The sequence below is a fragment of the Setaria viridis genome, chromosome 5, assembly GCF_005286985.2.
Source record: "Setaria viridis chromosome 5, Setaria_viridis_v4.0, whole genome shotgun sequence".
Taxonomy (NCBI): domain Eukaryota; kingdom Viridiplantae; phylum Streptophyta; class Magnoliopsida; order Poales; family Poaceae; genus Setaria; species Setaria viridis.
The window spans coordinates 45867535-46113388 of NC_048267.2; the positions used below are offsets into that span (position 1 = coordinate 45867535).

Below are 245854 nucleotides of genomic sequence, written 5' to 3' on the forward strand. Positions count from 1 at the left end.
TTATGTCTATTTGTCAGTTAAAAAACTTGTGAACCGGTTGATGTTCTGTCTATTCGTTTCTGGTGAAGTTAAAAAACTTGTGAACCCGAGTGACTATTATTCAACTTGTATTCATTGTTTCGACGAGTTCTGCATAGTTTCTCTTTTTTTTCTCTGTGTGTAGCTGCGGTGGAAAGCAGCAACAGCAGTAGCAGCAGCCGGCCACAGCATGTAGCAGCAGCAATAGCAACAGCAGCAGCCGGCCACAGCAACAACAGCAGAAGCAGAACAGCAACAGTGACGGGGAAGAGGCGACAGAAAAACCCTCTCCTGAAAGGGATTTGAAAATCAAGAAAAATCTTTATAGGAACATTTTCTCCCTAGGCTAATCAACCCTACGTTTCCAAAGGAGCCCTAATGGTTGCGAATTTCCATGAGCCTCTGCATTCTCCACGTAGCCCAAAGCAAACCACAAATCTTGATGGAAGAATCTGGAGCCCAACCAAGGCTAGAAAACACCGGAGGATAACATCAGCGAAGCGATAAGAAGAGGAAGAAGAGGAAGAAGAGGAAGAACAGAGCCAGCAGCCGAAGCGATCGTCGTAGCTGCGCACAAGGCAAGGCCATCCGCCATAACGCTCTCCCTCTCCACCTCCTTCCTCCCTACCCCCACCGCCGCGAGGACCACCGCCCGCACCCTCCACTCCTCCTAGTACAGATCCTGAATTCCTGATGCGCAGTGGTACTCAAGTTGTTCTCAGCACGAGCCCCAAAAGTCAAGACCACTCGACGAAAGCAGGTGCATCCATCAATCAACCTTCCGGCAACAAAACATTCTAAGGGTGCGTTTGATACTAGAGGCTAAACTTTAGTCCTGTCACATCGGAGGTTCGGATACTAATTAGGAGGACTAAACATGAGCTAATTACAAAACTAATAGCAGAACCCCTAGGCTAAATCGCGAGACGAAACTATTAAACCTAATTAATCCATCATTAACGAATGGTTACTCTAGCATCACATTATAAAATCGTGAACTAATTAGGCTTAATAGATTCATCTCGCGATTTAGCCTAGGGGTTGTGCAATTAGTTTTGTAATTAATCTATGTTTAATACTCCTAATTAGTGTCAAACATCCGATATGTTTAGCCCATATCTCCCGAACACCTTAGACCCTACCTGGAGGCCCCGCATCTGTTTCATAATAGGTTCGACCCCTACCTGGCGCCGGTGTTTTTTTTTCATCTTTTACTCTTTTATAGCTGTTGTTTGCATTTTATCTTTTACTCTTTTAACTACCGCTCTCCTGCTCTCCGTTTACTTTCAGTTTTTATTTTTTAAAAAATCCATATCTCATTTACCTAGGAACACCAAACCTGTTCAGCTCTTTTCCCAAAAGCAGAAAAGGAACATGACCAGAATCGTTTTCATCTCTCCTGCTCTCGGTTACTTCTAGTTTTTTTTTTAAAAAAAGACCGTATCTCATTTACCCTAGGAATACCAAGCCTGTTCACAAAAAACAGCTCTTTTCCAAAAAGCAGAAAAAGAACATGACCAGAAGACGACGACACATATACTGTAGAAGTCGTAGAACTTGACTTCCTTTCCTTACAAGGTTTTGATTGACCTCTTATTATCTTTGTGCATAGAATACACTCTGCCATTATTGAACTACTGTTCATATATATCAATGGACTAAAGCTACGTTTTCATTCTTTTTGGAGCCAAAGGCAGAAAGTACCTTGATGAAAGAATGGCGCTTATGGAAAGGGTACTCACGAGACAATAACTAAGCGCACCATGTTTGTATTTTCGTATGGTTCCGAACTTACGGCTACTTTTAACGCGCGTGATAAGATTTTTTTAAATTTTTATCAGGGGATATTCGTAAATATTTTACTAAGGCCTAAAGTGTTTTTTTTCCTTTCGCTTTCTTTTTGGCAGACGCTACCATCTTTTCCTGACCTTATGTTTAGGGCCAGAATTTTGGTTGGTTTGCTTTGATGTTTTCAAAGATCCTCTGCAAAGCAGGCACACGCCTAACGCACAAGGCAGCGAGAAATTATAGAAGTAATGTTGAATGACGTCGCATCGTCTTATTGTTCATATGATAGCTTAAACTAGGAGAATGTACAGCAATTAGATAGCAACCATACATAAGTTTTTTGCCATGTCACGAACGAAAAGATAGCAATATAGACAACCCATATATAATGATTTATCTATTAAATTATTTCTCAATTAAAACTATATTATCTAATATAAAAATGAGTATATGATTAGAGCGTTGTCTACAAAACATCGTAAGGTCCTTAGGCCTCCTCCAATGGTGCCAACTCAGCTAACTCATGAGCATGCCACATCAGATATTTACCCATGTGGAAGAGAGAGAAAGAAAAGTTATCTCTTGTTCGAGAGATACTCACACGTGCATCTCTAAATCATGGGGATATTTTTTTTTGTCATCCTTACGAATGGCCAGCATTCAAATGCGTGACGCGGAACTAACACATTAATATGTAGGGCATCTGTAAAAGTTGGCATTTAAATGCTGGTCATTCATAAGGATGGTATCATGTGGAACTAGTGCGTGGAGCTATATAGGTATAAGAGATAGTGTTTGACTCTAATTGTTGGAGGATATGTCTCTATCTCTTAAGCGTATGAGTTAGTACTTGACTCTAACCATTGGAGGAGGTCTTATGGCATGCTCGGATGTGTGGCACATTGTTATTTTCATCCTTAACATTTAAACACTTGAACTAGTCAGGCCATACCGCCATAGTAACCATTACTGTTCTTTGGAGAGGAAAGGTCAAGCGGTGTTTCTTCTGCTAGGGAAGAAAAGAATAGTCTGACTGAGAGACTGTCCGGCTTCGATCGTCCTGTCTGTGTTCGCATACAAAAGCGTTTAAAAAATGTCTAACGATGACCACCCGTCTCAATGATATCGGATCATCCTGAAAAGAATCCTGTGATCTCGATCAAAGTTTCCAGACTTGTGCTAATCTGTTTCGAGGAGCGAACAGCGAAGTGACCGCACCACGACAAGGAGCGCCCTGATTTTGTGGCCTCGAGCACCGTCCTTGCCTTGCTCCTGCTCCTAAACATCAGCGCCGAAGCAACGCCCCTCTTGGACCCCGCTGCACGCCTGCAGCTGCGCTGCATCGATCCCGACGCGACCGTACACGCCCATCGCTCGTGCTCGTGCTCGTCCCCGTCAGGGGCGCTGGCTAAAAGCAGCGTGCACTCATGTGCGCCGTGGAGAGCTTCGGGCCCTTGCCGCCGCGCCCCCCGCCGTCTTACGTTGTTGTCACATCACCGGGAGCGCTATCCCTTGCGTTCTTCGTGCGCCGAGGCCGAGCCGCCGCCAGGCCCGGTCGGCACTCGGCACGCAAGAACACGGCTGAGTCTGCGTGTGGCACCGGAGGGCGGAGGCGGACTATTAATGGTTGCACGTGTGCCTGCGCTCATCTATGTCAATGTCGCTTACACAAAACTTATGTCCGTCAGGCTTGAGGAGTGGCGTTTTGAATTTAACGTGAGACGGACCAAATGCCCCCCGTGCAATGCACGCAGTGCGACCAAGATTCACAACGTGCAGGGGGGCCAGGGCACTGCCCTCTGCTCTGCCTGGCTCGCTGACACCGGTCAGGCCGGTGAGCAGAGGCTGAGAGGCCTGGCCAGTCCCTCCATCAGAGGCCAGAGGCCAGAAGCCATGAAGCGGCACCTGAGAATCCGTGCGCCTTGCATAAAACCGTCTCGTCCCCTGCGCTGCGGCCGCGGCCGTGGCCGTGCGACGACGCCTCTCTCCCCTGCCGGCCACGCTGAGAGCGAGCACAGGAGCAGAGTAGTACTAGTAGTTTGCATGCCACGCTCCACGTGATCTTCTGATGAGAGACCGTGACTGTGACCACACCCCCAGCTCCACCAAACCTTGCAAGGGAGGGGGGCCAGGACGCAGCGCGCGCGCCGTGTTCAAGTCTCTCTCTGGACGGGTTCCCGCACGGTACTGCAGGTGCAGGCAGGGGCTGCTCCCTTCTAGTAGCCCTACGGAGGGAGGAAGCGGTCAGTGATGGGGTGGGTGTGGGGTTCAGGAGGTGCTCGTGCGGGTGTATGTGGTGGTGGCCTGGTGGGTGCTCTCTGCTGCTCTGCTTCCGGGTGCCGATGGCTGATGCCCCCAACCCCAAGCAGGTGTGTGCCAGCTTATAACCACCCCAGCAATTAGTCTGGAAAAGATGTCTAGGATTTATTCGGAAACCACTTATAACCACCCCAGAGATATTGTCCTTGGCCCATCACACGAACAGTTGTTTGAGAAATGAGAACATGCACGCTCCCAAGCAATCTCATGGATGGTCTCATAGGATCGGCGCACGATCGAGGTCGTTTTCGGTTGGTCCACCCCGGATCTCCAGAGTAAACATTCTCAAAACTGCATTGTTTTTGGTCTCTGTCAACGGTCCGCCCCCACCGTAAGAATTTTGTACTCGTAACATACCCGCCTCTTGTTAAACTTGTTGCTATCCTTCTACTTTGAATGATTTTTCACCCCAAAGGTTGAAGCACATTGCTAAACTCTACTGGTGGATGAGTTCTCTGTGATAAGTACTAGAGGCTGAAATTCCACCGAAGCATTGCGTAAGATCCTCCTGTCTCTTACCCTCCGCAAAATCCATTTTATTTTGATGCTGCTGCATGACACCGTCTTATGACTTGTGCATTACTAAATTTTGTCCAAAACGTCATAAATTGTCTCTGCTACTCTTCGGTGAGGACAACTAGTAGGAAGGTATCTTTCATTTTGTGACTACTCCATATACGTACATCCTTGCTTTATCTCACTATCATATCGATGTGGCGGTTGTGACGAGGTGGGTTTGACATTCTTTTAGTTGGCATTTAAACATTGTGTGTTTTCTTAGATACGAAAGAGCACAGCACTCAGTACGTCGCGATACCACGCTTAACGCTACCTGATATCCAACGTTAAGGTGCAATAAATATCTTCCTCGATACATCTGTACCGCGCTTAAGGCCACCGTTTTCGTTATCACATCTTCCTTTTCTCTAGCGGGCTAGCTTTCCCAGCACTCTCCGTGGATCGTAGCTCATAACGCGATACGGCACAGCTAAAATTTCGATACGCGACATTGTCCCCTACTACCTTATTACTGCTAATAAATCACATAGGATGTTAGAACTGAAAATAAAAAACTACCCCAAAGTTTTTCTTGAACGTCACCTTGTATGAATCCACACACCCACCGCTGTCCAGACCAACGGTGGAGTGAGCTCCACATAACTCCGTATAAGCGGACCGGCATCGCCCCACCAGCCACCACCTCACTCTCCCCTAAACCCACTGGCTCACGCAGGATAGCCCTGCGGACCTCGATCTCCCTGCGCCGGCGGTGTTCGTGGACAAGAAGGCGGTGCACGTGACGACGGTGCGCGCCCAGGCCCCGCGGCGGAGCAGGTCGGAGAAGACCGCCGCCGGCGGCCCCGCGACATGTCGGAGGCGGGCGGCGGCGCCGGAGCTGCGGCGGGTGGAGTCGGAGAACGGGCGGCAGCGGCAGCGGAAGCGGGCGGAGCCGGAGGTGTCGCCGGTGGAGCCGGGGATTGACGACGAAGAGGCGTTCCGGCATTACATCGACGCGTACATCTCGAAGCAGCAGGCGCGCTTCCAGTGCGAGGAATCCGCCGCCGCAGCAGGGATTGACGACGGTGAAGTGAAACTGCAATAAAAGAGTGCGGTGACTGATGAGTGCGAAAGGATTGAGGGAACAGGGGCCAACACACCCAAAACTAGCGTGTTGTAAAGAAATCGTGCTGGTGCCTTGTTTAGCGAACAAGTTTTGCCTTTTGCCTCTCGTCTCTCGCTCTCCACCGAATCTGAAATAAGGTTTCCCTTCTGTTCTTTACTGTTGGATGTATGCTAGCTCTCAAGTCTGAGATCGGCTGCTTACGAAATTTTTCATCGCCTACTATATACGCATCAATGTACAAGAATCATCTAGGCGATGATTGAACCGTACAGTACACGATCCAGACCGACGCGAAAATCCGTGACACGGCCTAATCGAGAGGCGGCGACGACAAGATTTCGTGTCGTATTAACACTTTTGTGTATAACAGCTATGGCAAGAACAGATTCGTGGTTCGTCTCGTCCCCGGAGACACGACGCGATTAGACGGCTCACATCAAGCGCAGCTACCTTGCACCCGATCGGCAGCGACGATAGCGCAAAGACTCACTAGAGAGAGTGGTGGTAGTGCCGGCCGGTTTGCTCGCGCAGGACGCGCACGCTACCGCTTTGCCCCGGCTCGATGCAACGCCCCGGCCCTCCGGTGCTCGTGCTGTTGCCGTAGCGCGTGCGGTGGAGGCGCGCGAGTGGTCAGAGGCCACAGCAGAGGCGCAGACGGAGAGCAGGATCGTCGCGATTATTGCGAAGAAGAAGCACTGACATGACCATTCTTAAAATTTGTTTCTCTTAGGACTGACAGGACGACATGGCAAAAAAAAATTTGGCCCCGCTCCCGATTCCGGAACGCACGCGTGCGTGTGCAATCACTGAACCACGTACGTTACGCAGCGCGACAACGAAGGTACACAGTGCACGTAGACAAATCCTTTTCACCTCACCGGTGTGTCGTCCGTGCCTTTTCGGTGGTGTTCGTTCATTTCACTGCAAGGAGGGAGAGAGGCTGCTGGTTTTTGAGTTTGAGTTTGACATGGCTGGCTGGCTTTGCGTGGAGTGCGCGCGACGACGAGCCAGCCAGCGTGCGTGCGTGCGTGCCTGACTGCCCGCGTATCGCGTACTACGTGCACATGCATGGCTCGCACTGTTGGTGCTGTTGGCCCGGACCCGGCCGCGGGGCAAGGCCAACGGGTAGCCGAGGCGTTTTATCCTTGGACTTTGGTTGCTAACTACAGCGGGTGTACAAAATCTCCCAATTTCAGTGTTCTTCCCTGTACCACTCCTTTACCTAGGTTATATTGTATACAACTAGCCACTGCAAACATTATTAGTATCAGTTATCCGCTCGTGCTAACACACTTTGGTTATATATATAGATCTATTTCCATTTTTTTTCGATGCAATGATTCCTCCCGTGCGGCAGAAGGAGGCCTGTGGGTTTGATAGTCCTATCTCCTGACCTCAGCGAAAGCACTCCTTGCAGATTTTGGGTGCCGGTGGGAGGAATTTTTTTTAATTTTTAACCCTTTTTTAAAGATATTTGCATTGGGTGACCCTTTAGATCGCGCTGCGGGTCGCGCCACATGCACTGGCGCGGTGAGGCAAGCCACGCCAGCGCGGTGTTGACTGGGCGAGGCGCTGCCGCGCCACATGCACTGGCGCATGGCACAGCAGTGCCAAGTCTTGACAGGCGTGCAGACCCTTCCTCCTCTCTCCCTCCTCTCCCCCCTCCCAAATCCGACGATTTGGGGTAGGAAAAGTGGGGGGGAATCGATCCCCGCGTCGTTGGGAAGGTATCCCTCACTTTTTTCCTCCTTCTACCGTTCCATTTAGTAGATCGGAGGGTGGTTAGGTGAACTAGGTTTAGAATTTCGTTTTGAAATTTTCATGATTTACAAGTTTGTTATGTAGTAATGGATGCTTAGTTCATACGCAGTTGACTCTCTACCGACGAGTTTAACGTGTAGAAGTGGTTGCATGCATTGATTTATATAGTTGTTGATGTTTTGGTGTAGTGTACATGGCATGTGTAGGTTTATTTGTCTGAATGTCTAATTAATGTAGTTTATTGTTGTTGTTCGTAGTAAATGAGCTATATTTTGTATTTTGTAGATGGATCGTTTAGTTCGTATGTTTCATGGTGGGATTGTGAAAGAGAATTGGGAGTTTGAGAATGTGAATGAGGTAGTGGAATTGTTCGATGCTCGTCCAAGTTTTAACGATTTAGTTGACCGTGCAATGAGAAATTATGGATGTGGAGTGGATGAGATGACATTGAGAAACCGTTTTGATTGTGGGAAAGCTAGACCGCATTATGTTCTTATGAACTTAGCATCCGAGCCTAATTAGAAGCAATATAAGGAGGTAGTTGAGCATGCAAATGTTGTATGTTTGGAGGTGGCAGTTGATATTTGTCCTAGGCCTAGCGCAAATGTTGCCTCGAGAGATGAAGTCTGATTAGTGGTTGAGAATGGTACCCAAGAGTCAACAATTTCACAACATGGTTTAGGTGATAGCCAATCTAATTTTGGCTTAGCCATTGCGAATGATGATTTTTCTAATGATACTTTTGAGCGGGAAGAAGCAAACATAGATGATGATAACATATCTCTAGGTTCCGAAGATAATGACTTTCAGAAGGAGGATGGGGTAGAAGATGTTTAGACCAACGCACATGAAGATGTAGTAGTTAGAGATGGGCCTGGATGTGAGGAGGAGGAGTCACAATCTGAGGAGGATGGGTTGCAGGTCAACACTACAACCGTGCATGATGTAGAAGACATTGGTCACGTGAACGAATGTTTTGATTATACCCCTAATGAGTTGCAGTTATTGAAGGAATGTCATGTCGAACTCCCAACCGTTCCCAATGCTAAGGACATAAGCATGGTCCACAAAGCCATATGTGAATCTACTATGGTGAATTCGAAAGGGATACCCTATAGTGAGAATCCAGTGATTAAGAAGGGAATGAAGTTCAACAGTCTTGAGGAGCTCAAGTTTTTCTTGGCTGACTACGTAGTGAGGTTACATAGGCCTTTCAGTGTAGTTCACTCTGAGAAGAACCTAAGGTATGATGTCATGTGCAAGCAAGGATGCATGTGGTATGTATGGTCGCGCCTAATTAGAAGCATGGAACATGGAGGATTTCAAAAGTTGTGCAACCTCATACTTATTGTTCTTCTCAGCCAAAGCGAGTGCACGCCCAATGCACAGCTACACCCTTGGGTGGCGCATCCTAAGCATTATCCGCGTCGGCAGCGAGACATTGGTGCCATCGGTGCTGCAGTCTCGGACCTTTGATTTTTGCCGTCGAACCGTACTGAGTAGTGATGTTGAATGGCGCAACAGTTCATTCTTGACGCGCCAGCCCGCATGGTGCGGCAAGGACGAGCTTGCCGCGCCACCACCTCCAACATCCTAATTTTGCCTACGAATCGAACTGAGTAGTGTAGTTACATGGCGCAATAGTTTATTCTTGACGTGCCAGACAGCTTGGCGCGGCAGGTCTTGTCATGCCAGCTCGCATGGCGCGGCAAGGACGAGTTGACGTGCCATCATTTCCAATATCCTAAATTTGCCTACGAATCGTACTGAGTAGTGTAGTTACATGGCGTGACAGTTCATTCTTGATGCGCCAGCATGCCTAGCACGGCAAAGAGAATGCTCAAATAACACATACGAAAGAGATCTCGTCTTTGCAAAGTTCAATCTCAGAGAAATCTCGCATAAACATGTAAGTTGATTAGACCCGTGCAATCATGGATAAAAAGAAGTATATAAACATAAATATGTTAGGGGTATGGGTTGCCTCATTCGTACACATTAAATGTTACGGCTATGGAGGCTATGGAATCAATGAAACGAGGGGTCACTGAAAAAGTGTAAGGAATCACTGAAATGAGGAAGCTCTGAAAATCCTATGGAGTCATGTTTGCATCCCTGAAATAGCCTTTTCAGTTTGATTCGACTACACCATCAATGTTGTCACGTCCTCATTGTTTATAAACAAGCAACTCACTTGCACCACCAGCACCACTAGCAAAGCCCTCCCTTCTCCTACACTAGAACAAACTATGGCAGCACCGGGGGGAGAGGCCATGGGAAGAAGGACCATGGTGCCACTTCAGCCATTCCTACCATCATTTGGTCAGGTTCATTTGGCCCTACTGAGTATGATGCACCAGTTGATCACTTCCCTCTCGAAGGGAGGAGTTGTTTCGTTCCACTGCAGGTATTGAGGCCATATGATGAGCGGAAGGATGTATGGCCCGTTTGCCTCCATGGGGAGCCTTGTGTCTTGCAGATGTACGATGACTATGGGAATGGTGGTCATCGATTTTTCAGGTGCCCTTATGGATTGGTGAGTACTCATGCCCACTTATCATGCATTAATGTACTTTGGTTATGACTAACAGCATCATCAGAATTATCTTGACGAGGGAAATTGCAGCTACACCAAGTGGGTTGATCCTCCGATCCATGAGCACAAGAAAGAGTACATCGAGTATCTACAGTGCAAGATCTTTGACTTGAAGTAGAGGAACGAGACCCTTGAGGCGTACGCTGAAGCTAATGTATGGGTCATTAGCATCAAGGATGCCCCACAATGCCCAAATCCATGGTGCAAGTGCGGTTACCACATGAAGAACAATATGCCTCCCTCCCCTTCGTCGTCTGGTGATGGTGGCTACTCACAAGGTGGATCGTCCTAATACTCCAAAAGTCAATACTACTAGATGATACATCTATGGTATTGCAACCGGCTATTTTCCTTTACCTAAGGCATGTTAGATTTAGTAAGGCTCAACATGTGGGTTTCAGCATAGTATATGAACAGTTCCAGATCCTATACCAAAGCAAGGTTAGTGCATTTAATTTTCCGCACTGAAAAAGGTGAGCATAAGTTGAAAGGAATACTATGGAACTCTTGTATAAGAGTTCTACCTCTCTTCAATCGGTTGAGATCTTGCCTATCCATCAATCATCAGAAATCTCTACTGGAAGTTGAATTGGGGATGGTGACTGGGGTTACCTGTGGGTGTGGCCTGCGGGCAAGAGGGAGGTACGAGGCGGCTTGCTGACCGGCGGTGGAGGCGGGAGAGGTGGTGGGGAGCGGAGGCAAAGAGGGCTCTGCCGTTGATAGGCTTTGGGGGCGGCGGTGGCCGCCGTTACCGAGTGGAAGGCGGTGGTGGTGTCCGGTGTTGGGCTTCATCACGCCAGGAAGATGGAGCGGGAGGAACGAGAAGAAGAAAGAAAGGGAAGGGAGAGAGAAAAGGTGATCTGGACAGTTGGATGTACATCCAGCGGTTATAAACAGTGATGGATGGAAAAGTAAATTTCAAAGGGTTGTTAAGGAGATAGATCCTATATTTAAGGATTGTGTTCAACTTACTCCGTTTGATTATTTCATAATGTGGTTCATATATGAAATGATCCAAAATAATAGACCTTAATTGGGTGGTGAAGTATACCAACTTATCAATGATGAAACCATCCTACTTAATATATTACTAGCATATATGCTCGTGCATTGCAATAGGGGAAAAATATCCTCACACTCACCATAAGAGCAAACCGTATGGTACAAACAAATTGGTTAAACACGACCAAACACAGAGTCATCCCAATCAGTCGAGATTCCATCGAACGCGTAAAAAGAATGCACCGTATACAACTCTCTCTCACATGCACCGTTGTAGTAATAGAATACTACATCAGTTAAAAATTTTCCTCCTCTCACTCCCATTTACCCCGTTATTAACTCCAACCACATCCACATTGTTTGGATGTTGGATTTTCTTTTTTATCACCGTTTCCTGCGTCTCCCTCTGGCGGATGGCTGCTGCAAGTTGGCCGCTGGCTCGGCCGGTCCGCAAGTCGTCATCTCATCACGACGACGCACCAAACGGGCACCCACGCTGCGTACCGTGCGCTGCCTGGACTTGTCATCCCGCCGATTGCGCACCTCGGGTCTTCGGTCTTTGATGTCGTGTGACCAGCTTGGGCCTCCCCCGCCCCGCATGCTGCTGCTGACTTTGACCGTCACCGAGCGCGCGCGATAGATAGGGGCGCAGTAAAAAAACCACGTTAACGTGCGACTGCTTGCGCAATCGAGCAGCGCTTGACCCTAGTGCGGCTAGATGTCTATACAACGCTCCCGCAACAGCATTGCATGCAGTAGACTGAAGACGTTGCTTTCTAAGTGATATCAGTGTTAACATCGGCAAGGAAAATAGTGGTACTTTCTTTAAATGAGCATTATTCTCTCATCAAGCATTGGTTTTCAAATCCGTTTGCACCGTTGTGTTTTTTGCAACGAGATCTACAAAATAAGATCCATATTCAATATATTTTGAAATCAGTTTGTACTACTAGCATCTTATATTGATGCATAGTCTTAACTTATGTAACAACTGTGCGACAACTTATATTGTATTTGGAGATAAAGGATTCTCTTGTTTGTCTATAGTAGAAAATTATATAGGAACAAGTAGCTACTTGTTTTATACAATGTAATAACTTGTATATCTACTGTACCTTTAAAACTCCAAATAATTTGTATGTATCACTATCAACTTACGTTTATGATAATTTATCAACTTACGTAGAAACAATGCCATAACTTATATCGGGATAATATACCAATTTATGTAGAGCTAATGTAGTAGCTTATTTGGATACTATTTTTCAAATAGGTAACAACATCATGGAAAAATATTTTTGTAACAATTTATATATATAGTTTATTAGTGTGTGGCACATAAGTTGCTACAAACTTAAAACATAAGCATATTCAACATAAGTTACAAGCGTATAACTTTTTTTGAAACATATGCACATGGATATAGTTTTGTAAATCTCATTGTGAAAAACACAGTGCTGCAAACAGAGTTGAAAGTGACAATCTAGAAGAAAGTTATCACATTTTGAAAGAGAAAATAAATAAAGAAGCATGTGGACCACAACTACTCAGTTTCCTCATATATGGAGGCTGTAGCAGGTTGTGCGTGTCCACCTACAACCAGCAACCAACTGGTCCATATAAAATTAAAATGCTTTACGTCAGCCCACCACCTTAGCAGCAGATTGCGGTTAGCCTACCACCTTAGCAGCAGATCGCGGGCTGCAAGCAGTCGCACATTCGCGGTCCAGCGCGACCTGACGCGATTTAGCCTTTTTCCAAACAAAAATGAGCAGATATGTACATTGGCAGTGATTGGAAGTGCTGGCTGCGCAGCCAGCGTTCCGATCACTGTAGCAGCTGCAGCAAGACTGCTTTATTTTCTTTTTAGTTAGAGCAACTCCAATAGAGTTGCTATCTAACTCTCCGAACCAAAATTTGGCAAGTCACTTAAAAAATCATGGTCCAACAGTGTTGCTATCTGGCTCTCCATCCTTTCCAACTTGCCAAACTTGGCAAGCCAATTTACCTTGCCAAAGTGTGGGTTCCACGTGCAGTAATTGCTAGAATGGAGAGTGCAAAATGGAGGGGCTATTGGAGTTGATGGAGAGTGGGTATTTTTAGAGAAGAAACTAGCAGTTGTGATTTGGATAGTGGGAAATGGATAGTCTGTTGGAATGAGCAACTCAATATAGAGAGAAATCTTTTTGCCAACTTGGATAAAGAGTCAAACAGCGAGCCAAAAACGAATAGTTTGTTGGAGATGCTCTTATGTTGCTTGGGCTGCACAGCCGAGCGGCTTGCTTCCTAGTTGCTGTAGCAACAGCTGCAGCTCGCCGGAGCAGCACAGCCGAGCGGCTTGCTTCCTGGTTGCTGTACCTGAAAAAAGGAGTGTTGCGTAACATTATTTGGGTGTATTCAGCCGGGGGGGAGGGCAACAACGTGCATGATGTTACAGAATTACAAAGGTGTGAGGTATTCAGCTGCTGAATTTGATGATTTCTTCACAATTGGATGGTTTTTGCCTGTTTGTTTGAGATTATAATCCACCTGGATTATGGGTCATGAGTATTATGATACAAGATCATTTTAGGACCACTTAAGTAGCTTATTTTAGATTATCTGTGGTTTCGAATTACTACTTTGAACTATAATTTAGTAGTTTACGGTATAATCCACGAGGAAAACAAACGGACCCTCGGACCCGTTTTATCGCGTGGCTTCACAACCTGCATCACATTGTACATGTCACCGTCTCCCTTGCGCTGGGAAGGGATCGGAACTGCAAGTGGTCAGTAGCCAGTATGTGGGAGTCCACCCGCAACCTACCCCCTTGAGATTGAGATGAGACAGCATGCAGTTGGTTTCAACGGCCAACCACAGCCGTGGTCGCGAGACGGAACGCAAGTCAGATCACCTGACCGATCATACCTGTGCGGTGATTATCCGATCCCCCGCATCCTAGCTGCTGCTGCCGCTGACTTTGACCATCTCCGGGCGGGCGCTTTTAACGCGTTTCCGCTGCCAATGCAAAAAATGCGCATGATATTGCTGCTCAGCTCAGGTCAGGTACTCAGCTGCCAAACCAAAAGTCAGAGGAGGCGGCAGCCATGCCGTGCCTGCACGATTCGCTCCGTTTCGACCACGCGCCTCTCTCATCGTCTCATCTTTCCATTCGCGGTGGTTGGGGGAGGGAGGGAGCCTCGCAACGTAACTACAGGGGCAGTTTACGGTCGCTGCCCTGCCATGTGCTTCATTCCATTCCGACCCTCATGTTTCATAATTTGTTTTGAAACCTGCATCAGCCTAGTAATTTCTTTTATTTGGAGCTAAAAACGGTCAAGCAAGAAGAATATTATGAATGATACTCATTCCAAGTCCCCCTCATCAGCAAAAGATGCACTCCGATGAGACATAGTAGCATAACTGATGACTGAAGAAGACCATGCATATGGCTGCCAAGAAATACAGAGAGGTAGCAGCAGCCAAATAGTAGTAATCCTGTCATCCTGTGCGTGCAAAGTGGACTCCACTTTTGGAGGGAGGATTCCTGAAAGTGAAAGCCAAAGCCGTGTGGCGACAACACAAGAATCCCACCTCAAAGTCTGAAACCCTTTTCGCGACCAACCAATTCCAGTCCGCTACTTTTCAGCGAGCTCAAGTCCAACGCAGGTAGCAACAATGTCATTCTCTTTTCTTCCTTCCCCCCCGCGCGCGCGCTGGACGGAGGTCGCCAGAGACTTGTCACCTCTGACCTCTGCATCGATCTGCTTGCCGTTGGGTTGGATTGTTGCCAACCACTCCCACTGTATTGTAATCGGTAAAGGATTTTGTTCTCACCAACCCTTTTTTCCCAGCCGATGACCAAGACTTTGGAAAAAAGCTTTAGCATTATTGACTGTTTCGCCGCAGCGGTATGGTCTGGTCACATGAGACTCCGATTATTTTTTTCTGGTGCCTCGTGCCTGGTAAAAGCAAGCATCGTCATTTTTTTCTGTGGATGAACACGCATCAGTGGAGTAGGAATGCCTCTAGCCGAAATGTAGTTAGTTAGCAAAACACTGGAATTAGTCAGTCAAGTCTTACAAATAATCATCTCAAGACTCGAGAGAAATGTAGTATAGCTACTGTCATTTTCTTTTTGTTTAAAAATATATAGAAGTGAAACTCATGTTTCATCTAAATTAAGTTTGTCACCAACTCACCATGGAAATCGTAGATAACATACAAGTTGACTTCTAGTTGTTGCTACTCCCTCCACCGGATAAGATAAGACAAGTACATTATATTTCTAGGAAACTTCAGTTTTACATATCTTATCCAACACTAACTAATCCTGAAGATCGAAGCCAAAAGAAAATGCAGCCCATATTGTTGAATGGGCGAGAATAGTATATGCCAAGATGTATAGAGGGGCTTGTTCGCTTCAGCTTATTCAGTCGGCTTATCAGCCATCAAACAGTGTTTTCCTCGCACAACAAATCAGCTGTTTCAGTTTTTTAGCCGTTTTATAAGCTGAAGTGAACATGCCCGAGATTTAAAACCTTGTTTTTGATGCCAATGCTTTGTAGGGATTTGCTTTGGAACTAGGCTGTAGATCTATTCTGGTATAGAATTTCAGTGAGATGGCCATGCAACCAACCACAAATAATAAAGCTTTCTTTCCACGGATTCTCCAATTGTCTCCCCAAATGTTGGGGTTATTTGCTTTTATTAATTATTTAATTCCCAAGAGCAGGAAAGAAAAGTGCGAAGCCGGACCCGCCGACCGTTTCGCTCCCCGGCAGCAGCCACGAAGGCTCCACACGCCACGCCCCTCCCTTCCCAGCACGCGTCAGCCGGAACCAGAAGCCGAGCGTCCCGCACTCCCACTGCAAGCGGGCCCCATCTCTCCGTCCCCACCGGTCAGCGCCCGTCGGCGTCAAACCTGGAGTGATAAATAGCCGCGGCGGGGGGAGGTGGTGCTCCTCATCGGCCTCGGCGTCGTCGCCTCTCACCCACCCACCCGTCCGCCACCCACCTCTTTGCCCCCTCGCCGAATCGGAGACCACGTACACTACCCGCCCGTCCTTCCCCGGGCAAGGCGAAGCCGAGAGCAGAGCAAGCACGGAGGATTTTTCTGCGTCGGCGAGGAAGCGAAGCGGACCGGATCGCGGCGCCATGTCGCTCGACGAGCTCGCCGACAAGGTACGCGCGCGCCCCTGATCTGCCTGCACTAGTTAGGGATGCTCCTTGTGTTTGTTGTTGGCGGCTGGGCGCCCCAATTCTGCCCAATTTGCTTCGAGCTGCGCAGCTAGTTTGAATTTTCGAGCTCGACGAAATGTTTGGTCTAGCTGGTTCTGATGAATGCGTGGCTTCTGTGTGCCAGGAGCAGTCATCGCCCGAGGAAATTCAGCTGGATTCCAAGTTCAGGAGCTTCAACCCAGGGCCGATTCCGATCCCAGCTGCTCCGACCATCAGATCATTGGCCGACTCGGTACGTGCGGACAAGCAGATAGCCAAAATGTGTGACCATTTCGATGCCGTCTCGTAGCTTCGCGTGATTGCATAATATGTGAGGGTAGCTTAGTAACTGACTGGAGTGTCCTTGAGTTTAACGTCTTCTGTTTTTAGGACCCAGTGAACAGTATTGTCGAACAAGTTTTATCAGTAACTGACTTATCGTGCAAGTTCAGAGATTTTCGGTACCGAAAATACCAATGGAGAAGACCTTTCCCCTTTCTGTGGGGAACATTTGATTTTAATGTTTTTAGTATGATTTTTTTTAAAAAAAAGCATTTAGTACAAACATTCGCATAGCATTGAAAACTTGAGATTATGACTTGATTTCAGATTGAAAGTCGCACCGATTAATCTATGAATTGTTAAATAATGCGATCAGCATTTTTATTGGGTTAAAGTTTAATCTGGGGCATCCCTTTAAATAAAACTTGAAGCAAGTGGGGATTAGTTGCGTAGCTCAAAAGTTATGGTGGGTCTAAATCTGAGTTGATATCCTCTCAGGGGTTGATCTGTGAGGCTAAACTAAGCTAAACATGCCATTGCAATCTTACACAAGTCTTGATGCATTTGTTTCTGGAGGCAGTTGATTTATTCATAATGAAAAGGAGAAATGTAGTTTTTTACAGCTATCAGACGCCCCATTGTCTTACAGTCTCACTGACAGACCTGCTTGTATTTCAGGTTTCTGATGAGAGAGTGGATGTCATGGCCTCACATCAAAGTGAAAATGGATCCGGATCCATCTCTACGGCTAGTTCTACTGTTAGTTCAATAGAATCAGAGAAAGCAGCCTATGAATACCTTGCTCAAACTCCTATCAAGTCGACTGATGCACACCTTGTTGAGTTTTCAGAGGCTATGAGAAGTAAGGATAAACATACTTTCTTCTTTGACTGAAGCCTAAATGTAAATCAGATGTAGAGCATTCCACTTGCTGTCAAAATAATAATTCGTATAACTATGTGAATTTGAAGCTGTTGCAAAGGCCTTACGGCGAGTAGCTGAAGGCAAGGCTGCTGCTCAAGCAGAGGCGGCAGAGTGGAAACGCAAGTATGAATTAGAGATGGCGCACAAGCAACAGAGTAAAATCAAAGGTGAGATTTATGCATTTGATTTTGATTACTATTGCTACAAGCTGCTATCCGTGTTTCCTAATTGATGTTTTAGGCATATACAAACTAATAATTAGAAAAATAGCTCAAGATGAGTAACTTTTTGTGCTCTGCCCCCGGGATGTTCAACATGCTTCTCAGAGGAGTAGCTTTCTGTGACTGGAATGGGTGGGGGTTATCATAGCGTCATCAGATGGATCCCGAAATTGCCTTTGATATAATGCGTTGTGGGATGCTATATTACTGTGCTTTCCGTACCTATATTGTTTGTTCCTTTTGAGCAATTGGAATGCTATCTTGTGCAGGCTGTGGCAGTTGTATCAGTAATGACTTAGACAAACTGGCCAGTCAACTAACCCTGGAGACATCAGCATCTGATCAATTAGGATGCTGTGGAAAGCATGGTATATGTTCACATGAGGTTCTCCAGGACGAAGTTCCTGGACCTATCCCAAGATCTAATCACAAGATGGTAGGGAGAAAGGCATCATTTAAACTTTCATGGGGATGTAATGGAGATAAAAATGGCCAGCATAAGCATGATTTTGTGTCCTTTGAAAAAGGTGATATAACAACAGCAGAACGGAGTAATAAGCAGGTCGGTCCTTTTGTTCTGTTCAGTTCATTTTGGAATGGCAGAGAACTTGGTCAAAAAATCCTTGATCAACCAATTATCACTCTTTTGCTCCTCCCTTTCAATGATGACGAATACTTTTCTTTCAGATCTTACTGAAATGGGAATCAACACCACAAACAGTGCTTTTCATAACCAAACCTAATTCCAACTCTGTGCATGTTCTTTGTGCAGAAATGGTCAGGTGTGTTCCCTGCCCTGCTTTGCACCACGACTGCTTACCCATTTACTTATGAATTTTAACATGTTTCTGAATTATAAGGTTATGCTGTCACCCTGTACTATATGGGAAGCAATCAATTGTCTTAAATAATTAATTTAACATTTTTAGGAACCAGTACCCTTAATATATTGTTGCGACTGATGCAGTCATGACATACATGGGTTATATGCCATTGCACAGGTAACTTCTGTATTGTACTTAAGTCGCTGAAAGGTTTCAATTATCTTTTTTCACAGATGGCTTAAGGAACATAAAAATATAAATGTCTTTGTTGAGCCACGCGTTAGCAAGGAGCTTCTAACTGAGGATTCCAACTATAACTTCATCCAAACATGGGATAATGGTAAGATGTTTAACTTATGTGATGTACTTCTTCCATGTGCTCCAGATTTGGAAGTTAAAGGCATAGATCACTAAGAAGACATTTTGTTTTTTGTGATAGGAATCAAATAAATTGATAGTGTATGCATGGTACATGTACTACAGCTTTCTTACAACTGCAACCCTTAGATTGGTACCTTACTATGATTACTTAGTACATTTAGCGCAAAACATACTTTTCCGCTGTAGTATTTTATTTATCAACCTTCTTCGTCCTGTACTTTCTTATGGTCATGTTTGAGATCCATTTATAATGTTCCTACAGTTAGTTTATTGACATTGAAATTCCTGTCTTCTGCACAACTAATTAGAAAATTCTTGTAGATGAGGAGATGAAGCTGCTGCACACAAAGGTTGATCTCATTGTAACTCTTGGCGGTGATGGAACTGTACTGTGGGTATGCATCCATTTTATTTTGTGATACATCCTCACAAAATGTTATACGGAATCCAAAACTTCTTTTTTAATCCATTTTGATGTAGTAACACCTTCAGTTATGTGGTTGTTAGGCCATATTGGCAATGAAATACTAAGTAACTAGATTCATACAACATTTTCTGTAGTATGCTATTTCTTTCTTAGTTTTCTAGATATAGAAATTATGCAAAATAATCTGCTATATTTTTTGTGCATCGATCATTCAGAACTAAATGGAAGGCCTCTAGATATCTCCACTTCGAGTTTCCGTGACAATTACTGTACTTTTTGGAGCCATAATTTATGGTAGCCTTATCTTTTATTGAATGATGGCAGTTCTTATTATTATAGAATTTTTTAGTCAGGCGCTGAATTTTCAATATCAAAGTGAAGAGTACTAATACAATTCACTATGAGAACCACCTTAGTAGCTTACCTGTTCCATGTTTTAGATGTTTTAATGTTAATTTTTTGCATGCTGCCTGCCTCAACTACTGGAGTCTTCTGTCCAAACAATACTTATTCTGATAATAAGAACTCATTGCTTCTCATATTCTGAACTGGATCTGTACTTTCACTTAGTTTTAGTTTACTTAATTGCTCTGCTAGACTGCTACTTAAACTAGGAATTGACTTGGTCCCTCTTAACAGGCTGCATCATTGTTCAAAGGACCAGTTCCTCCAGTTGTTGCATTCTCCCTTGGATCACTCGGCTTCATGACACCTTTCCGTATCCTTTATCATCAGTGCTGACACACTCTGTTCAGTAATAGCTAGAATGGCTGGATTTTGCTTGATCTTAGAAAACTATTTATGTTGAAAAATAAATCGAACATGCAAATTTCTTTTCTCATATTGACATTGACAGTCCCATTTTTATCTATTGCATTGTCCTTGACATATTCTTTCAGCAAGCGAGCAATACCGCGATTGCTTGGACAATGTTCTGAATGGACCATTTAGCATCACATTGAGAAACCGTCTACAGTGTCATGTAATCCGAGATGCAGCAAAGGATGAACTCGTGACCGAGGATCCAATATTAGTGTTAAACGAAGTTACAATCGACCGAGGAATATCATCTTACCTTACCTACTTGGAATGCTACTGTGACAGTTCTTTTGTTACTTGCGTACAAGGAGATGGACTAATCATATCAACTACATCTGGAAGCACAGCATATTCACTAGCAGCTGGAGGATCCATGGTTCATCCGCAGGTATGCCCTAATTCACATCTGTAGTCTGTAGTGTTTCCTGATAAATTATAGTCTTAACTCTTAATAATTGGATCGTTACACAAGTCTCCTTCCAGCAGCGTCCATCCTGGCATTTCGCCGTGGAGTCTAATGTGTAGCTGGTCTATGCAGGTCCCAGGGATCCTTTTCACTCCAATCTGTCCGCATTCCTTGTCATTCAGACCTTTGATACTGCCTGAATACGTGACTCTGCGCGTTCAAGTGCCTTACAATAGCAGGGGCCATGCCTGGGCATCTTTTGACGGCAAAGATCGAAGGCAGTTATCACCCGGCGACGCTCTGATATGCAGCATTTCTCCTTGGCCTGTGCCAACAGCCTGCGTGATGGATTCAACGACCGATTTCCTGCGCAGCATCCACGAGGGTCTCCACTGGAACCTGAGGAAATCCCAGTCGTCCGACGGCCCGCGTGATTGATGCAACGATTTTTCAGTTATATCAGTCCAGTGCCGGAATTCTAAGTTGGCTAAGGCACTGATGGGTTTGTTCTCCCAGAACAGAAGCATTTCCTGCATCCAAGTGCTGCTAACGGCGAGAGGATAATTTGTACCTACGCGAGTGTGTTCTCCTTTACCATTACATACATACTATAGAAGGTTGCATACATGTAGAGGGTATAGTGCAGAATCCAAATGTACCACGAGTGTGTAGAGGCACTTGAACTTGATAACAGCACATGTGGCGGATGATGCCAATACCATACACTGATCTGGATAAAGTATGGGGGATGGCAACAAAACGTAGAGTAAGCGCCACCAATGTATGTGTATATACATGTGATGTGCCCCCATGATGGAAATGAAATAATTTGTGTGAGCCACATATGAAATGTCAGCATCTGTTACGGCCTGTAGTCGTGTGATCAGGCGGCAGTTGTGATGCGGAAGGCTCATCCTTTTTTCAGCTTCCATGCTGAGAACAGAACTGTTGAAATGGGGGTCATGGACACTGCATGCTTCTCCTGCTCTTCCTGTGACGGCCAGATGGGTGCCTGCTCCACTTGGGGAGGGAGATGGGAGATCCATCACGCATTTTGAACCCGTGATCCGGATTAACAAAAGCCGAGTAGCTTTCGTTTTAATTCTGTGGGTTGTTTGTTTCGTCCACGGCGCGTAAACTAAAAAGAAACGACCGGCGCGATGATTCTTTAATCATTCCACACAGAGGCAGCTGCCGCCTGCTACTTTTACTGCCTAGCGAGTGCGCGCACCGTCGCCTCAATCGCCGTGCGGTGTCGTCGTGTTCCGGCGAGCCGGATTCCTCCGGCGACCCCACCGCCCAGCGGCTGGAGAGAGTGGAGAGAGGGGAGCAGAGCCATGGCTGGGGCGCTGGGCTGGCCAACCCGAGAACCGGAGAACGTGAAGTCTTTTGTTGCTTTCTATCTGTCCAAACCTACCCCCTCCAACGAGTCACGGGCCGCAATGCAGAAATGCAACCCTTCCCTTCCCTTCCCTCCACGCCAATCCAATCCAATCCAACGACGCCCTCCATCGCCGCGCGCCTCCACCATGCACACTCCAAAAACGCAGCTCAGCTCCGCCCCCCCTGTACCACCTCCTCCGCGCCAGCGCCACTAGATCTACCACTGCCGCTGCCACCGCCACCATATCTATCCCGTCCCGGAAACATTCTGCACGCGGCAGCTACCAGCTGCAGAAATGGCTACCACCTCTCCTGCCCTGCTCCTGCTCCAGCAGCTGTTCCCGTTAATGCTGCTGCTGCTGCTGCTTTTCATTGGGGCAGCGCCAGCGGCCAGGGCGGCCGACATGCCGATGCCTGTCAACGAGGAGGTGCTTGGGCTGGTGGTCTTCAAGTCGGCGCTCTCCGACCCGACCGGCGCGCTGGCCACGTGGACGGAGTCCGACGCCACGCCCTGCGGCTGGCGGCGCGTCGAGTGCGACCCGGCCACCTCCCGTGTGCTCCGCCTCTCCCTCGACGGCCTCGCGCTCTCCGGCCCCATGCCCCGTGGCCTCGACCGCCTCCCCGCGCTCCAGGAGCTCACCCTCGCCCGCAACAACCTCTCCGGCCCGCTCCCGCCGGGCCTCTCCCTCCTCACGTCGCTCCGCTCCCTCGACCTCTCCTACAACGCCTTCTCCGGCCCGCTCCCCGACGACGTCGCGCTGCTCGCCTCCCTCCGCTACCTCGACCTCACCGGCAACGCCTTCTCCGGCCCGCTCCCGCCCGCCTTCCCCCCGACCATCCGCTTCCTCATGCTCTCCTGCAACCAGTTCTCCGGCCCGATACCGGAGGGCCTCTCCAAGAGCCCGCTCCTGCTCCACCTCAACGTGTCCGGCAACCAGCTCTCCGGATCGCCGGACTTCGCCGGCGCGCTCTGGCCGCTCGAGCGCCTGCGAACGCTCGACCTCTCCCGCAACCAGTTCTCCGGCCCCGTCACCGACGGCATTGCCAGGCTCCACAACCTCAAGACCGTCAGCCTAGCCGGCAACAGGTTCTTCGGCGCCGTCCCGCAGGACCTCGGCCTGTGCCCGCACCTCAGCACCCTTGATCTGAGCTCCAACGCCTTCGACGGCCACCTCCCGGGCTCCATCGCCCAGCTCAGCTCGCTCGTCTACCTCTCCGCGTCCGGCAACCGCCTCTCCGGCGACGTCCCCGCTTGGCTCGGCAAGCTGGCCGCGGTGCAGCACCTGGATTTGTCCGACAACGCGCTCACCGGAAGCTTGCCGGACTCGCTTGGCGACCTCAAGGCGCTCAAGTACCTGAGCCTGTCCAGGAACCAGCTCTCCGGCTCCGTCCCAGCCTCGCTGTCGGGGTGCGCCAAGCTCGCCGAGCTGCGCCTGAGGGGCAACAGCCTCAGCGGCGGCATCCCCGACGCGCTGTTCGACGTCGGGCTCGAGACGCTCGACATGTCGTCCAACGCGCTGACGGGCGTCCTGCCGTCAGGCTCGACGAGGATGGCGGAGACCCTGCAGTGGCTGGACCTCTCCGGCAACCAGCTGACGGGCGGCATCCCCACGGAGATGCTGCTCTTCTTCAAGCTCCGGTACCTCAACCTGTCTAGCAACGACCTCCGCACGCAGCTTCCGCCGGAGCTCGGCCTGCTCCGCAACCTCACGGTGCTCGACCTGCGTAGCACCGGCTTGTACGGGGCGGTGCCCGCTGATCTCTGTGAGTCCGGGAGCCTCGCCGTGCTCCAGCTCGACGGCAACTCCCTCGCTGGCCCCATCCCCGACAGCATCGGGAACTGTTCTTCACTGTATCTACTGTAAGTCGTGTCGTGTGCTGTGTTTGCTCTTTGAGTCGAGCTGCATACTTGCATGTGTGTCACACACGTCTTGTTGACCGGTTGGTTTGGGTGTTGCAGGAGCTTGGGGCACAACGGGTTGACGGGGCCGATCCCGGCGGGCATCTCGGAGCTGAAGAAGCTGGAGATCCTGCGGCTGGAGTACAATAACCTGAGCGGCGAGATCCCACAGCAGCTGGGCGCGCTGGAGAGCCTCCTGGCCGTGAACATCTCGCACAACCGTCTGGTGGGGCGGCTGCCGGCGTCGGGCGTGTTCCAGAGCCTGGACGCGAGCGCGCTGGAGGGCAACCTCGGCATCTGCAGCCCGCTGGTGACGCAGCCGTGCCGGATGAACGTGCCCAAGCCGCTGGTGCTGGACCCCAACGAGTACACGCACGGCGGCGGCGGCGGCGATAACAACCTCGAGACGAACGGCGCCGGCGCGGGTATGCCGAGGAAGAGGCGGTTCCTGAGCGTGTCCGCCATGGTGGCCATCTGCGCGGCGCTGGTGATCGTCCTCGGAGTCATCGTGATCACCTTGCTCAACATGTCGGCTCGGCGGAGGGCCGAGGCGGCGGCCCCCGAGCAGAAGGAGCTGGAAAGCATCGTCACGGGCAGCTCGACGACAAAGTCGTCGTCCGGCAACGGCGGCAAGCAGCTCGCCGCCGGCAAGATGGTGACGTTCGGGCCAGGAACCAGCCTCCGGTCCGAGGACCTGGTCGCCGGCGCGGACGCGCTGCTGAGCAAGGCGACGGAGATCGGGCGCGGCGCGTTCGGCACGGTGTACCGCGCGTCGGTCGGCGAGGGGCGGGTGGTGGCGATCAAGAAGCTGGCGGCGGCGAGCGCCGTGGCGTCCCGCGACGACTTCGACCGCGAGGTGCGCGTCCTGGGGAAGGCGAAGCACCCCAACCTGCTGCCGCTCAAGGGCTACTACTGGACGCCTCAGCTGCAGCTGCTGATCACGGACTACGCGCCGCACGGCAGCCTGGAGGCGCGGCTCCACGGCGGCGCCGCCGACGGCCGGCCGCCGATGACGTGGGAGGAGCGGTTCCGCGTGGTGTCCGGCACGGCCCGGGGCCTGGCGCACCTGCACCAGGCGTTCCGGCCGCCGCTGATCCACTACGACGTGAAGCCGAGCAACATCTTCCTGGACGAGCGGTGCAACCCGGCGGTGGGCGACTTCGGGCTCGCGCGGCTGCTTCCTCGGCCGGAGCAGCAGCGGCGGTACGCGCTGGGCAGCGGGTACGTGGCGCCGGAGCTGGCGTGCCAGAGCCTGCGGGTGAACGAGAAGTGCGACATCTACGGGCTGGGCGTGGTGATCCTGGAGGTGGTGACGGGGCGGCGGGCGGTGGAGTACGGGGACGACGACGTGGTGGTGCTGCAGGACCAGGTGCGCGTGCTGCTGGAGCACGGGAACGCGCTGGAGTGCGTGGACCCCGGGATGGGCGGCGCGTTCCCGGAGGAGGAGGTGCTGCCGGTGCTGAAGCTGGGCATGGTGTGCACGTCGCAGATCCCGTCCAACCGCCCGTCCATGGCCGAGGTGGTCCAGATCCTGCAGGTCATCAAGGCACCCGTGGGAGGCAGAATGGAAGCCGCCGCCAGATTCTGATCCATTCATTCTCAGTTTCCTTCCTTCTGACACCGTCGTCGTCTCGTCTCTCTCGTCTCGTCCCGTCCGTCCATTGGCAACGGCATCTGGCCATCTGGGCCTGGGTCGGTCGGCGGCACGGCTCACGGCTGACCGCAAGTACCATGTGCATTCATGCTAGGCACCTCTGGCTCTACTGATCGAACTGTACTGTACCCGCGTACCGTGCCAATTCTTCCAGCCTTGGTTTCGCTTTTGGATGTCAAATCGTCACGCATTCTTCTCCTCCTCCTTTTCCACTGTACTGTACCTCATCGCATGCATACGCACTTCACCCAGCTTTTTAAATCTTACAACTGCAAGTCCGCAAGTGAAGTGAAGCGATGATCCATTGGACACAGTACTTTGTTGACACGCGTCTCCATCCAGGCACGCTGTTGGCGACCGGTGGGTGAGTTGTAGCAGCGTTGGCGCCTTGCTCCGCGACCACCACTCTGCCGGTGCCATGGATTGTTCCTTGCTGGCTTGCTCCATTTCCGTCTCGGGACGGAGGTGATAAAGTTGAGCTCCAGGAGGCATGTGAGCGCACAGCCAAAGTGTGCGTGAGCTCTCGGGTCCACAACGACCACACCACGGCAAGTCGGCAAGGCATCTGAGTATCATACTCACATACCAACAGATCAATGCGTGCATGGACATGAATTATGCAGGCTTGGCGCCATTAGTATTGCTTGGACGGTTGGACCATATTCTCTTCATCAGATTGACATCTGTTCATGCTCAGTCCCAAAGAGTTCTTTTTTTTTTTCATTTTTTATGCAAGTGCACTGTACGCGACAAACTCTCTGAATACTATAATACGTTTGCAAGTGCTTCCGTATTGTATGATGATTTGTGCTGTGTCTTTTGGAAGAGTTCATTACTCTATTGGCTGCCTGAAATGAACCTTTTTTCTAGTAAGCAGTTGTCAATTGTGCGTGGGCCAAGCTTGGAACCGGTGGAGCGTTGCTACGCCTGCGAATTGGAGAGAAGCAGCAGGTATGGAGGGAGATGCAGACGAACATCAGGTTCGTCTAAAAACAACGGAGTCACATCATTCGTCGACGTAAACACAGTTCTGTGATAGTCACTCTTTGTCACTCAGCAGAATGTAACAGTTTCAGCTTTAGCATGCGTTTTGTACGTCAAGAAGCTACCAGTGCTTCCAAACTAGCTATGGGGACCTTATAGTTTAGCTACAGTTCGTGCTCACAGCTGTGCTACCAGACTGTTTTTGTTTGTCTTCGTCTTGCTTTTCTTTTCTTCTTGTTAACTTACCCTTTATACTTTTACTGGGCTCATTCATTCATTCATCTCATGTAACTCCTCAAAGGCAGCAGTGGACTGGACCTGCATGCCATCTCGAGTGGGCGCACTGCAAATTCAGATCACCAATACTATTTTGCCTATTTGGTGACACTTTTGTTTTTGACCTGTCAGCTATTTTACCCTTTTTGACATGCGACTGTTGTTGGAGTTGGCAGTATCTTATGATTGACCCCGTGCTGCCTGTGCGTGCGATTAGCTGCAAGTGCTGTTCATGCTCAGTTTCGCCTCACTATATGATCTGTCCAGCTAGCGCACGAATGTATGTAACTCTTTTATGACTTGATCTCTATCCAGTACCCAGAGCGCCTGATCTGCATCTGCACTGCTTCATGTCCATGCATGGCGTGCATTTCTTTTTCTATAGTTCTACTCAAGTTAGAAAACGATCCTGTCACATACTGCCGTTTGCTCTATTTAGGATTATGCCAATCATATATAGTATCTCGGAGATGGAGATGATTTCAGGCTTTCAGTATACATAGTGCTCTACTGCTCTTCGTAATTTGCTTCTAGAGCTTTTGCGAACAAGTAAGTGCTGAAATCGTTTGCTTTTACTGTCTGTCCTAGTCTCCTAGAATCTGTTCTCTGGAGCAATCTTTCAGAATTTGAAACTAAGAATGGCTGAAGGCCGGGGGTAAACTGGTAAATACGAGGGGCACTGCACTGCACAGGTGAGTGAGTCCAACGAGAGAAATTGTTGGTTTGCATGGCAACAAGGCAGAGGCCGACAGCAGAAATAGGCGGCAGGCATTAGTTCTTGTCTTCTCGGTACCAGCAGGCCAGCCTAATTTCATACTCAACTACAGTGGCTAGCGTAATAGCATCTTGGAATTGCACACGGGGTTCACAGAATGATTTCTGACTGAAATGCAGACAACGGGGTAACGCCATACCAAAGTGCTGCGAGCTGTGGCGAACGGGAAAGCTTTGTCCGTTTATGCGGCCGGCCCGTCTAGCTTGTTCTTGTTGCAGTCTCTCCTTGTGCTCCATGCTGCGCTGGCTGTAAGTAGTGGTAGTAGGGCGATAAACAATTTTTAACCTTGGTTTGAATTCTGAACGTGGGCGGACGAGATGGTTGACTGCTGTGCTGCAGGTACTTGCTGTTTGAGCAGCAAGGAGGAGGAATTTGATTGGGTTAGGAAGAAGATGCCTGTCGTTGGTATGCATGGGCTTTCGGCCCAGTGCATGCCAGCAGCCTGGCAGGCTGTCAGGCAAGGCCTGCCCCAAGTATGGGCTAAGCTGGAAGCCCAACTGGGTGGGGGTCTAGCTACCCAGGAAACACGGCCCATCAGACGAGCAACAGTGCAGACGCCCTGCCGCGCCGACGGAGTCTGCTATGCCCGCCGCTCAGCGTCAGCGATGACCGGCCGCACCGGATCAGAATCCGCGGGGCCCCGCCCCCCGGGAGGCCTGAGATCCCTACGAACAGCGTGCCCCACCGGCCACCGGCTCGTGGGATCTGATTCGACGCCGGTCCGGCCCCGCCGACGCCGAGCCTCTCGTTTCTCTCCTTCCAACTTTCCATTGAATTGACCGACCAAGCCCTCGAATCAGACGGGATTCCCCGTTGGGTTGGTTGGTGACAGCTGACAGCCGCCACGACGCACCAATCCACCAAACCTCGTTGGTGCATTTGACATCATTGTAATTTAATTTATTACCTTTTGACTAATTTATATCGGTGAAGGGGGACGAATCACCGGGACTGGGACCCGACCCGACCCGACGTCGTCCTAATAATTCTCTCCCTCCGTCCAACGAACACTTTTCGGTTCATTTAGATTAGAAAAATTAGGTTAGTAGTAGCAATATTAAAAGTTCAAAATATCTCTAATAACTTTTTTTAATTTGATAGATTACCGAGTAGAATTAATTATGCATGCATGTAATTGTCGGATCTATTAGCCTTCTTTATTTAGCGAGTCTGATTCAAGCATCGATAGTGGAAGTAAATGATTAATTTGTTACTATGAGAATTTTTTGTTGGAGCTTGTCCATTATGCAAATCAGCATATGTGTTGCTTGTTAAAAAAATTAATTCGGCCATTGTGTGTCATGTGACAGGTCATTAGCATGTTGTATCCTGTGCCGTCAGCTTGTAACAGCTTGTGTTGTATATCTAAATTTCCGACTCGAGTAAGCATTATTTTATCATACTTAGATAATATCATTGATTATAAACCTTTTTGGTCCTTTCATTTGTATTGCAAAATATTTTCGTAGCGTGTTAACGAGCATTATACTGGTTTCACTGGTTTACCAAACCTCATTGTTCAACTCCGAGCTAAAATTTGACAAGTCAGGAAAAAATTATGGTCCAACATAATTATTATCTGGCTCTCCATTACATCCGACTGCCAAATTTTCCTTCGCACTTGCCACAGCTGGCAAGCCTTCAGAAAGTCAATTTGCCTTGTCAAAATGTGAGTCACACGCGTAGGAATTGTTAGAATGGAGAGTGTAAAATGGAGAGATTGTTATGGTACAAAATGGAGATACTGTTGGAGTCGACTAAGAGTATATATTTTTAAAGTGGAATTTAGCTGCTAGAATTTGAAGAGCAGAAAATGTATGTTCTCACGAAACGAGAAAGAAGAGGAATCTTTTTTGCCAAGTGGTCTCTGCATTGCCCCCGCCGCCTGCCTCGTTGCATCCGCCTCCGCCGCCAACCCCAAACCCACCACCTCATCATCATCGTACATAACCCACCGCCACCGGGCCGTGCTGCTCTCGCGCCGCCATCGCTCCCCGCCCCCGCGCCGAGCCACCTCGCTCGCCTCGCCAGCGCCATGGCCTCCCCCATCCCGCCCTCCTCTTCGCTCACCACCCCCACCTCCCAGCCCGCCCCGCTCCAGCTCCGCATCCACCTCCCTACCCAGCCGCGCCGCCTCTCCAAGCTCCCCTTCTCGCGCGCCCTCCCGCTCCCGCTCCTCCTCCGCATTCCGAGCCCCATCATCCCGTCGCTCCCCCACGTGCTCTCCTCCTCCTTCTCCGGCGGCGGCGACGACGGCCATGACAACAACAACGGCGGCGGCGGCGGCGGGGATAAGGAAGGGGATGGCGGCCACGGCGACGGCGGCGCGCCCGACGACAACCGCGGGGAGGCGCTGTTCGTGCTGGCGCAGCTGGGGAGGAAGCTCGAGAGCCTGCCGTCCGATCTCGCAGCCGCCGTCGACGCCGGCCGCGTCACGGGGGACATCGTGCGCCGCTTCAACGACCTCGAGGCCTCCGCGCTCTTCCGCTGGCTGCTCCAGTTCAGGGGATTCAGGGAGCGCCTCCTCGCCGACGACCTCTTCTTCGCAAAGCTCGCCATGGAGTTGGGCGTCGGGGTCATCGCCAAGGTTGCCTCTCCACCCTTTTTATTTTTTTTAAGAAATAACATGTCGTGGTCTTATGCTGGATTGCTGGTATACAATTACATTGTGTCGACCTGTACAATGCAACCTCCAATATTGACGCCTTCTGAATTCGTCGTTTCTTCAGACTGCGGCAGAGTACGAGAAGAGGAGAGAGAATTTCGTCAAAGAGATTGATATTGTCATAGCTGATGTGGTAACGACACCTAATTGTTCTGAACTCATATCCTCCAACTTTTTTTTGTTGCATTTGTTTTGTGAATTCTCAACAAATATCATAAGCTTGTCTAAGTTGAACAAATTATTCATTGTGATCTTTGCAGCAGTACACTAAGTTTGGAACTGAAAACAGGCAATCTCTAATCTTATATTCTGGTGCTCCATCCAAAGCTTTTCACTTTACATCCTACTAAAATCCTTGCTGTCAAACTTTCTCAAGTTTGACCACAGATATGCTTGAAACTATCAAGATTGGCTAGCTAAAAAGTGTCTCACCAGGCTTAGACTTCAGAAATTCTTTAGCGACACAAAAGTATAAGAAATATAGTCGTAAAATAGAACCAAGGGAGATATCCTTTTTAAATATTTTCTGAACAGTAGTGTGTTTCTGCAGTCGGTTAAGCAGTGGCATGCCTTTTCAAATGGTCACTGGCTATGGTTGGAAGATGTATAAACTAATGGGGAAATTCGGAAATAGGATCTGTTTCATATAATGAGGATGAGGCTTGCTATATTGTCGAATAATCATGTCTGGAAGCACAGCATCACGATATCCCAAATATGTTAGAACCTTGGCTTTTGGATGGAACCATCCTGTACTTTGTCGTTCTTTTCATTATTATTGAAATAAGAAAACATATTTGTCACCGTTTGCAACCTCAGGTTAATGGAAGCCCTTAAGATCTTTTTTATTATTATTAAATGGAACAGATTTTCAGTGGTTTCCTGATTACTAAGGCAATCATCATTGATGGTAGTTGCATACTTTGTGTTATCAAATCTAATTCAGTTGTTGCTTCTGATACCACCCAGATCATGGCGATAGTCGCGGATTTCATGCTTGTCTATCTTCCTGCTCCAACTGTATCTTTGCAGCCGCCACTTGCAAGGAATGCTGGAGCTATTGCCAACTTTTTCCATAACTGCCCAGATAATGCTTTCCAAGTAAACTAACCGTTTCCCTTTTCCTAGAGTTGAATAGACTGCCTATTTTGTTCCCTTGTATTCGAAAATATGTTATGCTACTGTTTTGCAGATTGCTTTGGCTGGAAGGTCATTCTCACTTCTGCAGAGGCTAGGAGCTATTCTGGTAAATTAGATCCATTGCCATCGATAATTAGCTATTACGATAATCAGTCACCTCGATTTAGTTGCAAGCTATGTTGATCAACTAACAGCAGTGGCTTCTTTGCAGAGGAATGGTGCAAAGCTTTTCGCAGTGGGAACTAGTGCTTCTCTGGTAAGTTTGTTTATTCCATATCAATACTGTGACAACCTTCATTAGTAGTATCTTTTGATGCTAGAAAACTGCCATTATTTTCTTTTCTGAGGGATATACAGTTGGATGTGATCCTATTATGAAGTGACATTTTTCTAGAAAAAAAGGGGAGTTATATGCTAGCAATATGTCATTTTTACATGCAAAAATTATTTGTGGAACAATTGGTTTCATCATGTTCCCTGAGATAGTTTTGTAAGCTTGCAAAGTCTATGGGACTATGAACTTGTCATATTTCCCAGATTGGCACTGGTGTCACCAATGCACTGATCAAGGCAAGGAAGGCTGTTGACAAGGACCTCGAGGGCGAAGTCGAGGATATTCCAGTTGTATCGACTAGTGTCGCCTATGGTGTATACATGGCAATTTCTAGTAATCTCAGGTAAACAGCATCCCAAAGTAGTTTAACATACAGATCATACTTAAGTTCTTTAAATGTCAGATTAATTTTGTCCTCTGGTTTTGGTCTGAGAGCCAGAGGGAGTAAGCCCTTCAGTTATTGTGTCTTTCCCTTGAAACAGACAACCACTGTAAACATTTGGCGAATAGCTGCAGATGATGCTCATATTTACAATTGATTTGCTATTCACAGTTCCATTCCTTTTTAACGACAAAAATATGTATGCTTCATCAGGTATCAGATTCTGGCTGGTGTGATCGAACAGAGGATGCTGGAGCCGCTGCTGCATAACCAGAAGCTACTACTGAGCGCAATGTGCTTCGCCGTTCGGACAGGCAACACATTCCTGGGCTCTTTGCTGTGAGTAGCATTCACCTTGCTGGAAATTGAAATCTTGTATCCTGTTACTGAAGTATCACTTAACTGTTGAACTCTGTGAACAGCTGGGTTGACTATGCCAGATTGGTGGGCGTCCAAAAGGTTCAAGAGGCCTAAAGCTGTAGCATCTTGTTTGCATGTTCTTCTGTTGCATGTTATTCTGTTTGCATGTTCTTCTGTTGCATGAAATATTCTAAATGCTGTTCCCTTCATTGGAAGCCTATAGGATAAATTTCAATTGTTTGGAAAGCCGGAAGTAGAGAGATCTGTCGAATTCTTGTGAGCAACGTCGTTGTACCTTGATTTTTAATTCCAAGCCTGCAACTTGCAAGGGCTGTCAATTTGGGAAATATATAATACTGAGCATTCCATGATACTGCCAATGAGTTTTGGCCTTAGGAACCTTCACTTGTCCTGTTCCATCCGTATGTACTATTTTAGCCCTCTTTTATTTCCTTTTCAAAGAGCACTGTCTTTGGTTGTTTTGTCAGTTGAGTACTGTCATATTTGACTACTGTTGTGGATTCCTTTTTTATTTTGCGAAATACTGTTGCAAATTCTGTCAGAGTATATTCAGGCGCTGGCCCGACAGGTACTGTCCGGTAACATGGATGGAACGTGAATTGTTAATTCATTCGCTGGTTTGCATGCTAACGTGTTTGACAACTTGACGTACCTGTCACCTCGGATAACCAGGAGTATTAAATATAATTAATTGCATAAAAGAAGGTTAATTCGTGAGATAGGAATCTATTAAGTCTAATCAATCTATGATTAACCTATGTAATGCTACTTAATATGTGCTAATTATGTTTAATAGATTTGTCTTGCGAATTAGCTTTATGCAATTAATTTTATAATTAATTTACATTTAGTTTTTCTAATTGGTATGGAAACATTCAACGTGACCAATGTAATCTGAACTCAGATTAGTGCATGCACCCAAACATCCGAGCACGCGCGATTCATGGCAACCACAAACGGGCCTCACACCTTGCCAAAAGCCCATGAGCCTGTGGTTTAAAATGGGTGACCCGACCCAACCCAACCCAGCAGAGTCCAATAACCACATTAACAAGAGGCGAAACCCTAGTTAACGACCCTAACCATCCTTGCCTCCACCGAATCGGCGATCGACGCAACAACCGACCACGATGCTGCCGTCGCCGCAGCCGCCCAGCGGCGCGATGTTCCTCCCACCCCAGCCGGAGTCCTCCGCCGCGTGCACGTCCATCTGCTGCACCTGCGGCGTCCCGATGCCGCCGAACGCGGCCAACACGTGCGCGCGCTGCCTCCGCGCGCGCGTCGACATCACGGAGGGCGTGCTGCGCCACGCCGCCGTGGTGTACTGCCCGGCGTGCTCCTCCTACCTCCAGCCCCCGCGGTCCTGGCTCCGCGCCGCGCCGGAGTCACCCGAGCTCATGCAGATCCTCCTCCGCCGCGTGCACCGCCAGATCGCCCGCCTCGGCGCCGCGATCGCCACCGCGGAGTTCGTGTTCACGGAGCCCCACTCCAAGCGCCTCAAGCTGCGCCTCCGCCTCCGCCGCGAGGTCCTCCACGGCGTCACGATGGAGCAGGCCTACGTCGTCGAGTTCACCGTCCACGACCGCCTCTGCGACGCCTGCGGCAGGGCCCAGGCCGACCCCGACCAGTGGTCCGCCGTCGTGCAGGTGCGGCAGCGCGCGTCGCACCGCCGCACGCTCCTCCACCTCGAGCAGCAGCTCGTCCGGCACGGCGCGGCCAACTCGGCCCTCCGCGTGGACGGGAACGCCGGCGGGCTCGACCTCTACTTCGCGTCGCGCTCCCACGCCGCCCGCCTCGTGGACTTCGTCTCCTCCGTCGCGCCCGCCCGCGTCGGCACGGCGAAGCAGCTCGTCTCGCACGACACCAAGAGCAACTCGTGCAACTTCAAGCACGCCTTCTCCGTGGAGCTCTGCCCGATCTGCCGCGACCACCTCATCTTCCTGCCCAGGGAGGCGTCCCGCGCCCTCGGCGGCCTGGGGCCCCTCGTCCTCTGCATCAAGGTAACCAGCTCGATCGCGCTGCTCGACACCAAGAACATGCGCGTCGTCGTGCTTAGCATCAAGGAGTACGACCGCTACAAGTTCGAGCCCCTGCTCACCAGCCGCCGGCTCGTGGAGTACGTCGTGCTCGACGTGGAGCACGACCCGTCCGGCGACGTCACGGTGCTCGGCTCCCCGTACATGATGTCATGGGCACAGGTGGCCCGCGCGTCGGACTTCGGCAAGAACGACACCGTGTTCACGGTGAAGACGCACCTCGGCTACCAACTGAAGCCTGGGGACTATGCGCTCGGGTACGATCTCTACAGCGTCAACTCCAACAATGACGACCTGGAGAAGTATGGGCAGAGCCACAAGCTACCTGATGCGGTGCTTGCCAAGAAGAGCTACAAGAAGAGCACAGGTAAGCCGCAGGACGAAAGGGCGCGAGACTGCGTTGACATTGATGAGATTGCCATGGGGATTGGATGCATTGACCTGAATCCGTCGGACGAGAAGGAGCTTGATGAGCTGATCGAGGACCTCACGATTTGATCTCTGTTATATGAGTTGCGACTTGTGAGTTGTGACAGCGTCGTTACTAACTGTGATCATTTGAAGATGCAGTTTAGCAGCATCTGCTGTATTTCTGATATGTTTGAAAAATTGTCGAATAACCATGATAGCTCAATGCATATACAGTATACATGTGGCGTCCCGTCCCCCCCCCCCCCCCCCCCCCCCCCCCCCGGGGCCGGGCCCGCTTACACCTTGCAGCTCTCTAGGATATCAAGAATTCCCTCACAGACCAACACAAGTCTTTTCTGCGCACTTTGTCCTCACTCGTGCGCACCCGGGAAGAACTTCCCGATCGGTCACCCATCCTGAAATTGCTCCGGACCAAGCACACTTAACCCCGGAGTTCTTTGAGGATGAGCTTCCGGAAAAGAAGTTGCAACTTGTTGGTATGAGTATTCTATCAATTCTATTAAGCCTTGGGTCAGGATGTCACAATACAACAGTATGCTTGACTGTGCATGTTATCTGATATGGATGTCTTTTGAATGTTTCGTGATTGAATTTCCTGGCTAGGACTAGGATCATGTTCTGCACGTTTTGGAATCACTGGTAGTTTTGATATTTGAATAATTCTCAGCTACTACTTTTTTATAGTTCAATGCCGACACAGTGGTATCTTTTTTTGTGAGTGTATATTTCGCGATCTTGCATGCAGGATGCACAGCCTTCGGTTGTTTACAACAAAATCGTTGGATGACCTCTGCTCTGTGCTCCCTCCATCTTTGTGCTCGGCGCTTTTCTTCCTTTCTTTTGTACTATGGTTGTACGACTTGACTTGTAGTTTGAACTTCGTCCCACGGCGCGGAGGTAGTAGGAGACTCACGTCCTACGTTTCTCGGGAACCAAACGAAGCCGAAACGGCGCGTGGTGATTTCCGACGAACGTAACTGCAGCAGTAAAGGGCATGCTTCCGTGGACGCAGGAGCAGTCTCACGTCCCTAGCTAGGAATCTCAAACAAAGCCGAAGCGCCGTCGCATTTCCAAATGAACGTAACTGTAGCGGTAGAAATGGAATGGCCATGGGTCGCTTCGTCTTCCGCTCCAAGTTCCAGAGGAAACACTGGATCGATCTATTTAAGTCACTGCTAGTGGTAGTTGCCAGTTGCCACCGCTCATTGCTCTCTTCTGCTGCCTCAACACGAAAGGAAACACACGAAGCAAGTCCCTGAAAGCTCAAACCTTGCCCGGCCATGGAGGCGCTGGGCTGGTCGTCGCTTCCGGCGGACCTCGTGAACCGCGTCGCCGACTGCCTCCTGGCCACCAACGACCTCGACTGCTACGTGGACCTGCGCGCCGTCTGCTACGGCTGGCGATCCTCCACCGCCGACCCCAAGACCAGCCACGACGACGAGCGCTTCCACCCCACCCGGTGGATCGCGCTCGACAACCTCTCTTCCGAGAGCGACACCTGCCTCTTCGTCAACGCCTCCACCGGGCGCTTCCTCCGCATGAGGCTGCCGCTCCTCCGCGACTACCACTTCGTCACCTCCACCACCGGCGGCTTCCTCGTCCTGGCGGAGAGGGAGCCCCCGCACGCCGCGCGGGTCCTCAACCCCTTCACGGGCACCTTGACTCGTTTCAAGGCGCCCATGCCTGACGAGTTATATATGGCTGCTGATGTGGTGGGCAGCTCCCCCAGCCTTGTCGTGGTTAAGAGCATGTCAGATGAGTTCAAATTCTTCCATGCTCATCCTGAGAGTGAGCAATTTCATGTGGAGCAAAGGCCCGTGTCAGGTTCCGTTGAGCTCGCGCCGTCTTTGCAATCTGGTACCGACACCCAAGCTGAGTCCGACGCATCCGAGGTCGCCTTGGGTCCAATAGCGTCTTCTTTTCTGGTTCTGCGTTGTCTCGCTGTGAAGCTTGCTGCTGGCGAAATGCTGCGTGTCTACAGGTCCCCACTGCAAGGCGTCCAGCTTTTCAGGATGAGCTCACGCTTAGCCGGGAGGAAAATGGAGAGGGTCTACAGCATCGGCGGCTGTGCTCTGATCGTCGGCGAAAGGTGCATAACCATCCATGCAGATAGTTTTCCGTCCATTAACGCTAACAGCGTCTACTACATGAAAGAAGAAGATGATGATGGGAGCTGGTACATGTATGATCTAGCTCAAGATAAGGAAGAGAGGATCGTTGAATCTAGTATCTGTATCTACCCGGCCTCAATCCTTCAGCTACTCGTCGAGTACACCATGCGCTCTCCGTGTTACCAACCAGCATTGGATCAGTTGCACCAATTTTTTGGTGAAATGATGGGTTTTTCCCCGACGGAGGAGAAGATATTACAGATAGCGGATAGTCTGGTGGAGCGGATGAACATTTTCCGGATAGCGGATGATCTGCAGGAGCTGGAGGATGATGAATGTGACGATTTTGTCGAATAATTTTGTTATGCCTTAGATTTAGTCTGTATCAGACCTTCATGCTTGGCGAGTCTTGCAAGTTTATCCTTTGAAGTTATTGTTTGCTGTTTTTCAGTTCTTCATTCAGTTTGTTGATTCCTGTCATTCAACGTTCTGTCTCGTAATGATCTTGAACTATCCGTATGAATGGTTTGTAGCGGGCATAAAGGCTTCGAATAATAATTGGATGTGGTGTTACTTATACACTTGTAATGGTTATGTTATGAAAATAAATTTCATAGTGAATGTAATGAAATTTGTTGGACATCAAAAGTATTGATATATTTTAATATAAATTTGATCAAATATAAGATGGTTTGATTTAGGGTAGAACTAAAAGGACAGTCTTAATGGGATGGAGGGAGTACTAAGTTAAGATTTCGTTGTGCTTTGAGTTCTATCTTTAGGCCCTATTTGGCACGGCTCCACTCCTAAACTCCAGCAACTCCATCAAAACATTCAGCCAAACACCCCAACTCCAAAACTCCATGGAGTTGCCAACTCCATGGAGCTGTAGTGCAAATGGAGGTGGAGTTTTGGAGCACCTCTTTTGCTGCTCCAGAAACCTCTCTTTTGAACCTCCTCGTGGAGTTGGTGGGTAATTACCCACCAATGCCACTGGTTACAAAAAAAAACGTTTCATTCTATTCTCTCGAGCCCCACTCACCGCTAGAGCCCTGCCCGTCGCCGCCCCCGTGGCCGGCCGGCCTCGCCGCCCACCGCCGCCCCCGTCGCCGCTCGCCACCCGCTGCCCGTCGCCGCCCGCCGCCCGTCATCGCCCGTCGCCGCGCCCGCCGCCCGACGCCGCCTGTCGTCGCTGCGCCCGCCGCTCGCCGCCGCCCGCCGCCGCGCCCGTCGCTCGCCGCCGCCGCGCCCGTCGTCGCCCGTCGCCGCCCGCCGCACGTCGCCGCCCGCCGCCTCCCGTCGCCGCACCCGTCGCCCGTCGCTGCCCGTCGCCGCCCGCCGCCTCCCGTCGCCGCACCCGTCGCCCGTCGCCCGTTGCCGCCCATCGCCGCCCGCCGCCCGCCGTCGAGCCCGCCGCCCACCCCGCCGCCCGTCGTCGCCCAGCACGCCACCCACCCCGTCGCTCGTGGAGGGTCTCCCGTGTGCAGCACAGTGCAGTGGAAAAAGGGGAAGAAGAAGATGGGATAGAGAGGATGACAAGTGGGGCCTTAATTAGGGGGCAACAATGGCAATCCACACTGAAATCGATCTTTTTTGGAGCTGAGAGCACCATCTAGCCAAACACCCCATTTTTGTTCTGGAGTTTTGGAGCGGAGCTGGCTCCATGTGGAGTTCAGGAGTGGAGCAGCTCCACCCGGAGTTGGAGCCATGCCAAATAGGACCTTACTGTACCCCGTGAAGGCACACCCTTGGAGCACGTCGCTTATGTAGGGGTCAGCTTACCTTTGAGGCTGTCGCGATGGCGTGCTGTTTTTATACCTTCATTCGGTTTCTTAATTACAACCATTCAACTTTTCTTGGTCTTGTAATGTTCCTCGAGCTATATGCTAGCAAATAAAATTTAATCCTTTGGACGTGGATGTGGTTTTGGACTATGGTTGGCAACTTAATTGGCATTGTGTAACAGCTCTAGTGTGTCCTCACGATTGAGGTGAGATCTTACCTTGTCACTCCCTGATTTTTGTATATAAGCGTTCGCAGCTTCCTTTGTATTTGAAAAAGAAAAAAGTCCATTTTACTCTATTCATTTATTCAATTTGTCCATTCCACCCCTAACCAAAATATTCACTCAATTTACTTCCTCATCCTATTGAAACTGGATTAATTCAGCCCCTAAGCGGGATTCACATCCGATTTTGCCTAGGTGGACACGGTTTTGACTGAGTCAAATCACATTGAACGCCATGTAAGCATGTCTGGCGTGGAAAGGTTGCGCTCTCAGCGACTCAGCTAGAGCCAAGTTGAGCCAAGCTGATCCTTCCGTTGATAATGCATCCCGCTGCTTTGATATTTTGGTTAGGGGGTGGAATGAACAAAGTGAATAGGTGTAGCACTTTGATATTTGAATATTTTTTTTGGCAAACCTCCAACAACTATTGTAGGCTGTATATGTTGATTTCGCTGAGTATTATCGTGGACCCTCACTCAGGCTCATCCTTGCCGGCAGCAAACCCTCCGTGCCCCACACGTCCATGCACCTCCTTCTCTGAATCTTTTGGAAGAGACGCAACCGCATAGTCTTTGACAAAGAGTCTGGAGGTTGTAGGCATGATTGCTACGACCCGAAAACACCTCAGGGTGTGATTGGTTACCTGCTTTTGCTCGGGCTAGCCTCCCCGGATGCAGAATCTTTGTGATTGGTTGCTTGGCTCTCTGGATGCAAAATGCATCACCCACCCTGGTTTTGGGGAAATGAGGATAGTGGTTGTTTCTCCCAGGCCAAGCTTGCTAGATGCAGCTAATTTATTAGTTAATGACTATACTAGTGCATGATTAACGTATATTAAATGATATTAACATATTTAAATAATATTAAGGGGTAATAAGATGAATTAAGGTTATATAAAAGAATAGTTACACATATTAAATATCATAGTGATGTTTGTTTATCTATTTTTTTTATCTTACCCAACATGTTTACATGCAACTAACCAAACACTACCTCATCTCAGTCAGGCCGAGTTCATCCAAGCAACCAAACATTGTAGTATTGCATGCACTCAACCTGTCCAGCGGGAGTCTAGTTCCAAGGTACGAATCAGGCTAGTCACGTACGCAAACCAATCACCCCAACCTCTAGATCGCCCGCGCCGCGCGCTCTTGATGTTTGTCCCTGCTGCTCTGGTGTCCTAACACCCCCCCCCCCCCTGTAAATTACTCTATGTCCTAGAAGAAAAAGTGTTGTATAATTGCACTAGCATTGTTTAAAAATATTTGCTTTTCACGACCTATGCTGCGGCAGAGAGACAGCATTCCTCTATTTGCCGTTCATAGCTTATGGTTACGGCCGTGTTTGACGCAGAAGGCATGGGGCCGAAAAATGATTCGGTCCGGTCACAGATACAGCCACATTTGGTGTCATGTGAGGATTGGTCATCATCAGAGAACAGGGGTGGTCCACTTAAATTCAAGGGTATTCAGTAGATTACCCATTATTTTTGTCAACAAAATTTGTATATATAGTGTATAATATGTACATGTATTAAAAACAAAGAATGCCACAAAGTATTACGCTATTCAAGCAATTCAGCCCAAAACAAAGAGTAGCCCACCACAACCTCTCCCTCCTTCGCTCATGGCCCAACGGTAACGTGGCCCAATCTGGTCTGCCGCTGTGTCTTGGCCCAATTCTCTATCCCTGGACACAATGATGCTCCTGGCCTCCTCCCGTTCTTTTCGACCGTCGTTTAGTTCGTGCGCTGCTACGAGCATAATAAAAAAATTAAATGAAATAACAACTATTTGAAAAAAATCATGCAAAACACAGGTGATTAGATCAAAAGATTTGTACGGGTGCAGGGCTATGAGCCTAGGCAGGATGGCACTAGCATAGCAGTGCAGTCTTTTACCGTGTCCCTCCGTCAAAGCAAGCTCGGTTAGAGTAGTCTTTTGCAGCATCAGCAATTCAGCATTCAGCAAGGTACTGTTCGCACGGCTAGCTAGCTAGCAGCGAGAACACGGGCACGGAGCTCTGCACCGACGGGGCCGTGGCGGGGCGGACGTGGGCAGCACACACGTGAGCAGTTCGCAATGGCGGGCTGGGACGCCAGGGCGTGAATGGCGGCCTCAGGTGAGTGCGGACGGCCGGGCCGCGAGTAGGCGGTGGTGGCAGCGGAGCTCGCGCGGGACAATGGCCGCGAGAGCGCGCGGCCGAGGCGTACCACGGCGGTGGGCGGTGGCTGTGCACAGGCCTCGAGGCCGTACTCCGGGAGCAGCGCTGCATGCTCCGGGCGAGCGACGACGTCGAGCCGGCAGCGAGGGGTCGGGGCCAGGAGACCGTAAGCAAGCGACGGCGGCCGCGGCAAGGCGCACCGCACGCGCGGGCCAGGCGGCGGGGCCCATGCGCGGGTGATGCCGGCCAGCCATGAGCGGGCGGCGGCGGTGGCGGCCACACGCGACTGGGAGGCGTGAGCCGGCGTGGCGGACGCGCAGCGCTAGGGAGCACGCGCGTGCATCCCGCCACCGGCGGGCACGTGAGGTCAGGGGCGTGGCGGCGAAGACAGCGGCCACCACGGGCCTCAGCGTGGAGCTCCATGCGGCGCCGGCGAGTATGGCGCCATGACGTGAAGAAACGACGCCAAAGGAGATGGCGCTGCTCCGTTCCATATCATCTTAGGCCTCCACCTCACCTATAGATGACCGGATGGGTCAGGCCCACTGGGCGGCCCGAGGCTCGGCACTAAAAAGCCCGATACTAGCACGGCCTGGCACCAGGAGAATAGTGCCAGGGTTGGCCATCAACGATGAGCTTCGGATGATGGGCCAGCAAGGAGATGACGAGAGTGACATGAAGGTATAGCGGGACGAGCTCTTCGGTGGCAATGCTGTCGATCCAATCGACATCGCTGATGGTGAAGCAGCACATGATGCTGCTGCTGCTGATCCAGACATGGTGAGCAGCGGCACCAAGAGGACCCGTTCCACCACCTCTGAGTGCTGGAACGACTTTGAAAAGATCTTCAAGGACATCAATGGAAAGAAGGTAAGGGTCTCTGCCAAGTGCATTCATTATGGCACTTTATATGTCGCTCGATCTTTCATTGGCACTAGCCATCTCAACAGGCATGTTGAGAAATGCCCAGCCAGGAAGTCTAAGCTTCGTGTTTCCCAGTCTTTGATCCAATTCAATCCTAACGGTTCCGTCCGTCACTGGCATTACTGTCCTGAGGTAGCTCGTACTCAACTATATCGTTTGATTGCTAGACTTAATCTTCCTCTATGTTTTGGTGAATCTGTTACATTTGAAGAGTATGTTAAGCTTGCTCATAATTCTAGGTTCTCTGTATTTTCAAGGCAAACGACTACTAGAGATTTGTTCAAATACTTTACTGATTGTCGTGCTAAGCTTATTGAATCGTTAGCTAGTATTTCATCTGTGTCTACCACTTCTGATATTTGGTCTGGTAATGCTAAGGAAGATTACCTTAGTGTGGTTGCTTATTATGTTAATGTTGATTGGCAATTAGAGAAGAGAATAATTGATTTTAGGCTCATTGATGAATCTCACACTGGCTAGAACATTCCTGACCGTGTGACTGCTGTGCTTGAGGAGTATGGTTTGATTTCAAAGGTGTTTTCTGGTACTTTGGATAATGCCTCTGCTAATACCAATGCTATGGAGAAACTTAGTCCTAAATTAGTTGCTTATGTTGGTAAAGTGTTCTTACATCAGCGTTGTGATTGTCATATCATCAATCTTATGATTAAATCTGGCTTCAATCTTATTAAGCCATATCTAGAAGCATTTAGAACTGCAATATCTTTCATCAATTCTTCTAACCAGCGCATTGCTGCATTTAAGAGATTTTGCCTTGCTGTGAATGTTCGTCTAGAAAGTTTGGTTTGGACATGGATGTCAGGTGGAACTCCACATACCTCATGCTTAGCATCTGATCCCTTGCAAACAGACATTTAATATTTTCATTGAGACTAACTATTCTAGGGGTGAAAAAGATCCTTTACTGTTGACAGAAGATCACTAGACTGTTGCAGAGAGTATGTTATCTTTCTTTGAACTCTTTTATGATTCTACTATTGCACTCTCTGATGTTTATTATCCTACTTCTACACTTATATTGCATCAGCTCATTTCGATTGCTAAGCATCTTAAACATTATGAAAATGATGAATTGCTTAGGCATGTGGTCTTTCCTATGAAAGATTACTATCTTAAGTACTGGAGAGATATTCCAATGCTTTATTATGTTGCATTCATCTTGGACCCTTGATCTAAATTGAAAGGTTTTCAAAATGTGCTTAGGTTGTTATCTAATCTTACTAGTACTGATTATTCTGCTTATTTCATTGATGTAAGAGCTGAACTTTCTACTGCATTTAAACTATATGATGACAAGTTTGGTGCAGTTAAATTACAAAGGCCTCCACCCCCATCCACTTCTGGTAAGAAAAATAGTGCTTGGGATGAAATTTTTTCCACTGGTTCAGATGCTGATATATCTGCTTTTCAAATTGGTGATGTCCCTGGTACTTCTTTCTCCACCCCTCCTCCCTCTTTGCCTCTTGCTTTGTCTAGAAGATCATCTACAAAGTGCTTTGCTGCAAGCAGCAAGCACTAGTGCAATGAGTATGGGTATTGGCAATAAACTTTCTATCTACATGGACAGTGACACTGTCACCCATTTTGATGATAATTTCAACATCTTAACTTGGTGGCATGAGCATAAAATAACTTATCCAGTTTTGTCCATCTTAGCTAAAGATGTTCTATCTGTGCCTGTCTCTACAATATCATCAGAATCTGCTTTTAGCACTTCTGGCAGGATCATCGAAGAGAGGCGGTGTCGATTGAGCTCGGAGATGGTAGAGATGCTCTCTTGCGTTAAAGACTGGGAGGCTGCAGAAGCAAGACTTCAGAGGATCAAGAACTTAGGAAAATTTTGCTAATTTGTATCTAGATATCCCTAGTGATTAAGAGGTGTAAAACTTAGCCTGTAATAACTTGAACTACTATAATATTGATTTGATTGAGCTGGGCTGTACTCTTTTTTCCTATCTAGGGTTTCTCACGAGGTGTGAGTTTTACCTAGATGGGTTTTTAATGAGGTAGCCATTGCACCAGCTCAAACTTGTATAATCTCGTGTCCCTCTGTTTTGATCTGTGTTGTTGAAGTTGAAGTTAAAATCTTGTTTGAAATATGCCATTGTGAAGTTGAAGTTGATGAATGGAATAACTTGTTTGAAATCTGCTAGACTTGGTGGTTTGTTTGAGTGGTCATTGGCCTTTAGTGCTTGGCCTGGCACTAGCACGGCAGTGCCCGCTGTGCCAGCGGCTTGACCCAGCTCGATAAAAAGGCTATCGGGTCGGGCTTAGGCTAGCAGTTCGGCATGCAGTGCTGGCCCGGCCTGACACGAAAAAGCCTTCGGGCCTATTAGTGCTAGGCCATACCAGGCTAGTGCTGGGTAGCCCATCTGACCATCCATAACCTCACCAGTCGACGTGGCATCGCATGACGTCAAAACTTGTGGCGCCATGCCGTGCTCCTATGGCACCAAAAGTCAGGGCGCCACAAAGATGGTTCATTTTTGCACATAGTTTTTCTAGGGGTCTATATGTAAAATACTTTCCTGAAAAAGGCTAAAAAGAAAATTATACCGGCCGGGTACCGGGAGGACGAGGATAGGGACAAGCGGATAAGGTGCGTTAGGGTTGTGAGATCGCTAACCAAACTTATATCAGTGTCGTGGACTAGGCTAAAATTCTCTGCTGGACTTCTTTTTGCCTGTATCTTGATGGCCTGCACGTGTAAATTTGGGGTCCCCGACGGGGATTGGGGATGGGGAGCTAGGGAATGTTCCCACCCCTGGCAACCTGCCAAGGGGTATTCCGAGGTAGTAGATTGGTTGGTGGGGATCGCCGGACCTTAGAACTCGAAGGTAAAAGTGGAGACACAAGACACAGATTTATATAGATTCGGGTCGCCAGAGTAGCGTAATACCCTACGTCTTGTTTGGGGTGTTGTATATTGCGCCCTACGCTTGCGTGTTGTTTGGTGTTGAGGATATGATCCTCTGTTGCGGTTCTCTATGAGGTCTTCACCTGTCGATCTAGGGACTTCTGCCCTCCTTTGTATACTTCAGGAGGCGGGATTACTAGTCGATTACAAGGTAGGAGTCCTTGTAGGATTACAGAGGAATCCTAGTAGGAGTCCATCTTCTTCCTTCCTTACGGGATAAGAAAACATTTACATTTGCGAGATAAAAACCCAAGCACTGAGCGATGAGGTGAATTTCTGCGGGAGGCTCAAACACAGATCAACAAATAAAACATTTACATTTGTGAGATAAAAATGATTGTTACAGTATGGTTCTGCAAGATATTCGACATGTAAAACTAACATGCTATCTCTGAAGCATGGTATGATTTAGAATCTAGTATACTTAGCATTCAGACACCCTATTGAAATATTCCAGGAGAGCATTCAAGTTGCACATAGCATTTGGTCTATTAGGAACTGAGGATGACTGAATTCAGAGTTTACCATATTGTACATGGTGCAAACTATTTTATACACCAACCAGAAGTAATGCTTGGACCAACATCCAAAAGATTATCCTCTAGTACTTCTCGTGGTATGATTTTAAATCTCTATTTCTTACACTATTGGTATATGATATAAAAAGTAAGGTCTATACGCATGATGTGTGTCAGCATTTATAATGATATAGAGGAAGTGATGAGAATATAGATTTCTATATTAAAATTGTAGCTCAAACTCAGAATCCATTAAACAAATTCAAGCGCATACCTGCGATGCAAAGTAAAAAGCTAAACATTATAAATGTGGATGAAAATATTATAGAGTAATTACTAACTAAAATCTACCACAATTGGATGAAGATAATAAATATATATGTATATAAGTACTCCCTCCGTCCCACAAAGAGTGTCCTTTTAGTTTTGTCCATCTTATGTTTGACCAACTTTATATAAAAATATATCAATGCTTTTGATGTCTAACAAGTTTCATTAGATTCGTTATGAAATACATTTTCATACCATACCCTGAACTCGGTTAGGCATTTTGGATGCGTTTTGATCTTCTCTCAGCACGCCTCCTGAGCACATCTCGGTTGATTTTCTCTCTTTGCGTCCATGGCTCATCAGCCGGGTACTTCCCGCCATGACGGCGCGGCGGGTTGGTGGAGCTCGAGATGCATCGCCTCGGAGAATTTTCAAAAGCTCTGTCACTTGTCAGTGCTTGGAGGATTATATTGTGGGTGCCCGACTGGACCTCGCTCACCCACGATTCACGCCGAGGGCGGCGGCGGAGCACGGAGAGCACGCCGAGGCAGCACGGATGGCGGCTTTGGCAGGAGGAGTACGGAGTACCTCGATGGCGCCCGAACTCCAACTTGCGGCTGGCTGGGAGGAGCCGAGCGCGGGGCCTGTTGCTGTGGCTCATGGGCCGGGCCATATTCTAAATACAGAAAAAAGGCCCCCTGTGTGCTCGCAGGCCAGAGCTCAAAATATTGGGCTGGGGAATACGTGGGCCTGCGGTTACGTTTCCAGATTTTTTTTTTCTTTTCCTAACCGCGCGCTTGTTTTTTTTTTTTTAATAAAGGGAGGCAAAGAATGACGAGTTTATACTATGCGTCAACTCCCAGGGTGCCATTTTTTGATAGGATTGATAGTGTGAGAACAGGCGCATCGCGTTTCCATGCACCGACTAGCATGGAATGAAACCTCGCAAACACTTGCCAAAACTGGCGGCGCTCCCCTGAGAATATACATGCCCTGACAAGTGGAAGAAATCCACCGCACACACACATACGCACAAGCGCAGCAGATCAGCTAGCCCACCGCTATGCCTTGCACACCATTCTCCCGGCAAAAGAGGGCTCGTCGTGCTGATCCGCCGACGACCCCGACGGCGGTGCCCGACTGGACCTCGCTCACCGACGACCTCGTTCGCCGCGTCGGAGACTGCCTCCTGGCAACCGACGACATCGACTGCTACATGGCCTTCCGCGCCGTCTGCCACGACTGGCGGCGCTCCGCCACCAAAGACGACCACCCCAGCAGCCGCTTCCATCCCAGCAAGTGGGCGCTGCTCGACCGGCGCGACGACGTCCTCACGCTCGTCAACGTCGAGACCGGCCGCTTCCTCCGCCGGAGGATCCCGCTGCTCCGCGACTGCTTCTTCGTCGGCGCCACGGCCGGCGGCCTCCTCCTCCTCGGCGAGTCGGCGTACCCCTACCAGGCCCGCGTGTTCAACCCCTTCACGGGCTCCCTCGCCCACTTCAAGGCGCCCGTACCCGTGGGACAGGCTAGGGAGGTTGCTGTCGTCATGACGTCATCGACCACGATGAGGGTCTTCGTCTCCACCGCCCTAGGTGCCATCATGTGGGCAGATCAGGACAGCGACTACTTCCACAAGTGTGATGCTCCTTTCCCCAACCCCAGCGACCTTTTATGCATGGTCCCCTTCGCCGGAAACGTGTACCTCACCAACCGCCAAGGATCCGTGCTCTCTATCTCTACTGCCGTCGGCGGTGTCGCCGGCCAAGGACAACGGCGGCGGCGCTCAGCGGAAACTATCTCCTCCATGGCCGCCGCCACCATTATTCCGGCATCGGTGGAGGGTGGCCGTTCCTACTACCTCGTGGAGTCCGGGGTAGAGCTGTTCCTGGTGACCAGGCCATGGTACGGTGTGCCCGGACAGCTAGAAGTCCATAGGGTGGACACCATGAGGAAGGCGCTTGAGCCGGTGAGGAGCATCGGCAACCGCGCCCTCTTCCTCAGCCATGTCAGGTGCCTCTCTGTCGACGCCGACAAGTTCCGGACGGTCGAAGCCGGTTGCATCTACTTCGTGGATCAAATCGTAGCCGGAGGCAGCTACTTCGAGTGTTCGTTCATGACCACCGTTCGGTTCCCTGACGGAGTGCAACAGCCTGCGTTGGACTTAAGTCCGGTACAGCAAGGTTGTTTTCGCCCATTCAGCCTCACCCATGCTTTTGCAAATTACTGCAAGTTCATCATCCAATATTCTGAACTACGCCGCAAAATGATCGATGACGACGAAGATTTCTCAGATGACTATGGTTATTCTGACGAGGAAGATTTCTCAGATGACTATGAATCTGACGATGGAGGATCCTCTGAATCCGACCAGTGAAAAGGGCTAGCTATATGTTGCAATCTTGTAACTTTTATTTCAAATGTCATGAATTCAAATTATATACAGTACAGCACATGGGTGGCTCATCAGATCAATTGCTCAAAGTATTGGCCCATTATATTGTTGCGGTAGCAAAAAGAGGTTGCACGCAAACATATAATCGATTCTTCGATCATTTGAAACTTATGGTTTATGGGGGTGCAGTCATACTTGTTTAAGACAGTGGAACCTCTGGGGTGTAGGTTTTACCCTTTTAAATGGAGCTTAATTTTATCAAATAGAAATCATAACTGTGATTTTTTTCTTTTCTTTTTTTTGTCTCGGCGTACTATATACCACAAGCAGACGGGCTAGCTAAATCGGGGGGGGGGGGGGGGGGGGGGGGGGGGGGGGGGGGGGCATAGGCATGACAAGGTCATGAAGTTTAGATGCCTTTCCTCTTTTCTGTCAGTTGGATTAAACTCCATGCATCAGGAAGCGTTATTAGCAAAAAAAAAATTTGCACTGACATTGTGTTTAGATGTTTTTGAACAGACATTTGTGTTTAGGATTAGATAAGCTGGAAATGTTTAGTTGACTTATTAACATCAGTGTCTTCCGAAAAAGACTTATCAACATCAGTTCTTGATGGAAGATGTGTGATGAAGTGAAAGAACTTGAGTTCCAGTTCTTATATATGCATGGTTGAACCTTATTAGCTAGATACCAAACCTAGTTATTAATTAACTAGCATAGTACTTTATCACATGATATATGCATCAATGTATTCGTGTCTTGAATGTATTAAGATTAAATGTCATCTCCCGCTCTTATCATTGTTGAACACTACTATTTTTTGGAAAGTCATGAATATATATTTTCATTGTTTGGTATTATAGAGCTTCCCAATTTCCTGCCCTATATGCACTGGTAAAGTAATTTAATTAGGTGATTTTCAAACACATAGATTAATTAGTTATCCATTTCTAGAGTAGAAACATGGAGTTTTCATTAGAATTTAATAATGTTATTACAAAAGTTGTGGAGGATCAAACTTGTGTTGGATCAAAAGTCGTGGAGTGGCGGCGTGGCCTCGACGGGGGCTGTGGTGGCGGCGGCGATGGATCTCCCTCTCCTCTGGTACGCCGCCTCCCTCTCCCTCTCCCTCCCTCCCTCTCCGTGTCTGACGGCGGCGGCTCCCAAGGGGGCGCGGCGACTGGATGCAGCGCCACCACGCCTCCCCCCCTCTCTCTCCCCATGCCGGATCCGGTGGGGCGTCGGCGGCCAGCTTTGGCGAGGTGCGGCCGGCCGGATCCAACAAGGCAGCGTGCGGCCGGGACGTGCGACGGCCGTGTAGGTGAATTTTGTTATTATTTTTTTAATAGATCTTCACCGTCAGTTTTGGAACAGGTTCCCATCACTGCCAAAAGTCACACGTTGGATCTGAAATTGACGGTGTAGGCTGTTTTGGAGCTTGCGGTGATGGGCTTCTGTGGAGTAGTGTTTCTTCTAGCTAGTTAAGCTAGGTTTCTTAGCACATCCAGGAATTTGCCAAGATAAGAGCAAGGACCAAAACTTTGTATATCATGCATGCGTTCAAGGGGCTACATTTGGATCTAATCATACAACCAGTATACGACCCTGATGGTTCATGATAACATAAAGAGCGTGTCTGGGGGTGAAAATGTAGTTCTTATTGGCCGTTTTCAAAAGAAAAGGACAACTATACAGCCCAGTAGCCATCCTTTCACTACTACGGTGGCAAAAGTAATGAAGTAGCAAGCATACTACAAGTGTGACATCTTATCTTAGAGACTTAAAACTTCATAATATAAGTATTGATGACAAAACCTTACATTTTTTTAGACCAAAGATAAAACCTTACATTGGACTCATACATGTAACACGATGTATACATATCACAATGAAGGTTTAACGCGAGCAATAATGCCATAGTATACAAATTAAAAACAAGACAAGACAAACTGATGGGAAGGATAAAGCAGCTAGTAGCCTTTTAGTTGGAGCCTTCTGATTCGACGGCTCCATCCAACTCTTTGTAATCTTCAGAGTCATCAGCAGCCCAGTCCCGGCCATGATAAAGTTCCATTTCATGCTCTGAGGTGTACCTGCAGTGATCTGCAAGGACTTGAACAAGTGTGGGAGGGCCGAAATTGTAGTTACGTCCTTGGAACCCAAACTGCACAATGTCTTCTTTCCTTTGGTCCACGAGTCGAAGCGAGGATGCAATGATGCCATGCTCGACCACGGTAGCTAGAGGTTCCACGAAGTAGATGCAGCCACCTTCAACGGTAGGGAACATGCTGGCATCAATGGAGAAGGATCTGACCTCGCTGATGAAGAGTGCACGACTGCCGATGCTCACCACGGGCTCGAGGACCCTATTTATAGTGTCTAGCTTGTGAACAAGCACAGGCTGACCTGCAATGGTAGGCCGGGTCACAAGTAGCAGCTCACCTGCAGACTCCACGAGGTGATAATCTACCGAAGCCGCAGCACGGATAGTCGTAGTGGGGTTGATCGTGATCGTCCTCGCAGAGCGTTGGGTTCTTCCACCATCAGCAATGGCATCTGCAGTGGAGATGATGGATCCATGGCGATTGACGACGTAGATGTCGCCGGCGAAGAGCCTCATGTCGGCAACGAAATCAGGGTGCTGGATCCTATGCAGTTCAAAGTGACGGCTGTTGAGATCCGCCCACCCCACATAGTTGAACAGGTTAGAGGCAAAAAGCATCAATGGCGATGTATCCACGGCCACGGCCCGGATCCCTGCAGCAAATATGGGCACCACGAAATAGGCTTTGAAGCCCGTGAAAGGGTTGAGCACAAGAGCACGGTAGGTCAGCCATGGCGGCAGGCCTCCCTCCCAGAGGACAAGGAGACCTCCGTCCGTGGCGTTGATGTAGCGGTAGTTGCTGAGCATGGGGATCTCCATGGTGACGAAGCGGCAGGTCTTGAGATTCGCCATGGAGACGACGCCGTTGAGACGGGGGCTGCCGAAGTACTTGCGCACAGCCCACGCCTTGGGCTGGAACCGCGGATCGGCGCCGTCCTTGGGGTCGGGCGTGGCGCGGCGCCACCGGCCGCAGACGGCGCGGAAGTCGTTGTAGTAGTCGAGGTCGTTGTCGGCGAGGAAACGGTCGCCGATGTGGACGATGACGCGGTCGTCTAGCAGACTCCAGTCCCGCCGCTCCGGCGTTGCAGACGACGATGCATCGGAACGGCAGGCTCTCTTACCCGCCGCCGCCCGAGACAACATGGTGGATTGGCCGGCCATGTTTGCTTCGCTGCTCGTGGATTTAATTTTGTAAGCGATGCAGCGATATAGGTGGCTATGATATGTATTTATATCCGCAGTTTAGTTCGGGTTTAATTTCTAGCCTCAGGTTGATTTCAAAATGGCCGCCGGCGTTTTGTGTGAAAGCTTCTTGGCGGCGCAATATTGAGCTGTTGTACATGACAGATTAGCAGGCCAACGTCTTATTACTTTCAAAGTGTATAAAAAATGTTTGAAATTTTTGAAAAAAAAACTTGCTCATTTTGAAATACGTGTGAATTGAGTCGCCTCTCCCATTTTCACACGAGAGGGTTCTAATAGCTGGTGAACGGCTATAAATTACTAGTCTAACAATTGCAGCCCACCAATCTCCCACAACAGACGTCCTTCAATATTTTCTTACATTTGATTGTGTCAACATTTTAGATAGGCTAATTCAATATTTCATGGAAATCAAGTTTATTGCAATGTTTTCTTACAACCAACTGATTCAATCTTTTATGAGATCAGATAATAGTCAAGGTTGGCTCTCCTCGTCCAAATCTTAACCACCCATCTTTTTCCGATACGAGCCTCGCCCCATTTTCATTTTCACAATGGAAATACCAGAGTTTCGAAACAAATGACGGGAACTATCTAACCTAACCTGATTCAAGCTAGATAAAGCCCATAAGGTCCGAGGATTCCTAGGAGGAGGCACTACACGTCCTATTACAAGTCTCATTTCTCACGCATTTTCAACGAAGAGTTAGTTACACCGCTACTTCATGTATATTATTAACCTCCCATCTACTATAGCGCATATCTAAAATAGTAGTATAGTTTCACAAGAAAAAACGTACAATGGACCCGCGGCCGGGCATTGCATGTATTAATTGATATTTGAAGGCCTCCTCGGCATCTCATCCAGCCTAAGAATTGATGGAGGCCTACTAGGAGTACATGTTTGCGAGGCCAGTTCAGAAGGTAGGGGGTACATGATCATATATGAAGCTCCGAGGCATATCAGAATTCATATCACGATAGTTACTAATTGAGCTCCAACTAACCCTGTAAGCTGGCGACAATCTTTCAAACAGCACAAACACTATACATAGGTACAGGTGTACTTCAATTAGATATTTGTACTAAGCCTTTTATTTCGTCAACACATGTTTCATTTCACGGGCTCAGATTGTAACTGCCAGCAAAATATCACCAGCTTTATGAATTTTTTTTTGTTTCTTTTAGTACTAAGCCAGAATTTCCAGTTGGTCCCAGTGTCTAAAGGGCTGGGTTGTATCCATCTTAAATGAAAGAACAAATTAAAATTAAAGGTTCTCCTTATAGTTAAAAATATATGCAACAGTGTATAACTGTAAAGTTCCATGTTTTAACACCACACAATAGTCAAATTTTGTATCCTTGGAAGAATGAGGCCTGCATATACTAAGATAAACTACAGAAGCTTTTCATGCGTTAGCGCAGGAGTTTTTTTCTGGTTAAAGTATGTAGGTTTCCTCACTCGAACACAGCCAGCCAGCAAAACATAGTACAAATTGATAGAGAACTGGTATAACTGTGAATTTTGTTCTTTTCTTCATTCTTCTTTTTGGGTAAAAATAATGTGGCCTAGCATGTGTACTTACCACAAGCAGTCTGGCTAGCTTTAATTTATCAGGGCACAAAAAATGTCATGAAGTTGAGATTTTTTCTCTCTTTTTCTTCAAAATAAGGGAAGCTTTATTAATCTTAGATACAGCAGAATGACATCAAGCTGGCGATACAATTATACCAGGGTCTATCCCTACCTCTACATAGCTAGGATACACGTAGTTGCCTATAAAATGGAAACAGAAGAACAGCATGCATGCCGCAGCAAATTACAATTTACAACACACAACTTAATCGATCTTCAATAATGCAATAAACATATGTATTGCTTTGATCGAATTCATTTCAACATCTTGCATTTTATAATATAAGTATTGATGATAAAAACTTGGACTCATATATGTAAAGTCCTGCTCCAGCAGGATACAATGATGCAGAGATATCACAATGAAGGTTTACAAGAGCAATAATTAAAAACGAGACAAGCCAAGCTGAGAAGATGGAGCCATCTGGTTGGGCTGTTCCATCCAATTCTTCTTAATCTTTCAGATCTCATCGTCATCCCAGTTCCAACCATAATAATGTTCCAGTTCATGCTCTGGGGTGTACCTGCAGTGATCTGCAAGGACCTCAACAAGGGTGGGAGGACCGAACTGACCTTGAAACCCAAACTGCATAATGTCTTCCTGCCTTTGGTCCGCGAGACGAACCGAAGAGGCAATGATGCCATGATGGAACAAGTTAGCTAGGGTTTCCACGAAGTAGATGCAGCCTCCTTCAACGGCAGGGAACATGTTGGCATCAACTGAGAAGGATCTCACTTTGTTGATGAAGATTGCACGGCTGCCGATGCTCACCATGGGTTCAAGAACCTTATTCACAGTGTCTACCTTGTGAACAAGTGCAGCTTGGCCTCCAGCGGTAGACCTGGTCACAAGTAGCAGCTCACCTGCAGACTCTACGAGGTAGTAATGAGGATGACCCTCTCTTAACCAAGATGCGGCATGGATAGTAGTGGGGTTCATCCTGATCATCTCCGCGGAGCGTTGTTGTGGTTGGGCTCCTTCATCAGCGACGATGGCATCTGATGCGGTGGAGAAGATGGATCCACTCCAGTTGACGACGTAGATGTCGCCGGCGAAGAGCTTCATGTTGGCGAGGAGGTCAGGGTATCGGACTCTATGCTCTTCAAAGTCTTGGCTGTCGAGATCCGCCCACCCCAGAAAGTCGAACAGGTTAGAAGCGAAAAGCATCAATGGCGAGGTGTTCACAGCCACCGCCCGGATCCCTTCAGCAAATATGGGCACCGAGAAAAAGGCCATGGATCCCGTGAGTGGGTTGAGCACAAGAGCACGGCAGGGCTGCCATGGCGGCATGCCTCCGTCCCACAGGACGAGGAGGCCTGCGTCCGTGGCGTTGATGTAGCGGTAGTTGCCGAGCAGGGGGATCTCCCTGGTGACTAGGCGGCAGGTCTTGAGGTTCACCATGGAGACGACGCGGTTGAGATGTGGGCTGCCGAAGTGCTTCTGCACAGCCCACGCCTTGGGCTGGAACCGCGGGTCGGCGCCGCCGTGCCTCTTGGGGTCGTCGGTGGCGCGGCGCCAGGTGTCGCAGGCTGCGCGGAAGTCGATGTAGTAGTCGAGGTCGTTGTCGGCGAGGAAGCGGTCGCCGATGAGGACGATGACGTTGTCGGGGAGCAGCCTCCAGTCCGGCCGCCCCGCCGTTGTAGACGACGATCGTCCACGGGGACGACGGCAGACTCTCTTCTTACTACCCAGAGACAACATGATGGATTGGCTGGCCATAACTTTCGCTTTGCTGCTCGTGGATTCTGCAAGCGATCGATGCAGGGAGTATAGGTGGCTATGGTATACAAGATATATAGGGAGCGTTAGATTTCCTAGCCTCAGGTGATTTCGAAATGGCCGCTGGCGTTTTTTGGAAAGGCTTAGTGGCGCCGCCGCATTGAGCTAGCTGTAGACTATCTCTACTATATAAAAACCAAATGAACACAAAAAAGCGGTCCAGTCATTGGGACGGGGCGCAATGTCGCTGCTTCGGCGTTTTTCGTCCGTCGGCTGCTCGGAAGCTGTTCAATCGGCACTTTCGTGACCTGCGACGCGCGGCCTTTCTCTTCCGCCTGCACGGAACGATCCTTCTCCCTGCGTGCCATCCGCCGCCGCCACTTCCCCTCCTTGCCTCCTTCTCCTACATCGCCATCCGTCACCGCCACTCCCTGCATCGTGCCACCAGCCGCAACAGCCGTCACTTCCTCCGTCACCAACCGCCGTCACCAGCCCCCACCGTCACTCCCTACGTTGCTAGCCCCCGTCAACCGGGCATTATAAAACATTTTCTTTGGCGCATCATAGGCAAAGAATAGGATAGATGGATTGGTGTGTGATATATATGTTTTGGACCACCATATATCAGTAACATAATGAAGTGTAATTAAACTGAATTTGTTTCTTTCCAGTAAGATAGAATGTGAATTGCCCGTAGCAACGCACGACCACGATCCTAGGATACTCATAATTTCATAGATCCGCACGAAGCGAATGCCTAGAGAACGAGCCTTCCTGATATAATAAGACATTATCTGAGGCGCATCACATTTCCATATTTGTACTCATTTTCACATGATTATTCTCCCCTTGAATCTAATGTATATTGTAATATAATTGTTTTGTTGCCTGTAGCAACATACGGGCACGATCCTAGTAATACATAATAGGGAGATGGATTACCTGGCTTGGCCCCTGGCATCGTATTACCTTCAAGGTGTGTATCTAAAAATGGACTGCGCCTCAACGTTCGGAATTTTTTTTTAAAAAAACTTGCTCATTTTAGAATACGTGAATTTGCGGGCATTCGAATTTCACAGCCTTTTTTTAAAAAAAATAAGGAATTGCACAGCCGAAAAAAGAAAAAACCGGAGGGAGTAACCATGGGGCATGGCCCCCCAGTTGCAGGCCTGGTTAATATGATTGCTCAATTCGATTCCATCAAGATTTAACGGAGGCCCGCCAAAGACCTTGCTGCCGGCCCGTGCAGCGCCATCCACCACCGGCCCACGGCCGCGAGCGTCGAAGTCGCGTGGTGCGCGTGCCTCATTGCACTCATCAAGTCATCATCCATCCATGGACGCTTGAGACCTGAAAAAACAAAAAGGGTCCATCTTTGGCTGCATCTCGTAGACATAGCTACTGAGCCTGACACTAGATAGCTTATTCTAAACATAGACAGCAAGTCAAATGCAGGAGAATGGAGCAACTCAAATACCAAATCTCATTATCCAATTACTAAGATTGTTTATTGCGTCCAAATCTATCTGTCCATTTCCGTATCTGGATTTGCCAGTTCGTACAACAATATACTAGAGAATGACCAATTACTTCTCCATGATCAGCCTTTTACTTGTCGCTCCATCTAACCCCTAATCTTCACTATCATCTCTCTGCATTTCTGCTGCACCAGTTAGCATGTACGTGACATGCATCACCCTCCTCCAGTTAGCATCTCATGTAGGAGTGCAGATAAATGACAGCTTAAACATATTAAGTGTTGCTAAGCATCTTAATTCTGCTATAATAAAATCTCAGCCTTATTAGCAAACAATACAAGACAACATCATGTAGTACTAAATAAAGTTAGTTGTAATTGTATCAGGAACTCATTTCTGAGACCACGGCGACGACAATAACATGGGCCATGTCTGAACTTATGAGGAAACTCACAAACCATGGAGCGAGCGCAGTCCACTATCTTGGGATGGTGATCAAGGAGACACTAGCCGTCTGTGCCATTGATTCTCCCAAGGTTTTGTGCTGATGAGCCGTGTAAGATGATGGGCTATGACATACCTGCACAGACCACTGTGTTTGTGAACGTATGGGCAATCGGTAGGGATGAGAAGAATTGGACCGATGCAGAGGAGTTGAGGCCCGAGAGGTTTGAAGATGGCATGGTTGATTTCAATGGCGCAGACTTTAGGTTCCTTCCCGGAGGCGCTGGTAGGAGGATGTGTCCTGGCTTGATGTTTGGGGTGGCCAGTGTAGAGTTGACACTTGCAAACCTCCTTTACCATTTTGATTGGAAGCTACCCAATGGATTAGGCTCTTGTGAATTGGATATGACCGAGTCTTATGGGATCACAGCACATCGAAGAACAGATCGATCTCTGGTTAGAAGCAACCCATTTTGTTCCCTTGGATTAAGTATAGTAAAAGGTTGATCCCATCGGTGTGGCTATCATTTTGTGTACTGTGGAAGTGTGGTTGGCTTGTCCTAGGAACTTTGAGTATGTTCCTGGTTCCTATTCGGTGTGTTTTATTGTGTTCATGTATTCATCATGAATCTTTTAGTGTGTTTTTGAATTTTACATTTAACAGTAATATAATCTTGTATATGAGCTCATGAAATGAAATTAGACTCGTTTCTTTCTTCGCCTTTTGCAATTGTTGCAACCTTTGCTCACTAATATAAGTCAATTAATTACCAAGAAAGCATTCAAGCCTGGTTAAATTAGTAAGTAATCTTCCTTGAACGAACTTTAAACTAATTAGCATGTTAGGTTTTAATTGTTGACAACTCAAACAATTAACAAAATCATGAGAATACTCCCACTTTCTCCCCCAATGTGTTTTACGCCATTGGACAAGCCTCTATGCCACTTTTTTATTGGGAATTTCATAAGGTGGACGTTCAGCGAGGGCCCAAGTCTTCACCCAAATATTGGGGAAGGAGATAATACTCTTTTCCACCATAAGATACCTCTGCTAAACCTTTTTACAAACCTCCGCTAAGCAAGAATTACCTGCTGATAATATCTCTTTGCCCTTGATATGTGCCACTGACATTTTCATCTACAATCCCAACTTCCAAGAGCCTTTTTAAACATGACTTGGGAATTTCAATCAAAGGACATAATGCTCGGTGAATAAATAAAACATGATCTCATTTGATCTTGCGTATCCCTCGAAAGAAAGTGCTGCTTATGAGCTATTACGATACGAATTTTTCTTAAGAGCTACAACACTACCATCGATGTTGCATAACAAAATAAATGATATGATGCTTCAATTAATTCATCTGGGGTTTGACCTTGGAATTGGCTTGTATTTTCATTTATCTTCTCTCTCGCTAAAGTAAAAAAAGTTATCTTCTTTTTTTTAGGGCAAAAAGTCATCTTCTTTTGGAGGCGTTGACTGCACCAAATAATTGCTTGGAAGCTGTCATTTTGCCACCCACAGTGAGCCACATGTGGCCTCAATGAGAGGGACACATGATCGTAACTTAATAATCCACACTACTCCAGATAAGCTCTTGACAGTTCTTGAAAATGCCAAATATCAGATTTGCGTTTTTGTGCTTCGCACGTAACTCGCTCTCTTATTAATATAAGCTGGCAATGTTTAAAATACTCGAGTCTTAAAAAAAGAATGTTCAACTTACAAGCAATCCTTGCAAGCATCTGCGAACAAACAATGCTAGCTGGTAGCAGATGCAGTTGCCACCTGAAGTTTGTTTTGGCTTTTTCATCAGAGCCAATTTTCCCGGAGGCTTTGATGAATGATTTTTAGAGCTGGGGTCAGCTAGCCATTGGAATTCTTCATCGCTGTAAATAACATCGATCGGGCGAGTCAAACAATGGATGATATAAAATGATCATGATAGTAATCCTAATCCCGATGCCGTACGGAGTTTTAGTATTGATTTGCATTATTGCGTATACTCCACCGGCTTTGCATTATCCCGAACAAGACCACCTAACAATGCATGCGTGCTCATGGACGCATTTCTATTTCCTCAGGATGTTTTCGCTGCGGGCTCGGAGACCACGGGAACAACGACCATTTGGGCCATGTCTGAGCTCATTAGAAACCCGGCCGCGCATGATGGAGAGAAGTCCGGCAAGTTCTTCAAGGCAAAGCTAGGGTGGCAGAGGCAGACATCCAAGGGAAGCTCCCCTACCTCCAAATGGTGATCAAGGAGACGCTAAGATTGCACCCTCCCAAGGTTCTGTGCTGAATCGACTGAGGTCCTTGGCTTCGACGTACCCGATCGAGGGTACCACGGTGTCTGTCAATGTATGGGCGCTTGGCAGAGATGAAAATTCATGGGCCGATGCACACAAGTTCAAGCCAGAGAGGTTTGAGGATGGCACGATCGACTTTAGTGGTACAGACTTGAGGTTCGTTCCTGGTGGTTCCGGTCCAAGGATGTGCCCGGGTTTGACGTTTGGGTTGGCCAATATTGAGATAGCACTTGCAAGCCTCCTCTACCACTTGGATTGGAACTTGATGTGATTGGTCTTGGTTTGTCACATAAATAATTTTCTCATGGTTCGCAAAGAGACTATTTTAAGTTGTCAAAGATATTCATTGTATTTTAATAATGATGATAAAAAAGAAGCCATATCCCTCGATCTTATTATGCTTCATATGATTTTTATTTTACTCGAATTGTATTAGTATCGAAATCCTTCCTTATGAATTGGAAGTTTAGCCATCCATATCCAATTAAAGAGTAGCTATCCATGGTTTTAGCACTCGAAGCCATTTTGGACACTCAAATTTGCTTGGAGTTGGCGGGGTGGCAGGTAAAACTTCGAATATGTGAGATGGTAATAAACTGAGACGCTTTGGGATTTTTAAACGCCGCCAGCATATCGTGAAGAGGCGTAATCGGATCTAATATAATAAATTCTAGCCACACTACACAAAGTGTAGGTTGCCTTGCTTTTTGTAAAGAAGATGCGATGCTTCTGCTGATCTGAGCTTTGACGCTGGAAATTTCTTGTTTATTCATTTATATATCTTCTTCGGGAGCATGGCATTGGCTATACCGTGGTGAGCCATGTGGCCAACATGATTGCAAGTTTGCAACTCAATAATACCAAACTGCTCCAGATAGGGATGGTAATGGTTCATAGCAGAAACAACTGACCGCAAGATAGGGATGTGGCCAACCGACCGCAAGATTTGGATCCGTGCTTTGCTTACCTAAAGAATCAACTGCTAGCATTCCTTGTCATGGCAGAAACAGCACCGGCTGCGTTCTACACCCTGCTCTGCCTCGTCGGTGGCGTCATCGTGCTCCTAAAGTTGACGAAGGCCGTCTTCTCCCGGCGCGGCGCCGGCTTGAACCTGCCTCCTGGGCCATGGCCGCTGCCGGTCATCGGGAACATGCACTGCCTGCTCGGCGCACTGCCGCACCACGCGATGCGGGGGCTGGCGCGGAGGTACGGCGCCGTCGTGTTCCTCCGCCTGGGGCACGTCCCCACGGTGGTGGTCTCGTCCCCGGAGGCGGCGAGGGAGGTCTTGAAGACCCACGACGCCGTCGTCTCCGACCGGCCCCTGTACGTGACCGCGGACATCCTCACCTACGGCGGCCAGAACATCGCCTTCGCGCCCTCCGGCAGCCGGCACTGGAAGGAGGTCCGGCGGCTCTGCGCCACGGAGCTGCTGGGCCCCAAGCGCGTGCTCTCCTTCCGCCCCATCCGGGAGGAGGCGGCGGCGAGCCTGGTCCGGTCCGTCGCCGCGGCGTCGCCGGCCGCCGTGAACCTCAGCGAGAGGATCAAGGTCCTGATGAACGACATCCTGATGAGGTGCGCCGTCGGCGACACGTGCCCGATGAGGGACGAGTACATCGCGGAGCTGGACAAGGGGCTCGAGCTCGTGGCCGGGTTCAACCTCGTCGACCTGTTCCCGGGCTCGCGGCTCGCCAGGACGCTCGGCGCCGGCTCCCTGCGCGCCGCAAAGGAGGTGCACGGCAGGGTCCATCGCATCGTGCAAGCCATCATCCAGGACCATAAGAGCAAGGGGCTCAACGGCGACGGCGAGGAGGGAGGCGGTCGCCGGGACGACATCCTCGGCGTCCTGCTACGGCTTCAGCGAGACGGTGGGCTGGAGACCGTCCTCACCACACAAGTTGTCTGCGGCGTGTTGTTCGTAAGTCACATCACATGCGTTTCAGTCCTCTGCTGGTAACTGAAAAAAAAGATATTTTTAACATATACGCATCGATTTTTGTTACAATTTCCATCAGGATGTTTTCGCTGCGGGCTCAGAGACTACTGCAACGACGACCATATGGGTGATGTCTGAGCTTGTGAGGAACCCGGCCGTGATGCAGCGAGCACAGTCAGAAGTCCGGCAACTCCTTCAGGGCAAAACAGGGGTAGCAGAGGCAGACATCCAAGGGAGGCTCCCCTACCTCCAAATGGTGATCAAGGAGACACTCAGATTGCATCCTCCCGTGCCGCTGATCCTTCCAAGATCCTGTTCTGAACCGGTTAAGATCATGGGCTACCACGTACCTAAGGGTACAACGATCTTTGTGAATACTTGGGCGATTGGTAGGGACGACAAGTCATGGCCGGATGCAGACGAGTTCAAGCCTGAAAGATTTGAGGTCGACTTCAGGGGTGCGGAGGACTTCAGATTCCTCCCTGGTGGTGGCGGTCGAAGGATGTGCCCCGGTTTAACATTTGGGTTCGCTAATATTGAGATAGCCCTTGCAAATATGCTTTACCATTTCAATTGGAAGTTGCTTAATGGAGCGGATCCCAGTGAGCTAGATATGACCGAATCATATGGCATCACGGCACGGCGGAAGACTCAACTCTTGTTGGAAGCTACACCATTCGTTCCAATAGACTAATAAATTATTTTGTAAGATTATGTTCATTTTGAATGTGTTTTTTACTCTCTAATTCATCTACACGTTTCTTATATATGTTTTTGAATTGTAAATTTATATCATAGTGTATTTGCGTGAGTGATGATTGTTTTTTTATCACAAAATGTGGTGGTTAAAATGTTGATTTGTTCACATTTTGAAATGTTTGAAATGTTCGGTCATTTTAAACGGAAGGTGTATATGATCCAAACCTTAACCCTAGGCAGGAAGATCAGTCTCCCCAACTCAAAACCCCCAAACCCCTTCCCGGCGGCGTCAGACCACCGCGGCCATGAAGCGGAAGCAGAGAGCCTCGGCGGCTGCCGCCACCGCCGACCCCGACTCCGACGCCGAGGAGCCCTCCCAGACCCAGCTCCCCCTCGATTCCTTCTCGGGCGACGCCTGCGCCGCCCTCACCGCGCGCTACGGCCGCTCGGCCGCCCCGCAGCACCGCCACCTCCTCGCCTCAGCCGCCGCTATCCGCTCCATCCTCCTCGACGACGGCCTGCCCCTTACCCCGGCGTCCTACCTCCCCGCGGCCGTCTCCGCCCTTCGCGCCGCCGGGCCCGCAGACCCCGCCGCCGCCGCCGCCCTCGCCTCTCTGCTTGCAATCCTCCTGCCCCACATCCCATCCTCCCCTTCATCCCTCCCGCCGGACGCCGCCTCCGAATCTGCCTCCGCACTCGCCGCCTTCCTCTCGCCCCCCGACGCCTCCCGGCTCCCGACAGGCACCGTGCGCTCGGTGGTCAAGTCGCTCGGACACTTGACCCTCCATCTCGATGCTGCTGCCGATTGGGATGCTGTGGCGGCGCCTCTGGAAGCTCTCCTTGCGGCTTCTGTGGACCAGCGGGCCAAGGTGAGAAAACTAGCAGGGATTACTGAATTTGTTACGGACATTTAGCAACCTCGCTCATGTGGATGCCAATTGCTGCCTTCTAGGTCCGAAAATGTGCGCAGGAGAGCGTCGAAAAACTGTTTGCCTACTTGGAGCAGTGTGGTTGTGCGAAGAAAGCTAGCGATGCTGCAATTGGCATGTTTGAGAAGCACATTTCTTTGGCGCGAAGTCTTATCAATTCGAATTCAGATATTTCTGAGGGTAAAGAGACAGATGCAGCTCATATGCTAGGTGCAATGGTAACTTTAGTTCCATATCTATCCAAGAAGGCAAGGAAGAAGGTGTTCTCAGATGCTTATCAGTTATTGAGCCCTTGTTTTACCCCACTTACAAGGCACATTCTTAGGCTTTTGGCAACCTTGGTGGATCATCTGAAGGCTGAAAGTGTTGAATCTGAGGTGGAGAGTCTTGTACCCTTGGTGGTTGCTTACCTGCCATACGATGAGAAGAAGCCTGATGATACCATTGTCTCAGCATTGCACCTAATGAAAAGTTGCTTGGATAAACTTGTTGGCTGCTCAAAATTGTGGGTGGAGGTTCTTCCAACTGCCTTTGAGGCAGTTTCAGGTGCGTGTGTTTACATGTTTCATGAATCAGCCTTATCTAGTTATATATTGACACTTCTAATATGATGTACACATATCCAGTCAGAAAAGTATCACAGTTTCCTATTGGCTGAAATTCTTTGGAAATAGTGATCTCTTTTGTTATGATATGTCATATGTGCACATTGAATCTGTAGCATGCTTCCTCCAATGTCTTCAAAGTTTCAATTGGAAGAAACTCCCGATCGTTCAAAGTTGCCATCTTGGTTTTTTGGGTTGTTTTCTACAGCATATCTTCTCCCGTTTTCTGTGATGTTTTCATTTTGGTTCATACTTAACTACTTAGGTAGTTAGGCTTCTTGCGAATATTGCATCCTTTAGGATCTATACGTCGTCCACATTGATTGTGATTCATGCTTATGCACCCTCATAATGTCACTGTTTCACACCTTTTCTATTTTAATTATTCTTTATATTCAATATAATGCTTACCTACCTAACATATTGTGTAACTCCCAATTTGGCAGGATACTTAGTGCTGGGCAGAAAATGTTCTGACGATATAGCAAAAGTGGTGCAAGACTGTATTGATTCTCATATTGACCATAATGTTTTTGTCACTAACGGATCACAGCTAAGTAAATGTGACGTTGAGGGTTTGAGCGATCAAGCTGCCATGAAATCAATCTGTTTAACAATCAATAGCAGGCTTCACACGTGTGCTTGTCCTCCGGATAGTATATTAACTGTAATCTTGGTTTTATTTCTCAAACTTGGTATGTCTTTAGTTTTTTTCAGCAGTGATACCTCTTATCTTCAGTAGGATTATACCAGAGATATTCTGAACTAGGAATAACTAACCTCACCATCAGGTGCATTGTTTTCATTTTTGAATGGGATTTACCTTCGCATAAAACTGCATGTGCCTTTTCTTGTATATCATATGTAAATCGTGCATGTTCATACTGTGCAAAATGTGCATGTTCATACTGCAAAATGTGCATTTCGATCACTAACAAGCACTTGATACACTACAAAAGGGTAGATATTCAGCATAAAATAAATGTGTTCGCTTCAAAACTAGTAAAAGTACCTAAATTAGCCATTTTAGACTGACAGATCAAAGTTTGAAAGGACTCTCCCAACACCTTTCAGAGCTGTTCCTATTCCATTTTGCATATATGCTAATATCCAGCTCTTTGTATCATTCATTTGATTGATTCTTTAACTTTTCTTTTTGCATTATTCTTCCAGGGGAGAGTTCTTTTGTCTTTATGAAAGATATCCTACTTACCTTGGCACGGTTTGCTATGAAAATGGACAAAGAATCACAACTAAAGAATGTAAGTTCATTTATTGCTGTGATGCCCCTCAATATAGAGCGCATCTCAACTTCTTTCGTACAATTATATTTAAGTGCTTCTTAAATTGTAGTTTTCATTGAATTTACGTCATGTGCAGGTTGAAGAATGCATTGGAGCAGCAGTGATTGCTATGGGACCAGATAAAGTCCTTTCCTTAATCCCGATAGCTTTTGATGAAGACCGGTTGACATGCTCAAATACTTGGCTTCTACCTATTTTGGATAAGTATACATATGGAGCCCCGCTGCAACTTTTTCTAGAGCGTATTGTGCCACTAGCAAAATCTGTACAAAATGCATCTGACAGGGGTAAGTTGTTAGATACAAATAACTCGTTCAAGTGCAGACACAACCCAGTTTCATATCCCTTTTTCTTTCATTTTCAGTCAAGAAAGGACGGAAACGTAAAGATTTGCAATCTTGGACTAATCAACTATGGAAGTTGCTTCCTTCCTTCTGCCGCTATCCAGTTGATGTACATCATAGTTTTGGTTCCCTGTCCAAGTTGCTGGTAGAAATTTTGAAGTGTGATGAGTGTCTGTACAAATCTGCTGTTGAAGCCTTGCAGGTTTAGACATTCAGTTGTCATATAATGCAGTTCTTTTGTTAAATCTCGTTGATATTCTGCCCTCGGAACTATAAAGATGGTCAATGTCTTATCTGATATATTTATTTTAATTATTTGTTTCTCAGCAACTTGTAGATGGAACCAGAAAATTAAGTAGCAATGATCAAGATGTTGAAATATATATGGAACTTTCAGCCTTGTTCTCCTCAAAACCTATTACTTTCAGATGTGCACGTTTAGAGAGGTGCTCCAAAAAAGAAGCCCGCAAGAATTTGAAAGTTCTAGCATCACATTCTGCCGATCTTCTCTGCACTTTTGCAGACTATTTCCTTGACTCCTCACCAGAAAAGCGTGCTCATTTGAAGGTGCATCACCTACTCATTTCTTTATATTTGTTAATTGGTCTCGCTATGCTTATTTAGATCTTTAAACTACCAAGTCTGTCATGTACATGTGCATGTTGATAAAACGTCTTACATTATCTTAATCCGGTCACATCTTTAAAATCATTGTGCTGCACCCTATTTTTGCCTCAAATTTTTTATCAGAACAGGATTGGTTACCGCAACCTACCTATTTTGTTTAAATTTGTGCTTCTGAATTTTGTTAACTAAGTTCGTTTCATTGACGTAGGTTAGGTAAACCAGTGAGGTATACTTTTTTTCTATCCAAGTGCAAATTTTACTAAGATAAATTTCGACACTAACCATCTGAGATCAAACCTTCACATTTTTCCATTCTGAAATGTTCCTCTGTACTAATAAATAGTAAACAGCTCTACCTGTTATGGATAAAACTCAAGAAGAATGAACCAGGATATTTTGTTTTCCAAACAATTAACATCCTGAATAGCTGAAATCTAAGTGCCAACTGAATAAGTTGAGATGTTCCAATATTTCCAGCAAAATCCGTAAACTCTGCATAGTGGAACATTTGAAAATCCAGCTTCCCTCTTTCTTTCAGGATCAGTTTGAACTTGTAATAATTTTGTTGACGGCCATTCATTGGCCTATGTGATTTCAAGCATTACTATATTTTTTAAGCTTGAAAGTTCCTGTGTTAATATGTTGTGCTTATTGGCAATCCTTTTTGCGCTATACATTTACATTCTGTAACATTTGATCTGGTCATCTCTATATTTTTCCAGGTCGCTTTGAGATGCCTGGCTCAACTTTCTGGTAGCACGAACGTATGTGAACTTTTTGTTTCACTAGTCAAAAGGTTTGATTTAGAAGATACTCAATTGGAGTCAGACAGTCAAGAATGCAAAACTGATGAACCAGATAGAAAGGATGAAGAAAGTACTGATACAGCAGAGGAGCTAAACAATAGGAGGTTTGCTGCTTCTTTTCACTCGTCTACAAGATTAGTTTTTCATGCTATCAATTTGTTTCTGTTGAGAAAAGGAGCACACAAACTGCTTGATGAGTAGTTTTGCTTGTGCATATCTCTTATAATCTCATCTTGTTACTTTGTGCTAGTCTAGGCTTTATACGCTAAATGATTATAGTTTTGCTTGTGCAGGTCTCTTCTGTTAGAACTTATATCCACATTCGCTGAAGTTGCTGATGAAGATCTTCTGGATAAACTCTTTGGATTTATCAAGTCTTGTTTGCTGGTACTCTATATTTATTTCTGCTCCTGCTACCCCTAAGATTGCAACTCTTAGTAAACATTCATTTTTCATGAACTTTATCTTTTCCTCTGCAGAACACCAGCATGTCTTGTCACAGCAAAGCTCTCTTAGCATTAAGCATGATTGTGAAGGTCAGTGGTAGTTTTCTATATTCAATTTGGACTTCTGGACACCTCCATGTTTCTTTGTCTTCTTGCTTGACATGGTCCTTTTGTTTCAGGAACATAATGAATATTCTTTAGTACATTTGGATGAAATAATGCTATTACTTCATGGAATGAAACCAGCTTTGGATAACACAGTTTTAGAAAGCCAACTATTATGCTACCAGCATTTGTTGGTTCACATGATTAAGGTAGGTCGACAGTTTTTTCCCCCAATGGTCATAATGTGGTTAGTGTCTGGAGCTTCGCTTTATAGAGGGCCTGGGTTATGAAATTTCATGGGTGCTTTGTTTGTCAAAGCATTTTTGGTTTTTCTCTGGACCATCATGCAAAGCCAGAACCTGTTTTGCCTAGCTTGTTTCTCTGTTGTTGTTAAATAACATGGTTTTCTGCCTGCTATCTCAGATGATATATTTTACATAAACCAATTAAAATTAAAAGCAGGTGTCTTACAGTCCTCGAGGTGCTTTTTCTTCACATTTATTTAGTAAATTTCTGCTCAGCAAGAAAATAAATAAATATGTCGATTACATTCAACTTGTAGATAGTTTAACTTGACACATCTAAATTGCAGGACAAATTGCTCAAGTTTATTTCCTAAGCTACACACTCTTTTGCACCTTAACCAAATGTTAGTGCAACAACATGACTTGCACTTTTGTAATGTGTATGTTTGTTGTGCCTGTAATAAATATTCAACTCAATAACGACTGCATTCTTCATATTTATGTGTTCATCTGATCAGATTTGCTTCATTAGAATAACATTATGATGTAGTTTTGAAAATGGATGAAATATGACTGCATTTCTTGCCATGCACTTCTGTTCATGAACTACATTATCCTAGTTTCGTTTTATATAGTTTGGGTTTGTCTGTCTGCTTTTATTATGTTTGTTATATTTCCTTTTTTCTGACAAAATGTTTGTTGTCTTTCTCTGACCTACATTTTCACTATTTCAAGGTCAATGAAGAGAACACCAGCAAGAAGGCATTCTTGATTCTAAATGAGCTAATAGTTGCACTAAAGGTTTGTTTGTTTTTAAATGAGAACGACATGTTGAACAATTATCAAATGTGTTTTAGTAATATCCTGCCAAGGGTACACCGTTCCTGTATGGAAATCTGGACAGGAATAATGTATGGAAAATGCTGTGACATGAGATATTTTCTTTCTCTGATGCCAGTATGATTTATTTATTCAAATTTGCCTTCTTTTTCTGGTGCAGTCTAAGAAGGAGAGTAGAAAATTAGCATATGATGTGCTCCTGGCAGTTAGTGCAAACTTGAGAAGCTCAGGGTCAAATAGTGCAGATTCAGATCTTCAACGATTGTTTACAATGGTTAGTTCAAGAAAATACTCTACTCTTAAGATATATTCCTTTGTTTCGTTTGGTTTTGAAATTTAATTCTGCCTGTCTGATGGTGACAATTAGTTTTTATTTCCTGCTGCTAATTATTTCTGCACAATGTTTATATTTGGAATAAATGTAGGGGCATGTTCTCTCCATTTCTTGTTTTGACTTGTTACTTTTATGAAGTGACATGTCCATTAATACCTTTAATGAGTTATAGCGTTTGATGCTTTACTGCATTAAGTATATAAGAATAACTCTCATGGAATATTCAGAACTATGGAGGCTTATGAATAAGCACAATCCAGACATGGAGCTTGTTCAGTAGTTAATCAACTGACCTAGTTTTCTTCCCCCAATTCAGAACTTTTTGCAAACTTGTAATGTCTATAAGACACATCATGTTTGGCTTATTTTGTGTGAACATGGCATAAATAATCAATGCAATTATGTATGCAAGTGCATAAGATGCACATAGAAGTTCCATTATTGGAAATTATTGACTATGGCTTATTTTCTGTGACTGTGGCATAAATACTCATTGTGATTCTGTATGACAATGCATAAGATGCATATAAAGTTCCATTATTGGAGATTATTGACTATCTTCTTGTTTTTCAGATAATGGGATATCTTTCAACTCCATCTCCTCACATAGTGAGTGGAGCAATTGCTGCACTGTCATTGCTTATATACAGTGATGCTAATTTTTGCATGGAAGTTCCAAATCTGATACAATCAGTTTTAGTGTTGCTGCAACATAAAGCCATTGAAGTAACTAAAGTGAGTTCTGTGACTCTATGTCCATCTTAAAGTTCTTTTCCTATTGTTGGGGGGTCTGATATGTTCTATTATATATGATTTATGGTTTTAGGCAGCCTTGGGTTTTGTTAAGGTATTGGTAACCTCTTTGCAACCAGAAAAACTACTGAATTTGCGAGCAGATATCATGAAGGGGATACTAGAATGGTCATCAGTTACAAAGCACCATTTCAAAGCAAAGGTTAATAGAACTGTTCCAGGGTTCAATTGCTATATTTTATTGTGTTCTGTGCAGGGTACCTATAATATGGCATGCTGTGATGTCTTTGCAGGTTGTACTAATATTAGAAATATTGATCAGGAAATGCGGGTTTGATGCTATCAACTTAGTTACACCTGATAAGTACAAAAAATTCGTTAACAGTGTCGAGGAGGTGAGATTCCCATACTAAGCTTGTTGTCCCTTTGTTCTTTTTATGAACTTTGTATCTATAATGAGTTAGCTAAGGAATGTTGAGACCATAATTGATCCTAATTTGTTTCTTGTTGTTTAATTTATTAAACAGAAGAGCTAACATTATCAAACTAGCTCACACATGTTGAGCAAAACTGATTGCATGTGTGACCAATATTTTTCAGGGCATGTCTAGGTATTTATAAACTACATGCCTAGTCATACAGTAAATCATAGGGATAATTGCCAAATTATTTCAGCAAAACCTTATATAACAGAAATATCACTGAGCCACATCAATGTCAAGTGACTAAGTGATGCCTGGTCTGACAATGTATGACTGACAGTGTATGTTAGCCACTCGAATGAACCAATTGGCCGATTAAGTAATCAAAGTAGAAACATCCTGTACCCATTTTTATAGTTTGTACTATATTCATTAAACTGATTTTAATGTATCACTAAAGTAGTGTGTACTCACAATTTTCAGGGCCGCAATGGGAATCATAGTCTAGCTGATGGTGCGGAGTCTGAGTCTAAAGAACACAAACAAAATGATGCCAAAAGGTTAGCCTGAGTCTGCGTGTTTTATGTTTGTCCTTAACAAATTACTTATATGTTTTAGTACTGTACAGGAGAAAACGTATTGATTCCAATGATGAAACTGGACAAGAAGGAACACCTAGTCGTCGACCACCGTCAAAGAGTTGGTCAGCTGGGAAGCAGGCAAAGGATTTTCATTTCAAGAAAGGGGCAGGGAGAGGTAACCCTCATGCTGCAAAAAGCCATAAAAGTAAAGCTTCAGGTGACAAAGGCAACAGGACTAATTTCAAGTCGAAGTCCAAATGGCAACCAGGAAACAGTCAAGGAAGCAGAGGTGATAAATCGCCTGGCAGTAACAAGAAAACTAGGGTGGGTGCCTTCAGCAAGACGCAAAATAGTGGGAGTAGAGCACCTGGGCACTCTCCTAGTTTCAAGAAGCGTAAAAGGACAGCATGAGGTTTCAGTTTCCCTTGCATCATCAAGGCACTGACGAGCATGGATTTGATGAGATGGCTCGGAATTTTGCAGCATCGAGCCCAGCACATACCTACCGAGATGCTTCCATCTTGAAGATCTTTGCAGACCTTATGGGTGAAATGAGGGTCGTAGTGAATCTGTTGTGAATCCACCTTTTTTGTAAAGTAAATTTTTGACTTGTAGGTGGATTGAGTATTGTTACAATCGATGGATTTTGATGAATCTGTCGGATTTTCATTTTCTCATCAGCGGAGCTGCCAGTTTGGTTAGACTGATGGCATCAGACTCGTCGAGCTTGTTCTGAACTACTGATCCTTTTGCTATCGAGCGAGAATGTGAGATGCAGCACGACCCCGCTGCTCTAGCTTGGGTTTGGAGCCTCTTGGTCTCGTGCCGCTCCTCGTCCTCCTCCTCTGTCGTCGCCGAAGCGAGGAAGTCTCTCAGGAGGTCCAGCTACCTTGCCTACATAAAACAGCAGCTGCTAACAGACGTGGATGCCGCCAAGAGAGAAAAATTGCTGCAAGCAAGGCTTCGTGCATGCGGGGCTCCACCGCCAAGACCTGCACGGCATGGACCTTTACGAGATCAAGGTGATCGAATTCCTGGAGCACGGCGGCGCATCCGCGCAGCTGCTGGAGTTCCGCTGCCTCGGCGCTCAAGCCGCCGCGCCCCCGGAAGAGGATGAGGCAGCTATCGAGATTCTACCCGCCACCGGCCTCCCGGAAGCCGCCGCGTTCGAGAGCTGGCACTTCGGGCCCCGCCTGGTGGTCGCCGGCGAGCGGCTGCTGCTGCTAGCTGCTGCTCATGACGGACCCGGCTCACCGCGGCGCGGCGGGCCAGCCGGCGAAGGTGCAGAAGGTGAGCGTGCACGCGCTCCAAGAGATGCCGGACGGGACGATGAGGTGGGGAGGAGGTGGACAACCTCGGCGGGTACAGCGTGTTCGTGGACTGCGCCGGGAAGACCGCCGACGCGGCAGGCTGCGGCGACACGTCGCCGGCAACTGCATCTACTTCGCGGAGATGACGTTCTACCGTGGAGATTGTCAGCGCTACTGGAGGTCGCTCTCGCCGTGGTGGAAGTGGGAGCATTTCACCGCCGGCGAAAATAAGGAGGTGACCATCTCCCGTGGGCGGACGTCGCAGACATGGGCAAGACTCTTCTTCCAAAGCTAGGCAGGAGCACTTTGTTTGTTGCATTGGAAGATCGAATCGCTTTCAAGATCAGTTCTTTTCATCAGTCCTACTTCAAGTTTTAGCTCGATTAGATATCTGTTAGTTGTTCATCAGCAGGAGATGTATGCAAGTATATATTGCAACAACATTAATGTCTTTGATGAGTTCGTGAACTTCGACTGGTTGCAGCTTATTTCTGAACGAATATTGCCACCATGCTTGTTACACTACTTTCAGGTTTTAAGATATTTGTATAATTGTATTGACGCACGTCTCATTATTTTGGTGAAGAATTTTTGCAAGAGATTCCGACGTGTAAAAGGTGCCCTTTTCTAATAACAGTCGTATTACTTTGTATATACTCTATATTTTTCTATAACATGACAATAATCATACTAAGTATGATCTACACAATTTTATGTCCCAATCTGTAAATACAAACAAATTATTTTTCCCCAAAAAAAAGAAATGCAAACAAATTACATACAGCAGAAGAAGATTGAGGCCTGTTTAGCCGATGTTATCCACAAAAGGCCAGACTACGGCCCATCTGGCCCATGTTATCTATCCCCTCCCTCGAGGAGAGTCCAGCTCGACCTGACCCCGAGCAACGCTGAGCGACGACGCGTCTTGAGGGTTGTTGTCGCGTTGCCTCCCTGTCTCTGGTTCCGGCGGCCATGGCGGTGGCGGCTCCCGGGCAGCTCAACCTCGACGAGGCCCCGTCATGGGGCTCCCGCAGCGTCGACTGCTTCGAAAAGCTCGAGCAGATCGGCGAGGGTACCTACGGGTAACCCCACCTCCCCTATCTTATCCGCCCTAATCGATCCGGCAATTACCTTTTCGCCTAATTCCCCGATTCGCTTGATCCGCGGCCGCCGCCGGCAGGCAAGTGTACATGGCGAAGGAGATGGGCACCAACGAGATTGTCGCGCTCAAGAAGATCCGCATGGACAACGAGCGCGAGGGTGTAAGTTTGCTTTGGCTTCTACTCTTCTCTCGCACTTTCGTTTTTTTTTTTTTTTTTGGTTTGTTTCGCATCTTATGGTGCGAACATGGTTGGCTCCGCACAGTTCCCTATCACTGCCATACGCGAGATCAAGATCCTGAAGAAGCTTCACCACCAGAACGTCATCAAGCTCAAGGAGATTGTCACCTCCCCAGGTGATTTAACACTGAGAACCGCAAATTGAATGAACTAGATGTATGCGTTCTGGGTTTTCCTCTGGACTGATGATAGGATTGGGGAAATTGTTGCAGGCCCAGAGCGGGACGAGCAAGGGAAGCCAAGTATGGCTTGTTCTATTCTAGGGGTCGAGTTCCACTGGTATTTTGTTAATTTAGAGCAGTAGTAATGGTTGACACGAATTATTGTGTTTTCTTTGAATTAGTCGATGGTAACAAGTACAAGGGGAGCATTTACATGGTTTTCGAGTATATGGATCATGACCTCACCGGTCTTGCCGATAGGCCGGGAATGCGGTTCACTGTGCCACAGATTAAGGTATTACTACCTATCCGAGTAACTGCGGTGCTTTCCTTCAGATATATCATGGTTTTATCCTTGATGGAATGATCATGTGATGTGTGGTCTTCTCTTGTGCTAGTGTTACATGAGGCAGCTGCTTACAGGCCTGCACTATTGCCATGTCAATCAAGTGCTGCATCGAGATATTAAAGGTACTAGCTGCACACACATCTCTGCTGGGGTTTTTATTTTCCTTTTCCCTTCTATTCGTGTCTTGTTGATGTTGTGCTTAATACTTCCTTGTAGGATCTAACCTCTTGATAGACAATGAGGGTAACTTGAAGCTTGCTGATTTTGGCCTTGCAAGATCATTCTCGAGTGATCACAATGGACACCTTACTAACCGTGTGATCACTTTGTGGTATAGGTATTGTTTCTTCCCACAAATTTGTTGTCTACAGGTGTTGTGCAAGCTTCTCATTGTCTTCTTGGATTGTGGCTGCAGACCTCCAGAGTTGCTACTTGGAAGCACAAAGTATGGTCCAGCCGTTGACATGTGGTCAGTGGGCTGTATTTTTGCAGAGCTTCTCAATGGGAAGCCAATATTGCCTGGAAAGAATGAGGTATATTTTTCAGGCCTTAATGTGTTGGCTAAGGCTTCCGCTCAAATTTGTGGACACGTATTAAACCTTAACCTTTAGCCCATATGCATTTCCTTACATCTTGGGCAAATAAACTGCTGGTTATTATATTGCTGTATTCATGATTGATCAGCATGTGTTAAGTTATTCCTTGTTTTGTAACCCTTTGCAAGTTCACCAATTATCTTCTGGAGTAGTTTTCCATCATGGTTTATGGCTGTAGCTACAACTACATCCCCTTGTGATGTAATGCTATTCCTGCAGCCTGAGCAGCTGACAAAGATCTTCGAACTTTGTGGTACCCCTGATGACGTAATCTGGCCTGGTGTCACAAAAATGCCCTGGTACAACAACTTCAAGCCTCCCCGTCCATTAAAGAGACGAGTTAAAGAGTTCTTCAAACAGTGAGTGATATTTGACATGTTTCCACCAATATGATTTCAAGTCTTGCAATTGTTGCTCACTCTTATAGATTCTTGCAGTTTTGATCGGCACGCACTGGATCTGTTAGAGAAGATGTTGACTTTAGATCCATCACAGGTATGCTACACTCATATAGTTGTGAATTTTACAAAGAAAATGCTACCTGTTTATTCATTTGTATGATTAGTTCCTACCTTTTTTTGGGGTACTATTTGTTATCTGCTCTTATCATTTGGATCAACTTTTCATGCCTCAGCACACATGTTAAACTTTTTTTTTATTATTCAGAGGATATCAGCAAAAGATGCACTTGATGCGGAATATTTCTGGACTGATCCGTTACCATGTGATCCGAAAAGGTACAATCAGATGGATATTTGTGTTACAGTGGCACATAGCTCCTTTCGACTACCTCCTTTTCCTTGGATTGACTTTTGACGGTTTGCTAATACAGCTTGCCCAAGTATGAGGCATCACATGAATTCCAGACTAAGAAAAAGCGTCAGCAACAGAGGCAAGCAGAAGAAGCTGCGAAGCGTCAAAAACTTAATCATCCTCCACCACATTCTCGGTTGCCTCCAATCCAGCAGCCTGGCCAAGCACACCCTCAAATCAGGCCTGGCCAGGGTATGCACAACGCACCTCCTGTGGCAGCTGGCTCGAGCCATCACTATGCAAAGCCTCGAGGACCAGGAGGCCCTAACCGGTACCCTCAGGGTGGGAATCAAGGGGGAGGCTACAATCCGAACCGTGGAGGGCAGGGCGGAGGCTATGGAAGTGGCCCGTATCCTCAGCAAGGGCGAGGACCTCCACCGTACCCTGGTGGTGGGATGGGTGGAGCAGCTGGTCCACGGGGTGCTGGTGTTAGTGGCTATGGAGCTGGTGGACCAAACTACCAACAAGGTGGCCCGTATGGTGCATCCGGTCCAGGTCGAGGACCCAACAACTATCAAGGTGGCTCCCGCAATCAGCAGCAGTACGGGAACTGGCAATAAGATGGATGTATCGTGCCACTGAAATGTCATTCCAATTGTACTATGTATTTGCAGGACCTCTGCAATTGAAGCGATTTTTGCGAGATGCATCTTATAATTGATACTTTAATAGGATAAGACATCTCGTAACATTACGCTGTTAATGACTCAAGCTGTTGTACTATGCGTCTATGCCACTGGAAGGATCCTACAAAGACAATAGAGTTTGCTGTTATTAACACAATTTTCATGCTGCTCTAGACGGTCACAGCTATTCAATTTTCTTCGACTTACTACTGTGTTAGCAATATTGTAGCTGGCGAGATCGATGATCCAAAGAATCAGTTAGAACTGTGGTAGGAAAGGACTGGGAACTGAGGGGACGAACGGATAATAACAACATCCTCCTCCATTTCCTTCTCTGAATCCTTCTGGTACAATTTTCACAAGTCTATACTCCACGAATAAACCCTCTCACTCTTAAGTCTTAACTCATTACAGATTGGACGATAAGTTATCCCTCACTGAGACACTGACAACGCACCAAGCAGTCGAACTAATGTCTGGCCTGGCTACCATTCCCCATCTAGGTCTTCAACTCGTGCCTTGTGGTTCATGACCATGCCGTGCCGTAAACGAAAACAATCTTACATGAAAAGCTGAAGTAATGACAGCGTCAAAAACTTTACAGTAGGAGCATGATTTTTTTCTTCAAAATCCAAATTCATGGGAAAATGGCTTCCACAAATGCCTCAGCATCAAAGGGTTGAAGATCTTCCATCCCTTCACCAACCCCAATAAACTTCACTGGGATTCCAAGTTCATCTACAACGCTAACCTGAAAACCGATCAAGCAAGAAAATTCAGGTTGGATTGATAAGGAACCTATTTAAGTGGCATAATGCAAGAAAGATGTGCATACCACGCAGCCACCCCGTGCAGTGCCATCTAGCTTAGTCAGGATGAATCCTGTAACTCCAACAACCTGGTAACAAGCCAAGGCAGTACAACATCACCACTAGTCCTCTTAAAACAAAGATTATGAAATTCAGTTCCGAATTATCAGGTGCAGTGATTACATCATTGAACTCCCGCGCTTGCTGCAACATGTTTAGGCCAGTTGTGCCATCAAGAACAAGCAAAATCTCCTGCAGAACATGGACAACATGATAGTTATCAGCTATAAAATGACCAGAGAATAAAGTACCAGCATGTTTATAAGAGTAATGCATCATAAACCTGCAACGCCTTAAAATGCATGATAAAATTAAAACATTTTCATATTGAATGCAACATACATTAGGAGCTCCAGGAAGGGCTTTAGCTATGACTTTTTTGCAAGAAACCAATTCTTCCATCAAACCATAATTTGTATGAAGTCCTGCCAAAAGATGGTGGGATATAGTTAATTTTCAGTCCCCAACAAGTAAATAACCAAAGATATGCTACTAGAAATCTCTAACAACAACCATACTTCCTGATGTATCACACAGAACCACATCAAATCCTTCACGCTTCCCACGTTTTACTGCCTGTGAAAGAACTACCAGATAAGTCAAATTAGATGAAACATATGAGTGAAGCTCCTTATGACACAGCAAAGTACTTTCATAATGCTTGTCAGACCACAAAACCATACCTGCTGGAGGCTGTGCCTTCTTATCATTGTCGATGACAATCTCTGAACCTGTTCTCTCAGCCCAAACTTCTAGCTGGTCACGGGCGGCTGCTCTGAAAGTATCACCTGCTGCCATCAATACCTATATTGTGGTTCAAACCAGTGATGTAAACCTATTAATTTTATTTGATGGGAAACCAAGGTTGATCCAGAGTTACAAATACAAGGCAAGCAGCACACTATAACACATCACATAACACAGTGCACAAATCCAAGGGAGCAGCTTAGATTTTGCATTCTAGCAGCAACGTGCAAAAGCAATACATATAGTGGACCTTTTTCCACACATCTAGTAGCCTATAAAACAGGAAATTTGAAGAAAATAGCCTCACCTTCACTCCTTCATTCTTAAATCTGTGAGCAAGCTTTCCTGCAAAATAGAATAAACGAAAAGAATGATCATCTACGAGTTGATAGCTATTTTGCCAAGGTTTAACTATCTGAAATTCTGAGCGATGCAGTAAAGCATGCTAGGGAATTACCAAGCGAGGTTGTCTTTCCACCACCATTCACTCCCACAATCATGATGACCGCCGGCTTTCTGTCATAAAAACACAGCGCAATGAGACCTCATAAACCCCAATCAGCAAATGATTGTCGTAAGCAGGAGAGAGCAGAACCTGAAACCTAGATTCAGCTCCGGGTTGCCGCCCTTGCTTGTCAGCAGTTCGAGAATGCACCTCTTCAGGGACGCCTGCACCATCATTGACAAATCAACACTATAAATGGATAAACGTCTAAACCAATGAAGTGTTGAGTCAAATTGAGAACAGAATCCCATTCGAGAGACCAAACTGACCTTTATCTCGGGCCCGGACTTGAGCTTGCCATCGCGGATTTCCTCGCGTAGCGTGTCGACGATCCGGAACGAGATTTTGGGCCCGAAGTCCGACACGAGCAGTGCCTGCGTTGAGGGAATCAGTAGGCAACACGAGCATCGAAATGGAAGGAGCAGAGTCGTCGAAGCAAGAGGGAGAGCCTGCAAGCACCTCCTCGAGCTCGTCGAGGACTCGGTCGGTGTCCGCGAGGTTCCAGTAGGTGAGGAGCTCGTCGACGACGGAGAGGTTCTCGCGGGTCTTGGAGAAGCCGGAGAAGAGCTTCTCGACGTCGCTCTTGGCCTTCTCCTTGATGAGGCGGCCGAGGCGGGTGAAGAAGCCCGCCTGCCCGGCCGTGGCCGCGCAGCGGAGGAGGCCGGAGCGGCGGCCCGGGCTGACGCGGACGGAGGAGGCGGTGCTGGCGGGGGAGAGGAAGGGGAGGACGTGGGAGGGTGCCGCCATTTCCGGGCGTCGCGGATACGGAGCTCCGGTGATGGGTGGATAGCGCTCGCTGGCCCGACCAAAACAAAACGGCAGCTGCTGATTTCTCTCCTTAGCACTACTATCAAGTAGTGGGCTTGGGCCCAAAATGAACGAGACGAGGTTAGCGGGCCTAATATTTTATCGTCCCGGCGAGCAGCGCCTGCACCACCGCGCCACCTTGCCCGCCTCGTCCCTGCTGACGGGCATCCCCAGGCAGCCGCTCTCGCGCACCAGCTAGCGGGTCTCCCTGCGACGCGGCGGCGGGGACGCGCGCTTCGTCGGCGCCTGGCCGTCGCGCTCGTCGTCGACGAGCAGGTCGTCCATCCTGCAGAGCGCGCGCTCGAGCTCCCAGCAGAGCTTGAGGCGGAGCAGAAGCGGGCTGTCGCGGGTGAGGTACCGCCGCGCCCTGCGCGCCAAGGGATCGCCGGCCCGGACCTCCCGGAGCGCTGCCTCGCGCCGGAAGCCGGCGAGGACGCGCGGCGCGCCTCGCCCACCGCCCTCCGCGCGGGCCTTCGCCTCGGCGCCGGCGAGCAATAACTCCACGTCCGCCAGGCGGCGCTCCAGCTGCGGCGGAAGCCGCTGGCGCTCCAGCGGGCTTGCCGTCGACGCTTGCCGCCGGCTGGAACGGGGTCAGCGCAATTACATATCAGCCCCTAATATTATGCACAAAACACCCCAAAATGGATCGCGATTATTAACTGCGATCCAACTATTTACAATAAACCCCCTAAATGGGATCGCGATTAATAATCGTGATCCAACTTTTTTAAAAAAAAACCTATCTGGGTCCTTAATTTTATAAATTACCCTCTCGTCTTATCATGTGTGCCTGCTCCGGGACCGCCCCTTCCTATCTGCCACCGGCGACACGGACATGCCGGCAAGCCACGATCGGTGCCACACGCAAAGCCCCCAGCCACAATTTCCGTGTTAGTGGCTTTCCTCGCGCTCCACGCGACCTCTGTCCTCCTTTCCTCTGCCTCCATGCTTGTCATGTGGTCCGAACGAATCGAGGGCCGCCGCGCTGATCAATCACCACAACAAAATCCGGTGTGGCTACGCCTCGACGCCGCGTTCAACCGGCTTTATCCAAGCTTACGATAACTCTCATCGTTGCAGCGACGGGGATGCGGCGATGTCCTCTCGTACGTCGACTCAATCTTCGACCTCCAAGTCCCCGACGACGACCTCCAAGTCCTAGAACTTGAGAGCTTGTACAACGAACGACCTATCTCAGTGCTACGATAGACGTTGTCGACAAGATCAAGCAAGTGCGTGGTAGCAATAGGGGTTGGCGGCGACAATAGGGTAGGGAGGAACAGCTAGCTGAATGTTGTTAACAACGCGAGGTGGCTAGAGGCCGCACGGCGCACTCGACTTCGTCCCGTCCGGCACCTAGGGGGTAGGGCACGGTAGCGGGTGGTGACATCTTTTCTACTGGGCGTCCGACACCTAGGGGTTAGGGCATGGCAACGGGTAGCGACATCTTTCCTAATGGGGTTCTAGAACTTTAGTGTAGAAAAATGATATTTGGTGTACACATAATAGAGTTTTTCTACTATGTGGGAGAATGGTAATTTGGAAAAAGGTCTTGAATGGGATGAACAGTGGGGAAAAGAATACATGGATTGGCTCAGAATATATTTTGTAGTATTTTAAAGGAATTTTTGGGAATTTAATGATGTATGACATGCCTGCTGTAAAAAAATCCCAATTTATCTTAATTCCAACATCCCCTTTCAATTTCACAATGTGCCGATGACATGGTTATTTTTTTTAGATCATGTATTAAATAGGCTAAGAACATAAATTTTTTAATTTGTATATTCAAGTAGTTATCAGGTCTTAAAATAAATTTCTACAAAAATGAGATTTTCTACTTTGGACAAGCGAAAGAACATAAGACCTTGTACTCGCAGCTTTTTGGTTGTAAACTAAGTAATAAGGACTAGAAATTAGTCAAAGAGAGATTCGAGAGAGGACTAAGTGATTGGAAAGGTAAAATATTTTGTTGGAGGAAGATTAGTGTAGATTAGTACTGTTGCGGGAAGATTAGTGCAGATTAATTCAGCTCTATTTAGTTTATCAGAGGTTTTACTAGCAGTAGGATAATAAAAAATATAGGCTAGCAAAGTGGAAAGCCTTAAGTCAATCAAGGATCAACGAGGTCTAGGAATTTTGAATCTTAATATCTAGAATAAATGTCTGTCAAGTAAATGACATTTCAAATTGTGTGACGAGGATGGAATTTTGTAAGAACTTATAAGGAATAAATAAATACTTTAAAGACAAGGTGTTAGGCCAAGTATATAAGAAACTTGGGAATTTACATTTTTGGATGGGTTTTTTAATGGGTGCGAAGGAAGATCTTTTGAAGTTGGGATGATTTAAAGTGAATTTAAGAAATTAAATCAGACTAGATTTTTGGAAGATATTTGGAGGGGAGTCATACTTTGAAAAAAGATAAGTATCCTAATTTGTACAATGTCGTTTGGAAGAAACATTCCACTGTTGCACATGTTTTTAGTAATACTCATCTAAATATCTCTGTTAGGAGATCTCTGGTAGGAGTTAAACTAATAGAATCGTACAAACTAGTGGCTACAATATTAAATGTGAACCTTCAAGGGGAAGTGATGTGTTTCTATGGACACTTCATAAGAATAATAATTTCACTGTCATTCAATGCACAACATCTCATCGATAATGATGTTAGAGTCACACAAGAGAAAATACCATTAAAGATCAAGATTTTGATGTGGTATATTAAAAAAAGGAATACTCTTAATAAAGATAATTTAGTCGGGAGAAAGTGGAATGGTAACATATAATGTAGTTTTTTAGTTCCGTGAAAATCATTAACAAGTCTTTTGCTGTTAAATTTCTTTGACGGGCTCTTCACATGGTATTTGGGATTGGTCCACCAAACACCACCAATACCGAAACAGCTTCTACCGAAACTTTGAAAGGTTATGCATGGCAAGAAGGAAGACCGGCAGCAGAGCGGGCGGGCTGACTTCCAAGTGGGCCTGCAGCAATTGCGCATTCGCCGAATGGAAATAACGAGGCCCAAAGACCCAGCGCCAAACAGAAGTACGGGCCCAGGACATGTCACGCGCGTTGAGTATTTTTTGTCCAACAAACAGAAGACTGCCGGCGTCGAAGATGACCGGCAGAACCTGCAAGGACTTGGTTGTAATTTTTTATTCTATCAAGGATGTCTTTGTAAGGATATGTGTGTAACCTTTCATATAAATAAAGGAAATGCAACCCCCGGTTTTCTTAAAAAAAAACAGAAAACTGCCGGTGAGTATTCAACTGTACCGCACATCACATTTTGTACCGTAGTAAACGGAGACTTGAACGCACGAGATTAACGTTGTGCTCCCCAGCTTAGGAGCCGTTGCTATTAGTTACTCCCTCTTTTCGTTGACTTTTTACTCTAACTTTAACCATCAATATTTATTGAACGAGTTAGTTAATATATTATTATGTCAATTATCAAATGTACTTTAGATTTAAATTTAAATTGTAAATTTATCTATTTGCAAAAATATTTGTAGAAAAGATGAATAGTCAAATAAAAAAAATGAATGGAGGGAGCAGTATATTCGCTGGCGCGCACGCAAGGCAAAGCAAGCCGGTCAATACAAGCAACGAAGCGAGCAAACAAAGACCGACGCGCTGGATGCTCATGCTCTGGATCACCGCCTCGTTTCGTTCGCACGCACATCACCTAAGCATCACGTGCACCGCCTTGCGCCCATGCTTTGTTCTCAGAGCATCCCGATGACGATGACGGAGCCAGCAGTCGCCAACCAGCGGCGCCGCCACGCGCTCTCCCGCTGACGCGCCGAGGCCGAGGGCTGCCACCCACCCATCCACGTTGTCCCCCTCCTCCCCTCCTCCCCTCCCTCCCTGCTGACTGAAACCACCTCTCCCTTTCCCGATGTACTCGATCTCCCACGCGGTGCGCCGAGGCCGCCGATCCCCCGCACCCCACCACCACTGCCTATAAGAAGAAACGGCGAAACGCTCCAACGCCACCAAGCCTCCTCGCATCACAGATCACACTCTCCTCCTCTCTCCACCGATCCTGCAAACTCCCTCCTGTCGCCTGCAATGCTGCGGCGCGACGCGCGGCTCCTCGGCGCCCCCGCCCTGCCCCTGGCGGCGGCGACGCTTGTCCTCCTCGTCGGCGGGTTCCGATTCCAAGTCGCCCAGGCCCAGCCGTTCGACTACCCGTCGGCGCGGCCATCCACGTCCTGGGCCAACACGGACGCCTCCCTCACCCACCACGTCACCTTCATGGACGGCTCCGTCGCCCGCGCCGCGCTGCTGCGCCTCAACCCCGCCGGCTTCGGCCCCTCCTACGCCTTCGGCTTCTTCTGCACCAACCACAAGACCACCACTCCCTGCGCCGACTTCCTCCTCGCCGTCGCCGTCGTCTACTGCAACAGCGGCGCGCTCATGACCTCCGTCGTCGCCGGCATCCCGCAGGTCGTCTGGTCCGCCAACCGCGCCCGCCCCGTCGGGGAGGGCGCCACCGCCGAGCTCACCGCCGCGGGCGACATCGTCCTCAAGGCGGCCGACGGCACCGTCGTCTGGTCGGCGGGCAGCGCGGGGAGGTCCGTCGCCGGCATCAGCATCAACAGCGACGGCAACCTCGTGATGCTCGACGGCAGCAACCGCACGGTCTGGCAGTCGTTCGATCACCCCACCGACACGCTCCTCGTCGGCCAGTCGCTGCGCCAGGGCGCGCGCCTCACCGCCAACACCTCCGCCGAAAACTGGTCCCCGAGCCGCCTCTACCTCGCCGTCGCCGACGACAGCCTCAGCGCCTACGTCGACGCCAAGCCGCCGCAGCGCTACTACCACCTCGGCTTCACCAGGACCGCCGGCGCCTACGCCGCGTACGCCAACGGCAGCCTCACGGTGCTCGCCTCGCCCGCTGGCGCGCCGCTCACCACCATCCAGCTCCCCGCCGTCGCCGCCGGCACGGTCCAGTACATGCGCCTCGAGTACGACGGCCACCTCCGCCTGTACGAGTGGCGGCCGGCGGGGTGGGCGCCGGTCTTCGACGTGCTCCGCCTCTTCCCCGACGACTGCGCGTTCCCGACGGTGTGCGGCGCCTACGGCGTGTGCACGGAAATGCAGTGCAGCTGCCCCGACGCCGCCAACTTCCGGCCGGTCGACTTCCGGAGGCCCAACCGCGGCTGCGTCCCGGCGGCGCCGCCGGTCTCGTGCGCGACCCCGCGCCGCGCGCAGCGGATCGTGTCGCTGCCCGGCCTCGCCTACTTCAACGACCACGCCACCAGCATGAGGACGCTGGAGAGGGTGAGCCAGGACGCGTGCAAGAAGGCGTGCTTGGATGACTGCAAGTGCGTGGCGGCGCAGTTCATCTACGGGAACAACGCCGGCGACGGTTTCTGCTACCTGCAGTCGGAGGTGTTCTCGCTCGAGACGTCGCTGCCGGAGGTGGTGCACTACAACTCCACCATGCATCTCAAGGTGCAGGCCGCGCGCACGTCGGCCGGACTTTGACCACCGAAAGATTCATGGCAGCATCTTCGAAAATGACATCACTTCATCTTCATCATCTCAGTTGCTGACTGCTATTGTCCTGCATGGATTATGATCCGGTCCAAGACTTGTGACAGCACTAGAATAAAGTCGTTTTGTTCTTTCTTTATTACTACCAGTTTTCAGTGCAAATTCATCGATCTGTAGTGCAGTTTGAAGTTGACAACCTGCAGAATTGTTCATAATCATCAGTAATTGTGATATGGCGTTTTGAGAGTAATTGGTAAACGGTCGCAAAAAGAAAAGAATAATTGGTAATGTTCAGAATCTGTCTTGTCCTCGTTTTTAATTGGCTCGAACATCAACATGAGTACCCAAACGTAAAATGGATCTAACCAGCACATTAATATGCAAGACCTACATGAATATAATTTAGGAAAAGCTAAATATTGAGGACCTGGAGTAGTATGGATAATAAATATTTCAATAAAACAAGAGAGAACTGGGCACTAAATGTGAACTGAAAAGTCCTTTAATTCAATTAGATAAATGCACTGGCTTAAACATTGACACAAGGAATATGACTAATCTAGTACACAGCAGCAATGGCATGTACCAATAGGATAAAACAGGAGAGAGCTGAGCATTAAATGTGAACTGAAAATTCCTTGAATTCAATTAGATAAATACACTGGCTTAAACATTGACACAAGGAATATGACTAATCTAGTACACGGTAGCATAGCATGTGCCAATAGGATAGAAAGTATCTCAGTACAGGTGGAAAAGAAGTTGTTAAGGGGTACACTGAAAACTGCAAAGGAACTACAAATACCAGAAAAGCTACAAAAAGTGATTCAACAAGTCACGTAAGTTGTTTGGCATACAAAATGGCCAACTTCATTAAATCACATAGAGGGAGGGGAATGGGACATGAGAAAGTAGGTGCCTTCTTGGAAATATACAAGACAAAGGCCATACCTGACTTCTTTAGGAAATTTTATCTCTTCCAGGGATGTACAGCAATGCCACAACTTCTCAAGAAGTCTAACCTTTGGGATGCATAAGGTTCCTTCTATACTAAAAGAAAGGTTCATGTCAAGAAAGTTTCCATCACAATCAAACAGTGGCCCACCTTCACAAACCTAACAAAGGAAAAGAGTTACAGGCAACACATGTTACAGTGAAACAAAATAAAGTGAACCAAACAAGAATTATGTAGGAAAAACATCATTCTATTGCCCCAAAGATATGCTTTACTAAATATAATAATAGAAACAGATTAGAATAAAAGCAAGTGTACCTTAGAGATTTTACAAGTTGTTGTCATAAGTGATGGGACAGATCCACTGAAATCACAATTCAGTATCCCACTTGTCGTGATTAATTTGCCAGAGATGTCACGGCCTACAGCTACTACATTAACATGGGGTGAAAATTCCAACAGATTCCTGAAAACTACAGTTTGAAGATCAGGGAAGTTCTCGACATTGACAGCAGCAATGTTGCCATCTACATCATATTCTCCCAAAAACCCTATGACAACATTGTCTCCATGGCGTACTTCAACCTATAATGATAAAGCAAAAGAACAGTAAACAATGTCCACAATTATCTTATGTAAAAAAGAAAAAATACTAAAGGATGATTACCACTACCAACCTTTAAGTTATCATGGTGTTTTCTTTTATCAATTAAAGCTTTAGCCAAGCTTGCTGAAGTCAGAAACCTTGTAACGTACCCCTTTCATTGTACAGCTATGCCCGAGCATGTAAATAACACTTCGCGTCCTACAATCGTAATTTTTGTCAATTGTAATCAGTGATGTTTAAAAATGTCTGATAAGTAAGAAGAGCACAGCAGCACATATAATCACCATTGGACAGAGCAAGTGAGACAACACTTTTAGACAAATGTGATGCAACTTCTTCAGTGAGCTCACTCCAGACATCTTGATTTGATTCCAGATCACCTAGTTAAAGAAACATGATACAACACAGCAGTGAGTGTTCAGATTTTGCTGTAAGAAACATGAGCAGAAAAGAGTAAGGACCAGAATACCTGAAATAAGTAACTCAATTGTCTCTCCTTCATTGCGAATTGTTTTGTTCTTTGTTGAGCTTCTTGTCAGATAAGGTCATTTATTCTCCTTTGAGCTTCTTGTAATATCATCAATATTTTCATTCCTCTTCAAGCTTCTTTTATTTTTTAGCATCTTCATAGCACTGTGGCAGAGCATTAGTGGTGCCACTACTACCACTTCTGTACTTGTTTCAGACACTAACAACAGACATCATGCCAGATTATTTATGCATATCTCTAAACGACCTCAGTATACTTACGCATCATAACATCTAGTCAGGCGTTCATGTTCAAAGAAGTCGAACAGTTCACCATAACTACCTAATTTGCCAATAAACCAACACGAAAATCCTGGATCTTATACCAACAATAAACGCCATTCGACCTTCATTACCGTAAAAAAAATTTAGGCACAACCTGGGACTTGTGTTTCGCTCCGCCGCAAAACTTTATCGTCAGACCTAGGGATTCAGATGTCCGGCGTCGCACAAATGGGAAGGGAAGAGGGCGATGTACGCACCTGATGTTCTGGCTGGCGGCGGCGCGGCATCAATCGTATCGCTGGCCGTCGCTTGCGGGAGAAGGGCACGAGAGTGCCTACGACGCGAGGCGCCTGAGGGCGTTCGACTTCGCGGACAGGTACCGGGGAGCGGGGAAAGTGGTGTGCCCGTTACGAGGACGAGCTGCTGTGGCCGTGGCACACCGACCCATCGTCGGCATGCATGCTACAGACGACGGGCCGTCGTGGCAATGCCAGCTGGAGCCGCTCGGGGATCCTGATGTGCGCGCAGCGGGACGACCGGGTCCCGTCACCCCCAGCGCGTTTCTTGTGTCTTGATTTCAGTAAAAAATTTCACAGGCAATTTTCTTGTGTCTTGATTTCAGTAAAAAATTTCACGCGTTGTGACACATCAGCACAATCAAAATACCGACTGAGGAAGATAGGATAGATCAATCAGAAGAAACTAAAGAAAGGAAGAAGAGAAAAAAATGACAGAAAAGGAGGTGGGAGAGTTCCTCAAAAAAAGCTGCCGTGATCTGCGTTTGATATTTTCGCTTTGAGAATCAGTTCGGCCCGTTTACTACCGAGGCTAGAAAATGATGATGTTATCATATTTTTGTTTCCGAAATCAGTATGTAGCGTCCTTATAAGCACACGGTAACCCCTGTTGTCGCCTGCAAAGATCACCAAATTTTGTTCTGCCAATGACACTTAGCTCTAAATAAAATTCTCAATCTTGAAGCACTGCACTGAAGCATTAGGAAGAAGAGATTTATACATGCTTTGCTGGAAGGATCATATACGTCACGGCATTCTTGTTCGTCTTCCACGTTGGTGCTCGACTGCTAGAACATCGATCGGTTTCTCACCAATCTTTGGTGTTTTTTTCTGTCTTTCAGTTAAGAAAGTTTGGACATAAAGCTTACTGGTTCTTGCTACATCATTCCAATCCAGGGGAAAGAAAAAGAATGGATAGGAGACTCGACCTGCTCTGTCTGGCTCAACGTTATCTTTGGTATATATTGGACTTGGACAGTGGGAATCTAGTGGTTGCGAGTTGTGAGCTGACTCATCTCGTCTGAACGAAGTGAAATGCCCATGACGCCAAATTCAGACAAGCCTTTTGTTTGCCACTACTCCTGCATTGCAATGCGTATATCTGCAGGTAATCAGAGCAAGAAGATAGGTTCTTTATCTTTCAAAAAAAAAAAAGACAGGTTCTTCAGTATAAACTGCAAGCCGTGTTGCATCCTCAGGAAAAAACTCCCCCAATTTAGTTCCGTAGTGCGAGAAGAACAGTGGCCAACCAACCGCACTGGCCCGCCGTCTTCACGCCCATCTTAAGCTGCAACCACCGCGCCTTTTCATCATCCACAGAACAGCAACCTTTTTCAGTTAATTTGTTGATCGATTTGGGTTCCGAAGTAGATGAATGGCGCGAAGCTCTCCTGTGACCTGTCCTGCCACGGCCTGGTATCAGCAGCCCCTGCTTCTCCGCTGTGCATGCAGTCAGGCTGGGCGAAAGGCGGTGACCGCGGCGGCGACGGGGAACCGAGCGGTCGGTATCTCTTTCACCGACCGGAGTGGACGGTATTTCATTACAAGTCGGACGGGAGCAACCTGCAGGCTGCAGTACGTGACCTCGGTGTCCTTCCTGCTCGCGACCTACGCCAAGTACCTCAGGGCGTCCAAGAACAAGGCGCAAGGCGGTGGCCGTCGTCCAGTGCGGCGGCGGCGTGGCCGTGTCCCCGTCCGCGCTCCAGAACCTCACCCAGAGGCAGGTGGCCGGACTACATCCCGGGGAGCAAGGCCAAGGGAATGTCGTACACGGTCGGTAGCGGCGGCAGCTTCCCGCGGCACGTGCACGGTGCACCACTGATCCCGGCGCCAACGCGCTCGGCACGGGCGCGGCCGCCTGCAGCTAGCACCGGCTTCTAGTACTACCACGCCCGGGGCCCGACCCGAACGTGCTCACCCGGCGCCGTCGTCGGGGGACCCGACGCGCGCGTCCGCCAACGACCTCTGGAGCTTCGCGCAGTCCGAGGCGGCCACGTTCATCAACGTGCCCCCGTGGCGCAGGCCCGACGCGTTGATCCGCGGGCCGCCGCCGTGTCCGCGAGAGGGCGGGCGGCCGGCAGCCAGCCGTTCCAGCATTCCAGGCGCGTATTCTTCCGCACGAGCCGTCCGCGCGACGGAGAAGCCGCGTTTTCCGACCCGCGGCGCGCTACAGCGGCCGGCGAACGGCGGCGACGGCAGCGGGCAGCGAGGACGTTCCCGGACCCCAGGGGTGGACTATGGTATTTCATTTACCGTCCACCCCCTGGGATCGCGCGAGCCGTCAGATCGGCAATGAGCGGAAGGATCCGAGCGGGGGAAGGCGAGCTGCTGGTGCGTCGTGTGGGCTTGAAGGCCCAAGAAGCATCACAGAGAAATCGGGCCGCGAGTAACGACGGAGGCCCACCAGACGCTGCGAGCGACTTCTTTTTCCCAGACAGTTAAAAACCCCACCGGACGGCCCATCTATTGGTGGACTGGACCAAGTGAAATGTCCTCGGCCTTTTTATTCCCAAATCCCCCAACAGACATCGGAGAGAGCAAGCCTTGGGGGCGCGGCGGCGCGGCAAGGCATCGGACATCAGCGGGCGCTGCAGCCAGGGCGGCGTGTCGGAGCGGTTAGGGCGCGGGGCGGCGGCGCCGCCAGGTCTCTGGGCTGACGCGGCAAGGGCGTGGCCAGTGGCGAGTGGCGATCGACGAGGCCTTGGAGACCGGCGAGGTGGGCCCCTTTCCGTTGTGCTTTTCGATTCGTTTGTTAATCTGCGATTGCTATGGGTTCCGGTTAAAATGCAATTCCTAGGTGAATTGTGTTAGAGGGTGCCATGTCCTGTATACCTGATTAATTCCATGGAGCCACTGCTGTTTTATAATCAGTGGAGCTATTTTTCATTTCGTGCGCAGAATTTTGCATCTCCTAGCAAGCTAGTTCATGGCATCATCATCGTGCATAGACCACCGTATCTTGCAGTCATATCCGATTGCTCCAGGCCATGATTGAAGTCTCCTGTTTCCTTCCCTCCCAGAACGATATATGACTCTTTGATTCTGGCATCGAGGATAAAAGGAATTAATGTGGCCCTTCGTCTTGCAGGTCAAGTTGATTGGATGAAGCAGATGTCACCGGAAAACTAAATTTCGTAATGCTTTGGCAAAGGAGTTGTAGGTTATGGCGACCCGTGTCTTGTCACGCCAAAATCTAAGAAAGTTGGCTACATTTACTCTCCAGAATATATCCCAGAGGCAACTAATTTCACCTTTCCCTCCAGGTCTCAGGTAATCAAACAGTTTTTATCAGTTCTCACCGCTTTTCACTTCTCAGTTGTATGCATATGCCAAAGGAGAAACACCCATGAACAGAATTTATGCTTACAGCTTGCTCCCAATGTCCTGGGAAATATAGGCCACAGCTTGCCTTTTTTTGTCAGCCTGCAATTGATTTTTGCAACATGAAACCACAAAGCTAGTATTCCAGTTATTCTCTGACGAGCAAGTCTGTTCTGCTGAGTTTTGGAACATATATGTCACTAACTCACTATATCTCACTGATCAAACGTTACCTACTTAATTGCTCAAATTAGTGTCTGAAGTTTACTAACCGAAGACATGGAGCATGTTTAGCATGTGAACTGTCTAGCAAGGGCATCATTCTGGTTTTAAGTACCCGTTTTAATCCATGACAGGTTGGTTTAATTCCACTCAGTTTCCTTGTGTTTGGTACAGATCTGGTGCTGTTTCCCCTAGCAAATGCTTCAGTCCCCTTTACCTGTTTGGGCATTCATGGGCTGTTAGATGGGCTACATATGGATCAGTGAATCTTGTTGTGTCTGATGATGGCAAACCTAAGTTTCAGATTGAGGAGGTGGAGCCCTCCAAAAAGGGAAGATATTTGACAAAGAAGCGCTTGAAGCTTCAGAGGAAGCGGGTAAAGAAGAAGAGGAAGGAGGCAAATAAAAATGATCCGCGACGCATCAGGCCCAAGGGAAAGAAGATAAAACAAAAATTCCCCACAGCTGAAGCTAGGCTCAAATATAAGATTGACAAGGTAGTGTACCAAATTTTGTGGCTTTGTTTGGTTTGCTTGGCTCATTGCTGAACCATTTCTTCTCACGTATTACTTGATGTTTAGTCAGCTTTAGTGGTATGGTAAATGAGCTTCCTAATTATTATGCAGCATCTGCGCCATTCTGGTTTTACTGTTAAAAAGCAATTGTCTTACAGAACGTTGCCTTGTCAGTTCTTTTCCCTGCTACTGTTACAATGGTATTCTTAAGTTCTTTGTATTAATGCTCAGTTGATTCATTTGACCATAGTAAGAAACTGTATTATCTAATGGACCCGATGTGTTTTTTTCCTTTATTTCTTTTGTATGGTAAGAGAAAATAAATTGAAATGAGCTATTTCTATTTCAGGCCAAATTAAAGGAAGCTATGTTGGTTGAAAAGTTAAAGAAGTATGAGGTTGCGAAAGCTCAAGGCCCTATGGCTAAACCAGATGATCTTAGTGGTGAGGAAAGGTTTTACTTGAAGAAGGTTTCACAGAAGAAGTCAAATTATGTCCCTGTTGGAAGGCGAGGAGTTTTTGGAGGCGTAATTCTGAACATGCACTTGCATTGGAAGAAGCATGAAACTGTGAAGGTCATATGTAAGCCCTGCAAACCAGGGCAAATCCAGGAATATGCAAATGAGATAGCTAGACTTAGTGGTGGTATCCCTGTTAACATCATTGGAGATGACACTATAGTCTTCTACCGAGGCAAAAACTATGTTCAGCCAGAAGTTATGTCACCTGTTGATACACTGTCAAAGAAAAAGGTAATTATGATAGACTTTTTGTTTAATTTTGTTCCTATAGAAATAATGAATCTTGTTTATGGATGCGGCAAACCCCCATGGTTTTGTTTCTGAAGATATATTACTCCAAACCTGTTTTACCTTATACCTGTTTATTGGTCTCTCGTTCAAACGTGGTAAATTGTTCTTTTACTCTTGCTGGGTTTCCCTCTAGCGTAACCCAATTTGCTTGTGAGTTGGGACAAAAAGTATTTGTTGTTGCTGTAGATGGATTGATGCATGCTTATGTATGCTACAAACATGCAACGGTTGTCTATGCCGTTTATATTTAGTAACACAGTAGATATGCACATAACAATAAACTTTTGATTCTTAATTCATGCCAGCATCATACTTCCCCTGTTCCCAGCTCATGCAACCTAATGCACAGCTCAGGTTTTGTTGCGCAATCCTCTTGTCTTGATGACTAGCCATCAGGCTGATTCTAGATCTGCATATAGCTTTAAAATGCCCTTACATCTGGCCTTTTTGTTTCAATCATCAGGCGCTTGAAAAATCAAAATATGAACAGTCGCTGGAGACAGTTCGACGTTTCATTGCAGTATCTGAAAAGGAGCTTGAACTTTATTATCGGCATGTTGCACTTTATGGAATTCCACAATCCCAGAAAGCTGATCTTGTTTGTGGTGATAATAGAGAGGCTTCTTTGCTTAAAATGGGGGGATTGGATCAAGCAAAGGACCAATTGCCCTATCTGGGTACCAATCATTTTTCTGATCTTCACGTCAGTGATATTTCTGAATCAGATGAAGAAGATACTTCTGGTAGTGAATATAATGTTAATGACGATGACACTGAGGATATGAACAACATTTCTGAAGACGCAATTTCTGATGGGTTACCCAACAGGGAGTGAAGTCTTTTTACCTTGTCTGACATAATTACTTTGTTGTTTAGAAATTTGCCTCAGACTGAGCCACCACATTATACCATGGATGTTTCTCATCACTCAGATTGAATGATGTCAGTCTTAGACTCTGATGTACCGAATCATCATCATATTATGTCGATTAGTCACTACAGCTAGCTGGCCCTTCTGTTGTCAGCTAAAGCTGAGCTTAATTTTGTGGTGATTTTTCCTTGAAATCCTTGATGTGTATACTAGTACAACAAGCTCAGCCTTGATCTGTCATCTGTCACCAAATGCAGTGATGTATCTTGCATATCCTTCTAAAAGTGCTCCCTCCTTGCTGTCAAAAGCTATGTTAGTTTGGGAGCTGGGACAGCTGTGGAAAAGTATATTATAGCAGCTACTGATAAGAGATACTATATTCTACTGCTGAAGAAAGTAGCCACTGAGTTGGCCTCACTACATGGCCACCAACGTCTGAAATCAGTGAGGTGATTTCTGATGAATAACAACCTTTGAAATCCAAGCCTCCACATGATGTGAATGTGTGGTCATAGAGAGTAACTCACACGACATTAGGACCTCTTTTGGTCACAGAATTCTTGAAGGATTGGACAGGCCGTGCATCACTTTCTAGCATCTCTCTCTCTCTCTCTCTCTCTCTCTCTCTCTTTCAACTATCAATGATGGTGTTGGGTAGCATCTATTTCTGAATAATTCTGACATATCATGGGGGAACGAATAGTAGCTGGACAGAAGAGGAAGCTGTAAATATTTGCATTATTTATCGCTACAATTATGAGTTTAACTAATTGCTTGCATAGTTCGATCTGTCACTGAATTTTTGCATAATTATGTCACCACCGTTATGGGTTTCTACTTTATGTCCGGAGAAGGGTTCCTAATGCAAGAGAAAAGTAGGTGAATCAATTGACTTTTGGGAGAAGCATAGAAGAATATTTGCGTCGGTTCCCTTGTGACGCAAGTCTTCATTCAAAAATGCAAATTGGGAACCTATACTATTCCACCAGAAAGCCACTTGTGAGTCGGTGAGATCAAAGATGAATCCTGCAACATCAATATTCTGTTGGTATGGACCATGGTGTATGAAATCTTTGCAGGTACGAGCTACGAAACACAGGCCACCAACTTGCGTGCATAACTGCATATACAGATGTAGTGCACATATATTCCTCTTTTATGTAGATGCAAAGTTAATACTGTACATGCTACAAAGGAATCATATAATGTAACCAAACTCAACCAAAAGTCAACGCATGTATAACGCTTTGTCAGAAACATGTACCAAAATCAACAAAGTTTTGATCATCTCTCTGCAGACATTTGACACGAAGCAAAACCGGTATACTTCCAATTTTCAACAATAGTGTTTGGATATTGTACCTTCCACATTGTGATGTTTTCTAACAAATAGAATTAAAATAATATAATTGTATCCAACATTCTTAGCTGTATGACGTGTGATGACCAGAGCTGTACAACTAGCACACAGCCTTGAATATATCTTAGCACCCTAGCTAGTGCATAGCATAGAATGTGTTCTTCCACTACTTCACGAGGTAGGTCAACTGCAGACGAGTAGAGCGGTTCTTAAACATATCACCATGCTAAACATGAGATAAGTTGTTGTTATCGCGTCTAGCTGTCATCTCAAAGAAGATTCATGTATGGTCTCCCACTTAGCAATATCATGGAGACCTTTCTGTGACAAGATTCAAATATTCGATCTCCTCTTTTCTCTGGTGGGGTTTATTTGGTTGCTGAATTTTCTGTCAGTATGCCCCTTTTTCTAGGTGTCATTTTCATAACTGGATATGGCCACTCTGTGTTCTCATTACAAATGAACAAATCAGTATGGCTGGTCATTTGCTTTTGTTAAAAGTTTGGACCACAAATATCATTGTGCGTATTTCTAATTAAGTACTGCACCTGCCAACATATAGAAGAATGGTCAAGTACAATTTGGCGGGGAAAATGAAATAACTCGAGATGATCAGCAGAACTCTTCACACGCGCAAGAACAGTAATGTCAATAATTATAATTGCTCATTAACACACCTTTATCTTGTTAAATGATGCAATCTTAGGCCGTAATTTAACAAAAATTGTTGCAAAAGGAACCTTAATATTTTGGGTTTGCTCACTATATATATTGGACCAATCTCAAAGATGATCAGCGCGCTGTTTACACGGGCAAGAAACTATATATTGTAATTTGGATGGCTAATGAAATTTAGACTCTTCATCGATCTGTCTCTTTCCATAGTGTCACAGGTTTGCTCATCAATAATAATAGTCAATATACCTAGCTAGTTAGCAACTGGGGCGCTGGCGTGCAATGCATCTTGCCAGCACTTTATATCCACATAGTGGAAAGGCAGATATACAGGTCAATTTTAAGCATACTAATCCCATGCTTTCTACGTCCAATTTTTCTCTGATTGGGTCTGCAATATCTCAATGAATCGCCAAGGCCCTATATCTTTGCACTTGCAAATTCATCACCAAAATTTGTTTGATGGCGGATCTGTAAAAATGTAAATCAACTAGTTCCACATCCATTTTTATCTGAGTTGACACTGAAGCACTTTCTCAATTGAACATATGAATGTATAGCAATGTATGAAAAATACTATTTATGTTGATCATACAATAGCTTAGCTGTTAATCCCTTGGCTGTTGTTTAATATAAAAAAGATGTAGGCAGTGTAGTACTTGGTGGAGCCTACATTTTTCAAGTTAAAAGCTGAGGGCCAAGCGGCAAATACTTTAGTACTGGACTATATAACTGCGAGGTCCTACCTTCTCTCCTCTTTCTTTCCCCTTTGCCTGCAGCCAACTTTAGCTTTTCTCTCGCTCCTCTTCCTCCCTCCCTCCCTCCCTCCCTCCCTCTATCCTCTCTCTGCAAGCTAGACATCAGGCAGTTGCAGGCTAGCTAGGGTTGGTGCTTAGAGCGGGGTACCGTTTCCTCCCTTGCATACCAAGCCTTGAGATCACCCCTTGCCTTTTTGACCCCTCCAAACACAAAGTTAGTAGTCCTCGGTTGGTGGGTACTACAGCAAGACGGATCAAGGAAAGGAGGGGTGCAGGAAGGAAGAGGGGATCAGCTCTAGCGCTCGAGGAGGAAGGAGGAGAGGCAGTTCGTAGCTGCTTGATTATAGCTAGATTTACACTTCCACACATAGTAGCCAGCGAGGGCCGAGGATATTGTAGCAGATGTCTCAGGCCATGTCCGGGAGCGGTGGTGGCGCGGGGCAGTTCGGGGACACGACCTTCACCAAGGTGTTCGTGGGGGGCCTTGCCTGGGAGACGCACAAGGAGGGCATGCGGGCCTACTTCGAGCAGTTCGGCGATATCCTTGAAGCCGTCGTCATCACTGACAAGAACACCGGTAGATCCAAGGGATACGGATTTGTGAGTTCTAAACCTTTTCCTTTAGAATCATACATATAATCTCTTGCTTGAAAACATATGATTTCCCCTCATAATCTGATCCTTTTTCTTTGCTAATTTAGTATGGAGACATGCCCTTATCTTACTACTGCTCCCTCTTTGATTAGCCAAATAATTAGTTAGCGTACAACAAGTTGCGTATAACATTGAATTGAGAAGCTTAATACGATATGTATCTAGTTGATGGTGATCTTGGATAATTGTAGGTAACGTTCCATGACCCGGAGGCAGCGCTGAGAGCTTGCATCGATCCGTACCCGGTAATCGATGGAAGGAGGGCCAACTGCAACCTTGCCTATCTCGGGGTCAACAAGTCCAAGACTGCACCGGTGCCACCGTATCTGCAACCATATGGTAATTTTCACTATGTCTCTTCATCTTCAACAAAGAAACTAAATTGTGTCTTAGGTATTCTACAAAAGAATTTAAGTAGTAAGCATGAGCTGCATATCACTACTAAAAAACTGAACATTCGTCCAAGACTCAGTACTGGTTGCATTTTGACCCGGTACTAATGTGAGCATTAGTACCGGGCCTAACGGCTAGTCTGCAACGAGACCCCCGTGAACCCCTTTACTGCTGGGTGGAGCCTTCACCCAGTACTAAAGGTTGCACATTAGTACGGGTTGAAGCCTCCACCCGGTACTAATGTGCCTGAAGGCTTTTTGTACCAAGTGGAGGCTTCACCCGGTACTAATGTGCAACCTTTAGTACCGGGTGAAGCCTCCACTCGGTACTAATTTGGACTTCACTGGATTGAAGTCCACCGCACACATCCGCTCCTCACCGTCTTATCTGCACGCCTCCTTCTCTCTCCCGAACGACCCTCCTCTCTCCCTTCTCCCCCCATGGCAGCCTTGCTTCTCTTCCTCCCATTCTTCCAAGCGCGCCCCTCCTCTCCCCTCACAGCTGCCCCTCCCCTCTCCCCTCCGCGCGCCCCTCACTGCAACGCCGGTGAGGAGCAGCGGCGGTGTGAGGTGAGGTGACAGCACGGCAGTGGGGGAGCGCAGAGGCGGGTGACGCTGCGGGGAGCTATAGCGGGTGACGGTGCATGGAGCAGTATGGGCGATGGCGCATGGAGCAGCGGGATCTGCAGGCCGGCGCGGTGGGAGAGTGTGGAGGCGTGGCGGGAGCAGCGGGATCTAAGGGGTGGCGACGCGACAGGACGAGGTGTGTGGCCTCACCTCTCTCTCTAGGCAAGGGTGGTCGGCGGCGCGAGGGGGCCAGCGAAGCACGTCGTGAGGGCGGCCGGCCGGGCGAGGGGGCCGGCAGGGGTCGCAAGGGAGGCGAGGCGGCGGGGATGAGGGCCGGGACCAGGCTCGGCCGACGAGGAGGAAGGGTGGCCGGCGGTGATGAGGAGGAAGGGCGGCCGGCGGTGACGAGTCGAAAGGGTGGCTCTCTCTCTTTGGTGAGGGGCTCAGGTGCTGTGCAGCCGGGGCTCCGGCGCTCGGGCGGACGGTGGCGGGGTGCGGCCGGGACTCCGGTCGGCAGATTTCTTTTTTTTATTTTTTAATACCCATTTAGTACTGGTTATTTGACCCGGTACTAAAGGGTCCTTTAGTACCGATACAGTAGTACCGGTTGCACAACCGGTACTAGGGGGGTTTGGGATCGGTACTTCATGGATTCCTCAACAGTGTATGCACGCTAGATATATATGTACTGTTAGCTTGCTCAGTAATAAGGACAGAAGTATGATGAATCAAGTAGATCAAAGGTTTTTGCCTTTGCATCACTTTGCATCATTTTATGCTACTTTGCTACTAAGCTTTTCTTTTCTAGCCTCTTAGTGCTGCCTTGTTTATAGATATTATTTCTGGCGCTGCACTTTTAGAATCAAATCAGTAAAGAAAATGCACGCCTTTTTGTTTTAGAATGAACTGAATAACTAACTACTAACTAATATAAAGTTTTATGTTTTTCACTATATGGAGTATCTGTGTTGCGGGTACGTGATTTTCGGAAAAAACAGTGTATTGCAGCCCTTGTAATTTTCATTGAAGCTTTACAGCACATAATGGACTACATATATATCATGAGAAAAGTGTCAAAATAAAGAACGTAACATAGTATCCGGGTATCCGACAGTATTTCACCCGAGATGAAAAAAGCTGCATCGTCTCCAGCTTTCTGCAAAGCGCTAAAAGCAAGCGTGGTTAGTTATTCTTGGAGGTTGTTCCTTCCAAGCGTGCCTTGCTTCTTCCAATCCTGCATTCCTGCAGCTGCAGTACATGCAGTTCAGTGCGCTATGCTAGCTGTCTTTTGTCCTTTACAAAATTATCTTCCTGCCGTACCCTAGCTTCTCTAACTAACTAACTAACTAACTGACTGACTGCAGAAGTAGTTTCTTAGCTAGTAATAATCCTAACAATGTCATGGAACATGAATAATGCATTCATATTTTTGTCTTGGCTTATTTAACTTTCTTAGAGCAGTTGAACAATCCTTTTAGTTTCCTCTAGCTAGTACGTATACATGCACGTGCTTGGGCATGCATGTGATTGCAAATTGAATACTAGTAGCAGAGATTGAGTTGTTACCCGATCACTTACGGTCTAATTAGATGCCAAGTGCATAAAATCATGGCACCGCATTATTCCTACGTTCATGAATCTTACTGCTGGAATGTCACAACCGTCTTCATTCATGACTCTAGCTATCTCTTAGAGTAGTTTTAATTCTTGCTGTGCCACTTTGAAAATTCTGAAATGTGTAATAACTCTCTAATAATTAGTTTTGACTAGCAAATTATATTAAACATTGCCCACTTATTATGCATCATTTGTTCCTTGCATGGATATGACGATGCGCGCGGCAGCTCATGCTTACGGGGGAGGCAGCATGCGGGCAATGAAGTCCATTCAGACAGCTGGTGCGGGTGGTGCCAGCTTGATGAGCTTGGTGCCGGCCGATCATGGCATCCAGCAAGGGATTCCTACTGCTGCTTACAATGTTTATGCCGGGTGAGTAACAGCCAACCATATATCCGATCGATCGAGTACTTTGCTTGCATTGCATATTGGCCACCACCACCAGTCCACCACAGAAACGGCCGGGCCGGCCAGCTTCTGCAGGCCAGCTCTGTGTCTCCCGATCGATCGATCGATCTGTGCACTGCTCGGCTAGCTGTAAAGACATGGGTTTCGGTTAAAGGCAGCCGGCCTCTGGTCGATCGTTAATGGTAGGAGGGGCCAGCCACTGCACCGTCCATCATCCTCGCATGTGCATGTGCTTCTTCTTCCTGCATGTGCATGTGCCCACCTGGCTCTGGCTAGCTGCATATATGCACTCAGCTCCTACTGTAAATTGCGTTGGAGATTGCTCCTTTTGCGACTTTGCGTAGTATATACGCGAGTTGGGCAAAGGCTCCAAGTATTCTTCGTAGTATTACTCCTAGCTAGTATGCACCGTGTATATACTGTAATGTGTGCAGCAGCTAGTATGCACCGTGTATATACTGTAATGTGTGCAGCAGCTAGTATGCACCATGTATATACTGTAACGTGTGCAGCAGAGCAGAGGTTGAAGCGTGAGCACGACTCATCATGTGACTTAGCATGCATGTGCTGGCTGGGACAGCAAGTGCAAGTTCCGGCCATACACTGCCTCGGGTACGGTAACTGCCATGTGGGGCAAAATCAGCTTTGGAAAAAGCTGCCTAGCTCCTTTGCTCTTACATGCACGCTTCCTTGCGGTCCTGCTTTGATCTGCGTGTCCGGTCAAGGGGACTTCGGTCAAGGGGACTTTGCATGACCCATGCAGCAGCAACTGCCCTCGTTTCCTAGTCGTCATGTGCGTGTTTCAGTTACATGCAAACTGCTATTGGTAGTTCGGTAGTAGTATATGGTACACATTATTAGCAGTATTTGACCATCATTAAGAACGATGTTTAATTTGACTATGAACATGTTCTTTCTTATTGGCAATGTTAATTTCAGGTATTCCCCATACTTCTCAGACTATGGCTATCCGCTGGTACGTAACAACGTGCCTCCTCGCCATTTCTCTTGCTGTGTTCCAAACTGATGGTACATGCCATGTCGTACTTATCATTTATGCGCGCATTTTTTTTTGCAGAGCTACTACCAAGCCTACGGTGGGCTGCAGGGAGCCCAACAGCAGTACGCTGTCTTCGGCGGAGGCGCAACTGCGGCAGGGCTAACAATGGCGGCGGCAAACTCCTCCGGACTCTACCCCTACTTCCAATACAGTCCGGCGAGCCTGGCTGCAGCTGGGTACAGCATGGCTCAGTACCCTCAGTTGTATCAGTACACTGCGGCTGCGGCGGGCGCCACGACAGCAGCGGCCACCCTGATGACCACGGTTGCCGGCGGCCTCCAGCAGTACGCTGGCGCGGTGGCGTTTACTCCAAATTCTACTGGCCAAGCAGGTAGTTTCTCGCGACCATCTATATATCCTCAGCTAGTGTGTGATGCAACGTTCTACTTTTCTTGCATTTTTGTAACTATGTATCAGCAGTCGTAACTGACGTATGATTTTCCAGGCATGACAATGTCTATGACAGCTCCAACTCTGCCGGCCCCGGCGGCACAGTACCAGTTCACCAGGCTTATTCCTTCTCACCTCGCTGCGGCACCAGATCAGAAGCCCAGCTTGGCCTAGAACAACCATGGCTACCCCTCCCTCTATATACCTCAAGTCTTTTCAACCACATGCATGCACCTATCTTCTTCAGTTCCTCTGATACATGAGTCAGTACTCAGTAGTCAATCAGTCAATGCATACACAAGTCTTAGCTTCAACTTCAAGTGAATTGAATACAGTGTGGTGCACTGCACATCATATATCCATGCTGTCCATGCACACCGCTGAGACTTGACTAACTTGACGCCAATGCTCACTCTGGGGTTGAGTGAATTCGGCTGACTAACCAAGAAGGGACCATGGCAGATTGCGCAAGTCCATTTTTCCATGACGCCATCAGAGCACTCCGGCTCAAGGGTCAATCGTCTTCTCCTTTATTTGTGCTGTAAGTTGGTCTGAATCAGCTGCTGTGGCTGTCCTTTCCCAATGTGTCTAGCTCTCATCTGTTATATTGGTCTACTAGAGTGAAAGGGTATTTAGCTACTTATTAGGTTCATACATGCATATATAGGTCACCAGTTAGCATCGATCTCTTTAGGTATTAGGCATGTAATTCACATACATTATTACTTCGTAGGTAGATCGAGTTTTGCTAATGTATTGTTCCTTGGACTCTTATGGAAGAGTGCAGGGGCGAATCAAGTCTGAGAGTCGCTGCTGGTTTTTCATGTGCAGCGTTACTCGACTAATCCTGTCATCCCTCAAGATGGCATTTTTCATGAGCCGTGTGTAGGTCCACAGAAGTTTGTGGAGATGCACACGAAAGGTTTACTGAAGTAATGGTCAATCATTTGTGCTATAGTCATATTATACACACCTCTTCATGTACTAACTAATTAGGAGCACTCTCATCTTAGTTCCTCTCCATTTTGGTCGTTAAGTAGTTTTGGTTCCCTTCCATTCCGTATCATCATGCATCTATCATCATCGCATTGATCTGTCCTCTTCAGTCTTCGCCAAGCCAGCCATGGTTAGGCCCAACCAAGCTGCTGATCCGATCCATCATCAGATGAACAATTACTGGAACCCCTTATGGCAGACATATTATCATTACTATTTGTCAGCGATTTATGTAATAGCTACAGCTACTGGGATATTTAGCTTCCTTCTGAGAGGCTACTGTACCATGGATATCTATCTCTTGAGCACATTTACATGCATGAACTCATCTACATGCTGATGACAATAATATGGCAAACGATCTAAGGTAGCTACCACTTGGCTGCATATATGCCTAGCTTAACTATAGCCTTCTGTGTTTGTGGTCTGGGTTCCTTGCATTGTATAGTACTCCCTCTGTCTCAGAATATAGCTACGTTTAGATTTTTTCAAAGTCAAACATTTTCAACTTTAACTGCGAACAGAGAAATAATCATAGAGACTAATAACTAAAAAATAATGTTAGTAGATTTATCATGAAACCAACTAGGTATAGTATGCGTCTATATATAGTGATATCTAGGTGTGGTATTACATTAGTTAATAACCTAGAGGAAGAAGATGCATATGACACAAAGCTCTATTAAAATTAATACTTCCCCCAAACACAAATTAAATATAAAAGTTCATTGAGGTTTATCCTAAATTTTTAAGTTTGGCAATCGATATCTAAAATTTTGGATAAAGATTAAGATTAATAACATATGGCTCTTTTCATTTAAAATTGTCTTTTTTATACATGTTGGTGGCCAAAGTTTGAATACTTTAACTTGGGGTCGGAGAAACCTATATAGATGTACTTATATTTGTGTCCGGAGGAAGTCATGACATGCGCATCGGCACGCATCATGTTTTAATCTGATATTAAGCACGCTGTTACTAGTACTATTAGGCCAAAAAGCTGCAGGAAGTCATATGTTTTTCCATATGGTCTATAGCTTAGCCATAAGTTGCCGGAGATTGACGGGGTAGACGACATCCGGCGTGCCGTTGAAGGCCCTGTGGGCGAGGACCAGGTTATTGGCTGCCTGCGTCGGGTGGTAGGCGTCGTCCCAGAACAAGTACTCGTCGCGGTCGTCGCACGGCAGGCAGGTGATCTGCCTGCCCCCTCTTCTTCCCCAGCCCACAGCAGCCGCTGTCCACAGCATTAAAACCTGCATGCGGCGCCGGCCGGCCGGCAGAAATGTCAAACCATATCGATCCAGGTGTCGACGATTATATTATTGGAGAATCCCTGTGCACGTAGACCGTATTTGCCGGGGTTGTTGATCATGTCCTGCGTCGCGGCGTAGGTGTTGCCGTAGACGAAGGCGGCGTCGGGGTGGTCGGCGTTGAAGAGCACCACCATCCGGTTCACCTGCACTGGCCCTGTTGCGGTGCCAAACCGGTTGGGGATGCACCTGCTGGCTCAGGCTGAACCTGGCACCCTGCAAGCGCCAAGGCCAAGTGGAAATTGACGCTGACGCAGTCCGTTCCGCCTCCCCAGCTGCCAACCAAACCGACTGATAAAGAGAGGTAGGCATGCGTCAATGGAGAAAGATCTCCACCTGCTAGGTGGGCCCTCGCCCGCCAACCACCCTCCTCAACTTTGACCAAACCTAAATGGGCCCACCAAAAAAGAAAACACCGCTGCCCTTCTCCCACCGTCGCCCGCCTTTCTCCTACCTCTGCACTGCTCCGCCCGCCGCAGCTCGGTTCCCAGCCGCGCCCCCGTCTGCTTCTCCCCGATACGGATCGACCTCTCCCTCACCCGAATCGGCTTTCACGCTCCGTGGATCGAGGTCCTGCGAGCTCCTCAAGCGCGGGGCTCTCGACGCCGCGGCCCAAATCGGGCCTCTCCCTGACGGAGACGGCGAGAGGGAGGGGAGTCAAGGAGAGCGGACCATGCTGGATGCTTGAGAATGGCGGCGCACAAAGCCATGCCGCAGAGCGCCGCGGAGGCCGCGATACGCTCCATCGGCCTCGGCTTCGACGTCGTCAGTGACATCCGGATCAAGTACTGCAAGCGGCGCGGCTCGCCCGACCCGTGGCTCATCGAGCTCGACCATGGGGAGGTTCAGGATATCGTTCTTCCCGGCGGCGTTACCGTCGCCGGCGTCACCAAGTCGATTAAGTGTGACAAGGGGGAGCGGATGAGGTTCCGCTCCGATGTCCTGTCGTTCCAGCAGGTATGTATGTTTTCGTTTAGTTTTTCTACTGTATATCTGCTTCACTTCTTATGCATCATATTGGTTTGATGGTACTTCAATAGGACAAAGTATATCAGCTGATTTAGTATAGTGATGCATGGCATGCTCTGTAGTTAATGTCACAAGCTTTGCTTCGATTGTTTTATGGTTGCCAATTGATATGCTTCCCGCTTGCTGAATGTTACATTTTGTGTTTATAATGTTCACAACAGCCAGTTAGCCATCTTCCTCAAATTCTGAAGCATTTTGCAGATGTCAGAGCAATTCAACCAGGAGCTATCTTTGTCTGGCAAAATCCCATCTGGCTTGTTCAATACTATGTTTGAATTTACTGGCAGCTGGCAGAAAGACGCTGCTAATACCAAGTCACTTGCATTTGATGGGTGGTTTGTCACACTATACAGCGTAGCACTCTCAAAAGGGCAAATTGAACTCCGGGATCATGTTAAACAGGCTGTTCCATCAACCTGGGAACCTGCTGCCTTGGCAAGGTTAGATTCATACTTGAACCTACAATTTTGAAACTCATTGCATAATGTAAAAGAATAGGTGATTGAACGTAAGATGAAAACTCTTCGTTTCTTCTTCAGTTCATATAAGGCTTTACTTCTTCTAACTCTGTTTTCCATAGTTCTCCTGACTTTATCCGGCTCATTTGTTATTGGACAGCTGGTAAATCTGTGTGCCACACCTCATAACCTGTCAGCTAATGCCATTTTCTGTCCTTACTAATTTCGTGAATTACATGTAAATAATATCAGCTTACCATTTCCACCAAAACATTCTGAATTCAAAAGTCATCAATACAACTTAAAGTTTAATTGTTTTATTCTTCAGGTTCATCAAAAATTTTGGCACTCATATAGTTGTTGGTGTAAAGATGGGAGGGAAAGATGTAATTTATTTGAAACAACAGCATTCATCAAGCTTGCAAGCTGCTGATGTTCAAAAACGATTGAAGGAGATGTCAGACACGAGATTTCTTGATGCAAATGGGCAATCTGACATGAGTTTCAAGGACACGTATGGGAATAATAAGGTGCTTTCCGACCCTCTGTTGCCTCCTCCTGTCCCAGGATATATTCCATTCAACATCAATGATTACTGTTGAAGTGGCCCCTGTACTGTAAATCTTATTTGATATTTTATGATTGTTTGGGGGAACACCCCTCAACTTGTTATGTTCGCTTCTGCAAGTCCTAAAGGAATGCAGCTTTTGACCAGTGTTCATCACCCTGATTACTAAGCCAACAAACATTAAAATGGTAATTTGCCTTCAATGTATTACATTGAATTTGTAGGAAGTTTGGACCAGTAGCTGGCCTATATTGTCTTCTCCAGTAGATAGTTTCCTTCTTTTTTTTTCTTTGTGATATGATACATACACACCGATCTATGGCCTTGTGACATAGCTGTTCTAGTTGAGAAATATTTAGATGGCAAAGAGAAATATACATTAACAATAATATTTACTTTCTCAAAATATCATGCTCATAGTTCTTAACTGCTTATTTGCTCTGAATTCTGAATTTCAACATTTGATTTTACTGTTTTATGGCACGATCATATATATTTTGTTTTGGAAGGATGCTGGTTGGACATAATATGTTCTCAGCTTACATTTTTCTTCCTCAATTTCTGATTTACATTGTTGCATGCTGTGCAGAGCGATACCAGAGAGCAACAACTGAGATTTGTACAGTCTAGTCCACTGAATTCTTACTCGTCAAATGAGGTACAGAGCTTTGTGTTCATGATGTTCAACGTTATTCAAGCAAAGAATCGGACTTATATTAGCTGGCTGTGTTTGCATGACACACATTTTTGTTCACCCTATCTCAGGATCTGGTGATGATGCCTAAGCGAAGAGGTGGGAAGGATAAAGAATTTATATCTCATAGCGAGTGGCTTAATACTGTTCAAGCAGAGCCCGATGTTATCTCAATGTCTTTTATACCAATCACGTCACTATTGAATGGAGTTCCTGGAAGTGGATTTTTGAACCATGCAATTAATCTGTATCTTCGACGTAAGTTTCATTTCACCCTCTTTCAAGCTGCAGTATGTATCTAATTTAAGTGGACACGAGAACCCAAATCAGTCATAGGTGATGCTCGAAGAAATCTGGATATACAGCCACAGTAACAAGGTCGCCGTTAACACTTTGGAAACTTGTTTGCTGCTTTTTCCCTAGCCATAACTAGGATATTACTGGTTTAACACTGAAAAGAACTGTTTTTTTAACATGCTTTTGATTTGAGGTTTTCAATTGCTACTCTGGTTGAGAACATCAATGGTTGAATAGGAAAGATAGCTGATTTTTGTTTTCTCTCAGACTAAATAAAAGGCTACTTTTGTTTAAGGAGTCTCAGAATAGAATGCATGACTGGGGTATGGTAGTTAGACAATGGTTGCACTCCTAAGCTAATGATGTGCGAAAATAGAAAAATAACTGGTGCAAAGTTCTACAGGGAAGAAATCCTAAATGTGTTGTAAAACTTATGGTTGCAACCTTATGTTTATATATGGTCTCATTCTTGAATTAAGACATGAACTTATAAAGAAGTACATAACCTAGCAAAAGTAGTATTAGACTGCAAGTCCAATTGCAACGTATCAAACAACCAGTTGATTATTGAAATTTGGTGCAGATAAACCCCCAATCGAGGAATTGCATCAGTTTTTGGAGTTCCAGCTTCCAAGGCAGTGGGCACCTGTTTACGGTGATCTTGCTTTAGGTCCTCAGAGGAAAAGGCAAAGCAGTACATCTTTACCAGTAAATATAATTGGTCCAAAGCTTTATGTTTGTACCAACATGGTATGGATAGCTTCTGCTACCATCATAATTGAAACAATTTTCTTTCTCTGTTTCATTATCTTTATTGTTTATCCTTTTTCTTCAAAACAAAGCAATCTTATCATTTTGTTAAGTTTTTTTTCACTAAGATGAGGGTTCGAATTTTTGTTCATGCCTTCTCTACTTCATCTTTTGAATGGCATCTCAAACTTGCTGCAGGTTGATGCGGGTAAAAGACCAGTTACTGGACTCCGGTTGTTTCTTGAAGGAAGGAAGAGCAACAAATTAGCTATACATCTCCAGCATCTCTGCTCTCTTCCCCAGATTATTCAGCTTGAAGACGACCCTTACAATCACCAAACTCAAGAATATGACCGCAAATACTACGAACCAATTGGACCATGGAAGCGTTTCTCTCATGTCTGTACAGCACCAGTGGAGTCCGATGATTTGTCCATTGTCACGGGGGCACAGTTAGAAGTGGTCAACCGTGGCTTCAATAAAATACTGTTCCTTCGCCTGCATTTCTCCAAAGCCTGCAATGTTGCTCTCGTCAAGCACTCGGAGTGGGACAATTCTCCCAACCTGGCTCAGAAATCAGGCCTTATCTCAACACTAATTAGCACACATTTCTCCTCAGTGGCCCAAAAGCCCCCACCGCGTCCCGCAGATGTGAACATCAACTCAGCAGTTTTCCCTGGTGGCCCGCCTGTTCCTGTGCAGACCCCAAAGCTGCTCAAGTTTGTTGATCCAACAGAGATGATGCGTGGGCCGCAGGACTCACCAGGCTATTGGGTGGTTTCAGGTGCAAAGCTGAACCTTGAGAGAGGTAAGATATCATTGCGGGTGAAATACTCGTTGCTGACAGCTATGATGCCTGATGATGAGTTTACACTTGAGGATGATGAATGCTAGCACCTGGGACAAAAGGAAACCTGTGTAGCTAACATTGAGGATACAGATGAAGGATCTAAGATTTCCATAGCATTTGTGCATTCGCTTGAAGTTTCAGCAGTATACACTGTGGTTTTTAAACATCAAAGCATAAATGAGTTCTCTGTCCTGAATGGAGTGAGAAAATTTGTTGTACCATTTCTTTGTAGCGTGGCATATAGTTGTCAGTGTTAGATGGTCGATCAAATTATTTGTATATATGAGATGGGTCAAGAATTATATTGTTTTTTCTTTATGTCCGTCTGTGTGACGCCCTCCCTTTCCATACAAAGATGCTAGCTATAAGAGATGGCAAATGTAGCATTAAACATGAACTGCGTTGAAGCATAGATGAACCAGCATTGAAAGGAAATGTTTTTGAGAGGGGAAAAAAAGCATTGAAAGATAACCCTTCTAGAATCAGCCAAACAATGTGCACAATGGGCAAGATTTTTTTTCTCACCCTCCCTTTGGAGAAAGGAGTCATATAATACATTTGTCAAATGCACCCTAGTTGTTTCTAATGAGGCTTTGCTTTTTAATCAAATTTGCGATGTAGTCTGCAACCCAAAAGGATCCGATCTCCCTGCAGCAATAGCCATGTGTGTGACCTTCTGTTTCAACCGACAAGGTGACCCCGGGCGCGCGCTTTGATATCTGTTGATCCTCCAAATGAACACAACATAGTTAGCGTCAAGCAGCCCAGTTCCCTAACTCCAGTTATCAGAATAACAAATCATCTGTTCACCTCTTCTAAGTGAGATAGTGGACCCCAGTGATCGTCTACACCAAACAAAAAGGCAATTTTGTCCTCTTTTGCTCTAAAGAACGTCCAGTCTGGTTCTTCAGTAAGCTGGAGTGAAAGTAATAGTCAATAACCACTACGCCAAACAAAATATGGAGGAGCTCTAGTAACTTAAATAGAACTGTTGCTAGAACAGCTCATTGGTCTGTATGTAGCAACGTCAAGTGCTCAAGTTGTGAGTTACCTTTTGAAACTCTGTCATTGCCATGAAAAGAACATTACGCATCGTATGATACTGCAAAAGGTCCAAAACAAAGGAACAAATGTATCAATATTTTCAGACGGGAGTCATATGAAAGTGATGCAACTCACATAGTCATGGAGTTACTACAGCTTCAGAACTCACCTTTAAGAGATGGCAGCATGCGACATCAACAGCTGTTACAGACCATGAATGTCCAAGGAACCTTCTCACAATGCCCCTTGTAATTGAGGGCTGGAGTGATCCGATGAAAGATGCAAATAAACTAACCCCTTTACTAAGGAATGATGACCTGATCCAAGTTGAGAAGGCCCACTTCAGCAAAATGATTAGTCAAGTTTGGGAACAGACTTGAAGCCCAAGTCAAAACTGAGGTACCAATTAATTCCTAAACAGCTAAAGTATCATTACTAAATGGTCATAATCAGCTATATGTCATATACAGACTCCCATGCTGCAATGCTTATTAAAAGGGGAAAACAATCTAGATCGCATCATTGTCTACTTCATTTCAGACCACTCACTGTATTATATTCACTGCTGATGCAATCATGCCACCGTAACTAGAGTATCACAATTTTGGTTATGGAAGGAACATGCTGTACTAAAAAACTTGATCAAAGCATTTCAGTACCTTGCAATATATCCAATTGCTGATTGCGTTACAGAATTCTTGTTCAACTTTAAAAATGGATAGAGTCCTACAAACATTTTTATCTGTCCAGGAGAAGTGAAGACAGAAGTTAGTAAACAGTAAGGATGGATTTTGGGAAGGAGTGCCAGACGTGGGCAAGAATCCACACCTTGTTCTGAAATCTTTTAAAGACTTCCAGACCTATGTATGCACCAATTGAATGGCCAACCTTCATTTAAACAGACAAATGTAATTTTCTTTTGGGACAAATAAAGAGATGGAATTAAGATGCAGAGGTTCACAGAAAGTGAACCAAAAAAGGGTATTTAAGTAAGAATTATGAGCAGGTCACCACATTCTAGCAAGAACAGATCTGAACATCGTGCATGTTAATCCATGCAACCCTGTGATGCCATAATAAGCCGTGGAATATTACAGTGAAAATACATCTATAATAATATGGTTTCACAGTAAATGTGGAAGTGGTCAAGTAGTCAAATTTTGAGATGCATAACTCTAGGTCATACAAGTACCTAGATATTATTTGGAAAATTCAATCAGAGGCTTTCCACTTTAAGACAAGATAAGTACCTAATCTCTGCTATCTGTATACTCGTTTAAGATTACAAAAGCCTGTATACTACTGCTCAAGAAAACATCCTAGAGTTTTAAGTTAGAATAGAACAACTTGAATGAAGGCCTGTGGTGAAGGTGAAAGTTTACCAAAACTATTGATTGTTCAGAATGTTGAAGCTCTTGTTCAATGAAATCAACCTGTAGGCATGTACATGAATTAAACAAGAGAAAATATGGGATAAAATCATAGGACAGTCTTGGCCATGCAAATAAAGGAATAAAATCTTCTCCAGAACAAATTTATTAAAAGGTAAAGAAATGTATGAAACAAAACATGTTAAGACAACGGAAGATGAAACAACTATGTGGCATTTCTTCGAACCCAAGACCAAGTGAACCAGAGGAGAGTGCGTTGCCATCTCGATGACTTCGCTTTTTAATATGAGGAATTCCTCTCTGTTTTGTTATTTCTTTTTTGATCAATGCTCAAGAAACCAAAAGCTGCTGCAGCCGAAACAAAAAGGGACAAAAATAAATATAAAAGAAGTTTCAATTGATAGAGCATGCAAGCTGCACCTTATGGTCAATTTGTTCATGCAATGAAAACAACCGTCCATGCTCAGAATCCTGTAATGAAAAGTATAAAAATCAGCTCTGCTAGCAAAATAATATGCTGGACTAGGGATGGAATGAAACCATAGTACCAGCATTGAAGGATCTCTAATACTACCTCCGTCCCAAATTACTATTCATTTTGACTTTTCTAGGTACATAGCTTTTGATATGCATCTAGATATATACTATGTCTAGATACATACCAAAATTTATGTGTCTAGAAAACCCAAAACGAATAGTAATTTAGGACGGAGGGAGTATATGTGTGTGTTATAAGGATTGCTGTTTGCATTCATAGTTGCATGTGAAACAAACATCAGCCAAGTTGTATGTTACCTTCTGGCTATGTGAAATATGCCCTACCGCTGGACAACAGATAAAGGTTCATCAGCAAGCAGCAAGCTACTCATATAGTCCACACAATGCAGAAAGTGCATTCTGCAATTACCCGTAATAGATGCTTGCCCATCGAGGTTTTCATAGAGAGCTTCGACAAAGTCCTTGTAAAATGCAGCGATACCTAAAAAAACAGAAACTGGTAACATTCATGAACATTTCAACAAACGAATCCTCTTAAATCTTAAGGGCGTTGCAGACCTGGATTTCCAGGAATAACCAGCACATGGAGGGACGGCTCCTTGGACCTTATCTCGAGCAATTCTGTAGCAAAGCTGCAGGGAATCGCGGCACTAGTAAGAACAAAGAACGTCTGAGCATCAGAATTCCGTGATTCCTCAACTCAACACCACTGTTCTGTAAGTTGCCGGGACTTAGGTGAGCATCAGGATACCTAGACACCATGCATATCCTGGTCGCGGCCTGCTCCCTTGGGAACGGCGTGAGCCTCGCTTTCTCCATGGATACAGTGCCTGGGCTTGACCTCGCGCCGCACACCGATCTAAACAACCTGTAGTGCTAGCCAGGCGAGCGAAACGTCATGAGCACGAACAAAATTACTGCAAAACGGTGAAGGATACAGAAGCAATCAGCTCGAACCAACCTGACTGCTGCACAAGTCAACGGCGCACCGGAGGAAGCCTGCGGAAATCACGCGGAGGAGCAGAGCGCGTCAGAAGGCGATTTGGTTACGCGAGGAAGAGACTGGTGGTGATTCGAGCGGTCGAGATGCTTACCCATCCAATTGCGATTGAGTCGGGGAGGAAGAGGAGTTGGAGATGCGCGGGTGCCGAGAGCACCGGAGAGTGGAGAAGCGAACGCCGGCGGGACGGCGGCTCCGCGAGAGTGACAGGCGATGGAGTGTCAGCTGCCTTTCCAATCGGATCGGGAGGACAACGCCAGACACGTGAGATGAGAATAGGGGCTAGACAGGCTGTCTATTCATGTAAGGATGGAGCATACTAGATTTGACACGTGAATCTGTTGCAAAAGCTGGAAAAACAAGTCATATATACACCCATGTGGTGTAAAATTAACATCAATAATAATATATAGATCCTCTATTCTCCGTCCTCTAATTCTGAAATTTGAAGCCAAATGCAAGTTCCATCTCAAAATTGTTTAGAGTGTTTTTTTAATATTTACCATACCGTCTCCTATTTTTCCATGATTACGAAATAATGCTGTTAATATGTAATATGCTCCTACGATGCGCATGATAATCTTGTAAATGTTACAGTGAAAAAAAAACTCAGCCGGTGAGGAAAAAACCACTCCCACAAAAACTTAATCAAAGCAAGCTCAAGAAAGTCACACAAGCTGATCCCCTCCTACATGTAGATGCCACAACCAACCGTGTAAGGATCCGTCCACCGCAGCACCCATGCCATGGGGACTAGGGCGAGTCAATCGGGTCTTTCCCTTTTGTTCTGCTCTGTAGAGTGAGAATTTTTTTATCCAACATAAAAATTTGCTCCTATGACGATTCCAACCCAGAATCTATAAAGTTACTAAGGTCACATCGATTTCATAAAAACTATAGAAGGAAAGATGGCCAGGCAAAATTAAATTTTGTGATGCATAACTCTTCTAGGTAGTATAAATATCCAAATATTATTTGGAAATTTCAATCATTCGCTTCGAAAGAAGATTTAGTACCTAAAGCGAGGTGAAATTAAAGAAAAATGTGAATGATTTAATAAGAAGAACTATCCATCCATCTACACTCGTGAATATCTCCATAGCAATCACCTCCTAAAACTTGCAGTGACCAAAGTGGAAGCTGACCAAAACTAATGATTGTGCGGAATGATGAAAACTCTTTGTTCAAAGAAATCAACCCGTGTTTTTCAAAAAAAAAAATCAACCCGCAGGCTTTGGATATGGATTAGACTAGAGAAATATGGGATAAAATCATAGGACTTTTTTGAGAGTAAGGGGGTGTTTGGGAACACCCTATTAAAATTTAACATCTGTCACATTAGATTTTGATGCTAATTAGAAGTATTAAACATAGACTAATTATAAAACTAATTGCGCAGATGGAGTATAATAATTAGTCCATGATTTGATAATGTGGTGCTACAGTAACCATTTGCTAATGATGGATTAATTAGGCTTAATAGATTCGTCTCGCGAATTAGTACAAGGTTCTGCAATTAGTTTTATAATTAGCTCATGTTTTCTTCCTAATTAGCATCCGAATATCCGATATGATAGCACCTTATATCTAAACACACCTAAGATAGAAGTTGCACGAGCTCGCAAACTGCACATTAGGGCCAACTTGTTCATGCAACGTGTTCGGGGCGCTGCTTTGCAGCTGCCTGCTGCTGCTCGGGTGAGAGCAGCGCAGCTGCAGCAGCAGCAGGCAGCGTGCAGCGGCAGCGGCAGCCGTTCGATCGTCCGCGCTCAGAATCCTGTCCAGTGGCAGCCACCCGTGAGGCCGGCAGCAGCGAAACTGACCGCATTCCGCTTCCGCGGGCAGGCAGCAGTAGCACAGCAGAAACCCCGCAGCCGCAGGCGTTATCGGCTCTCCTCCCGTCGCTCCTACAGCCGCTGCCTCTTCGGCTCCTTCCCCATGGCCGCCGCCCTCCTCCTCGCCGCCTCCACCTCGTCCTCCTCCTCCGCCGCCTTCCGGCCCCCTCTCCGCCTCCGCTCTCCCACACACCCTCCTCATCCCCGCCTCATCCGCACTGGTACGTACGGCCCTCCCTCGTCTCTCTCCACGCTTGCGCAGCACTGTACGCTGGAGAGCAAAGTTTGACCGATCCCCTGACGCTTGTCGGGCTCCATTCGCAGGGAGGCGGCCGTTCCCGGTGGTCCGCGCGGCCGAGACCGACGCCACCAAAGACGGTGAGCACTGCTGCGCGCGCCGCTATTGTCGAAACGGCCGTGTTGTTCGATACTTTTCAACTCGTTTTCTGCTGGTCTCTGATGCGAGCTTGGTTTGGTGGGTTCGGTTGCGCAGCGAAGCCCAAGGCCCCGGAGAAGGCGCCGGCGGCGGACGGCTCCAGCTTCAACCAGCTGCTCGGCATCAAAGGCGCCAAGCAGGAGACCGTGAGTCCTCCCCGCTTCCTCCCCGCGTTACTCAGTCTCCCTGCGTTGGATACATGTTGCAATGGTTACCTGCCTTTGGTTGGATGGTGTAGCTAATTGGGGCTCATTCTCTTGCACATTGTAATGTTGTCGGCTGGCCAATGTCTTTGCTAACCAGTGAATGTGGGTACGTGGCACACAAACAACTGATCCGCAAACAGAGAACTGATCTGGATGCCGGAAATTATGCTGTCACCTTCGAGAATTGTTTTTTTTTTTGGGGGGGGGGGGGGTGACATGCGAGAATATGTGTCCCATAAAGTGAGCTTTTATTATGTTCTTAATGTTGCCCCTTTCTAACAGTTAAGCATCTGACCAGGTTGCACATGTTTTTTTTTTGAAACTACCAGGTTGCACATATTACCTTTTATTTTTTTTGGCTGAATTGCTTCGCATGGTTTGTGCTATGACTGGTAAATGGTATCATCCTGTACTTAGCCAGGTTTTTCATGCAGTGGAAAAGTTTAGTAATAGCGATTCTTGTAACACAATGTTCATCAGATGGCAGCTTTATTTTTAAAAAAGAGTTCAAAGGACAACATCTTTTGTTACTTGAGCATATTCTTTTGGACATGTGTAATTGTAAATGCTTATAGTCTTTAGAAGTCAATTATATGTACACCATGTTAGCCATTTGTGAATACAAACTGGAAACAATGTAATATTTATCAATGCCGTCTTTCACATGGTGTGAACAGGACATTTGGAAGATACGTCTTCAACTTACTAAGCCAGTGACGTGGCCTCCGCTTGTCTGGGGAGTTCTCTGTGGAGCAGCTGCCTCTGGTATGCTTTGGTGTCTATAATGGTTTTTATCTGCTCCTTCACTTCATAACAAGAATCCATCATGTGAATTTTGGCAAATAAATTTCGTCCTGTGTAGGTACATCAAGCATTGCATCGTTGTCCACCTTCCAAATGACTTTTTACTTTGCTAATCAACATTAGTATCCTTCAATCTTCAAGTTCAACCGAATGACATCCATTATCATCCTTTCTGTTGAATTTAAACTAGTGAAACCCAGCAACTTTCACAACACACTGAACTCCTTTTGTCCTGAACTGCCTGAATTTTAGGATAGGGGCACTAGAGTACACTGGCTGATTTTTGTACTTATAACACTGTTCCTGTTGTTGTATGACTATTATGCTTATGTTCTTTTTCTCCTAATCTGTCATATTCAGGAAATTTCCATTGGACAGTTGAAGATGTCGCAAAATCTATTGTATGCATGATAATGTCTGGCCCATGCCTTACAGGATACACACAGGTTTACTTTTAAATTATCTGTTGTGGCTTTTATTGATTACCTCAAATATGCTGACTATTACTACTAATGAGTATGTCAGCCAAACATTCTTGTTTGTAGACAATTAACGACTGGTATGATCGAGACATTGATGCAATCAACGAGCCTTATCGCCCTATTCCATCGGGTGCTATATCAGAAAATGAGGTATGTCTGTATTTGGGAGAGAGAAATCTTATCTCTTTTGGCATATGTAATTGCATGTATGTTTAGTTTCATCATCTGTCAACTAGTTTGTAGGTATATGTGTTCTAACTTGTCATTTTAGGGGGTTCTAGATAATTAACCCACAAAACGAAACCATTAATATACCACTTATTTCTCATGGTCTTTTGCATCAATGCACCATTCATTACTTCCTATCCTGAAACTTTGGAAAAATATGATGCCACTCAAAAGATGATAATAATCACACTCTTGTTGCAAACCAATATGTTTGTTTAAAAGATAAGCATGTCAATTTTCAAACTCAATCTCTTGTTCCTTGTATAAAGTAGAGTCTAGAAGAACGACGATTCAACTTTTTTCCAAAACATGAAATCTACTTAGGTTTCTAAATTATCCCTTCATTTTTTTCTTTGCATCAAATCTTTGGTTCGATTAGAGTGGTATTATTTTATCATTATATCCGTTATCACATATAAGGTTAGTTGGTAGATTGCTTTTTTAATTAATGTTGTAGTGCTATTGCTATTTGCAAATCTCCTCTTTCAAGTTGTCATTAATATCTGAGTGGATCTATTTTCCCTTGTGATGCATGTAATGCCATTTACTGTTGTGTAAAATTTGAAATGAAACTGGATCATGATGACGACAATCTTTTCATATCATCTACAAGGGTTTTGCCAGCTCCGACTGGCCAATTAATCATGTTATGTCTGTCTTACTGATGAGAATGATTCTCTTCAGGTAATTACTCAGATCTGGGTGCTACTGTTAGCAGGGCTTGGATTGGGTGCTTTGTTAGATGTGTGGGTAAGTCCTTAAGAAACTGATTTTGTGCACCAACAGGTTGGCTGTTCGCATATGTTCTAATGGTCTGCTTCATTTCAGGCAGGGCACGATTTTCCTATTGTTTTTTATCTTGCTGTGGGTGGTTCCTTACTTTCCTACATATATTCAGCACCACCTCTCAAGGTACTTGAGTGTTTCTTCTTTATACTGATTCTGATTTTTTAAAATTGTTTCTTGGACTATTCCTTTTGATTGAAAGATACTCACAAAACTTTATCATAAATTTTCAGCTCAAGCAGAATGGATGGATTGGGAACTTTGCTCTGGGTGCGAGTTACATTAGCTTGCCCTGGTATGATCATTGTCAGTGGTCTCTTCATATAAAGCAAAGTGTTGGCTTCGATGTTACAGTCATTATTCCAAGAGCTTAAAGATATAATATATTTTTGCAGGTGGGCTGGCCAGGCGTTATTTGGAACTCTTACTCCTGATATCGTTGTCCTCACAACTTTGTACAGCATAGCAGGGGTATTTCTTCTCCATTTATTGTTCCCTTTTCTTTTGCTCATTATACCCGTCATGATGCTTCACTGTTTTCTTGATTACGTAGCTAGGGATTGCCATTGTAAACGACTTTAAGAGCATTGAAGGGGATAGAGCTCTGGGTCTTCAGGTTATTCTCCTTTCTGAATAAAATGTTTTCATTATTGAAGCACTTCTCCATACCAGTTCACCTTTTCTTTTTGTAGTCACTCCCTGTTGCTTTTGGAATGGAAACTGCAAAATGGATATGCGTTGGAGCAATTGACATCACTCAACTATCTGTTGCAGGTAAGACAGAAATTTCATCTATTGCTCGCTCCTTTTCTTTTCATATAAATTACCTCAAGGATTCTGTATAAGTTTCATTTGTTTAACATATTCGGATTGCCATGTGGTTCATGGCTCCATGCTGCTGTTAAGCATACCGTAATCACTGCATTTGTCATGGTAATGCATCAGATTTTAAGTTTCCCATTTATTAATGGAGCCTTAAAAGGAACTTTGGAGGGTGGTTGCTTTGAACATAAGATGTGCGCAGTGAAAATTTTGTTCTGTTTCACTTCAGAAAACTTCACATGACGGCAAACAATAAATTAAGTTTAACAAAGTTATAGCTACATTCTCTATGAGTATTCAGATGAAGTGAGTGTTTCCACTTGTTGCCATTTTCTACCAGCATATGCTTGATTTATCTCTATGCTGAATTTCTGTAAGAGTTTGTTTTAAATGGAAGTTTCACTTTCCAGGCTACCTATTGAGCACTGGGAAGCTATATTACGCCCTGGCGCTGCTTGGACTAACAATCCCTCAAGTGGTTTTCCAGGTAACTGACCGTTCTAGATGTTTGGTTGTTTCAGTTTTTTGCTCTTTTCCATGGATGCATGTTACTAAATTCGAAGCTTAACTTCTGAGGAATAGCTTTATCTTTAAGGCTGACAAAACTGCATTTGAGTTAATTAGTTATATATATGTCCTAAGTGAAGCATTGCTGATAAGAACATCTTCAGTCCACAATACATAACTAAAGAACAAACAGCACCAAATAGTATGTGGAGAGCTTGTCTGCTTAATTAGCAGCCCCAGATTCGTTTGTGCATATTCTAATCCTTCTTACGTTGTTGGAGCAGTTCCAGTACTTCCTGAAGGACCCTGTCAAGTATGATGTCAAATATCAGGTGCGCTTCATCTGGTTGTCCGTTGTCCCACTCTTTTTCTTGCTCCAGCCCTTCCCTTTCTGTATCCGCGAGCAACAGGAAGAACTTTCAGACGCTTATCACGACAATGTTACTTTGCTGAACGCAGGCAAGCGCGCAGCCGTTCTTCGTATTGGGCCTGCTGGTGACGGCCCTGGCGACCAGCCACTGATGAAAGCATCCAACGTAGACTGGATCCGCAGAGCTTCGTGGGAAGAAGCAGATTGTTCAGGTGTGATGAAATAAGGTTTCAGCGTCTCTGTATATCACGATGTGCTAGCTCCTTGTGAGCAGGTAGGATCGTCCTTCTGGTACAGAAAAAAAGAAAAGGAAAAAATCAGTTTTGTAAGGTTTATGTGATGCAGCAGCCATGCTGGTGATGGAAGGATTAGCGACATCGCCTGTTGTTGTAGTAGGTTCAGTAGATACACGATAAGACGCTTGAGAATGCTGTGCCATTGCCAGCTGCTCAACCGGCTGCAGCTCTGCAAGGCTTTGAACGAACAGTTTTGCGATGAAATCCAGCATGACTATTGTCTACACTCTCTCTGAAGCGAAATCGGATAACTTGTTGTCAGTTTGTCACCACATGTCCGCACCAGAATTACAAGCAACGACCAGACCAATTTGAGACCCCAAATTTTAAATTCATACCGTTGACACACATGGTATTTCTGATGTTAGTAGGAAATACGGTCACATTGACTATTTCATCTCGTAGGAACTGATCCAACGGTCTTCAAAACCTGCAGCTGCTGCACCACCCAAACAACCATATAATCCTTCGTGAAGAAAATGCTGATTTGCATATTAACCAAGCACAAATTGGTTCACAGAAATACCAGAAATCTTGATGTTCCAGTGATCGTATTTCCTGTCAATTACGTATCTCCTGAAATAAAATGAATACATTTTTCGCAGCTTTTAAATGATAAACCAACCATATCGCGGTACATTGCGCGCGAACTCCGAAGACCAAACCCTTCACCTTTCCCATTTTCTCAGCAGTCAGCCGCCCCCACGGCGGGCATGGACGTCGATGACCCGTCGCCGCGCGCCGGCGGGTGCGGCGCGAACCCGCCGCGCATCCGGCGGCTGGAGGAATCGGTGGTGAACCGCATCGCGGCGGGGGAGGTGATCCAGCGGCCGTCGTCGGCGGTGAAGGAGCTCGTTGAGAACAGCCTCGACGCCGGCGCCTCCACCGTCTCCGTCACCGTGAAGGACGGAGGACTCAAGCTCATACAGGTCTCCGACGACGGCCACGGCATTCGGGTATGCCCACTAAACCCTAAACCCACCCCCATCTCCTGGACATTCGCCTTTTAGTGTCCGGTGGACTGTAGATGTGGCTTAGATTGCTACCGTTGCTTGAGGGTGTCCCCATTTTGTGGAGTCGACGAATTGCCAAGCATGTGAACAGGGAAGGATTAGGAAATTTTGGTTCTGTGCTTTGATAAATTGAAAATGTTTTTATGTTTTTCCCAATGTCTTCATCTCTATCAATGAAACAAGCACGCAAATAATGTCACGGGAACAAAATGTGATGGCATAGTTATCTCTATTAAGCATTTCACGACAGCAAATTCTAATAAATTAAGAGGACTTAATTTTGGATGCTACGATGTACTCGTACTTTATGGGACTACAGGTTAGACTTGTTGCATTTGGTGGGGCCTGGTCCCTATTATAAGATCAGTACATTAGTTTCTCCTTAAGTATCCAACGAAGAAGTATTTGTGTAACTAACTTAATTTTCCTTATGTAGCCTGAGGATTTGCCAATATTGTGTGAAAGGCATACTACCTCAAAGCTATCCGCATATGAGGATTTACAGACAATAAAATCTATGGGGTTCAGGGGGGAGGCCTTAGCCAGTATGACTTATGTCGGCCATGTTACTGTGACAACAATAACAGAGGGCCAGCTTCATGGCTACCGGTTAGTCCATGAACAGTTAAATTTCATGACTTTGCTGCATTCTATATTTGTTGTTGATAAGTTTTGTCATGTCCCCCCTCCCCCTGTCAGTGTTTCTTATAAAGATGGAGTAATGGAGAATGAGCCAAAACCATGTGCTGCGGTTAAAGGAACTCAAATCATGGTTAGTTTGCTTGAAGTTGTACTTCTTGTCTGCTTAATACTGTTGAATATGCTTTCTAATTTTGATAAAACATAATTTTCTTCAGGTTGAAAATTTATTTTACAATATGGTAGCTCGTAGAAAAACATTGCAGAACTCCAATGATGACTACCCCAAGATTGTGGACTTCATTAGTCGGTTTGCAGTCCATCACATCAACGTGAACTTCTCTTGTAGGAAGGTAAATATCCCTGTATTTTTCCCTTTATATCATCAGTCATCAGATTGAGTAGGGTGTCATTTGCTTCTTCTGTCACAGCATGGAGCCAATAGAGCAGATGTTCATAGTGCAAGCACATCTTCTAGGCTGGATGCTATAAGGAATGTCTATGGGGCTTCTGTCGTCCGTGATCTGATGGAAATAGAGGTTTCAGATGAGAATGCTGGAGATGCAGTCTTCAAGATGGATGGCTACATATCAAATGCAAATTATGTGGCAAAGAAGATCACGATGATCCTTTTCATAAATGGTAGAAATATGCGAGATGAGACATTACTCATCAATAAAATCTGCTAGTTTTATGTAGATAATTATGTGATGTAATTGTGGCCAAAATTAGTCAAGTTGGCCGCTCCTTATTTTGTATATGCATTATTTCTCTGCTTTATCATTTATGTATCTTCATATTTACTCTTCAGATAGGCTTGTAGACTGCACTTCTCTAAAAAGGGCTATTGAATTTGTGTACTCTGCAACATTGCCTCAAGCATCCAAACCCTTCATATACATGTCCATCAATCTTCCACCAGAACATGTCGATGTCAATATACACCCAACTAAGAAAGAGGTACATTTTGAAACATCCTTCTAAGATTTGTTGTCCTTCTGATGTTCAAGCATTTTTTTTCTTTCAACCTTTACTGTTAGATAACACATGGTTGGATACTTTTGCAAATCTTTGGCTTTCAGGTTAGCCTCTTGAATCAAGAGCGTATTATTGAAATTATTAAAAATACTATTGAGGAAAAGCTGAGGAGTTCTAATACCACAAGGATATTCCAAACTCAGGTGGTGCCTATTTAGCACTCTCATATTGTATGTGTAACATTGATATTATGTGGTGCTTTTGGGTGATAACCTATCCAGTTTACCATATATCTTCTTGATGGCTTTTGATTGCATACCTGGGCACCATTGTTAATAGACACTTTCTTGGAAACATGACCTGTCACCAGGTGACCCTTGCCTATAAACACAAGTATAGACCTTGATTCAAGCCTTCCCCTTTATCTGATATACGGTTTTCCATGGCATATGATTTGGTGATAGTCAATGGTCATCATTTTTGTTTTTTTATAACATGCTTTCTTACATTTGAAGCGTTGCATGGTTTATGTGCATATATGTAGTTGAATTCTAACGTGAACTTTTCTGCCCATTGATGGTGCTGTTACATGCACGTTGTGTGCAGGCAATAAACCCCTCGGCACTTACTCAAGCTAACACGCAGAAGGAAAAGGGTACTGAGGTCAAAATGGCATCTGGTATGCAGAATGTCAAACAACGCTTATATTGGATCTTATCTCTTTAAGCTTAGATGTGTTCTAGTGATGCCCTAGGCGGCCATGGCACGCTAGCTAATTATTTATTACTATTTGTTAACAAATTAGTGGTACCTGAAACCTCCACTGCACCCAGCATATCATCTCACTGTAACCATCTTGTACTGTAGGAATGAAATCTCAAAAGACTCCTGTTAGCCAAATGGTCAGAACTGATCCACGTGATCCATCAGGAAGGTTGCACACTTACTGGCACGGGCAATCTTCAAATCTTGAAAAGAAATCTGACCTTGTTTCTGTAAGGTATGGTCCTAATTAGCAAGCTGGCAACCATCTAGCGTTCATTTTAGATTTTCTGCCAGATTTGATTTGATCTTGTATTTGTTTCATCCACTCACATGCACCCGCTAACTTTTTGTTTACAAAGCACCTATTCTATGCCTTTCATCATGTAAAGATTTTTTTTGTTTACATGCTGTTGGTTGTTTGGTTGGAAGTACTGTCTTTTTTTGTCCTTATTTCTACATTGGTTGTTAATTCAAAACAATATACTTTTAAACGCAAAAAAGTGCGATTTTTAGTTGATTTTTCTGTGGCTGATTTTCTTTTTCAATGTTTGGTTCTACTAGAAATGTAGTAAGATCAAGGAGAAATCCAAAAGATGCTTGTGATTTATCCAGTCGTCATGAGCTTCTTACAGAAGTTGATTCTCAATGCCATCCCGGTGAGCTCATCAGTCATCTCAGCCTTTGATGACTGAAAGGAGTGCCTCTATTATTTTTGAATGATGTTTTATCTATTGCTGCAGGTCTGTTAGAGGTTGTTAAGAATTGCACATATGTTGGACTGACTGATGAAGTTTTCGCTTTGATACAGCACAATACTCGCTTATACCTTGTCAATGTTGTAAATGTTAGGTAAACTCTAGTGAATTACTGTATCTCTCATCCTTTCCACATATGACTAGTGTCTTATCCAAGCTAAAACTTTCAATTTTTGTCGTAGAAGGTACGAGAAACCCAATTTCACTCTACCCATAAAAGGATAACGTGCATGCATGGCTACATAAAATTGTTCAGGGCTTTAGACTGCCATGCCAGACCATCATAAAACTGCTTCCCTATGCATCTAATATCCATCTGTTCTAAAAAAAACAACATCTGCAAGCTTGCAATTACTGCCACCACTTCAAATAACGGATTGATATTTATTTATTTATTGGGACGTTTTGGCATTTGCTTTCATGTGGTATGTTTGTTGTTCAATTTGTGGTGCAGTAAAGAACTCATGTACCAGCAAGCACTTTGCCGTTTTGGAAACTTCAATGCTATACAGCTTAGCGAACCAGCTCCTCTTCGGGAGCTGCTACTGATGGCACTGAAGGATGATGAACTAATGGGTGATGAAAATGATGAGGAGAAAATGGAAATTGCAGAAGTAAGTTGTTTTCTGAATGGCTCAATTCTTTGTTAATGTAGTAGGTGTCTAGGTGATATTTGTATTTCTGAATTCTTTTATTGCAGTTAAGTCCACTGACTTTTTGTTGCATAGCTCCTTTGATGAACATGACATATTTTGTTGCAGGTAAACTCCGAGATACTGAAAGAAAACGCCGAGATGATTAATGAGTACTTCTCTATTCACGTTGACAAAGATGGAAACCTGACCAGGCTTCCAGTTGTACTTGATCAGTACACCCCTGATATGGACCGTCTCCCAGAATTTGTGCTGACTATGGCGAATGATGTAGGTTTTCTCTTATCAAGTCATCAAGTTCATCATATATGCTAATTTAAAGTCAAGCATGGCATTAGACTATGCACTCCCTGTTGAGATGGCAAGTAATACATTTTTTTTAGAAAAAGGAAATCATTCCGGCCTCTGCGAGCAAGTAATACATTTGCAAATCGGTTTCAAAGTTTCAAATTTAAATGGTTTTCGTGTAGATATGGCAGCTAAATATCTGAACTTAATTTTTTAAAAAAAGAAAAACTTATTTCATAGTTTGAACCCAGTATGTGTTGCTTCATTACTTTTTTAACCCTCTGCAGTTCTAGTTCTGGCAATCCTGATTTTTAGCAATTACGATCTTTCAATAGGTTACTTGGGATGATGAAAAAGAGTGCTTCCGGACGGCAGCTGCTGCTATTGGGAATTTTTACGCTCTCCATCCTCCCATCCTTCCAAATCCATATGGGAGTGGCATTCAGTTGTACAAGAAAAATAAAGATTGCATGGCAAGTGGTAAATGTGTTGATAATACAGGTGAGCTTATTGGATATCTGTACTCTACAACAATTACTCATTGAAGTGCTAGTGGTGCCAGGACATAATCAAGATCTGCCAAAGTTTACACCTTAGTAGATACTTATTATCAAGATTATTGATCCTGGAATTTGTCCCAGTTGACAACTCTGAAACCACTCAGATGACATGAGATGGAGTTTAATGGCACACAAATTTCCGTGATATATGATGCCAGGGCTACATCCTCCATAGGCTCAACTGTAGCACAAAAATTTCCCTGATATATGATGTCTTTTCATCAATATTAAATTGCTATTATTGCTAAAATTAAATTGCACCACAGATGAAGATGATATTGATCAAGAACTACTTGCGGAAGCAGAAACAGCATGGTCTCAACGAGAGTGGACCATTCAGCATGTCTTGTTTCCATCCATGCGACTTTTCCTAAAGCCCCCAAAGTCAATGGCAACAGATGGAACATTTGTTCAGGTTTGTTCTTGTGTTTCGAAACTTATGGAAGTCCAGAGACACCATTAGATATGGCTAGGCTCCTGATGCTGCACTTTTGCCTGTTGATGGTTTAATTGCTGCACCTAGTTCCTTGTCATGCTTTATGTACAAGTTCCTTGGTATTTCTCATCAGCTTGGCATTGAATTGTTTGACAAATTGGTAATACGGGTTCCCCATTTATAGATGCATGTACATGTGCTATTGGCTATTGCTACCGTCAGTGTCTCCAGAGTCCAGATTTGTACATACTTCCAAAATTGAGAGCACTATCCCATCTTCTAACCATTGCAATGTCCTTGGCACGATCTTGAGGCATTCTGGAGGGTCAAGCCAGCACATGTAAATGTGGTTTTGCATTTCCTTAAAATTGCTAGTAGCTGCAAATCATTTCAGACAAATCATAGTGTCACCTTTTAACCCTGTTCACCTATGGGTTACATTGTTATGAGTAGATTATCTCATTCTCTGTCAACAGGTGACCAGAAGCTTTGAAATGAATTTTAGTGTTACCACTTGTGCATGATTTGCCTTTGCCAATGATGATAATAACAATGGTTGCTAATCTTTTCCATTGTTATTTCTCAACTGTGCATGCAGGTTGCTTCTCTGGAGAAACTTTACAAGATTTTTGAGAGATGTTAGCTCACGCAAGTGCAACTTACATAGAGGACGAAGTAACACCCTACTGAAACATTTTGCGCTGTATATATTTTGTACGGATAGTGCCGTTTGAGTAGTAGACAGATTGAAGTGTACCACCACCTGCAAACCACGCGTGTACTGTCAATTGCACAATCCTCTTGCTGTGTGGCTAAATTTTATGTTTCTGATGTGTTGGTAACTTGTTGAAATTGTCTGCGCTTAGGTTCATATGGTGTTGCCCGCACAGTTCGCCTAGGTTCATATTTTTGTTTTATCCGAGTGGTGCAAGTTTATACTTTAAGCCCATGTCATAAACTATACTCCATTTGTTTCTAAATATTTCAAGTTTAAAAACAAGAGGGCGTACTCAATTTACCTCCCAATAAACTGCACTTATTTGAAAAAACTTTTCAGTTTATTTTCTGTGAAATTCACCTGTTCTGTTCTTTCGTTTTCCAATCCATCGCGTCTGCCCAGAACAGGTGAATTTCTCAGAAAATAAACTGAAAATGCCTTGTCCAGCTGTCCGAGTCTGCATGTGGGCCCGACGAGTACGACTACCAATCCCACACGTCCACCACGTAGGCGGTAGGCCGGAGCCATAAACACCAACCTCATCTTTACCCCCAAACCCGCCGGATTCCTCCTCCTCCTCACTACCCGCTCTAAACCCTAGCCCAACACCACCAAGCCGCCCCCGCTCGCCCGGCCGCCGCCGGGGACGATGGCGAAGCCTCGGCGCGGCCGCTCCGCGTCGCGCTCCTCCTCGGGCTCCTCCTCCCGCTCGCCGTCCCGCTCCGTCTCCTCGGGCTCCGTCTCGTCTCGCTCCCGGTCGCGCTCCCGCTCCTTCTCGTCGTCGTCCTCCCAGTCCCGGAGCCGCTCCCCTCCCCCGGCTAAGCGCAGGTGAGGCACGACTCTCCACGATATGGATCCACTTATTTTACCCGTGTTCCTTCTGAATGGATGCTGTTTAAGCCTTTTCGATTTACTGATTCGAGTGGCACTTCGTCAAAACAACGAAACCCTAGGTGTTCCGTTACTTCATCCTAAGGCATTGGGTGGCTGCAACTGGAGTGTTTAGTATGAGGCTGGTTGATTCAGATAATTGCACAGTTACATTTTGTGGGGGTTCCTTGTGTGTTAAACTACGTTCTGTTTAATACAGTTAGTCCTTGTGGCACTGAACAGTATGGATGCAGTCATTTCAGTGTAAAACAGAACCAGAGTTTGGTAATAGTTCTACTGATCCTTTGCAAATTCATTTTTTATTATTCTCGTGATAGGCTGTAAACCTAAGTTAAATGTTGGACCCTGCATTCGGAATTCAGATGAACACCTTGAGTTGTTCAATTCCTTGCTGTGAGCTTATTGTTTAGCCGTGCTTTTGTTATCCTGTAGTGGTGGAGGCCTGTGGTGACCAGCATTTGCTACTAAAATCATATTGTTGAAACTGTTTATTAAATTCATCACGCCTCATGCTTTTGTTTGTTCCTGTTGCCACATTTTCTAAATGGGCTCTTGGCAATTTAAAGTTATTCTTATATATGAATTTACTTGATTACACTACAAGCGTTCTGCTTTTGTGAACATGGATATTTGGTATTTTTCTCATGAACTATAATTTTCTTATGCTGGTTCTCTCTAACCGGAGTGCATTCACTTATGGATACTGTTATCTGCCCAGCTCACCTGGAGCACGGAAAGGTCGATCACCTTCACCACCTCCTAAAAGAGGTTCACCCTCAAAGAAAGTCCGTTCGCCATCACCACCACCTAAAAAGGCTTCATCCCCTAGGTACAAGCTTGCATAGTAACTGCATATTTTACTTTAATTCCCTGCTGTTATGTTGATTATATTTAAGCATGTTGTTTCACTTGTTAGTTACGTATTACCATCGTGTTTATCTTTTATGAAATAAGTGTAGTTTTCAAAACTGGATGCTGTTTGTGGGGTAACAATACAAAAGCTTGTCCAAAATTCCTGTTATATTGGATGTTTCAATCCTCATGTTAGCAAGAAAAATGCAATAGTAGCCTCTGATACAATTTCTCTTGTAGGTATGATATTGCTACTTACTGTTCGTAATTTGATTGACTTTTTTACACTGTTTTCTGGGGAACTTGTCATGTACATAACCTGCTTCTGGACGTTTTTACTTCTTGTCTCCCATATTTGGAGTTATATTTTATTTCCAGAGATTTTGTAGAGTTCCCAGGCAATATTGACTTTGCATTGTTTTTTTGCTCCCTGCGTGTCTTGACCTCTACATCTGACTCTTGTGCCCTAGATTACTGAAAAAGTGATTATTTGATTTCAGGAAAGCGTCTCCTCCTGCTGAGTCCACTGTTATCTGCATTGACCATTTATCAAGGAATGTTAATGAGGCTCACTTGAAAGAGATATTTGGTGAGCTTACTTTCTTGTGCTTTATTCTGTTGGAAGTTCAGTGTTATGATTTTAGTTATTATGGCTCGGACAGTGAAACTAGATTTATATTTGCTTCTGCATGAATTTGCCTTGTGCAATTGTTACCTGAATGACCTCTTAGTGTTTAGGGACTCTTTTGATGGCATGCATTTTGTTTAGTATTTAAGTCTATAACCTTTGGAGCCATTTATTTTATATTTCTATCTCCAACTACCATGTTTTCTGTATTTCTAGGAAATTTTGGCGAAGTGGTGAATGTGGAGCTATCAATGGACCGATTGGTAAGTGAATTTGTTTCTCTTGTTCTCTCTTATTCTGGAAATCTGTACCTGGCACTCTCCTCTTAAGTCTTAACACCTATTATTTGTTTTTCGTAGGTAAATCTTCCTCGTGGGTATGGATATGTTGAATTCAAGAAGAGAGCTGATGCTGAGAAGGCTCTTCTTTACATGGATGGTGTATGCATTCTACCCTATGCTTTTGCTTTTGCTTTTTTTTTCCGGTTGATAAGTAAGTGGCTTGCATGTTCTACTAAAAATGTTTTCAGGGTCAAATTGATGGGAATGTTGTTAAGTTGAGATTCACTCTTCAACCACGCCAAAGGGCTGCATCACCTATGAAGGTGCCTCCCCCTCCTCCAAAAAGAGATGCTCCTCAGACTGACAAGGGTGCTGGCAGTGCTGAAAAGGATGCTCAGCAGCGTCCTAGGGAATGTAAGCTTGTTACTTCTCCTACCAAGGATTTCTTTTCTTCTGAAGGTGCATATTTCAGCTTAATAATTATTTAATTGTTTACATACGTGCTTGCAGCATCTCCACGGAAGAAGCCTGCTTCACCTCCACGGAAGCGATCTCCCCCAAATCGAAGGGTTGAGTCACCCAGGCGCCCACCTGACCCATCTCCTAGGCGTCGTCCTGATTCTCCACCTATCCATCGCCGACCAGATCCTTCTCCTGTCAGGCGTGGTGACACACCTCCTCGCAGGAGACCACTGTCTCCCCTTAGGAGGCGTTCTCCCTCTCCACCCAGAAGGCATAGGTCACCGATGCGGTAATCACTGCTCACATACATTCTATAAGTTTAAGGTATTGTAACTAGAATTGCTGACAATATTTTGCAACAACAGTCCTTCACCTAGGAGGGGTCGTGGCAGCCCATCGCCACGCAGGCGCTCCCCTGGACCTCTTAGGCGGCGGTGAGTCCATTTGAGCATGTCTCTAATTTCCATTTATTTGCAATGCCCTGCAGTACGATATATTGTGCACTTCCTGATGCGCTGAATGTGTCGTCAATTGTTCACCTCCATTTTACCTATTGCACATGATCATGCTATTTGCTCAAATTACCCTTCCTAGTGTTTGGATAATTGTTTTACCTGCTTGTTTTCTGTCTTGGGTTTTGTTCTTCTGTTGTGTACGAAGGTTCTATTGATCTTTTTTTGGTCCTCCCCCTTATTGTGCCAGTTTAGCCATTTTGTTCATTCCTTTCTCTTTTTCTCTCTCTAGCTCACCACCACCAAGGCGGTTGAGGAGCCCACCAAGAAGGCCACCACCTCCACGTCGTTATAGTCGTTCTCCTCCTCGCCGACCCCTTCGCTCCCGCTCCAGATCGATTTCTCCAAGAAGGTAGTGGATCTGATGCTCAAATCTTTCAGCAGAGGTTGTGCCTCTTTTGCATCTTGACAGTTCTAAAATCCTGTTTGTATAATGCAGGGGTCGAGGGCCTCCATTGAGGCGTGGAAGGTCAGACTCATCATATTCTCGATCGCCTAGTCCACCAAGAAAGGTGAGTTCTACATCTGCCGTGGTATTTGTAGCCTCAGAGGAAATAATGTTGAATTCTTGCTTCTGTTGCTGGTCATGCTATGTAATACTAATAAGCAGTTAAATGTGACTTTATTTTCTCGTATAGGGGCCAAGAAGGGTATCAAGGAGTCGTAGCCCTAGGAGGTAACCCATTTTTGAAATGTTGCATTTTTTTTTTGTATTTTGCATATGTCAAGAATATTCTGTTGCTGAAAATGTCTTGTTCTGTGCAGGCCTCCTAGAGGAAGAAGCATCTCTAGTGACAGCCGAAGCAGCAGCTCACCATCCCCTAGACGCAGGTAGAACGAACTTGTGGTATTGTGTTTCCGGCAGGTAAAACCTTTTATCCCTTCACTCAATCTGTATCGTTTGCCTGTGCTTGTGACTTGCTGTGAGCTCAAGTGTTGGTTCGAGGAGATGATAAGAGAAACCTACGGCAATGCTTCCAATGGATCTGCTTAACATGCTTGGTGGACTCTCTAGCTTGTGATATGTACCCAAGACGATTATCTGCTATGTTTGGCTTATGTACTTGATGCATGTACCGAAGTATTTTGAATTTCTGAAGTTGTTTCCGGTTAGAACTCTGGGTCTAAAGTTTCTGTGGTAAACCTTGTGCGACTCAGTGTTGAAAGTGTTGTTGAACTTTTGTTTCGTGTGTGCTGCTTACTGCTATTCTGTTGTGCAAGACTGCCGGTCGTTGTATCTTCGTTCCTGTTTACAAGCTTTGTGCCTGTTATTCTGCGTCGTATAATTTTTCCAGTCTCGACCAAAGATATTAGTGAGGCGGCGAATGTGTATTGTTGGATCAAAAATGACAGCGAGTCACGACCATCTGCAGCACGCTTGGCCGCCTCCCTCCGGCGTCCCCGGTGCTGAGGCCGCCCGACCCTGACCGGTAACCGCTCCAGTTTTGTGCTCCCCCGCCATAGCCCATCCACCCAGCCTTCGTCGCAATGCCATCACTGCATCACATGATCAACTCCGAGACGGTGGTCTGCTTCAGTAGTCGAATTATTGACGTGTCATAACATTGTTTGCCGAAACGGCTATTTAGCCTGTTTATTAAACATGACATTAGCTAGTGGTCTCTTGTTTAATTAGCCGTTTAGCCTGGTAGGATGTTTGCCATTTTAGTGGTTATAGGTGAAGTTTGCATGTAGAATGTTCACAGGTAACAGGGCCTTGTGCCATTTTCCTGCTCCGAAGGAAACGATGCTCTCTCTCTGTTCGACGCGTGCACGACCGCCTGCGGTTGTGCTCGTGTGAAAAGTGCTGGCCGTCTCCTCGCTCCCCCTCGATCTTGACCGCGAGCTGCTGATCGAACGGCTACTGATCACACCAAATGCCAGTTCAAGCTTCTCCCGCCTCTCCCCCTAGCGGAGACGGGAGGCCAAGATGCCGCCGCCGCCGCCGTTCGCCTCCATGGACGCCTTCTACCTCCACCTGCTCCGCTCCTGCGCAGCGCTGCCGCACGTGGCCGCCGTGCACGCCCACATCGCTCGCGCCCACCCCGCCGCCTCCCTCTTCCTCCGCAACTCCCTCCTCTCAGCCTACTGCCGCCTCGGGGGGCCCTTTCCCGCCGCCCGCCTGCTCGACGAAATGCCCCGCCGCAACTCTGTCTCCTTCAACCTCCTCATCGACGCCTACTCCCGCGCCGGCCTCGCGGACCGCTCCCTGGGGACCTTCGAACGCGCGCGGGCCGCGGGGGTCAAGGCCGACCGGTTCACGTTCGCCGCGGCGCTCGCCGCGTGCTCGCGGGCGGGCGACGTGAGGACTGGAAAGGCCGTGCACGCGCTAGCCGTTCTGGATGGTCTCGCCAAGGGGATGCTTGTGTCCAACTCGCTCATCAGCATGTACGCCAGGTGCTGCGAGATGGACGAGGCCCGACGTGTGTTTGATGCCGCCGACGAGCATGACGATGTCTCGTGGAACTCGCTCCTCTCTGGGTACGTCCGGGCTGGTGCGCACCAGGAGATGCTGAAGGTGTTCACTCTGATGTGCCGATGCGGCATGGGTTGGAATTCGTTCGCGCTCGGGAGCATCATCAAGTGTTGTTCTTCTGGTGTTGATATTGCCGGGCACATTGCAGAGGCAGTCCATGGGTGCGTGGTGAAGACTGGGCTTGCGACTGACGTGTTTCTTGCAAGCGCATTGATCGACATGTATGCTAAGAAAGGCGCATTGAGCAATGCTGTTGTGCTTTTCAAGTCGGTGCAAGACCCAAATGTGATTGTTTTCAATGCAATGATTGCAGGATTCTGTCGGGATGAAGCTGCAGTTGGCAAGGAAGTCACGAGAGAAGCTTTGAATCTGTATTCAGAGCTGCTGAGCCGAGGGATGGAACCTACTGAGTTCACATTCTCGAGTGTTGTACGGGCATGTAACTTGGCTGGTGAATTTGAATTTGGGAAACAATTACATGGTCAAGTGCTCAAACACAGTCTCCAAGGCGATGACTATATCGGCAGTGCACTCATCGACTTGTACTCCAACTCTGGTTGCACGGAAGATGGGTACAGGTGCTTCAGATCTCTTTATAAGCAAGACATTGTCACCTGGACATCAATGATTTCAGGGTTTGTTCAGAACGAGCTTTTCGAGAAGGCACTGAGATTGTTCCAAGAATTATTATGTTATGGATTGAAACCTGATCTTTTCACCATATCGAGCGTGATGAATGCATGTGCCAGTTTGGCTGTTGCAAGGACTGGTGAGCAGATCCAGTGCCTTGCCACGAAATCAGGTTTTAACCGGTTCACTGTCATGGGGAATTCCTGCGTACATATGTATGCTAGGTCAGGGGATGTTGATGCTGCAACTCTGAGGTTTAAGGAAATGGAATCACGTGATGTTGTCTCTTGGTCTGCAGTGATATCAAGCCATGCTCAGCATGGTTGTGCAAGGGATGCTTTATGCATTTTCAATGAAATGATGGATGCAAAGGTTGTGCCTAATGAGATTACTTTTCTTGGTGTCCTTACTGCATGTAGTCATGGAGGACTGGTTGATGAGGGACTCAGGTAAGCATGCAATTTCTTCTTCTTTTTTATCAGAGTATTCATTCAACTGGCAATGCAACTTATTTTGTTATACATATCTCATATGTCCATCTCATTAATGGTCTCATGCAGGTATTATGAAATTATGAATAAGGAATATGGGCTGGCCCCAACCATAAAGCATTGTACTTGTGTTGTTGATCTCCTTGGACGGGCTGGGAGGCTAGGTGATGCTGAGGCTTTTATAAGGGATTCAGTCTTCCACGATGACCCTGTCATTTGGCGGTCTCTGTTGGCCTCATGTCGTATCCATGGAGACATGGAGAGAGGTCAACTTGCTGCAGATCGGATAATGGAGCTGGAACCCACCACCTCGGCATCATATGTAATTCTTTACAACATGTACCTGGATGCTGGGGAGCTTTCCCTAGCTTCAAAAACTAGAGATCTGATGAAAGAGCGAGGTGTAAAGAAAGAACCTGGTCTTAGCTGGATTGAACTGAAGTCTGGAGTTCACTCTTTTGTTGCTGGTGACAAGTCCCATCCAGAGAGCAATGCAATATACGAAAAACTGTCAGAGATGCTTTCCAAGATAGAAAAGCTTGGAAGCACTGGTAATGCTAGCACAGAGTCAACTGGCATCTCTGGCAGGGAACAAAATTTAGTGGGTTGCCACAGTGAGAAACTAGCTGTGGCATTTGGAATGATTCATTTACCACAATCAGCTCCGGTTCGAGTAATGAAGAACCTGAGAGTTTGCCGCGAATGCCACTCAACTATGAAACTAATATCCAGGAGTGAGAATAGAGAAATAATTTTGAGAGATGCAATTCGATTCCATCACTTCAGAGGCGGAGCTTGTTCCTGTGGTGATTACTGGTGATGACTTATTCTAGGTTTTGAGTCCAGGAAGGTAGATATGACACTTGCTGTACATTACATCGTGCCATAGCATGAAAGGAAAGACCTGTGTGCTGATGAAATATTTCAATTTTCACATGATATCTTAAAGTATAGCAGTTTATGCATTGGACACCTGTGAGTGCACGTACACGGAGCCTTTGTCCTGTTTTCTATATAGGTGTGATGAAGTAGTTGATATGTGCTCCAATCTTGAGTTCTTCCCTGATGTAGTGTGCTTCGAGGGTGATGATCAGTGTTGGCTTACTGGAGCGTGCTATGTAAAGGCGAATGATATCTTTCAGTTTTGTGAAACTTGTGGTAGCCATTCGCTGTAGAATCTTATTTTTATCTGGAGTTTGTTCACGAAAACTCCGTGACTAGCAGGTGACACGGATTGTTTCTGTGCCCGTGGGACACTGTTAAGTAGGGTCTTAGGCAACCACTTATCACAATTGGGGATGTAGCTCAAATGGTAGAGCGCTCGCTTTGCATGCGAGAGGCACGGGGTTCGATCCCCCGCATCTCCACTACGTATTTTGTTTGTTTTGTTTTTTCGTTTTTTTTTTTTTTGCGTTCTCTCTAGCGTGCGGTAAATATCCGAGTCGGATAAAAGGGCTTCAGTTTATTTTTCCCCCTTTTGTTACGTTCTCTCTGGCAAGCCGCTGAACGATCGATTTCTACCATGCGTGTTGCTCTCAACCTCTTAAGGAGTGAAAAAGCAAAAACTGAACAATCAGAAGTAGACCGGAATAGATTCCATTCCATCCGAGCAGAGCATTGCTCATTGGCAGTTCTCCAACCAGATAACCAGATAACTCTGAACTTGACAACCTTGTCTACCAAGAAACCACCTCGATCAGCTTCTCGGTCGTCGGTCAGAGCAGCATGGATGGAATGGTATAGTCACCAGTAGAGTGAGTGTCATTGATGACCGAAGCAAGACAGTTAGTTCTCAGAGATGACACCTCACGTGCAGTGAGCTCTTGGTCCATGACAGCTGGGCCCAAGCCCACGTGCCAGACTAGCGTTTACATCACATCAGCGATCGTGACTCCATAAGCATAATAATCACACTTACCTGCTCCATCCCGAGAGATATAATACTTAATACTACTCTACTACAATAGGCCAATAGCTCATCGCTTACCTTGACCTACGGTTAAATAAAAAAAAGTCAAATAAAAAAAACGATGGGATAGGAACCCTGACCTACGGTTAATTAATCTATACTTAAGTAGTATCTAAATATTCGATGTGACAAGGACTAAACTCTAATCTCCGGAACCAAACACCCCCTGAATTAAAAAAACGAGGGCAGCAGAAGCAAGAATCGAAGTGGCAATCTTCCGCAGGAAGCTTGGAGGCAGAATAGAGAGTGGCAGCCTATAAATTGGTGCTTGCCCAGACCTCAGAGCATCAACACACAGTCAGAGTCACGCACTCCACGCCCCCCAGTAAAAAGGCACAAGAGCTGAAGAAGCCATGAGTCTCTCCTGCATGCCATCGCTCGCCAAGGTGTTCCCCAAGAAGCCGTCCTCCTCCTCATCTTCGGCGTCTTCATTCAGGTCGGATGATGATGATGATGCCATCAAGAAGCAACACGAGAAGCAGCAGCAACTGGAGAAGCAGAAGAAGCAAGACGAAGGGAAGAGGAAGAAGAGTAGCAATCTTGCTGGCGCCGCCTCGACGACGCCCTACTTCCCCTTCCAATCTAGGCCGGGGCTCCTCTAGGATGTTCGGCTTCCATGTGCTATTTCCATTATTATTTGGATGTTGCGTATGATCTGAGAGTATATGTATATGCGTATGTATCCTCTCGTGAGTCGTGACCAAGAACTTTTCAAAGCTTGTTTACTTTTTCTTTGGAGAGAGTAAAAAAAACTGTGTACTTGAGCACCATAAAGAACGTAGTTCAAAATGAATATATGACGCTAGTTCTTCCTTGCTAATTGTCAAATCAAATGGCAGCTGCTAGCTAAATACACCCTACTATTAACCCATTTGCGATTAACTTACAGCTCTGTACCATGTCGCACCTCTCCGTCAATCAAGCGAACATTTCTGCAGCTCGGGCACTTGCAGCCCCTTGTTCCTTGTGGAAACGCCCAGAGTCATGCCAACAGAAACAAGGGTTTCCAGTGACCTTTCGCTGTTGGCAACAAGATCAGCATCGAACTGGATCGCATCCTGCCATACGAAGTGAACTTTTCTTGAGCAACTACTCTGGTTTGAGAATCTGTTTGTATGGGTGGCATCGATTTTTCTTTTAAAAGTAGAAAAGAAAACCCTTACTAAGGGAGGATGAGCATACCTTCTCAAAGACGCATATCACTGTGCTCCCTCCAAAGGAGAAATACCCAAACTGGACCAAGAAAGATAAAATAAGATAATGTTACACCTTGACACAAGCAACAGAAGAAATTCTTATTAAGATATGATAAGTGGTAATGCGTGAATGCAAACCTCATCTCCTTTCTGGACGTAATCACCCTCCTTTTTCAAGAAAGTGATGCTTCCTACCATGGTTGCTCCAATCGCGACAAACGCTACCTGAACCATGCCATCAGAAAAAGCATTGCATGATGAGTGACGGAGAAGTATACAAGCTACTGGCAACACTCCAGGATGTTCTGAGTTCATCTCAAGGCTATGGTAAACAAATGAATTAAGCAATATACTGACAATTTTTAAGATCCTGGTAAGACAAGATAGGCTACAGACATATATCACAAATTCCACCGTAGCATCGAGCCTACTGCTCCCAAAGATTTAATAGAAAATGGGGAAAGAAGTCCAAGCTACACGGGCATTCAACATCCTTTTCTGTAAACTTTTCTCACAAGAGATAACTGAATGAGTACAACTAATCCAACATTCTGACAGCAGCGATAGTGATAGGTGGATCGATGCCTGGTCATATACAAGGAAAAGAACAGAAATACAAACCTTTCCAAACTCTGAAGTTGATATTATTGAGATAACTCTCTTATTTTCTGTGAATACATTGCAATACTTGCTATTCACAGCGATGGGATTGACCTATCAAATGAAAAGATACTAGCATCAGCCAGATGCTAAGAAATGGTAGAAAGAGAACAGAACACAGACAGATCCCTTTCCACAAAGATGAAAGCATGCAAATATAAGTATTCTATACCGTGTACAGGCATCCAGGAATTTCCACAAATTTCTCCACGGTTCCTGAGACTGGTACATGAAACCTATGGTAATCCTGCATACTAGAAAGTGTAAGATTCACAATTGCATAGTATGCTTCCAACAAAAAATTGAGCCTCTAGGAACCAAATAGATATACGCATATTAAATCACAAGTGATGATCCTTTTTCTTAAAGGAGATTAAAACCTGTACCTGAGGTGCAAGCCGGAAAATGACCAACGATCCATTGCTTAAAGCATTCGAGTGGGCACTGGTCCCTAGGAGACCCTCAATTGAAAATTTGCGGCCCTAGGAATGGAAAAGGGGTCATGCTGTGATTGCATGAACATATCTCAACACACATAATATAGTTAAAATTAATTTGTTTACACATTGGAGTTGTGATAATGCGTCTTAAGAATCGTGTTATATTTACAGTGTCCTGAAAGTACAAGCAAAGCAATCAATGCATCGTGTCAGATTTTATACAGACATTATCTTGGCCGGATAGGAAAGCTACCCACTATATGCTGGTTCATAAAATGCTACAATTGCTATCTGTAACCGAACCATTGAATTAACGGCCAATAGAAAAGTGACAAGCATTGAGGACCAGCTAGACAGACCGCACTATGAATTACTGCTTACGCTACTAATGTGGTGAGCTTTCCTAAATATGATGTAATGGCCAATAGAAATGACAGGCATTGAAGGCCAACTATACAGAGAAAAATATGCATTATTGACAGCATGAAATATACTTTGACATGATTGTTTACCCTTTACCATGCGCATGAAAGAGAAAATCAGGACATATTGCAGGAATAGATACCTTTTAGTGAGATTATATTTTTTATGAGATTATACTGGTCCAAGGAAATATTGGTGTCCATTTATTGCAAGCACTTAGGCTTTTATATAGAACTTAAACCCTAATATTGTGATGTACTGATTCAGTTAAAATTAGTCAACTAATGCCCTTACCTTGATCCAAAGTCTTGTGCTCTCATCAACAGAACTGAAAGCCATTAAACGGCTATCAGCAGCACAGGTGGCGATACCATCTTGATCACAATATGCAATTGGTCTGGCACCAGGTTTCAGTCCTCTTATGAAAAATTCATTAAAAGTCTACAAACAAGAAGTAATTCAGTGCATACCGAAAGCTTTCCAAAAATCAAATGTGCCATCCAATCGATGCCTCGTTTCATTCCAAAATTATTAGCATTATGGGAAGTCCAAAAGATAAGATAATGAACACAATAATGGGGGCTAGGTTACTGTAATAGTTACACACCTTAAAACTTTCAATAGGATCCTTGACCTCGTCCATGTTAATTTGATCCTGCAGTTATATACAAAGGAATATTTATGGTGTCAACATCTGTCTTATATAAATGTAAATGATTGACATATATTAGAATTTGAGATAGATAACCAAGAAAATAGATCGATAGATAAATAACAAGACCAAACGATCAGTATTTTAGCCAAGTAATAATTATGGAGATGGTCAAAGTATTGACAAGGATAGAAATTTATTAACCAAATTCAGACTAAACAGCTAAGATTGAGCTGGGGGGGAAATCAGAAATGTAGACTGCATAGCAAACATGTTTCAGAAGATGTAGAACTTTGCATACCTCTAAGGACTCAATCTAATTAAAAAGAATTTCGCATTTCTTCCAAGACTATCTAAATTAAAAAAATAGCAACTGCATGGGGAAAATGAGGTGTGTTGTTCTCCTGCTTTTGTGGTTTCAATGTGTTTCCAAAAACAGGCCTTCAGTAACCAGCATAGATTTCTTGAATCACATATCCTTCAACACATAATGTATATTCTGCATGTCATCTGACCGCATACTATTTGAAGGATAGGAAAACACCAAACATGATAAAAGTACACTATTTTCAGAAATTTGTTGTAATTCACTTTATATCCAAGAACAAGGACTTTCAGTTCCACAGTACTTATGTTGCTTGAAAATGACAGGTGAAATATACCAAATGCTGAAATTAAAAGGGCTCCGACAGACATGAAATGTGTGTATTGTAGGTGCATGTTACTGTGCTATGAAAAGAAAATAAGGGGAAAAAGGAACACTGAGAAACGGCATAACTTCAGGCAGGGCTGACAATAAGCAATTGCAACATACATAAAGGATCCCAGGATATCTCCACATCATATGGTTTCTAGATTTTGTTAGGTTGGTACATCAAGCATGCTCTTTAGAAAAGGCTTAGTTATATTCTGCACCTTAAATGACTCAAGGAACTTGGGAATATCTTTTGCAGATTCCGGTGAGTTCATCTTTTTCCCTTGCTTCTCAGATAGGTTCTTCAAGAGGTCTTTAACACCTACATGACAACAATCACAACTATATCTAAGGTATCAATCCATATAAAGACGCACATACTAGATGGTGATCAAGACCAACTCTAGAAAAGAGAAAAACATTGTGATAAGTTTACATATCACTGTATATCAGACATCCTAATTCTAATATAGCAGACAATCCCTCAAGGCTGTACCAAAAACACTAGTCATAATTCCAACATCTTTCTTGCAATGACTTCTGTGTGCTGGTTTCTTAAGCAGCTCATAGTGATCGAGGTTTGCCTTGTCTACAACTACACAAGCACAATGGCGTGATGAGCTACAAAAATGTAGAACTTTTCAAAATTCAAGATTGTAGTTAGTGATCAAAAGTTAATTTCTTGTTCATAACCTGCTTCACCAACTAAATATTGATTAGAAAAATTATTATACATCACAATAGGACAATAAGCAAACCAGAATTCTTAAGTGTGATTCCATTGTTGTGAATTTACGAGTGAAAAAACTCAGATAATTTTGAGTGAATCTAGTACACCTTGTCAGGATATTACTACGTAATTTATTAATGGGAAATATGAAAAGAGCTAAGACTATATGGTTCCAACATACCTGTATTGATGAGAGTGAGCCCTACTTTTGATTGGTATAAAGCCCTCATGGACAACACAATTTTTCCATCAATAACTTCTTCAACTATCCTCTTTGTTCGCCGGTCGAAAACCTTATATCATAGTACTGATTTATTAAAAGAAAGGAGCAATAAAATTGGCACATCTTCCTTCATTCAAAACTTAAAGTTAATTTAACATATGGAGTAACTTAACACACCAGGATATGGGAAGCTGTAGAGCCGGAGTGCAAACCAACATCATACGTAGAAAAATGTGCCCATTCACTGAGCTTGAACATCCACCTGCATGCAACAACTATATGACTATGGCATAACTTGTTCACATTTGCATGATATTTCAGAACAAAAAAGCTTAAATGGCAGTAGTCACAGTCAGAATCATCAATAAATGAAGCATCTTACCCATAAGAAGCCTGCTTATCAGTTAGAAATCCACCAGTCATTATCTGATTACCAGTTCCCTCATCGAAGCAAAGTGTCATATGTATCATATCATTTATTTTATCATATTTTCCAAGATCTTCACCACATACAGGGCAGTTACTTATAAGTGGTTCTCTGAAAAAAGAGGGTGGCGTAATCAATGATACTGCTACATTCGGGTGCAAATCAATAACTAATTTTGAAACATAACTAAATATGAAGAAGTAGCAAGTTGTTACTTCTCTTGTTGATCGGCCAGTAAGGCTGCCAGTTCATCTATATCAACTATGCCATCACCATTTTTATCCGCTTGACGGAAAAGCTCTTCAATCTAATGCAGGAAAGAAATTAAAGGGACTGCATACAAGTACAAGGAACATACTCTCAAAGGAAATGGAATACACCCTGACCTTTGCAACTGCAAAGTTATTGCCAAAAGCTTTGATCAAGTCTGAGAATTCAGATAACGAAAGCGTTCCATCTTCATTGTAATCCTATGGTAGAACAAGCAGTGTCATGTTTTGCAGGTTGGAATACAAAGAAATAAAGGCAACACATGCAATGTGAAATTGACAAGCAGCATATTCAAAAGAATGCAGCAATGTTGTGAGCACCGTAAATGAAAGAATATTGCCTTTTTAAGTCAAACAATTGGTAGAGGACAATAGTGACAGCAATAACAAACTAGAAGAGGCACATGCACAGTAAATAAGGCATATCATAATACAAGCACAATTGAACATCCATTTAAGAAAAGTATATTAGAAAAGAAACAAGGAAGAGTTGAAGGCTTAGAAGTCATAAAGGATTTTAAATAGGAAAACCGTCAGTCCAGCAGGACCAGCACACCCCAATACATTTTTCTTTAACAGTTCTGCTAGAACTCTACCTTACATTCCTTAGTTAAGCTATGATACCAATTCAATTTGTATGATTGTATCACATATTCACATGTACTTAGTTCCATGTTCCCTAAGGGGGAAATCATGTCTAATTAAAAGTTTAGACTATCATAGCAGCACAACTAAACCTAGTTTCATGATTAGGGTAAACAACAGTCTTCAAATTATTGAAGAGTCTGTGGTTTTGCTATGCTGGCCTCAAACAGTCAATGCAGGCTGAGAAATGCTGCAGTACCTATCCACCCACTTGTTATAGCTTTACACTTTCACAGCTAAAAGCTTTTATATACAAACATAACACGAACACAGTTAATCAAAAACAGCATACAAAACTTTGGCATGATTCTTATCTACTAATCATATATGAAGACACGGTATTGGTACTAGGAGAATACCACTATAGCTAACACACGACGGGCAAAGCTTTGTTCTGTTTCAACAGGATCCTGCAACAGAACCAACGGACAAAAATAAAATCAGCACTTGTATGATGTTCCCTGAGTTCTGATCATAAAATAAATAAGCAAGAGCACTTACTTCGATGTAACATGAGATGGTTATGCTACCCACGGTAGTATTGGGTGATGATGGGTCCAACAGAGGAAGCTCCTCAGAGTGTTCGTCCAAGTCCTGATAGGGAAAACTTGAGTTATAATAATCAAGTTCAGGTCCATCAGATAGTTTTGAAACATTTCAAAATTGTCTAATACAGAGCATGAGATGTATGTCCAAAGGAATAGAAAACTTGATCAGCCGGGGGAAATGCGCTATATCTGGACTTGAAAATCCAGATACTCTACATCATGTAACTAACTTAAAAGAAACACAAAACATTGCCTATGATCTTCTCTTGATAAAAGGTATACAGCCTATTAGACTGGAAAAGAACATGAGCCTCTTCAATAGAAAACCAAGAAACAGCCCAGATAGAGAGATGAACGTATTTTAAGAATGAGATGAAGAACAGTGTTACCTTAGTAAGAATTTCAAGGAGATCAACTTCGCAGTAACCAACCAAAGTATTCTTGGAGAACCGGTTAGTCTGCAAAAATGTACAGAGCATGTAACGGCACTGTATAGCAACTGCAGTTTGACTTGTACTTCCATGAGTACAGATTCTTCTGAAGCTATCCACCAATAATTTGCTTTATGTGGAAGCATTGTATACAAAATGATTACATTCAATCAGAAATAACACAGCTAGGCATGTAGACAAACTTATTTTTAGTTAATGCAAGGGCAGCATACCTCAAAAACAGAGATGCGTGCAATATGAGGCCCTTTTGTCTCAACTATAATTTTCTTTTCCTGCAAATTTATCGGCATTATCATAAACAATGCGTAACTAGATGCCTTAGCAATCTGAAATTGACATTTCAGAAGGATCACAGCGGAAAAGTGAAGCTTACTCACCGAGTCCCATACAGGCCTGTACGTACTGCAAAAAAAAAAAGTCCATAGATTCCAAATGAGAGAGAAAAAAATAGATATGTCTCATCATTACGAGGCTAACGAATACATAAGTAAGAAGGAAGTAGAAGCAATTAACAACATGAAGTGGGTGTGGTGTTTTCCAGGAAACCCGTGTGTAAGTTAAATTGTACTGAATTGGAGTTGGAGGGCTCAGAAACGTGAGGGTCGCCATTTCGAGGGGCGCGGACAGCACAGGTATGAACAGTTTTGGTGACGGATGGAAGAGACATGGTGAGAGTAAAGGTAGCGGGAGCAAAGGCAACGCACTTGTCGGACGTCTCGGTGCGGTAGGTGCGCTCCCCTAGCGAAAGGCAGGCGAAGAACTTGTCCTTGAACCGCATATCCGCCTGCGGCCACCACCAACCGGGGATCAAATAAAACACGAAGTCAACAGAGATGCGAATCAAATCCTCCATGGATTCCGCCCGCGCAAGCATGCATAACCTAGAAAGCAGCGGTAACGTAGCACTAGCAGCAGAGTCGATCAGTCGCCCTACCTTGACTATCCGGATGCGCGCGATGCCGGCGAACTCGTCCTCGGCGATGGCCTTGGCGGAGTCGTCGCCGCCGCTGCGGCGGCGGCGGTGCAGGCGGAGCCGGCGGCGGAAGCGCGCGAAGCGGGACGGCAGCGGGTCGCCGGCGCCGGCGCAGGCATTGGGCCGCGACGGCGAGTGGCCCATCCGTCAGTGAAGGAGGAGGAGTTGGTGAGGACGAACCGAACCGCGCGGCGTAGCGGGTGGGGCCCGGCTAGTGGGGTGGGCGTCAGAGGAGAGACTACCCGGCAGACGGGGCGGTGTTGGAATTGACGGCTTGACGCCCCCCCAAAAGCCGAGCGCCTTTTGAATCCAGGCAAACAGCCCACGCGCACGCGTCGAGGGAAGAGGAAGTTCATCCTGGGCCCACGTGCCAGTGGGCTCTTTGGTGGCGCATGTGCAGGACCGGTCCCACGAGTCAGTGGGGTTTGCGAGGGTCGTCCGGCCGGCGGGTTCCAATTCCAGTCAGCGGCGAATACGCGCCTCACTGAGACTGCCGTGTGGTCCCCCTCCCTTGACTCTCGCAACCTGCCTTTGTCGTCTTCCTCTAGCGCATCGTCAGACGTGGTTGGCCCCGCTCGCCAGTGACTAATTAATTTTAATAAATTCATCTTACGAATTAGCCTCCATCTGTTTAATTGGTTTAATCTTTCTAATTAGTATCCAAACATTCAATGTGACAGGTTTAGTACGTGGAACTAATCACCCGTAAAAAGAATAGAATGGCTTCGGTTTCAACTGCTGGTCCCCCACCGCCAGCGGCTTCATGCCATGGACGATCTCTTCATCTTGTACATTTCGTTTTGAAACTCGTAGCAGCTGTTACATTTTGGATAGGAATCGGTCGTTCTTGGTGGCGCACACGCCTGCAGCCTCAGGGCAGCGATAAAAGTAGACCGTGATTTGGATTTCGAAAAGGACGGGGAACAAAAAGTTGACGATGATTTGCACATTTGTAAAATATCGCAAACTTTTTCCCAACCACTTGCCTTTGTTCACACTTTTCTTTTTTTGCGCTGTAAAAGCAAAGACTAGTTATTTTTTAATAAAAAAGTAAAGGAAGTAATGGCTAGTTATTACATCATTTTTATTTTCCAGGCTATACACACGGTCAAAGTGGAAAACAATTGTTTATTGCTACATGTTTCAATTCTTGCGGGTTAAGCAACCACAAATGCTGGCCTTACTCTCCCTTGAATACAGGTGTCATCATATGCTAAACTATGACAATGATTTCAGAGTTAGAGCTCCTAATTTCTTTCTTTCTTTCTTTCTTTCTTTCTCATCGGTAGAGCTCTGTCTCTCGGATCGGTACAACTCCTAATTTCATCATCACACAGAAAAAAGAAGAGATGCAAGTAAATGAAGCTGGGTCGTAGTTTGCGAAAACATTTTGCATACCTTTCAACCTTTTTTTTTTAAAAAAAACGAAAACTTTGTAAAATTGGGCTAGCTATGTGGGCGGGCTGGCTATGAAGGTCCATGGACCATCATCCATCGTGGCTCAAATGGGCCGGTGCGTGTGCGGCCCGATTTGCAGCCCGACCGATGGATGGATGATACGATTCACGGCGACGCGCGCGCGCGCGTCGCCGTCGCGTCGTATCGTCTTATCCGCCACGGCGCAGTTCGTGTGGCGGCACGTCCAGACTCGCCTGCCACACCACACCACGCCAGGTTGAGCTGCTATCTCTCTCCGACGCCATGGAGACCCTCGCCGCGACGCCTCGGCCGCTCTTCCCGGGCGCGTCCCCGGCGGCATTGATGGCAACGGCGGCGAGACGGACGACGCCACCGGCCCGGCGTCGCTGCGCCGGCGCCGCTCCTGTCAGAGCCGCCTCCGCTGCGGCCGCCGGGGAGGAGAAGCCGGCTGCGGCTCCGAAGGCAGCCGCCGCGGCCGGGGATGGCGCGGCGCCCAAGAAGCTCCTGAAGAAGAAGCCAGTCTACTCGAGTAAGATACCGGATGCATGGATCCCGCAGAACAGTTGATTGATTCTGCATATCGTAGCCTTGATGAACTCAACTGAACTTTGGATCCTTCTCTCTCTGTTTGTGGCTGCGTGCAGTGAAGAAAGGGCAGATTGTGCGCGTGGACAAGGAGAAGTACCTGAACAGCATCAACGTGCGTTGGGTTCATACTTTCAATTCGTCGTCGATCGTTTCTCTCATGCGTGCGTGTAGTGTATAGTGCAGTGCAGTACAGTACAGCATGCAATTCGCTGACTGCTAGCTGCACATGATGTGTGTATTTCAGTACCTGTCAGTGGGACATCCACCCTTCTACAAAGGCCTGGACTACATCTACGAAGACCGCGGCGAGGTATATAACTAGCTAATTTCTCATGACTCCATTCAGTTCAGTGAGGTGATCAACCATCAGCTCAGCAACAAGACCGCTACGAGTTTGATGATTTGTATCGACGAGTGCAGGTCTTGGACATCAAAATCTTTGAAACCGGAGAATACGCCCTGGTCAGTCAATTCCAGCTGCATGCATGCTACCTGCTCTTTAATCTGCCGTTCTGATCTTCTTCAGATCAAATCGTGCCTTGCTGATCGATGTGATTTCCTGACGCATGCAGATCGCGTGGGTGGGGATTCCGACACCACCGGCATGGCTGCCAACTTACATGCTCATCAAGGTATCTTAATGCTACTGCATCACTTGGCATTATTATTCTGCTGCGTGCGTCCGTGCGTATAAACGACGATGCCATTAACCGTGCCTTGCTGATCGATCTGATTTCCCAGCCGATGATCTGCCCGCTGTCTGAGTAAATAGAAATCAGCAGTAGCTTAAGTTACCGAAACCGATTGCCTCTACAGTATATATGAATCAGGGAAGCACTCACCTCTCTCGTGACATGTGATTGTTTGCAGTCGGACAAGCTGGACTACGAGAGGATATGATGGCCGCGGCCGGCCTCGCAAGGACCTTTTTCAGTTAACAGTTCTCAGTTCATCCGGCGGAGCACGCGCCATCGCCATGCCACATGTTCAGTCTGTTGTACTAGATGCAAAATGCCAACCCAGTCAAGAGGCAATCTGCCGTTACACCACCTGAGCTGAATAATAAGGAAGAAAGGCCAAAGTGACGACAAGATTCAAATTTATTTGCTGTACTGCACTTGTTATTATACAAAAAAAAAAACTCATATTTTGTGTTGAGACCAGGATTCGAACATGAATGTGTAGCAGGATAGGTACGGCCTCAGAAAATCTTATACTAACAGCAAAATTCACCAACTTTTAAAGAACAAGCCAACGTTATTAGGTTAGACTCGGCACTTGTTCCTCCCCTTCCTCCGCTCGTCGACCGCATTCTTCCCGCCCGCCGCCTTCTGCCCCATCCGCCCCTGTAAGACGCCGACCCCTTCTCCCCCCTCCCTCCTCGTCCCATCCCTTCGTTCTCGTCTGCCGTAATGCTTGTACGCGACGCGTTGGGGGTTCGACATCCTCTTGACCTAGCTATCTGGACCGTAGTTTTGGTTCGAATCCTTCCGTCCTGCATGGACAGGAGCATCGTTAGTGGTTCTCTTAAAATGCTGGACGCTGAAACTTTTCCCATTGTGCACTAACTTTGGTTATTCAGAGATTAACTGAGCCGAACCTAGTATGATTCTGGAGTTAGATTGGTTCACAGATTGCTTTTTTTTCCCTTCTTACATTTATCAACATTTATTTGGGGCTTACTGGAAACCTTATTGGTCATGAGCAATCACAGAACCTGTATTTCTGACCTTTTGATTAGTTGGCCTGTGTTAGTGTCATGGCATTTGCTTTACCGGTTTGACCCAAAGTTGGACATCTGCTTCAGTGTTGGGAAGATGCCGGAATGTCAGAGGGGTGGCGTTGATCCCACAAGAAGCTGGAAGAGGAATGAAATAGCTGATGATCTCACAGGAAGCTCAACAGAGAACAAAACAATTTGCAAGAGAGAAGAGACAACTGGATTATCGATTTCAGGTCTGCTGGTCCTATTTATTTTCTGTGCATGTTTCTTACAGCTCTGGTTGCTCACAGCTTTGTTGTATGTTTTTTATTTTATTTTAACTAGGCAACCTGTATCGGGACTCAAATCAAGGTGTCTGGAGTGACCTCAGTGAAGAAGTTGCAAAAGAGTTGTCTAAAAGTGTTGTCTCACTTGCTCTGATGGATGGTGATTATTTGTTTTGTTATACTACTCTTGTTCCTTTTTTTTTCCAAAAGTACATTTGAATTCGCTGATTAGAATTGATTAGATTATGATCTTGTTCAGGAGACACAGTGTTATTTGCATGCTCGGGCATAGCTGTAGATTGTGGCGAGCATGCAACAAGGTTTCTGACTTCAGCCAGCTTGGTTAAAGCTTTAGATGTTGAAAGAAAGGACCATGATAACTTGAAGGTTGATTCTGCTGATCATCCTTTACCAATTTTCCTTTCTACATAAGATAATTGTGATAGTCATTTCCTCTTTTCTTGCTTCATCATTATAGGTGCAAGTGCGCCATTTTGAGAATGTTACCACAAGGTTTTTGGGAGATTATGATTTAGATCAAAACATTGCTACTGTCAACGTCAGGAACTTTACTGATATGAATGGAGTGGAAAACTTACATTGTCCACGTTCTCTGAGGTATGCTTGGATCGCAGTATGAGTATTTTAATCTGTTTCTGCTACTACATGCAACAGAGTCTTAGGCAATAAAATTATGTTTTAAGTAAGGCCTTCTATTTCACTTTTATTTCGATACCTGTGTTGCTTGTAACTCATCTTTTGTGTGTGTGCGCGCGCTAGGTTTGCGATGGTGGGCCACTTTCTACTTTTGATGGGAGGTTTGCCTGGCATGAACATGTTTTTAAGTACGAAAAGAACCTTTTTTTTTCTTGCAAACACTTAGACCTCTTCTGTGGTTGGCGTACCGTACACCCCTGTATGATCTTAAACTTCCTCCACGGTTGAACACTAATCGAGAAGGTGAGCATACAGCCACACATTAACACCATTGAATATTTGTTATTATGCAATTCATGCAATGATAATTATTTTTGAAATTGTCTCAAATGGTGTAAAATTAGCTTTTATGCTTTGTACTCTACTGAATGGTAACAATCATTATATGCAGTTTTTTTTTGCATGCAATGGGTTTTTCATAAAATGGAATGGACGTACAACTATTCTGACTTCAGCGAGCTTGATTAGAGATCCTGATGATAATGCAAAGATTCTTGAAAATTTGAGGGTTAGTGATAATTATTCTTTGATCCGCATTCTTTCAATATACTTTTTTTTATTAAGTCTCAGTTGTGTCATATGCAAATTGAAGTCTTACGATCCAAACAACCAGCATGCTACAACATTATAATTTGCATTACAACGTTGCTCTAGTCTATGTTGAGGATTTTTGTTCTCACGAACCAGCAATTATTCAAGATGGGTGGTACGACAATTGTAAATTACTAGGGTGTTGCTTCAAATCCGGCATGTTGATGGCTTCAACAGGGTATCAGTTTGTCGGGCCGTTCATATTCGATTGCGAATATCTTGAATACACTAAATGCAGAATCACTAAGGTACGGTTGTTTTCTTTTCTTTACCTACTTTTTACAGGGTTAAATCAAATAGTTGCTTCAGAATGTGTTAACTGCAATATCTTTTCGGCATTAACAACGACTTCATGCCACCTGGTTAGGCTGGCATTGGAGGACCTCTCCTTAAATTTGACGGGACATTTGTTGGCATGAACTTCTATGATCAGATGGAAGGAACCCCATACTTGTCATCGAGTGTGATTTTGGCTATCCTAGATAATTTCAAGACAAAAAGGTATGTCTAGATTTCATTTTGGGTTTTCAAGTGCTAGTCATGTACTGCATTCAGGTATCAAGGACGCTCACTTGGCTATAAAAATCTTATTGAAGCAGGCTCCGTGAAGTAGAGTTTTCAGTTAAATATGTTCTTTGGTTTTTGATAGGAATGTCTCTGAAGGTGGTCATGACAGGAAGAAATCTCGTGTGCTTGACTGGACTATGGATGATGACGATAGTTATCGACCTAATAGGTATTCTAATACATATACCATTACTAACAGATTAAATGTTCCATATATATTTATGGATCACATTGCATTATTGTTCGCAAAATGTTATTGCTATCAGATTAAACGTTACATATATATTTGTGGATCACATTGCATTGTTTGCAAAATGTCTAATGACAGTTGGCCCGTGCCCAAGCCCTTTTGGTGTCATACCGGCGATCTTAAGAAGCATAAAGCTAAAATTTGGCGCAGAAGGCCCCCCATCTCATAGATATGTGAATGGAGATGATTGTACACATGGAAGCCATCAATTTTATTTCGGTTTGAGTTGTAATAATGAAAATAACCTGTTGCGACATCTATGGTACTGCCTTCTTAAGTGCGATGATACAATATTGTCTAGTACTATGTAGCAGTGCAAAGTATATATGGTGCTAAAGTTTTACTGCAACATCACTTGGTGTTGTGCTAAGTACTGTTGTTGAACTCAGAATCTTGAATCTTGAAGATGATTTGGCATGGGTAAGCACATGCTCCAAATAGCAGCATTTTTTCGTACGGTCATCCGTGAAATCAAATGCTGAACTAATTTTCGGAAGGTCCATCCTTTTCGTTTTCGTGTTATGACAACATTTGTTTTCATTTTTTTAATCATTTGAAGCTTCAAAGTGTCATACTGGTATGCTATATTATTGTTAGTTTGTTACTAGGTGGTGCTCTGGTATGCTATATTAATGTTAGTTTGTTACTAGGTGGTGCTATGGAGACGATCGTCTAATTTTTTCCATCTGACTTTCACTTTCTTACGATGTACGAAATAGCGGACTATAGCGGTTGATGCTAGCTGCCGATACAACAGCGTTGTACTAATTAGCGGGCTATAATGGTGCTATAGTAGTTGAGCACAGCTCTACGCTAAATCCTATAGCCCGCTATTTTGTACGTTGCTTTCTTACACCTCCTGAGAATACTCACATGAGATAAATCCTTTTCTCAAAATTAAAAGAAAAGGATCTCAAAGGGCTGAAATAAAACCAAATCCAAAAGCAGCAATACAAAGGGGTTAACCGAGTAAACTCGGAAGAGGAAAAGGGGGAAGAGCAACACAGCAATGGAGGCGAGGGTTGCAGGAGTGCCCGAAGACGAGGAGTCCGGCCTCCTCCCCCGCCCGTCCGCCGCCGGCCGCCGGCCGCCGTCGCGTGGTCCCCGCTTCCCGCCTCCACCGCCTGCCTGGGCGACGGTGGACGGCCCCCTCGGGCTGCCGCTGGAGGAGGCGGAGGGCCACGCTCGGCGCTTCTTCCTGTGGGGTTTCGCGTGCCTCCCCTTTCTCTGGGCCATCAACTGCTGCTACTTCTGGCCGCTCCTCCGCTCGCCGGCGGCATCCTCACCCGCCGCCTTCGGGCCCATCCGCCCCTGTAAGACTTGCGGTCCCTTCTTCCCCCTCCTCGTCTCATCTCTTTGTTCTCGTGTGAAAGATCTGATCTGTCGTAATGGCAATATGTGACGCGGCGGGGGCTTTGACCTGCTCTTTACCTTTCTGGATCGTATAATTTAGGTTCGAATCATCTCGTGCTGCATTTGACAGTAGCATCTTTAGTGATTTTCTTAGGACTTTGGATGCTGAAATATTTCATTGTTCACTAACTTTGTGCAGAAAGTGTAGTTGTAGGGGTTCTCCAGAGATTAACCGAACCTAGTATGATTCTGGAGTAGATCGGTTCATTTTTTTAAAATAAACTGGAGGCTACTGTTGATGTGTTATCTTTAGTTCAGGGAAACATTAATTCTATCTTGACAATTCGATTTTGTCTGCAGAATCAAACTGTACTTAGTATTGTTGTCTCAAAAGTGTACAATGAGTTGGGCCATCCCCTGAGTAAGAATTTGTTACATACAGTACATGTGATTGCATCAGCATTCTTTGCAATTGAGTATCACTTCTAATAGCAGCATTTTGTATGGGGCTATGGGCCACCTATGAATTTGAATGCTGAACTAATTTTTGGAAGAGACAACATAATCGTTCTTGTTATGACAATATTGAGGGCACCATTTTTAGAACCATTTGAGGTTTTTCATGTGGCATACTGTTACTCGTTGTTGGTTGCTATGAGGTTCACTAGGATATATGCCTATGGAGATAAGGGATTGATCCAATCTGTTTCATCTGAAAAGGCTTTCACTTTCTTACGCCTCTTGAGAATAGATGTCTAATTTCATAGAGCCATATTACTCACAGGAGCTAAACAGTGTAGTTGATCTCTAGTAGTTTGTTGATTGAATATGCAAATTATAAGCTTTGACTTCCTTTGGTAACTGCTATATAAACAAAAAAATCACAACTATAGGTTAACAAGCTCAACTGGTACCCTCTCTATCTTGTGGTGTTATCATTTCCAGTTTCTTACACATGTGAACATTCTGTGCAGATGTTGTGCGATCAGCGATTGGCTTTACCATATTTTCTGTTGTTCTGATCACTTGGGCCACGACTTTCATTGTTGGAGGCGAACGATTGTTTGGACCAGCGTGGAATGATCTCGTAATGTACAATGTTGCTGACAAGCTTGGCCTCTCTGGATTTATGGGATAGCCTCCGCTGGCTCCGACCATCTCACTGGTTGTACTCCATTGCTTTTCCCTGGAGGAGATAGTTTCGTCTTCGTGGGGCTTGGTACTATTTGCTGTTATCTAATATCAATGGCTGGTTAGACTGAAGGTTAGTGTGGGCTGTGTTGTAGAAAGGGATGAATGATTTGTGTTGGAGAGGTCATGTTACCATAGATCTGAGGTAAATATCTATGAAGAAACCGGACTCAAGGATAATGCTTTTGTATTGCTAGACATTCTGATATGTGTTTTATGATACGACGTTGCACCGTGCTTTGTGTCCGTTTTGCTGGAATGAATCAGGCATTTGTATTCCCTCATATGAGAAATCAGACTCAATTTGATGGATAATGCTTTTGTATTGCTAGACATTCTGATATACGTTTTACGATACGACGTCGCACTCTGCTTTGTGTCCGTTTTGCTGGAATGAATCAGGTATTTGTATTCCCTCGTTTGAAATTAAATATTGACGTCAGTGAAATAGAGGCACATCCAATGAGAAACCAAGCTGGTTTGGTGCTTACAAAGTTACAATAAAAACAATAAGTTTTAACTGTTATATATGTCCAGTTTTAGTAATTGAAGATGGAATAGCTCGATCGGAAATTCAGGGCTCATCATCTTGTGCATAGAAGGGAAAAAAAGGGGGGGGGGGGGGGGGGGGGGGGGCGGGGAGATTGACCTTGACTGGATGAGCTTGCATTTCGGCCCAGAAGAACAAAAAAAACATAACAAAAATGCGGTGAGCGTGGATCGAACACGCGACCTTCAGATCTTCAGTCTGACGCTCTCCCAACTGAGCTATCCCCGCTTTGTGTTCAGGTGACGCAAGGATTTAACATGAATTCTGGATTTCTCCCGCAGCTGTTGGCTCTACCAAACTGCATCCACAACAGCCGTACGCGCCCGCTATTTCCGCTCCAGCCTCCAGCTTCTTCTTCCAGCCGAAATTGACCTTTGAACACGTGATGTGGTTGCAAGCTAGCCTCCTACCATATGACATAGCAGCTACACACAGATAGGATGGCTATGCAGAAATTTCAAGACCAAGAGGGAGGCCGTTGGACTGGATGGAAATGGAAGCGGCTTGCTCTAAATGAAGCAACCGGTTCGTAATTAGTTGACTGTGCCTTTTTTTTTTTGCGAAGTTGATACTCTTTTTTTGCGAAGAGTTGACTGTGCCTTTTCTTTGGCCAGCTTACTTAATTTTGATTGAAAAAAAATAAGGATTCATATGTACTCAAGGCAGGGTCTAGCGGGTAGCTAGGAATGCACATTGACATTATTCCGTTGAATCTCCTAACCCCTTGAACAAGTTTTGGACCAAAAGTCAGATGGAGAGGGAAAACGTCAATAACTGTAATGTATATGTTGTGTCACAAGTGTCAACCATGGTGGTTCGATCCACGTACGACTTGATGTTACAGCTGATGATGAATACAATGTGAGGGGGGGTCATTAAAGTCAATGTATCGCCCACTGGTGTACATGCATGGCTCTAGTAGTTGCTACCCTCCATCCCCAAAGTGCTCACATGAGGTGATGGTCTTATTCAACTGCAAACACACTTGAGGTGAGCCAGTAACATTGTTTGGGTGCTCATGTTTTTGTCCTGCATACTGTCTACTACTAGTAGCTAGTATGTCCCTAGCTAGGGGAGAAAGACAGCAGGAACCTTATATATATAGATGTAATCTACACTGCTCACTAACTATGTTAGCTAGCTAATCATGCAAGGTAGGGAGCAATAATGGACCTGCATGTTGTGATATAACCGGCAGGTCAATGTACTGTAATTGATTAAGCAATACGTATACATGTATTTAAATAAAGCTCAACGTAGTACATATTTAGCAACAAATTGCAACCACTATTGGTTGGTTGCGTTGAGTACAAGTTTGCAACAATTATATAAGTTTCATTTTCTACGATCGTGTACATGTGACGACTGCATGTTGTTCCTGCTGGCAGCTACGTGTAGCTAACTGGGATCAGTGTCCGTTTCTTGCTTCCCAACTCATACTAGTATTTCCTATACGTTACCCCTATCATTGCAATGGCCCAGCGAGAAGCGACTCGCCTAGCTACTGGTAGTACTAGCTAGCAACTAAAATAGCAGACGATGGAAGCAGCAACAATATTAAGTTAATTACCTAGCTAGCAGCAGCTAAATTAAATTAATTAGCCTTAATTACCTGCTATACTACATATGCATATAGATGTGTTAATGCAATGCGCGCAATCACCAATGATTCGATATACACATGATGATGGTGTCCGATGGATCGATGAATGAATAGCATAATAAGCAGCGTGCCCATTACACATGATGATGAATGGTAGATCAATTTTGTTTAGTTCCACTAATCGCAGCAAGCCTGTGTGCTTGCAAATGATTAGTAGTTTTGATTATTATTACATAAGTAAGTATTATTTGTTTTGCGATGGATTGATGTTTACGCAAGTCGCAAGTACGACGACCTGGCCGACAGCTAGCTCGTGCACTGTATCATTATGCATGTGGATGCAGTTAGCTAGCTCTCTCGATGCTGATCCCTTCGTCCCAAATTACTATTCGTTTTATTTTTTCTAGGGATATATAACTTTTTGCTATATATCTAGACATAATATATATCTATTGACAGACGGTGATCCTGTTTCCATAAGTCATCCGGGGACTCATTGCCTATATATACTTGTACTCTTGTATCTCCTATAATCAATCTATTATCCCCGGCAATCTCTGTTACTTACATGGTATCACGAGTCCAGGATTCTCCCCATTAGCTTCCGTAACCCTAAGCGCACCGCCGGCCAACATCCCGTCAATGACACCGCCGCCAACAAGCGCGCGAAAGACTAGCGCGTCGCGAAGGAAGAGCGCGGCCACCAGGAGTGCAATTCCCAAATGGAGAAAGATGGAACAAGACCAAATCGATCGAGGTATCGTACCAGCGACTATTGACTGTCCTGATCGATCGAAGAATTGGTATTACGCTCACGGAGGCACCCTTAGCCCTGAGGATGGGACACTTATTTTCAACGAAACAATACTTGAGAAGGCCCTCAGGCTTATCGAAAACATTGAAGATTCTAAAGCGGGAAAGTTCAAGCCTGATAGAGAGAACGATGAGCTAACTTTGGTACTCGGGAATCCCGAACACCCAGGACGTTGCCGAGGCTTCGGGATGGTTCCGTGGTAGTTTGCTTTCCGTAGAGACATCGACATGTACAGAAGCCGGAAGAGAAAAAAGGAACATCAAGAGGAGAGGTGGCAGCACATGTTAGAAGCTAAAGTGCATGAAGAAGACGTAAGAATGCAGGAAGAAATTAATCGACGAGTGGCTCTGGCAGTTACTGAGATGGCCCAATCTGGAGCACTGCCCTTCTCAACACCGAAGCAGTTGTGCTTCCACAGGGGTCCCTGATGAGAACATGCCATTACCCGTGGTTGCGCAGGACAACCAATGGTACCCTGTGGATGACACCACTCAGCGCACCTCATATAAGCTGTACATACCATTTGGCAATTTGGCACTCACTATTAAGGTATACATATATATAATTTATACAATTATCTCAATTGATCCATGCCTCAGGAGTTTAATAACTTATTTATTTCTCCTATATGTACAGGTGACGTATGGAAGTGCTTTACCAATCCTGCCAGGACAGACAAGCCATGGCATGGCGATTCCACCTGGCTACTCTAGCGTTGGGGTGGAATAGATTTGTGATAGTCAATATGAAGGCCTATAGCTCGACCTCCCGGGAGGTGACGGGGAAAGGATACTAGGAGATGCACTTCACGGTGTCATTCTATGGCGCAAACGTTACATCATCATCTCCGGCTAAGAGGCATCATTTCTTCCCATAGATCCCCAGCAGCCACCATCTCCTCAGAACTCAAGACTGTCATCTCCAGCACATCCACCTCCAGGACCGTCGTCACCACCGGGACCGTTGCATCCACCAAAACACCCCTCCCTGATCACCGTCGGCAGCACCGGGACAAAAGTCTGGTACGAGCAAGGAACCTGTAGCACCTCTCAAGAAGTCACGACCACCGCCTTCCAAGCCAAAGCAACCAAAGGTAAAAGAACTGAGGAAGAAAACAAAGAAGTATGAACCTATTAAGAAGCTAGCAGGCGATATGACTCCTGAGGAATTGGAGGAGGCATCGCAAGCATATGTAAGGGAGTGGTTTGAAAAAAATCACTGCAGAAACAAAAGCGAAGGAGATGGAGCCTAACCCAGTAGATCCAGCCAAATTAAAGTTTTTTATTGGCATGAAAAAAGAAGTCAAGAAGACGTTACTATCGAACTACGATCGTTTGTTAGTTAAGTCTTATCGAAAGAAAAAACAAGGAGAGTTGTCGTACTGACCCCCAGCTCGGGTAGCAAGATCAGCAAGTAGATAAAGACACTCTAGCTATAGCAGCTATGCCTTTAGAACAACAAATCAACGTCATTAAGTTTATAGAAGACATAGGTCTCTCGCTTGCTGAAGCTCTAGGGCCAGCCGAACCGCCACCTCCAGAAAAGACTATACCTAAATGGCCCTTTGAGTTAGGCAAGCCTTTAGTCAAGCATGAATTGGTACAAAAGCTCTCAACTAAGATGTATGAATTCCATCAGTGGTACATAGAGCAGTTGGCCAAGGAAAGGTCATGTTCGCTCTTCTTGTTAAACCGATTGATTTTTTCGGTGAAGGTGAGAAACTGTTGTGGTTGGAATTCAAGAATATTTATGAAGTGTACCATCAAGATGCCCTTGATGCCTCTCTCATCAACGCCTGGGTTCTGTAAGTGTGTGTTTATTAGATGTTAATTTTAGCTCAGGTCATTATTTTATGTGTGTATGTGTCACCCTACTAACTTTGTCATTCATTTTATGTAGGATGCAAATTCAGAGGTGCTGCCAAGAATCGTACTCTAACATTGGCTTCATGGACCCAACGCTTGTTAACCAAGATCAGATTCGGGATCACCCAAAGGATACATTGGACCGAATATACAAATTCTTGGAGGAACAGAATTACAAGAAATACATACTGCTGCCTTACAACTTTAAGTAAGTGTGGGTACCGTCTTTTTTTGTTTTCCTTTTCCTTACCTAATTAATATTAGTTAGTTCTAATATGAACATTTATGTACGCAGTTTTCACCAGATTCTCCTTATAATTATGATTGATCAAATCAACATTTTAATTCGCGGCGCATGGAAATGATTCCGTAAGCAACACCGTGGTGATTTCAAAGAAAAACTTACATTCAGTACAACGTTCCTGGTACGTACGAAGTTTGCACATTTTGTACATTCTATAATACGAATATTTTATAACTTATTTTTTTCCAATAAAGTGCTTGAGATAGGAACAAGGGAATAATTTATGTGGATACTAGTCTGTGAGCACATGTACCATTTCGTGAGGGGCAAGATGATATGGGACAATATAACTATACTATTAATGTGAGCACATGTACCATTTCGCGAGGGGCAAGATGATATGGGACAATATAACTATACTATTAATAATCAATCGTTTTCTAGCTCCTTATATTTAATTGTTGGTGTAACATTCACATATTTTCCAAATTACAGATGATGCATATTAGAGAAGAACTCTTGGAGAAGGAGAGGCTTTTGGCAATCCAAGAAACTCTCATAGGATTTCTAGTGGACGAGGTGATAAATTCCAATGGAGAATTTTATTACGATGGACCAAACCGAGCAACACCACGACGGGAGAATCCTAAGAATTACGAGGACAAATTATTGTATATATAGTAATTATATAAATACTAGTTTGATGTGTATAAACTACTAAGAATTGTTATATAGTGGTTAAAATTAATATTATGAATATACTATCACGAAATATATATACGACATGCATACAATACGAGCATATACGTGTAAGTAGTGTACGCTAAGGATGTATACGTATAGAAATAAGTAGCATTAATATGGAAAAGAATTCAGGGTAAAAAAAGAAAAAAGTCTTTAGTCCCGGTTGTTAATACCAACCGAGACTAAAGGGGCCACGTGCATGCGCCTACATGGCGGCTTATTACCAACCGGGACTAAATGAGGTCTTTAGTCCTGGATGAATGACCTGGAACTAGAGGGCTTTAGTTTCGAAAGATTAGTCATGGTTAAAATTTCGAGATATATGAGTCTATCCAATTGAGACTAATGTCGTTTTTCAACCGGTAGATTGTTGTCGCATTCTTCGCAAGGGGGACAAGGAAAGGTTCTAGTATGCAGGTTAGTCGTCGTTAAGTTGGTGACTGATGATTGTGAATAACACACTGTGTGTGTATGTGTGTGTATGTATATATATATATATATATATATATATATATATATATATATATATATATATATAGTTTATCAACAACTTAATTAACGACGAAAGCAACAGACATACACTAGCAACAAGCTTATTAGCCTTTATTAGAGGACGACAAGCATGCATTGCAGCGTGATGGAGTTGGTTCTCTGCTACTAGCCGAGCCGGGGTAAAAAGAGGACGCGGCATGCATGGTACGAGCTCGAGGAGGAGGAGGATACGATCGAGCGAATCTTTCAAACCCAACAGCTAGCTAGCTAGCTAGAGGACGACAAGGATCGATAGATGCGCACCCAATAATGCATGTATCCACCGCCTTTATTTTTGTTGCACAAAACTGGACGGGCACTGCATGCATTGCAGTGTGATGGCACAAAGCTAAGCTAGCCGAGCCGGGGTATGGAAAAAAGAGGACGCGGCATGGTTCTAGGTAGTGCTAGATTCATCAGTTCACACATCTCTAGTACGTACGTAGTATGCTTTTGCTTTGCTTGGCTACATTTCTTTCTTTTGAAAAGAATCTTGGCTACATTTCCTTAGTGGTCACCGATGTAATCGTCGATCTAAGATTCCAAACAGTTTCTCCCTAAAACGACTTCACCGGTAAAGCCAAAGTCAAAATAAACCCTATCTAATTAGCTAGCAGCAGCTAAGCAAACCTTTTGATTACTTGTGGGGGCAGCAGCCCAAGAAATAGAAACTTGTCGTCCAGGGACCTCTCCTGTCCTGCGGTTCAATGGATGCTTGCCTTGCTTTTCATCAGGCCGCCTTTTTCCACGCGGCTTGTGGACTTTAGTTTCTTTGGTTGAGACAAAAACAAAACAAAACCCACCGCACGGTTACTAGGAGTTTACCTCTGAAATTGGATTGAGACTATACATAATATAATCAATACAGTTACAGTACTGCAGACTACTGCACACCCCAATGCTTTCTGTTCGTCAGGATCGAATCATACTGTGCCATCACAGCTTCAACAATGCAAACTCTCTAGTCTAGCTACATGTATATGTAGCTAGAGTCCACCACTCTCGGATGAAAGTTTAAATTTGGTCCCAAATTCTCCATCATTTCAGAACACCGATTACATACTAGTTTATGTTAGCTGATATTCCACAGCAAAAAGAAACCATGTTTGTTCTTCTTTTTTTTCACCCGATTTATGTATAAGCTACTATAGGTCCACTTTTTGTTGTGGATCTTCCATGGGAACGTACTGGCCGCCGAGTACTTAGCGCTAGGACCAATTTGCACTCTCCAAAATTCAAACCAAGTGTCAAACCATGGGGTTTTTGTTTCTCCATGCGCCTTTCAGCCAGGGCAAGGACAAGCAAAGCTAGCAAGCTTTCGTTACGGTGGTATAGAGGCTGCCACGTGGGCCACAGCTAAGCAGCCATCAAGGACGGAAATCTTCGAGGTCTCCGTCAGACTCCGCGTGCGATTGCGTTGCATGGCAAGCGCTCCTTCCGTTTCCGTCCCGTTTGTGACCGCGTTGGGAAGGACAAAACCAAGCTCCTGTTGGACTCCGTCGACCGGGTGCTTTTGCACAAAGGTCCTCGCACAACTACTGTAATCTTTTCTGAGATATATATAACTAATGCCTCTGGCAGCTCTAATAATGTGCCAATTAAGTGGCATGTATATATAATATATTCTCCATCGCCACTAATTAATTTGCCAACGGAAGGTGGGAGGCACGCTTACAAGTTTATAGAATTTATTTATAAAATCTTCTTTATAAAACTATGAAATCAATATGTTCTCGAATTGCCAGTAAGTTGTATTTTTTAGGCTTTATGATTCTTCTCTCGATTCTAAAATCATGGAACAAATTAACCAAGTTCTATAAAAATCAGTATGTGTCTCAATAACTTTGTGAAATCAATGGAAAGAAAGCATAAACTATACGGTTTAATGGTTGTCATGTTAATCGCAATACACCTGTGATCACATAAACGACTAAGAAAGGAGGAAACAATAGGGAGAATTGATTATTTTACGAAATCAGGTGACGGTTATAGATACTGAATAATTTTATGGAGGGCCCAGCCGACCATTAATGGGTCAGCCCAACTTGATGAAAAAGGTTGAAGATGTAGTCCGAGTAGGACTCCCCACGTGTTGTACGACTAGATCTCATCTATAGCAACTGACTAGGGGACTTGCCATATAACACTACCCCTCGGAGTATATAAGAGGAGGTAGGGGTACCCATCTAATCCCACCATATGAACCCAACGCATGTTAACTCTTCTCACATGCGATCAGTAATACAATCCACCAGAACACAGGACATATGGTATTACTCACCGGAGACACGAACCTGTCTAAACCTTGCGCCCCTATGTTACTATTCGAGTTTTTGTCTTACGATCTCCCTCGCCTACAAATCTACTACCTGGGTAACCCCTGATGGACTGTCGGTCACTAAATCCGACATCAGGTTTCCTCACAATTTGTGACATAAAAACCTCATATAAATCTATTATACAGATTTAACAGTGAAGTAAAAGAGAAGAAGCTATTATAATTTATACCCCCACTTAATGGTTGTCATGTGTATACTAATCTCACTCAATACACCTATGATCAGAATCAGATCACGCAAAGGTGAAAGAAAGCAAATCAGACGAAACGGAAGGGCGAGAAAGCAAAAAAAGGAGAGGACACCGAAACCGAAGAGAAAAGGCCCAACTACTCCTTCCATTCTCGTCTCCCCCCTCCATCTCATCACACTCTGCCCGCCTGCCGTGCCGCCTCTCCCTCTCTCCACGCGCCTTCCGCCTCCCCTCCCGATTCCGCCGGCGCCGGCGCCGCCTTCCGCCTTCCATCTCCATCACCGCCTCACCGTTGCCGCCATATTCCGTGCCCCGTTCCCGAACCCGAGTCGGAGACGCGGACCCCGCGCGCCGGACCGACCCGACCCACGCCGCCTTATAATGGACGGCGACGAGCCACCGGAGCGCAACCTCTCCGTACGCCGCCGCCGTTGCAGCTAGGGTTTTCGCGCTCGCGAATGGGCTGCACTACCTCCCACGACGCGTTCGCCGCCGCGGTCACCTCCAGGGCGCGCCGCGCCGCCTCGTCGTCCTCGTCGCGCCCGCGGGGCGCTGCCGACCCCGCGGCGCTGTGCCGCGAGCGCGTGGCGCTCATCCGCGCCGCGGCCGACCGGAGGTTCGCGCTCGCCGCCGCGCACGCCGCCTACTTCCGCTCGCTTGCCGCCGTCGGGGACGCGCTCCGGCGCTTCGCGGCGGCAGCGCTCGCGCAGGCCACGCCCGCGCCCGGCTCCTCGCCGGTGCTCAGGCTCCCGCCTTCCCCCACCAAGCAGGTCGCCTCCTCTGCCGCGGCCACTGCGTCCAGCCTCCCGCCGTCGCCGTCCTCGTCCTCTACCGTCTCGTCGCTCTCGCACTCCCTCTCCGACGACGACGGCGACATCGAGGAGGCGCTCCATGACGCCAAGCACGGACGCGGCGGCGGAAGCGACAAGGCGTCGTCGTCGTCCACGAGGCACCACCACCACTACATGAGGAGGTCGTCCACCGTGCCCACCGTGGTCTACGAGGACCCCAACGCCCAGGTCCAGTACACCCAACCCGAGGCCAGCTATGGATACGGCTACGCCTACGAGTACCCGTACGGGCCCTACGGCGAAGTGGTTGCGGGAGAGAGACCGGAGCGGGCGCCGAGGCCGCCCGGACCGCCGCCTTCGCCGCCGACCGCGGAGGTTTCGCCGTGGGATTTCTTTGACCCCTTCACGCAGTACGACCAGTTTATGGAGGACTACTCTCGCGGAAATCTGCCAACCAACAGCCCCAACTACGCCGAGCTCAGGAGGATGGAGGGAATCCCGGAGCTTGAGGACGAGGCGGAAATGGAGGCAAAGGCGCCGGCAGAGGCACCCAAGCCATCGACTTCTGGGGTTGCTGATCAAAATGCCAAGGGGAAGGGACCAATTGCAGACAATGCCGCTTCAAACGGCAATCCTTCCAAGGAATCGGAAGAACCAGCTTCTGGTGGCAAGCTACAGAGTAAGGGATCGGAGACATCTCCTGCTGGCAAGTTACAGAGGAAGGGATCAGAGACAGCTCCTGATGCCAATGCCGAGGCAGGGAAACTGGTGTCCAGGAACGACTCAGTGCCAAGCAATGCCAGCTCGAAGAGCAGGGAAGGGAGGAAGAACACGGCCAGCCTAAAGGGTACCTTTAGCGGTAACATTGATGGCAGCAGCACCGATGGGAAGAAGAAAGCTGTGGCCTTCGATGACAAACAGTCCATCAGAGCAGAAGGAGGTGGTGACAGCCATGGCAAGTCAGTGCAGTCGGTGGTGAGCAGCGAGCCATTCTCGCCATTGCATCATGGAACGAGAGATGTCAGGGAGGCAATGGACGAGGTCAAGGAGCTGTTCGATGAGGCGGTAAACTGCAGCGCAGAGGTCTCAAGGCTGCTGGAGGTGGGGAAAATGCCTCCCCAGAGCACCCCCAGAGTTCTTAGATGTGGGTAATGCGTTGCTTTATTTGAGTGCAAACATACTTGAAATTGCTTTTAGCTTTGTAGGTTGTGTTATATGTGCTATCGCAATAATGTAAAACCATTTTTTTTTTGCAGATATCTCTTCCAGAGTAGTCGATCCTCTAGGTCTTACCGTGTCGACATCATCTTGCCTCCCAAGACCACATGGCAGGAAGTCAAGAGCATCAAACAGCAAGGCGAGCACTTCAGCCTCGTCAAGTGCTGGCCACCTCTCATCAACTCTGGAGAAGCTGTGGGCCTGGGAAAAGAAGCTCTATCAGGAGATTAAGGTACGCACCTGTACTTTCATAGAAAAAAACTTATAAATGAAGTAGTTGGGTTATTAGTATAGGGCAAGAAACTCTAGGTGCTATTTATCTGATTTACTGCCAAATATGTGTTGAGCGCCGTTAGGTGGTTGTTCTAGGATGAAGAGAAGCTACGGATGCAGTATGAGAAGAACCACAGGAGGTTGAAATCTCTGGATAAACGAGGGGCTGAATCAAGTACAATCGACTCCACCCGGCTGTCAGTAAGGCTTCTACGGTCCAAGATCAGCATCAGCGTTAGAACCGCCAATGCCTTCTCGTCAAAGATACAGAAGATTCGAGATGAAGAACTTTACCCTCAACTGGTTGATCTCATCCAAAGGTATGAATATTCCTTCTTTGAATTGTCTGGTCTTCAAAAGATTGAATTTATCTAATGCAATATGGTTGCTTGTTCCAAATTTACAGGTTCAGAAGATTGTGGGAAGGGGTTCTGGAATGCCATGAGAAGCAGCTATTGGCCATACATGACAGCGAATTTCACCAGCTGAAGGCGATGACCATAAGCCAATCTGGTGTTGCTTCAGAGGCCTCAAGGGAATTGGAGAGGGAGCTCACAAAATGGTATCGCTGCTTCAACAAGTGGATCAGCTCACAAAGGTCTTGTGTCGAGGCGCTGAATGGATGGCTCAAGAAATGGTTACCTGAGGCTGAGGCGCCACAGGAAGATACAGCCGATGGAGTCCCACCTTTCTCTCCTGGAAGGCTTGGCGCCCCACCTGTATTCGTCACCTCAAATGATTGGTTCCAAGCGATTGAGATGGTCTCCAAGACTGATGCACTGAGAGCAATCGACCATTTCTCTAAGCTTGTGCATGAATTCAAGAAGAGCCTGGAAGAAGAGCAGCGGCAGAAGCGGAAAGCTGACCATGCTTCCAGAGATTATAACAGAAAGTCTGAGGTTTTGCAGGAAGAACTTGGGCTGAGTACAATGGAGAACCCTCACTACAGCCATGATGACCGAGTAATGGACTTGGAAAGGTTGAGGAAAAGAAGGGACGAGGAGAGGACCAGCCATGAAAAGATCCTAAACCATGCTCATGTTGCAGCCTCAGCCACTCTGCCGATTGGTTTGGTTCCTGTGCTGCAACAGATCACCACCTTCTTTCAGAAAAATCAGCAGGTCTACATGGGAATCAGAATTCTAGGCACTTGAGCTGCAGACCACATAGAAATAGATTTCAGTGGAAGATTAACACACGAGAGTTCAGTTTACGACAGGCACATTTGTGGCTGATGCGGCGACCAATAGTAGTGCACTTTTTGTATAGAATTATAGATGTGATTTGGGGTTAGGCTCTGATTAGCTCTTACAATTCTTGCAGAATGTTAGGGTTCTACGTTACTCTGACCCTTGCTTTGTACAGGGTAGTGCTACTAACTATCCATATATTGTTCGGAAGTTTTAGCGATTATTATTTATTCTGTACATGATATACAAATTAGTGATTTATTCACTTGGTAGTATATGTGTTCATAGCTTCATATGCTACTTATTTGAAGCCCAAATTAGTACTTCAACCAAGACTACACTTGCTTTACATTCTGTTCTTCTTTACCACTCAAGTTCTAAACTTCTGATGATACAACCGCGCATGTGCAGACATGGTCTCTCTGTAAAAATTATATGACTCTTGCATTCAGGTACTTGAAAAGATTCCATGTGTTTGCACAGATGAACCGTGACCTCTCTCTGTTGTCATTCTTTACACTCTGCCTTGGGGTGTACATACATTTTGAATCTCTACAATTTGTATTCGCCAAACTGATGTGACATTTTGAATTTCTAAGCTACAACCTTCTTCGCCCCAAGGGCTCACGTTCTTTTCAAGGGGTAAAATGATCTTTTCATAGGAAATTTAACGGTGGTCGGATGAAAAAACGAATAGAGTGTCAATTTGGGAACGAAAGTCAAATAAGGAATGAAAAAATTTTGAGGACAAAAATGGAATGGGTCATTTTTCTAGTGTCAAATAGGGAATTCTCTCGGATTCCATGCTACAAGGATGAACGGTGAGAGCTCTCTATTATCATACCGCTTTTTCGTGGTTGTCATTCTTTACAATCTGCCTTCTGATTCAAATAGCATTAAAGGGTGTTTGGATGCAAGGTACTAAACTTTTAGGAGGGTCACATCGAATGTTCGGACGTTAATTAGGAGGACTAAACATGAGCTAATTATAAAACTAACTGCAGAACCCCTATACTAATTCGCGAGACGAATCTATTAAACCTAATTAATCCATCATTAGCAAATGGTTACTATAGCACCACATTGTCAAATCATGGACTAATTAGGCTTAATAGATTCGTCTCGCGAATTAGACTCCATCTGTGCAATTAGTTTTGTAATTAGACTATATTTAATAGTCCTAATTAGTATCAAACATCCGATGTGACAGGTAAAAGTTTTTGGGGGTGTATCCAAACACCCCCGAAACTCTCTACAATTGTAACTGGCCAAGCCGATCAGATATTCTAGTTCCTAAAGCCAGCATATCCGCTCCACAACAGGAAGGGCCAGAGGACCACTACATTTCTTCAGGTCGTCGAAATAGCCCCAGCATATCCACTCCACATGCATTATTTTGCACCTCCTGCATAATTTTTACCGAGTACCTCACCAAACTTGTTGCTTCCAGTTCAGTTGCCTGGAGATTCTCCTATGCAGTGCTGGCACGGGCCACTTCCTCTGAAGAATCATCAACCTTCACCGCAGCTGCTCTCAGCTGGTCTTGCTGCCTCCTGTGGTTAGCCATGCGACGGTTGCTCTCCATCCAGATGAGGAGAACAGTCATGTCAGCTGGGCTCACCCCGCCAATTCTGCTAGCCTGACCTATTGTTTGCGGACGTACCTACAGATCAGTCACGATACAATATAGATAAAATTAGACCACAAAACTGAATCCTGATCTGCATCGCTGCAAGCTTAAGAGATAGAGAAGTAAGCACAGTTATGTCAGGTTCATGTTTTCTTTTATGGCTTATTTTGAGCTTCTGCTTGCATACGACACCAGGTTTCAGGCAAGACATGGCCCAGTAGTCCAAATTTATAGTAACTGATATCTTAAAAGTTCAGTCATGGGTTGTCACAAAAGATTGAACCTGTTTTATGGGGCCAAAAGAAACAAAGGGAAATGTCCTTAATAAATGAAGAACTGCAGAATGGTTGTTGTTTACGTTCACAGGTTATCTTTTACTGAACATTTCTCACAGCAGGTGAGTCGCTTACCCTGGAAAGTTTCTCACGAGCTTCAATTGACAGATTTTTCATTGAGTGGTAATCCAAATCTTCAGGAAGTTTCCTGTGTTCTTGGTTCACAATCTCAACAGAGGGAAAAGATACAATGAAGAGTTAGCTGCCTTTTCAATTAAATAAATAAACAAAACAAATGAACTCGTCAATATCAATGAACGTGGACCTTTTCTTAAGCAAAGGAAGAAAAAAAATTACACTGACGAAGATAAAGAACCAACCACTGCCCCCATAATCTCAACAGAACACCAAAGAGCTGAACAAGTTACTCGGTATAAAAAAAATAAATCCATAGAATGGCAAATATACCAATATCATACAAGGGATGCATCATGCATATTGTTGGACATCTTGAATGATGTATGTACCATTTTTCTAGCACTAACTTCCTTCATAAATCTACTCCTGTACAAAAACACATAATCATAAGCAAATTACCTGGTGTAATTGACTCTGTTGTCGTGCAATGAAACCTTCATACTTGATATCAATCTCTATGCATTCCTTCTCAATTCGAGATAAATTTTCATTTCCAAATCCATGCTTATCAAGAAGCTTATATTGCACATGTGGCTTCTTTAGTATAGCTTCAAGTGTAGATGAATCCTTTACTGGTTGGTTGGATACTGCACTAACTTCAGCAGCAAATTCACCTCCTGATAACAGGAAATTTTGAATTAGAGCAAGTGAATTCTAATGACATGATAGCAACAGCAAGTAATATATCAACACCAGTCAAAATACATGTCTCCCACCTCCCTCCTTTCTGCTGATGTCAATCAGGACATCAACAGTCTCCAATAAATGTATTTGACCATTCCTCCTAATTATATGCTAGCAGAACTCCTAGCTTTGATGACATATCTAGTTATGAAATTTTGTGTGACAAAATTTAAATACTTTTATGTAAAATTTTAATGAATGCATTCGAGGATACCTAACAAAATGAATGATGCAGTATTTTGAAATGTCATTATTCATTAGCTTAGAAAATATGTAATGCCCACTGGTACTTTGTAATCAGAGAACCAGGGTGTGTGTGGGGTGTGTTTGTATGGCTATTTTGGCCTTTTTCTCTCCTATCTCAATGCAATGATACACAGCTCTCCTGTGTATTCGAGAAAAAATGCCCACCTGGTACTTTTGTAGATTTCAACCGTTCTTTTTCTTGCTTAATGCGAGCTTGCTTTGACTGATAAAGCTCCCAGCGTCTGTCATCTATTAAACCAATATCTCGTCCCAAAGGGGTCAAACGACTATCAGCATTATCTGCTCGAAGCAACAACCGGTGTTCTGATCGGCTGGATATCCATAAATGCCCCAGAAATAAAAAGAAGTTAAGAAATTTATGAACAGAAAAGTCATGTTGAATTAGACAACATATGTTTCAAAGCACTCAGCATGTAATTTTATTTTACTAAAACAAAACCATGTGTACTCTAGTTAGGAATTTACAATCGCAAATACTGTTAAACTAGCTCCATCTGATACACATTGCATGATGAGAATCATGATGAAAGGGTCCATTGCTGTACTCACATTTTTAGCTTACCAAAAGATGAGCAAATATCTGGTGCCCAAGAGTATATTGGTGAACATATGTACAAATTCAATCCCATCCCTCTGATCCAAGAGGCCCAAAGTTGAGGGTGGGAGTTCTCTCATCCCTCCTGTGCTGATTTAGGTCAATTTAGCCTAATTAAAAGGTGGACAAGGTAATGAGGGATTCCCACCTCTCACTTGGACCGCTCATATTGGATCTACTAAAAAATAAAAAATGCAAATATTGCACAACACTACTTAGGCTTACTACATAGGAGCCTATAACTATTTTTGGCATCGGTTCTTTAAGCATCAATAATAAGAATATTTTCTACAGAAATTATGCACCTTGTTAGCATGCGATAGGGCTCCCTAAGATCTTTTGTAACAAGATCATCAATAAGAGTCCCTATATAACTGCTTTCCCTCTCAAGAATAATTAACGATTTTCCATCAGAATGCCTAGCTGCATTGACTCCAGAAATTATACCCTACAAACAAAAGTCAGAAAGCTTAGGATCCAGCAAATCTAGTTCAGCCAACTTATCAAATACAATTAACTCAAGAAGAACAGAGCAGGAACAATGAATAAACCTGAGCTGCAGCTTCTTCATATCCTGTTGTTCCATTTATCTGGCCAGAGAAGAATAAGCCCTCAAACTTCTTTGTCATAAGTGATCTTGAGCATTGATATGCAGGTAAGTAATCATATTCGACAGCATAAGCAGGCCTTAGCATTAGACAGTTCTCCAGCCCTGGTATAGTTCGCACAAGTGATAACTGCAATCTTTCAGGAAGCCCAGTGGAAAAGCCCTGATAAAGATGTATAAATGATCATAAGTAGTAGGTTTCACATCTAGAAAAAAGGAGGGCTTGGGTAAGCAACAGTGCATAAATATTACTTTCACACACAGACAGGGACAGCTAGGAAAAAAGCACAATGTATGTCAATGTCTGGATTAATAAATTTGACCAAAGAAAAGGAAAGAATGGAGAGAGGTTAGAAGGAAGATACCTGCAGATACAGTTCAGGAACATTTCTACCCTCAGGTTCAAGAAAGATCTGATGAGACTCTTTATCTTTGAACCTTACAATCTGAAAACAATGAACTTGGTTATCTTCAGAATAGTGGGTAGTACATGTTTTTAAAGGTATAATGCTTAATTCTTTGCAAGAAATTACAAAAGTTTTTTTGAAGGGAAAGTTATGTTGCCAATCCAAGAAACAAAATAAAAAAGGTTGCCATGTAACAAACCAAAAAGGTCCATGATATAGTACCTTATCTTCAATTGCTGGGCAGTATCTTGGTCCCTTTGCTTCAACCCACCCACCATAAGTTGGTGTTTCATCTAAGTTGTCTCTAACAATTTGGTGTGTCTCTTTTGTGGTTCGTGTTAAATAGCAACACATCTGCTCTCTCTCAACATGAAATTCAGGATCAAAACTAAACCAACCTACCTGTTTCAAAAGGCACCATCCTTTTATTAAAATATATATATGTAACATAAAAGAAACTTGAATTCAAGATTAACCATCCTGACAAGCCCTAAATTTAAAAAATACAATTGATTTCCTTGAACATGTGGGTGCAAAGCTGCAAGGTACACAGCATATACTTGATGCAGGAAAAGTTGTGAAACTTCTGTGGGAAAATACACCCTATACAGTTGAAAAGGTGGGATCAGCTAAATTAGCTGGTGAATGGATATACATTATTATGTGCAAGTCTTCCAGTGCACTTAAAGCAAGGCTTCTTTTGATCTTACATGCAAGGAACACTGTTCATGGGATACTTTGTTATCAGATTTGTAAACTTTCCTTTTAAAAAAAAAGATTTGTAAACTACAAATTCATGCATAGAAATGACTAATTAAAGAGAAACCAGTCTAACTGGGTCATTTCAAATGCAGTCTTACTATGTCTAACTACTAGACGATACACAAATGCAGCATTTAATTTGAAATTACTGATTTCGTTATTTGCCCCAATATGCAATGCAATACAACTGAATAAAAAAGGACAGTAATGAAAAGCTATTGAATTATTTAACCTACAATTCTTGATAAGTGGGGGAAATTCTACAGATGCAGATAACCAAGAATATGCCAACAATAAAGTTTGGTGCATGTATTATGTATACCTCTTCATCACCATGCTGGGGTTCCAATCCAGAAAAGTCAACTGTCCTGCGATCAATTCGTGGTGGTGTACCAGTTTTTAAGCGGTCAGTTTCAAAACCCAGCTGCTGCAAGTTTTCAGTAAGTCCATGAGAAGCTGATTCTCCAGCTCGCCCAGCAGGCATTGATGTCCTACCAACCCAAATCTTACCACTCATAAATGTTCCGGTGGTAAGTACAACAGATGGTGCATAAAAGTCCATGCCGAAGAAAGTGTGAACACCCTCAACACTATCATTTTTTCCAATCAACACTTCTGTAGCCATTGCCTCTCTAATGAAAAGATTTTCTGTACTGAAGCATAGTACATGGCGAAGTCAATAAGCAGTGTGAAAGATATCACACTAGAGTATATGCGATCAACAATAGTAAACATCAACATAGCATCACAATATTTCACCTCTATTCACTTATTTGGTAGGCAGAGAAATATTAAACTCTTGTGTCAGAAACAATTTTAAGAATAAAATATTTACCTCTACCTTAAGACTAGTCAAGTAGAACCACGGACTGAATCCGGTAATGAAAACATCGCATGCCAAAATTGTGAAGGCATCACGTATGGTATAGTTTAAACTAAAGAAGATCACAAGTTTGTGAGTACAACCTAAGAACCTCTGAAATGGTGACCAAGTTAACATAATTAACATAATTAAATGAGATCACCAAAATGAAACATAATCAGAATTTATGTAGCATTAACTACTTTTGGAGCTGCCAGCCAAGAGCACAAATTCAAGTGAAGTGTTAGCAAATTATGACTAAAGCAGTTTAGTATACACTGACCTTTCCACGATGTTCTTCATCTCTATTGCGTACTCTCTCTTATCAGTCTGAGCACGCAGCGCACGAACAGCAGGGCCTTTTGAGCTGTTCAGTACACGCTTTTGCAAATAGCACCTATCAGATGATGTAATGAGTACACTAAGGTATCTTTGTTGATTTGCTAGTAAATGAAGTCTGAACTCTCAGCCCAATACATACAAAAGCAAAAGAGAGAATTCACTCTCCATATAAGTGCACATTTGAACTTGTACCTATCAGCAATTTTTCCAATTTCACCACCAAGGGCATCTACCTCATGGACAAGTTGAGACTTTGCAGGCCCACCCACAGCTGGGTTACAAGGCTGCATATGGCAGAGAACGAGTCAGGAAGCAGAACCACACTTCTAATAAGTGTAAAATAGCATAAAATCTACATGCAATTCCTTGGCAAAGGATGCTTCCTTATAGCATACTGAGATATGTAACATCATAAGAATTCGTCTTTTTACCATACCTTTGAACAGTTTCAGTTTCTGCATTATACTATTCTTTCATCAAATACAAATACCACATACTGACATACAAATTTTGAACAGAATCTGTGCCCTGTAAACATGCTGTCACAGATTAATTCCTAGTTTCCTACGCACAGGGAAAGATGTATCAATTCTTCATATACAGGGCTTGAATTTTACTATGTGACATCAGGACTCAATGTTTACAACTTTTTTTTGACACATGAACTTTACTAGAATATTTAACATCAGGAATCAGAAAGAATGGTTTGTTGATTCCAAGGCTAAGTTAATACGTAACTGCAAATGAATACAAGAAATGTAGAACTGAAAACGGCAAGAAAACTCAGTGCAGACCTGCCATGCAATCCTATCAATGTTGAGCGTAAGAAGAAGGGTGCGTGCGCCGAGGCGAGCCGACGCAAGCGCGGCCTCACATCCGGCATGGCCACCTCCGACAACAATGACGTCGTACCGCTCCGAATCCAATCGGCCTCTAGAATCTAGTGCCACAAGAGAAACTCGTCAGTAAGCATTCCCTCGTTTTCAGTTAGCATCAGCTAGCTTGAAAAAACAAAGGGAAACCGTCTCTCAACAGCCTATAGAGCTCAATTTGTCGAATCAACGACAATTACGATGGCACAAGGAGAAAGGCGTTACCCTTCGCGACGGCGGCGGCGGCGGCGGTGGAGAGGCGGCGCCGGGGAGGGGTCCGCCAGGATGTTAAGGGAAGGAGGTCGCGGAATGAAGGGGAGGGGAGGAAGGACGAGAGTCTTGCAGCAGCAGCTGCAGCCGCGGTGGCCGGCTGCGGCGGCGGGCGGAGGCGGAGCAGCATGGCCGCCGACGGGAGAGCGGAGGCTGAGAGCTATCTTCTCTACTCTTCTCGCGGTGTGGCTCTCAAATCTCTTGACGACGGAGGAGAAAATTTACAAAAACACCCATACAGTTTAGGATTTCTGTCAATTACATTTTTTTCCTCATTTTTTATTTACATTTCCTGTACACAGTATAAGCGTCATCCCTTTGCATGTCAAATTGGAAAGAAAATTTGGCAGTGATTTCTTGAACGTGAGCTAATTATAAAACCAATTGCATAAATGGAGACTAGTTCGCGAGACGAATCTCTTAAACCTAATTATGGATAATTTGATAATATGATGCTACAGTAAACATGTGCTGATCATGAATTAATTAGGCTTAATAGATTCGTCTCGCGAATTAGCCTCCATCTGTGCAATTGATTTTGTAATTAATTTATATTTAATATTTCTAATTAGTATCTAACATTCGATGTGTCAGAAACTAAATTTTAATCCGTGGAACCAAAACCCCCTCTAAAAGCACATAGAGCCGTATTCCAATTTGCTCCACTTCCTGCCATGGTGCAGTGCAGCTCTTACAAATGCCAAACGAAATTGTAACTGCATTTCTCAGAATATATGAGAACTTAAAGCAATCGTTTTCCAAACTTGCACAAGACTACAAGAGTTAACCGTTCCCGAACATAACAGAGCACAATTCATCCATCAAAAGTATCTGTCCTCTGGTATGATGATATGAACATAGATATGTGACACGGTTGCTGGTATAGCATTCAACACAAGAACACAATTTCCCTGCTACTGATGCCTGATAACGATGAACTTTTACATGCAATAGGATGAAATTATTCATCAGCCAACATTACTGAATAGGCACGGAGAAGTTTCTGTACATGGTTTTCATGACATTCACATCTCGAGACCGTAGCACGAAGTCCTACGCTTCCGAGATCTTGCTCCTTACTGATTGGCATCCCATGGATGGAGCGGCCAATCCCTTCTCTCCAGAACATCGCATCATCTTAAGAATAGAGCCTCACGCGCATGGTAATTGGCGCACGGCACAATGGGCAGGTTGGTAGAGTTGGGCCACATTCCTTGCATGTCTTACACAAAGAAAAATGAAAGGTCTATCAATCACTCATCCAACAAAAGAACTTATCTGAATTTTTATCCATGTTCTGTCACTATTCAACTTAATTTAGGTTAACCATACTTTCAAATCTTAAGTTAGGTTACTTCATTTGGGTAAGTTCACTAGCAATAGGTACTTAATTATTGTTGACCATTTTGCAATTAGATACTTGACCCTTGGAGATAGCACGTGGATAGAAATCTTACCAGGTGACCACACTGAAAAGCCATGTCCTTTGGATTGGTTAAACATATGGGGCATACCTGTACGTGCCAAAGATACAGTTTAAGGTTCCATCACTCCAATATAGGGAAGAGTTACTGGTCCCAAAGTACCTGCTCGTCGGCAGCACTTTTGCCAATGCCAGTTGACCGGGAGCTTGCGGTTGGAGGAGGATGTGAAGCTGCTGCATTATCATGTTCAAGAACTTTGTTTGGAGGAGGAAGAATCCTAGGAGAGCCAATCCTTTGTGCTTGCTTTCTGCGAGATTAGTTTGAATAACACAACAAATAGAAGATCAGTAGATGGACAAGAAATAGCAATGATGCCAAGAAACTAATTCAGGAGTGCAAACAGCTGAGTAAGAACAAGTACTCTGAAGGTCGGAGGCCTTGAGTTGCTTTATACTGAGAAGGTATTTCCATAAGAGCTGCAAGAGCAAATGCAGCCTCCTTCTTTGACATATTCTTACTTGTTGACATAATACCAGTGAAGTTCACAAACTGCAATGGCCTATCAGTAAGATTTTTGGAAGAGCAACAGGCAAGAAATTGAAATTGCACCACGTACTCAAAAGGCAATGGCGGAATAAAAAAATATTTCAAGTCAGTATATTTTTTCTTACTGGAATAATCAATACACCCGCAACATTGTGTTTTTAAAAACAGGTACAATAACTAGCCCGGGGTATTGTTACAAGTGGAGCAACATTAACAATTTGGAATTTAAACATCGTACAGTAGTATTATAATCACCTGGAAATTGTCAAAAGCTCTTTCAGGGATACAGTCATCAAAATGCTGCATGGCATCCCATGGTCCATCACCCACTCCAACCATTACTATTGAAAGAGGATAGTAGCTGGCAACCAAATAAATAGGTTTCAGTAATGCTGCAAAACCAAAACAACCAAATGAAGAAGTGAATTTACCTAGCATCAACAATTGCTTGTATAGTTGCCTGTTCCTGTGGACTTAATCTTCCATCATTTGTATTAGCAGCAGTCACCTACAACTTTTGCTCAGGTCAAACATGTTGATGCTTATAGCGAAGTATTTTGCTGCTATTATGAACATGTCACCTGTCCATCGGCTATGATTACGAGGACATGGTATTGCCAATTACTATTTTCAACAACAGAAATCGCTGCATAAATCAGAGGTGCAAAAGAAGTTGGTCCTGCACACCAAATAAGTAACACATAAGCATAGACCAGTACTGCCAAGAGTGGATCATAACAAGTAGCAAGGAGTTTAACGACCTGCACAACTAGGCTATATACAGTAGTTTTGCAGGACCTTGAAACTTTTTCTCTTCTGAAAATATAAGCTATAAAATAAAGCATAGCAAAGCATTGCCTATTTTAAGTCATAATATATCCAGGACTACGGGTTCTGGAAGTTACTGAAATATCCAGCCTTCTATTTGTGCGCAATATCTACTGTACAAAAGGGGGGAACAAGCCTTGTTACCTGAAAGATTCAAATGTGGAACAATTTGTCGATACCTTACAAGAACCTCCTCAAAGCCACAACAGGGATGGTTGTCCTGGTAGAAGCTGAAGACAGAGTGATCATGCGTAGAAGCTACAGAATGAATTACATTTTGTCAATTCATGTACGACTGTACCAATTTCCTCAAATCAAAGTCATAATGAGAAAATAACAGAACAAGGGTAAATACTTACCATCACCAAATCCAAAACATGGTATTAAGTTATCATCATCAAAAGGTGACAGTGTTCGTCCGATTATAGAGATAGCTTGCTCATATGGATTTGGGTTACCGTTAATGGCATGCAGAGATTTTCTTCCAAAGGAATGCCTACCTGCAGGATTCAGAAGAGCACATCTTCATAACAAGGAGGATCTCAAGTAAAGCTGCTATTAAGCCAAGATGTAGAAGCAGACAGCAGATATGATAGGATTATGGGATTAATATCACCTGACCATTCATTGCTTTTGGTGAAGTCAATACCAAGAATTAGATTTGATGATTCGAGACCAGCTTCTCTCAGTGCAGTAATGACCTTTGTAAATCGAAATGAATAAAAAAATCATACAGCAGAACAAACAAATGCAGCGGGTTTTCTTTTTTCTTGGAAAACAGAAAAGGAAATGGGGTGGTTCAAGGGCATGAGCAGTGTTGACTGTTGACCACAAGAAATGAAATACATACATGTTGTGGTCAAGGACTTATACACTAAAGGGATGATGTTAGATTCTCGTTTTAAACACTGACAGTGCCATGACTTAACTGCCGTTTTCCATGTTTATTAAGCCTAGATGCCGAAGCTTGAACTATTAGCATACAAGATTTAGGGTAGTTTCCAAAACTTTTAGAGAAAGAAAAAAGAAGAAGAAAGGTAGGGCCAGCTCGCAGACCTCAATTTGAACTTTTCTGGGTTTAACTTTCTTCTAAGATAATGGAACTTATCTGTTTCTGAAAAGTCAACTTATGTTCAACACAGATTCTCATCAAAAAGAAAAAGGAGGATGACAGGAGAGATTATGGCTCAAAGCAGGCTGAAAATTTTGTTTAAGACTTCAGATATATATACAAGATGACATCATGAGATTCTTACTGGTGCAGTGGTGCTTACCTCATCAACCGAGCTATAATTGTCTGGTATAAATTTGGGCTGCTGTTTGCCATGTTTCTCGCCCTTGGAACTTCCAGATGGACCATGACCTTGATGCCAGTGCTTGTGATGAGTTTTCTCACCCCACATTATAAGAAATGATCTGCCAAAGGACTTGGAGGTCACATTTTTGCAGCTGAAGCTAAGAAAACAAGAAGAAACCAGCCAGAGCATATGTCGGTATGAATAATTTTGTTGAGTGTTAGAAAAAATAAGCCGAATCATGGAATTTTCTGATCCGTTGCTGGGTGACATCCCAGCTAGTAGAAAACTTGTGATCTAACAACAACAGATGGATCTAGTAAAGTGGGTCAGCAGTAACTAAGATTGCTAACTGCCCCCAACCAACCTGCTAACCTAACCTCAGTCAGGAATCGATCGAAACCAGATTTCTTGCTTGGGAAATTCCTTTCGCCCCCGTGACCCCATCAGTGGCGCAAGTCACCCACCCCACAGCTAAAATTCCCGCACCAAATCGAACTATCCTGTTGCTACGCTAGAGGAGGGGGCAGAGAGAGGATTGCGTTCGTTACCAGGCGATTGACGCGGCGGGGACTGGTGCCGCCGGGACTGGCTGCTGAGCAGCAGCGGGCTAGCGGTGAGGACAGACCGACCACGGGCGCAGGGAGAGCAGAGCAAGTCAGAGGAGACTGGACGAGTCGCCCTCCTGGTGTGGAGAGCTTCGAGGATGCTGCGAGGAGCGGGCAAGGCCAGCGGAAGCGTGCACGACGGTGCTGGAAGTAACCGAGCAGAGCAGACCATCGCAAGCAACCCAAAAGGAGAGAGAGATCCCGCCGCGGTCACATGATACGGCATCATCCCCATAGATTTCGCTTTCGTTTCCATTCGTCGTGCTCACGGGACAGTTCGGCAGGATTCCAGCTCTGACTTCTCACACGGCTTCAGCTTAAGGTGAAGTTTGGTTCCTTTTGCTTATTTTTAGCACATGTCACATCGAATATTTAGATATTAATTAGGAGTATTAAACGTAGACTATTTACAAAACTCATTACACAAGTGGAGTTAGCACGTGTCATATTGAATGTTTAGATATTATTAGGAGTATTAAACGTAGACTATTTACAAAACCCATTACATAAGCTGGAGGCTAAACGGCGAGATGAATCTATTAAACCTAATTAAACCATCATTAACAAATGTTTACTGTAGCAACACATTGTCAAATTATGGACTAATTAGGCTTAATAGATTCGTCTCCCCGTTTAGCCTCCACTTATGTAATGGGTTTTGTAAATAGTCTCACACGGCTTCAGCTTAAAGGGGGCTTCAGCTTAAAAAGGAGGCGTTTGGTTCCTTTGCTTATTTTTAGCACGTGTCACATCGAATGTTTAGATATTAATTAGGAGTATTAAACGTAGACTATTTACAAAACTCATTACATAAGTGGAGTTAGCACGTGTCACATCGAATGTTTAGATATTGATTAGGAGTATTAAACGTAGACTATTTACAAAACCCATTACATAAGGTGGAGGCTAAACGGCGAAATGAATCTATTAAACCTAATTAAACCATCATTAACAAATGTTTACTGTAGCAACACATTGTCAAATTATGGACTAATTAGGCTTAATAGATTCGTCTCGCCATTTAGCCTCCACTTATGTAATGGGTTCTGTAAATAGTCTACGTTTAATACTCCTAATTAGTATCTAAACATTCGATGTGACAGGTGCTAAAAATAAGTCAGAGGAACCAAACCAGGTCTAAGTTCGTTTGGTTAAAAACAGTTCCACCCCCGGAGTTGTTTTATATGGATAAAGCTCTAACTTCTCTTAGAGGGTGTTTGGATACCACCCGTTAAAGTTTAGCATATGTCACATTTGATGTTTAATACTAATTAGATATTAAATATAGGCTAATTATAAAATTAATTGCACAGATGGAGTTTAATTCGCGAGACGAATCTATTAAGCCTAATTAGTCCATGATCTGATAATGTGGTGCCACAGTAACCATTTGCTAATGATGGATTAAGTAGGCTTAATAGATTTGTCTCGCGATTTAGCCTCGGGGTTCTGCAATTAGTTTTATAATTAGCTCATATTTAATTCTCCTAATTAGCATCTGAACATGTGATGTAACACTAGCACATAGTATCCAAACACCTCTACTAAAATTTAGCACATAGCAGGAGTTCGAGGCCTACCAAGGACTAGCCCCGTTACATCAATCTTTTTTTTCCTCGTTTGTGTAAAAAAAAATTATCCTCGTTTGTGTAAAAGAAAAAAAAGAGGCTAGAGGTTTCTACAGGCGCCCAGGTCCCCAAAAAATACTAAAGAACGTAATAGTAATAAAAAATAAATCACGCCCGGTGGGACTCGAACCCACAATCGCCTGATTAGAAGTCAGACGCCTTATCCATTAGGCCACGGGCGCTTTCGTGATACAAGTCGAGAGGAAAGGTATACCTACATACTTACAACTTCAGGGTTTTACTTACACCCCACCTGCGCCTCTGCCTGAGCAGGAACCTCAAGCTATTCTTGCTAATAGAACGCACACGGATACTTATATTCTGTGTCCACATGCGTGTGGATCTCCATCCAATCTGTTGGGCTAATTCAAGTTTCAAGGGAAAAGGGGAAGGTACTACCAACCAATATTTAGAGGGGGTTTGATACTATAAGCTAAACTTTAGTAGTGTCACATCAGATGTTTGGATGCTAATTAGAAGGATTAAACATGAGCTAATTATAAAACTAATTGCAGAACCCTGTGCTAGTTCGCGAGACGAATCTATTAAGCCTAATTAATCCATCATTAGCAAATGGTTATTGTAGCACCACATTGTCAAATCATGGAGTAATTAGACTTAATAGATTCATCTCACGAATTAGACTCCATCTGTGCAATTAGTTTTGTAATTAGCCTATGTTTAATACTCCTAATTATCATCCAAACATCTGACGTGACAGGTGCAAACTTTAATAGGGGTATCAAAACACTCCCTTACTCCATCGCTGCAAAAGTGTGGCTTTCAATCCAACCTTATCTAAAAGACATATTCCATCACAGCCAATTGGCATATGAATTTACAGCACAAGGGAGGCACTGCCAAAGTGAATCAGACAAAATCTCATATCTTTGTTAAACATTATTCTGAGTCCAGCAAAGGTCCCTTTTACAACCAATCAACCTGATGCACCCAGCATAACTCAAAAACAGAATGATCTCTAGCCACATCGGCAAACTGATCAGTTAAGCGTAATGGTTCAAACGGATGCTAGGCATCTACGCCAATCTCAGTTTGGTACATCAGGCTTTTGATATAAAGGTTCCAGACATTCTTTTGCGCGATGGACCTTCGATTGGAGGTAGAAGCTCCCGTTCTTCGCATTCCTCTCAAACATTGTGTCATACTTCTGCAGAGTAATCGAACAAAAGAAATTTGACGTTAGGCTTGCCTCAGTCAATGGTTCTACAGTATGAAATTAACAGACTAATGGCTACATGGACATATTTTGTTCACAGATTAATATATTTTCAGTTGTCACGGACCTGAACAATCTCTTCCCAAGTCGATTTTTCACTAATACCCAGTATCTGCCGGGCTTCTTGCTCAGTCATGACCTTGCTAGCCCGTCTGATACCATTTATAGCTTCTTGGGCAGCTCCAGTTTGGTTCGCATCTACAAGAAAAATCAGAAACAATTAATTGCATTTCACGTGGATACTGTAGCCATGCAGATGCATGTTTCAGAATGAAAGCAAACTCCTTAGGTAAATGATGTTTCAGGATTAAGTAAGTCAGACAAGCCATCTAGTTCAGCATTCTCGTGTTGTTATCTATCTAAGGCTATGCATTAAAAATCTGATCTAATCAAATGTCAAATGGAGACAGTATGAAATTGACTTAGGCACACGTGTATGCAAGCACTTCATACATGCTTCAATATTAATAAAGTGAGACAACATATCCTCCTGATGGGAGCAGACCATATTGTGGAACTTACCATCGCTTATTAGTTCACAAATGCAGAATTATTTAAAAGAAGAAAGTAATTCATTTTTCACATCTTTGATTTGCAATTTAACAACATGGCACCCCAAGCTATTCGATGCTCCTAATGAAAGGACCAACCAACAGAAATACACAATGGCTGGCTAGTGGCTACCCTGGTACAGCAACATCATAATCATATCACCACCACCCAAACTGTGACAGGCTGGCAGAATGGCTACCAGGGACAAATGCCTCAAAAAAAAAAATTTGAACCGACATTACAAGCTTTATAGAATGCATACATGAAAAGATTCACAAGTAGCAGTAACAGGGGTAAAATTTTCAATCTCTAATTGTATTTTAACAAATAGAGCTGTTCCAAATGGTACCCCTAAATCTTAAAGATTACTCAGGTAACCTCCCATCAGAAACCTGGGACAAGAGAGGACACACTAGGGGCAAAAGGACTTCAAATTCGTATTTGGGATTGACATTGTGAGCCAGTCAGCTGTCAGCCAGATACCACCACCAAGCAAAAAGAGTTGGAGATGGCTCTAATCTTTTTTTTTTGAGGGCAGTTGGAGATGACTCTAGTCACTGACAATTACAGTCTGCATAAATGACTAGCCCAGAGAATGATACGCCATGGTTTCACGATGTCAGGCACCCAATGTAGAATCAAAGTAGGCCGAAAATCCTAGTTTTTGACAAGGCAAAGAGGAGCGAGCACTCACTGACGATGGCTTTGCGATAGGCCTGGAGCATGGCCCTGCCCATGACGCTCCCGCCCATGACGATGAGATTCGCGAGGAGCCTGCCCGCCTGTTAAAAGATCGATCAGAAGCGTCAGGGGAGGGAATAACCTCGCAAGGGGAAGGGGAAGGAGCGCATGGACGAATCGCTCGCTAGTAGGGGAAAAAAAAATTCGATGGAGGAATCAGAACATCGGCGTACCATGACGATGTATTCCTTTCCTCCTCCTGTGACGGCGGCGGCGGCGGGGAAGGAACCCTAGGGGATAGGCGCGACCTCGGAGCAGGCGCTCGCGGGGGACGGGCGGCAGCGAATCGCGAGGAGGGAGGGAGGGCACGCCGCCGGACGGCTACGGCCTCTCCGATTGGCTCAGAGAAGTGGCGGCTGCGTTGCTTCGGGTTTGGCTCGTCGCGTCGGGGCGGGTTGGTTTGTTTGGTGTTGGGGTCCGTTTTGGCTTCTCGGCCGTCTTTGAGCACTAGGGCTCATCTTGTGCGGCACGAAAGACGGTTGTGGTGGAGTGCCACGCGGACCGGAACACAAACGCACTAGTTGGGCCAATTCTAAGGGCCCACCACCGGGCCCAATATGTCCATCGTTGCCCGAGGACTTCCGAAAGTATTACCCAACTTCCACCGTTTGAGATTCGTGCACACACCACCGTCCGTTGGATGTATCTCCACTTGATTAAATAAACCTGGAACAAGGTTACAATAGCACCCAATTCTCACATCATGAATCATATACGAATGATGAATCACAGGCCTGTTTAGAAAAATGTCATTCCAAGAATAGTCACAGAGTAATAACCAAGGATGAACCGATGAAGACTAGAAATCTAGGACTGAGGATATACATGTTTCCTGTACGGATTGGGCTTCCATGTCTGCTGTAATCTTAATTGGGTGGCCTCTGATGGGCGGGAAAAGCAGAGGTGGTGCGCGGGATTCATGGCTAATGGAAAGTGGTGATGCTGGAGGCAAGGCTTAGAGACTCGTCGAGCTAGATGCAGCGCTGGCCGGCGGAGGCCTTCACGGTGGACAGCGTCACATCAAGGTGTCTGAACTTCTCGCCGGCTTCCCGTCGTAATCGAAGGTGGGGATGGGCTGTGTGTATATCCAATTACACTTGTTTAGCACTTTTTCCTTGGGGCTCTTCCCTGATTTGGGTCACCGGCAATCACACGGGCGCCGTGAAGGAGATGGCAACGGCACGAGGCAGACGAGGAAGCTCGGCGGGGTGTGGTAGCATCAGATGCAGGGGCAAGGAATGGCGGACGGGAGAGTCAACAGAAGGCGGGCGTAGCGGTAGCGGCGCTGGTGCTGCCGTGCTGGAGGGAGGTGAGGGAGAGCAGCGGCGCCGTAGCCCATCGGCTTCGGCGCGTCTGCACGATTTGGTGTTGCGCTTGGGGAACGAAGAATCCAGATGAGTCTGGATCCTGTGTGCCAAGCATGATGCAGCCGACGTCATGGAGGCTTGATCCGATGTTTCTGGTTCTGCGCATCTCTGATCTGACGGCTCTCAAGGAAATGATGACGTGGCGTGATGGATTTTCTGTACCGCGACGCGGTTTCAGTCATCAAAGATTCTCCGTCGATTCCGGCGGGAGGTCTGTCAAACAGTTTTTCACAGAAGAGGAGTGATTCTCTGCTGATTCAGTGATTCTCTGAAATGAATTAAGAGACTGGAAGCTGAAAAAAAATAACTTCTTCTGATTTTGTGAAGTGATTCTCGAGAATCATTTTCAACCACAGAATCATTTCTCTCAGAGAATCAACTCTAGTAGAGAATCAGAATAAGATAAGCTCTACTAAACGTACCCTAACTTCAAAGTTAACATGCGCGCACAGTACTGATACATTTTAGCAGCCAACTTGGATTCCGGTCGAAGTTTTACTTCTCGTCCATTATCTGATTGTCCTTTCCGTCGCCGTCGACGACATTCTTGTACTGGTACGTGATCGCGCACACAAGGAAGTAGCCCAAGTTCACGGCGGCGACCAAGGCCAGCGTCCAGTACACCATGTCCAGGCGCGACCGGTTCAGGTCGTCGGGCAGCCACCCCGTGGCGCGCCGCACGGCATCCACGAACGCCGTGCTCAGGTACGACCCGACGGCGATGAACAGAGGCGGCATCGCGGTCGCCGTGCTCCGCAGCGTCGCCGGGAACTCCTGGTAGAACAGCGCCGTGTTCCCCGGCAGGTGCAGCGCCTCCTCCGCGCCGGTCAGCGCCAGCTGCGCCACCAGCCACAGCGCCGACATCGGCACGGTGGCTGCTGAGCCATGGGCGTGCGCCACGCGGATCCGTCTCCGCTCCACGAGCGCGGCGACGGCCATGCTGGCGACGTTCAGAGCGTGCCCGAGGCCGACGCGTTGGAGCGGGGTCGGCTTGCGGCCGCCGGCGAGCCTCTCCCAGAGCGGGGCGACGAGGCGGTCGTAGAGCGCGGCGGAGAGGACGAAGGCGATCAGCACGGTGACGGTCATGGAGGCGGCCGGGACGGCGAAGCGGGGCCCGAGGGCGCGGTCCATGGTGAGGGCCTGGAGGACGGTGAGGCTCACCTGCGCGTTCACCGTCGTGCTCACCAGGATCCCCGACGACCACAGCGGCAGCACGCGGAGGAGCGATTTCAAGTCCTCCACCTCTCGCACCGTGCACAGGCGCCATGGCTTGCCTACGGACACCTCACCTTCCGCAACCATCGCAGCTCGGTTCAAGAACCTGACAGGAGTATGATCATGACCTGTTTGAAACCCAAGAATTTGGAAAGATTCGGACGGAAACAATTCAAATTTCATAGGAACCAGGGATAATGCATTTCCAAATGGGGCCTCAATTTTGAAAATGTCTTCTGAGAATTTCAGGTAGATTCACAGACCTGAATCTCTGGCTTGGAGCATGATATTGTGTTTGAGTGGTCGCGTCAGAGTGACGACTTGATCCATGGTGATACTGCATTCTCGCAAGTGAGGTCGAGCTCAGCGTTGCCTTCCTCGCAGCGGCCACCACCACCCTCGCCAGGGCCGTAAACGGGCTCCCTTTCTGAACGGGCCGTCTGTAATATCTCGACCCGGCAAGCAACGCGATGAGGCCCAGTCCAGTCGTGACAACACAGACGCCGAAGCCCAGGGCCCAGCTGACGCTGTCCTGCACGTACACGAGCGCGGTGTCGCCGGCCACGTAGGAGGCGTAGAGGCAGACGAAGTACCAGCTGAAGAAGGAGGCGTCCCGGCCGCGCCGCTGCTCCTCCTCGCCGCCGATGAACTGGTCCGCGCCCAGCGCCGCCGCGTTGTACCGCGTCCCGCCGTTGCCGACGGCCAGGAGGCACACCGCCGCGTAGAGGACCGCTGCTTGGATGGCGCTCGGCGGTTGGCATGATGGTGGCGACGACGACGCGGCGGCGCCCGGCGCGCACGCCGGCGGACGCAGCGACGGGAACGCGGCCGTCAGCGTGAAAACCACAAATGACTGCACATTTTACTTACCATAAAGTTAATCACACAGCCACAGAACGAAGCTAATAATCAGGAATTCAGAGGACATGTGTGTGTAAAATCAGTGTGTGAATAATTGAGCTGTCGATATTTGATTATATATATTACAAGCAGAGAGATGGCGACGCCGGCTGCGACGACGGGGTAGCAGCCGAAGTAGGCGTCGGAGACGGCGGCGCCGATGACGGGCGCGAGCTGCATGCAGCCGCGGACGATGTTGGAGATCTGGGCGGCGTCGATGCTCTTGACGTTGTACTTCCTGATGAGGTAGACGATGAGGTTGCTGCTCGTGGCGCTCATGGCCATCCCCAGACCTATCACGCTCCCTGAACGTATATACACGCACACCGTACGAAACATCTCAAGAAATATACGCTAGTAAGTGTACAGTGAAGCTTCATTCTCGTTGCCAGGAAAAAAAGAAAAGAAAAGACAGTTTCGCAACCTGCAAGAAACGGCAGAGTGATCCAGCCTCCTCCTTTCTTCCTGACAGGTGTCTGATGGTCAGATGATACAGTAGATGCAGCTGTTCTCATGTTGCTCAGGCAGCTAACTGTGTACTGAGGTGAGGAGAGAGTAAGGCAATGCGTGTGAACTTGTCCGAGCACTGTCCCTATATATGTGTACATATACAAGCTAACGTCAAAATCTGCAAGAAAAAGAAAAAAGAAGTAAAAGGCAGTGTAGTAAAATTTTATCCAGTAGAAAAAGAAGGGATAAGAATGTACAATTGTATGGATGAATGAATAATGGAAGAGCTTTATTCGCTTAGTTAGTTTATAAAGATTTGGTCTACACACTACGTATACAGCACCTACGTACGTAGAGATCACAGAGTATCTTTTGCCTTTGCCGTAATAGGACGCTAGACTACTCGATCCCGTCTGTCATGATGATCGACAACATGGATCATTTCATTTCATGTATGATAGAGATCTATCTATCTCAAAGTCAAATCGCTAGAGAATAAAAAAGCTTCTTGAAAGAAACAGCACGGAGGGCAACACTGAAAGAAACTGCATATGATTCAGTATCTTGCTGCTGTGTGGGTAAGATATGATCGATGTTCCACTAACTGCAATGCACTTGATCATATGTGCCTCCATTTTGTCCCAGGACTGAAAAGGATTCCTAGTGCTTGTGAGCCGGTGCTTTTTTTGAACTAGTGGATCCATCATAGGCGATGATCCGATGCAAGCACGCACAGCTTTCATATGTCCTTTTCGGTCTCTTCCTTTTATTTTATTTTTTTTCAAGGAAGAGCATAACACTACTGGAATCCGGAGGTTTCCCTACGGTTTCTTTCTTTCCCTGGGAAAAATTGCAGTATCCTAGGGAAAGTTTGTTTCCCTTAGAGTGATGTTCTAGTAGTGCAATGTAAGTCGCATACTATGAGTTTCCAGCCCAGGTGTCAAGCGCTTGAACCACTGTCTGGTGGGGTCGCTTCCTAGCACGTGTCGACCATATTGCCTCATCATCGTTTCAGAGTTTTGACTTAGGCGCGGTCTCTCCGACAATATATTTTGACTGTGGATATCTTTTATGTTTATATGTAGTTCATGATCATAAGATAAAAAAAACATATGAAATTGCTTTTAAACATATGTAATAATCCAATGATCCTAAACGTACATAATGGCTTTTGGCATTTAAGGTCCTGTTTGGCATGGCTCCAACTCCGGGTGGAGCTGCTCCACTCCTGAACTCCACATGGAGCCAGCTCCACTCCAAAACTCCAAAACAAAAATGAGGTGTTTGGCTAGATGGTGCTCTCAGCTCCAAAAAAGATCGATTTCAGTGTTGATTGCCATTGTTGCCCCCTAATTAAGGCCCCACTTGTCGTCCTCTCTATCCCATCTTCTTCTTCCCCTTTTTCCACTGCACTGTGCTGCACACGGGAGACCCTCCACGGGCGGCGGGGTGGGTGGTGGGCTGGGCGGCGACGGGCGGCGGGGTGGGCGGCGGGCTCGACGGCGGGCGGCGGCGGGCGGCGGGTGACGGGCGGTGGCGGGCGGCGACGGGCGACGGGGGCGGCGACGGGCGGGCTCTGGCGGCGAGTGGGGCTCGAGAGAATAGAAGAGAGAATAGAATGAAACGTTTTTTTGTGTAACCAGTGGCATTAGTGGGTAATTACCCACCAACTCCACGAGGAGGTTCAAAAGAGAGGTTTCTGGAGCAGCAAAAGAGGTGCTCCAAAACTCCACCTCCATTTGCACTACAGCTCCATGGAGTTGGCAACTCCATGGAGTTTTGGAGTTGGGGTGTTTGGCTGAATTTTTTGATGGAGTTGCTGGAGTTTAGGAGTGGAGCCGTGCCAAACAGGGCCAAGTGAAGTTCCTTGTTGCCGCTTGGTTGCAAATTGCTTTTACATTTGTTGAATTTGGTTAAATTTTCCGTCACAAATAAGTGAAGTTTGTTGAGTAAGTTTTCCTCATAGAAAATTAGTTCTTAATGTTATCGGTAGTATCATTATTTCCTCTATGCAGATACATTTCAACAAAACATACGCTTAATTTAGATGCAAAGCTGTGCTAATTAATGTTCAAAACATCACTTATTCATTACCGGAGGGCGAGTATATGCTGCTGTGTATAGATTGTCATTATATTTTGGTACTCTTTTCTATTACCATTAAACTACATATATAGCTCGTGCCTAGGCCTTCAACATAATGTTCTTGAGCATCTTCTTGTCATTTTTGCTTTTGTAAAAAAAAATGTTACACGTTTATTGTGCGCATGCATACTATAATAAAAATGCAGACTCAACATGTACCACTTTCATAAATTTACTACCTTGAATAAGACGTGTGGCCTACTATCAAAACGGAATGTCAAATGCCATGTAATTTAATTTATTCTACGCACCAACGATACGTAATATCGCCCTTAAAGACGAAGTGGACAAGACATATTGAAAGTTGAAGGGGCTGTCTTTGAAATACTCGAGTGTTGAAGGAACTCCGCGCACTCGAATTTTTGAACATCATGTTGAAAATGGAGGGGCCTGATAAATTCCTGCTTTCCTCTTATCTTCTCCCCAACGACTAGCTCACATCTCCCATGAAAGAGGAGGAGAAGAGTTGTCGTTCGTCGATTGGTGTAAAATAAAAATCTGAGTGTGAGAGCTTCTCGAAATACTAAGTGCGATATAGCTTTCTCCAGGTTGAAGTACAACCAAACAAGCAACAAAGGTTAAGTTGGATATGTAGCCCACGAAATCCAGCACTGTTTATTGCACGATGGATGGCAACACGAGTATAAGTTCCCTACGTACACGTGTCTAACATTTAGCAAGTTGTTGCACGAAGTACGTAATCAACAACACCGCTTGTTTCCCGAGAAAGAAAAGAAATGAAAATACAACAGTGGCACCTGCTTAAAATTGAAATCAGGTTAACTCAACAAAAAATGATGAATCAGTTGTTAGTTGTTACTAACCTCCGCTCCCTTCCAAAATAAGCGCAGAGTCAAATATTTTTAGTTTGACTAAGAATATAAAAAATAGTACCAATATTTATATCTCTAAATAAATTTATTAGGAAAGTGTACTCAATGCTAAATCTTATGGTACTTATTATGCATCACGAATAGTAGTACGTTTTTGCATAAATTTTAATTAAATTTAAAAAATTTAACTTCTCAAAGGAGTGAGATGTGGGATTATTTAGGACGGTGGAAGCATGCTACCGCCAGATTCCATCGGGTCTTGTCATCATGGATCTGGTAAGACCATCCTACGTACGCGGCTATCAATGGAACACGAGAGATGAGCAGAAGTGTCGACACCCTAACCCCCTGAACCAGCTGAAACGACGCCTAGGGGTGCGTGCCCCGGTGGCCCGGGGCGATGAGCACACCATGTCCTCATCCGGGCCCCGCCGGCCGCGCGCCCCTCGCGATCAGCCGCAGCTCCAAGCCGAGTCCGACGCACTCACGCGAGAATGAAACCTCCCTGACCCTACCGAATTCGGATTCGCACGTCGAATACTCGTATTTCTAGTAGGGCGACTTGTTGGTATCCTTCCAACTAGAATTCAGATTCACCAATTCGTAATTCTCAGTTAGTTGTTAGCTGCTTCGCACCAGTGCAAGCTACAAAGCATATGCATACATCAATCGATCTTCAAGCTAGCTAAGTCATCTGGAGAATGGGGATTTTTCTACAAAACTTGTTGAAGAACATCTGCTGCTATGGAATTATTCCAAACAAAATTTCAGCAGATTCCCCGGCGCATCATCATGTTTCGAACTATTTGTGCGCATTGTGATGGGACGGGGTGTTTAATTTTCGGCTAGCTAGCTAGCTACTAGCTAGGGGGCGTTGGCATTGTGATGAACTATTTGCAGTTGCAGATCATCAGCTGCAGTACTGAAAACTGTCGTGCGTCACATGGCAATGAGCACATCATGTTGCTAATCGCTGTCGCAGATGGCGCATGCAAGATTATTGATTCTCTTGCAGTTATTTTTTGTCACCGTCCGCGTACGTGCTTTTTCAACGTGCTTAACCTTTACTTCCAAACTTAGATCTCATTTGGCGAGACTTCTGCTTCTCCATCAGTTTTTGGTGAAGGAGCAATTTCAAAACGGCTCCACTACCGAAGCTCGGAGGAGCCACAAAACGGCATGCACTATAAAGGAGGAGGAAAAAAAAGTAGCTTCACCGGCTTCTCCTCTCTCTCTTCAAGCATTAAGTGATCATAAAATTACCCATATTACCATTGAGAAGTTGTTTCACTAAACATTTTGCAAAACGGCTTTAGCTCCACTAGAAAAACGACTCTATCAAATAAGCTGGAGACAAAGTTGTTATGGGAGAAGCTGGAGCTCTACCAAACGGGACAAGCAAGCTGATTTCAAATAAATGCGCACACAATAGTACGTATGGTAGATCCATGTTGCTTTCAAGCCCATCAATATTAATCTGCAAGGTACGTACATTTCCGAAAAAAAAAAGGTATTTGCAACAAGGTACATGACAAAAACAAGCTACCTGCCCGTCCAAAGCACACGCCGGCCGTGAGCTAGCTACCTAGCAAGAGCTCAGCTTCAGCAAAGAAAGAGAAGCAAAGAGGTAAGGGCACCTCTTGCGCGCATCTGTTGCAGCAGTTGCAGGTCTAGCGATACAAAAAGCAGCGGCAGCAGCAAGAGAGCGAGGCAGGCTAGACGATGGCGTCCATGGACTGCGCGCTCCATGTCCTGCTGCGGGTGATGATGAGAAGAAGCATCTGCAGACTGCAAGAGGTCGTTGACATGGCCGTGGACATCGGCACGGCGCTCTTCGTGGCGGTACGGGTCTCCGGCCTGGTCTCCCGCCGGCGGCTGCCGTCGTCGTCGTCGCGCGCGCCGTCGATCTCGGCCAGCACTACAACTACATACTACTACTCCCCGCCGGCGGCAGCATCCTTGATCGGCATGTCCCGGATTGACAGGCACTAGAGCTAGTAGCTAGGGTGAGCTACATCTGGCATGTAAGTACCAATGATTATTATTTGTGCGTTTTGTGAGTAGTAAATTTGATTAGTCGTTTAGCTATATGTTGTGCTACTGATCTATATGTAGTAATTGGATGAATTAAGGTCGAAAATCCAAATAAAATTCTTCGAATCGAGCTGAGAAAGAAATGGTGATCTAATTCACTGGATCTGATAGTCCCGTAGATGTATGTTTTCCTCGCTCCGATCCTGAACTTTCATCTACTCACCTCTTTGATTTGCTGGTTTCATTTTACTTCTGTAATTATATGTCAGGCTATAGCTGAATTATTGAAACACCACAGGTAAGGCTGCAAAGGGAAAAAGTGTATGCAGCATTAGGTCTGGAGACTATACAGAATATAGAACTACTTATGGCGGGTCAGCAAGAACAAGATCGAATTGAAATCTGCAGAAAATTAACAAGCCAAACTAGATGGTGACTCCGGAGTCCGGACAGAGGGTGAGACTCCTTTGGGAATGGGACTATAAGCTGTTCCCTGTTCATTCTTTTAAAATTTTGTTGAAACAAATATCTTGACCTGTCGATGCCAATTTCTCCATCACTCATTTTATGTCCTTCTGCATCTTCCTTTGACCACACAATTTATGGCCATATTTCACATGCCTACACCTAAAAACTTACTCATCAAGTAGTGTAATTTCCAAGTTTATATCTAGCAGCTAGATTTTTCACAAGGGCAATATAATGTGACCATTCGCTACCTTTATTTCTTTTGGTTGTATGTATGAAGGAAAATTTGTGAGCGGAGCATCTCCAGTTGTTCCCAAAACCCACTCTCAAATCCCAAAAAAAAGTTGCATTAATGGAGTTTGGGAGTCCCCGGCCCTCCTCCTGAAAGAAAGGGATCCACTTGCATTGTTATTATTAGAGGTGCATGTATTAATATAGTATTTGGCGTGAGATTATTGAGAGACTGATGCACAACACCTATCTTAGTAATTGTAAGAGTAATATTTGGGCTCTGATATAAAACAGATGGTGATGTTGTAGGTGATTATGAGTGGCAATTAGCTCTGAGGAATGGATATTCAGCTTGCAGCGTTTTTGTGCGAAAACACTAGTATGTATAGGTATACTTCCATTATTCGTATATTTATCACACTACTCGAAAATTTAGCATTTATCCTGAGGTTTAGTATCGGTTGCATTTTGCCTTGGTACTAATGCTCGGCTAGTCCCCGAGGAGCCCCTCGTGACCACCTTTAGTACTAGGTGGAGGCTTCACCCGGTACTAAAGGTCACAAATTATTACCGGTTGAAGTCTCCAACCGGTACTAATGTGCCTGAGGACTTTTAGTACCGGGTGGAGGCTTCACCCGGTACCAAATCGCAACCTCTCCTCATGCATCGTTAGCCCCCCTTCTCTCTCTCACCCCACCACGCTCACCCTGCTCCCCACACTTATCCGCTCGTCCCCTCATCCTCTCACCCGTGTCTCTCTCTCTTCTTCTCCTCACTGAATCCTCTCTCTCCCTAATTGAATCCCCTCCCTCTCCTCTACACAGATCCCATCGTTGCCCCTCTCCTCCCCCCTCCGCTCGCCCCTTACCTCTTACATGTGGCGAGGAGCGGCGGCGGGGCAAGGAGCAGCGAAGGCAAGAAGTAAGGGTGCGGTGAGGTGGCAGAGCATCGGCAAGGCGTGGCGGAGTAAGGAGCGGTGGAGCTTCGACGGGAGGGCACAGCGGCGGAGCGTCGGCAGGGCGTGGCGAAGCAAGGTGCGCGTGGATCTCTGAGTAGCGGCTACCTCTCCCTTAGATCCGACGGCGGTGGCTGAGCAGTGTAAGTACGCCGCCTCCCCCCCTCCCTCCCCCTCTCTCTCTTTGGTGCGGGGCTCAGGTGTTGTACGATTGGGGCTCCGGCACTCGGGCGGACGGTGGCGGGGTGCGGCCGGGGCTCATCTAGATATTACGATGAATAAATTTTTATTCCCTCTGTTCTAAAGTGTAAGATATTTTAGTTTTGTCATAAACTAAACTCATCTAACTTCGACCATATTTATATAAAATATATTAACATCCACGTAAATGCACACTATCAGGGTATATTTCATGATAGATTTAATGGATTTAGTTTGATGTTTGTAGATGTTGGTTTATTTTTCATATAAGATTGGTCAGAATTAGAAACTTTTAATTACTTATTAGAATGAAACTAAAAACATGTTATATCATGGAGAAATGGGTGGAGTATTTCTTTTCAAAGGTTAAGCTTTTTCTGAAGTTCTTGATGCAGGCTAGGTAACTTGTACATGTAAATACGGTGCTCCGCGGTCTGATGCAACTGCACCTGGAGCTTTGTTCGAAATGATGTATAATGAAAACTGGCTAGAATGCTGATTAATATAAAGCAAATACCAACCGATGGAACCATGGTACAGCCATCATTTTGCAAATGAAATAAAATCGGAAGCTTGATCCACGAGCAATCTTGCCCTCTAACGACCCTGCCTTAAGCAGCGCTATTATTAGCTGAAACAAGATGAATTGCTTTAGATCTCATCATTTATTAGATGATTGCTGATGCATATCTTGAGAATTGGCAGCCTGCATGGTTCAGATATAGATGCATGGCAGACACTATCCTTACCGCCGAAATGCATTGAGATTCGTGATCGAGGATTGTACATAGCTACTTGTGCTCTTGCTTTCCTTTTACAGAAGGTCCCTTTTTTTCTCTTAGTATTTTTTTCTTAAAGCTATGCAGTTATGAATCTCTAAAGGTGGCATTAGACAATGCTGACGGGAAACATATACGTCCTGCTCATGTTACCATCTCTATAACGGGGTACCGTTTCCAGGCTACACGTCAGCCGCTTAAGCACTGAGCAGAGTCAACAAGCAGAGCTCTATTGATGTGTTCCGAGCTCTATTGAAAAGAGGAGAATGGATTTGATTGCGAGGATTGTGACGGCTTGGACCAGAAGAGCATGTTCTCTGCTGTCTGCTCAAACGTTTTTCAGCATGCTGGTGTCACCAGGTCAAGCAGAGGCTGATGGATAATGTAAAGTAACTGACTGAACTACTGAAGTATGATAGGAGCTATGCCGATGCAGCCATGCAGGAGGATTTCAAGGAACAGAGTAGTGCCCATGCAGTTTCTTGCAAGGTCCTGGCTATATGAATCCTACCTCAGCCTTCAGTTCAGAAGCACATGGGCAGTGCCGTCTAGTGTTGTCCTCAACTCTTGATGCACACAAGAGATGTTGGCCTACTGATCGGTTGGCAAGGCAAAAGAGTTGAAACTTGAAAGGGCGACTGGATACATTCTGTGCCGAAAAGACGAGAGAAAATTTTATAAAATACACGGCTAGCTCTCTAGCTGTCTCTCACTACCTTCTTCCCCATCCTATACATTGTTCCCGTCGCTAGCTTTGCTTGATGCACTACGCAAAAGTGATGGAGCCTTGCCTTGTCGCCCTCGACAGACTCCATCAACAGTAGCTTGATGCCTTGATCCACTCTGTAGCCTACTGGTTGGCCAAACAAAAACTTTAGAAACAAGATCGAACCGAGAGAAACCAGAAGATAAGATCAGAAAAGTTCTCCACGTATTTTCGAGGGACTGCAGACTGCAGACAACGCTAGATGGTTCTAACCAGAGAAGGCGCATCATCGATCCATCTGGACTTTGTTCTCTAGTGATTTTGCTATGTTAATTCTGTGATATGATGCAAAGTTAAGGTGAATTTCCCATTTTGCTAAATGAATGAAGTGCGGCTTCTGCGCGTCGGGCGCCGGCGGGCTCCTCCCCGGCGCGTGCCTGGTGTCGAACAGCACGGCGCGCGACACTTGCGGCGGCGAGGGCCGGCGGTGGTACACGCGCGGGTGCCCGAGCCGGTTCGGGTGGCTGGCGCTGGTCGGGCTTGCACTCTACATCATCTTCTTCTCCCCCGGGATGGGCACCGTGCCGTGGATCGTCAACTCGGAGATCTACCCGCTGCGGCACCGGGGCGTGTGCGGCGGCGCGGCGGCGACGGCGAACTGGGTGTCCAACCTCGCCGTGGCTAACTGTCTTGGTCTTGTTCAGTGTTGCTAGGAACTCGGCCCAGCACGGCCAGCCTTCCCCCAATTCGGTGGCGCCAAATCGCTCGGGTGCGCGCGCAAATCCAATCCCCACGACCCCACCTCTTCCATCGATTCCCCTTCCCTTCCCCTCGAGCCATTCTCGCGCGAACCGAACGGCGACTCCTCTTCCCCCGGCAGCCTAGGGTTCTCCTCCTCCGATCAGCCGTCAGCGGGCACTCCGCGACAAGTCCTCACCTCCCCGTGCTCCTCGGATGGCGACCAGCGAGGAGCTCGCCCAGATCGACATCTCCAAGGAGGTTCGTGCGCCCCCACCCTCCCCGCTGCAGAGCGCACGCGAGGTGTTCGACGTTTTGTCTGACCGGCCCCGTCCTGCAGGAGAAGGACAAGCTGGTGGCGGAGGTGATGCGGTACATGCTCTTCAAGACGCACCAGACCTCCGGCTGCCCCATCAAGCGGGAGGAGCTCACGGGGATCGTCACCAAGAACTACCGCCAGCGTGCCCTGCCCGCGCTCGTCATCAACGAGGCCCGGGACAGGCTCGCCGCCACCTTTGGGTACGAGATGAGGGAGCTCCAGAGGACCCGCGCCCCGTCCACGCGCTCTGGCCGGCCGTCACAGCCGCAGCGTAAGGCATCCTCTTTGTTTCTTTCTTAATCCTTTCCTCTCAATTCTTTGCCATTTCCTCTGCGTCTGTCACCATAACAGCTGCCCGGCAGGCAATGGCTAATGAACTTTGTGGGAAATGTGTTTAGCGAATGCGGAGGCGAAGAGCTATGTTCTGGTCAGCCAGCTAGACCATGAGGTATATAGCAAGTATGTTGAGGATAAGGAGGCTGCCCCTCTGTCTGGCTTTGCTTTCACTATCATTAGCCTTATTCATCTTGCTGGTGGCAAAATCCCTGAAGGTAAGGGAAGGGGAAAATTATTTGCTTTGGTTAGGAAGACTTCATGGTCTGATGTTCCTGAGCTCTGTCAATCACTTTCCAGAGGACCTCTGGCATCAGTTGAAGCGGTTGGGTTTGAAGAATGATAATGACGAGAAGCACCCTGCTCTTGGTAACAATAAGCAGGCGCTTGAACTCCTTGTGCAGCAAAGGTTGGTTTGGTATGTGCTGTGGAATCTGTAATTCATTGCAAACTTTTTCGGTTCATCTTTGTTGCTTAATGCAGGTACTTGCTGAAGGAGAAACTTGCTGGACCAGAAGGTCATGTTGTGATGTATGAGCTTGCTGAGAGGGCATTGGATGAATCCATCAGTGGGAAGCTTAAAGACTACATTGCACAGGTATGCATGCAACCGCCTTTGCCAATAATGTTACAAATTTTGATCTATCAAAGGCACTGTTTTTTTAGAGTAGGCAATATAAAGGTGATACAAATGTCATGAAAACAATAGCCTCCGGAAACCATCATCATACTTGTACACGATCCAGTAACTGCATTCTTCTTCCATAAACATGTGTTGTTTGCAGAGTTCTTTTTTCAACCATCTCCAGGGTTATGTATAGTATCACGACTCATACAGTCATACCTGTGATTGCCATGTCTTTTAAATTTCCTTTTATTACCGTTCCAGAAATATTAGTTGCATTAGTTTAGCTGAAGCATATGTATGTGAATGAAAAGTTGCTTGTGTTCCGCTGCCACTGCTACACTATATGAAAAGGTGAATAAACCGGTTTGGCAGGCTAGTAGCATTTTCTGAATTTTACTTCTGATAATGAACTGCACAGAAACAATCAGCAGCAGCCAGCAGGGGAATATTCCATTCCTGAATCCAACATTCCATCCTAAAATCAAGTCTTGTCAAGATCATGTTAGGAAATTATGTGAGATGTGTTGAGTCTTTCGTTTCAAAAAGATGTTTTGAATCTGCTAAAAACTAAGCTCAATTTCCTCCCTTTTCATGGTGGAGTAGATTGTGGGCACAAGCACTGTCGCAGAAGAAAATTCAAGTTGATAGTATGACATGGTGATCAGTAGGTATTTTGATTGCTTCACCTTTACTTGTTTCTTGATCGAAATGATATGCCTTGTCAATTCCTTTTAGGAACAATAGCTAGTAACGTGTTTTCTCATCATTTCTCGGCCTTGCAGGGTATCTGCCCTGTTCGTTGTGGGCGAGGACGAGCTGACTCTATTCAGGATGGGAAGCTATATCATCTTGCAGGGTCGCTAAGTCCTGTCGAAACAGGGCGTATTTTGTAAAGGAGAGCAGATGTGTGCCTCTCAGATTAGGCGGTAGTGTCTTTAACTGAACAATGTTAGTGCCATGCTGTAACCAGCTTACCATGCTTGGATCACCTTTTGTTGGGTAGTATATGTATGTCAGTCTGTGTCGTTGAACGAAGCTGCTTAGCTTAACCAGACCGTACAGTCACTAATTCTGTCCACTGCCGTACTGTCACAAGCAAAGCCATATGTTGTGTCGTGGCACTGGATGCGGCGAGGTTTCTTTGATCCTAACTAAGCAATCCACACTGATCAAACCAATGGCAGCGTGAGGTGCATCTGATGTCTTACCAATATGTCCCTTGGCCCTTTGATCAAGACTTGAGACACCGCTATTAGTTGATCAATCATGTCACCGGTGTTGGACGTTCATCAGATGAGAAACCCTTTGGCAATTCCATCAACTTGTCGGAACACTTGAATTGACCTGATGCAAATAAGAACCGCGAAAGTCGATGGAATTGTGCATTTGGAGCATTGGGTCTGTTCGCTTCAGCTTATTCAGCCGGTTTACCCGTTACCGAACCGTGAAAGGTGCCCATAAATGGTGGCGCTCCTGGAGGGTGGTGTGTGTGGATCCAAGCTCTCGATCCGGCAGTAAAAACAGGGGTTGGCTGCTGATCGTTTGATCGAATAAGTTTGGTATGCCCACAGGCACAGATAGATCCAAGCTCTCGATCCGGTATAAATTAGGTATGTCGTCTTGCTTATCCGTGGCCCATTTGCTAATGTAATGCCCGGTGTTTCGAGTTTAAATATGCATGGCATTTGAATGTGGTGGGGGAAAAGAAGGGCGAGCCACTTTCAGCAGTAGATGCATGCATAAATGACGTGATAAATCATAAAATCTATCGCACTTTTTGTGATATGTTTACATGTCAAACCATATTAGGTTTATCCAAGTTTATGTAGACTAGTATCAAGTATCAACACCAACCACATCAAAAGAGATGCGATACGAAATACACTATTAATAATGGATCCAGTCTAATAATACTAAATTTTCACCTGAATGTTAGTCAAATTGATTTGACTTACTCCCTCTATCCTAAATTACTATTCGTTTTGGCTTCTAGATAAATAATATGTTTATATACTTTAAAAAAAACGAATAGTAATTTGGAATCGAGGGAGTACCTGTATATTAGACCAAGGGAGTAACATAATGGAATAGAAGTGAGTAGAATACTAGACCGAGGGAGTAACAAAATGGAATAGAAGTGAGTAGAATACGCTGTGGTAAATCGAAGAAGCCGGCTCCAGTGCATAGATCAATGTGGGCAGCCAGAGGCACAAACCAGGGAGGCTTCCTACTATCAGCAGGGCCGGCGAGCAGGGCCGCGCGACATGCATGTATGAACCACCATGAATGCTCCGTTATGCTCTGTGTTTTTTTTATGGACGCCTAAAATTCCTATCACATCGAATGTTTGATACTAATTAAAAGTATTAAACATAAACTAATTATAAAATCAATTGCACAGATGGAGATTAATTTGCGAGACGAATCTATTAAGTCTGATTAATCCATGATTTGATAATATGGTGCTATAGTAAACATGTGCTAATGATGAATTAATTAAGCTCAATAGATTCGTCCGTGAATTAGCCTCCATCTATATAATTAGTTTTATAATTAGCTCATATTTAATCTTCCTAATTAACATCCGAATATTCGATGTGCCATAAATTTTAATCCGAACTAAATAACCAAACACTCCTAAGATTAAACACTCCCTAAGATTAAGTGCCGGACTTGATGCAGGCTTGGTAGTAGCTTTTATTACACGCAATGACGCAAATGTGGTACTCTCCGCCACTGATGCAACAGCACTAATTGCAACTGGGGGTGTAATTTGTCCGGATCATGCTTCTAATAATCAAGAAAGAAACGTTATTAGCTGAGACGTACAGGTACAGGTAAGATAAGGGTGGTAAATGACTCTAATTCTACCCAGTAAATTTAAGAATCGGGTTCAATAAAAGTCGGACCATAATATTATATGATTTTAAAATAAAAATAGATAGTATTGAGTTAGATTGTGAAGGAGACTGAGAATCATCGTCCATTACCACCCCTAGGTACGGTACGGGTCTCGTGGCGGTACAACGCTGACTAGCTAATGCAGTATCGAGGAGGGTACATGCTATCCATCGGTTGAAGTCTTTGCTTGGTGCGCAATCTGATGGAGTACACCTGTCGGTATTTTCAGGGGGGGGGAGGGGGAAGAAAAAAAATGGGAGCACAGAATGCGGCCGCTGCGGTACACCGTGGCAATGGGACCAGAAAGTCACTGGCAGCCCTGGCCCACATACAGCTAGGTCCACTGGCAAACCAAACTAACTGCTCTGCTGCTCCGCTGCAGCACGCGACGACCTTCCTCTTCTCCTGTCCCGCGGTGGCACAAGTCTTGCCTTCGACTCCATCCATTTCAAACCCCCCCGCCGCGTCCATCGCCACGTCCCCCTGCTGCCGTCTCCCAATCCTCCTCCTCCTCCGGGGATCGCCGCAGCTGGCGGAGGCGATGTCCACCCGCTCCGCGTCTCGGACCCGCCGCCCACCACGCCGCGCGCCTTCGCCGCCCCCTCCGGCCGCCGCGAACGGGAAGGCGGCGGCGGCGTCCAAGCCCACCTCTCCGGTCCACCCATCGTGAGTACGCGCCACTCTCTCACCCCGAATCACACCATTCCTCTGACACACGCTGAATGATCGCGGCGCTTTATGCACGCGCAGGTTGGAGAGGACGGTGAAGAAGCTGCGGCTGACGAGGGCGCTGACCCTCCCGGAGGCCACCGCCGTGTCGGAGGCCTGCCGCAGGATGGCGGCCAAGCGCGTCGACGCCGCCCTGCTCACCGACGCGAATGGGATGCTCTCGGGCATCCTCACGGCCGAGGTGAGAACTCAGAATCGGGCAGTTGGAAAAGGATGTGGCATCTCCGTAGCCTGCCTGTAGGTGGAAAGGGGACACAAATGTGTGGTGAGAGGTGCACAGAATTGGGGGGCTGAATTATTTTGTTGGCTTTCACTTTTCTTAACTTAATAACATTTTCGGCCAAGCTCATGAGCTACAACGAGTTTATTCGCATGTGAAGTTTCCTCAAACATATCATTCTTCTCATGAAGCTGGCAAAGATGGATGTATCATTAGGCTTTAAAAATAGAAGACAGTTGGATTGCAATTGGATTGTTCATGACCAATATTTTGACGGCACAAAAATTCATTGGTGATTTGTATGTGCCCTTTGTGTAGGACATTGCCGGACGGGTCATAGCTGAGGGTCTCAACCCTGAAGAAACTAGTGTGGTGAAGGTGATGACGCGGAACCCAGTTTTTGTTATGTCCAATTCATCCGCCATTGAGGCACTGCAGAAGATGGTTCAAGGTTTCCTTGTTATTTATTTTTCATCATTCACAATATCAGCATCCATTATTAGTTTCATCTATAGTCATAACCTCACTGTGATGTCCTGTTCAAAGAGGTATTGCTTTGCTGACCACAGTAGTACCTAGAACCACTGCAAATTAGCTTCTGAGCAACATATATTATTTCTAGAATTATAAACCAGTGTTTTCATAATAAAATTCATTAACCGGAACTAAATCAAAATGCATTTACAGATGAAGAGGATGTAGCAGAGGAACAGTTCCAGTAGAGCATCAGTTGGTACAGTCAAACGAATAAAAGTCAACCATCTATGTGAAGAAAAACTGGATGAATATATCATTACCGTAGGATTGTGTAAAGCTTCAGATCACTGTGCAAAAAGATGGATGGTTTGTCTCTTTGGTGATGTGGCTTTTATGCACAGGTAAATTTAGGCACCTTCCAGTAGTGGAACATGGTGAAGTCATTGCCATGTTGGACATTACAAAGTTCCTTTATGATGCGATTTCAAGGATGGAGATGGCTGCAGAACAAGGCAGCTTAATAGCAACTGCTATAGAAGGGGTTGAGCGACAATGGGGAAATGACTTTCCAGGTTTATTTTCTGTGAATGACATTCATAATATGGAACTGACACTGACTCCTTAGTTCGCGACCAAACTGGTGTACTAACAAACTGATGCTGTATTTTTTCTATTCCTTATACTCAGGGCCACATGCATTCATGGAATCTCTTCGAGAACAGATGTTCAAGCCTTCCTTGTCAACTATCATAACTGAAAATAGCAGGTGCATTTCGTACTGCCTGGAAAATCTGTGATACCAAAATTTATTCTCACTGGATTTTTCCACTGTTTCATGTTTTCTAGTGTTCCAGTGGTATCTCCTTCAGATCCAGTAATTCTAGCCGCCAAAAAGATGAGGGAACATCGAGTTAACTCGGTGGTTGTCATGACAGGGAACATGTTACTAGGAATTTTCACGTACGTTTTCTTTTTGGAAAAAGAATCATTTATGCTATTGATTATTCAGTGCTGATAGTAGGATGTGGACTTGCCAATTTCTAGTATGTAATTCAGTTTGATAGTGATTATCTCAAACTGTATGGACCTTCTTCAGTTCCAAGGATCTGGCTTTGCGAGTAGTGGCACAGAATTTACCCCCAGAGACAACTCTTGTAGAAAAGGTACACTTACAAATTGATTCGCTCATATGTATTTCTATGTTGTTGTTCTTGTATATGTATTTCTATGATCCTGTTCTTTACAGTTTTTTTTCACAATTTGTTTGCAAATGTTTGTGTGTTTCTGAAGGCTATGACTGCAAATCCTGAATGTGCTACATTGGACACATCAATCCTTGATGCTTTACATTCGATGCAAGATGGGAAATTTCTGCATATTCCTGTCATTGACAAAAGCAAGTATTGCATTGTAACAGCAAAGTAATGTTCCTTTTTTAAGTGTATAATATCTAACTTGAGCCTTTGGATAGATGGACATATTATTGCCTGTTTGGATGCTCTACAATTAACCCATGCAACAATCTCGATGGTGAGGACCACAACTTTTCTTGCTGCCATGCTATACTGTACACTTCTTTGTTATGATAATTTTAAAATGTGAACGGAATTGACATTTCAAGAGAGGATGAGATACATTAGGCTTAATCAGGATGGCGAAATTAGATTTTGGTTTTTGTGGAATTGGGATACGAAGTGGTTTGATAAGCTTCTATATTGTATAAGCAGACACTTTATTTGTTATCACAATGTAATCCTTATCTTTTGTTTCCATTAGGTTGAGGGAGCCTCTGGAGCAAATGATGTGGCAAATAGTATGATGCAGAAGTTTTGGGATTCTGCTCTTGCCATGCATCCTGCAGAGGAATCTGATGCTCGTAGGTTGACCATTTTCTACTTGCCCGTTTGATTTCCATTTACAATAGTCCGGTTTTTTCTTAGTATTTTGTTAAAGCTATGCAGTGACGAGTCTCGGATGGTGGCATCAGATAGTGCTGACGGGAAACATATACTGCCTCCTCATGTTAACAGTTCATTCTGTTTTAAAATTGAGGATAGAAAAGGGCGTATGCACAGATTCAGTTGTGGTTAGTGCTCATTGCTCTTTCCTGATTGCTGTTTGCTGAGGATGTATCATAAGGTTGTGCTTATCTGCTTTCTTTTCTGTCTGGATGCAGTTTCAGAAAGCTTAGATGAGCTTGTGTCTGCTGTAGCGTGCAGAATAGGAACGGATAATGACAAGTCGAACATTAAGCTTTTGGTAAGGGGTGAATTCTTGTCTTGCAACTTGGAAGCACAATTGTTAGTAGAACGGTATCTAGGTCTTCCACATTATCTAGGTCTTCCACATGCTGATGCTGTTGTTGGTAAAAACAAAAACTATATGGACCTGATTTGCCCTTTCTGTCTGAAGATGTTGCACTATTTATTCTTTTCAGTAGTTTAAGATTGCCTATATCTAGGCAATGCTTTTTTGAAATGAAGAATAAGCCAAAACTTGTGTTTGGCAGAGCTAGTGGTTGGAATGATTGAAATTTAAGATCTGCATAGGATTTTATCTTTTACCTGAAATAATGACTATTTTGCACTCACTTGTTGAACAGTATAACGATGATGAAGGCGATAGAGTTATCCTGACAACGGACAGTGACCTGACTGCAGCAATTGAACACGCCAAATCAGCAGGGTGGAAGGTAACTGTAGTAATTCCCTTCCTGTCTGCTTAGTGAATAGTGAACCGACCCACTGAACCTCCTTACACAAGCAAATCTTACAGAGTTTGCATTGCTGCTTCAGGTTCTGAGACTGCATATGGACGACCCTGAGGAGGCCAGGACGGAATTCACCGCGTCGCCTGCGTATCTCTCGGCCGCGCATAGAGGACGGCCGGCTCCTCTCCGGTTCGGCATCGTGGCTGGCGCGGCTGCCGTCGCCGCCGGCGTCGTGGTAATCGTCTACCTGAAGCGGTCTCAGCTCTGACTCCAGACTTTAAGGTGCTCTAACTTCCACGCTGTACAGAATACGTACACTTATCCACGACAAGGTGAATACACAGCGGGCTGTATACGTACTTGGAGATACACAAGTAACACACAACAGAATAAAGGGTGGTTATCTTTTTCCTTCTTCCACCCGTGTCAAGCAAGTACAGTAGAAAAACAAAAAGGAAATTGAGGGTGCAAATAGGAATGGTGTTTTAAATTAATTTACCCCTTTTATTCACCATATTTTCTTTTTGGTGTTTTGTACAAGAGGGTGTTTTATTTGAAAATAGAATAAAATGTCAAGGCATCTTTTCTGTACACTGAAAGTGTAACTGCAACAGAAAGAAGCTAAATCGGAACAGAAAATAGCTATAGCTGCTGTTGAGTTCTGAGTTTGGTCTGTTTATTTATTTCCGAAAAAAAGTTTAGGGCATGTTTGGTTTGAGTTGCTTATTATAAGTAATTTAAAGTTGTTTACTTGGAGTTGATTATTTTTAGTCTAGCTGTTTGGATAGCCTTGCTTATGAGCATTGAATGAGGTGGACATTGTCATATTTGTCCCTTGTGTTGATACCCCTCTTTACCTCCCCACGCTTCTTCTTTCCTGCACACCCCCGACCCTGGGGGCTAGCGGCGGGCAGGGAGCAGCAGCAGGTGACCGGGGCGGCGGCGGGGCGGGAGCGGCGGGCGGAGGCCGGCGGCGGCGGCGGGGCGGGAGCGACGGGCAGAGGCCGTCCGCCTGCGCGGAGGCTGACGGCGGCGGGGAGGGGGCAGGAACGGCGGGCCGGCGCAGAGGAAGGGGATCTGGCAACAGGGAAGGGGAGAGAGAGAGGAGTAGAGTGCATTGAATGAGGGCAGAAGGTATAAAGTGCACCAAAAGCTCCCATATGCAACTCTTGTGTTGCTTATGTGCTAAAAATAAGCAGTTCCATAAGTAACTTAATAAGAAAGGGTGATTGGTTTCATAAGTAAATAAGTTGCTTATTTTAAATTGCTTATGCATAAGCAACTCAAATCAAATAGGACCTTAGGCTGTTTAGCATGGTAACATTAATATTCAGGCAAGACAAAGCTCTGAATACTCCAGTCAGCACCGCGGAAAGGTCATGCTATCCTGCCTACTCTGCATGTCTGAAGAGCAGACAGTATATGTGTCAGAGAGGAGGAGAGCAAACACTTTTTACGCTTGTACGTAGGCTGAATGGCTGATGGATGGATAGGATCAAAAGCTGGAAGAAGCAGAGCGACCCATCCAAGAGGCAGAGCCGCAGAGAGTATACTGGAGACAGTAGCAATGGATAGGATCGCGACCAGGCGGCAAGAAACATGGTGACGAGGCAGAGCGTGATGGGGTCTCCGTGGCAGAGCCGAGGATACGTGCTCGCCTGCTGGGCACGTGTGCCGTCTCGCCGGAGCTCACGTGTCCACCTTTGACCCCACGCTCCCACTTCTTCGGCCTATCTCGGGAAATAACGAGCCCGACAAGCTACGGTTCAACTCGACTGCACTGCCGGCCCATCCACTTCCGTCGTTCCAGCTCCATCCATCGTCGCCGCATCGTCATCGACACCATTTCCTCGTTCATGATCATCTTCTGCGCTCTTATGTGGTGTGAGTAATGAGTTCAGAGAGAACCTAGCTACAGTATAGGAGTACAAGACGACAGAGGCGCCATGGCTCGATCCGGCGGTAACTAGCAGGCAGAGGCATGGTGGTTGCCTGGGGTTGCTGTTTCTTCCTCGCGGCGTGCGCGCGCGCGATCCGGCGGCTGATCCAGCTCCCGGCGCTCCTCTGCTGCGAGGCCATGGTGTGGGCGGTGACCTTCCTCGCCTTCCCACTCCGCATGCTCACCGCCGTCGACAGGGAAAGAAAGGTGTTCTTTTTTGTTAGGCATCGTTAGAGATTGGCAACAAGAATTCAAAGAAGGTGATGTGTTTAAATTTGCCTTTTTGTTCTGTTCCAGCTGGGCAGGCTGATTGGGGAGATGCAGGCGCAGATGGACGACCTGGTGTGGGTGAACAAGGAGCTGGAGGAGAAGCTGCAGGCGGCGCTCAGGGAGCAGGAGGCCATGGACGCGCTTCTTGACGAGATGGAGGACCAGAACGAGGACGCCTTTGCCAGGATCCATGACCTCGAGGCCCAGGTACACAGGAGTGAATAATAATGGGTGCCCGTTGTCGGAGCCCGGATGCTACCGTATACATGCTGCGTGCGTTGCAATTCATTGGAGCTCTAATCCCCTTGCTTGCTCGGCTTGGCAGCTCAAGGCGCTGAGGCAGGAGAACATGCGGCTCAACGAGCACAAGGGCAAGTCCATGTGGGACAAGGCGCCGCCGCCACCGGATCGTCGTGGTCATGGCAAGGATGGCAATACTAAGGCATCGGAGTCGGAGACGAAACAGGCGAGAAGCCCGCCGGTGGCATCGGGCAGAGAACGGGCAGAGGAGGAAGCCGTGGCGGGGACACAGGAGGAGGCCGGGGCCGCCGCGGCCGCCGCCGCCTTGAAGGTGAAATCTGCCGACCCCGCGTCGGTTCTGTCCCTGACGACGACCGCGCCGGCCGCGGACGATGCCTTGGCGCGGCAGGCCAAGGCAGTGGCGCGGCGGCGGAGCCTGTTCAGCCTGGCCATGTCGCTGGCGGTGGGCGGCGTGGCGTGGTCGGCGGACGCGCCGTGCCTGCCGCTGCTGGCGGGGCTCTTCGCCGTCGTGGGCGTGTCCATGCGCAGCGTGTCGCGGTGCTGCGCCACGCTGCGACGGGGCGGGCCCGCCGCGGACGCCGTGGCGCTGCTCAGCCTCAACTGGTTCCTCCTCGGCGTCCTCACCTCGCCCATGCTGCCGGGCGTCGCGCACGCCGTCGTCCCGCGCGCCGGCCGCGTAGTCCTCACGTGGGTCGCCGCTGCGGCGCCCGCCTGACTGAAAGCAGGCAAAGCGGCAGCGCCATGCCGTCCGTTCCATTGTTGTTGAGATACTGGATTCTGGACGCTCTGCCTGTAACGTGTTACACGTATACAACAGTGTGGTTTATACCAAGTTACCTTGCCGTTTTTACTCTCATTCTACATGAAGCTAGCTGATACAAACAATGGCGAGTCCTGAAGCCTCCAGGGATCACGTCGACCTTTGTGCAACTCGATTACAGCGGAAAACCATTCAAAATATAAGAGGACACAGATGAATGTTGCATCCAGATGAGATGACCGCTGCATTCTTGCCTCTATCCACCTCGGAATCCCCCCCTTCCAAGTTCCAACAATGGTTTTGACGATCTGTCTGTCTGTCTGTCTCTAGGGCAGTTCCATTCCATCGATGCCAACTTATCCGTTTGGAAAACTTGTTCATATTGTTAAGATTTTAAAAAGATTCTTATATAAGGAGTTTATCAATGAAGAAGATTAAAAAAACATGCAGAAATAATAAGTTAATAACTGGAGATAGATCTGAACAGCAGGGCTCTCATGTTGTAACATTTGTTCATGGTACCTTCCACAACTGAATTTTTCCAACGGAGACTTCGGTTCTCTGAATCAGCACACCACAAGGAAGTGACTAAAAATGAGTCAGGCAAACGGGACTCTGCTGCTGTAGGAATAGCTGCCATTTCTCATATGAACATGTCTCCGTAGCTGGTAGTATGATTATAGTACATGCTTTGACAGAGTAACATTCGCTGAATCTTTACATAAAAGGGTGAAAAAGAAGAAGAGGAAAAAAAACAGATCAATCTCAGATTACAATTGCATCCCGTGATGCCGTCGCTAGTGTACAATGTTGACATCAGACAATGATGTTGCCCATCATTCTCTGATTCAGCCCTCCTTCCCAGAATGTTCCAATGCAGAGCGGTCTCAGGCAAATGGTGAATTGTGGATATGATTCCAGCAGCTAATTCTGGCCACCGTCTTGCTAAGAAATGCGACGAGAAATAGACTACAGGTGAAGCACTCCACTGGCTACGATCCAGTATCAGCTTGGTTACTGAATGGTAACCGGTCGGAGCCCCTCTCGACTGCATCCCTCCACAACCGATACCGGATTCCGAGCTTGTCATACGATACCGGCCAGTTCCAGACGTTGGCACCATTGATCATTCGTTCTTGTTGCCCAAGAACAAGCCGTAGGTCCTCATTCAAGACCTGCACGAGATCACCCAGGATCAGTATAGGATCAGAAATTAGAGTTGTAAGAGCAACTGTTGAAAATTACCCTAGGTGCATTCTGAATTAAGTCTGCACAAGAAAGGTGTTGATTATTAGTACTAATTTAGATTTAGCAGTCCCTGTATCATATTGCTATCTTGTATAGATAATATTGCAGAAAATATAACCATTGCTAGTGTTAGGCACAAGCTGAGGAATAAGAATATATAGTATCTGTCAAGGCATAAGACTTGCCTTCTCGGCGAAATGTGACCACAGTAGGTGCATGTACGGTATGTGCTTGAGCCAGGGAGCGAAGTCTAGTGACATCCGGTACAGCAGCCTAGTTTTATTCCTAGAGGAAGGCAAGCAAACATGGAGTTGATGTAGATGTGTCGAGCATTGCTGGGTGCTCTTCCCTTCTAGCTTTCCAGGCTTTGAAATGCCGATGGTTGATAAGACCATGCACGGTGGTCGGAACTCCATGTCGATGGGGTAAGGATCCCAGTATCCTTGGAGCCCAGATGAAGGTGTCAGGAACTTCACCAAGCTGACAAAGACAAAACAACATCAGAATGTTGTTGATTTGCACATGTAACAACCGATATGAAAGTTCATATGCATCTGTCAATAATCTGAGGTGAGATGCAGGGTACATAAGTACCTTGGAACACTCCAACCCTTGGCAAAGGTGGATGTATGTGTAAAAGGAGCATGAGCAAGGTCCAACAGATTGTCCAGAAGAAGGCCATGCTCAACAGGTAGCTCCATCACTATCTGTAGAATGATCAAGAACTCCATTAAAACATAAGAAACTTACATAACAACACAATCACTGAAGCATAATAGGATTTCCTTTTACCTCTGCGTGAACCATAAATCCTGAAGGAGGCAGCAGAGAAGGGATTGTGGCCTTTGGCGGCTCATCCCCAGGCCAAATCCAAACCATTCCTTCTTGCTCAAAGCATGGCAATGACTGGATGCGCACATCGATCTTTTTTGTTGATGGCATTTTTTCACATTTTCCATCAGTTGAGTACTCCCAGCCTGAAGGTTATTTTAAAATCTAGACGTTAATTATGCATCAGCGTTGTTTTTCCATAATATTAGGAGCACAAAAAGGTCAACATAACAAATGTCTTTCTTTGTCAGAACATTTTCTGGTATTTTTAAGGCTGTAGAACTGGATGTGCAGGATCCAAAACCTCGACCTTATAAGAGAGAATTGTGTTTTGCAAGCAGAACTATCTAATTGTCACTATTAATTCAGACAGGATAAACAAGTAGGCGCACTTCTGAAAGAAGATAACCTCTAACATCACGAATCAAATTGCAGAAACATGTGAGAAGAAATGTGTAGCATTTTCATGTACTCAAGTATTAGAATTCTAAGTTACATTATGAAACTTTCCATTCTTACCATGGTAAGGGCACTGGATTCTGCCCTCGTTTACTGAACCGAGATGAAGGGGGCAAGCTCTGTGAGCACATGTGTTCTGAACACAGCCAGGCCTTCCATCTTTTCCGCGGAATATCACCCACTGTTCCTCGAAACAATCTATTGGTACCTGAGAATGCACATGAACCCATCAAGTAAGCACAGGCTTCTGTAACTCCAAGCTCTGACTTTGCAATGGCCTGAAACATTCAGTGTTTTACCATTGTGTCATCTTTCAGATCGCTGGAGAAGGCAACTGGGTACCAGAAGTTCTTCAAGCTGGGATTGTAAGGCTTCACAGGACCAGACACGTCAAGACTCCGACGTGGTTGTTTCTTGGCTCGGACTTGGGTGGTCGATGATGTACTTGGAGCCAGGGAAGTGGCCTCAGCTGTGGATGAGCTAGAGGCTACATCCGGCAATAGCCTGTCATTTACCAGGGTCTCCATATGTGCTAACTTGTCGAGCGCAGATGATACCCTTGCTTCCGATAAATGAACCTGCATCTTACATGTAAACATCAGGTTGCAGGTGGAGGTACTGAATAATTCCATATGGTGTCTTCCAGTAGCCCACCTGATTGTGAGCTTTTGCAAGTTCCTCCTGTAACTCGTCAAGCTCTTTCCTCAAGGTTCCAATCGACTTGAATTCCCTTGCTAAAGGATTGAGAACCTCAACCACCTGCATTTCAGTTTGAGCAATGCACCATGGTACGTTCAGTTGGACTATTTCAACCTCAAACAATTGATTCAAAGTTGCACTTTTTATGCATATAAGTTTATGGCTACCAATCACTTCATGCATACTGAATATCTGATAAGCAGCAAGTGCAGACTGAAACCAAACCTGGCTCTGAACTTAGCGCTGAAACTGGATTTCATACCTTGTTGTGGAGAACCATGATGGTTAGGAGATCCTGCCGCGCCCTCCAATCGCAGTACTGGATGTCGAATCGGACCACCTCGAGAGCCTCATTCACATCCAGGAACTTGCCCTTCTTGATTGGGACCCTCGGCCCAGGGTCATCGACATGGAACAGGGCCTCCAGGTTGTTGTTCTTTGCGAATTCAGCTCCATCTTCCCTGAGTACCGCATACACCTTGATTCCACCATAGCGACCAACTCCCTGAGCAGAAACATCATTAAATCTCAAGAGCTAATTGGATTACTGTAGAATCGCCAGAAATCTAGTGGTGAAGCTTGTGGCTAGAGCTCAGCGATTAGCAGAGATAGGCCTCCATCTCCTGCGGATTGCCCAGTCCGTCCACGAATTGGACGCAGCGAAGCAAGAATTCAACGAGAAGCAGGATTCGTTTAGAAAACTGAAGATCCATTTCTACAGGATAATTCGGCAACTGAAAGCTTGTAACTGTGGTTTCGCCAACTGAAAGAGGAGAAATCCGGAAACGGGTAGCAGAAGGAGAAAGAGCTCACCTTTCTGGAGAAGCACGTGAAGGCAGGTTTAATGAGCAAGTGCGGCGCCAAAGAGAGCGAAGCCACCGTGTTCATGGAGATGGACGACGCCTCCGCCGCCGCCGCCGCGAATGAGCAGGGGTTGTTGAAGAGAGAAAACGGAAAAAACGAAGATGGTTATGCCTAATCTTTTTTTTGGGAAAAAAAATGAATTTTCGCGTCTGAAGTGGGCTTGTCGATAAGAGGCCGGAGGTGCTCGCGATCTCCATGAGCCTCACACGCGCTGCCACGTGTGATCCGTCGCAGGGCTCGCGCTCCGACGTGGCGGCCTCGAGCACCAAGGGTCGGGAGCCCAGACTTTTTGCACCTGCAAATCTACGGCAACAGTACTGTGACCCGGGGATGGAATTTTTCACTCTGAACCTTTAGGTTTGTAAGAATGGAAATTTGGTGAGACATGACGTTCGTCCAACTTCTTGGGGCCAAAAGGACACGAAGATGACAATGTGTACGGTACGGATGTTCAGTTATGTTCTACGCACACTGAAATTAGAATGCACGTCTAGTGGGTTTGCTAACCCCATTCGTTTCAAAAAAAAATATAAACATGCTGGTTGGATTTTTGGTAGCGCAACATTTTCATACGGATTTGAATATCTAGCTCAGCATGTGCCCACATATGTGCTTTCATGGTGATGAGTTTGCATGCGCATGTATAAACACCTTTGTTTGTACAATAATTCTAGGAAGAAAGAAAGGGAAAAGGATATAAATGCTTCAATGCATTTTCCTGCCTCTACGTAGCTACTTGCATGCCTCCCCTTCCTATAAAGATATAAAATGAAGCAATACCGTAACAAATTTCGAAGCAAAAGGCATTCTAGTAAATACATTTTATGGAAGCTTGGGAAAAAAAGGAAAAAAGAAGTCGTTGGAAGTTTAGTGGAAACCCAATAAACTCCTTTTCTCCTTTTGTTTGAAGATAAGTCTTCATTTAGAAAATTTCAGACACATTAATAGTTGTGAGAAATATCTATGTTACCCCTAATAACTAACACTAATTGTGATTGAAAATGGTATCATCCGTTTAGTTTTCTGGATCCTGAATAAATACACGTGCATTGAAATTAGAGAAATATTGTTAATCGATCATTTGATTGGATCTACATGCTTTTTCATAAACTTTTTTTATTGGTGTGAGTGTTTCTTTAATTACATGAGGTTTACTATAAGTTAAAAAATAGTTTTTGTGGGATAAAATTTGAAGGGTAAAAGAACACTTATTTTGAGATGGGAAGTATATGAATTTGATAGGAGAGCAGGGGTGCTACGGGGAAAGAGGATTCGCCAGCGTAGCGATAGCTTGGGCCCAGCGCAAGGATAAGAGGCCGGTTGCGTCTTCGTCGGGACGCGCCAGGGTGGCAGCGGGTTGAGCTCACCACTAGTTCCCACTCCCGCACGCTGCTGTTGCTGCGTTGCTTGTAGAAGGATCCCACTGCGATCGCGATCGCGTCTGGGCCTGGGCCTTCATCTCCTTCGTATGGCCCAGTTTAGCTTGCTGCGTTGCAAGAGGGCTAGCGGGCTTAGCCCAAAATAAACAGTGAAGCCCAGCCCAGGACTACCCGCTTCCGGCCGGAAGGAAGAACGACTCGAGGCCGGCCCGATTTCACCCCCGCTCCGATGCCGACCTATCCAAACCCGTTGTTTCCCTTCTCCTCGCCCTCCCGCACCTTGTCAGTCTCCATCGCCGTCGCCGCTGGAGCCCACCTCTCGCCGGATTCTGATCGATCCTTTGCCATCGGAGGTGCATATAGCTCCGCTCTAGCTTCCGTATGGAGCCTCTGCCTCTCCTTTCCTGTGCCGTTCCCTCGTCCTTCTTCTCCGTCGCCGCCGTCGTCTATCCCGGTGCCGGCCGACTGCGCCAGAAAGCCCTCGAGGATCACGAGAAGGAAACCAAGAAATTCCTCAAGAAGCCCACCTACCTCGCCTACATCGACCTGCTGCTGGCAGACATGGATGCCGCTGCCAAGAGACAAGAAGCGATGGAGTCTGTCAACGGTTTCATACGGACGGTGCTAGCTAGCTGCTTCGGCCGGATCTGCACGGCACGGCATGGGCACCTACGAGGCCAGGGCGCTCGACTTCCTGGAGCACGCCGGCTGCGGCGCGTCCTCGCTGCTGGGGATATCGGGCAGACACGGCATGGGCAATCCACCCTTCTCAGGATCATACACGACAATTACTCAAGCTATCGGCCCTTCGAATACATCTTAGAACTGGCCTACGGATGTACGGCGGCTATGTTCCACGATGTTTTTGCCAGGACGGTCGGCAGCAGGCGGAATCAGACGTCGAGCGCCCTGCTGGCCAAGACTATCTCCAGACGTCTCGAGGATAAAACGTTTCTGCTAATGCTGGATGATGTCCGGGACGATGGCATTGATCTGTCAGCTATCGGCCTGCCGATGCCACTCGATCGGGCACCGGCAGAAAGTCGTCTTCACGGCGAGGGATCAGGCTGTCTGCGCCAAGATGGGGTGTGCTGAAGGGAACACCATCCAGATGCAGCGCTTGGGGGTGGTATAGAACCTGTGTAAGTGTGTAATTAAACGAGAGAAAGAGGTTTGCTCCATGCAACTGTTATCATCATTATAGGGTGGATATGTTCATATTAGAAAATATAGCTACCAGTGGGGGCAATAATAGAGATTTCTAGAAAGGAACGAGAACAAGTTCCACCTTTTAATTGGTGCATAGAATAAACAGTTTCAACTGGGGCAGATCCGAGGTCATAACTCTCTCATCCGAACTCCAAATCGAACGTTCTATGTATGAATTTTGATCTACTCGACGAGAGCTACACAATGATGAAGTCTAATTTACACTTTGAGCACTTTGATAAAACCGGTCTAAACAGATCTGTCCAGGTCTGCCAATTTTGGTCACGAACAGTGGGGTGCAAAACTGTAGATTGGCACTCAAAGCATGACATGGCTTATAAGCGGGATCACGTTAGATGTAAGTAAAGGAGAAATCCAAGAGCAGTGGAGTGAGTCACTGCTTCCAGCAAAACCAAATCAGAACACATCTTGCCAGCAGCTGTACTTGTGGCGCTAGTAGTTCGTGATGCTTCTGCTTTATTTATTCTGGGCAAATTAGCTAACCTCACTAGCAATTGGTCTCTTTGTGATTCTTCCTCCTCCCTCCCCTTCACTGACCAGCAAAAGTACCCTAGTACATGAGTAGACCTACCATCTTGTCTTGGTAAAAAACGGGAAAGGTTGGGAAAGAGAGTTTCAGCACACATTTATTATTGCTATATGCACAACATTTGGTAAGTGTTGTCTACAACATTGCCAGGCACCATGACTAGCAGCGATGAAACTCAACTGGGGTCATGAATTTCCAAGTATAAGGATGCAGGCCACTTTCTCTTCTTTCCTTACAAGTACACAGTATGCTAGATGCTTTTCACTGTTCAGGTGTAGTTGAAACAACAGCGTAGTTGCAATCGACACCGATTGTTTTCCCATCCTCAGACCGACTTTCTCTCACAGTAATCAACTTGATCTTCCACTTCTGGAGTAAGCTTACCCTGAATTACAGGAAAAAACAACACTAGTTACACTTGTACAAAGGTGAAAACCTTATATATACTAGGACGGATGATGCATATCCGCAGTACACTCTCAATGCAAGTACACTGATTACGTTGTCATGGTAGCTATAAGATGAATGCAGAAACTAACCTTTTACACATAGCACTGAGACCACACAGGGCAGGTTTGAATTACATATAAAACAAAACTAAAGAAAAGGCTGCAGCTCTGGTGCCATTATCAACTAATCTTAAGGATAAGACTAATGCTGTCAATTAATTCATCATAGCTCCAAGTAATTAATCCCTTGCTTTCCTTTTTTTATTGGGGGTTAGTGTTACTGGGTATAGAAGCTGTGTAACTATACAAGAGAAAGAGGTTTGCTCCATGCAACTGTGACTATGTTCGGTATAAGAAAATATAGCTACCAGTGGGGGGCAATAATAGATTTCGCGAAACGAACAAACAAGTTCCACCTTTTAATTGATGCTAGAATAAACAGTTCAACTGGTTGAACCATGATCATATGTTCTCAGTTGATGCATTTAACACGAATTAAAAAATGTTGTCATTAAACAAGTAGCACAGAAGCATACCTTTCTGGCTCAATAGTCCTTTTGGCTAGCATGAGGGCCAAGAAAACAGGTACCATCGCAGCACAAAGATGCTTAAGAGTATGACCACTAACAATCTGATGAGTCCATTTATAGATAGGCTTGTCAGCAGCCTCTTCTACTTTAGCAAGGACGTAGAATCCTGAATTGTTTTTCGACAAATCAGAACAAATAGAAAACAAATCAGAACAAACTGAAAACACAGGTTGCAGCAGATCATTAATAAACTATGCTTACAAGAATTAAGAAATGCCTAACAGCCAGCAATAAAGATCTGTGTTCTGAGTAGACAGCTGGCTGTTCTACAAAAATCCAGATAACAACATTTAGGAGGGAAAAACCGAATTATCTTCTCATTGAATTGAAGAGCTCACTACTTTGCAAATACCATGATTTGCTCCACCCACATATAAAGTCCTAACCTTTTCTTAAATATAATGTCCAAAAGATCAAAACGACCAAAAGAACATGCATGACATTGATTTTGAGCAACTCTCACAAACCTGCTGCCCACAACCAGTAGCTTGAATGCGTATACATCGGCGGAATTACTATAGCCATCACAGGTATAGCAATGCATGGAACAAACTGAACTATTGCGTACGGGCGAAGATCATCAAAGTAACTGCAGAGAGTAAAGACATGAAAAATGGAGGGGGTGGAAGCAATGGAAATATTCCAAAAGGGAAGAAGATTTGAACACTTGAGAAAACTTGCCTCCAATACAGGATGCTCAGGGCACCAGCAATCACAAGTGGTGCAAGGGACTTTGCTCCTGCTCTATCATCAACCCTTTCGATGATGAAAATGGCCATGATCGAGGTAAAAGCAATCGTCATCTAAAAAAATCAATCATGTCAACATTCACCGCAAAAAAAAAATCTAGAATATAAGTAAGAAATGCCATCAAGATTGTAAAATGAGAGTACCATTTAGTCTCTGTACTAGGAAATTTTATTTTAAAAAAACAAGTATATGGGAGTATATCAGGTAACAGATCCTAGTGAGTAGTGAAATCAGAGACAATGGTCTCTCCCTGATTTCTTTGTCCCCGTGATTCTGGTATATTGCATACATGGAAACTAATGGAACTCCTTACACATCATATATTATGGGACTCCTTAGGATTCAACACAACTAGAAGCTATTGGACTCCATGGAGTATTAGGTAAACCGAGAGAAACTCACAGGTAGTCTGTCCCAAACTAGGGTGGCATCATTCGGGTTGAGATGGTAATAGGAAGAACCAAAAGCAACAGCAGTGACGCCAGCGAAGAAGAGTGACCAACTCCAGAGCTCCCCCTGTGAGCTGCCAGCAGGATTACCATCAGAGCGCTTCGAATCTCAAATAGAATGAGGAGAACAAACAAAAAGTGTACAAAGCATCCATTGAGCACCTCAGCCTGAAGTAATCTTTGTAATGGCACAAGATGAGGCCCGTGACACCCACGAAAAAGAAGGGGATGTTTGAAATCACATTCAACGTGTTGGGGATACCTGCGAAATTAAAAGGGCTCGTTATCAACATGATTAGCATCATCATAAAAATTTAGGCAGTATCACCAAAATAACAAACAGCATAGAAATCTCAATCGTGCATAGTATAGTGGTGACATTGACCAACCAGCAAACCCAATGACATCGCACCCTGCGATTAGAAGTGCCCGGTTTGACCCCTTCACCCCTTGTGAACTCATATAAGTTCATAATAAATCGAAGAAGCAAACAGCAAAAGTGGCCGTGCGCACTGGTAATTAATAAATCGAAGAAGCAAGCAGCAAAAGTGGTCGTGCGCACTGGTAATTCCTAGCTAGGTGTGAATTGTTCGTAAGCGCAGAGCAGAGGGGAGCAGCGATTCAGGCGCTTGGGGGCATCAAAACTGAGGCTTGGGGATGGCGGTGGCTTACTGTACCTAGGAAGAGGGTGCGCTGGTCGGCGAAGTCGTGGTACTCCTGGTTCTGCGGGATGGCGGGCGTGACGAGCATGAGGACGACGAAGATGGCGGCCGCCACCGCCCAGGCGACCCACTTCTTCCTCCTGCTCCCGTCCATGGCGTCTCGCCGGCGGCGGCGGCGCTGCTTGGCTGGTGCGCGGTGGTTGATGGAGGTACGGATCGGGAGGATGCCTGCCCGGCGGTGGCCGGTGGGCCGTGGGGGAGCGCGGATCGGCGACTCGGCGTGGGGATTTGGAGTTGTTTCTCTTTCTTGTTTGGGCTGCTCGCTTCGCTGGCGCGACCAAGACTTCGCCTTTGCACTCTCTCCGCCTCGGCCTCTGCCTCTGCCTCCGCACAAGGGAAGTCGTCCCCTCGACTCGATTCAACTTCCTCCCTCCTTAAGCATAGTATTTTCTTGATTTTTTTTAAAAAATAAAAAATCTTTAAGATTCGTTCAAGTGTTGCGATTCCATTCGATTCCAGTGCATGACATCCGCATACAGGGACGAACTGGAGTCAGGTACGTTCGAGAAAGCGCAATCCTGCACGCATTATGTGTAAGTATTGTATTCTGAAATGAGTTTGGAAGAAAAAAGATATTTTTTGAAATGATTTTGAACGGGACTCCAAGCAAATTAAAACCTGATCACAACGGCAAAGCTTTTGGTTCTGGTTGCGGACTTGTGGTTGGTTGGGTTAAGCACCGGCCCTGCCCTCCCCCCGGGACGATTCATAAACTCCTCTGCTTCCCCTGCCCCCGGCCCTCGCCGCGCGTGCTTCCCTGATCTCAACGCCGTCTCCGTCGTGTCGCCTGCCGCACCAAGCCAGCCCACAATGTCGTCCGTCATGTTCAACGGCGACGAGGTCGCCCCCTTCTTCGGCTTCATCGGCGCCGCCTCCGCGCTCGTCTTCTCCTGTAAGTCAATCAATATCATTGCACAACTTCTTCGTCGGATTACCATAGATGATAATTGAGCTTACTACCTATAGGCATGGGCGCGGCGTACGGCACGGCGAAGAGCGGCGTCGGCGTGGCGCACATGGGCGTGATGCGGCCGGAGCTGGTGACCAAGTCCATCGTCCCCGTCGTCATGGCCGGGGTGCTCGGCATCTACGGCCTCATCGTCGCCGTCATCATCTCCTCCGGGATCAACCCTGTCGCCAAGCCCTACTACCTCTTCGACGGCTTCGCCCACCTCGCCGCCGGCCTCTCCTGCGGCGTCTCGGGGCTCGCCGCCGGCATGGCCATCGGCATCGTCGGCGACGCGGGGGTCAGGGCCAACGCGCAGCAGCCCAAGCTGTTCGTCGGCATGATCCTCATGCTCATCTTCGCCGAAGCGCTCGCACTCTACGGGCTCATCATCGGCATCATCCTCTGCACGCGTGCGGGACAGTCCCGGGCAGATTAATTTGTTAATTAGAGGCACATCTTCTTGGCATCTTCGCTGTAATTAGTTACTACAGTAGTATCATCTAGTACTAGGTAGGTTTGTGATTTTGATGGTACCCTTTGTATCAAATTGTTTTTTTGCGGATAAACCCACTAAAAATGCAGGGATGATTTTATTGAAGCTGATTTCTCTTTTCTTTTATTATGAAATAAAATAAGTACTTGGCTTATACTTTATTATATACAAATTGTATCTTATAGTCTCAGAACTTTCAACTCAAACTCCAGCGAGACCATAATTTTTCCTTTTCTTTAGTAAAAAAGCGTGCTAAGGCACAATTGTGCACAAAAAGAAAAAGAGAAGAAGAAAGGAAAGCAACGCGGCCCAACTCAGAAGACGGCCGGAATCCCTAGGGCCTACGGGATAGGCTAGGCAATTCAGGACCGAATCGAATCGAAATGGAAAAAGTCCATTTTACCTCCTTGAACTATTACGGAAGTCAAGTTTTGCTCCGTCGACTACAAAACCATATTACCCACCTCCCTGAAGTCACAAACCAGTTTTTTTTTCCTCACAAGCTGGTTTTATCCTAGTATTAAGCTGAGCTAGCGTTGACTCATTCAGATTTGGTGAAGTTGGAGTTCGATCTGAACATAGGAGTGTTCAATTTTGATAGAATTGGACATCAATCTAACTAAATCGATTTAGTAGTATCGGAGTGGAGGTAGAGGGGAACGAGCAGAAGACGGTGTGTGCGAGCTCGCAGTGGGTGGCCTCCAACGTGCTCTTATGGACACCTTGGATGATGACATGGATGAGGTCCAGCGTGATGTTCTCCTCAAATGGTCGAGCGGAGCTTCACCACTGCGGCGTCGCCACGGGCAAGGTGGGATGGCGTGTGGACGCGGATAGAGCACGGTCGCCGCCAAACATAGGGTGGAGGCGAATGTGAGCGTAGTCCCCCATTGCGAGTGGGGCATTGCTTAACTACTGTCTGACAAGTGGGGCGGGATGGCGTGAGCCACCACCGCAGGCAAGGTCCCCGTTGATGATGTTGTGGAGCGCTCGGAGGATAAGCACGGTCATGGGGCGCAGATGCAGGGTGAGGTAGGATGGAGCATGTCTGGATTCAGCAGATCCGCAACCATCGTGCTCGGGCCAAGGTGCGGGTGGAGGTCGGGCGGAGATGTGCGAATTTGAAGAATTGTATTCTTTTGCCAAAAGTAAGAGGGTAGCTCCGTACAAGGCGGTTGCTGCATGCCTTTAATTAATTAGTCCAATCCTTTATAATTAGTGGCAGCAGCTTGAAGCTCTACTCCAAAATATCACTTTGCAAGATGAAAATGACATTTGCAAAGTTGTTTAGAAAATAGGGCCATTCGCCAAATAAATAGGGCCGACAAGCAGGGTTAGGGTTAGGATCGCGGCCCAAGTTAGATGGATCCTCCGCTAATTTCGACACAAAGGAAATTTTGCATCACAACTTATAAAAAACAATTTTGCATTCAGTTTAAAAACAAAAGGAATTTTGCATCCTTTTGGGGCCATCAGGACTTATAATATCGCTTAACCTACTTCTATGTTCAGGGGAACCTGGGGAGGAAAAGTAAAAGCTGAACCCACGCGTCGCAAACACAAAGGGGCAGTCAGTTCAGTTACTCCATTCGCCTGCAGAAATCTGTTTCTACATTCTTAGAGCCACCAAGTGCAAGCGGAAGAACATACAAATTATAGGAAACATGTATGTTCATATATTTATTCATGTCAAATTTTACAACCAAGCACAGCTAACATCAAACTTTATTCGCTCGAGTTTTGCTCATAATGTACTGTATCATCTAGAAAGATACATCCACACCTCCAACTCTATCACGAGGGATGAGACGCAGCTCTGAACCATGTTTCAGAAACACGTTGCCTGAGAGAGAAAAACAACAGTTTATGTCAGAAATTGGGACTCGAAAAAAAAAACGGTAAAGTCAAAGAAATGCATTTGGCAGAGAATCCTCACTAGATGACAGGGGGACTAATCCCCCCAAAAAAGAACAGTACAGCATAGCAGTACATTTGTTGGAAGCGTGTTCAAGTGCTTACATAGTAGATAAGAATCCTCACTAGATGAGGAGCAACTATCTACCTCCCTCCTAACACAACCCAAGCTGATGCAACTACAGCCAATCACCCCATTGGGGATTTCAATTGCCAACTTTTGTGTTCGCACAATTCAAAAATAACTAAATGTTTATATGGATGTTCTATATTCTGAATATAAAACTGTCCTGCTGATGCCGATTCTTCTATGAAACATATTTCATGCCAGAAAAATATTTCACTGGTGGCTTTCTGGAAGGTATTAGGACATCATATGCCAGGAAAATGCACAGATCTGAAACAAATTGTATGTGGGTAGTATCTGTAAATGGTACCTGCACTTTGCTGGGGGTTGATGCCAACTCCATCTGCAAAGGAGAGAATACAACAAGATAAAGTAAGAATATTGTGTATGACAAGCAACAAGAAGATTTACTGATCATCACATGTTATATGCAGAGAACTTAAAGATCATCACATGTCCTGAGTTTTGACTGTTAATAACCAATAATAGTTGCATTAAGAAGTGCGACAGTACACTGATCCCAACAGGCAAGAACACTAAAGAAAGCTGAAATAAACTACCTTGGAAGTTACATGCTTTTCTGGTATTGCACCTATGGTTGCTTAAATTTTTATGTTCACAATGAGATTTACAATTATGAAATGAACTCATCATTTCATCAAGATGGAATAATCCAAGAACTATCATTCTGCATTTCGAATTATACTCAACCAAGAGTTAGGTGATCAACCAGAGGGCCAAATATCTGACAATAACTACTACACAGGGAACCAAATGATGTTGCACCAACAGTTTGAAAGGTATAAATTACATTCCCAAATCAATGAACACCTAAATTATCATGATAAATACAGCCATGAGGAGGAACTAATCAGAACAATCTGAAACTACAGGCTGCCATTGCCTAGGATGTTAACCACGAAGCAAAACAAAAAATTAAAACAACTCTGGAAGCACCATCCATCCACATCCCAGTGATGGATTCTGTTTCTGGGGAAATTGGTTCCATGCATGTCATCCACTTAAAGCATCAAACCAATATACAGATTTAGTTTCGCACACTTCCCAAATAAATGAGAAATCAATCTAAAGCCTGGACCTAACTAACATGTAACCTAGCAGGCATTCAAATTCAGGGGAGCATACTGCAGGTTAAATTGATGAATTTCATGCCTCACGAAATGAATTCCATGGTTGCCCAAACCTAAAACTTCCACTGAATTCCATATCTACATACTGATACCACACAGCAATTTCCACAGCGCGCTATCATCCCAACTCGAAAAGCAGCAAACTGCCAACTCGATTACCTAAATTGCTACCACGATCCGGTAGATCCTTCAAAGGCAACGAAGCATCTAGGAAAAGAATAGTCTAAATCGTGCACAAGCAGCCGAAATCACGATCGAAGAGAACTGTGCGAGGCGGGGAATGGCGTACCGTTGGTGATGATGGCGCTGGTCTGGGGCGGGACCTTGAACTCCTCGGCGGCGAACTTGAGCACCGCGGTGAAGGGCGCCGCCTCGGGCACGCTGAACCTGTGGGAATTCAGAGCGGGCGGGTCGGGGTCGCCCCGGATCAGGGCCAGCAGGGCCGATCGATGGAAGGATCAGATCCGAGGGAGCGAGACTCACACTTTGAAGGGGAGCTTGGGGTCGGAGGTGAGGATGATCTTGAAGGACACCTTCCCTCCGCCGCCGCCGCCGCCCGCCGCCGCCGCCGCCGCCGCCATGGGTTCGCCTGGTAGGAAGGACTAGATGGGTTCTGCTCGGTGGGCCTGCGCTCCGACTCGCGAGTCCTTTTGCTTGCGAGAGAGAGAGCAGCAGCAGCGGATTCGCGTGCGTCACCAGGCCCACCAAGAGGGGGTCTGCGTTTTTCTCAGGCGAGCACGTCTCACCTCACGTTTTGCCGCGCGTTCCTGCACATCTCTTTTCCTTTCTTTCTTTTTTCCTTATTATATTTTCTACTGAAAAATAAATACAGCAAGGACCACGATTAGTACTTGTGGATTTCGACATGTTCCAAATTATAGGTGGTTTTGATTTTTTTTAGATTCATAGAGTTTGCTATCCACTTAGATATATACGCTATGTCTAGATGCATAATAATATCTATGTATTTAGAAAAGTCAAAATGACCTGTAATTTGGAACGGACGGAGGGAGTACATAGGTAGTGCATGTAGATTTCAATATCATCTATGTTCTTTCCAGCTCTCAATAAAAATTAGTTTGCTGCGATTATGCAATGCATTTCAACGAATAATAAACACCACGTTCAGCATGTGGTAGGTTCTCAGTCACAAGCATCTGATCCCAACAAATTACTTGTCTCTGCAGACCATGAATGAATTCTGCAGAATACTGTATACTACATATACAACTTAATGCTGTTCATTGCTTGGATTCAACTCAGAATTGCTCGGTAACAAGCATTACAAAGTTACAACCCCCAAAATTTCTGCAGCAAGGAGCAACAGGCTACCTTGGCTCAAACGGCACCCAGCACTATGCTAGTCTGGCATCGGCAGGTGCAAAAAACAAAAAACCAGAGGAACTGAACAAAATGAAATCTTAAAAAAAATAACAAAAGCTGCATAATCTTAGTTGTAGCTGCAGGTACATATGAGTGCTCTACCATTACGTTACAGAACGTCCCAGGAAAAGCACGATGCAGACTCATTTGCTCGAACTAGCACAAGCTCTAAAGTATCATGTTCTTCCTTCACATTGTTGGAATCTCCCCTTCCTCCAAGTCGTCCCACAGTAACCCAGACATTGCTTCCACTGATTCGTCTGCAGTCATCGTTTCAAAATCACAGCTTAAGAAATCGTCAACATCCATATCCCCAAACAGTTCTGGGTAGGTATCCATCATTTCTTGCTCAAAGGCCAAGTCCGGTACCTCCAGTAACAACCCTCCATTGTTGTCCTCAAAGTCCAGTGGATAAACTTTCATGAAAGATTTCTTTTTCAGAGCTTCAGGAGTTGAGCTTGGTATCTGTCTGCTCTGTTGACTCTGTTCTTGCTGAGGACCAGTCGCACCATCAGGTGCAAGGATGTTGATGGAAGATGGCACTAAAGAATCTGTCTTGCGGTCTATCTTAGATAGAGCTGCAACTCCTGCTTCCGCAAGGCTGCCAGGATATGAAGTTCCATGCTCCTTGAGATCTGCAATGTGCCCACTTGAGCACAACTCACTTTCCCTTGCCTTCTCCATCTCTAGAGGGCAGGCTTCCATGCGGGACTTAGTTTCTGTACGCCCAGAGCTTCCATTTGATGACATCTTGCTATATTGATTCAGTTCTTTCTGCTGACCATGTACAGCTTGACTGCCGGAATATGAGAGCACCGAAGAATCAACATTGTTATCCCTCCTAGATTCACCTGTAACCTCTGCTGCAGCAAGTTTACTGGCACTCGAAGGTCCACAGTCCTTGAGATCTATAATCTCCGTCTCAGGTGAAAACTCTCCTTCCTCTATTTCCTCCTCGTGAAACTTGTTGCCTTCTACAGGTGGCTCGTCAGTTGTGCTGCCAGTGGTTTTCCCATCTTTCGCAAGCTTGTTCGTCATTTTCTCGACTTCAAAGTCATAACTGTCCGATGGAAGGAAGACTTTGATACTTGGGTACTCGACAACAAGTATACCCCTCAACTGCGGGCGCAAAGGTTCTTCTATATTGAGTAGGCGGTATGGTGACTCTGATTCCTACAGCAAGTTAAAATAAAGCATTATTTCATAAAATAAAGTAGAGCAAATATCAATAAGCATTTTGCACACATGATGACTTGATTTACAATACCTTAGCAGACTTTTGAATGAACAGTTTCAGGTCACGGAATTCTGTATTGCGATATTGTGTGAGCTGATCCTTCCAAGGGCCAGGACAAAGATGCTTTTCCAATAGAGAGAGCAAGGTTGTGTGCTCATCTATTCTGAAAAAGAAGACACAAAATGACCACACAAAGAAAGGGGTGATAGTATACCAGATACACCAGGCTTTCTGCAGTCAACACATATGTTTCTATTTCACACACAAAAACTTTTGGGACAGTATAATAAATAATTTTGACCAACTTCTTTGCTACCAAATTTTTCATTGAACCAAGTAAAGACAGAACAATAACATGTGTAACAGTAGGAAGTTTGAGAATGACACAGACATCTTAAAAAAAAGAGACTGTAACAACAAAGAGCAATTATTTCAGGAACTGAAAGTTTCTGTAATTCTGTTCTACTATGAGTTCCTGAAAGTTTTTGTAATTCTGTTCTACTATGAGATATAGCCATATTGAAAAAGGCCCAAAATTGCAAGGCAAGCAAACTGGGAGGAGGAGGAAGAATACTTACTCATGGTCAGTTAGGACAACATCTGTTGAGTTGAATTTCCATTCAAGTGTCCAGTATATGCAATCCTTTCTGCAAAAGGGGGATTCGGATGTAAATCAGCTTTCCTATGTGATGCAAAGAAATAAAAATTGTACTACTGGCATCATTAACTGGGATATAAATCAATGTCTGAGGAGCGGAGAATACATTTAACGAGTCTTTTTTTTCTAGTAACCACTGAACTCGATTGATTGTGAATGTCTGTGCTAGTTATGTAATGACCAAGGGCTGATGCTAAGCAAGAACAGTGAAACATAGCATTTATTCTTGAGATAGCGTACTTGGCATTGGATAACTAATACTGATTAACTTCCAGCAGTAACTGCACAACACACCATTAATCAAGGACGTCTCATTACATCTTTTGTATATCTGGCAAGCATCCAAATATTGGAATAATTCATAGCTGAACTGAATCAAAATCCTTTTAAATAAACCACAAGAAAGCAAAAAGGAAAACCTGCTGAACATCTCAGCAGCAATGCATCATACTGATGGCAAGGAATTTTGAACATACAAGTCAAGCAATGCAATACAAAGACAGAGGCGGTAGAGGAAAAAAAGATGTCTTAGAGCAGCAAAGCCAAAAGCACCTGTGGTTGTGCCGGGAACGGTTCTGCTCTCTCCTGGCCATGCCCCTGGGGAGGAAGTAGAGCCTGATACCCCTGCGCTGCGCGGCCTTGCGGAGGAAAAACAGCCAGCTTGGCAGCTGGGCGCCCCCCTGCCCCCCGAAGTTGCGGCCGAAGCCGCCGATGAGCCTGTGCGCCGACTCCCTGACCTGCTTGGTCTCCTCCAGAAAGTTGTAATCTTTACAAGAACACAAGGTAGCAATTCAAGAGGCGGTCGGTCGATTGCTGATGAGAGGAAGGAAGAAAGGTCGGAGGCTTACCGGAGATGAGCTGGTTGTCGTCGAATTGGGCGAGCGGGACGGGGTCGGTGCGGGGGCGCTTGCCGGTGCAGGCTGTGCGGCGCTTGTGCGCCTGGACGCAGGGGAGGCTGCAGGTGAGGCGGGCGCAGCCGGGGCAGCGGTACTTCCATGCCTGCTCCCCGCACTCCTCGCACGGGGACCCCTTCTTCCCGCCGGCGGCGGCGGAGCTGGAGCTATCGTCGGCGGACGCGTTCTCCGCGGGCGGCGGCTCCTCCCGATCGTCCTCCATTCCGGAGGCGGCTCGAGGCTCGAGGGGCGGCGCGTACGAACGGGTGGCGGGTGCTGCGTGCGGCGCGCGGCGGGGAGATGCTAGGGTTTAACTGGAGGTTTATCAGCCACCAGCGCGGCCGCCTCGGCGCGTCTCCAACTAGGGGCGGGGATTCATACAGGAGGCGAGGGTTTTCTCTTTGGATTTTGACCGTTTTGTTCTGACGCATCGCGGCGGCGCCGGAGAACGTTAGCGATGCGACGACGGCGAGGTGCTCGCCGGAAAACTACGGGTGTAGCGACGGCAGGGCGCACAATTTACAGCTTCAGCCAACAGAAATTGAGCGTTTGTGCTATCAGTCTGCGAGCATGCTCGGCTGTTCGAATGCGATTAGGTGGAATAAAAAGATTTTGTAGCGAGCATTTTAGAACCTTCATACAATCGTTTAAACGCTAGCCGGCACATCGGGTAGCAGAGATTAGCAGATTGGATAGCATGCACGATGCACCAACAGTCGAGGAACTAAGCACACTGACGAGTACATGCTTTTAAAATCCAGCTTCTCAGGAAATCACCACATAATTCAACTCGACCAAACTGGGAGCAAGAGAGCGGAATCATATATGGGAAGTTGGAAACAGGAGACGACAGGGACTGAATGATAGCTTGCTTATAACATGCTAAAACATGGTCTACCAACAGCCTCCATTTCAAGAATTTCATCTAACAGAAACGAAAATCACAAAACCATGTCTCAGAGAACCACGGCTACAACTGGTAAACAAAATCTCATTGTCCTCATAATTCAAAGATCAACAGAGAAGACGCCTGTTTGCACGCCACCTCCCAATGTGCCAGCTAACTGATGCATCACTCCATGGAAGATCCCCCAGCACCAAAAGCGCCACCACCACCACGGCCAAAGCCAGGTCTGCTACCCTGAACAACAAAAAACAACGGGGTGTCAATTTATAAGATATTTGCCTGCATTATTAGCAACGCAGGGACCTATAAACATGACATGAAACTTGATTGCTGCATACAGTAAGCAAGTAAAAACCACTAGAGGATTATCAAATACAGGTCCTGAAGATCAATTCCAGTTGTTTATCAACAAACAACAGTGCTGAAACTTCTACGAGCAGCTCAAAGTTTGTAAATCATCATTTAAGACATGAACATAGCATGGAAATAACATAGGGACTGAAGGAAATTTAAACTAAGTATTAAAGTATGAGAACTAGTGCAAAATTAAGCTTATGGCTTGTAGCTATCCTGAAGTAAGCTTGACAATGTAAATACGCACACCAACGTAAATAGATGCGACCCTGATCTCTAGAATTCTTACCCTAAAAGATGGCTGGAAGTCTGCAGGAGCACCACCCTTCTCACCACCAAAATCACCTGGAGCACCACGTGGACCTCCTCTGTAACCATCCCTGTCTCCGAACCTTGGTCTGTCACCCTCAAAACGAGGGGGACCCCTGCCAAATTAACAGCTTATGTCAGTAACCATGGCATGAGAATTAATAATCAAGAAAGACTGGAAAGAAAGAAAAAAAACAAAAAGTCTGATCACAGACATCATCAACCCATCTCCAATATAATAGGCAGTTCAATTTGCATTATCTAAATTCTAGCTTTCAGAATGCTAAACTAGAAACAACATAATTCTAGTGTTATCTTAGTAAAAAAAGGTTAACACTCACCCTCCTCAGGACAGTACAATAACCAACCTATTGTCTAAGGACAAACTTTCAAATCACAAATTTCCTAGTAACAATTGCACCAGTTGTCCCTTCTGAGGTGGATGGATAAGAAGCTGGTGATTACAAGTTTTACCTGGGGCGGTCACCCGGTGGGCCAGAGCCGAAGGGACGGGACGGGGGCTTGGAGGACTTCTTGAGGGTATTAGGCACAACCTCTGATGGCAGGTTGAGGAAGGTGCGGAGGTACTCAATGCCATCGTTGGTCAGGTACCAGTAGTAGTATTGCCAGGAGAAGGTCTCCCTGACATACTCCTTTGACTTGAAGCTCTGCATGAGCTTAATGACCTCCAAGTTGGGCACGTCAAGCTTTGGGTGCTTAGCCAGGTTGTAGTCCTTCTTGGCATACAAGACCCCCTCTGCACCATAAGTTCAAAAGTTTAACAAACATACCCTCAACCTAAAACAAGGATAAGCATTCGTTCTACATAAGTGGTATTGTCTTGCCCTCGAAAATTAAATTAAAATGTCTGAATTGTAGAGCATATAACTAGCAGGCATAGCTCATTACTCCTAAAACATTCTATATCACATTGCAATTGCATAGAGAACATAAAATACATTTTAAATCACTCGGTGGATATGAAAAGATCCATGCCCTCGACAGGACACCTATATATAGCGAACAAACATTTCGAGATTATGTTGCAATCACGACCTCCTTTAGCAAGTAACGACTGCAACAACCCATACTACTGACCAGCATTACGTTGAGAATTATGAACCTATCGGGCCAAAAGTACCAACAGCAGGCATCTAATCACAAAGTGAGAATCCGCACAAACCAATATTTTGGGCGCCCAAATAAAGGGGAAAACAATGGATAAGACGCTCACCGTGGAAGAGGTACTTGCAGATCTCGCGGCGGTTCTTCTTGGAGATGATCTGCGAGGAAGGGGAAAAACACATCATCGCGTTAGAAGACGCCGCTGGAACAAATGCATTGGCAACCCCACAGATGTAGAATCCCTAAGAGCGGCTCACCATGGTTGAGGACGAGGGCCGGAGACGGCAGCGGAGGAGGGAGGGAGACGACGGCGGCGCCGGATGGGGGGTGGTGATTGGGGCACGAGAAAGAGGTGGCGCGCTGCGGGGAGAGAAAACCCTAGCTGTGTGGCCAGTTGATATATAGGGGTAGGCGGATCTGGGCCGCGTAGTGGGTCTGTTTTGATTTCCTCCTCGTTCTGGGCCTTGCCCGGTTTCGTTTCGGATGAAAAATCGGCCCATATTCTGCTGTCTGGGGCTCAAGATCTAGGCTGGAAAATTTTGTTGCTGGAGGTAAACTGACCCAACAAGCAAAAACCTGTAGTATTGGTCTGGCAAATACAAATTCCATTTACAGACATCATGCAACGGATGACTTGTTTATTCATGCAAATTAACGTGGAAGATGATGCCAAATCATACAAGAAATATGCGAAACAACATGGTGCAGGTTTTTAGATAAAAGACCATTTTCTGGTCCTGCTTTATTAAGAAAGCAACTGTTTGGCTGGGGTTACCAGCTTGCAAGAACAAGAGTTTAGGAACAGTAAGCTATTACATTGAAGCATTTTGACAAAATAAGATTGCTGACACTCTCTAATTCACTCTCTAAACAAAAAGAAGAACATAAGAGAAAAGCTTAAGTTGATTCCTCCGTCATTTTTCCTTCCGACAAGCTACTCTCCTTCAGACCGTAAGGATGACAGTTGAAGTTTGAACTGCTGAATCACTACCTCGATCCATTGTCGCCCCTGCCCCTGAACATCTTCCATTTCTGCATAAACGATATTACACGGTACAAACTTACATCAGGAGAAGATACTACTATATTATTGAAAACAAGATCATTCCTAATGAGCCAAAGGCTCCAAGCAACACAACCAAGAAGGAAAATTAAATTCATAGTTTGCTTGATAGGCTCCCTCATTACTCGCTCTCGAAGATCATCCACACTCTGCGGTAAGATATTCCACTCTAGCACATCTCTAGATACACACCATACCAACCGAGCAATTGCGCAGAAGAAAATCATATGATTTATGCTTTCCAGCTGACCATATAATTTGCACTCAACCTCCCCTGGCCAATTTCTCTTTTTCAGTTGTTCTGCAGATTGGATCTTGTCATTGCACACCTGCCAAAGGAACACTTTTATCTTCAAGGGTAGTTTGGCCTTCCATATACACAGTAACCATTTATTAGCAAACCCTGTGAATTTTAGTTCATTGTACAGAGAAGCAACACATGGTACATGTCAAAGCACAAGGCCAGATCCCTTGAGTTTCTCTTCCACAATGCAATCCAGTTTTCTCCCCGTGTCTTCAGTCATGCGTTTCACCCAATCCCCCACCTTCCCTCAATTTCCTGAAGCACGCTGACTTCTCAACGATGAGAGAGAGAGAATGTATTTCATTTAGTGAAACCATGTTTGACTGTTCTCAACATATATGTGTCAATATAGCTTGTGTTGAATGAAACACCAAATGAAGCAATGTACCTGAGGTAGTAGATGCTTGGGCCTGAAAGTGAAACTCTCCTGTGAGGACCAACGTGCGAGGTGGATTGGGCTCGTGGGATTGCACGCGTAGTGCGGGCTGGATGATGATGGATGGAAGGGAAGATGGGGAATCCCCTTGAGCCACCAATCGAAGCAGCTCGCTCGTCACTCCCGCCGCCGACCCTCGCCGCTGTCTCGCTCCTGCCGTGACGGCGCTGCTGCGCTTCCCATCTCACAGACGCAGTAGGTGCCGATGAACGACGTCGTCTGCGAGTGTGTGGATGGAAGGCGACGCGACGCCAAGCGCTGGGCTGGCGTCCCGTCGGCACGGGCACAAGGAAATCCACCGCAGCAGCGTAGATGCCATGAACAAATAAGCTTCCTCTTCCTTGCCAACTTGCATTGCACTTGAGTCAGATAAGCACAAGCGACAGTCGAGTCGACAGTGACGTTAACCGATCGACAGTATACAGCATACAGCTTCTAGGAGATCGATCGACAAGGTATACGAAAATTCTCCCTAGTGTGAGTGTGATATCCTTTTCGGATTCAGACGTTCTGCCACTTCTGTGATGGTGATGTAGCTAGTTGTTAGGCTTGAGAGTTAGTCTAGTCATGGCCTCATGGGCCGGCCGCTATGGTATGATCACAGACAGGATGATAGGATTGACAAAAGTGCAAGTGATGACCATCGAGATGCTTGGAAAAAAGGCGATTCCACTCTGCATCTGCTTGTTTGCTTCCTACTTTGCTCGTCGTCAACCTCAAGGAGGAAAGATGCATATGCTAGCTAGGAAACTTGGATAAGGCAACCCAACTTGACCACGTGTGTGTTGCGCACATATTCATCGTCCACCTTTTTCCCCGTCGCAGCAGAAGGCAAAAGCAAAAAAAAAAAATGCTGTGTCTGTCTGCCTACTAGATTATTTTTTGACCTAAGAGACTGAGAAGGTTAGCTAAAGCATCATCCAACTGATGGAACTGTGGCTGGATCATATCGGAGGCAGCTTCCTTCCTCCTCTCATGATCTCCTTCCTCATCCGTCAGCGCGCTTTATATTTGATTCAATCTTAATAATCTGCATGATGATTATATTATACGTGTGCCTATCTACGATCACTGACATATCATGATGTATGGTAGTTTGATTGAGAAACGAATAGTCGAATACACAGACAGCAGCAGTAGTGATGGACAGATATATTCTCTGCAGAGTGAAAAAGAAGAAGTCAGCGGATAATGTGGGAAAGTAAAGGAGCTCGAGGCCGGAGGAAAGTTGATTGGAAAAGGCATAACTATCCCAGCTAGGTAGCACCTCCGGAAAGAGAGAGAGAGAGAGGCGGCAACTCCATCCCGATTCAGAGCTCCAAAAGACAGGGCCGCCGGCTAGCTGATGGGAGTGCGGAAATGATCTCGATGGATCGGAGCCTTTCTTCCGCTTGTTCTTGCGCTAGGTAATAAGTTGCGGTACATGGAAAATTTCTAAATTGTAACTCGTTTTAGATTTTTTATTGTATAGTTTTTACTATGCTCTCACATGTAACGTATGTATACGTACATAGAAAAATCTATGAACCTAACTATAAAAGCTAAAACAACCTACGATTTAATGGAGGGAATATATATTACATCATCATATGAAAAGTCTATTGCATTGTTCTTTGGTACGAGCTATAGAACCTAGAATATTTGTGCAGTGAACCACGGAGACGTGGGTACAAGGTACAGCGTACAGGGACCGAGAAATCGACGTGGTGAACCCGTGCAGCTAGCGCAGCTCCACGTACGTACGCACCTCTTTCTTTCCTCCCTCCATGCCGACGGTGCTTCGTCGATCCATCGTCCATCTCGAGTCTCCAGTTTGACCAGAAATAATCCAGCCACCATGGATCGGATCGAGCTGCAAGGAAATCACCTCAGCTTGCATTGCAGCGTCTACTGGTGGCGGCGAACACTTGCTGAATGCTGACCGTGACCGGCCAGCTATAAAATGAAGCCGCCCGGGGCGCATGGTCTCCACACGCCTCCTCCCTCTCCCCACCTAGCCAACAAGCTCAACAAGCTAGCATGGCGGGGAGCACGGCAGGCCCTGCTGCTCTGCTGCCACTTGTGGCCGTGATCGCTTTGCTGATGACTGCTCCGGCGGCGGCGGCTAGGTACCCGCCGCTGGCGCCGGGGCTGTCGTTCGACTTCTACAAGAAGAGCTGCCCCAAGGCGGAGTCCATCGTCAGGGACTACCTCACCTCCGCCATCAGGAGCAACGTGGGCCTTGCCGCCGCGCTCATCCGGCTCCACTTCCACGACTGCTTCGTCCAGGGCTGCGACGCCTCCATCCTGCTCGACTCCACGCCCACCCAGAAGAGCGAGCGGGACGCGTTCCCCAACCAGACGCTCCGCCCGGCGGCGTTCAAGGCCGTCAACGACATCCGCGACCGCCTCGAGAAGGCCTGCGGCCGCGTCGTCTCCTGCGCCGACATCGTCACCCTCGCCGCCCGCGACTCCGTGGTCCTGGGTGGCGGCCCGGCGTACAAGGTGCCCCTGGGCCGGCGCGACGGCCTGGCGCCGGCGTCGGAGGACGCCATCCTCGGCGCGCTACCGCCGCCGACGTCCAAGGTGCCGACGCTGGTGTCGTTCCTGGCCAAGATCAACCTGGACGTGACCGACCTCGTGGCGCTCTCCGGCGGGCACACCGTCGGCATCGCCCACTGCGGGTCCTTCGAGAAGCGGCTGTTCCCGACGCAGGACCCCACCCTCAACCAGTGGTTCGCCGGCCAGCTGCGGCTCACCTGCCCCGTCGAGGGCGCCACCAACACCACCGTCAACGACATCCGGACCCCCAACACCTTTGACAACAAGTACTACGTGGACCTGCTGAACAGGGAGGGGCTCTTCACCTCCGACCAGGACCTGCTCAGCAACACCACCACCAGGCCCATCGTCACCAAGTTCGCCGTCGACCAGGACGCCTTCTTCGAGCAGTTCGTCTACTCCTACGTCAAGATGGGGCAGATCAACGTGCTCACGGGGTCCTCGCAGGGACAGATCCGCGCCAACTGCTCCGTGCGCAACGCCGCCGCCGGCAACGACGACCTGCTGCCGTGGTCCGTCGTCGAGACCGCTGCCGAGACCCTCGTGCTCTAGAGTCCACTAGCTAGTGTGCTATATACGTGCACGCGTACGTGCTTGTATGGTTGGGTAGTGTGTGTGAGGCTAGCAGAGGAACGAATAAAGCTAGCGGCACGTGTGCATGGTGCCACGTACGCCATGCCGGCACAAGCCACAAGTGGTGACTTGGTGTTACAACTACAATAGGGGCCCGGCCCATCTTCCAAAGGCCCATCTTCTTGTCCGTCCCAACAAGAGAGCTGCGTAGCGATCGTCTTCCTCTCCCTCGATAAGCCCCTTATATAATTTGTTTTTTCCCTAGAAAACAAACAATCTAATCTGCTGCTTCAGTCTCTTGGAAAAGATGCCGAAAACTAAGAGAGGTGGTGATGATCTCACAAGAAGATCGCATAAGATGTACATGAGTTACTGGCCTCAGGTCTGCTACCTGATGGTTCTCCCTCTTTTATCAGCTAGCGTCTCTTTTGATTCCTTGGTCCGCGACGACAGTTTTACCTACAGTAATGCTTGCTCATGTTGATGACTCCAAAAATTCTGCTTCAGCCTTGGAAGATATGCGGGGAACTACATACTAACAGGGCTACTGATGATCTCACAGTAAGATCGTACTGTAAGAGTAGAGGAGCTCGCGATGTTGGACAACAGACAAACGAGTCATTGGCCTCATGTCTGCTGGTTCTCCCTCTTCTGTTACTGTCTCTTTGATTTCATTGCTTGGTCGACCTGTCAAAGTTTGGAGATTACAGCGACAGTGGTTACCGGACTAAAGTTTAGTCTATGTCACATCGAATGTTTAGATACTAATTAAGAGTATTAAATATAAACTAATTATAAAACTAATTGCATAGATGGAGGCTAATTCGCGAGACGAATCTATTAAGCCTAATTAGTCCATGATTTGACAATGTGGTGCTACAGTAACCATTTGCTAATGATGGATTAATTAGGTTTAATAGATTCGTCTCATGAATTAGCCCAGGGCTTCTACAATTAGTTTTATAATTAGCTCATGTTTAGTCCTTTTAATTAGCATCCAAACATTCAATGTGATAAGGATTAAACTTTAGCCCGAGGATCAAACACGCCCTTATTATCAAAGTGCCATCGGGACACGAAGGCGTCCTTTGGCTCTCGGCACATATATACAGCCCGGCAACCACAACTGACTATAGATTTCGGGAATAGTGAAAGGGGCATATGGGTTGAGAGAAGCTTTGGGGACAGGACCGTCTCTAGATAGGTCAGGCCACTGTCATCTCGAGGGAACTCAATGAATGGCACCATCTCCTGGGGATGATGGAAGAGAAGAGGGGGATGATGAAAGAGAAGAAGGTGATTGCCAAACTCATAATTCGCCCTCTCCCGCTGATGTTTTGGCCCCCCGCGTCCCTTGCGCGTGCCGGCTCTACCGCCGCCTCCCGCGGCCATGCCGGCCTGACTGCCTCCGCGTTGCACACCCCGTGGTCGGAGAAGCTGACTGAGGTTGAAGAAGAAGAAAAATGTGAAAATGTCGGCTCTTCTTTGAAAAAAATGTTGAATCCGGTTTTCCAAAATGTTGAAGTAGGCAGATAAAAATGTTGAATGTAGTTTTTTTCCTTATGAAATGTTGATCTAGAATGAAAATGTTCAATCTGTTCAGTTTAGATGTTGATTAAAATGTTGAACAATGTTGAAACTAGTTTGTTAAAATGTTGACTTAAACTTTTAAACGGGTCTATGACCTTTAAAACTATGTTGCTTATCTAGCTTCCACTAACTAAATAGGAGGCCCCGCGGCACTACCAGTAGAAATTTCGCTCAATCAAAAAGAAAGCAGCAAGTAGAAATTCCATTAAAGAATCATGACTTGCGCAATGGATAACTTTGTTTATTAATTCAAACAATCAAAACATGACGTTAAAACATACAACAACATATAAGAAAAGTAAACCACATGAGCATAAAGAACCAGGAAGGCCAAATCCCTTCAGTTTCTTCCATTTCTTCACTCATGTGATTCAACCGGGTCCAGCTTCTCCTTTCTTCAGTGATTGTCGGCAATCATGACGCGTTTAAGAGAAAAGTACAACATGCAAATATGACATGTTTATTCTTGCAAACATGCAAATATGATGGCAAATATAAAGCATACAAAGAAAATAAAGCAAAAGGAGATGCACATTAGAGCACAAGGCCAGTTCCCTTCAGTTTCTCTTCCACAATCCAATCTAGCTTTCTCCCCATCTCTTGGCTCATGTGATTAACCCAATCCCCCACTTTCCCTTTCCTGATGAACGCTGACTTCTCAACAATTAGGTTGCCACGCCGGATCAGGTCACCTGTCTGGTTGGTGTCCAAGCTGCTAAGCTTATCAAAGCTGCACAACCTCACCACCTCCTCAGGTATCCCGTCTTCTTCTTCCTTGTTACTGAAAGGGACACCGAGGAATGTTGCAAGTCTGATGACATACTTCACTGGCTCTGACATCATATCTTCATACTTGAGAAAAAGAATCCTGTTAGGGCATGCGATGCTCTCCCTCCTGTACTCAAGGCAATGCTCCCAAAAAGGTCTGTAGTTTGTGAAACCTTCGGAAAACATGTTGAAAGCAGCCTCAAAGTCAACGCTATGTTCCCTATGAACCATTTTGTCGAAGTGCCACCAGGACACAAGGGCGTCCTTTGAATCTCGACAAACGTACACAGTACGACAACCACAACTAGCTAAGGAATCTGGGAACAACGAGAGAGGCATATGGGTGGCAAGAAGTCTTAGAGATGGGAGTGTCTCTACATAGGTCATGTCACCATCTCGAGGGATCTCGAGGAATGGCACCACCTCCTGGGGATGACGGAAGAGAAGAGGGTGATTGCCAAACTCATACCGGAAGCGATTGGTGATTGTGAAGGCGAGAGCCTTGATCCACGTGGTGCCACACTTGGGGTTCGTTGCGAGAACGATGTCGTCGTGGCGAGGTTCGAAGGTGTTCTGGAGGTGCATGATGGTTGCAGCGAAACGTGGACGGAGCCGGTAGTTCTTGTAGAGCACCAATGGCTGCGCCCACCCCTCCCTCGTCGGAAGTTTGGATAGAGGATCACCAGTACCGTGGCTATTTGGCGCTTCCCTCCATGCCGTGTGCCATAGCTCAGCTGCTTTGGAGTGTTCTAACCTTAAAACTTTTTCTACTCTCCACATAGAACACGTGGTATTCCATATTAAAATTTGGTATATTTCTGGATCTGTTTTCTATATTTAATTAATTTATTGCATTTCTAGGAATTTTTTTGGGATAAGTCAAATTTGAACCGCAAGTGATTCACGTAATAGAATAAAATATGTGAAAAATAATATTCATGTTATCGAGTCCAGTGTGAGGCCTTACCCGGGAAATGAAATTTTTTTTGAATATCTTATTCAGAAAACACGACCACGAACGTGTGGTCGAATGGTTTTTAAATTCTAAAAAAAGCAAATGAAGTCTGAAAATCATTATATTTGTCATGATGTGATGATATCATACATGGAGGCTGTGGTAAAAAATGAGAAGGTTTTGCATAATTTGTCACGTTCGATGTTTACAAACCGAAGCATCTCAAAAAAAAGAATCATAACGTTGAGAAGGATTCGGCAAGATGTGTAGTCAAAGTGACAGTCGAATTGGGGTTTGACTTCAAAACTTTTTGTATAGGCAATAGAGAACATAGATTATTTCATGTGAAATTTTGGTAATTTTTTGGATCCGTTTGATAATTTTAATTTATTAAGTGCAATTATACAATTTTAATTGATATAAATTAAATTTGAGCTGTAACTGCATAAATATTCGTAGAAAAATCATATATATATATATATATATATTGTTGAGTCAATTTGATAAGGTATTTTCAAAGTACATCGGGATAAGGAGGAAAACACGGTATGGAAAAGAAGGAAATGGGAAAAAAAAAGTTTGCCGAGTGCAGACACTTGGCAAAGATAAGTTTGTCGAGTGCCGTGATCCGATACTCGGCAAACTTAGCTTTGCCAAGTGTCCTAGATTCGACACTCGGCACCTTATAAAAGTTACCCGACCACCGCCCCCTCCCTCCCACCCTACCCTTCTTCTCCCGACATCGCTGCCCCCCTCCCCTCCCTCCCTCTCCTACCGGCGCTGCCCCTTCCCCTCCCTCCATCTCCCGCCGGCGCCCCCTCCCTCTCCCGCCGGCGCCGCCCCCTCCCCTCCCAACGTCTCCCGCCGGCGCCCCCTCCCTCTCCCGCCACCCCCCTCCCCTCCCTACGTCTCCCGCCGACGCCCCCTCCCTCTCCCGCCGACGCCACCCCCTCCACTCCCTCTTCCCCCATCTCCCTCCCTCTCCCTCTTTTTTTTTTGCACAGGCGGTGGCGGCAGGCGTGGTGGCGACGGCGGCGTCGTGGTGGTGGCGGCGGCGTGGTGGTGGCGGTTAGGTTTTTTATTATATTTTTCGAAATATTTTTTGCCGAGTGTCGATTTAGCACTCAGCAACATCTTTGCCGAGTGCTCGATAAAAAGCACTCAGCAAAGATAGCTTTGCTGAGGGGAACACTCGGAAAAACATTTGCTAAGTATTTTTTTGCCTTCGCCGTGTGCCGTGAATGTTGGCTGATTAGAATCTAAATAGAAAAGATTAACACCTCTAATTTTGATGATCCAGGTATATAATAAGGATTAATTTGCGAGCACGATTGAGCTAATCTGTACTCCCTCCGTCCCAAAATAAGTGTTCGTTTAGAAAATTTTGGACACATTAGTAGTTGTAAGAAGTGATCATGCTATTTCTAATTACTCATATTAATCGTGGTTGAAAGCTGTGCAGTCTGTTTGATTTTCTGGATCCTGAATACATGTACGTGCATTAGAACCAGAGAAAAAACATCAATTGATTATTTTATTGGATCTATGCACTTCTCAGTACTTTTGTTTTTATTAGTGTGAGTATTGCTTTAATTAGATGAGTCTCGTTAGGAGCTAAATGAACTTTCTTTGTGACCAAATTTGAAAGATAAACGAACACTTATTTTGGGACAAAGGGTTTAAGCCGATACTACTTAAAAAAGGAAGATGGTTGGTGGCATGTCACGTTCCTCTGTCCTTTTACCATCGCATGTTTGGCTCCCTAGCTTAACTTGTCACATCGGATGTTTGGATACTAATTAGAAGTATTAAACATAGTCTAATTACAAAACTAATTGCACATATGAAGCCTAATTCGCGAGATGAATCTATTAAGCCTAATTAGTTCATGACTTGACAATGTGGTGCTACAGTAACAGTTTTCTAATGATGGATTAATTAGCCTTAATAGATTCATCTCACAAATTAGACTCCATGTGTGCAATTAGTTTTGTAATTAGCTTATATTTAATCCTCCTAATTAGCATCCGAACATCTGATGTATCCGAACATCTGATGTGACCCTGCTAAACTTTAGCACCTCGTATCGAAATGCTCATAAATCGATGAACTCTCGCACTGGCAGCGGCGGCTCCTCGTCGGCTTGCAGTTTCCCCTCTATATTCCGAAGGCACAACGTACCTTCGACGACGACGAAAACGCAGCAGCAAGCCAGCGAGGAGGAATCCCATGGGCCATGGCCCCCAGGATGAGCAGGACCACAGCCACCGCCCAGGCCGGCCGCCCAATGAGCGCGGTAGAAGAGCATCGAGAGGATGCAGAAGGCGATGAGCGCGCCAAGCATGCACAGCAGCGGCGCGCATCGACGGTCGGGATCCGGCCTCGCGTCAACGACGACGCCGCCACCGCCGCCGCCGGGGTTCTCGATGTCCGCCATAGCAGCGAGCCTTTGGTGTTCATTACTAGCTAGGGGGAAAAAGCCAGCGAGTCCAATGCAATCAACGTAGAGAGACCATGAACATAAAGAACAAGGAAGGCCAAATTCCTTCAGTTTCTTCCATTTCTTCACTCATGTGATTCAACCGGGTCCAGCTTCTCCTTTCTTCTGTGATTGTCGGCAATCATGACGTGTTTAAGAGAAACGTAGAACATGCAAATATGACATTTTTATTCTTGCAAACATGCAAATATGATGGCAAATATAAAGCATACAAAGAAAATAAAAGCAAAAGGCGATGCACATTAGAGCACAAGGCCAGTTCCCTTCAATTTCTCTTCCACAATGCAATCTAGCTTTCTCCCCATCTCTTGGCTCATGTGATTCACCCAATCCCCCACCTTTCCTTTTCTGAACAACACTGACTTCTCAATAATTAGGTTGCCAAGCCGGACCATATCACCTGTCTGGTTGGTGTCCAAGCTGCTAAGCTTATCAAAGCTGCACAACCTCACCACCTCCTCAGGTATCCCGTCTTCTTCTTCCTTGATACTGAAGGGGACACCGAGGAATGTTGCAAGTCTAATGACATACTTCATTGGCTCTGACATCATATCTTCGTACTTGAGAAAAAGAATCCTGTTAGGGCATGGGATGCTCTCCCTCCAGTACTCGAGGCAATGCTCCCAAAAAGGTCCGTAGTTTGAGAAACCTTCGGAAAACATGTTGACAGCAGCCTCAAAGTCAACACTACGTTCCCTATGGACCTTACTCTCGAAGTGCCACCAGGACAAAGGGCGTCCTTTGGATCTCGACAAACGTACACAGTACGACAACCACAAGTAGCTAAGGAATCTGGGAACAACGAGAGGGGCATATGGGTGGCAAGAAGCCTTGGAGATGGGAGTGTCTCTACATAGGTCATGTCACCATCTCGAGGGATCTCGAGGAATGGCACCACCTCCTGGGGATGACGGAAGAGAAGAGGGTGATTGCCAAACTCATACCGGGAGCGATTGGTGATTGCGAAGGCGAGAGCCTTGATCCACGTGGTGCCACACTTGGGGTTCGTTGCGAGAACGATGTCGTCGTGGCGAGCTTCGAAGGTGTTGTGGAGGCGCATGATGGTTGCAGCAAAACGTGGACGGAGCCAGTAGTTCTTGTAGAGCACCAATGGCTGCGCCCACCCCTCCCTCGACGGAAGTTTGGATAGAGGATCATCAGTACCGTGGCTATTTGTGGCGCTTCCCTCCATGGCTTGTGCCATAGCTCAGCTGCTTTGGAGTGTTCTTGCGCGCTTTGCAGCTGGGACGATGGATTGGGTGGGTGCGTGTAGACCTGCGGATTGAATACAGAGAGCAGCTCTGATGCTGGTGGCTATCAATGCTGTGCAAGTTACCATATATAGGATTAAAATATAATCTCGTGATTAGCGAGTATGTTTTTATATTCCTAAAGAAAAACCATGCTGCTTATCTAGCTTCAACTAGCTACATAGGAGGCCCCGCGGCACTACTAGCAGAAATTTCGCTCATCAATAAAAAAGAAAGCAGCAAGTAGAAATTCCATTAAAGGATCTGCAATGGATGACTTTGTTTGTTAATTCAAACAATCAAAACATGACGTTAAAATGTACAACAACATATAAGAAAAGTAAACCACATGTACATAAGAACAAGGAAGGCCAAATCCCTTCAGTTTCTTCCATTTCTTCACTCGTGTGATTCAACCGGGTCCAGCTTCTCCTTTCTTCTGTTATTGTCGGCAATCATGACGTGTTTAAGAGAAAAGTATAACATGCAAATATGGCATGTTTATTCTTGCAAACATGCAAATATGGTGGCAAATATAAAGCATACAAAGAAAATAAAAGTAAAAGGACATGCACATTAAAGCACAAGGCCAGTTCCCTCCAGTTTCTCCTCCACAATGCAATCTAGTTTTCTCCCTATCTCTTGGCTCATGTGATTCACCCAATTCCCCACCTTCCCTTTCCTAAAGTATGCCGACTTCTCAGTAATTAGATTGCCACGCCAGACCAGTTCACCTGTCTGGTTTGTGTCCAAGCTGCTAAGCTTATCAAAGCTGCACAACCTCACCACCTCCTCAGGTATCCCGTCTTCTTCTTCCTTGATATTGAAGGGGAAACCGAGGAATGCTGCAAGTCTGATGACATACTTCACTGGCTCTAACATCATATCTTCGTACTTGAGAAAAAGAATCCTGTTAGGGCATGCGATGCTCTCCCTCCAGTACTCGAGGCAATGCTCCCAAAAAGGTCCGTAGGATGAGAAACCTTCGGAAAACATGTTGACAGCAGCCTCAAAGTCAATGCTACATTCCCTATGGATCTTATTCTCGAAGTGCCACCAGGACACAAGGGCGTCCTTTGGATCTCGACAAACGTACACAGTACGACAACCACAAGTAGCTAAGGAATCTGGGAACAACGAGAGGGGCATATGGGTGGCAAGAAGCCTTGGAGATGGGAGTGTCTCTACATAGGTCATGTCACCATCTCGAGGGATCTCGAGGAACGGCACCACCTCCTGGGGATGACGGAAGAGAAGAGGGTGATTGCCAAACTCATACCGGGAGCGATTGGTGATTGCGAAGGTGAGGGCCTTGATCCACGTGGTGCCACACTTGGGGTTCGTTGCGAGAACGATGTCGTCGTGGCGAGCTTCAAAGGTGTTCTGGAGGCGCATGATGGTTGCAGCGAAACGTGGACGGAGCCAGTAGTTCTTGTAGAGCACCAATGGCTCCGACCACCCCTCCCTCGTTGGAAGTTTGGATAGAGGATCATCAGTGCCGTGGCTATTTGTGGCGCTTCCCTCCATGACTTGTGCGCTCTACATCTGGGACGATGGATTGGATGGCTACTTGTATAAGTCATCCTCTGTCCTTTTGCCATAAAAAAAGGCAGCCCTCGATGGACGATGTCAACGGACGGCGTCACCGGCGCCCCATGTGCGTGGTCTCCTCCTCCATGCACGATGTCCGCATGGTCGACTACGAGCACACGCAGGTTCGCAGGCAGGATCGATCAGATCGATGCGCCGACGCAGCTCATCAGCTCCTCCACGTACGTACGGTCGCCGCCGGCTTTGTTCTTGCATCCTCTCGCAAACTTCCTTCCTATCCTGACATGGGACGAAACGAAACACATGAAGCAAAAATGTTGCTCAAGCCTTACTGGTTGTGTTTCTCTAAAGCTCAAGGACAAATAGAATCGTATCATATCACCTACCTTGCCTCTCCCGAAGAAGGCTGATTTCTCGTAGACCACATTGGGTCATGGATGGGGTTCTCAATCACTACCGGAAACCGGGTGTTTGCCGAGTGCAAGAATCTTTGCTGAGTGCATTCTATTGGGCACTTGGCAAAGAAGCTCTTTGCCGAGTGCTGCCAAAAAACACTCGGCAAAAGAACCAAAAAACACTGGGCAAAGCCTGGCACTCGGCAACCTAGAAAAAAAATACTCGGCAAAGATAGGCACTCGGCAAAGAAATATGTTTGCCGGGTGTAATTATTTAGCACTTGGCAAATAATTTCACTTTTTTTCTATTATGACCTTGAAACTTTTTCTACTCTCCACATAAAACATGTAGTATTCCATGTTAAAATTTGGTATATTTCTGGATCCGTTTGCTATATTTAATTAGCTTATTGCATTTTTAGGAATTTTTTGGTATAAGTCAAATTTGAACTGCAAATGATTCAAATAATAGAATAAAATGAGTAGAAAAATTGATATTCATGGTATTGAGTCCAGTGTGAGGCCTTACCCAGGAAATGAAAAGAAATTTTGAACATCTTGTTCAGAAAACATGATCACGAACGTTTGGCCAAATGGTTTTTAAATTCTAAAAAAAGCAAACGAAGTCTGAAAATCATGAGATTTTTCATGTGTGATGATATCATAGATGGAGGTTGTGGTAAAAAATTGAGAAGGTTTCGCAAAATTTTTGTCACGTACGATGTTTACAAATCGAAGCATCTCAGAAAAAAAATCGTAGCGTTGAGAAGGATTCGGTAAGATTTGGAGTCAAATTGACGGTCGAATTGGGATTTGACTTCAAAATTTTTTGTATAGGCAATAGAGGACATAGATTATTTCATGTGAAATTTTAGTAATTTTTTTGGATTCATTTGATAATTTTAATTTATTAAGTGTAATTATAAAATTTTAATTGATATAAATTAAATTTGAACTGTAACTGCATAAAATAATGGAGTAATATTCATGGAAAAATCATATATATATATATATATTGTTGAGTCAATTTGATAAAGTATTTTCAAAGGACATCAGAAAAAAGAAGGAAAACACAGTATGGAAAAGAAGAAAATGGGAACCGAGTGCAGACACTCGGTAAAGATAATCTGACACTCGCTAAATTAGCTTTGCCGAGTGTCCTAGATTCGACACTTGGCACCTTATAAAAGTCACCCGGCCGCCGCCCCCTTCCTCCCACCCTCCCCTCCCTCTCCCGGCGCCACCCCCCTCTCCCACCAGCGCCGCCCCCTCCCCTCCCTCTGTCTCCCGCCGGCGCCCCCTCCGTCTCCCGCTAGCACCACCCCCTCCCCTTCCTCTCCCGCCGGTGCCGCCCCCTCCCCTCCCTCTCCTAGCGCCACCCCCTCCCTCCCTCTCCCCCCGTCTCCCTCTTTTTTTTGCACAGGCGGTGGCGGCGGCATTGTGGTGGCGGCGACGGCGTCATGGTGGTCGCGGCGGGCGTGTTTTTATATTTTTTGAAATATTTTTTTGCCGAGTGTCGGTTTAGCACTCGGCAACGTCTTTGCCAAGTACTCGAAAAAAAAACACTCGGCAAAGACAGCTTTGCCGAGTCTCTGTTTGCTGAGTGCCGTTTGCTGAGTGGAACACTCAACAAAGACTTTGCCGAGTGTTTCTTTTTTGCCTTCGCCGTGTACCCACGGCACACGGCAAACCTGGGCATTCTGGTAGTGAATGTTGGCCATGCATGCATCGTCCTGGCTAGGCTTAATGACACCTACCCATCGAGATAAATGGTGTCGAATTTATTTTCTGCTGATTGGACTCTAAACACAAAAGATTAACACCTCTAATTTTGATGACCCAAGTATATAATAAGGATTAATTTCCGAGCACGATTGAGCTAATCTGTACTCCCTCAGTCCCAAAATATGTGTTCGTTTAGAAAATTTTGGACAATTAGTAGTTGTGAGAAGTGACCATACTATTCCTAATTACTCATATTAGTTGTGGTTGAAAGCTGTCCAATCTGTTTGATTTTTTAGATCTGAATACATGCACGTGCATTGGAACAAGAGAAAAAACATTAATTGATCATTTCATTAGATCTATGCACTTCTCAACACATTGTTTTTATTGGTGCGAGTGTTGTTTTAATTAGATGAGTCTTATTTGAAGCTAAATGAACTTTCTTTGTGTGACAAAATTTGAAAGATAAACGAACACTTATTTTGGGATAGATCGGGACAGAGGGAGTAAGCCGATACTTAAAAAAAGGAAGATGGTTGGTGGCATGTCACGTTCCTCTGTCCTTTTACCATCAAACAAAGCATTATATTATTACATGGATCGATGAACTCTCACACCGGCAGCGGCGGCTCCTCGTTGGCTTGCAGTTTCCCCTCTATACTTCCGTAGACACAACCTTCGACGACGACGAAAATGCAGCAGCAGCCAGCGAGGAGGAATCCCATGGGCCATGGCCCCCAGGACGAGCAGGACCACAGCCACCACGCGAACGCCCAGGCCGGCCGCCCGATGAGCGCGGTAGAAGAGCATCGAGAGGACGCAGAAGGCGATGAGCGCGCCAACCATGCACAGCAGCGGCGCGCATCGACGGTCGGGATCCGGCCTCGCGTCAACGACGCCGCCGCCGCCGCCGGGGTTCTCGATGTCCGCCATAGCAGCTAGCCTTTGGTGTTCGTTACTAGCTAGGGGGAAAAAGCAAGCGAGCTCAATGCAATCAACGTAGAGAGTATCAGCCCACGAAAAGGGCCCCACAAGCGAACGCACCGCATACCGCCGTCCCGTGAGCGCTCGGACCCCACGCACGCCGGCGGCCGATGCTCCGGTCCCCCGCGCGCGCCGGCTCTACCGCCGCCTCCCGCGGGCACACCGGCCTCACTGCCTCCACGTTGCACACGCCGTGGTCTGAGAAGCTGACTGAGGTTGAAGAAGAAGAAAAATCCGAAAATGTCGGCTCTTCTTTGAAAAAAATGTTGAATCCGGTTATCCAAAATGTTGAAGTAGGCAGATAAAAATGTTGAATGTAGTTTTTTTCCTTATGAAATGTTGATCTAGAATAAAAATGTCGAACCTGTTCATTTTAGATGTAGATTAAACTGTTGAAAAATGTTGAAACTAGTTTGTTAAAATGTTGACTTAAACTTTTAAACGGGTCTAATGGGCTTTACAACTATGCTGCTTATCTAGCTTCCACTAGCTACATAGGAGGCCCCGCGGCACTACAAGCAGAAATTTCGCTCAATCAAATAGAAAGCAGCAAGTAGAAGTTCCATTAAATAATCATGACTTTCGCAATGGATGACTTTGTTTATTAATTCAAACAATCGAAACATGACGTTAAAACATACAACAACATATAAGTAAAGTAAACCACATGAACATAAAAAACCAGGAAGGCCAAATCCCTTCAGTTTCTTCCATTTCTTCACTCATGTGATTCAACCGGGTCCAGCTTCTCCTTTCTTCAGCGATTGTCGGCAATCAAGACGTGTTTAAGAGAAAAGTACAACAAGCAAATGTGACATGTTTATTCTTGCAAACATGCAAATATGATGGCAAATATAAAGCATACAAAGAAAATAAAGCAAAAGGAGATGCACATTAGAGCACAAGGCCAGTTCCCTTCAGTTTTTCTTCCACAATGCAGTCTAGCTTTCTCCCCATCTCTTGGCTCATGTGATTCACCCAATCCCCCACCTTCCCTTTCCTGAAGAACACTGACTTCTCAACAATTAGGTTGCCATGCCGGACCAGTTCACCTGTCTGGTTGGTGTCCAAGCTGCTAAGCTTATCAAAGCTGCACAACCTCACCACCTCCTCAGGTATCCCGTCTTCTTCTTCCTTGATACTGAAAGGGACACCGAGGAATGTTGCAAGTCTGATGACATATTTCACTGGCTCTGACATCATATCTTCGTACTTGAGAAAAAGAATCCTGTTAGGGCATGCGATGCTCTCCCTCCAGTACTCAAGGCAATGCTGCCAAAAAGGTCCGTGGCCTGAGAAACCTTCGGAAAACATGTTGAAGGCAGCCTCAAAGTCAATGCTACGCTCCCTATGAACCTTATTCTCGAAGTGCCACCGGGACACAAGGGCGTCCTTTGGATCTCGACAAACGTACACAATACGACAACCACAAGTAGCTAAGGAATCTGGGAACAACGAGAGGGGTATATGGGTGGCAAGAAGCCTTGGAGATGGGAGTGTCTCTACATAGGTCATGCCACCATCTCGAGGGATCTCGATTAATGGCACCACCTCCTGGGGATGATGGAAGAGAAGAGGGTGATGGCCAAACTCATACCGGGAGCGATTGGTGATTGCGAAGGCGAGGGCCTTGATCCAAGTGGTGCCACACTTGGGGTTCGTTGCGAGAATGATGTCGTCGTGGCGAGCTTCGAAGGTGTTCTGGAGGCGCATGATGGTTGCAGCGAAACGTGGACGGAGCCAGTAGTTCTTGTAGAGCACCAATGGCTCCGACCACCCCTCCCTCGTTGGAAGTTTGGATAGAGGATCATCAGTGCCGTGGCTATTTGTGGCGCTTCCCTCCATGACTTGTGCCATAGCTCAGCTGCTTTGGAGTTCTTGCGCGCTCTACATCTGGGACGATGGATTGGATGGCTACTTGTATAAGTCATCCTTCGTTCTTTGGGTACAGATTCGGTCAATCTCGTGATTAGCGAGTATGTTTTTTATTCCTAATAAAGAAAAGGGACAGATAAGATCATATGGTGGGGATTGACATAGCTCAAGTTCTTTAATTTGGATCTCCAGCAGGGATACGGCCCCTGCTGCGGCGGACGGAGCTCCGATCCTCCCTAGAACAATGCAGAAACATGCATGCTTCGACGGCGAGAACATCCGCCGGAGACGAGGATGCCAGCTACCACGCGACGGAGGATGCCGACGGCGATGAGAGCGCCTACAAGCAGCACATGTCTCGTGACATGATTCCTCTGTCCTTTTGCCATAAAAAAAGGCAGCCCTCGATGGACGATGTCACCGGACGGCGTCACCGGCGCCCCATGTGCGTGGTCTCCTCCTCCATGCACGATGTCCGCATGGTCGGCTACGAGCACACGCAGGTTCGCAGGCAGATCGATCAGGTCGATGCGCCGACGCAGCTCATCAGCTCCTCCACGTACGTACGGTCGCCGCCGGCTTTGTTCTTGCATCCTCTCGCAAACTTCCTTCCTATCCTGACATGGGACGAAACGAAACACATGAAGCAAAAATGTTGCTCAAGCCTTACTGGTTGTGTTTCTCTAAAGCTCAAGGACAAATAGAATCGTATCATATCACCTACCTTGCCTCTCCTGAAGAAGGCTGATTTGTCGTAGACCACGTTGGGTCATGGATGGGGTTCTCAATCACTACCGGAAACCGGGTGTTTGCCGAGTGCAAGAATCTTTGCCGAGTGCATTCTATCGGGCACTTGGCAAAGAAGCTCTTTGCCGAGTGCTACTAAAAAAACACTCGGCAAAGAGCCAAAAAACACCGGGCAAAGCCTGGCACTTGGCAACCTAGAAAAAAAACACTCGGTAAAGATAGGCACTCGGCAAAAAAATATGTTTGCCGAGTGTAATTATTTAGCACTTGGCAAATAATTTCACTTTTTTTCTATTCTAACTTTGAAACTTTTTCTACTCTCCACATAAAACATGTGGTATTCCATGTTAATATTTGGTATATTTCTGGATTCGTTTGCTATATTTAATTAGTTTATTGCATTTCTAGGAATTTTTTGGTATAAGTCAAATTTGAACTGCAAGGGATTCAAATAATAGAATAAAATGAGTAGAAAAGTTGATATTCATGTTATTGAGTCCAGTGTGAGGCCTTACCTAGGAAATAAAAAAAATTTCGAACATCTTGTTCAGAAAACACGACCACGAATGTTTGGCCGAATGGTTTTTGAATTCTAAAAAAAGCAAACGAAGTTTGAAAATCATTAGATTTTTCAAGTGTGATGATATCATACATGGAGGCTGTGGTAAAAAATTGAGAAGGTTTCGCATAATTTGTCACG

The 245854-nt window shown here is 45.7% G+C and overlaps 38 protein-coding genes, 1 long non-coding RNA gene, 3 other non-coding genes and 2 pseudogenes across 55 annotated transcripts; 25 read left to right on the top strand and 19 right to left on the bottom strand.

Annotated features, from left to right (window-relative positions):
* The first annotated feature begins 16048 nt into the window (after positions 1-16048).
* LOC117856823 (probable NAD kinase 1) lies at positions 16049-21435 on the top strand. Of its 2 annotated transcripts, none has more exons than XM_034739240.2 (11): positions 16049-16274; positions 16456-16563; positions 17271-17454; positions 17564-17683; positions 18007-18299; positions 18425-18519; positions 18795-18901; positions 19264-19337; positions 20009-20087; positions 20269-20576; positions 20727-21435. In XM_034739240.2, exons 1-11 carry the CDS (start codon positions 16248-16250, stop codon positions 21030-21032), a joined length of 1701 nt encoding a protein of 566 aa, XP_034595131.1. In that variant the 5' UTR covers positions 16049-16247; the 3' UTR covers positions 21033-21435. The 2 variants fall into 2 exon arrangements, with proteins under 2 accessions (XP_034595131.1, XP_034595132.1); XM_034739241.2 differs by having other exon boundaries at positions 16462-16563.
* A 569-nt stretch (positions 21436-22004) lies between these two features.
* On the top strand, positions 22005-25844 carry LOC117856822 (uncharacterized). The gene is made up of 2 exons (XM_034739239.2): positions 22005-23838; positions 23938-25844. Exons 1-2 carry the CDS (start codon positions 22274-22276, stop codon positions 25463-25465), a joined length of 3093 nt encoding a protein of 1030 aa, XP_034595130.1. The 5' UTR covers positions 22005-22273; the 3' UTR covers positions 25466-25844.
* Positions 25845-29601: 3757 nt separating this feature from the next.
* On the top strand, positions 29602-32820 carry LOC117854534 (protein RETICULATA-RELATED 4, chloroplastic). Its single transcript, XM_034736755.2, has 8 exons — positions 29602-30153; positions 30296-30364; positions 31201-31332; positions 31424-31477; positions 31583-31627; positions 31909-32048; positions 32301-32426; positions 32510-32820. The coding sequence occupies exons 1-8, from the start codon at positions 29602-29604 to the stop codon at positions 32559-32561; spliced, it is 1170 nt and encodes a 389-aa protein (XP_034592646.1). The 3' UTR covers positions 32562-32820.
* Positions 32821-33520: 700 nt separating this feature from the next.
* Positions 33521-35188, top strand: LOC117858919 (uncharacterized). Its single transcript, XM_034742076.2, has one exon. The coding sequence runs from the start codon at positions 33599-33601 to the stop codon at positions 35000-35002; it is 1404 nt and encodes a 467-aa protein (XP_034597967.1). The 5' UTR covers positions 33521-33598; the 3' UTR covers positions 35003-35188.
* Positions 35189-59960: 24772 nt separating this feature from the next.
* On the top strand, positions 59961-61953 carry LOC117858385 (zealexin A1 synthase). Its single transcript, XM_034741444.2, has 2 exons — positions 59961-61070; positions 61168-61953. Exons 1-2 carry the CDS (start codon positions 60153-60155, stop codon positions 61780-61782), a joined length of 1533 nt encoding a protein of 510 aa, XP_034597335.1. The 5' UTR covers positions 59961-60152; the 3' UTR covers positions 61783-61953.
* A 74-nt stretch (positions 61954-62027) lies between these two features.
* Positions 62028-70829, top strand: LOC117856603 (uncharacterized). The gene is made up of 18 exons (XM_034738935.2): positions 62028-62656; positions 62740-63262; positions 63768-64016; positions 64495-64583; positions 64702-64912; positions 64990-65171; positions 65297-65536; positions 66319-66506; positions 66696-66789; positions 66882-66938; positions 67028-67162; positions 67934-67999; positions 68199-68312; positions 68946-69107; positions 69199-69327; positions 69419-69520; positions 70031-70107; positions 70176-70829. The coding sequence occupies exons 1-18, from the start codon at positions 62093-62095 to the stop codon at positions 70537-70539; spliced, it is 3546 nt and encodes a 1181-aa protein (XP_034594826.2). The 5' UTR covers positions 62028-62092; the 3' UTR covers positions 70540-70829.
* Positions 70830-72323: 1494 nt separating this feature from the next.
* On the top strand, positions 72324-75480 carry LOC140222933 (cyclin-dependent kinase C-2). Its single transcript, XM_072294073.1, has 12 exons — positions 72324-72520; positions 72619-72700; positions 72804-72894; positions 72991-73020; positions 73122-73234; positions 73338-73410; positions 73505-73625; positions 73704-73821; positions 74104-74243; positions 74322-74379; positions 74551-74621; positions 74717-75480. Exons 1-12 carry the CDS (start codon positions 72411-72413, stop codon positions 75255-75257), a joined length of 1548 nt encoding a protein of 515 aa, XP_072150174.1. The 5' UTR covers positions 72324-72410; the 3' UTR covers positions 75258-75480.
* Positions 75481-75627: 147 nt separating this feature from the next.
* On the bottom strand, positions 75628-78252 carry LOC117858386 (cell division protein FtsY homolog, chloroplastic). Its single transcript, XM_034741445.2, has 11 exons — positions 77904-78252; positions 77714-77818; positions 77535-77608; positions 77397-77455; positions 77247-77284; positions 76876-76996; positions 76711-76779; positions 76535-76617; positions 76316-76384; positions 76159-76221; positions 75628-76074 (listed from the first exon to the last, which is right to left on the bottom strand). The coding sequence occupies exons 1-11, from the start codon at positions 78189-78191 to the stop codon at positions 75961-75963; spliced, it is 1083 nt and encodes a 360-aa protein (XP_034597336.1). The 5' UTR covers positions 78192-78252; the 3' UTR covers positions 75628-75960.
* Positions 78253-82196: 3944 nt separating this feature from the next.
* On the top strand, positions 82197-84015 carry LOC117858316 (EP1-like glycoprotein 2). The gene has a single exon (XM_034741362.2). The coding sequence runs from the start codon at positions 82335-82337 to the stop codon at positions 83754-83756; it is 1422 nt and encodes a 473-aa protein (XP_034597253.1). The 5' UTR covers positions 82197-82334; the 3' UTR covers positions 83757-84015.
* Positions 84016-84306: 291 nt separating this feature from the next.
* Positions 84307-86589, bottom strand: LOC140223013 (uncharacterized; annotated as a pseudogene).
* A 2322-nt stretch (positions 86590-88911) lies between these two features.
* On the top strand, positions 88912-92285 carry LOC117859195 (uncharacterized CRM domain-containing protein At3g25440, chloroplastic). Its single transcript, XM_034742395.2, has 5 exons — positions 88912-89092; positions 89465-89646; positions 90094-90415; positions 90783-91184; positions 91708-92285. Exons 2-5 carry the CDS (start codon positions 89540-89542, stop codon positions 92077-92079), a joined length of 1203 nt encoding a protein of 400 aa, XP_034598286.1. The 5' UTR covers positions 88912-89092; positions 89465-89539; the 3' UTR covers positions 92080-92285.
* A 2627-nt stretch (positions 92286-94912) lies between these two features.
* LOC117857997 (uncharacterized) lies at positions 94913-101381 on the top strand. The gene is made up of 6 exons (XM_034740946.2): positions 94913-95508; positions 95754-95901; positions 98366-98510; positions 99486-99522; positions 99625-99937; positions 100052-101381. Exons 1-6 carry the CDS (start codon positions 95311-95313, stop codon positions 100168-100170), a joined length of 960 nt encoding a protein of 319 aa, XP_034596837.1. The 5' UTR covers positions 94913-95310; the 3' UTR covers positions 100171-101381.
* A 1321-nt stretch (positions 101382-102702) lies between these two features.
* On the top strand, positions 102703-107266 carry LOC117857994 (MACPF domain-containing protein At4g24290). The gene is made up of 7 exons (XM_034740941.2): positions 102703-103259; positions 103533-103771; positions 104118-104319; positions 104947-105015; positions 105123-105309; positions 105932-106098; positions 106297-107266. Exons 1-7 carry the CDS (start codon positions 102993-102995, stop codon positions 106990-106992), a joined length of 1827 nt encoding a protein of 608 aa, XP_034596832.1. The 5' UTR covers positions 102703-102992; the 3' UTR covers positions 106993-107266.
* Positions 107267-107329: 63 nt separating this feature from the next.
* LOC117857995 (uncharacterized) lies at positions 107330-111175 on the bottom strand. Of its 4 annotated transcripts, none has more exons than XM_034740942.2 (14): positions 110976-111175; positions 110843-110880; positions 110633-110757; positions 110440-110531; positions 110291-110362; positions 110179-110207; positions 109804-109854; positions 109375-109425; positions 108821-108880; positions 108652-108734; positions 108162-108309; positions 108000-108050; positions 107759-107863; positions 107330-107667 (listed from the first exon to the last, which is right to left on the bottom strand). In XM_034740942.2, the coding sequence occupies exons 1-14, from the start codon at positions 110977-110979 to the stop codon at positions 107521-107523; spliced, it is 1056 nt and encodes a 351-aa protein (XP_034596833.1). In that variant the 5' UTR covers positions 110980-111175; the 3' UTR covers positions 107330-107520. The 4 variants fall into 4 exon arrangements, with proteins under 4 accessions (XP_034596833.1, XP_034596834.1, XP_034596835.1 ...); XM_034740943.2 differs by having other exon boundaries at positions 110440-110513; positions 110976-111174; XM_034740944.2 differs by having other exon boundaries at positions 110440-110513; positions 110633-110749; positions 110976-111173.
* A 1350-nt stretch (positions 111176-112525) lies between these two features.
* LOC117856956 (chlorophyll synthase, chloroplastic) lies at positions 112526-117877 on the top strand. The gene is made up of 15 exons (XM_034739411.2): positions 112526-112937; positions 113041-113094; positions 113210-113298; positions 114036-114123; positions 114523-114608; positions 114708-114794; positions 115557-115622; positions 115701-115784; positions 115892-115953; positions 116054-116129; positions 116212-116274; positions 116351-116432; positions 116891-116967; positions 117272-117319; positions 117447-117877. Exons 1-15 carry the CDS (start codon positions 112532-112534, stop codon positions 117507-117509), a joined length of 1431 nt encoding a protein of 476 aa, XP_034595302.1. The 5' UTR covers positions 112526-112531; the 3' UTR covers positions 117510-117877.
* Positions 117878-118296: 419 nt separating this feature from the next.
* On the top strand, positions 118297-124582 carry LOC117856954 (DNA mismatch repair protein MLH1). Its single transcript, XM_034739409.2, has 16 exons — positions 118297-118609; positions 119103-119275; positions 119366-119438; positions 119524-119658; positions 119737-119947; positions 120117-120265; positions 120388-120486; positions 120890-120962; positions 121151-121283; positions 121610-121704; positions 121789-121897; positions 122258-122417; positions 122565-122726; positions 123080-123245; positions 123571-123719; positions 124339-124582. The coding sequence occupies exons 1-16, from the start codon at positions 118367-118369 to the stop codon at positions 124381-124383; spliced, it is 2175 nt and encodes a 724-aa protein (XP_034595300.1). The 5' UTR covers positions 118297-118366; the 3' UTR covers positions 124384-124582.
* Positions 124583-125041: 459 nt separating this feature from the next.
* On the top strand, positions 125042-129265 carry LOC117856958 (uncharacterized). The gene is made up of 12 exons (XM_034739412.2): positions 125042-125286; positions 126068-126178; positions 126702-126790; positions 127046-127092; positions 127189-127269; positions 127359-127524; positions 127621-127861; positions 127938-128006; positions 128317-128436; positions 128524-128596; positions 128723-128760; positions 128850-129265. Exons 1-12 carry the CDS (start codon positions 125108-125110, stop codon positions 128917-128919), a joined length of 1284 nt encoding a protein of 427 aa, XP_034595303.1. The 5' UTR covers positions 125042-125107; the 3' UTR covers positions 128920-129265.
* A 153-nt stretch (positions 129266-129418) lies between these two features.
* On the top strand, positions 129419-132669 carry LOC117856953 (pentatricopeptide repeat-containing protein At3g13880). The gene is made up of 2 exons (XM_034739408.2): positions 129419-131639; positions 131751-132669. The coding sequence occupies exons 1-2, from the start codon at positions 130015-130017 to the stop codon at positions 132499-132501; spliced, it is 2376 nt and encodes a 791-aa protein (XP_034595299.1). The 5' UTR covers positions 129419-130014; the 3' UTR covers positions 132502-132669.
* A 306-nt stretch (positions 132670-132975) lies between these two features.
* Positions 132976-133048, top strand: TRNAA-UGC (transfer RNA alanine (anticodon UGC)). Its single transcript has one exon. It is a non-coding gene; the product is annotated as a tRNA-Ala (tRNA).
* Positions 133049-134393: 1345 nt separating this feature from the next.
* On the bottom strand, positions 134394-142255 carry LOC117856955 (phosphatidylserine decarboxylase proenzyme 2). Its single transcript, XM_034739410.2, has 21 exons — positions 141944-142255; positions 141714-141793; positions 141387-141411; positions 141222-141281; positions 140947-141015; positions 140511-140603; positions 140369-140419; positions 139482-139565; positions 139311-139402; positions 139051-139206; positions 138846-138930; positions 138627-138738; positions 137937-138037; positions 136977-137024; positions 136664-136810; positions 135893-135988; positions 135679-135753; positions 135468-135560; positions 134985-135071; positions 134833-134883; positions 134394-134708 (listed from the first exon to the last, which is right to left on the bottom strand). The coding sequence occupies exons 1-21, from the start codon at positions 142124-142126 to the stop codon at positions 134565-134567; spliced, it is 1932 nt and encodes a 643-aa protein (XP_034595301.1). The 5' UTR covers positions 142127-142255; the 3' UTR covers positions 134394-134564.
* Positions 142256-143607: 1352 nt separating this feature from the next.
* LOC117858157 (NAD(P)H-quinone oxidoreductase subunit O, chloroplastic) lies at positions 143608-145147 on the top strand. The gene is made up of 6 exons (XM_034741170.2): positions 143608-143930; positions 144046-144101; positions 144234-144299; positions 144410-144451; positions 144562-144621; positions 144860-145147. Exons 1-6 carry the CDS (start codon positions 143684-143686, stop codon positions 144887-144889), a joined length of 501 nt encoding a protein of 166 aa, XP_034597061.1. The 5' UTR covers positions 143608-143683; the 3' UTR covers positions 144890-145147.
* A 134-nt stretch (positions 145148-145281) lies between these two features.
* On the top strand, positions 145282-148579 carry LOC117858159 (uncharacterized). 5 transcript variants are annotated; one of them, XM_072294076.1, is made up of 10 exons: positions 145282-145945; positions 146037-146138; positions 146238-146365; positions 146457-146596; positions 146759-146938; positions 147087-147203; positions 147383-147534; positions 147654-147787; positions 147936-148022; positions 148182-148579. In XM_072294076.1, exons 1-5 carry the CDS (start codon positions 145690-145692, stop codon positions 146859-146861), a joined length of 729 nt encoding a protein of 242 aa, XP_072150177.1. In that variant the 5' UTR covers positions 145282-145689; the 3' UTR covers positions 146862-146938; positions 147087-147203; positions 147383-147534; positions 147654-147787; positions 147936-148022; positions 148182-148579. The 5 variants fall into 5 exon arrangements, with proteins under 5 accessions (XP_072150177.1, XP_072150179.1, XP_072150176.1 ...); XM_072294078.1 differs by having other exon boundaries at positions 147720-147787; XM_072294075.1 differs by having other exon boundaries at positions 147654-148022.
* Positions 148580-149058: 479 nt separating this feature from the next.
* Positions 149059-150893, top strand: LOC117858158 (probable gamma-secretase subunit PEN-2). Its single transcript, XM_034741171.2, has 2 exons — positions 149059-149416; positions 150431-150893. Exons 1-2 carry the CDS (start codon positions 149113-149115, stop codon positions 150592-150594), a joined length of 468 nt encoding a protein of 155 aa, XP_034597062.1. The 5' UTR covers positions 149059-149112; the 3' UTR covers positions 150595-150893.
* Positions 150894-151352: 459 nt separating this feature from the next.
* On the bottom strand, positions 151353-151425 carry TRNAF-GAA (transfer RNA phenylalanine (anticodon GAA)). The gene has a single exon. It is a non-coding gene; the product is annotated as a tRNA-Phe (tRNA).
* An 8250-nt stretch (positions 151426-159675) lies between these two features.
* LOC117855171 (uncharacterized) lies at positions 159676-163274 on the top strand. The gene is made up of 4 exons (XM_034737464.2): positions 159676-161462; positions 161575-161768; positions 161906-162129; positions 162216-163274. Exons 1-4 carry the CDS (start codon positions 159986-159988, stop codon positions 162961-162963), a joined length of 2643 nt encoding a protein of 880 aa, XP_034593355.1. The 5' UTR covers positions 159676-159985; the 3' UTR covers positions 162964-163274.
* A 540-nt stretch (positions 163275-163814) lies between these two features.
* Positions 163815-170960, bottom strand: LOC117855172 (uncharacterized). Its single transcript, XM_034737465.2, has 13 exons — positions 170726-170960; positions 170423-170568; positions 169821-169912; positions 169570-169683; positions 168747-169077; positions 167885-168064; positions 167621-167701; positions 167200-167418; positions 166954-167096; positions 166198-166364; positions 165502-165719; positions 165040-165132; positions 163815-164662 (listed from the first exon to the last, which is right to left on the bottom strand). Exons 1-13 carry the CDS (start codon positions 170898-170900, stop codon positions 164471-164473), a joined length of 2151 nt encoding a protein of 716 aa, XP_034593356.1. The 5' UTR covers positions 170901-170960; the 3' UTR covers positions 163815-164470.
* Positions 170961-171553: 593 nt separating this feature from the next.
* Positions 171554-175684, bottom strand: LOC117855173 (E3 ubiquitin-protein ligase RGLG3). 2 transcript variants are annotated; one of them, XM_034737466.1, is made up of 12 exons: positions 175415-175684; positions 174843-174984; positions 174185-174269; positions 173928-174068; positions 173713-173826; positions 173322-173419; positions 173172-173248; positions 172996-173101; positions 172616-172743; positions 172357-172501; positions 172228-172284; positions 171554-171992 (listed from the first exon to the last, which is right to left on the bottom strand). In XM_034737466.1, the coding sequence occupies exons 2-12, from the start codon at positions 174969-174971 to the stop codon at positions 171909-171911; spliced, it is 1164 nt and encodes a 387-aa protein (XP_034593357.1). In that variant the 5' UTR covers positions 174972-174984; positions 175415-175684; the 3' UTR covers positions 171554-171908. The 2 variants fall into 2 exon arrangements, with proteins under 2 accessions (XP_034593357.1, XP_034593358.1); XM_034737467.1 differs by lacking the exon at positions 175415-175684 and having other exon boundaries at positions 174190-174269; positions 174843-174912.
* Positions 175685-177208: 1524 nt separating this feature from the next.
* On the bottom strand, positions 177209-177281 carry TRNAR-UCU (transfer RNA arginine (anticodon UCU)). The gene has a single exon. It is a non-coding gene; the product is annotated as a tRNA-Arg (tRNA).
* Positions 177282-177965: 684 nt separating this feature from the next.
* On the bottom strand, positions 177966-180048 carry LOC117857919 (mitochondrial import inner membrane translocase subunit PAM16 like 2). The gene is made up of 4 exons (XM_034740831.2): positions 179803-180048; positions 179583-179670; positions 178404-178534; positions 177966-178267 (listed from the first exon to the last, which is right to left on the bottom strand). The coding sequence occupies exons 1-4, from the start codon at positions 179803-179805 to the stop codon at positions 178148-178150; spliced, it is 342 nt and encodes a 113-aa protein (XP_034596722.1). The 5' UTR covers positions 179806-180048; the 3' UTR covers positions 177966-178147.
* A 1242-nt stretch (positions 180049-181290) lies between these two features.
* On the bottom strand, positions 181291-183670 carry LOC117857913 (protein NRT1/ PTR FAMILY 2.7). Its single transcript, XM_034740821.2, has 4 exons — positions 183536-183670; positions 183199-183416; positions 182475-183064; positions 181291-182317 (listed from the first exon to the last, which is right to left on the bottom strand). The coding sequence occupies exons 1-4, from the start codon at positions 183624-183626 to the stop codon at positions 181492-181494; spliced, it is 1725 nt and encodes a 574-aa protein (XP_034596712.1). The 5' UTR covers positions 183627-183670; the 3' UTR covers positions 181291-181491.
* Positions 183671-190488: 6818 nt separating this feature from the next.
* On the top strand, positions 190489-195009 carry LOC117857917 (uncharacterized). Of its 3 annotated transcripts, none has more exons than XM_034740830.2 (7): positions 190528-192912; positions 192992-193241; positions 193369-193521; positions 193604-193712; positions 193787-193901; positions 194535-194595; positions 194714-195009. In XM_034740830.2, the coding sequence occupies exons 1-6, from the start codon at positions 192868-192870 to the stop codon at positions 194574-194576; spliced, it is 714 nt and encodes a 237-aa protein (XP_034596721.1). In that variant the 5' UTR covers positions 190528-192867; the 3' UTR covers positions 194577-194595; positions 194714-195009. The 3 variants fall into 3 exon arrangements, with proteins under 3 accessions (XP_034596719.1, XP_034596721.1, XP_034596720.1); XM_034740829.2 differs by having other exon boundaries at positions 191238-192912; positions 194535-194599; XM_034740828.2 differs by lacking the exon at positions 194535-194595 and having other exon boundaries at positions 190489-192912.
* Positions 195010-197233: 2224 nt separating this feature from the next.
* Positions 197234-201630, top strand: LOC117857914 (CBS domain-containing protein CBSCBSPB3). Of its 3 annotated transcripts, none has more exons than XM_072294080.1 (15): positions 197234-197502; positions 197583-197742; positions 198100-198232; positions 198660-198830; positions 198946-199024; positions 199105-199218; positions 199355-199421; positions 199549-199654; positions 199730-199788; positions 200035-200138; positions 200220-200344; positions 200435-200517; positions 200861-200950; positions 201054-201203; positions 201276-201630. In XM_072294080.1, the coding sequence occupies exons 2-15, from the start codon at positions 197668-197670 to the stop codon at positions 201429-201431; spliced, it is 1512 nt and encodes a 503-aa protein (XP_072150181.1). In that variant the 5' UTR covers positions 197234-197502; positions 197583-197667; the 3' UTR covers positions 201432-201630. The 3 variants fall into 3 exon arrangements, with proteins under 3 accessions (XP_072150181.1, XP_034596714.1, XP_034596715.1); XM_034740823.2 differs by having other exon boundaries at positions 197238-197498; XM_034740824.2 differs by having other exon boundaries at positions 197239-197498; positions 201054-201383.
* Positions 201631-201967: 337 nt separating this feature from the next.
* Positions 201968-204288, top strand: LOC117857916 (uncharacterized). Its single transcript, XM_034740826.2, has 3 exons — positions 201968-203114; positions 203205-203384; positions 203503-204288. The coding sequence occupies exons 1-3, from the start codon at positions 202950-202952 to the stop codon at positions 204151-204153; spliced, it is 996 nt and encodes a 331-aa protein (XP_034596717.1). The 5' UTR covers positions 201968-202949; the 3' UTR covers positions 204154-204288.
* A 532-nt stretch (positions 204289-204820) lies between these two features.
* LOC117857915 (chlorophyllide a oxygenase, chloroplastic) lies at positions 204821-208432 on the bottom strand. Its single transcript, XM_034740825.2, has 9 exons — positions 208249-208432; positions 207698-207940; positions 207391-207495; positions 207036-207314; positions 206797-206944; positions 206239-206423; positions 206041-206153; positions 205632-205926; positions 204821-205373 (listed from the first exon to the last, which is right to left on the bottom strand). The coding sequence occupies exons 1-9, from the start codon at positions 208321-208323 to the stop codon at positions 205191-205193; spliced, it is 1626 nt and encodes a 541-aa protein (XP_034596716.1). The 5' UTR covers positions 208324-208432; the 3' UTR covers positions 204821-205190.
* Positions 208433-211508: 3076 nt separating this feature from the next.
* On the bottom strand, positions 211509-214694 carry LOC117858787 (uncharacterized). The gene is made up of 7 exons (XM_034741917.2): positions 214353-214694; positions 213838-213937; positions 213629-213749; positions 213158-213279; positions 212944-213065; positions 212423-212582; positions 211509-211822 (listed from the first exon to the last, which is right to left on the bottom strand). Exons 1-7 carry the CDS (start codon positions 214489-214491, stop codon positions 211699-211701), a joined length of 888 nt encoding a protein of 295 aa, XP_034597808.1. The 5' UTR covers positions 214492-214694; the 3' UTR covers positions 211509-211698.
* Positions 214695-214864: 170 nt separating this feature from the next.
* LOC117858788 (V-type proton ATPase 16 kDa proteolipid subunit) lies at positions 214865-215944 on the top strand. Its single transcript, XM_034741919.2, has 2 exons — positions 214865-215289; positions 215364-215944. The coding sequence occupies exons 1-2, from the start codon at positions 215208-215210 to the stop codon at positions 215780-215782; spliced, it is 501 nt and encodes a 166-aa protein (XP_034597810.1). The 5' UTR covers positions 214865-215207; the 3' UTR covers positions 215783-215944.
* Positions 215945-217492: 1548 nt separating this feature from the next.
* On the bottom strand, positions 217493-219734 carry LOC117854496 (ubiquitin-fold modifier 1). The gene is made up of 4 exons (XM_034736707.2): positions 219515-219734; positions 219321-219418; positions 218191-218223; positions 217493-217682 (listed from the first exon to the last, which is right to left on the bottom strand). Exons 1-4 carry the CDS (start codon positions 219610-219612, stop codon positions 217603-217605), a joined length of 309 nt encoding a protein of 102 aa, XP_034592598.1. The 5' UTR covers positions 219613-219734; the 3' UTR covers positions 217493-217602.
* Positions 219735-220256: 522 nt separating this feature from the next.
* On the bottom strand, positions 220257-223902 carry LOC117857589 (uncharacterized). The gene is made up of 5 exons (XM_034740339.2): positions 223158-223902; positions 222862-223075; positions 222230-222298; positions 221682-221814; positions 220257-221587 (listed from the first exon to the last, which is right to left on the bottom strand). The coding sequence occupies exons 1-5, from the start codon at positions 223423-223425 to the stop codon at positions 220604-220606; spliced, it is 1668 nt and encodes a 555-aa protein (XP_034596230.1). The 5' UTR covers positions 223426-223902; the 3' UTR covers positions 220257-220603.
* Positions 223903-224054: 152 nt separating this feature from the next.
* LOC117857590 (small ribosomal subunit protein eS10z) lies at positions 224055-226311 on the bottom strand. Its single transcript, XM_034740340.2, has 5 exons — positions 226155-226311; positions 226007-226055; positions 225247-225529; positions 224753-224888; positions 224055-224343 (listed from the first exon to the last, which is right to left on the bottom strand). Exons 1-5 carry the CDS (start codon positions 226155-226157, stop codon positions 224275-224277), a joined length of 540 nt encoding a protein of 179 aa, XP_034596231.1. The 5' UTR covers positions 226158-226311; the 3' UTR covers positions 224055-224274.
* Positions 226312-226691: 380 nt separating this feature from the next.
* LOC117858208 (uncharacterized) lies at positions 226692-229028 on the bottom strand. The gene is made up of 2 exons (XR_004640933.2): positions 227653-229028; positions 226692-227533 (listed from the first exon to the last, which is right to left on the bottom strand). It is a non-coding gene; the product is annotated as an uncharacterized lncRNA (long non-coding RNA).
* A 5-nt stretch (positions 229029-229033) lies between these two features.
* LOC117855007 (cationic peroxidase SPC4) lies at positions 229034-231107 on the top strand. Its single transcript, XM_034737281.2, has 2 exons — positions 229034-229106; positions 229350-231107. The coding sequence occupies exon 2, from the start codon at positions 229720-229722 to the stop codon at positions 230791-230793; it is 1074 nt and encodes a 357-aa protein (XP_034593172.1). The 5' UTR covers positions 229034-229106; positions 229350-229719; the 3' UTR covers positions 230794-231107.
* Positions 231108-232250: 1143 nt separating this feature from the next.
* On the bottom strand, positions 232251-234796 carry LOC117856604 (flavonol sulfotransferase-like). Its single transcript, XM_072294081.1, has one exon. The coding sequence runs from the start codon at positions 233950-233952 to the stop codon at positions 232939-232941; it is 1014 nt and encodes a 337-aa protein (XP_072150182.1). The 5' UTR covers positions 233953-234796; the 3' UTR covers positions 232251-232938.
* Positions 234797-236773: 1977 nt separating this feature from the next.
* LOC117856967 (cytosolic sulfotransferase 18-like) lies at positions 236774-239291 on the bottom strand (annotated as a pseudogene).
* Positions 238103-244453, bottom strand: LOC117856605 (uncharacterized). Its single transcript, XM_034738937.2, has 4 exons — positions 243432-244453; positions 242593-242742; positions 242320-242510; positions 238103-239416 (listed from the first exon to the last, which is right to left on the bottom strand). The coding sequence occupies exons 1-4, from the start codon at positions 244387-244389 to the stop codon at positions 238454-238456; spliced, it is 2262 nt and encodes a 753-aa protein (XP_034594828.1). The 5' UTR covers positions 244390-244453; the 3' UTR covers positions 238103-238453.
* Between the last annotated feature and the right edge of the window lie 1401 nt (positions 244454-245854).

What these genes read in the sequence shown, in the direction of transcription:
- LOC117858157 (XM_034741170.2), top strand. Translation starts at nt 143,684, where the DNA reads ATGGAGACCCTCGCCGCGACGCCTCGGCCGCTCTTCCCGGGCGCGTCC. An exon ending in AGTACCTGAACAGCATCAAC is followed by an intron (nt 144,102 to 144,233) that starts GTGCGTTGGGTT and finishes TGTGTATTTCAG; the next exon opens with TACCTGTCAGTGGGACATCC. An exon ending in AAACCGGAGAATACGCCCTG is followed by an intron (nt 144,452 to 144,561) that starts GTCAGTCAATTC and finishes TGACGCATGCAG; the next exon opens with ATCGCGTGGGTGGGGATTCC.
- LOC117856823 (XM_034739240.2), top strand. Translation starts at nt 16,248, where the DNA reads ATGTCGCTCGACGAGCTCGCCGACAAG. An exon ending in GTTTTCAGAGGCTATGAGAA is followed by an intron (nt 17,455 to 17,563) that starts GTAAGGATAAAC and finishes GTGAATTTGAAG; the next exon opens with CTGTTGCAAAGGCCTTACGG. An exon ending in GTGATGGAACTGTACTGTGG is followed by an intron (nt 19,338 to 20,008) that starts GTATGCATCCAT and finishes CCCTCTTAACAG; the next exon opens with GCTGCATCATTGTTCAAAGG.
- LOC117858316 (XM_034741362.2), top strand. Translation starts at nt 82,335, where the DNA reads ATGCTGCGGCGCGACGCGCGGCTCCTCGGCGCCCCCGCCCTGCCCCTG.
- LOC117855173 (XM_034737466.1), bottom strand. Translation starts at nt 174,971, where the DNA reads ATGTGGGGTGAGAAAACTCATCACAAGCACTGGCATCAAGGTCATGGT. An exon ending in ATTATAGCTCGGTTGATGAG is followed by an intron (nt 174,270 to 174,842) that starts GTAAGCACCACT and finishes CGATTTACAAAG; the next exon opens with GTCATTACTGCACTGAGAGA. An exon ending in TAATCATAGCCGATGGACAG is followed by an intron (nt 173,249 to 173,321) that starts GTGACATGTTCA and finishes CAAAAGTTGTAG; the next exon opens with GTGACTGCTGCTAATACAAA.
- LOC117858919 (XM_034742076.2), top strand. Translation starts at nt 33,599, where the DNA reads ATGCTGCCGTCGCCGCAGCCGCCCAGCGGCGCGATGTTCCTCCCACCC.
- LOC117858158 (XM_034741171.2), top strand. Translation starts at nt 149,113, where the DNA reads ATGGAGGCGAGGGTTGCAGGAGTGCCCGAAGACGAGGAGTCCGGCCTC. An exon ending in CTTCGGGCCCATCCGCCCCT is followed by an intron (nt 149,417 to 150,430) that starts GTAAGACTTGCG and finishes CATTCTGTGCAG; the next exon opens with ATGTTGTGCGATCAGCGATT.
- LOC117857994 (XM_034740941.2), top strand. Translation starts at nt 102,993, where the DNA reads ATGGCGGCGCACAAAGCCATGCCGCAGAGCGCCGCGGAGGCCGCGATA. An exon ending in ACACGTATGGGAATAATAAG is followed by an intron (nt 104,320 to 104,946) that starts GTGCTTTCCGAC and finishes CATGCTGTGCAG; the next exon opens with AGCGATACCAGAGAGCAACA. An exon ending in ATTCTTACTCGTCAAATGAG is followed by an intron (nt 105,016 to 105,122) that starts GTACAGAGCTTT and finishes ACCCTATCTCAG; the next exon opens with GATCTGGTGATGATGCCTAA.
- LOC117857589 (XM_034740339.2), bottom strand. Translation starts at nt 223,425, where the DNA reads ATGGAGGACGATCGGGAGGAGCCGCCGCCCGCGGAGAACGCGTCCGCC. An exon ending in CGACAACCAGCTCATCTCCG is followed by an intron (nt 223,076 to 223,157) that starts GTAAGCCTCCGA and finishes GTTCTTGTAAAG; the next exon opens with ATTACAACTTTCTGGAGGAG. An exon ending in CGTTCCCGGCACAACCACAG is followed by an intron (nt 222,299 to 222,861) that starts GTGCTTTTGGCT and finishes CCCCTTTTGCAG; the next exon opens with AAAGGATTGCATATACTGGA.
- LOC117856954 (XM_034739409.2), top strand. Translation starts at nt 118,367, where the DNA reads ATGGACGTCGATGACCCGTCGCCGCGCGCCGGCGGGTGCGGCGCGAAC. An exon ending in TTAAAGGAACTCAAATCATG is followed by an intron (nt 119,439 to 119,523) that starts GTTAGTTTGCTT and finishes AATTTTCTTCAG; the next exon opens with GTTGAAAATTTATTTTACAA. An exon ending in TCTGACCTTGTTTCTGTAAG is followed by an intron (nt 121,284 to 121,609) that starts GTATGGTCCTAA and finishes TGGTTCTACTAG; the next exon opens with AAATGTAGTAAGATCAAGGA.
- LOC117857917 (XM_034740828.2), top strand. Translation starts at nt 192,868, where the DNA reads ATGGCGACCAGCGAGGAGCTCGCCCAGATCGACATCTCCAAGGAG. An exon ending in TGGTGGCAAAATCCCTGAAG is followed by an intron (nt 193,522 to 193,603) that starts GTAAGGGAAGGG and finishes ATCACTTTCCAG; the next exon opens with AGGACCTCTGGCATCAGTTG. An exon ending in TTAAAGACTACATTGCACAG is followed by an intron (nt 193,902 to 194,713) that starts GTATGCATGCAA and finishes TCGGCCTTGCAG; the next exon opens with GGTATCTGCCCTGTTCGTTG.
- LOC117858788 (XM_034741919.2), top strand. Translation starts at nt 215,208, where the DNA reads ATGTCGTCCGTCATGTTCAACGGCGACGAGGTCGCCCCCTTCTTCGGC. An exon ending in CTCCGCGCTCGTCTTCTCCT is followed by an intron (nt 215,290 to 215,363) that starts GTAAGTCAATCA and finishes TACTACCTATAG; the next exon opens with GCATGGGCGCGGCGTACGGC.
- LOC117858787 (XM_034741917.2), bottom strand. Translation starts at nt 214,491, where the DNA reads ATGGACGGGAGCAGGAGGAAGAAGTGGGTCGCCTGGGCGGTGGCGGCC. An exon ending in CTACTGGTTGTGGGCAGCAG is followed by an intron (nt 212,583 to 212,943) that starts GTTTGTGAGAGT and finishes AAAACAATTCAG; the next exon opens with GATTCTACGTCCTTGCTAAA. An exon ending in AGGACTATTGAGCCAGAAAG is followed by an intron (nt 211,823 to 212,422) that starts GTATGCTTCTGT and finishes CCTGTAATTCAG; the next exon opens with GGTAAGCTTACTCCAGAAGT.
- LOC117856822 (XM_034739239.2), top strand. Translation starts at nt 22,274, where the DNA reads ATGGCTACCACCTCTCCTGCCCTGCTCCTGCTCCAGCAGCTGTTCCCG. An exon ending in TGTTCTTCACTGTATCTACT is followed by an intron (nt 23,839 to 23,937) that starts GTAAGTCGTGTC and finishes TGGGTGTTGCAG; the next exon opens with GAGCTTGGGGCACAACGGGT.
- LOC117855007 (XM_034737281.2), top strand. Translation starts at nt 229,720, where the DNA reads ATGGCGGGGAGCACGGCAGGCCCTGCTGCTCTGCTGCCACTTGTGGCC.
- LOC117857997 (XM_034740946.2), top strand. Translation starts at nt 95,311, where the DNA reads ATGTCTCAGGCCATGTCCGGGAGCGGTGGTGGCGCGGGGCAGTTCGGG. An exon ending in ACCGTATCTGCAACCATATG is followed by an intron (nt 95,902 to 98,365) that starts GTAATTTTCACT and finishes TGCGCGCGGCAG; the next exon opens with CTCATGCTTACGGGGGAGGC. An exon ending in CAGACTATGGCTATCCGCTG is followed by an intron (nt 99,523 to 99,624) that starts GTACGTAACAAC and finishes TTTTTTTTGCAG; the next exon opens with AGCTACTACCAAGCCTACGG.
- LOC117857590 (XM_034740340.2), bottom strand. An exon ending in CCACCGGGTGACCGCCCCAG is followed by an intron (nt 224,889 to 225,246) that starts GTAAAACTTGTA and finishes TTAATTTGGCAG; the next exon opens with GGGTCCCCCTCGTTTTGAGG. An exon ending in ACTTCCAGCCATCTTTTAGG is followed by an intron (nt 224,344 to 224,752) that starts GTAAGAATTCTA and finishes TTTGTTGTTCAG; the next exon opens with GGTAGCAGACCTGGCTTTGG.
- LOC117854496 (XM_034736707.2), bottom strand. Translation starts at nt 219,612, where the DNA reads ATGGCGGCGGCGGCGGCGGCGGCGGGCGGCGGCGGCGGCGGAGGGAAG. An exon ending in CCCAAGCTCCCCTTCAAAGT is followed by an intron (nt 219,419 to 219,514) that starts GTGAGTCTCGCT and finishes GAATTCCCACAG; the next exon opens with GTTCAGCGTGCCCGAGGCGG. An exon ending in CAACCCCCAGCAAAGTGCAG is followed by an intron (nt 217,683 to 218,190) that starts GTACCATTTACA and finishes TTTCTCTCTCAG; the next exon opens with GCAACGTGTTTCTGAAACAT.
- LOC117856958 (XM_034739412.2), top strand. Translation starts at nt 125,108, where the DNA reads ATGGCGAAGCCTCGGCGCGGCCGCTCCGCGTCGCGCTCCTCCTCGGGC. An exon ending in CTCTTCTTTACATGGATGGT is followed by an intron (nt 127,270 to 127,358) that starts GTATGCATTCTA and finishes AAATGTTTTCAG; the next exon opens with GGTCAAATTGATGGGAATGT. An exon ending in CCTGGACCTCTTAGGCGGCG is followed by an intron (nt 128,007 to 128,316) that starts GTGAGTCCATTT and finishes TTCTCTCTCTAG; the next exon opens with CTCACCACCACCAAGGCGGT.
- LOC117856605 (XM_034738937.2), bottom strand. Translation starts at nt 244,389, where the DNA reads ATGGCACAAGTCATGGAGGGAAGCGCCACAAATAGCCACGGCACTGAT. An exon ending in GAAGGGAACTGGCCTTGTGC is followed by an intron (nt 242,743 to 243,431) that starts TCTAATGTGCAT and finishes CTTCAACCTCAG; the next exon opens with TCAGCTTCTCAGACCACGGC. An exon ending in ATCGGGCGGCCGGCCTGGGC is followed by an intron (nt 239,417 to 242,319) that starts GTTCGCGTGGTG and finishes TCCCAGATGTAG; the next exon opens with AGCGCACAAGTCATGGAGGG.
- LOC117857916 (XM_034740826.2), top strand. Translation starts at nt 202,950, where the DNA reads ATGGTGGTTGCCTGGGGTTGCTGTTTCTTCCTCGCGGCGTGCGCGCGC. An exon ending in CCGTCGACAGGGAAAGAAAG is followed by an intron (nt 203,115 to 203,204) that starts GTGTTCTTTTTT and finishes GTTCTGTTCCAG; the next exon opens with CTGGGCAGGCTGATTGGGGA. An exon ending in TCCATGACCTCGAGGCCCAG is followed by an intron (nt 203,385 to 203,502) that starts GTACACAGGAGT and finishes TCGGCTTGGCAG; the next exon opens with CTCAAGGCGCTGAGGCAGGA.
- LOC117855172 (XM_034737465.2), bottom strand. Translation starts at nt 170,900, where the DNA reads ATGCTGCTCCGCCTCCGCCCGCCGCCGCAGCCGGCCACCGCGGCTGCA. An exon ending in ATTGGAAAAATTGCTGATAG is followed by an intron (nt 169,684 to 169,820) that starts GTACAAGTTCAA and finishes ATCATCTGATAG; the next exon opens with GTGCTATTTGCAAAAGCGTG. An exon ending in ATGAAGAAGCTGCAGCTCAG is followed by an intron (nt 167,097 to 167,199) that starts GTTTATTCATTG and finishes TTTTGTTTGTAG; the next exon opens with GGTATAATTTCTGGAGTCAA.
- LOC117858386 (XM_034741445.2), bottom strand. Translation starts at nt 78,191, where the DNA reads ATGGCGGCACCCTCCCACGTCCTCCCCTTCCTCTCCCCCGCCAGCACC. An exon ending in TCTGTGTGATACATCAGGAA is followed by an intron (nt 76,618 to 76,710) that starts GTATGGTTGTTG and finishes ATCTTTTGGCAG; the next exon opens with GACTTCATACAAATTATGGT. An exon ending in CTGCACGGGGTGGCTGCGTG is followed by an intron (nt 76,075 to 76,158) that starts GTATGCACATCT and finishes ATCGGTTTTCAG; the next exon opens with GTTAGCGTTGTAGATGAACT.
- LOC117859195 (XM_034742395.2), top strand. Translation starts at nt 89,540, where the DNA reads ATGGCGACCCGTGTCTTGTCACGCCAAAATCTAAGAAAGTTGGCTACA. An exon ending in TCAAATATAAGATTGACAAG is followed by an intron (nt 90,416 to 90,782) that starts GTAGTGTACCAA and finishes TTTCTATTTCAG; the next exon opens with GCCAAATTAAAGGAAGCTAT. An exon ending in ATACACTGTCAAAGAAAAAG is followed by an intron (nt 91,185 to 91,707) that starts GTAATTATGATA and finishes TTCAATCATCAG; the next exon opens with GCGCTTGAAAAATCAAAATA.
- LOC117857913 (XM_034740821.2), bottom strand. Translation starts at nt 183,626, where the DNA reads ATGAGAACAGCTGCATCTACTGTATCATCTGACCATCAGACACCTGTC. An exon ending in CACTCTGCCGTTTCTTGCAG is followed by an intron (nt 183,417 to 183,535) that starts GTTGCGAAACTG and finishes ATATACGTTCAG; the next exon opens with GGAGCGTGATAGGTCTGGGG. An exon ending in GCTCCAAGCCAGAGATTCAG is followed by an intron (nt 182,318 to 182,474) that starts GTCTGTGAATCT and finishes TACTCCTGTCAG; the next exon opens with GTTCTTGAACCGAGCTGCGA.
- LOC117857914 (XM_034740823.2), top strand. Translation starts at nt 197,374, where the DNA reads ATGTCCACCCGCTCCGCGTCTCGGACCCGCCGCCCACCACGCCGCGCG. An exon ending in ATGGGGAAATGACTTTCCAG is followed by an intron (nt 198,831 to 198,945) that starts GTTTATTTTCTG and finishes CCTTATACTCAG; the next exon opens with GGCCACATGCATTCATGGAA. An exon ending in TATTCCTGTCATTGACAAAA is followed by an intron (nt 199,655 to 199,729) that starts GCAAGTATTGCA and finishes GCCTTTGGATAG; the next exon opens with ATGGACATATTATTGCCTGT.
- LOC117856955 (XM_034739410.2), bottom strand. Translation starts at nt 142,126, where the DNA reads ATGGGCCACTCGCCGTCGCGGCCCAATGCCTGCGCCGGCGCCGGCGAC. An exon ending in CGCACCGAGACGTCCGACAA is followed by an intron (nt 141,412 to 141,713) that starts GTGCGTTGCCTT and finishes TTTTTTTTGCAG; the next exon opens with TACGTACAGGCCTGTATGGG. An exon ending in TCCTTGAAATTCTTACTAAG is followed by an intron (nt 140,604 to 140,946) that starts GTAACACTGTTC and finishes TTTCCCTATCAG; the next exon opens with GACTTGGACGAACACTCTGA.
- LOC117856953 (XM_034739408.2), top strand. Translation starts at nt 130,015, where the DNA reads ATGCCGCCGCCGCCGCCGTTCGCCTCCATGGACGCCTTCTACCTCCAC. An exon ending in CTGGTTGATGAGGGACTCAG is followed by an intron (nt 131,640 to 131,750) that starts GTAAGCATGCAA and finishes GGTCTCATGCAG; the next exon opens with GTATTATGAAATTATGAATA.
- LOC117857919 (XM_034740831.2), bottom strand. An exon ending in CTATCGCAAAGCCATCGTCA is followed by an intron (nt 178,535 to 179,582) that starts GTGAGTGCTCGC and finishes TTTTTCTTGTAG; the next exon opens with ATGCGAACCAAACTGGAGCT. An exon ending in CTTGGGAAGAGATTGTTCAG is followed by an intron (nt 178,268 to 178,403) that starts GTCCGTGACAAC and finishes ATTACTCTGCAG; the next exon opens with AAGTATGACACAATGTTTGA.
- LOC140222933 (XM_072294073.1), top strand. Translation starts at nt 72,411, where the DNA reads ATGGCGGTGGCGGCTCCCGGGCAGCTCAACCTCGACGAGGCCCCGTCA. An exon ending in TATTGCCTGGAAAGAATGAG is followed by an intron (nt 73,822 to 74,103) that starts GTATATTTTTCA and finishes CTATTCCTGCAG; the next exon opens with CCTGAGCAGCTGACAAAGAT. An exon ending in GTTAAAGAGTTCTTCAAACA is followed by an intron (nt 74,244 to 74,321) that starts GTGAGTGATATT and finishes AGATTCTTGCAG; the next exon opens with TTTTGATCGGCACGCACTGG.
- LOC117856604 (XM_072294081.1), bottom strand. Translation starts at nt 233,952, where the DNA reads ATGTGGAGAGTAGAAAAAGTTTTAAGGTTAGAACACTCCAAAGCAGCT.
- LOC117858159 (XM_072294075.1), top strand. Translation starts at nt 145,690, where the DNA reads ATGAGCAATCACAGAACCTGTATTTCTGACCTTTTGATTAGTTGGCCT. An exon ending in AACTGGATTATCGATTTCAG is followed by an intron (nt 145,946 to 146,036) that starts GTCTGCTGGTCC and finishes TATTTTAACTAG; the next exon opens with GCAACCTGTATCGGGACTCA. An exon ending in CATTGTCCACGTTCTCTGAG is followed by an intron (nt 146,597 to 146,758) that starts GTATGCTTGGAT and finishes TGCGCGCGCTAG; the next exon opens with GTTTGCGATGGTGGGCCACT.
- LOC117857915 (XM_034740825.2), bottom strand. Translation starts at nt 208,323, where the DNA reads ATGAACACGGTGGCTTCGCTCTCTTTGGCGCCGCACTTGCTCATTAAA. An exon ending in TTGCAAAAGCTCACAATCAG is followed by an intron (nt 207,315 to 207,390) that starts GTGGGCTACTGG and finishes TGTAAGATGCAG; the next exon opens with GTTCATTTATCGGAAGCAAG. An exon ending in AAGGGTTGGAGTGTTCCAAG is followed by an intron (nt 205,927 to 206,040) that starts GTACTTATGTAC and finishes TGTCTTTGTCAG; the next exon opens with CTTGGTGAAGTTCCTGACAC.
- LOC117856603 (XM_034738935.2), top strand. Translation starts at nt 62,093, where the DNA reads ATGAAGCGGAAGCAGAGAGCCTCGGCGGCTGCCGCCACCGCCGACCCC. An exon ending in TGTTGGTTCACATGATTAAG is followed by an intron (nt 67,163 to 67,933) that starts GTAGGTCGACAG and finishes CACTATTTCAAG; the next exon opens with GTCAATGAAGAGAACACCAG. An exon ending in AAACAAAATGATGCCAAAAG is followed by an intron (nt 70,108 to 70,175) that starts GTTAGCCTGAGT and finishes AGTACTGTACAG; the next exon opens with GAGAAAACGTATTGATTCCA.
- LOC117857995 (XM_034740942.2), bottom strand. An exon ending in CAATGACAGAGTTTCAAAAG is followed by an intron (nt 107,864 to 107,999) that starts GTAACTCACAAC and finishes CTTTCACTCCAG; the next exon opens with CTTACTGAAGAACCAGACTG. An exon ending in CACTATCTCACTTAGAAGAG is followed by an intron (nt 107,668 to 107,758) that starts GTGAACAGATGA and finishes GAGGATCAACAG; the next exon opens with ATATCAAAGCGCGCGCCCGG.
- LOC117858385 (XM_034741444.2), top strand. Translation starts at nt 60,153, where the DNA reads ATGGCAGAAACAGCACCGGCTGCGTTCTACACCCTGCTCTGCCTCGTC. An exon ending in TTGTCTGCGGCGTGTTGTTC is followed by an intron (nt 61,071 to 61,167) that starts GTAAGTCACATC and finishes AATTTCCATCAG; the next exon opens with GATGTTTTCGCTGCGGGCTC.
- LOC117855171 (XM_034737464.2), top strand. Translation starts at nt 159,986, where the DNA reads ATGGGCTGCACTACCTCCCACGACGCGTTCGCCGCCGCGGTCACCTCC. An exon ending in CACCCCCAGAGTTCTTAGAT is followed by an intron (nt 161,463 to 161,574) that starts GTGGGTAATGCG and finishes TTTTTTTTGCAG; the next exon opens with ATATCTCTTCCAGAGTAGTC. An exon ending in CTGGTTGATCTCATCCAAAG is followed by an intron (nt 162,130 to 162,215) that starts GTATGAATATTC and finishes CCAAATTTACAG; the next exon opens with GTTCAGAAGATTGTGGGAAG.
- LOC117854534 (XM_034736755.2), top strand. Translation starts at nt 29,602, where the DNA reads ATGGCCTCCCCCATCCCGCCCTCCTCTTCGCTCACCACCCCCACCTCC. An exon ending in GCCCAGATAATGCTTTCCAA is followed by an intron (nt 31,333 to 31,423) that starts GTAAACTAACCG and finishes ACTGTTTTGCAG; the next exon opens with ATTGCTTTGGCTGGAAGGTC. An exon ending in GCAATTTCTAGTAATCTCAG is followed by an intron (nt 32,049 to 32,300) that starts GTAAACAGCATC and finishes ATGCTTCATCAG; the next exon opens with GTATCAGATTCTGGCTGGTG.
- LOC117856956 (XM_034739411.2), top strand. Translation starts at nt 112,532, where the DNA reads ATGCAACGTGTTCGGGGCGCTGCTTTGCAGCTGCCTGCTGCTGCTCGG. An exon ending in GTGCTTTGTTAGATGTGTGG is followed by an intron (nt 115,623 to 115,700) that starts GTAAGTCCTTAA and finishes GCTTCATTTCAG; the next exon opens with GCAGGGCACGATTTTCCTAT. An exon ending in TCCCTCAAGTGGTTTTCCAG is followed by an intron (nt 116,968 to 117,271) that starts GTAACTGACCGT and finishes TTGTTGGAGCAG; the next exon opens with TTCCAGTACTTCCTGAAGGA.